General features: G+C 50.5%; 4 protein-coding genes and 1 pseudogene across 19 annotated transcripts; 4 read left to right on the top strand and 1 right to left on the bottom strand.

Annotated features, from left to right (window-relative positions):
• Positions 1-7,627: 7,627 nt before the first annotated feature.
• Positions 7,628-27,011, bottom strand: NOP14 (NOP14 nucleolar protein). Its single transcript, XM_019711477.3, has 18 exons — positions 26,616-27,011; positions 23,171-23,305; positions 22,520-22,661; positions 21,342-21,481; positions 20,759-20,893; positions 19,884-20,006; positions 18,970-19,101; positions 17,886-18,153; positions 16,789-16,919; positions 16,189-16,274; positions 15,159-15,294; positions 13,230-13,331; positions 12,518-12,671; positions 11,033-11,192; positions 9,957-10,104; positions 8,296-8,414; positions 7,988-8,143; positions 7,628-7,743 (listed from the first exon to the last, which is right to left on the bottom strand). Exons 1-18 carry the CDS (start codon positions 26,799-26,801, stop codon positions 7,644-7,646), a joined length of 2,553 nt encoding a protein of 850 aa, XP_019567036.3. The 5' UTR covers positions 26,802-27,011; the 3' UTR covers positions 7,628-7,643.
• A 178-nt stretch (positions 27,012-27,189) lies between these two features.
• On the top strand, positions 27,190-85,143 carry GRK4 (G protein-coupled receptor kinase 4). Of its 11 annotated transcripts, none has more exons than XM_019711513.3 (16): positions 27,190-27,703; positions 33,974-34,069; positions 42,094-42,206; positions 45,904-45,981; positions 53,724-53,830; positions 58,103-58,195; positions 59,148-59,211; positions 60,686-60,826; positions 62,854-63,044; positions 72,162-72,199; positions 78,522-78,611; positions 79,693-79,901; positions 81,026-81,163; positions 83,262-83,399; positions 83,791-83,928; positions 85,009-85,143. In XM_019711513.3, exons 1-16 carry the CDS (start codon positions 27,652-27,654, stop codon positions 85,108-85,110), a joined length of 1,788 nt encoding a protein of 595 aa, XP_019567072.2. In that variant the 5' UTR covers positions 27,190-27,651; the 3' UTR covers positions 85,111-85,143. The 11 variants fall into 11 exon arrangements, with proteins under 11 accessions (XP_019567072.2, XP_019567075.2, XP_019567077.2 ...); XM_074320491.2 differs by lacking the exon at positions 27,190-27,703 and adding an exon at positions 28,723-28,932; XM_019711516.3 differs by lacking the exon at positions 33,974-34,069 and having other exon boundaries at positions 27,195-27,703.
• Positions 47,589-49,194, top strand: LOC148759338 (tubulin alpha-1A chain-like; annotated as a pseudogene).
• A 9,034-nt stretch (positions 85,144-94,177) lies between the features above and the next one.
• HTT (huntingtin) lies at positions 94,178-214,685 on the top strand. 3 transcript variants are annotated; one of them, XM_019718736.3, is made up of 67 exons: positions 94,178-94,532; positions 107,452-107,535; positions 117,294-117,414; positions 120,934-120,993; positions 121,373-121,452; positions 123,076-123,214; positions 125,698-125,839; positions 126,541-126,719; positions 128,195-128,399; positions 129,551-129,598; positions 132,480-132,560; positions 133,838-134,199; positions 137,810-137,930; positions 138,190-138,308; positions 140,065-140,176; positions 140,403-140,540; positions 141,314-141,472; positions 141,565-141,662; positions 142,044-142,183; positions 143,085-143,148; positions 143,407-143,507; positions 145,752-145,898; positions 147,665-147,785; positions 148,787-148,863; positions 149,857-150,008; positions 151,123-151,325; positions 153,853-153,979; positions 155,318-155,445; positions 156,611-156,721; positions 160,198-160,275; positions 160,747-160,970; positions 162,187-162,265; positions 162,411-162,572; positions 164,643-164,698; positions 165,606-165,754; positions 167,350-167,486; positions 169,063-169,179; positions 169,685-169,807; positions 170,063-170,298; positions 171,599-171,741; positions 178,266-178,473; positions 182,632-182,770; positions 184,857-185,036; positions 185,141-185,317; positions 185,608-185,684; positions 187,532-187,670; positions 188,622-188,744; positions 190,301-190,514; positions 190,888-191,033; positions 192,563-192,740; positions 193,710-193,805; positions 196,390-196,577; positions 198,062-198,188; positions 200,032-200,132; positions 201,044-201,198; positions 201,590-201,729; positions 203,160-203,242; positions 204,976-205,103; positions 205,226-205,355; positions 207,032-207,187; positions 209,529-209,719; positions 209,959-210,073; positions 210,184-210,397; positions 210,769-210,874; positions 212,717-212,879; positions 213,052-213,212; positions 213,988-214,685. In XM_019718736.3, the coding sequence occupies exons 1-67, from the start codon at positions 94,330-94,332 to the stop codon at positions 214,199-214,201; spliced, it is 9,375 nt and encodes a 3,124-aa protein (XP_019574295.3). In that variant the 5' UTR covers positions 94,178-94,329; the 3' UTR covers positions 214,202-214,685. The 3 variants fall into 3 exon arrangements, with proteins under 3 accessions (XP_019574295.3, XP_088649277.1, XP_088649279.1); XM_088793151.1 differs by lacking the exon at positions 129,551-129,598; XM_088793153.1 differs by lacking the exons at positions 94,178-94,532; positions 117,294-117,414.
• A 3,558-nt stretch (positions 214,686-218,243) lies between these two features.
• Positions 218,244-229,079, top strand: MSANTD1 (Myb/SANT DNA binding domain containing 1). Of its 4 annotated transcripts, none has more exons than XM_074320575.2 (5): positions 218,244-218,374; positions 219,780-219,864; positions 222,747-223,011; positions 226,453-226,728; positions 228,706-229,079. In XM_074320575.2, exons 2-5 carry the CDS (start codon positions 219,849-219,851, stop codon positions 228,944-228,946), a joined length of 798 nt encoding a protein of 265 aa, XP_074176676.1. In that variant the 5' UTR covers positions 218,244-218,374; positions 219,780-219,848; the 3' UTR covers positions 228,947-229,079. The 4 variants fall into 4 exon arrangements, with proteins under 4 accessions (XP_074176676.1, XP_074176695.1, XP_074176690.1 ...); XM_074320594.2 differs by having other exon boundaries at positions 218,359-218,374; positions 222,800-223,011; XM_074320589.2 differs by lacking the exon at positions 218,244-218,374 and having other exon boundaries at positions 219,724-219,864; positions 222,800-223,011.
• Positions 229,080-230,237: the final 1,158 nt, after the last annotated feature.

Genomic DNA, 230,237 nt, shown 5'->3' with positions numbered 1-230,237 from the left:
CCCATGATCCCATGCAGGAATTGAACCGACCACCTTGTTGCTGAGAGCTCGCACTCTAACCAGCTGAGACATCTGGTCGCCCCTCTGGAAGCTCAGCGGCAGCTCATTGCCTTCAGTCTAGTTGTGGAGGGCGCAGCTCACTGGCCCCTGTGGGCATTGAACCGGCGACCCTGTTGTTCAGATCTCGCGCTCTAACCAGCTGACCCATCCGGCTGCCCCCCGCTTTATTCTTAATTCACAAGATTGCCATGGCTATTTGTGGTCCTTTATGGTTCCATACGAATTTTAGGATTATTTGTTCTAGTTCTGTGAAAAATGCGATTGGTATTTAGATATGAATTGCACTGAATCTATATATTGCTTTGGATAGTATGGGCATTTTAACTCTATTAATTCTTCTGATCCATGAGCATGGTATGTGTTTCCATTTATTTGTATCTTCCTTAACTTCTCTCTTCAGTGTCTTACAATTTTCTAAGTAAAGGTCTTTTACTTCCTTGGTAAATTTCCTGCTAATTATTTTATTTTATTGATGCAATTGTAAATGGGGTTGTTTTATTAATTTCTCTTTCTGATACTTCATTATTGGTGTATAAAAATGCAACCGATTTCTGAATATTAATTTTGTATTCGGCTACTTTACTAAATTAATTTATCAGTTCTAATAGTTTTTTTGGTGGAATCTTTGGGAGTCTTTCTATATAGTATCATGTCATCTGCAAATAATGATAATTTTACCTCCTTTCCAATTTGGATGCCTTTTATTTTTCTTTTCTGGTTGCTGTGGGTAGAACTTCCAGTATTATGCTAAATAAAAATGGTGAAAGTGGGCATCCATGTCTTGTTCCTGATCTTAAGGGAAATGCTTTTCGCTTTTCCTATTGAGTATATTAGCTGTGGGTTTGTCATATATGGCCTTTATTATGTTGAGATATGTTTCCTCTATTCCCACTTTACTGAGAGTTTTTTGCTTTTTGTTTTTGTTTTCGTTTTCCCCTTCTTCCGCTTCCCCCTCCCCCATTCCAGTTCAAGCCATTGTTTCTCAGTCTAGTTGTGTAGGACACAGCTCCCTAGCCTATGCTGGTATTATGAGCCTTGCGCTCCCCCTGGCTGAGGCAGTTGGTCACCGGTCGTTGGTCGGCAGCTCACGGCAGCTCTTGCCGCTGCTGGCTGCCCGCGCTGGCCACCGGCTGCTCATGGCAGCACACGGTAGCCCGTGGCAGCACACAGCAGCCTGCGGCAGCTCACAGCAGCCCAGCTCCAGGGAGAGCCATTGTTCACAATCTTAGCTGTAGAGGGCGCAGCTCACGGGCGCATGTGGGAATCGAACCGGCAACCTCGGTGTTAGGAGCATGGTGCTCCTAACCTGAGCCACCAGGCCAGCCCCTGTTTTTTTTTGTTTTTTGTTTTTTATGGATGCTGGATTTTGTCAAATGCTTTTTCTGCATCTATTGATATGACCATGATTTTTATTTTTCATTCTGTTTATGTGGTGTATCACGTTAACTGATTTATGGATATTGAACCAAACTTGCATACCAGGAATGAATCCCACTTGATCATGGTGTATGATCTTTTTAATGTATTGCTGAATTCAGTTTCCTAATATTTTGTTGAAGATATTTGCATCTATGTTCATTAGGGATATTGGCCTATAGTTTTCTTTTTTTGTAATATCTTTGTCTGGTTTTGGGATCAAGGTAATGATGGCCTCATAAAATGGGCTTGGGAGCTTTCCCTCCTTCTGGATATTTTGGAATAGTTTGAGGAGAATAGGTGTTAATTCTTTTTTGGATGTTTGGTAAAATTCACTGTGAAGACATCTGATCACCAGTCTGTTCAGATTTTCTGTTTCTCTGTGAATCAGCCTTGGAAGATTCTATACTTCTAAGAATTTAGCCATTTGTCCAGATTGTCTAATTTCTTGGCGTTGGTTGCTCATAATATTTTCTTAAATTTTTTTTTGTATTTCTGTGGTGTCGGTTGTCATTTCTCTTTCATTTCTGATTCTATTTATTTGGGTCCTCTTTCTTTTTTTCTTGATGAGTCTAGTTAAAGGTTTGTCAATTTTGTTTATCATTTCAAAAAACCAGCTCTTGGTTTCATTGATCTTTTGTATTTTTTTTGTTTGTTTTTGGTCTCTACTTTGTTTATTTCCACTCTGATCTTTATTATTTCCTTCCTTGTACCCACTTTCGGTTTATTTTGCTGTTCTTTTTCCAGTTCCCTTAGGTGTAAGGATAGACTATTGATTTGAGATTTTTCTTGTTTCTTTAGGTAGGCCTGCATTACTATAAATTTCCCTCTTAGGACTGCTTTTGCTGTGTCCCATAGATTTTGGGTCATTGTGTTTTCATTTTCATTTGTCTTAAGGTTTATTTTGATTTCTTCCTTGATCTCATTATTGACCCATTCATCAGTAGCATGTTATTTAGTCTCCATGTATTTGTGTGTTTTTCATTTTTTTTTAAAAAAAAGATTTTATTGGGGAAGGGGAACAGGACTTTATTGGGGAACAGTGTGTACTTCCAGGACTTTTTTCTAAGTCAAGTTGTCCTTTCAATCTTAGTTGTGGAGGGTGCCGTTCAGCTTCAAGTTGTTGTCCTTTCAGTCTTAGTTGTGGAGGGCGCAGCTCAGCTCCAGGTCCAGTTGCCATTGCTAGTTGCCGGGGCACAGCCCACCATCCCTTGTGGGAGTCAAACCAGCAACCTTGTGGTTGAGAGGACGCGCTCCATCCAACTGAGCCATCTGAGAGTTCAGCGGCAGCTCAGCTCAAGGTGCTGTGTTCAATTTTAGTTGCAGGGGGTGCTGCCCACCATCCCTTGTGGGAGTCGAGGAATTGAACTGGCAACCTTGTGGTTGACAGGATGCGCTCCAACCAACTGAGCCATTTGGGGCGCAGCTCAGCTCAAGGTGCTGTGTTCAACCTTAGTTGCAGGGGGAAGAGCCCACCATCCCTTGTGGGACTCGAGGAATTGAACCAGCATCCTTGTGGTTGAGAGCCCACTGGCCCATGTGGGAATCGAACCGGCAGCTTTCGGAGTTAGGAGCATGGAGCTCTAACCGCCTGAGCCACTGGGCCGGCGCATGTTTTTCATTTCTTTTCTTGTAATTGATTTCTAGTTTCAATCTTTTTAAATGTATTGAGACTTGTTTTGTGCCTAGCATGTGGTCTATCTTGGAAAATGTTCCATGTGCACTTGAAAAGAATGTATATTCTCCTGCTACGGGGTGAAATTCTCTAAAAATATCAATTAAATCCATCTTGTCTAATGTGTCATTTACAGCCAATGTTTGTGTGTTGATTTTCTGTCTGGAGGATCTGTCCATTGGTGTTAGTGGTGTATTAAAGTCCCCTACTATGATTATGTTACTGTTGATCTCTGCCTTTATGTCTGTCAATATTTGTTTTACATATTTAGGTGCTCCTATGTTGGGTGCATAGATGTTTACTAGGGTTATGTCCCTTGTGAGATTGATCCCTTTATTATTATGTAATGTTCTTCTTTGTCTTTTATTATAGTCTTCGTTTTAAAGTTTATTTTGTCCAATATAGCTATGGCTACCGAGCTTTTTTTCTCATTTCCATTTGTGTGAAACATCTTTTTCCATCCTTTTCCTTACAGTCTCTGTGTGTGGCTTTGATCTGAGGTGGGTCTCTTGTAGACAGCATATGCATGGGTCTTGTTTTCTTATGTACTCAGCTACCCTATAGCTTTTGATTGGAGCATTTACTCCATTTACTTTTAAAGTGATTATTGATAGGTACATAATTATGCCATTTTTATATTTTTTTATCTTCATTAGTTTGTTTTCTCCTTTCTTCTGCTTAAAGAAGTCCTTTTACATTTGTTGAATTCCTTTAGCATTTTCTTATCTGGGAAGCTCTTTATCTCGCTTTCAATTTTAAATGATAGCCTTGCTGAGTAGAGTCGTCTTGGTGTAGGCTCTTGTTTTGCATCGCTTTGAATATTTCCTGCCACTCCTTTCTGGCCTGCCAGGTTTCTGCTGAGAAATCAGCTCAGTGTTATGGGGGCTCCCTTATGAGTAACTCGTTGTCTTTCTCTTGCTGCTTTTAGGATTCTCTCTTTGTCTTTAACTTTCGCCATTTTAACTATGATGTGTCTTGGGTGGGCCTGTTTGGGTTCATCTCGTTTGGGACTCTGCACTTCCTAGGCTTGTATGTCTGTTTCCTTCACCAGGTTAGGGAAGTTTTCAGTCATTATCTGTTGAAATAGGTTCTCGATCCCTTGCTCCCTCTCTTCTCCTCCTGGTACCCCTATGATTGAATATTGTTGCACTTGATGTTGTGTCACAGGTCCCTTAAACTATGTTCATTGTTTTTTTTTTTTTTTTTTCATTCTGATTGGGTGTAGTCTGTTACCTTGTCTTCTAAATTGCTGATTTGATCCTCTGCGTCATCTAATCTGCTGTTGATTCCTTCTAGTGTGTTCTTCGTTTCGGTTATTATATTTTTTATTTCTGACTGGTTCTTTTTTATGGTTTCTATGTCCTTCTTTATGCTTGCTATTTCTTTGTAGAAATCCTCACAAAGTTCCTTAAGCATTGTTATAATTAGTGTTTTAAACTCTGTCTCTGGTGGGTTGGTTGCCTCCATTTCATTTAGATCCATTTCTGAAGGTTTCTTCTGTTTTTTTATTTGAGACGTATTTCTTTGTTTCATCATTCTGGTTGCCTTTCTGTGTTTGCTTCTATGTATTAGGTAGCTCTCCTGTGTCTCTGTCTTTGCTGGGTGGCCTTATGTAGCTGTGTCCTGTGTAGTCCAGTTGCGCAGTCTCCCTAATCTCCTATGTGTGTGTCCCAGGAGTGTCCCTTGAGTGTGTCATGTGTGTTCTCCTGTTGTATTTGAGCCTTGATTGCTTTTGGTGTCTCAGTGGGTGGGACTGACTCCCAGGCTGAGGATTAGCTATGCCCACAGTGTATGAGCTCCTATGAGGGGGCTTACCCTTCAGAGGAGGCTTCACCCTTGCAGGCTCTTGTGCCTGTTGAGACCTGTCCTTTGGGTTTGCAACTTGTGGGGTAACCGGGTACTTTTCTGGTGTGGTCTGAAGCTGGCCTCTGGGTTCTGGGTGTGTTATTTCTGGTGTCTGTTGGTGGGGGGAGGGGGGTCATGTGCAGCCCAATTTCAGCTTTGCCTGTTACTAGACCATGGCTACTTGGTAGGAGTCTCAAAGCTGTATGTGGTTGGCTGATACCTGTGCTGGACCTTGATGCATGTGGGGGTGGCCTTGCTGTGAATCTAGACTGGTCGCCACTAATAGTGGGCTTGAGAAAGCTTAGCAAAAGGTCCAGGGCCCCCAAGGCCTATTGCTACCTGCCAGCTACCCGTCAGGCCCAGCCATTGAAAGAGCCTCCTTAGGTGTGTGTGCTGGGCTGGTTGACCTGGTGTTAAGAGTGCCCTCGGCAATGCTGGGCACGGTGGAGTTCAAGGAACTCATGAGATGTTACCGGTGATTTTTACAATGTTAATGTAGCTTCAGCTCTTACGCCAGTACCTGGCCTGTGACCACCTTGCACAACTCACCGAGAACACTGCAGCAAGGCACTGCCTCAGACTCGCAAATTCCTGAGAACTGCCCCTGGTGCAGTTTTTGAGTCACTGTCCATCAATATCTTCCTGGGCCGTTGCAGGTTGTCTGCTATTGTGAAAGACCTGCTCGGTTTGTGGGGGTGGGGCCAGTCACCGAGGTACCCCTAGTGCCCCTGGAAATACAGCTCTAGGTGGGCGGGGCAGGGTCCCAGGGAGGTAAGGGGTGTGGTCGGCTGTTTCTACAAAGTCAATGCAGTCTTAGGTGCTGGATTGGTGACCACCCCACAAAAACGCCCTGAGAACACTATGGCCAGCCAATGCCCGTTGACGCTGTGGCACAGGTCTTGGGTTACTGCCACTGGCAAACATTTCCTATGCTGCCACAGGCCCTTCGCTCTCTTTAAACAGGTTTCCTTCAGCCTGTGGGGCGGGGCCAGCAGCCCAATAGTCATTTTCCAGTGATGTAGCAGCAGCGGTTTGGAGGGTAGGGACCCAGGGTGTCACCAAGGCGGTGCGCACATGCAGATTCCACCAGACCAATGCGGTTCCAGACCTGCCCCTTTGGGGGAGGGCTTAACTCTGAAAAGGTGGCGCCTTCTTGTAGGCCACATGTGTGTCAGGCTCTACATAGGGAGAACAGCGGTTCCCGTCCCTCCAGCTCCCGCACTGAAGCCACGCAACTCAGTCTTTCCCCACATGTTCTTGGGCCTCCCGATCTGCCACCCCTCCATCAGAGACCAGGTGAGTGCCTACGAGCAAGCAAGTCTGTGTGCCAGCTCCATAGAGGGGCGTCTGGGTTTCCAGCCGCCTTCTGCCCCACTTGGAAGGGAAGACCGAGTCCTTGCTGATTTTCACTGTCAGATGCCATGGGAACTCCTCTTCCTGGCACAGGACCCCTGGGCTGTGGAGCCTGGCGTGGGGCTGGGGGCTACCCCCTTCAGAAGGGACCTCTGCCACCGAAGTGTCCCTCCCGGCATTCAACCTCTGTGGGATTGGGGTCAACCCATTTCACGTCCCTGCCCCATACCAGTCTCGATGTGGCCTCTTCTTTATATCCTTATAGCGGTTCTGTTCAGCGAGTGTTCAGATGATTCTTGAGGTTGACTATTCTATACAGTGGTACCCTGGTTTTCGATCACCTCCATTGATGAACGTGTTGGTTTACAAACACCGTAATTTTATGGATTATGGTATCATTAGATAGTAAAATTCATGCTAAATTTGCAGTTTTAGGGGTTGATTTTAAAGGTCTGGAATGGATTAATCCATTTTGCATTACTTTCTATGGGGACACCGTGCCTCGGTTTTCGAACGTTTCAGAACTCGAACGGTCTTCTGGAATGGATTACATTGGAAAACCAAGGTACCAGTGTAATTCACTTGTAATTTTGGTGTGGTCCTGGGATGCAGCAGGCACCGCGCTGACGTCCTCTGCCACCTCGGCCCTCTCTCGGTCCTTCATTACAAAGCTCCTGATTTGTGCAGAGGATGAGAAGCAGCCCTTTAACTTACGAGCTTGCGACCTTCATCAGACTGCCGAGTGTCTTCCAACTTATTCTGACTCAAAACTTAAGACTCCTGGGTCAGTGCAGATGCAGCCCAAGAACTCGCACCCCCTTCCAAGGCAGCCCAGCACTTAGGGGAGCAACACCCGGCACCCTAAAGCATCAGAGGAAGACTGGATTAGGGCAGTGCCAATCTGGGCTGTTAGGATGCTGGGCTTCTGGGCGATTTTGTTCTCTGATTTCTAAAGTGTTTGCAACCTTACTTTAATTTATATGTTAAATAACACTCTGAATTCTATACACGAAGGCAAATGTCCTCGGTTGATATCCTAAAAATGACGTTGGCCGAATCCCCTCAGTCCCAAACCCTGTGATTAGCCGAGGTCCATGGAAACACAGTGGGCCGGGTCATTGACAGTTTACGAGCACACTACGCTTGTGGAGAACGGTTCCCAAGTCTCAAAGCACATTTCATCAGGAGAGGTGTTGAGCAGGAACTGAAGGAGGGGAAAAAGGTCACACTGATACTACAATGCCCTTCGTTACTGCCAAAATATAACATCTCCCAGTCTAACATAAAACACAATTTATTTTTTGAACTTTTTCCTCTTCAGAGCTTTCCATTCACCTTCCTGTGTAGCCAGGCTGTTAAAAAGCTGCTTCACTTTTCGCTTTCTTTCCGCATCCCTAAGAATAGAAGGGGGAAAAAAGAAAATAAAACCCATTAGGTTTTGGAGGACAACTGTCCCCTTTTCATATCTGACCCGACAGCATTCAGAATCCCAAGGGGCCCGTGACCCCCATGTCCAGTGCAGAGGAAGGAAAAGGGGGAAGGAGCCTGCCCGGCCCGGCCCCCGCCCTCAGCCCCTGCCCAGCCGTCAGGCCCAGGGCCACGGGGCAGCACCACAGGGCACAGCACCGGCTCCCTCACCGTTCCATGATCTCCGAGAGCTGCATCCGGGCCAGGAACTGGTTGTCCTTGCGGATTTCCCGGACGGCGCCTTTAAACTCGCGCTTGTGCTTGTGGATCAGCCTCTTCCTCTCCTGCTCCTCCTTAGTGCTTCCCTGTTTTCTTCCGAACTCGAGGCTACAGCAGAAAGCCGGCGCCCAGGAGGCAACAGTCTAGTTGGCCCCAGGTCTCAGCTAGAGCCCCTACCCGTCGTGGGCTGCGACCTGTAGCCCTGAGCTCCCGGGGCCCTGCAGGAACTGGGGGTGCTGCGGGGGCACGACTGTACTCACACTTTGACCAGCCGCGGGGTGAACATTTTCAGCGGCACCGGCTTGCTCTTCTCACAGATCAGCGGCTGATAGTGCCTCCCTTGGGTTTCCATTTTTGTCAGTATGCTTTGAGACAGCTCCTGGAACACGGAGAACGGAGGTGGTCAGGGGCCCGCCCACTGTGGCCTCACGAGCTCCTCCAACAGGCTCTGTGTCCTACAGGAGGGAGGGGACAGAACAAGACCTTGCCCCCTGCAGACCTTCTTGCCATCAGTCCCCATCTGCTAAATACACGGGTGTGGGTGCATAGCTGTGCTTATAGGCGTGGCCTGGCTGTGACTGGACCTTCTGTCTCCTTGCCAATGAGGGAGGGGACTGTGCAGACAGCTCTTATCTTTCCTCACACCCTGCATGTGGCAGGACTGCAGGCCCAAAGACTGGGTCAAGTGTCTGATTTAGGCACTTCCAGCATCTAGCAAACGTGAAGGCATCTTCTTTTCCAGAGAAACTGGAAGACAGGGCAGCAGTGACACACCTTTTATGGACCTGCTGGGAGTTGGGTACAGGGGAAGCCGATGGGTAGCCACCTGGCCGGGCCTGCAGTAGGCCTGAATTTCTACCAGTCTTTGTGATCTGACCTCACTTTCATCCCAAGAGAAAGAACCAGATGGTTAAGGCATTTTCATCATGGCCTTGGCTTCTAGGAGAGTTGGCTGGAGCTTCTAAGGAACTTTCTAGAAGCCAGCTCACTGATGTTGGTTCCATTCCTTTCCCCTCGCAAAGGTGTAGCACAGGCACGGCCACCCCCTGGCTCGTCTGGAGGTTCACCTCTGAGGGCCAAGTGCCCAGCCTCCATGGGACTCCACTCAAGCCATGACCAGCTCAATTCACCCTGAGTCCACCACCCATGGCCTCTGGGCCTGCCCAAATCTCGTAGGGCCGGACAGCCACTCAGCCCTTTAAGGGACAAGCCACAGACACATCTACGGTAAGTGGATACAGGGTGGAGACCTTCCAACCTTCCACAAGATGACGATGTCCTCATGGCCCGTATCCTAGGGGGTCAGAGGTACGACAGCATGACGTGCTGAGTGGTCACGCCGTGGAGAAGAGGCACAGAAAGCGGGGGGGTCAGTACGTGGCTGTAAGGAGAGCGTCCCAGGCCGAGGGAAGGGCACGTGTGAAGACCTGTGTGGAGGTCAGAGCGTGTGAAGGGGACGGCGAGGCTGACACTGGAGGGATGACTTCCCTTAACGAGGTCCCAGGCTGGTGTGGAAAGACGGGAAGTCGGTGCGGAATGGCAGGAAGGCAGAGCTAAAAGGCTGCGGACGCTCATTTAGACGCACACGTGGGAGCTTGCAGGTCAGACAGAGGGAGCCCTTCTGTTGTCTTGTATAGGATGGTGGACTGTCCTTAGAAAACCTGTGTGGCTCGGGAGGGCAGTAGGCAGGCAGAAGGGAGCACATAACGTGACAGCTCTCAGATGACCCAGGCCAGACTCAGTCCAGCAGCTACTCTCAGTCTCTCACCATCGTGACTCTATTTCCCATTTGTGCTTCTAACTTGCAAAAATGGTGTCATTGATGACCTGGCCACAACCCCAGGGGCAGGAACGCCACTCCCTGCTCCCCGGCATGGAAATGGCCGAGCCGGACTGAGTGTTGTCCTGGCAAGGGCCTCACCTGGAGCTCGCGGGGGTGACTGCCGGCGGCCAGGTGCTCTGTCAGGAGGGCTTTGAGGGGCCTCGTGATGTCATGGAAGGACGGCAGTGTGGCATACATGAGCATGCAGTGCTTCACCAGAGACAGGCACACGGCCAGGCAGGACAGCCTGTGAGGGCGAGAGGCAGCTTCAGGGACCGAGGCAACAAGCCCGGCAGAGGCCAGAGTCTGCTGCTCACAAGGCTGGAAAACACGACTCGGGCCGTGGTCGCCGGGGCCTGACGGCGCCAGGCGCTGAGGGGCACAGCACGTGCCCTGACAGAAGAGTATCGTGGAAGCACGGCAGCTCGGAAGCAGAGCCGCCTACGTCCGCTTCTAAATTACTATCTGAAAGATCAAGCAGGTATATTTTGGAAACAATACACACATTCTGGGAAAGTCACCTTTTTCATGGAAATAATCGCCATCAGGACCTGAACAGACATTTTTCCAAAGAAGACACACACATATGGCCAACAGGCACGTGAAAAAATGCTCAAGGTCACTGATCATCAGAGAAATGCAAGTCAAAACCACAACAGGATATGACCTCACACCCAGTAGGACGGCTACTGTGGCTGTTCTCAAAAAGCCCAGAAAACAAGTGTCAGTGAGGACGTGGGGACACTGGACCCTCGTGCACTGTTGGTGGGAATGTAAAATGTGGTGCAACTGCTGTGGAAAAAGTATGGAGGTTCCTCAAAGAATGATAAATTGAGTTACCATATGATCCAGCAATCCCACATCTGGTTATGTTCCCCAGAGTGAAAGCTGGGTCTCAGAGATTCCACACACCCGTGTTCACAGCTGCAGCATTCACAAAAGCGGAAACGTGGGAGCCTTCGAATGTCCACCAACAGATGACGGACAAGCAAAGGATACGACATCACACACAAGACCCCACCACCCACAAACAGATGAAGCTGGGGCACCTTGGCGCAGGCTCCTAGGTGGCGCCCGGCTCCTGGCGGCCTCTGAGGCCTGGACTGGCACCGAGGGCCCTGGGAGCTGCTGCACGAGCACAGGTGCCACTGCCCGGAGGCCGGTGCCCGGCATACCTGGTGTGGTTGGCCTCCGTCTCCGTCGGGGCGTTCAGGCCACCCGCCCAGAGGAGGGCGAGGCTCCTGCGCTGCCACGTGGCCGTGTCCTTCTCATCAGACACGACGAGCAGCTCCGAGTTCTTCCCAAGTGCTCTGAAAGGGTGCACCGGAGCGTAACCTGAATGCGTGGGACAGCGACACAGACCGCCTGTTACTGGGCTTGCGGGCAGGCTCGAAGGGCGAAGCTGCAGAAGGTTCCCTCTTCAGAAACACGCACTGATTTTTACTACGCAGACACGGGTGACGGCCTCGGCAGGGGTCCTGGGGCCACGTCCACAGACAGACCAGATCCTTGCCCGTACGCAGGAATAAGTGGATCGAAAATTAGGAGAAACAGTGGGTGACAAGAGAGGCCGACGAGGGGATGGGGGTCAGCTGGGAATGCTGGGGGGGGGGGGGCTGCAGAGCGAAGCCAGCAGAGGCCCTGGGGTGTGCAGGACGTAACCCATCACCCAGAGGAGCAATGAGGAACAGGAGCGCCCAGCGGGGCGGGCAGAGGAGTGTGGTACAGGAACAGAAAAGGGGGCAGTAGCCGGGCAAAGGGGGAGGGGCAAGTGGCTGACAGCAGCTCGCCCACGCGCTGCCTGACCCACATCCAGTGCATTCTACACTTCGCCCTGACCGCACCCATCTTGACGGGTTTCCCTGGGGGGACTGTGCCTCTCCTGTGCCCACCACGTCGGCACACAGTACGGGCGCAGCCAGGGAGCAGGAGCCACACGCAGGACAGTGCTTTATGAGTTAAAGCAAAAGGACCAAGGGCCTGCCAGACACCTTCAGGCATAGTTCCTAGGTTTGGAACAGCACTGCCCCACTGGGCCCTTAGGAGGCGCTCAACACCACAGACGGGCTGGAAGTGGGAGATCTCGGTCTTGTTCTTGAGATAGAACCTACAGACATGACACAGCGAGGGGACAAAGGCCTAGCGAGTCCTTGGTGGTCCCATGAGGGGAGCAGCGAGCGGGAGGAAGGTCTGGGAGGGTGCCTGGGCGACATCATGGGGGCTGCCTGGAGGAGGGGAGGGGGGTAACTGAGAAGGCCAATAGCGCTGAAATGTTTTCTCATCAGAATACGGCTTTTGACTCTCTCCTTCCAGAATTCGGAGCCCGTAGGCGCCATCCAGAGCAGTGCTGCCCACGAGACATAAGTGAGCCACACTAGTAACACATTCTTGTTGCCACCTTCAATGTACTTTACATGCAGAGCACGCATCAGTTCAGAATGCACATATCAATTACCATCCTGATCTCTTCCACATGTGGGTGTGTACACATGGCCACACGGAGAAAAAAGCTACTCTGGATGATAGGATTTCAGACATTTTTGTCTTCTTTCCATTTTTCCATATTCTGAACTTTCTACAATGAGTATCAGTTACTTTCAGAAGTCTGTAAAAAAAATTCTAAAGTATAACACATTTGAAAAAGCTTCAAATCAACTCACCTTGGCTTTGCTTATTTGGAGTTGCTATGTAAAGAATCCCCAGGAGGAAATTAATCAGCTCAGGGACGAACCTCTGCGACAGTGACACGTAGTCCAGGAACACGCAGCACACAAACAGACCCTTCACAGCGTCTTGGAGAGACAGGACGGGGCACTGGAAGGAATGGGCTCGGTAGAAGTTGCCACACGTGGCTCCCAGGTGAGCCGCATACCCTGAGCTTCTGCACGGAGGGGACCACCCCTCCCAACGGTGGAGGGTCAGCGGGCTTCAGGCACAGAGCTTTGTGCATGCTGAGGCCCTTTTGAGCGGACAGCCAGTGACTGCAGCGAGCGTGCATGGGTGTGAGCTGCCTGGGAAAGGAGCTGTTGGGACTTTGTTAAAGCTGAAAGCGGGACAGAGCCCATGTCGGACTTGATGCCCTCTTCACTAACTAGAAAGGTTGTTTGCTGGGATCATACCCTGCTACCTGCAGGTGCTAAATTAGACCCCCCACCCCAGCCCGTCTGGGGCTGCTGGAGCCGGGCTCTGGGAGGGGGCTGGGGCCGCTTCTGACCTCAGTCCCATCTTGTCATCCTGACGGGCCCTTTTGGATGAGCCTGTCTTACGCCTGACCCCAAAGGCCAGTCTCCATGGCCTCACTCAGCACGGCCCCAGGAGCCGCTGGCTGTGATGGAGCAGGTGTGACCATGTACGAGTGCAAGTGGGACGCACCTTTGTGAGCAGCTGGCTCAGACACACCAGCGTGGGGGTCACGACAGGGTGCCAGAAGTCAGAGGTCGGAAACAGCATCCCAGCAATTTTCAAGTAAATGAGCTGGAAAGGAAGTGTGATGACACAGATTAAAGAAGGAAAAAGAAGTTTAAAATGCTGCGTTTGAAAAGGCCCAAGAGTAAAACAGGCTTGCAACCTCTATAGTGTGGTGCTGTCACCGTGGCCTCTTGGCCAGGGCAGGCCTCGCAGGTCGGTGTCAGTGTCCCCTGGACCCTGTCCCATACATGCTGCGTGCCTGTTCTCTCGCACACCACAGACGGCCGGCCTCTTCTGGGATGTGCGGGCTTCCCTGGTGGACCAGTGCGTGGGCACAGGACGGGGCTGCACTTTCTGGGGAAGCCCAGCAGGGTTTATGGCCCGTAAGGCTGGGCAGAGGTCCCTACTACCTGGGCGCTCATGACCACCTGCCCCAACTCAGCAGGAAGCGGCCCAAGGCTCTCGGGCCCACACCATGAGTCCTGCTCTGAGCTGTGAGCTCAGAGGGAAGAGGTCCTCTCCCTCTGGGACAACCTCACAGAGCCTGCTGGGCAGAATAGCAAGCCCACACGTATACCTCGTTGGGTCACTGTGAGGATTAGGTACAGTATACCCATTATACAGATGAGGAAACTGAGGCTCCTGGGGGAGCGGAGCTGGGAGCTGCGGGCACTGTTCTCTGAACACTGTCATTTGCTCTCTGCCATCCTGAGCTGAGATCCATCCCCCCACCTGCTCATCACGTGACAAACGGACCCCAGCGCTTCCGGACTTGGTTTGAGCAACAGTCAATTGCTAATGGCAGTATTTCTTTGAAGCTGTCAAGGTCTAATGTCATATCAGGGAGTAATGCAGGTGAAGCGAGACTTAAAATATGTCAAATCAGGGTGGTACAGCCTGGTGGCGGGGTGGGTCTGGACCAGGCTGGGAGACCCACCCCACCACACCCCCAAAGAAGTGGGGAGCCTGTGCCATCTCCAGGACATGAAGCTGCCTGGACTACTTTCTCCCAAGATGACATTTAAAAACAAAAACATGGCTGTTTTGTCCTAGATGACGATGGTAGCAAGCTGTTACTTTTAGAAAACTACCATGGGTCAGGCATAGCCTACAGGCTACCCCGATACAAGGCACCAAAAAGGCAGGCATTGTTGTAACTGTCACTGCCGCTTACAGACAAGGAAAGGGGCCAGGACCCCACAGCTCAGACAAAGGAACTGGGCTGAAGGCCGGGCAGCCTGCCATGTCACCGCTACATGGCCTCCTCACGAACACTCCTGGCAGAAATGGGCTCTGAGGAGGCAGAGGCTGGATCTCCTTGCCAGGGCTCCAGGTACCCCTCAATCCTGGCTAAATAGGGAAAGGTCTAGTGAAGACACTGGGTGGAAGCTCCCAGAAGAACTGAAGTCACCAGCAGTGGTTCACAGACACTGGCTCGGACCCTATTTTGTGGAGTCTATTAAAACCAAGAACATAAATCCTGTTAAAAATTTTTAAGTTTCTGCTAATAATTGTTAATTTATTTCAACACAAAGACCTGAAAATGGAATAACTGAACAAGTGTTTCCTCAAAGTTACTGAAGTTGACAATACCACTCATGGCTGTCATAAAACTGTTCTAATGTCTCCTAGTGAATGAAGAGACGAGAGGGAGCAAAACCAGCCGCAGGCGTGGGTCCTCAGGAAGGCAGCTCCGTTTGCCTTAAGACCTCCTTGCCATGAAGGCTCAGCACAGCCTGATGCGTACGCAACCAACCCGTGTCGTTTGATGCACACACTGCAGGTCACTCCGGGAGCGCTAGGGACGGCCCACCTACCGAAGCCACGTCATTCGCTCAGTGCAGGCCTGGTGGCCGCAGGCCCACGACCGGGTCAAGGCGAGCCCCAGCTTACCACGTCCAACCCGGGAAACGCGGCTCGACCTTTCGCCTCAATCATCCCTTCCATCTCGTGCATGGCGTCTCGGAGGACAAACTTTATTGAGTCGCCTGCAGACTCAGGAAACATCTGGCACAGGTTGTATAAATGCCTGTTAATCAGAAACACAAGTCAGGGGCCAGTAACTCCAGGTACAAAAACACTCTCAGAAAACCCCGAACCTCCCATGATACCATTCTCCTGTGAAGTCACCTGCTGACTGTAAGTTTGAACTGAAAACCCCTGGATGAAGCCACTTTTCCTGTTGCTGCTACGTGGCTGGCCTTCCTGGCGAGCCAGAGTTTTGTAGTCGATTTAAAACAATCTATACTGTTTTGCCATTTCCTAAAAACCTGGCCGGGACCTCCAGCAGGAGGAGTTCTACCTGTGGTAACTGTGGGGAGCACAGGCCACGTGCCCGATGTGGACGACAAGTGTCAGGCGCCTGACCGTGAACTCCAGACTCTGCACCAGCACTTCTGAAACGGCAGAAGCTGGCTCGGCACCACGAGGCCACACGCTGTCACTAAGCCTCCCAGTTAGAACTCCCCGCCATGCCTCCCCCCACCTACCACGGGGCCACCAGCCACCACGGGGTCTCCGCTTCATGGGGGTTTTAGTGCAGGGAGGGTCTGGAAACTGGCCACCGTCCCTGCACAGGACGGGAACAGGTGGACAAGATGACATGCTTCCTAAACGAAGCCTGGTCTCACTGAGGTGAACACCCGGGGTGACACTGGAGCCTGAAATTTCACTGGCTAATGAAACAGAAAGTTGGCCACCGAATAGTATGATCAAATCTGACGGGGTTCACTGTAGCTACAAACCCTGCTCTGGGCCGGGGAGCAGCTGACCTGTCCCACACGCTGTCACAGCTGAGAGGACGGCAGCTGGTGCACGCCGGGCAGCCCGTTTCCAAGGCCGACCTTAAAAGCGCTGTATTCTTATGACCCTAAGCAGGAGGAACTTGTTCAGCTCAGCCCCACAGCCCACGAGCTTTACTTACACAACCAACTTATCAATTATTCTGAGGTCTGGTGGGTCGTCTGTAGCCACGTCGCCAACGTATTCCAAAAGGAAGCCAAACAGTTTCTGCAGGAACACGATGAAACGGCTCAGTGCTAACCTCAGAACAAAACCACGGGCAGCCCACGCACGTCACCACAGTCGGGGTGGGGGGGCTCAGGGCTACCGATGGGTAGAGCACCCCGCTGATCCCCAGGGGGAGCACACACGAGAGTGGGGTCGGGCGTGCATCTCCACAACGTGGCAGACGACACCTCCATCTTACAAGAAAACCAAGGACACACCCAAAGTGGGCCTTGCTCAGTGACTGACTGCAGCATGTGCAGAAGGGATAGGCTCGTGCTGTCGCCCATGTCCCTGGCTCAGTGTGAGGCAACAGTGCCTGCCTTCCTGGGCCTGCTGTGGGCCTCAAGGGTGACGAATGTCAAGGCTTGCTTCTCTGCCTGCTCCAACTCCCAGGCATCACAGCCCATAGCACGTGTGTGAGGGTGACATGTGCTGGGTGGCCTGCAGGCCCTGGCAGCCCCCGGTGGGCCCACCCTCTACCCCCAACCCTCCACCTGCCTTTCCGCCTACGTACTTCTAATTTCGCTTTGTTTCCCACGGCAAGACTTGGGTGGTTGCATTTCTGAATTCTCTCCACCACCAAAAACTGCTCTTCCACGGATTTTCCTGACAATAAAGACTTCAGTTCCTCATAGGATTCTGGAGCTATGAAAAACACGGAGCACACCGCACACTTAGCATTTGAAACGAGAAGGACAAGAAGGACGCAGGTGCCTGCTAACAGAAGCAAAACCAGCCACAGCGGAAGCAATATTGCTTCTTCCGCTTTACCAAGCGATAGCTTAATGTCTGTCTGTGACACACAGATCTCATCTCACATTGTAATGCCAGACACATCCCACGCGTGCTCTGTGTGTCCTGTGAGCTCTGATTAACCTGGGCTCTCAGCGAGCAGGCCCGAGGACAGATGCCATGAAGAAATGACCGGCAGCCTTTGCTCTATCAGGACTCTGTCCAAACACCCAACACGCAGTGAGGCCAGGTGACAGAGTGGCAGCTTTCGTGCCCAGACTGGTTCAGAACGAGCTGGAAAGAGCCACGTCACTGGAGCAGTGTCGCCACCTGAGACTCCCATGGAAGCCAGCCTCACCCGTGACTTCGTCCTCTCCGGAAATGACTGAAGTCACAGGACCATGTCGGACTACGTGCCAGAGAAAACAACGTACTTTATCCCACGTCAGATGTTTTGTGGCCGAACAAGTGTGCCGAGATGTGAACACAGGCAGCCTTCCCAAGGCCACTCACTCACCTCCCGGCCCCTCCCTGGGTCTCCATGGCAGCCGCCCACCCACCACAAAAGGCTGACCATTTAAAAACAGCAGGGAGATACTGCTATGGAAAGGTGTGTGTGTGCCGTCACCTGCTGACGACCCACAGAATGCTGCGGGCACGCAGCCAGGGCTAACCCTCATGCCAGGGCCTGGGTCAGGCCCCACGGTGACACCAGACAGACCGAGGAGGAAGATGGCCGTGCCCATCTAACAGCCAAGACTTAACAGACAGATCGTGTCCACCCTCAGTCCCCACGCCACATGCGCAGCCCCAGCATGGCAGGCTTATCGCCAGGCTGGGTGTCCTCCCGAAACCTAAGAAAACCCGATTTTGTGTCACCTGCAAACGTATAGGGCAGCTCAGTTCTTGCAGCTTCTCGAGCTTCCAGGTCACCGCTTGCCGGCCTCTTCCCAGGAGCCCGCTGCTGCTCCCGCGCCGGCCTCTCACTTTCCTCCTCGCTTTCTACGTCGGGCTCCAGGTCCGAGTGGCTGTCCGCGCCACCGCTGTCCTCTGTGTCCTCCTCACTTGAGTCCTGGCCCTCTTCCTCTGCGCTCTCACCGTCACTGGCTGCCTCGCTTTGCTCTCCTTCGACGTTCATTTTTCCGTCCTGGGACAGAATGCCGGAAGCACAGGCGTCACGAGCCCAGAGACACAGTGGTCGGGGCACCTGGTTACTACGTCAAATGCTGTGCACACGGTGCTTTATTTCACTCGCGTGCAAGGAACACAAACACTGTGCTGCAGCTGTCCACTGGCCATGGCTTCCCTGCTCACCCCCTTTGAGGCCACCCCGGTTCACAGGGCTAAAGGCCTGGAACACGTTCTCCAAACCCTGCTGCCAGGACCCGGTGTGCCAGCAGCTGTGCAGCAGCCACCACTGGCTCTGGGGCTGGGGAACAGCGGGGTCAGCCAGGGCTTTCTGGTAGTTGGGCTGTACCTGGAAGAAACCCTGTCCCCTAGTGTTTTGGGAGCACCCGGTTCCCTGCCTCGGATCCTCTTCTGCCCAATACACCTGCCTGCCCTAACCCTGAGGGGTACACTCTAAAAGGGCTTATGGGCCTTACGGGGTTTATGAATGAACACCACCCCAGCATTAGAAAAGCACGTATTGGACTCAGAAGTTTTCAGGACGCTCAGCTCTAGTGAGCTGCCCGGTGTCAATGCTGAGTGCACGCAGAACTCAGACACCAGTCAGAAGCCAGAGGAGCCTGGTCGGCCCGGTATTATCTGCGTTCCTGCTCCAGACACGGTGAGAACTATGTCACTGTCTGCTCCACAGTCTCGGTGTCTGATACGCCATAAACACCCAAAGAACTGCAGAGACTTTCAAAAAGACAATTTTCATCTGTGACGAACCTACTAAAGGAAACACCGGAAAGTGTGTTCTTTTCAGGCAGAAAGCAAAGAAAGGCGAATGTCTTACTTTGTAAGAAAGCAGACGCCTGTCGTCTTTGTCTAGTATGAAGCCGTCACTTAAGTCATCTGCAGACACGTGTTTCGGTTTCTTGGTGTTTTCGTCCTCGTCCTTTCCAAGCATTCTTCGGAGCCTGTCAGCCTGAGGGACGGAGCGAAGCCATGTGACGTGTTCATCGCACAAGTGACAAGGAGCCAGCCTGGCCTGCTCTGTGGCAGCCCTCAGAGCTCTGGCTGCCTTTAGGCTTCTAGCAAACATGCTGACATTTGGTTGTATCATGTCAAAGACTCTTCTTAACAAAAACAACAAACACTGTGGCAGAAACGTCTTCCAATGACAAGAAAGGCGAGCCCATTACTCTGGGGTCTTCCTGGTCACATCATGCCAGCCCACCTGATTGTCCCCAGCCACTTCACAGAGCGTGGACAGCTTACCCTGAGGTTGGCATGTGGCCAAACCAGCAGCCCGACGCGTATTATGTGAAAACACACCGGACATAGGAAGAGGCCCATGGAGAGGGTAGAGTAAGAAGGCCAGACGGGGGACAGCGTGTCTCGGTTTCATTTTTGTTTCCATACAATGACATTTAAAAACCCTTTTTTAAGGCACAGAATAAAGTAGAGAAGGCAGTGTACTATATTGTCAGCAACTGTTTTAGGTGACGGGACTGTAAGAATCATCGATTGTTTATTTGGCATGTCTGGGCATTATCTGAACTTTCTTGCTTTTATAATCAGAAAATACGTATGTATAGTAAAATAAACATAAACTTTAAATAGCCTAAAAAGATTTCATTGATTAAAGCAGAGCTTCTTCGCCCACCTTACAAAACAGAGCAACAAGGCCCTAAACGAAGGTCAGAACAGCCCCCGTCCCCCCGCCCAGCGCTGGGGCTGCCCAGTGCTGCCTCCCCGGCCCCACACCTCCAGCTTCTGGAGCCGCTCCTCTTCCTCCCTGGCCAGCTCCTCTTCCGTTTTCATCCTGTTAGAGGGCTGTGCCTTCATTTCAAAGCCAAGCTCACGAACCACCATGTCATATGCATCAGGCTGGGGCAGAAAGAAAGAACGTGTCATTTTTCAGAAGGAAAAGGCCTACACAACTGGCTTCCTGCACTTCCAGCCATGGCCACACACCATCACGGAAGACACTAAAGCACTTCTTGAGCCTTTTCTCCTTGAGAGGAAGCTCAAGAAGCTTCTCCACAGTGCTGAGGACATTTTCAGGTCATACAGGACTTCCCGCGTCTAGAAAATTCTCCTCAAAATATATCTGTATTAATAAAACTAAACATTGCTCATCTAGGTGTCAAGCCCCTAAAAGAGAGCTCAGGTGAAGGTAACAGCAAGGGTAACCCACAAGGACATCCTGACAGCCACGTGACCAGGTGATCTGGTACAAGCCTTGCTATTTCCTAGAAACCAGCTACTCAGATGAATGCAGCTTTGTCAACATTTTAGACTAAAAGAATGCACCGGGAACCAAATAAGTAAATGTATTAATTCAAACACCATCTGACAGTCTCGCTGCCGAACTATTTCTCATACCAAGAAATAGCTGTTTTCTTTAGTTTATTTTTGAGTAGACATTGAAGTAATTTTTAGTTTATCTCTACCCCGATATAACACATATCAGATAACCTGATAACAGTTCAATGGAAACTTGGATCCTAACAGAAACAGAGACCGCAAGTTGTTGCGGCCAAGGCCACAGACCAGGAGGACGCCTGGCCACCACCTTTTCTCCAGAGAAGGTCAAGTGAGCAGTGAGCTCCGCGTTCGTTTCAGCCCCTCGGCCCTACCTCCGGTTTCCCCTTTGTGTCTCTGTTCTCTGACTTGGGCGTCTTGTGTGCCAGGAGAGCCTGGATTTCCTTCCAGTCTTGGTCTAGCTTCTCTGTGAGCTCCAGGGCGTCTTCTCGCTGAGCTTGTCTCTCCCTCTGGAAAAGAAAGCAGACACAGGTGCTCCATTACTGCTTGGCTCCGACGGGCGGCCTGACATCAGCGTCCAGCCTACACGTAATACCGAATGCGTCAACAGAGAAGAAACCACAGGACATTGGTGTCTTAGCTGCAAAGCTACCAAGTCTCCCCACAGAGCCCTCGTTTCCTGCCGTGGACTGCTCGTGCTAGTGCAAAGCGGTGCCAGTCCCAGTACCTGTGAAAATGCTGCAACCAACCAAGTAAGCAACTAACAAAACCCCAAACCCCAAAACATCAGAGGTGCACGCTTGACAAAGTCTCAAATACTCCTATTGAAAACGGATGCTTTTCTACGTTCACAGACAGCAGTACACAGCCTGGAAGTGTGCAGGGAAAGAGAGGTGAGAGCATCTGGGGGTGTGTCTCGCGAGGGAGCGCCCCACGTCCACGGTGTAAGCAGCGCACCTTGTCCTGCTTTGACTTCGCCACGAGCTCCTCAATCAGTTCTCTGCGTGATTTGGGTCTCTCCCCGTCCCCGCCTGGCAGCTGCGCTGTCTTCTTATGAAGGAGCCCGCCTCCTCCAAAATGAGCCGCTGTCAGCTCGGCTAGAGACAGAGCAGAAAGCACAGCCGTGAAGTCCGGGAGCGGATGTCACCGCCTTCTGCCAACGTTTCTCCAGGCGCAGTCCTGAGGGCTGATCCCACATTCAAGGAAAAGTCCTCACACCCAATGGCTGGCCTGAGACCCTGGGCACAGGGGCACTTAAGGAATACCCAAGGTGAGCCACTCTTTCCACGAAAACCCAGAGACAGAAAACCACCCGCCTGCCACGATCCGAGGGACGGAAACACCACAAAAAGAGGACCTGTTTAACTGCATTCAGACCTCGTGAGAGCGGCAAATGCAGGAAAGCGAGCTAGAAGCTGAGCCCTGGGAAGGGTAGTCGAGGACCAGGGCCACTGCCACCCTCCCACCCCTCACAGCTCCTCTGACAGCGACAAGTCATTGCTCCCCAAACAGCCTGAGTTACCAGGCAGACGACAGAAAGAAAACACGTGGGCATCAACCAGTTGGAGTGGAAAGAAAACATCCAATCTCTTGGATGAGAAAATGGAGGCTTAGGTGGTAAGCAATTTGCCCCATATCTCACGCCAGCAACAGACACAGAACCTTCTAGGCTGCCTTTCCAGCTGCTGGCCTTCTCACTCTACCCACCCTCGGGCCGAGCTGGGGTCCCCAGCCCTGCTCCCCAGCAGGCCGCACCCCAGCTCCAGCCCCCTCTTGCTCTAATCGTGCCTCCTTGCTGAAGCTGCCGCCTGGTTACATCAAACTACACTTGTACCTGTGCAGGTGGACACGTCCCCTTGCTTCTCTGAGCTCCTGGGTGAAATGGCCTAGAGGATTCGGGAGTGCTTTTTCAGCCTCCGAAAGCCTCTGTCTACCTACCTTATCTAGCTACATCTGCATACACACCTTCTTAAAGGTCTAAAATTAGAAAAGTAAGAAAACCCTGTTACATGTGGAATTTCTGGAGAGGTTCATGATCAGTGGCACTTTTACCCGACACTATTTCTCAACGTCTCCAAGAAGGGCAGGAACAAAGTCCAGTACTGAGCAGACTGTCCCCTCGTCCCAGGCCTTACCAGACAGCGTTCCTCGTTCCTCGGTGTCACTGTCACTGTCAACAATGTCATTGTGCTTTTCGATGTCCGCCAAAGACTGGCCGTAGTGAGTTAATTCTTCATCTTCGTTTAGGTTGTAGATGTTTTTTTTTTCATGTTGTCGCTGACATAGGGGAAAAAAAAAATCCGTTCCCTAAAATGTTCACATCCATTTAATAGCAAAACCCAATTGTTTTTCTATTACTCGTGCAACGTGACAATGTAGCCTAAGCAGCTTTAAGATTATTCTGGATCATGTGAGTCATCATTCAGATATAAACAGAACCCGCAGAAGTCAACAGACCAGGCTAAGCTACTGGTCTCTCATGCGGCTTTTCTCACCAGGAAGGTTCCAGCACCCACTCACTCTCCACCCACCCGAGCTGAAGCAGGACTTTAGTCAAAACGTGAGGACACATCACTGCCTGCCGTGCACTCTGGTTAAGATATTTATCCACCTGCCTGCTACCTGCAGCAGGCTGCTTCCTCTTTGGCCTCCCCAGCCAAGGGACGGGACTGACGACCCACCCGCTGTACCTAGTGGGCTGGTGCCCACAGCAGCGTAAGTGAACTGGGAAACTGCCTTCTCCTGTGCTCGACTTCCGTGCCGAACGGCACCACTGTTCCCCATACCTGCTGTTCCAGAGCGAACCTCTTCAGCATCTTCTCCTCTGGGCTCATGCTGCTGTTGTATTCCCCAAACCGTCTGTCTGTAAACACATTGGACTTCTCTCTTTCCTTGTATTCCTTTAGTAGAGTCTGGGTTCGCTGAAAAACAGATCATAAAACAATCTCACACTGGTCCTGCCAACGCAGTGCTCTGATGCTTGCTGATCTTAGCCCCCAAGGGGGAAAGGCTTCCACAAGAGGACAGTACAATGGCCCTAACAAACTGGACGATGACACACACTGCCATCTGGCCATTATGTATGCCTTAGGCCACTGAAACCAAGAGTTCCCCCAAAAGGGCCAATCTTCTGGCTGGAAAGATGGGCCTCGGTGCTGAGGGGAAGCTGGGCTGCTGCCGTGCAGTGGAGCAGACGGCAGTCTCCAGGGCGCACTCTGTACTGGCGAGCCCAAGACGGACGGTTAAAGAGAAATGCCAGCGACCAAAGATAAAGCAGAGCCTGAGGCCACTGCATCAGGTAAGGAAGCTGGAGGAGCTGGGGTCCTGGCTGAGAGGGAGAGAAATACAGAACAAGGAGCTGAAAAGGAAGCCATAATATCAGCTCCATGACCAATGTCAGGCACAGACTGTGACAGCCACGTGTTTGCTCTTTGCTGTCACATACACGCATTTATTTTATATACAGCCAATCGTCGTCACTCACGGAGTCCACGCCTACAAATCTGCCCACTTGCTAAATGCACTTGTAATCCCAGACTAGCTCCTGTGGACTCTTGTGGTCATTCACTGACATGGGCAGGAGGCCCAGGAGGTGCAGCCAAGAGTGTGGACACGGGTCCCAGTGAGGACTTGGGGAGAAACGAACCCTGTACACGGGCGATAATGCTGCTGACCTCAGGCTGCTCTGAGGGATCCCAAGAGTTCACAGAGAAGAAGGCGCAGGACGGAGTGGGCCTGCGCTAACTGCTGTGTGAGCGGGACGCTCCCGAGTCTGGGCTGGGTCCCAGCTCTGAGTCACAGAGCTGAAGACAGTTAAGCACTGCTCCGTCTCGGTTTCCTCAGGTGTAAAATGGGGCTAATCACAGCACTTGCCTCACAAGGCTGACCGAGGACTGAACGTCAACGTCCCAACACAGCGCCTGCCCCGCTGTGCGGGATCAGTGCAGTAACTTCTGTTATTTTACAGATGATAACGTGACGGCGGGGCCTGGCAGTCTCAACAGCAAGCCTGCTCTCTCTGGACCAAGTGCTGCCCTTGACTAGAGAAGACGAAGTGACGGCCCATTCACTTTTGAGGGACCCGCACAGACCGAGACCCAAGCGTACCTCGTCAGCCGTTTTTCCCACACACATATCATGACCTAACTCAACTGGACGATCTGTTTCCTCCAGACAGCTCTGAGCTCTTCGTCCTCACGCCTCATGACACCTCATGACACCTCATGACACAGGACAACGTAGCTTCAGCTCCGCCTGGGGACGTCCTGCTCACCCTCCAGAGCTCGAGTGTGACTCCCTCTGTGAAGACTGTTCTGACTCTCCTAACTGTAACACCTTCTTCACTCTGAGCCCCGAAGCACTAAGGTTCTCCATCTAATTCCTGCAAATACTGAATTTCTATTGTGGACCAAACCCTGGGAGTTCAGAGGCAGCCAGGCCCCCTCCGGGCCTCTCACCCCCAGGCCTTCAGCACAGAGGACAGCGCTGGACCCGTCAGACACTAGAGGTCTGCACAACCTCTCCTGTTTGGGTCGTGGGGCTCGGGAAAGGACGAGTGGTGGCTTGGGCTGGCCCTTGAGAGAGGTGGGGGACAAGACCGGCCTTTGGGGCAAACTGAGTTCAAAAGGCAAAACAAGGACAATAAGTTGGGGCCAGATTGTGAAGAAGTCTGAGAATGACAAGCTGAGAAGTCTTAGAACAATAGCTAGTATCCAGAGAATACTTACGATGGGCTAAATACGCGATTTTATTTCTTATAGCCGCCGTGAGACACAGGATGTATGTTATCCCCACTTTAGAAATGAGAAAACCGAGGCTTAAGTGGTAAACACAAACATGCCAATTCTAGAGCCCACACGATCCGATCCCCCACACCTGCCTGGGGGTGTGTAATGGGGGACTCATCCAAGTCAGCCGCAAGTGTCTCGTTATTGAACACACTGCCAGCTCCTTGCAATAAGGATGACAACTGGATCGCACACTGTGTGACAAAATATAGGTTACGTGCCCTTGAAGGCGGTGGCCAAGTCTTAATTTACCTTTATGTCCCCAGTAGCCAGAGCAGAGCTTAAATGTAAGTGCTCAGTGGAGCATAAAGGCTTCGCATTTGAACCAAGTGCAAGCCCCAGCCATTACCAGTTGTGTGATGTTAGGAAATTCACTTGTTCTTTTCGTGCCTTAATTTTTTCACCAACCTAATGTATCTTCCTCAGAGTAATTAATAATCAATATTGTTCATCAAACCAATGAACAGGTCTTAGAAGCTGCATCTAGGATGCCACTTGTTGAATTGAATTTGAAAGGTACAGGATACTCTGTGTCCATCAACACAGGAAAGATGAAAGCTGTGACACTTTCTGTAGAAGGCAGCATTTCGGTTACCCCGCAAGGGACAGGGTGGTGTGCTTCAATGAGAGATATGCTTCTTCTTCAAACATCTATTGCATCCTACGTAATCCCGGATACTGTGAAGAAAAAGATCCATGGTGCCTAAACCTGCAGCGCTCAATCTAAATGAGGAAAGGTAAAACAGGTCTGTAAGATGCCACGGCAGCACCGGAGTGATTACCTGTCTACCTACCTTATCTACTTACATCTGCATATACACCTTCTTGAAGTTCTAAAACTAGAAAAATAAGAAAACCCTGTTCCACGTGGAATTTCTGGAGAGGTCAATGATTAGTGGCACGAGTGTGCTGGGTCTCGAAGGAGGGGCAGTTTTCCAGGGGAGGTCATGCCAGCCCACGCAAAAGCCGAGGCATGAAGACAGTCTAACTGATACGGAATACATATGCTGTATGACACCTGGCTGTGCCAGGCACTCTCCTCAGGACTCTAAATGAACGCATCTGGTCCTTCCAACAGCTCTAGGATGTAGGTATTATCGTGAGCACCATTTTACAGATGAGGAAACTGAGGCGCAGAGAAGTCGCCAGGTTGCCCAAGGCCTCCTGGTTAGTCAGTGTGTGGCCCAAATCGTGGCCGTCCGGCTACTGAGTCTGTGCTGCGCCGGAATTAGTTCAAAAATCACGCAGGGGCAGAGGCGTGTGGTGCGGTGGTCGGTCCCGAGCCTGGGGCAGCGGGGAGGTCGGGCGCGCTGTTGGGAGCAGCTGGCAGGCAATCTGCGCTCCCGAAAGAACGAGGAGGGTGCGGCGCGGTCGCTGCTCTCACGCAGGCCCAGGACAGGGACCCCCACCAGGGAGCGCGCGGCGGGCGGGGGCCCCCGCTTACCTTCTGGATGGCTCTTGCGCGCGACACCCCGGGCAGCCCAACGTCGTGGCGAGTCTTCCTGCCCAGGATCTGGAACTTCTGCCTGTTGACTTTCACTTCGAACGGATTGGGGTTGGGCCTCGCCCGGCCGCCCCGCGCTCCCGCGGGGGCCTTGGGGCGCGCCCCGGCCGCCTTGGCCTTTCCCATGGCGTACACTCACCGCACCCCAAGACGCCCGACTCCGCACGGCCTCAGACGCCCAGAGGAAGCAAGGCGATGGCCAAAGACAGCCGGCGGAGAGCGGCTGACTCCAGGAAACACGTGCGGGGCCCCGGGCGCCGCCGCGCCCTCAGGTCGCGATAACAGCCGGCGAGAAGCGCAGACATCCGGCTCAGCCTCCTCGCCTGCAGGCTGAGCGACTACACCTCCCAGCAGGCCACGCTCTCCCGACGCCCGCGGCCTCCGCGCGCGGGGCCTTCTGGGAGCTGTAGTGTCCTGCGCGGCGCCGCAGCCTCCTCCTCAGGCGCCGGGTGAGGGGAGCTCGAGCGCCCTCCTCCGGGAAGCCGTTAGCGGGAGCCGGCCGCGGTGCGAGTAGGCGGCGGCGGCGGCGGCGGCAGGAGCCGTCGCCGCCGGGAGCGGCGGCCGTGCCAGTGAGCCCTTCTCTGGGGCCGGGATCGGCGGAGACTCCGGGCGTCCTGGGAGCTGGGTCCGGAGGGGAGAGTTGGGCGCACGAAACGTGGGGGATGGGGCCAAGAGCCCGGGCCGCGGCGCGGCGGCGGTGACCGCGAAGACCCCCGGCGGCCGCGCTGCCAGCTCGTCTCGCCGCGTCCCCGCTGGAGCCCCGGGCCGGCGCCAGCAGCGGCGCAGGCGGGCCCGGAGGCGGCGGCGCTGGTGTTGGCCGTGGCGGCGGCGGCCGCGGCGGCGCTGCTCTCCCGGGTCCCGTGTGAGGCCCGGCAGGCCGGTGGCGGCCGGCAAGCGATGCGCGGAGGCCCCGCCGCTGCCCCCTGGTGTCCGCGGAGCAGGGCCGCCGCCGCAGTGTGGGCGTCGTCGGCGGTCCATGGAGCTGGAAAACCTCGCGGCCAACTCGCTGCTGCTGAAAGCGCGCCAAGGTCCGTGCTCCGCGGCGTCCGGGCCCCGCGAGGGGAGCCTGCGCTCCGCTCTTGCCGGTCTGAACCTGTGTCCAAGTCCTGCTCTGTCCCCGCCACCGCGGGCCACCGCGTCGGGCGAGCAGTGCCCTGTCCCGAGAGGGAGGCCGCCAGGCCGCCGAGTGCAGCCCGCAGAATAGAACCTTGTTTCGTGGTCGTTCAGGGAGAAAGGAGAGAGTCCCGGGCGAGAACCTCGCGCTAGTGTCTGCAGACTTGCGTTACCGTAGCTGCGTGGGGTGCAGGTTGGACCGCACGGAGGCTTTAAGGCGTGTCGAGTGGGCTTGAGCGCGACGTGGTGACAGATAAACGAGGATGTGAGAACCCCCCCTTCTGTCAGTGAAACGCAGCCGTGGGCCCAGCCTTTGTGCTCCGAGATGCCTGGCGTCGAGTCCTGTCGCGGCGGCGTGTCCGTCGCTTGCCTCCCAGGACACGGGAAAGCTGGCGACAGAGCGGCCCGGCCGGAGTTCTCCGGCGCCGTCCTCGCTCGCGGGCTCGCTCTCCTGCAGGTGGTGACGGAGCAGCTGCCCGGTCTTCGTGCTCTGAGCAGAGTCAGTGCCGGCGCCGGGTGCCCCACCGGCTCGCGCTGCTATCGAGACTGCGGCGAGTAATTTTGCGCAGTCGTGGGGTCTCGGTACCGTCCTGGGCGCAGGTGTCGGCAAAATGGTGCCCTTTGCGACAGGGATGCTGTGCAGCAGTGTCCGCAGCTTCGCCGTGTGGTTGGAGGAGTGGCCGCGTTCGGGGGGGGGGGGGGGGGCGGAGAAGCGAAGCTGGAGCACAGCTGTTTCGGGTCGTCGGGGGTGTGTGCTGTTTAAGCTTCCGCCTCCCCGGGGGTGTCCAAGAGCCTTCCCAGAGGAAGACCAGGATTAGGGGGCGTGGTTCCGTGCAGGAGCTTCCGTGTGGAAGTCGCAGTGAGCGCGTAGGGGTCCCGAGCCAGGCGTGCTGAGCGTTCAGTTTGCAACGTGTTTTTGTATGAAGCCTGGGAAGTGGAGACCGCACCTTCTCCATACTTCGGTTGCTGCCTGGAAGGATTGTGAGCAGAAGCGCCGAGGCTGCGTGGGAAGGGAGCCGGGTCTTGCTGTCTGTTAGGCAGAGCCCTCCGAGGCTGTGTTTCCGCGGGGCATTTGATTGCCCGGTGCCTCTCACTGCCAACTCCAAGTCGGTGGTAGAAGTGAATCGTCCTCCGGGGAAATCAGGTATGACCCAGCCTAAGCCTGTTTTCTTTCCTCTCCACCTTCATATCTGGGTGTAATGTGCAGAAAAGGGAGTATTGTGGATAAAGCTGTAGAGATTACTAACGAGGTAGCGAATAAGTGCTTTACAAATGTTAAATAACATAAGCGACTGTTTGCTGCCCTAATGCCTAGGACCACAGCCATAGTCCCAAGAGTTTTCATTTTTGTTCCCTCAAGTATTAACTCATGGTGTTGTGATTCTTCTGCGGTCTGCCCCCAGGCAGTAGGGTTCACTCCGGAGCTCAAAGAGTCGTTGTGTCAGCGTGGTTAATGCTTAGAGGAGTTGGGAATGAAATATCAGAAAGATATGAATATATGCTGACTGTTATAATTCAGGGCTGTTTTCCCAAGTTGAAAACTATTCGTTTATTTGCTGTAGAGGCTTATTGAGTATTTCCCAGGAAGTGCCTTCTTGGACACATGTCTGTTCATGGCTAGTTCCTCGTTGGTTTCTCTGGCTCGAGTATTAGAAAATTAATTTTGAAATGAGTGGACATAGAAGGGTATTTATTGGGGGTATAGCAGGGTATATGTTGGCTCCGGGAATTGCAGGGTTGCTTTATTACTATTAGTGAGCCCAGTCATTTTCTAGATTTATTTCAAATAAAGTCAATCTGTCTCTTTTTGGTCTCAAACAGATTTGTTAGTCTTTCGCCCTTTCAGGAATGTTGGCAGATGATGCTGCGTTGGAAAAGTTTCATGTGTGTCAATATGCTAAGGCACATTCTAAGGAAGTAGGAAAGAATCATATTGCTCACAAACTAAAACAAAAAATCACTGCTATTTAAAAAAATTTAGGATTTTTTTGTGTATTTCATTTATTAAACATTTTATGATCTTCAGTTGCTTTAAATGATAATCTTAATTATTTCACATACTTCTGAGGAGACTTTAACCCCATTTTATCTCTTGGAAAAATTGACAGCATAAATGCAGAGGGAAGAATGTATGCTGTGTCCTTTTAATCGGATTTTGGTGCCAAAAAATGTACACATTTTAAGATATGTTATCTATGTATTTTTGAAGTCGAATTATGTAGCAATGTGTAATCAAGTGAATGCTAGCGTTGTTCATTGTATTACAATTTTAGTACAGATTTTTCCTTTCTTAAAATGTGTATACATGTTTTTGGCGCCCCCTGTATACAGCAGTTCCGTTTTGATTTCAGGTTGCAGTGTTGATGAGCAGCTTGCTTAGCACCTGAAGCATAGTTAATGCACCTGTTATCATGACTGCTCTCTTGCTGAGGCTTCCTCCCCAGCATTTTTGGTTGCAGGGAGTTTCTAGAAGTAGCTTATAAACCCTTTGATTGCAGAGGGTAGATAGTAGTCAACATTTTTGTTTCCTTCGTTGCACTTAATTTGCTCCCACCCCCAAGAGCCACCTGATGCATTTTTGTTGTGTAAATGAACAACCTCTGTGTTCATCGGCACACATTCTTGTGTGCTTACAATTCCAACATAGTGTGCAGCCGGCCTTCTTGCTTTTTTTCTTGTTCGGTTCTTTCTATTCTTCAGTGTCCAGTTAACCTTCTTCTTTTCTTCTTTGTAGCTTTCTTCCAGTTTGGAGATGCTCTGCCCTCTGGGAATTGGGAATTTGGGTTCTTAACGCAGCATGGTCAATGATTCTCAGGCTAAGTTGAATCTGTGTAAGGGCAGGGCATAGCTCTGACCTCTATTTTTATCCCTTTCGGTGCTGGCCATGTAATTGGCACTTAGTAAACAATTGGAGATTAAGGGGCAATTTGTTATTTTGTTAAAGTCAAGAAAAAGGTGAAATATGCATATATATGTATGAAGATGTACTCTTAGTACAAACCCACCAGTGCATCATGGCCCCACTTCTCCAGTGGGATTGCTAGGATTCAAATCCCAGCCTCTGTTTTCTGGCTGTAACGCTCCGGACAAATAATTTCACATATCTGTGCCGTGGTTTTCTCACCTATAAAATTAGGATTATAGCAAGAGCATAGCAACAGCATGTCCCATAGGGTTATGGGAGGATTCAGTGAGGGGAGACTTGTGACACTTCTAGAAAAGTATCTGCTTACGGTCAGTGTTCATAGGGCTGCTTCTGGCCCTCAGCATCACCTTTTCTGACATTTTGGGAGTTTTGGGTTTCTACTATTTTCATTTCACAGCCTGCCTTATTTTCTAATTTGTTTATGGCAAATATTTTAAATGTTCCTGCATTTAAAAAAATGCTTTGGTTATACCTTATTGCTTCTCAGTAACAGTAACAGGCCAGCTGGGTTCCTGGAGGTGGGCAGATCTGAGTTTGCATATGGGCTGTGGTCCTACCATCATTGTGTGACGGTGAACAAGTTATTTAACCTTTTGCTTCAGTCCTTGCTCTGAGAAAAGGGACCAGTAATAGTGTTTACATCACAGGGGGATGATTGAATGAGTCAGCACATGAGAAGCTCCTAGAAAGGTACCGGCACGGAATACACTTAATAAATCTTAACTCACTCCTCCTCCTCTTAGCCCTTGATGATTTCGTGTCTGCCTGTGCCCCATTCCCTGGAGTCAGCATCTCCAGTTTTTTCAGGTCGACTCAAAGTTAGCAAACGTTCCTTGGTGTCTGCTGTGTGCCGTGCACTGCACTGCTCGTGGTGTGTGGGCACCGGGAGGGCCGTTTCTTATCCCCTCAGTTACTTGTTTGCATGCTGGCGACACCAGGAAAAGGTTAATGCACCTAGAATCGGCCCTGATTGAGATTTAATGGGGATGCTTCAAGGAACTCAGGGCCAGGAGAGGAAGGCATGCTTGCATCCCCCTGGGAAAGGCAGGAGGGCCTGCACCCCCCTGAGAAAGGCAGGAGGGCCTGCACCCCCCTGGGAAAGGCAGGGCAGGGCCTGCATCCCCCTGGGAAAGGCAGGGAAGGGCTTGCATCCCTGTGGGAAAGGCTGGGGCAGGGCCTGCATCCCCGTGGGAAAGGCTGGGGCAGGGTCTTAAATCCCCTGGGAAAGGCAGGAGGGCCTGCACCCCCCTGGGAAAGGCAGGGCAGGGCTTGCATCCCTGTGGGAAAGGCAGGAGGGCCTGCACCCCCCTGGGAAAGGCAGGAGGGCCTGCACCCCCCTGGGAAAGGCAGGGCAGGGCCTGCATCCCCCTGGGAAAGGCAGGGAAGGGCTTGCATCCCCGTGGGAAAGGCTGGGGCAGGGTCTTAAATCCCCTGGGAAAGGCAGGAGGGCCTGCACCCCCCTGGGAAAGGCAGGGCAGGCTTGGTGGAGATGGTTCTGCTTGAGCCCAGCAGAGGTTCGCCTAGATTAAGAAGGCCAGAGCCACAGGCCCGGCACCTGAGATTCCTGGGACCTGCTCTGGCGTCCTTTGGGCTTTAGTAAATAGTGTAGCTTGAACATAGTACGTCTGTGGCGTGATGGTAGGCAGGGCTGCCCTTTGTTCTCACTTCATCCTCCGACTCTGGGAGACCTTCGAGGGCTACAAGCAACGGAGCAGTGAGCTTATATTTGCGTTTTAGGAAGATGACCCTGGGAGACTGTGGCACAGGGTCCGGAAGGGCAGACCGGAGCAGGAAGGCCAATTAGGGGAGAGGTTGAGGAACGTGATGGCCCTGGGGTGAGAGGACAGTAGAGCAGGCAAGGAGAGGAGGGCTCGGGGCTGCCTTTGAAGGCAGGACTGGCCACCGTGACTCTTCAGTGTGTGCCCAGTGCCTGGACAGTGCCCAGCACACAGGACTTTGGCAGCAGATGCCTTCTGAATGGATGAATGAGGCACTCAGAGGGTAGGGTAGGTAATGCCCCCGTTTCCTGTTTCATTGGCCTGGTGGATGGTAGTTTGGTAACGGGCTTCATCATATGGAAAGAGGACTGGATTTGACGGGGAAGGTGATAAGTCTACTTTGAGCTGTTGAACTTGAGGTGCCCTGGGACATCCGGGGAGTGGGCCATAAGTCCACAGCTCATGATCTCGGTTGAAATGGGGGGAGTAGAGGAGCAAAAAGGCCAAGGAAGAAACTGTTGCATCTTTGATCCCGTCTATTTGCAGACTGCTATCCAATCCGTATCTCTAGCCAAGCCTTCTCTCCTCAGTTGGTAAGTCTGTCCATCTCCCAGAGGTCTTCCTCTCACACTTTTCCAAACTGAATATTTACGACAGAGCTCATCATTTCCTGGTGAAACATGGCTTTCCTCCTGAAGTACCTGCTACTCTTCCCAGTAGTTCCACAGTTTTTTAGTCTGCAGCCAAAGCGGTGATGTTTTTTCTTGGATAAAATTCAGTAGGTTTCAGCTCCTCAGAATGCTTAAAATGGAAGCTTCTAATTTCTTCACATTAAAAACATTTTTTTAAAGGTACGTACTTGTTTACAGCGATCTTTCTGAAATATTACCTAACACCTTTTTTCTTCGCACTTGTCTCGCTGGGGACGCTCTCCTCCCAGACGTTCCCGAGACTCGCTCCCTCTGGTCCTTCAGCTCTCTGCCTCAGCGTGACCCTCCAGGGAGGCCTCTGATCCCGCCTCAGCCCAGCATGTACCCTCCACCTTGTTCTGGCTTGATTTTGTTTCATTTTGTTTATCACTATACAATGGCTATTTTTTTTCTTATCACTTCCCTTTAACCGATTTTTTAATCTCTGTCCCATACTAGTGGGGAGGGGAGAGACTTTGTCTTTTTTACCATTGTATTTCCTGCATTTTGAAGGTGTTTGGATACATAGTAAGTGCTCAATAAATATTTGTTGAACCGCCCGGTATGATATGTAATATGAGGTTCGGTATACAAATTTTGAAACTTAGGCTCCGTGGGGCTCCTTACAGAAGGTCAAGATTATGTGGTTTCTAAATGACAGTCAGTGACTGTATTACTTGGGAGTTTTATTTTTCATCAGGCTGCCTTCCAGATAAGACAAATTATTATAAGCTTGTATATTCCCTCGTCACAGGTACCCAAATACTCAGAAAGAACACATTAGTGGAAGTTATTGTTATAATTGGATATTTCTGACCATTTAAAAAAATGCCTTTTTCCCCCCAAATTTAGGAGGATATGGCAAAAAAAGTGGTCGTAGTAAAAGATGGAGGGAGATGCTGAAGCTGCCCCCTGTTAGCCAGTGCAGCGAGCTTAGACACTCCATTGGTGAGTAAGTAGTGCCTGCTGTGTGTGGAGGTACGTCTGGCATTGGACCGCTTGTTAGATGCTATTCTTTCTGAGTTCCTTATTTGTTTCCAAAATTATATAATAGAGTCTCCTTATATCTTCAGGATTCTTCCCAGGAAACAACCTGTAGGTTTTCTACTATAAGTTACAAAGTATATAGCTATAGCTACAGAAGTGAACACTTTTTACCCTTCTCTGTCTTTTTCCAGACAGTTCTTTATGCGTATGGACAAAAATTATTGATGTTAAATAACTTCGGAAAGGATTAGTCAGACAGATAAAAATATGATATGTCAGTATAATGGAATACTGTGCAGCTGTAAAGAATGAGAGTTAGCAACAGGTCCTGATGGGAGCACAGGAAGTCAGAGACAGGACCGTGTTTGCAGGGTGATCATGATTGTATTTTTCTTTTTTTTATTAGTTTTAGGTGTACAAAGCAATGTAATAGTTAGACATTTACACCCTTATGATTGTATTTCTTAAAGGATATGATTTCCAGTTCAAAGGGTATGTGCATTGAACATTTTGGTGGTGTCAAATTACCCTCCAAAAAGGTTGTATTGATTTACTTTCCTGCCATCAGTATGGGACAAGCTCTTTGCCTGTGATCTTGTTAACACTGGCTGTTACCAATAGTTCTCCCCCCCTTTTTTTACCCCCCACTCCGGTTTAAGCCATTGTTTCTTAATCTAGTGTAGGACGCAGCTCCCTGGCCCACGCTGGTATTATGAGCCCTGTGCTCCCCCGGGCTTGAGGCAGTCGGTCGCCAGTCGTCGGTCGGCTGCTCACGGCAGCTCTGGATGGCTGCCGGCCACTCACGCTGGCTGCCGGCCACTCATGGCAGCACACGGTAGCCCACGGCAGCACACAGCAGCTCTCGGCAGCTCACTCCAACCTCCAACTGCTCACAGCAGCCCAGCTCCAGGGAGAGCCGTCGTCCACAGTCTTAGCTGTAGAGGGCGCAGCTCACTCGCCCATGTGGGAATTGAACCAGTGACCTGGGCGTTAGGAGCCGGCGCTCCAACCACCTGAGCCACTGGGCTGGCCCTGGTATTTTTAATAAAGATAAGTAGACTGTAATCTGAAAAATGGTCTCTTAATTATGGATAAGGTTGAACATTTTTATCAAGCTTTTTGCATTTTTGCTTTTTTCTAATTCATTTGTAAAAGCTATATATGAAGGGAGTTTATCTTTTTATATTTGATGTGAATATATTTTATATTTCTGCCTTTTGGCGTACAGTATTTTCTGCAGAGGTTTAAATTTTTATTTAGACAAATACATCAGTCTTTTGCTTCTGAACTTGGTGTTGTGCTCAGGGAGGACACCTTTACTACAAGATTATTTTTAAGAAATCACTCCATCTTTTCTTTAGTACTTTTATAGTTCCTTTTTAAGAAAGTTTAAATGTTTTAACTATCAAAATTAATTTCAGACTGTATAAAGCGGGAGGTAGTGTTTTCCCCCCAAAGACCTATCCAGTTTTAACCTCATTATGTTTGTAAAATAGCAGCTTTCTTGAGATATAATTAATATGCCATACAATTTACCTCTTTAAAGTGTACAATTCAGTGTTTTTTAATATAGTCAGAGTTGTGCAACCATCACCACAATCAATTTACAACATTTTCATCACCTCAAAAAAAAAAAAAAAAAAAAAAGCATACCCACTGGCAGTTACTCCCCATTCCCTCTGCCAACCTTCAGCCACAGACAACCACCAGCTACCCTCTTTGGATTTGCCGATTCTGGACATTTTATATAAATGGGAATCACACACTATGTAATCTTTTATAACGCTTCTTTCACCTAACAGTGTTTTCAAGGTTCATCCGTGTTGTAGCATGCATCTGTTCTTATTCACTTTTGTTGGCAAACATTCCATTGTATGGATATATTGCACTTTATTTACCATTTATCAGTTGATAGACATTGAATTGTTTTCATTTTTTTTGTTTATTATGAATAATACTGCTACAAACACTCATGTACAATTTTTTTATTGTGGTGAAATATACCTAACCAAAATGACAATTTTAACCATTTTTAAGCATAAAGTTCAGTGGCATTAATTTGGATATTGTGTGCATACACTACATTATGTTTACCAATTCATTTGTTGGTGGACATTTGAGTTGTTTCCATGTTTTGGCTACTGTGAATAATGCTGCTAAGAACATTGATGTACAAATGTTTTGAGTCCCTGCTTTCAATTCTTTTGTGCGTATACCCAGAATTGGAATTGCTGGATCATATGGTAATTCTGTGTTTAACTCTTTGAGGAACTGCAGGCTGTTTTCCAAGTGGCTGCACCATTTTGCATTCCCACCAGCAAAGTATGAGGATTCCCATGTCTATAATCCTTGCCAACACTTTTTTATTCCCCTTCCTGTTCTTATTCTGGCCATGCCGGTGCGTGTCAAGTGGTAGCTCGCTGTGTTTTAGTTTGTATTTCCCAGTAGCTGATGATGACGAGCATCTTTCCTGTGCTTCCAGCCATTTGTGTGTTTTCTTGGACAAATGTCTGTTCAAATCCTTTGTCCAGTTTTTAATTGGATTGTTTGTCTTTTCATTGTTGAAATGTAAGCATTCTTTATATATTCTGGTTACTAGATCCTTATCAGGTACGATATTTTATTTCCAAGTATTTTCTCTCTTTTTGTGATTTTCTTTCACTTTCTTAATGATGTCCTTTGAGGAACACAGATTTTTATTCTGACGAAGTCCAGTTGATCTATTTTCTCTTTTCTTGCTTGTGCTTTTGGTGTCATATATAAGAACACTGCCTGATCCAAAGTCACGAGGATTTATACCTATGCTTTTCACTAAGAGTTTTATAGTTTGAGCTCCTGCATGTAGGTGTTTGACCCAGTTGAAGTTAATTTTTGTATATGGGGTAAAGTAGGGACTCATTTATTTTAAGGTAGGTGTCTTTTTTTTTTTGCATTGGATATCCAGTTGTTCTAGCACCATTCATTGAAGTGACTTTCACCATTGAATTGGTGGCACCTTTCCCAAAAGTGAGGATTTCTAGACTCTTGTAATATACGTGTGATTGCATTTGGGGCGCACCCAGATCATCTTCCCTCTCAAGATCCTTCACTTAATCATGCCTGCAAAGACTCTCTTTCCAAATAAAGTAACATTTACAGGTCCAGGGATTAGGACCTGATACTTTGGGGGGCCATTATTTAGCCTAGTACAGATGGTAACCCTATGTTTAACTTTTTGAAGAACTGCCAGACTGCTTTCCAAAGCAGCCGCATCATTTTGCATTCCCACCATCAGTGCATGCGATTCCAGTTTCCTCGCAGCCTCGCAGCGCTTGTTATTTTCACCGTAGCCATCCTAGTGGTGTGACTTGCGTTTCCCTAATGGCTAATGACGCTGAGCATTTTTCATGTACTTGTTGGCCTTGCTTCTTCTCGGACCAATTGGTGTTTGATCCATAGTGTTAATAGTAATTTTTTCTGGATGTAGCACAGTGATTAGTATGGAGGTTGATTCCATCCTTTGACATTTGGAAAATTAAAATATTGTAAACTTTTCTTTGGGACTATTTATGCTATCAGATATACTCATAGGATTATATTTTTATGTATATTTTATGTTTGCATATAAATTACCTCAGTATATTTCTAATTCCTTGGGATAGTGTCTTGGTATGTAGAATGAAGTAAATTATACTGTTTATCCCATTAGTTAACTTCCCCCCTAGTTTATGCTCTTTTCTTTTAAAAAATTATTTGTGTTGAGATGAATTGGCATGTGAGTAATATGTTGCGTGGATTTAAGGTGCACACCATTAGTTAACGTCTAAATGTCATCATTTATTTATTTCCGTGTGCCAATCCACTGGGTGTGGTACTGAAATACAATGGTTAAGAAACAGACATGATGTCTGCTCTCACAGAGCTCATGTTCTCTTGGCAGAGAATGTTATAAAATAAGTAATTACAGAAATAAACATAATTACGAACTGTAGTAAGTGCTTTGAAGGAAAAGGTACAGACTGCTGGGTAGGTCAGTACAAGGGCCCCCCCGTGGGATGAAGCGTGTCGATTTCCGGGGACTTAAGAATGGCCCGTCTTCTGGAGTGAAGATGAAGGGAGACAGTGACCCTTGATGAGATGATGGGGGACAACAGGGTGTAGGCCTGGTTAAAGTTTTTCACTTACTAGAGCTATGACAGTGGATGGTGTCAGATTTTTAACAGGAATGATGTAATCTGGTTTACATTTTCAAAGGGTCTCTCAGGCTTCAGTGTGAAAAGTAAGATCAAGAGGGTCAAGAGCCGGGGCAAGAAGGTCGTATGGGAGACTCTTGCCGTTGTCCAGGCGCCAGATGATGGTGGCTTGTGTTGAGATAGTGGTAATGGGCCCGATGACTACGAGAGAGATTTAGGAAGTAGACGCCAGTGAGTTTGCGAGTGGGAGTGAGGGAGTCGAGGGTGTGAGGGAGGACTTCCAGGTCCTGTCCGTGCTCGGAGATGCGGCTCCAGTGTGAGGACCCCGTCCGGATGGATGCCGCACATTTAGAGCTCAGAGAAGGCGGGGCTGTAGTTGGGAATCTGAGGGATACCTGTGTGCAGGTGGCGTTTCAGTCATGGGACTGGAAATGGATGACCTCCCTGAGACAGCAGAAGGGGGGAAGTGCCCTCCCCCCACCAAGTTCCAGCACCCCACATCCTGTTCTGGCCCCGTGGAAGTGGGCCCGAAAGCAGCTGCTGAATGGATCTGGAGATGGAGAGAACGGGACGAGCATGGTTCCAGGCAGCTGGGCATGGTCACCAGTGTCAGGTTGAGCAGTCACTGGGTTTCGCCACCAGTTCAAGGTCTTTGTTTCCGTCCTTGGAGGAGTATGTGGCTTCACTTTTGTTAAGTGAGCAAGTGAATGGAGGGGTGACCTTAGCAGGAGGCGTTTCCGTGAGGATGTACAGGTAGAACTTTGTCACTGAATAAAGCAACGTTTCCACCTAGATACCTTCAGAAAATAAACACAACTTTTCATTTATTGTCTCTATAAGTTTATATAGCATTTGATTTGGTGGAATAGTGGGCATTTGGGGGTATTTCTCATTTTCATCCTTTGGTTGTTGTGAATTTGTGCTGGTAGAGAGTCAGTGTGCCATGAAGCTTTGAGTTAGCAGTCTTCCTGGTGCAGGAGTACTGTGGAAATAAGTACAATTAGAGGTGTTCCTGTGAGGTGCCCATAGAAATGCTGCCCAGTCTGAACGTTCCACGTCGTCTACACGTCGTGCTTCAGGACCATTGTCCAGAATCTGGAACGGGTCGGTCACTGGCCTGCTGTGCCAGCTGGGTGCCAAGAACCTTCCCCTGTGGGCGAGGGCAGCGTGCCCATCCTCCAGACCTGGCAGGTCTCAGACCGCACGCTCTTGGTTTCACCCTGCTTTGTTCCAAAGCTGTTGCTCCAGAACTGCTCGATTTGAGCCGTTATTTACAAAGCAAACTACCTAACTGGTTTGAAAGTCTTAATTTAGGTACAGCAGGAAGGATGTAAGATTATTTGTATTCTTTTTAAGTCTATGTCCTAAGGCTCAGATACTATCTACATTTCTATCATAACTATAACACCTTTGAGTAAATGATCTCGGTGCAAGCCACGTTTCCTGAAAGATCTTTAAAAACGTAAAGACAGGGTAAGAGCACCTGAACTTTTCTGGAATGAAGAAAAGAAAATTCAGGCAACAGAACACACATCTTTTAAAACCCTACCTAGTACCCTCTGAGACACTGGAGAACCATGTGGAGTGCTAGAGCCACAGAACATGCAGAAGAAGCAATCACAGAACGCGATAGTATTCTTAGAAATTCAAAATACGATTAATGAATAAACATTGTGGGATGGGCTGGGTAATGCTTTGTATGTGCATAAAAGCATGGTGTTGATCTGGATAATAGGAGAGCTCCTAAAACGAATGGCAGAGAGCAAACAGAAAGTACAAGACAATGATGAGATCGAGAAAGATCCGGGAAGTCAAATATTTGTCTAATAGGAATTCAGAGGGGAAGTCCAGGTAAAGTAGAGGTGAGGGAGATACAGATATCTGGCCTTTCCTTTTGAACTTAATATATATAAAATAAATATATAATTTTTATTTTATACATACACACACACACACACAATTTTTCCCAGGCCAAACATCTAAAGACTCTACTGAATTCTCTTTTCTTCTGGTTCAGTTTTCCTCTGTTCTTTTTGGTTTGTTTTTACCTGCTGCTTTTTTCCCTATATCTAGAGATCTGAGATTGTTTATTCAGGTTTATGTAAGGGCTGCATTTGTTCATTCAGCGTTCAGCATGGCTTTCCTTTGTGGTTGCAGAGTTCTGTTTTCTTGGATGTCCTCTCTCCTGAATGCGTTTCTGGCTGGGGGGGACGGGGTGTACCAATGGGGTGCCATCCAGACAGGGCATGTGTTCCAGCAGCCACACACAGAATTGCTTCTAGTTCCTGTAGCTGTGCTCTGCTTCTCCGTCGGGGGTCCCAGGGTCTGTCCTGGCAGACACCCACTTTCTGTGAAACGGCTTCAGCCTGAGGGAGAAGCCCCTTGGCCAGATGTAGATAGTATCAGGCCCAGGAAAGTCTCCCGTTGCCCAGGAGTGTGGGTGTGGGGGGGCTGCCTGAGGGGCCCCGTTTACCTCTGGGTTTCAGCTGAGGTTCTTCAACTCCAGCCCCATCAGCTGGCTCCCTTCCAGGTTATCCTCAGATTTCTGACTCCCGAGGTACCCTGTATTCTTTTCCATGTTAGGGTTTCATTCCTTCTGTTGGGGTTTTGTTTTTGTTTTACTTTTTGCTCATTTCAGTAGGAGTCTGGGAGAGAAGGTAGGCAGACCTTTATGCTCCATCTGTTATCCTCACCTGGAAACTGGGAACATTTCTGAACCTTTGACTTTGGGAGGAAAGTATTCAACATTCTCAGCTTTTAAGAAACATCACTTTTTGACTGCCTTATGTCTCTTGTTTTTTAAGTGCAGTCCATGAGTATCCCTAAAATAAAATGTGGCAGCAAAAGTGGACAAAGTGGGTGTTAGAACTTCTGCAAGCCTGTGGCCGATGTTTGTTGAAACAAGCAGTTGTGCACTGGCACCATTGTTTTACCCAAATGTTTATTTATGCCCTTCCCTGTACTTGTCTGCGTGCAAGCTCCGTGATTCAGCACAGAATCATTTAGCTAGCGTTCTAGAGTGAGACTGATTTGGCATTAATAAACCCTTTAATTGGAGAAATTTGATGTAGCTTGCTTACTTTCATGTAATTCTTCAGCTTTAGAGCCACCTTATGCGTGTACCTGAGCATAATTATGTTCAAGTTCAGAGTCATTGCTAAAAGAGCAGCTGATTTTCTTGCTCAAGATAAAATAACCTATTTTGAACATGTTTGTTTCATATTCCTCTTGACACTCTGACCACATGTTAGTGCCTTGCTCCCAAAACAATATCTGTTTGGGGTAAGTTAAGGTAAGGTATACAACATAACATTCTACTGAAAAGAAAAAAAAATACAGAGCAGTTAAAAATCATCAAGTGTATGTAATATTTGCAGCTTGTGAATGTGTAGCAAGGTAGCAGAATGGAAAAGAGTTGTTAAAAATCTGAGTGCGTTCTTGCGGAGTATTTCACATACGTGTAATTCGTGCCAAACACAGTCTCTTCCTCCACTGTGATCGTGACTGCTCGGTTCCCTAGGGAGTACTGTTCCCTCTGAGTTTCCTTTCAGAGTGGACCAGCCACCTTTCCAGTCAGGCTTCATACACTTTTCTTTATCAGTTCTTCCAGCTATTTTTGGCTCTTCTTAGGTATTTTTCATATTCATGATAACCCCGTCTAAATTGGTAAGCAAAACAGTCGTTTAAAAAAAAATACTGCATATGCTATTTTTAACTTTCATAGTATCAGGTGAAAACAGTAAGGTTCAGAAAAGCACTTTCTGAATTGTGACGATTACATTTGTTTGTTTCTTACCCCCTGTCTTCACACAGAAAGGGATTATAGCAGTCTCTGCGACAAGCAGCCCATAGGAAGACTTCTCTTCCGGCAATTCTGTGATACAAAACATGACCTAAAGAGGCGCATCGAGTTCCTGGATGCAGTGGTAAGGCTTTATATCGCTGTTGATCACCTAATGTAGTGCTCTTGAAAATGAAAACTAAGGTGAGGTCTAAGTAAATTAGACCGCGGCAGTGACGCGGGAGTGGGTACACTAGTTGTCCTGAAGCCATGTTGCTGTCTTGGCTCGGAGTCCCTGTGGCCTGAAGTGCTAGCTCGTATAGGATTACCTGTCAGTGTGGGAGAATCACATGCACTTACGGAATCACTTTGAAACTGCTGCTTTAGTTTGTGCGACAGTTGAACACCTAAGAGTATCTGCTTATTGGCAGCTGCCTAAAAAGGATCCTTCCTGCTTTCATGGAGCAGACACTATAAACGTCAAACACTTTAAACCAGAAGCATATAGAAGGAATAAAGTTAGTATGAGAAGGCCAGTCACATTGAATGGAATTTACGATGATTTATAACATTTTCTAACGTTCTCATGTATCCTGTTTGATATTTGCTGTGATTTTTCTTATAGGGAAAGAAATTCTCTGTTTCTGCATCTTTATACCTCTCGCAAGTGTAGAAGTTTCAAAACTTGAAATTCAGAAGCAACGTAACAGTAGAAAATTGGTAGAATTTAACAGAAAAATTCTCTCTTAGTTATTGTACCGAGATTATGACACTTCCTTTCTCCATCTTGGCCTGCCCTTGTTATAGCAGCAGTGTATTGACTACTTATTATATGCAAAGTATTACGTCATTGAGTGTTCATTTTTTTTCCTCTGACACAGCTTTTTAAAAATATGTATTTGTAATGTATTCTTTCAGAAGAACATTTGGGGCTCCTGCCTATTTTGTTGGTTGCTTCCTACTCCCTGGAGCTCCCCCAGCCCTTTCTTTCCTGGTACCATAACTAGAATGAGACAAGGCTTTGAGAGTAGGCAGTTAGTTTTTTAAAGCTAGAACTGTAGGGGGTGGAGAATGCCTGCTCAGTCCTGGGTAGCCGGTGGTGTGTCTATGTATTGGGTTCTATTTGCCATGTTGCTATGTTGGAAGAACTTAGGGACCTACAGTTCTTTATTTTAAAAGGTCTGAGCTGCGTTGTTAAAACTATCTTTTAGGTTTAAATCTGATATTGTCGTGATACCTGTGAATTACTAGATGACAGCCAATTGACCGCAGTGACAGGTTTTGTTTTGCTTCTTGACGTAGCTGTGTGGGTTACTGAGTAACACCTGGTTGTGCCATTTGTGCGTATGTGCTCCAGGTTCTCTGAGCTTCCTGGGTGGAGAGATTGCATCTTACTCATTTCCTCTCGTGGCACCTGGCATGGTTGTTTGCTCTGTTTCCTGCTCGCTGTTTGTTGAATGAATGAATGGCATCGCCATCAGTCAGGGTTCAATGAGGGAAACACAATCATTGGGAGATGGATATTAAGAGATTTATTGAAAGGATTTGGCTTACATGATTGTGAGGTCTGATTAGGGAAGTCAGAAATCTGTAGGGCCGACCATCAGGAAGAGCAGGATGGAACTCTCCACAAATGGGGTGAAGCTGCTGTTCTCAGGCAGAAATTTCTTCAAGGAAGCCTCCGCTCTGCCTGTAAGGCCTCTTAGGGGATTGACTCAGGCCTGTCCAGATGATGTAGGATAATCTCCTTACCCAAAGTCAGCTTCAATCATGTGATGTAGACTTTACTCACATCTACAAACCCTCACAGCCACAGCTACATTTGTGTTTGTTGTGAGCGGGACGTGGCTGTCACAGTGGCCGTCTCACACGTTGGTGTCTTTCCACAACGTCAGACTTTATTAGAATAAAGCCGTGCATCCAGCCCTGCTGACTTGGTTTCCCACGGGCATTAGCCGAGGCTCTGGCGGGAGGACAGCCTCCAATAGCCCAGGGAGAGCGGTTCCACACAGGAGGGTCACACAGGTTTGCAGGCAACAGGGTGAGGCGAGGCGAACTGAGTCTAGGAAAGAAGGATGAGAGAGTCCGGAGTCCATCGAGAGTCCTCCGGTGCTGGGGTGCGGAGCGTCGGGCGGCAGGCTGGGCTGGTGACACGGTCAGGAGGCCAGGCTTCAAGCGCCCCGTCTGGGACGAGTGCAGGTGCGCTGTTACTGAGCGAGGAGCCGTCAGTGAGCTCTGATCTTTTATGCTCGAGACTGAGTGCGGTGCCCCCACCTGCAGTCCCTGAGAGCGTCCAGGTGGTCACACTCCACCCTGCATCTGGAACTATCTGGTCAGGACGTTCACTGCCGTTCAGGGGGTGCGGGGGCACGCCTGTCACTCTGGGACTGACATAGCTGTTGGAATGACTAGCGTCCATTCTGTGTTCATAAGTCATGCTCTGTACATTGACTGACTGGAGGTTGTTGCCTGCCAAGTTGGCACATCAACACAGACCATGTCAGAGGGGGCATCTGAGATCTTGCCCCTCGGAACATGTCATCAGTTTGGCTCAAATAAACTCTTATTAAAAAAAAAAAAAGACCAGCGCAGAATCACAGTGCTTTCTTTTCCATGAACTGGGTGCCTGCCATGTGGTTTCCAGAAGTCCCAGAACTTAAGTTTAAGGGTTCTTTATGCCAACAGTGTGCTGGTAATTATCATGGTGGCTGCAGTGCCCTTGGACACAGACTGTGAAGCTAGTTCTGACCGGGTGCTCAGCCGCCGGCCTCGGCCCCTGGGCCCGGCCTGGGAAGGATACAGAATGCAGTGCGAGGCTGGGCTCCCACCCACAGGACTTTCTCGTAGAGAACTTTTAACGTGCGCAGTAAATCCACTTCCTCTGGTCTTCATGTGCTCGCTTCTCGCTTCCCCTACTCGTGAAACCAGAGGCTTCGTGGAGGCCTCTCGTGCCTGGGTCACCGTGTCTGTGACATTGTGGAGGAGCTTCTTGAAATCCTTGTATCTAGGCTTTTGTGATCTCTCTTCTGGTTTTCTTTTTCTTTTCTTTCCATTTCTTCTTCCTTGCTTCCCCTTTATAGATGTTTAGCTATTTGAGGCTTCCTATGTGTTCTGGCCTGTGTGGTATTGTCCACTCTTGTGGTCTGTCACCTGACGCCTGTGATGGGTGCCCCCCCCCCCCCCCAGGCAGCACCAGCAGTGACTTCCTGGGCGTGCTCCACCCTCTCGGGAACTTCTGCGGGGCTGCTGTCTCGAGCCGCCCAAGCTGTTCTAGCCCATTTTGGGGGCCACTTTCCATCGCTGAAAATATAAGACAGCATCATGGATGTGTTGTTCTACTACGTTGTCAACCCTTTCAAAAAACTGGCTTCCCCCCTCATAATTGTTGACTGGCCAAATAATTCTCCAGGGAATCCACCAAAAGTAAATGGTTTATTCGAGAAAAGAAAAAAAGAAACAGAACCACCAAGGAGTGTGAGTACACTCACTGGCCTGTCTCCCGTCCGGCCACCCACGTGGAAAAAGGTCCAGAGCCCAACATGGCTTCCCCCTTTTATTCGCATCCCTTCCCCGGAAGTTACCACAGAAAGTCAAGACTAGAGAGTTAACTAGGGGCCCAGCTCCACCCATAGCCCCCCCAGCTCTATGGCTAAGCATCTTAAAATGTCAGTTCACTTTTATCATAACTATTAGTTTCCCAAAGAAGAGCTGCAGACACTTGATCAGTAGAGCTGCTCTCTGGTTCTAGGGAAACAAGTCTATTCTGTAAGGCAGAGAATTGGAAACATTGCGAGGCCAGTGAAGAGGCGTAACTAACACTTTTCCCTGTCGTCTGCAATCAGGCCGAGTATGAAGTGGCCGCTGATGAAGAGCGAAGAGCTTCTGGAGAGTTGGTTCTAGACACGTTCTTCAGTAATGAGGTGTGTTCTGTTTTCTGGATATAGAAACTTGTGACTAACTTACCTAAGTAAGTGGAGCGCATAGCTGCTTTTACCTAATCGGATAAGCTGTAACAAGCGTGTTCAAACCTTCAGTTTCTTACAAATGTTCCTCTTCTGCATTTTGTTTTGATTCGGTGAGGAAATTAACAATTGAATCTCTTAGAAAATTGATTCAAAGAATTTAAAAGTTTCTATGTTTTCTCAAACAGAATATAGAATTAGAGAATTTTACTTGCCTCTCTTGGACTGAAAATAATATTTTTCTCCTACAAGCTTTTTGATTCACTAGGTTCTTGCAGTTTAGTCCCTGCAATCAGAGCTGTAACTTGCTGCGCTGTATCTGACCTCCTTTTTGTAGTCTGTTAGAAGTGCAAGCCTGGGCAGTTCCCTCCATTATAGGGTTGGAGGAGAACAGTGACAGCTAACATTTAGTGAATGCTGCTTTAAGCCTTGTGCATCTAATTAATAATTTAATGTGCACAACAAACCTAGGAAGTAGGCACATTATTATGTTGATTTTCATAGGATAAGACTGAAAATCAGAGCGGTTACATGACTTGCCAAAGATCACACAGCTAGTCAGTGCTGGAGCCAGGAATTAAATATGTAAAGATTAGAGTCGGGGAATAGTGTGAGAATGAGGCCAAAGTATTCAGATTTTGAGCCTAGCTAACTGAAGATGCCAGCACCATCAAGTAGGGGAAACTCATTGGTACAGAAGATGGAGTGCCAGAGGGAAAGGCCAGTGGACTGTGGGCACAAAGATTACGCACGGCCAGTGGGCAGCAGAGGTAGGCCAGACCCGCAGAGGTTTGACTCCAAAGCCTCCATACCATGGCTCAAGAGATCATTCTTTTCAAGCATGGCTGTTACAACATCTGCGTTATTTGTAGGTGCCCCCAGGACACTTAATTGGAAAAAGTGGAAGAGAAGTTTCGTTTATCTAGTTTTTAAAATCTTTTTTTGTTAACTCCTTTTTCCTTCTTCACCTTTTCTGAAGAAACACTCACATAGCAAGGAAGGTTGTCAAGCAGAAAGACGTAATTTAAAGAGGAACCGTGGCGGATGCAGCGAGGTAGAAGGAGAAGGGAGAGGCAGGCACCCGTGTCTGACTCAGCGATGGTGCGAGGTGTGTGCGCTGCCTGAAGGTGGTGCTGCTGGAAAGCTTTGTTTTTCCCTTTTCTTACCATCAACTGGGGAAACTACACTTGTGCTTTACTTCAGAAGAAATAGTAATGGGTCAAATCATCATTGTAGTTTTTCTTGTCTTTTCTTAAAAAAAAAAAAAATCTTTCTTTTGCATATTGAAAAGGGAACTCCTTTACTCAAATTTTAACAATCCACAATACCTGAAAGCACGTAAGAGTAAGGCCAGACTGTGTGTATTCAATCTTGCGTTTTTTTATTCTTTTAGAAGGGTAAAGCCCTTTATCCTCAGTCATTCTTAGTTTTATTTTCAGGATTCCCAAATACTGAAATTCAGCCAAAAGTGGTTTACATTAAAAAAATAATAATAATCATGACCAAAACCAAGTGTGATTTATCCCGGGAATGCAAAATTGGTCCAGCATCTGATAATCAATTCATATAATACATCATATTAATACAGGTCAAAAAAACCCCACCAATGTTCTCTTACATGGACCGCCTAAGAGGCGTGCTGTAAGAAGCAGCAGCCTCTTCCTCTCAGCCATCGGCCCGGCAGCCGCAAAGCAGCGACTATGCGTGAGTGCATCTCCGTCCACGTTGGCCAGGCTGGTGTCCAGATCGGCAATCCCTGCTGGGAGCTCCACTGCCTGGAACATGGCATCCAGCCTGATGGCCAGATGCCAGGTGACAAGACCATTGGAGGAGGAGATGACTCCTTCAACACCTCCTTCAGTGAGACAGGCACTGGCAAGCATGTGCCCAGGGCAGTGTTGGTAGATATTGGAACCCACAGTCATTGATGAAGTTTGCACTGGCACCTACCGCCAGCCCTTCCACCCCGAGCAGCTCACCTCAGGCAAGGAAGATGCTGCCAATAAGTATACCCGGGGGCACGACACCGTTGGCAAGGAGACCATTGGCTTTGTCTTGGACCGAGTTCGGAAACTGCCAACCGGTGCACAGGGCTTCAGGGCTTCCTGGTTTTCCGCAGCTTTGGCGGGGGAGCTGGTTCTGGGACACCTCCTGCTGATGGAACGCCTCTCTGTCGGTTATGGCAAGAAATCCAAGCTGGAGTTCTCCGTTTACCCAGCCCCCCGGGTTTCCACCGCTGCAGTTGAGCCCTACAACTCCATCCTCACCACCCACACCACCCTGGAGCACTCTGACTGTGCCTTCGTTGGTGACAATGAGGCCATCTACGACATCTGTCATAGAAACCTCGATATTGAGCTCCCAACCTACACTAACTTGAATAGCTTGATAGGTCAAATTATGTCCTCCATCACCGCTTCCCTCAGATTTGATGGAGCCCTGAATGTTGACCTGACCGAATTCCAGACCAACCTGGTGCCCTATCCCCGCACTGGCTTCCCTCTGGCCACACATGCCCATCATCGCTGCTGAGAAAGCCTCCCACGAGCAGCTTTCTGTAGCAGAGATCACCGATGCGTGCTTTGAGCCAGCCAACCAGATGGGAAATGTGACCCTCGCCACGGTAAATACATGGCTTGCTGCCTGTTGTACCAGGGTGACGTGGTTCCCAAAGATGTCAATGCCGCCATTGCCACCATCAAGACCAAGCGTACCATCCAGTTTGTGGACTGGTGCCCTACTGGCTTCAAAGTTGGCATTAATTACCAGCCTCCCACTGTGGTACCTGGTGGAGACCTGGCCAAAGCACAGTGAGCTGTGTGCCTGCTGAGCAGCACCACAGCTATTGCTGAGGCCTGGGCACGCCTGGGCCACAAGTCTGACCTGATGTATGCCAAGCGTGCCTTTGTTCACTGGTACGTGGGTGAGGGCATGGAGGAAGGGGCGTTCTCTGAGGCCTGACATGGCTGCCCTTGAGAAGGAGTCTGAGGAGGTTGGTGTGGATTCTGTTGAAGGAGAGGGGGAGGAAGGAGAGGAATACTAAAGTTAATGTCACAAAGGTGCTGCTTTTACACAGAAGCTTATTCTGTTTTAAACATTGAAAAGCTGTGGTCTGATCAGTTCATTTGTATGCAGCAGTATATACTCTCATACAATTACTGGCCTATGCTTTAAAACACGACGCTTTGTTACAGACCTAACCTGTCCATTTCTCTGATGGGTTTGAATAAGGTATTCCCTGTCTTAAATGAAAAAAAAACACACCAAACAAACAAAAAACTCCCACCACATGATCATCTTATTAGAGGCAAGAAAAGCATATGACAAAACCCAAAGACTTTCATAATAAAAGCACCCAACAAATTAGGAATGGAATGGAACTTACTCAACCTGATAAAAGACATACACGAAACACTCACTGCTGACGACATACTTAAATGTGGAAGGTCGGATGCTTTCATCTTACGACCAGAAACAAGACAAGGCTGTTTGCTCTCGTCACTTCTGTTTGGCATTCTAGTCAGGGCAATTAGGCAAGAAAAATAAATAAAAGGTATCTGGATTGAAAAGGAAGAAGTAGAACCGTCTCTTGGCAGATAACACGATCTTGTTGTCTTAGTTCATTTAGGAGGCTATAACAAACTGCACCGCCTTGGTAGCTTATAAACCACAGACATTTATTGCTCACAGTTCTGCAGGCTGGGAAGCCTTAGGATTGGGGTGCCAACAGGGTTGCCTTCTGGGGGCACGCTCTTCCTGCTGTGTGCTCACATGGGGAAGGAGTAATGGCTCCTCTTTTGTAGGCACTAATCTCATTCCTGGGGCTCCGTCCTTGTGAGCTGAGCGCCTCTCAGAGCCCCTACATCCTAATATTGTCACTTCGGGGGTAGGATTTCACCATATGAATTTGGGGGGAGACACATTCGGACCATAGTACTTGTATATAGAAAATCCTGATGGATCCATACATACCTTGGGGGAAGAAAGTGCTAGAGGTAATAAGTGAGTTCATCAAGGTGCAGGCCCTACGAGCACTACCCAAACTTCAGGTGTATTTCTATACACTAGCACTTCAAGTCCAAAGATGAAATTAAGAAAGCAATTCTATTACAGAAGCGTCAAAAAGAATAAAATAGTTGGGAGTAAATGTAACAAAAGAAGTAAAGACTTAAATATGCCGAAAAACTTCAGAACACCATTGAAAGAAATTAACTTAAGTAAGTGGAAAGACATCGCTTGTTCATGGATTAGAGAACTTAATATTGTTAAGATGACAGGACCCCCCAAATTGATGCAGAGTCGTCATAACCCCTAGCCAAATCCCTGCTCTTTTTGCAGAATTAACATGCTGATCTTAGAATTCATGTGCATACTCAATGGACTGGAATTTGAGATAGTGTGGTCCTGACATAGGGCAGTCGTATGGGTCAATCGAATAGAGAGTGTGGAAACAAATTCACACGTTTATAGTCAAGTAACTTACAACAAAGGTGCCAGAACAACTCAGTGGGCAAAGAATAGTCTTTCAGTACGTGGTGCTGGGACAACTGGATGTGCACACGCAAAAGAATGAAGCTGGACCTCTACCTCACACATTTCAGACGGGTCAAACAGTTAAATATAAGAGCCAGAACTATAAAACTCTCAGAGGCAATCTCTAAAGTGTAAAGCTTAGGTGTAACTCTTCAGTGTAAATCTTTGTGACCTTGGTTTAGACAGTGGTTTCTTAGGTATGACATCAAAGGGACAGTAACAAAAGAAAAAACTGGGTTTCATCAAAATTAAAAATGTTGTGCTTTAAAGAATGCTATAAAGGAAGTGGAAAGACAGCTTACAGCATGGGAGAAAACAGCTGCAACCCAGCACCTGGTTTGGGCCTGGAATCCAGGATATATAAAGAATTTTTACAATCCAGTGATAAAAAGACAACCCGATTTTTAAAAAATAGTTAAATATGTGTATTTTTTAACACATGAAAATAAGAATGTTTATGCAAAATTAATCTACCTCTCCCTCCCCAACAGTGGTCCAAAACTTGAAAAACAAGGCACTGAGTCATTTGGTAAATTTGCCCTGGCAACTACCTATTCTGAAAAGTAATTCTTGTTCCTTACTTGAAAGCCCCCGCAGAAGTCTGTTCCACCATCGTTATGCTCAGAGCACCAGGCTGGTCATGCTGTACCTTAGCTTGCACACCTTAGCTTGCACACCTTAGCTTGCCTTAGCTCACCTCACATCTCTGTTCATGGAGGGTTACAAGCATTGCATTTCTTTTTTGTGGGAATGAATTTTGATTCATACAAATTTCTATTAACAAGTTCCTGAAAAAAGGATCTCTACTTGGAGTTAATCATCAGTTTTATAGAATTAACCTGCAGTTCAGCTTCATAAAATTAAGAGCTTTGGAGGGGAAATAATGAAAGCTAGTTCTTAAAAATACATATTTTTGAGACAGTTTTGGGTTTTAATGGCTTTATCTTCTGTGAAAATTTTGTCATTTTTCTGTTGGCTCCTATGCCTGGAACAATGTATTTGTGGAATAAACGAATGAACAGATGTCTTTTCCAAAATGGTAAAATGAACGGACCCATCTTACCCTTGCCGTGTAGAAAGAAACTGGTCTTGGAAGTCCCGAGGGCCTGGTTCAGTCTTGGCTCTTCCACTCTTTGCTGCGGGCAACGGAACGTTCTGTAGCCTCCTGAGCCACATCTGCTTGCGCGGTAGAAAGGTTTGATGACACAGTGTGCATGTGGAACGGCCTCACTTGTCTTAGGTAGTTTAAGTGGCAGCTATTAATCATTGTAAATTATAACAGTATTGTTGTCTTGGGGAGAAATGTGAGCTTTGTCTTGGTGTATTTCTACTAACAGTTCAGCTTCTTCGATGAACTAGCCGCTCTGATTTATAGAAAACACCAAGTTTAGCTGTGGTAACTGGGCTGTACCACAGTGAGAAATCACTCCAGAATGCACTTCTCATTTCTAATGACAAATTAAATGTACAGTTGAGCGTGATCGGGGTTTGTTTTTCAATAAAGCTGAACAATAGTTTTAGGATGGGTTTTCTTTTTCCAGAATTCTCTGGATGAGGGTTAAGGGAATGGGAAACTGACACGTAGGGACGTATTAGTGAGAATATAAAATGGTAGAGCCTTTTTGTAGGGCATTTTTGTATCAACATTTAAATATCAACATTTAAAATGTGTGTATCCTTTGAGCAAGTAGTTGTAGGAATCGTTCCTATGAAAACACATTTGTACAGAGATGTCCATGGCAGTGGTGTTTGCCCTGGAGAAAACTGGCAGCTAGAATGTTTAGTGGGGGCAGATCAACCCAGACTCTGGAAAACCAGGCTGTCATTAAAGAAAATACAGTAGCTCTCTAGTGTCAGCACATACTTAAAAACCTATATAAAACAAGCATACAAACTATACGGATGGCCCCAGCTTACAGCGGTTTGATTTACGAGTTTTTGACTTTACAATGGTGTGACAGCAATATGCATTTAATAGAAACCGTTCTTCGGGTTTTGATGTTTTCCCGGGCTGGTGACATGCAGACTGAGTGATCCTCCTGCGTTGCCGTGTGATCACGAGGGCAAACAACCAATACTCTCCAGTGTGCTGTGTTGCCAGCATCTTTTGGGTAGTGTGCTTTGTATTTCCGCATCCCATCATGTCTACAAATGCCCGTCTGTGTCTCCTGCTTCTGGGGAGAAGAGGAAGGCAGTTACTCTCGAGGTGCAACTCAAGATCATTGCCCAACTGTGGGCTCATGTCCATGTCCTGAGCACGTTTAAGGTCGGCGAGGCTGAGCTGTGAGGTTTGGTAGGTCAGATGTAGTCAGTGCATTTTCGACCTATGATATTTTCAACTTAGGATGGGTTTGCTGGGACGTAACCCCATTGTAAGTTGAGGAGCATCTGTACATAATTTTTATTCCATTTATATGTGGAAAAAGTATGTATTCCTGAAGATTTGCAGGTGTGTGTGTTTGCGTTTTTAATTGTAAGAAAAATATACCATAAAATTTGTCATCTTAACCATTTGTAGGTGTCCAGCTTAGTGGCACTAAATACACTCACTGTGTTGTACATCCATCCACGCCGTCATCTCCAGAACTTCATCTTACAAAACGGAAACTCTGTCCCCATGACAACAACCCACCATCCCCACCCCAGTCCCTGGCACCCACCGTTCTTTCTGTCTCTGAATCTAAGTGCTCTGGGGATGTTATATAAGTGGAATCACACAGAATTTGTCCTTTTGTGTCTGGCTTATTTCAAGTGGCGTATTATCCTCCAGGTCCATCCCTGTTGTAGCAGGTGTCAGGATTTCTTTCCTTCTTAAGGCTGAAGAATATATTCCATTGAACGGATGGACTACATTTAGTTTATCCATTCATCTGATGATGTGCACTTGGGCTGCTCCCACCTTTGGCTGTTGTGAGTCGTGCTGCTGTGAACTTGGGGGTACAGTATCTCTTGGAGACCCTGTTTCCCTGTGTTGATGTGCACAGGGAAAGATAGACAACACTGAACCCCGGAAAATGATACGGGGCTGAGTGAAGGTGGGGCTTTGACCTGTTATTTCATGCACTTTCTGTTTTGTTTCTTTCCAATAAACATTAGGCGTTGTTCACAGCTGGTAAACTACAGAATCACTAACTGTTCTGTGTTTGGTTTGTGCCACATGCATGCAGGGTTTGGTGGTTCTTTTACCAGAAGTGCCTCCACGTGTGCTGAGAGAATGTAAACTGAGGCTGAAGGAGGAAGACCCTCCCAAAGAAGCCTTCGAGGCCTGCGTGAGGTGAGTGGTCCGCCCAGCCTGCGTCTGTGTAGCTCAGACATTTGTAACATAACTAAAGAGCCGTAATCACTGGCACTGTTTGATCTCGAATAACTTTAATTTTACTGTTATGATTAAGGTTTAATTATAGATACATTTGAAGGAATTTTAGATTAGAAATAAAAAGAACTCGATACTTGTTTGATGATAATTGTTTAAATAATGTCAATTATTTAAATTATAACATGATATCTATGGGTTAATTCCTATGTCTTTTCCACAACAAATAGAGGTGATTTTGAATTTTACTTAGAGAAAGTAAATTAAAACTAGTTAGGGTTTCTTTTTTGATAGCTACTAATTATAAGCAATATTTTTTGTTATCGTTGTTGCTTTTACTGTGCATGTTACATGATTCCCTTTCTGGTGTGCAGCCTGGGTGGGGCCCATGGGGGCTTCTCGGCATGACATAGTTCTTATCTGAGGCCTTTCCGAGTCAGGATGGTGGCTTTCTCTAGGGAGAGACAGATAAGGCGCAGTCATTACACACCCACAAGTGACACACTGGGTGGCTCCCATCGTGGACCGCTTGGCTGGCTCCGGGCCCTCTCTGCTTGTGTCTAGTGTGAAGAGGTTCCCGTAACATGGTTTCTTAGATCCAGGCACTTGCTGAAAACTTCTTTTCTCCAGACCTTTGCCACATGGACAGGAAAGTTCTCAGCAGAACACTTTGGCTAAATTCAGCTTCCTTACGTACACAGGAAGAAAGAATGGTTTCTGAAGTGACCTGGTCCAAAACATTAGTCCTTTGTATGTTTGTGCAAGCCGTTGGCATCACTTGGTCACTCGTTGAGCTGATGTCTGTTGAGGCCCACCCTGGGTCAGGACCTGGATGGTCCTGAGGCTGCCGCAACAAAGCCCCACAAATCAGGCGGCATCAAACGACAGGCAGGGATGGTCTCAGGGTCTGGCATCTGCAAGTCTGAAGTCAAGGTGGCAGCAGGTGATACGGTCGCAGAACGGCCAGGAGGGGGCCTTCCTGCCTCTTCCAGGTCCCTGTGGTGGCTGGTTTTCCTCAGTTGTCCTTAGCTTGTAGCTGCAGCATTTCAGTCTGCGTCTGTCGTCACATGGCCGTCTGCGTGCCTCTAGCTCTGTTTCCTCCTCTTAGAGGGACACTGGTCATATTGGAATGGGGCCCACCTTGCTCCACATGACCTCATCTTAACCAATTCCATCTGCAGTGACCCTGTTTCCGAATAAGGTCCCGTTTACAGGTGCAGGGCTAGGCCTTCGCATCTCTTTGGGGGGATGCATTTCAACCCATAATAGTTTCCTTCTATGAGTTGAGGTTATAGCAGAGAACCAAACAAAAATGAAAGCCTGCTGGCTTGAGTTTATATTCTTTCATGCCTTACGAAAATATATGCCACAGCCTTGGTCTATTTACTCCTTTTGGAAAACATTTAAGTACTTACCACGTGCCTGTCATTGATCTGGGGTCTGGGAATAAAGTGATAAGCAACAGTGACTAGGCCCATTACCCTCAGGGAACTTATAACCAAGTGGATGGCAGAGAAACCTGTATTAGTTTCCTGTTGGCTGCTGTAACAGATGGCCACAAATGTGGTCTAAAGCAACACACATTTCTTCTCTTATAGTTCTGGAGGTCAGAGGTCTGAAGGCTGTGTCACTGGGCAGAAACCACGGTGTCAGCGGGGCTCTGCTCCCCTTGACGCTCTAGGGGAGAATCCGTTTCCTGCTTTTCCAGCTTCCAGAGCGGCATTCTTTGGCTCAGGGCCCCTTCTTCCATCTTCAGAGCCAGGAGAGTAGCATCTTCCAATCGTCTCGGCTTCTGTCTTTTGTAGCCTTTTCTTGCTTGGTGTGTGTCCACATCTCCCTCGGCCGCGCTCTCATAAGGACACTGGTGATTGTATTCAGGGCCCCTCTGAAGAATCCAGGATTGTCCCCCATCTCAAGATCCTTAATTCAGTCACACCTAGTGGGAGAAATCACTGATTGCCAGGACCTGTCCCGCTCCCGAGTGATGGGGGTCTCACAGGCCTGTGCCTCTTGTCGCTGGGCTGTAGTTTTCATTGTTGCTCGGGATTCCGGTTTCTAGCAGTTGATGTCATTTAACTTACCTAGTAATTGCACCTTGTGTTTTTGTAATCTGTCCTTTCACCCCTAAGAGCATCTTTTCTCTTTTATAGTTACTGTATGCTCCCCCATTTTAGCCTTATGATTTTTTATTGATGTATCTGTTGCTAGATTTGTGTGCCTTTTTTTTTTTTTAAAGAGGGCGCAGCTCACAGTGGCCCATGTGGGGATCAAACCAGCAACCTTGGTGCTACCAGCACCACGATCTAACCAACTGAGCTAACTGGCCACCCCCGATTTGTATGCATTTTTAACTCTCTGATTGAGCAACTTTTTTGGATTCTGTCCTGTGTTGAAAATATGGGCTGATGTACATGACTGTATTGGACTAATCAGAAATTCTGCCTTCTTCTCTGTGCATGAATTTCAAGATAGGAACTTAAAGTTGCCAATCTTTAAATAAGCTCTGATACTCAGGCATCTGTCTGTTTTGATTAGTTCATTCGGCTGATGACTGTTCACTCTCTAGTGTCTCTTTATTAAGTGTCTCTGTTTGCCATCGACTGTGCCAGGCCTGCCTAATGAGAGACTTCAGCATAACACTGTGAAGAAACAAGGAGTTTCCGTGTCTTGTGTTATCCTGCTCATTTCTGTATTGTTACAACGTCTATTTCCCCAAAGCCTTGTGTTCTCATTTGGGTCCTGGAATCCTGGTGCTGGATGGGCAGGAGTGGTCCTTTCTTGCCACCTGTGGTTTTCCCTGCATGTCAGCACCTCCCAGGTGAGCGTATTGAAAACCAGCATCGAACTAAGGCAGTTCTACATGTCAGAATGTTTGCACAGTGTGTGCAGTAGGTTAGTTTTCCAGCCTGGAGCAGTGGTAAGGAGTCTGTTGTTTGCAGGTAAGGAGTACTAGGAAGTGAAATTGAGAAGCACTGGTAAGCTCATGGTAGGCATTAACTTTATGAATATATATAGACTATGAAATATAAAATTTGACAGGATAAGTTGGTATTTGTGTCGTCTTTCTCATGGAAATTCTTAAATACCTTTATATGTAAATATGATTTAACTAAGACAACGGTATCAGAATCCTTTAACTGGTTCAGAAACGTTTGGAGTTGAGCTGCCTACATGCTGACACGAGCAAGGGGCCCCCCAAGGTCCTCCTCTCCCTCCACTAGGAGATGAGCTGGTCGAGTAGCCCCCAGAACAGTGCGTTAAGTTCTAAGATCGAATGAAGCAGCAGTTTCAAACCTTTGCTCTCAGGACCCTGGTATACTCTTAAAACTTATTGACCCAAAGAGCTTTTGTTTATGTGGGTTATGTTTTAAAAAAATAAGACACAAACATTCCACTGTCACAGCAGTGATGTTGTCCCCCGTCTCATGGCCTCTGGGAAACCCTCTGTGAGAATGAGGTTTTAAAAGACACATAAAGTCTTGCTATTACTATAAATAGTTTCATTATTGAATATTCCCGGCAGGGTGTTGGAATCTTCAGGGATCCTCAGAACACGTTTTTCCTCCAGCATCCAGCACAGTGCTTGCATCTACTCAGTAGCTGTTTATTAACTAATGAGCTGTCCCTTAGCTACGCCCCCAAGGAGGCATTTCATTACTTCTATAATAAAATTATGAATAAATAAAACCTAAGAGGCATGGCTAATTGCATAAAATTGCTTCAAGAAATGTGTAGTGTAGAATAATTTATTAGGTGCTTTATTTTCAGTGTCAAAAAAAGGTTGTGTCACGTATTAACATTTTCTACCTTATTACTGTTATCATTTAGACATTCCAATTTTATTTACAAAATGTTTACATTCCCTCCTGAAATATACATCCCTGTGCACATGTGTGCAAGGGCATACACCACTTTGAATACACTTTAAACTATTGTCTTTTTACTGGTTGATTCTTTTTATCAAGTAATTATTTCTCTGATGTTCATATACATAAAAAGAACCTCTGACTTTGGGAGGGTTAAATTGATTGCATTTCTTTTGAATTCTTGCCTTCATATTTTCACTGATAGTCTTAGAAACCATTGTGGAATTCTAACTGCAAGGTTCATTATTTTGAATTGTGTATGGTTGACTTTGCCATGTCAGGTGCTCATTAGTGCACTAACTAACACACGGTTGTTTTCATATTGTAATGCAACACAGGTATATAAATGCATAAAATCTTTTTCTAGAGTTGTCCATAGCTACTTAAGTGGAGAACCATTTGAAGAATACCAAGAAAGCCCACATTTTTCTCGATTTTTACAGTGGAAATGGCTGGAAAGGTATGTTCTAACTTAAAGTTCAATGAAAACAAGTAGTAACTTCTCATCATGCATACTGAGTGATGTATACTTTTCCGTCTGTCAAAATACTATTGGCAATCTTGTGTTGTATTTGGTATTTTTGTACAGAAATTATCAATGTGTGTTATTCAGTTTATTCTCATTCAGTTGACTCTGTTCTCTTTTTTTAAAATGGCGGTCAGCCCCGTTGGTGCAGTAGTTAGGAAATAAAACATATCCTAGATTCACAGAAATGTAATCCAATACAGTGTTTGCGTCTTGGTGGTCTCAGCCTCCACTCGCTTGGTGCTAGCTGTGTGGCCTCAGGCAAGCGCCAGCCTTTATGAGCTTCAGGTCCTTGTTCATAAAATAGAGGTACTCACAACCCACTCTCGTGGACTGTAGGGTCACCTGGGAAATGTGTGAGATGCTCAGCCGTGTCAGCTGCCATCAGTAGTGTTGTTGTTATTACAATTATTATTGATCGATCAGATTTCCAATCTAGTTCCTACATGTGTTTTTGACATGTTGGGTAGTCTCCTGTGAGGTCCTTTTTTCAAAGGACAGAGCGCTGTAGATATGCAGATACGTCCTTTTCCTCAGGAGCTTTCTGACAGGCCCAAGATGTGCGCCTAAGGTTTCATAAAGTGTCTCACTGTGGGTTAGCTGCACATGTGTCTTTCGTTAGTAAAGGTAACTGGACCGTTCTGCACCTGTCTTAAGAATTTTCACTCAATCTTCGCTGTTCCGTGGGCTCCTTTCTCTTAGTGCAGCTGAGAGCTGTCCACTAGAGGGAGCCATGGTCCCTGAGCGCCGGCGCCCTGGGCCTGGCTCTCCCCTTTACCTGTGTGGTGCCATGAATAAGGCTAGGACAAAAGCTAGGCTTTTCTGTTTTAAAGTAACAATGTGATGTGAGACCTGAAACTTTTTTTTTTTTTTTTTTTTTAATTAGGCAGCCAGTAACAAAGAAAACATTCAGACACTACAGAGTTCTAGGGAAAGGCGGATTTGGAGAGGTAAGTGCTGTGGGGCCACTTCTGAGCAGTACCTGTAGAGCTGTAGGCAGCGAGGTAATTGAAAGACACCTTCGTTCCCAGCACTTTCGTTTCCTTCCTGTGTGTTTGGGGAATCATTGTAGCCAACCAGGAGAATTAACATTGAACTGGGAGCAAAAGGTACTTTGCTACAAGCTTTCAAAACATTAGGAGATCTAGAAAAAAAAATTCACATCTTTGTGATTTTTACCTTTGACTGCATATTTCTTAAAGAACTTGTTTTCCCGTATTTAATGTTCAAGCTCAGTCAGTTTGTCCTGATAGAAAAGATTATTCTGTTTTTATACTGTGGAATTTCTGTTACTGTATTTCCATGATTTACAACTAGTCTTCAAGTTCGTGTAGTACAGAGTACATTATTAAATATGCTTATTTAACTCAGCTCTGTTTAGACAAATATGGCCCTCACACCTACCTCCAAAGGTGTTAGGAAATGTATTAAATTTGGGAAAATCCTGAGGAAACTACCGGCAAATTCATGAGAGACGGCCTTTAAATATGATGCCCTCCTAGATAAAGACCCCTGTGGTAGGTGGACAGACTTCTACGCTTCTGTTTCAGCGATTTAAAGGGATGTTAACTGCCTCGGGAATTATCTGGCGTGGTCATAGTCAGCTCCAGCAGTAGTGAGTCCCCAGAGATGGAGAGCCAGAGGGGAACTGAAACTGGATGTGTGGTCACAAGAGGTGATCCTGCCTGCGTGTGTTTGAACCACACATGCTCCCCAATTCCAAGTGAAGGCTCACCCTTCCCGTGAGCTGGAGCGCTGACCCAAGAGGTAACACACTACGGGAGATCTGCCGTACGTGTGCTGTTTGGCGGGGTAAGAAATCGGGCCCCGTGGCCATGGCTTGAGGACAGGGAGCATGTTGTGCCCCAGGCATGCTCTGGCGACCTTTAGAATGTTTGGCATAACCCAGCCAAGTACTCACTGTGACCCCTTCTATGTGTGCGGAAATTTTCATCATCTAAATTTAAATAATATATAAATATTACTTTAGGTAGAGTAAATGTATGAAAGTCTACGAATGCTATGAAATATGTTTCCTTATATTCTTGAACTTTAAAAAAAAAATCATGACTCTAGTTCCCAAAAGTTTTGTTCTTGTACAAAAAGGTAAAAGACGTAGGGAGATACATTTAGATTAAACAGATGCACCATGGTCAGTATGAACAAGTTCCGTTTGCCCACTGTCTCAGAGTTTATTAAGCACAGTGCAGTCCCTGGATCGTCCCAGCTCCTTTCGCAGCCGAGGAAGCTGGGGGAGGAAAGAGCTGACTCAGAAACTCCGAAGTGTCCGCGACTGGAATGGGCTTGTCAGAGTCTGCGGCTGCTCTTTCCCAGAGGGGTTGTCATGAAGGACACCGTTTTCTTCTTGTAGCCTAAGAAGTGTCAGGTATATATAAACCTTTTTTTTTTCTTTTTTAAAACTAGGTTTGTGCCTGTCAAGTGAGAGCTACAGGGAAAATGTATGCCTGTAAAAAGCTAGAAAAAAAGAGAATAAAGAAGAGGAAAGGTGAAGCTATGGCTCTAAATGAGAAAAGACTCCTAGAAAAAGTGCACAGTAGATTTGTAGTAAGTGTGTCCCTGTTTGTCCTCCCTGTGGTGGCTTCACGAGTAGCAATTTCCTCAGTCCACAGCTGCCACGCCCCCCTTCAGGCCAGCCATGGGCGGTGCGTGCCACCTTTCAGGGATACGTGCCAGGCACAGCTTTGTTTCAGTAACCGCCCTCTTTTTTCTTGGTTCTTACTGGACACAAACAAAACAGCGGCGATCCTGCCTGAACCTGTGATTTGTGACAAACCCTTTGTGCTCCACCACACCCACTCGCGTGGCGTTGCTGGCCAGGTGCCCTTTGCCCTCGTTGGTGGCAGCCAGAGCTTCTCCTCAGCTCGCTGTCAGCCTCCAGCTGAGCGCTGTGGCCCATGGGGGCCCTCTGACCATCAGCTGAGGAAGCTTCTCTAGACTGCGGTCTGTGTCCGTCTTCGTCCAATTCCTGACTTGGCTCTCGGTTAGCATAGCCCAATCGAATGAAGCCTCAGATCCCCCCTTGACTGTTGTGGGTAAAGATGGATGGTCTGGGGTCTGGGGTGAGTTCAAGACCCGTTCTAGGCCGTAGGCCGTGCGTTAACATGTGCTTTTCACCTCCAAACCCAGCTTCTTGCCAGCTAATTACACATTTCCTGTAGCATCTACTGCAGTATGAAGGTCTAGGTGAAGGTAGAGAGTGAAAGATAGTATGTAGGATGATTTGTCGTCTTCGATGACTTCTGCCACGTCATTTATTTCTCAGCTCTGAGGCCAGCTGCTTTGTGCTAGGGGATAGACGTTCCCCAAGAGTGGACAGCCATCAGCTACATTGAATAGCGAGGGTTTATATGTGTAGTATGTCAGTCTGACGTGTGCTACCTGGACAGCTTTGATAAAATGGGCTCATCTTGGAGTTGCTTTACACATACTTGTGTAACTACCTTGAAATACAGAAATGCACAATCTAGCTTTGTGAAAGGGACGTAAATAGTAACAGCTTATTTAAATAAAATGTTGAGGTTTCTGTATTCTTGACTGCTGCCAAGGAACCTAGAAGTACTTTCCTTCCCCTTGATTCTGTTTTCTCCCCCTGTTTACGATTGGTCAGTGGGTCCTGACCTGTACTTGGGTCATGCTCATCCGTTCCTCTCCCCACTGCCGGCCTGACCCACAGCATGGTCGTGTGTAGATGGTCCAAGTTACTAAACACACGCCAGCCACAGACAAGTAGAAAAGGAGAATTTTTGATTATTGATACCAGTTATGATAACATCCAGAAACATTACAATTGAGATGAAAATTGGATGAAAATGTGCAAGACTTCCCCACTGAGAACTCAAAACACAGTAAGATGTGACAGACCTAAGGAATAGAGGGAACCATGTTACGGGTTGGGAGACAGGGCTGTGAGCATGTCAGCTCTTCCGCAAAGTGATGTGTAGACGGAATGAATTAAGTGCAGTCCCAGTCAAACTCCCAGCGTGTGTGTGTGTGTGTGTGTGTGTGTGTGTGTGTGTGTGAGTGTGTGTGTGTATTGGCACACAAGCCAGTAGGAAAGTAGACACGAAAGCTGAACAGGCACTGACTTGGTAACAGAGGTTCCCGATGGATAAGAAGTGTGTGAAAAGTAGGGAAGAGCCCCCTGTGCTCAGGTGTGGGAGGCGTGCGCATGCGGACCCAGGAGCAGACGCTGTGCCCGGCCGTGTTGACTGACAGCACGAGATGGGGGGGTGCCACTGGCAGGAGCGCTCCACTCGCTATGCGGTGTCCCGGGAGCACGGAGTCCCCACGCTCGGTGACGGTGACGGTGACGGTGACGAGAGCGTGGCTCTGAGGAGTCGTGGTCCCAAGTGTCTGTGAAGTGTTGCCACCTGCCCGCTTAGGCGTCACCAGTCTGTCCCTCAGTAGAGCTGCCGTGAGAGCCTCCCCAGGCACAGGCCCCAGAGCCTGTGGCACGGGGCACCGGTCCCTGAGGCAGGGGCAGGGTGTCCGGTGTGTGTCCCGTCACAAGCCCGCCAGTGAGCGAGCGAGCGAGCGAGCTAGCGGGGCCGTGTCTTGTCTGCGTCCTCTAGGTGAGTCTGTGCTACACCTACGAGACCAGGGACGCCCTGTGCCTGGTGCTAACCATCATGAACGGAGGCGACCTGAAGTTCCACATCCACAGCCTGGGCAGCCCCGGCCTGGACGAGTGGAGAGCTGTGTTCTATGCTGCCGAGCTGTGCTGCGGCCTGGAGGACTTGCAGAGGGAGCGGATTGTGTACAGGTAAGAGCCCGTGTCTCCTGGGCCCGGGGGAGGCCTGCTGGGGGCCCCGGGCCGCCCGCTCGCTCACAGTGCCGGTGCTGTGGCCGGTCGGAGGGGGCCTTGCTTTTCCTCTCAGTCCTTTTCCCTCTCTAGGAAGTAGTTTTGTTCGTTAAGTGGAGCACACATGGGCAGTGCTACTCACGTAAGCTTGAGGACCCATCTCTGAGATTTTTAGACATTTCGACTCCAAGGACAGCATAACAATTAAATGTCTTAACATTTTATTTTAATATTTTTGCATCTTAAATGTGGTGAAGAAAGTTAATTTCCTAGTTAGAACTAGTTCAGTGTGATTGGAGTATTAAGTTGCAATGGAAGCAGCCCCCACCGCCCTCTGGGTGCTGGTTCCTGGGCCCCCTGTTCTCCTCATTCACCTCAGGCTCACCTGCCGCCGCCCGCAGACCACTTCCTCCAGGCGTCGCCAGCCATGCCCTTTGTCCTGAAATCCCCAGGGGGCTGTGTGTCCATTGCCCTCATCCTCCCCATCCAGTCGGCCACCAAATCGCTCCAAAATATTTCCCTCTTTATCTCTAGGGTCACTGGCTTGGTTCATGTCTTTCGCAGGCCGACCTGTAGGACCTGGTCTCCCTAATGCCAGTCTTGCCTACTCCCTCCTCCGTGACACTGACAGCAGTGGCTTTCTGTAGTGCAGGTCTGATGCTGTCACGTCGTCCCCAATGTGGGGCCCTGTGTAATGCCATGCCCCCCTGACCTCTCCAGCCCGTGCCCTGCCGCTCTCCAGGTGGGCACCCTCTCTTCTTGTCATGTGCATGTATTTGCAGCTGCCAGCACCTCTGGCGTTTCATCCCTTTATCCCTTTGCACATGCGGTTCCTCAGTTGATGCCTTTCCTCGCTGCCCCTCTTCCTTCCCTCTGAAATGCTCCTGCTCGTCGTCCCCGAGTGGACATGGTGATGTCCCGCCCTGATGGCACGGAGGCGTGCTGCCCCTCCGCACTCGCACAGCGCTCGTGTTGTCCCACGCTAGGGCTGGTCACACCGGCCTGGGAGCTTCTCAGGAGGCCGTGAGCTCATCCATCCCTATTCTGATGACCTCCGACTTCTCTTTGTCTCACGTGGCCCACAGCCCTGTTACGAGTCTCTTGAGGACCAGGTTCCAGGCTTCACCATGGGGCTGACATGGCCCCACCGTGAGTTGAGCAAGGGGAGCATTCTGTCCTGGTAACAATTCCTCTAGCACAGGGGTGTCCAAACTGTGGCCTGCGGGCCAACTGCGGCCTGCAATGCATTTTTAATTGGCCCGCAGCAAATTCCAAAAATATAGTTAGTTTACTTAAATAAACCAGGTGAGGCAATACGTACTTCACCTCGAGTGAGTGGCCTGGCTGTTTGTGTATTTTACTGCATATGGCCCTTGGTGAAAAATGTTGAAAAAAATTTGGACACCCCTGCTCTAGAGACAGAGGTGGTTGTCTGAATGGAGAATGCCTTGTCACCATACTTACAGGGAGAGACCGGTGACACTGACGTGTGGGACAAACCTGTGAGAGCTTTGATTGCTGTTTCCGTCCTGGAGGAAATGACAGCTTCTTACAGTTAAGCACAGTTAAGCCCCCTCTGGCTGCTCCTGGTGTTGCGGCGTATGACTGGATCGGTGGGAAGAGTCTTATTTGCCCATCCTTTGACGTCGGTCTCCCACTTGCCCTGAGGCTGAGCAGGTAAAGGTTTGGGTCAGCCTGCACGCAGTGGGGCCTGGACCACGTCTGCCTCGTCCACTCCCATGTCCACAACACCTGCCACCAGGAGGCACCCACTAGGTGTTTGCTGAATGGGTGACCCATGGCTTTCAGCCTCTAAAGGTGCATCTCCTTTAATCTAAGGACCTGTTAAAGCACCACTTGCATTTTTCAAAGGAAAAGTTTTGTGTCCTCTTTCTTGTTTTCAGAGATTGCCACTTAAGTTTTATCAGACCAGGTGCCAGAAAGATAATCTTCCTTTTTGTAGACAGACGATACAAATAAAAATGCTTTACTGTTTCAGCAGTTCAAGGTCAGAGGGAGGAGGCATTCAGGAGGGGCTTTAAGCAGTCCTTAGGAAACCGATGTCACCAGGTGGAACTGAGAGCCCTGGGGCCGCCCCCCCCGCCCCCCAGGGAGCTACCTCCAGAGTGGCGTGGCTGCAGAGTGGAGCTGGCCTCCCGGTGCTATGCGGTCAGGGGTCTAGCAAAGGGGTATCTGCGTTCCATGAGCAGTTAAACATCATGGACTCCCAGAATTCCTTCCAGGATTAGTGCTTTAAATTGGGCCCAGGCCTGGACAAGGAAGGCTTCCTGGAGGAGCTGGAACTTTGGTTGCAGCTTGGAAAGATGGCTAAGATCTGAGCATGGGGAGAGGTGGTTCTTCCCGGGGAGCTATGCATTGTGTTATACCCTGGGGAAGGGAGCAAGGAGCAGAAGGAAGGCGCAAGCACGAGTTGGCTTTCTGTTGCCAGCCAGGCCCCATGCCTTTTTGCATGTTATTTGGAGAACAGGTTAAGAAGTCAGTAGAGCCATCGCAGCCTAGGGGCCTCTGTAGTCCTGTGCTGTTCGTTCAGGTAACTGCCTGACACAACATGGCGACAGATCACAAAGAAGACTCAGGAGCATTCCTGGGCTGACGGCTGCCCAGGCAGCACTTAAGGCAGCGGACAGCAGGAGGCCCAGGGAGCGGGCTCTCACCCAACGGGGTCGCGCACGCTGTTAGTGCCACAGGCTGTAGTTTTAGGTTCTGGTAGGTTGTCATTCCCTTAGGTACCTACCTCTACCTATAACTGGCTTTGTCTGAAATACTCAGTGACAAAAAGCAAGTGAATGAAGTAAAGTGTACGTGTGGGGAGAGAATCTTGAGGGAAGAAAAGTATCATACTTTTCAGTGTAAAACCACCACTTATTCAGGAAGTCCAACCTTTTTCAATGAAAACAGAACAACAGTAATAAAACATGCACACGTGTGTGTGTACGTACGCACGCGTGCAGACGCGTGCACATTTAAAGGCCAGCCAAGTGCTTTCACTCTCAAACTCCTACATGACATGCAATTGCCTGTTTATTATGCAAAAGTCTAAAAGGAAACTGTTGCCTTTGAATGTCTTTTAAAAAGTAACTTAGGAATATCGTCTCTGTAAAATCAGATGAACCTAAGTGCTCTTAGCTGGGATCAGGCGCCATGAGTGCTCCACCGCCACTGTCCTACATACTGACACCTGGGAATAACCAGTTCCCTAGTAAGTGGCACTTGCGTTTCTGCGTGGCATTTTCTTTTCATGTAAAAGCTTTCCCCAGACCAACCTGCAGCCTCAGGGAGGTCCTGGCTGGCCAGGAAATCAACGTTCTTCCATGTTTGCAGCCTCTCTGGGGATGCTGTATTTTGCTTTCTATTGTTTTGATAGTGTAATGTCTTCTAAATTACCAGAGTTATTTTTTATAACAACGTACAGTATGTATGCACGTGGATATGGCTAAAAACTATGAAAATTTTAAAGAATTGGCTTTTAAAAATGTTTTCAGTTTCACCGCTATGGAAAACAGTAGGACGTTTCCTCAAAAAATTAAAAATAGAGCTACCATACGACTCAGCAGTCTACTTTTGGGTGTATGTCTAAGGGAAATATACACAGGATGTTGAAGAGATGTCTGCACCCCCACATTCACTGCAGCATTATTCACAAGAGCAAGACATGGAACAACCTAAGTGTCCGTCAGTGGATGAATGGATAAAGAAGAGGTGGTATGTAAATTTGCACACACAGTCTCGACTATTACTCAGCCATGAGAACGAAGGCAGTCTTGCCATTTGCAACAGCATGGGTGGACCTCGAGAGCATCAGACATAGAAAGGCAAATACTACATGATATCACTTATATGTGGGATCTAAAAAAAAGTCAAACTCATAGAAACAGCGTACAGAAGTGAATGCCAGGGGCTAGGAGGTGGAGGAAATGGGGAAAGGTTGGTCAAAGGGTACAAACTTTCAGCTATAAGATGAATAAGGTCCGAGGAGCTCATGTATAACATGCTGACTGTGGCTGATATAATTGAAATTGACTATAGTCTTATAATTGAAATTTGCCAAGAGTAGAACTTAAGTGTTCTCACCAAAAGAATAAAATAAATAGGTAATGGATGTGTTCATTAACTAGATAGAGGAAATCTTTTCACAATTAAAAAAATAGTTTTAAATTTCATTGTATTTTCTAGCAATTTCAGAAACAATAGAAAAACATAAAACAGATAATAAATGGGGCAGGGGCTGACAATGCCCATAGTGGCCTTGACCCAGTGACCCCTGTCTATCATGTTCCCAAAGGTCAGCTTCCAAACTGTGCCAGTAACCACGTGTGTCGTCTTCTGTCATGTACCTTTAAAGAGGAGCTCACACTGGGCAAGTGGGACCCCAGTTTTCTGTCTCTATAGATGTACTTTTTTTGCACATTACGCATAAATAGGATCATGCAGTATATGGCCTTTTGCGTCTGGCCTCTGTCCACTGGCATAATGTTTTTGAGGTTCATCCATGTTTTAGCATTTACCAGCACCTCCCTCTTTTTATGGTGGAGTGATAGTCCATTGTCTGGATGGACCACGTTTTGTTTATGCATTTGCCAGTTGATGGACATTTTCGATTGTTTCCACTTTTTGGCTCACTCTTTATTGGTGCATTTTAAATGTAAGAGGGGAATTTAAAGTGTGGGAAGAGAAAAAGCAAGTGACCCCACAAGTCAACCAAGATCTCTAAAACAAAGGGGTGAGGGGGTGGCCTGGCTCTCTATCTGTCCTTTGGCTGGCAGTGTGTTTATGTTTAGTGGGTTTTTAAGATGTAAACTTACGGAAAGCCTGAGCTCCCGCCTCCTGCTCTCCTGGAAGAGGAAGGATGCAGTCTGCTGCTTCAGGAGGAGCAGGCGTGTTCTGGATAATGTCTTGTGGCTCGAGTCTTCTGCAAACAGCATGTCCCTGGAGGCTGCTGAACTGCTGAGGTCACGAATCCACCATGACCGGATGCCCACATGTGGTTAGACATGGCGACCTCTGCACCGAGGAGCACACTGCACTGTGCATGCCCCTGGCTTTGTTCCCATGTATCACTGCGTTGAAAGAAAACCGCCCACTGTGACGTGAATCACAAAAATGCTGCTAGCTGTGCTGAAAATAGGCGCTAATATTTATTTATAGAACACATTACATTTCTGAGCACTTGGCATATGTTGTCATTTCATCCTCCCGTGGTCTGTGAGATATCACATCCATTTACATATGAGACACTGTCTCCTGTCACCTCCCTGGTGAGTGAGTGATGGGCCAGCGAGGTCTTGCAATCTGTCTTTCATGCCTCGCTCTTTTCCCAAGGGGGGGAACCTGAACCTTTTCTTGGCAACTTTGTTGGATTGTTACATTTCCCAAGAAACTTGACTCTTTTTTAATTAAACAAGTTGGGAATCATGAAATTTCCACCCATCTGGAATGCTATAGTTGGGAAGTGGATGTTTAGCTGTGACTTGGATCTCTCTGTAATGAATGAATTGTGGCTCGAAAAGCAAATGGCACCTTCCCACTGTGTAAAGGAGAGGGGGTTGGTGTGCAGGAGAATATGGTGAGGGGGCGCTGGACCTCTAATTCCTTCAGAAGTGAACTGGGTCATACAGGCCGTTGGACAGTGTAGATTACCGTTCTCACGTGAGATTTAGCAGTAGCGGCAAGATTTATTCATTCATTCAGAAATCTGTATTGAGCCCCAGATGTGTACATGCTGCGTGCTAGAACACTTTAGGGGACACATCCAGTTTTGAGGTCACTGTCCTCGGGAAGCTTGCACCCTAGAGGGTAGAAGAGCAATGTGCAAGCGAGCGCGGAAGTGAGGTATAGTTACCAGGTACGAGAAGTGCTTCAAAGGATCATCGCTGTTTTCCACCCTTTTGAAACATGGAAGTTTATGTAGAGTAGGAACGACAGATTTCAGTGTTTCTAAGAAGTATTAATCTGTATATGACCCACATTCTTCTAGATTAGAAGTGTATGGTTCTCTAAAAACAGTAGTGCCTAACAAACCCATTTCCTGGCCGCTCTCTCGGGCAAGTCCGCCTTTCTGGACGGGCCCAGATTGACTGGGACCTCCGAGTCCTGCCCTGAGTCTAGCGAGAATATGTTCTTGAAGAATGTTTAAGGGGACACTTGGGGGTGAAGCAAAGTGACTTTTGCCTTTGTTCCCTGGGCCTGCCCTTCCCCCTGTGTTGGGGGCCGTAGCTGGTATAGTAAATTAAGAATATGCAGATTATGACCTGCATCTCAGCTCCCACTTTGGGGACAAGAACACCTGGGCCGTTTTGATGGAAGGTGCAGTTTTAGTACACCACACAAAGGAAGGAAAGTCACAAGATGTATTACTAACAGATCCTAGAAGGGGCGGGGTGGGGGGGGCTGTTGAGCCAGGGGAAGGACTGACTGCCGTCTGTTCCAGGTGAGCAGAAACTAGCAGCGCCTGTGGCTTACAGCTGGTGGGGGCGCAGGTCACTGGCTCTTCTCTGCTTGGCTCTAAGCCATCACTGTGAAAGGTGCTCTGGGCAGAGTGAAGCGGGGCCTGGGAGCGGAAATCCCGCGTGCAGGTCCTTGTCTGATGTCCAGACTCTCAACAGCAGGTTCGCCTGTCAAGGTTTGGGCAGCACTCAGAGGAGCAGTTTTCTCGTCCCACCCCTGCCGGGAACATGCTGCGGTGGCTTTTGATTGGAGTGGAGCTGCTTTTCTAGACCATGTTCTCTATATTTCAGCCATAGCAGTTCCGGTTCAGCCTCAGCTCTGGAAACCTTAGCTGTGGCCATGCCGGCCCATGCTTTTCTCTGCCCTCGTTCTGCCTCACTCCCCAGCACAGGCTGCTAACTGGCAGGACCCGTGGGCAGCAGAGGGGCACCGGAGAAGAGCAGGGCACTGGGACAGGCGTGGGCAGGGACACAGGAGGAGCAGGTGGGCGGTGAGCCGGGGCCAGGCAGCGAGCGCTTCGAGCCTCAGGCTCCAGAACTCATCTTCAGTTTGCCACCTTGTGACAGTTCCTGACCCGGGAGCAGGTTGGGAGATGGGATCTAGGTGGGAAAGTACACTTTTGTCAGGAGGAGGGGCACGAAGCCAGCAAAACGAGCTTCTGGCAGACCAGGACATGACTTAACACAGGGGCGCACCACACGTCACATCCACGTCTCACCAGGTCAGCAGGACAACATGGGGCGCGGGCTTGTCCCGGGTAGGGAGGCACCCGGACTCGCTCTAGTTCCCGGCTTCCGTCAGACCATCGTGTTTGTGTTGCTGGCCTAAGATTCAGTCAGCTCTTCTCAGACCAGAAGCAGCTGAGAAGGTCATCCAGTGAACCCCTTCACCTGACAGTTGGGGACACCTGGCCTGACAGTGATGAGGCCGTGTCCAGTGCCCTCCACACAGCAGACACCCTGTGCCCGCCTGGGACATGGTGCCAGAGAACCATTACTTTGATTAAAGCCTGGAGAAGTTGTTTCTGAGGGGAGGTTCGAGAAACGTCACCACTTGGTAGCCCGAAACTGTGACCCTCTGGTGCCGATACACACATGGTACGTGGGGTGGGGGTGGGGCGGGAGCAAGTACGACTTTGGGATGTGTCTGCTTGTCACTCAGCCTCCGCGTGGCCCCTTTGCTGCTCCATGGAGAGCTTGTGACGGTTACAGCACAAGGCCTAGCCTAGTGAGCACTCGGTAGGTTAGCTGGTGGGTATTATCACTCCTGTTGTTTTGAGTGCTGTATGCAGTGCGTCCCTTCAGAGCCAGCTCTCGGCAGTGCACTGTGCCAGCTGGGTGTAGCGCTGGAGGGACAGCTCCGTGACCTGGTGACTCAAGGGCGAAGACCAGGTGCAATGCAGGCTCGAGTCAGCAGGGGTTCGGTGGGCCCACGACTTACATTCTCCTCCTCTCTGCAGGGGTCCTGGCCCACACTTAGACGGTGAGGGTTTGGGGTTTTTGTTTAATACAGAAAGAAAAAAGGAGAAACAAAAATGCTCATCATGCCACCCGATGATGTAGGAGCACGTGCACGTGGCCAGAAAATGCAACCCAGAGCTGCCATTCCCACCCTTCCACCACCGTCCGTCTCCCCACAGAGGCCAGTGACAGCACGTGGGTGTCTCGCTCATGTAGTCACATCTCCGTGAGCTTCTCCCTTCCTGCGTCTGCTTTCTGACCGAGGAGGCTCTGCACTGACGGAAGCCTGTGGGTGCGCTGCGGGCTCTTGTTCTGGGGCTTTTCTGACACGTCCTCCTCCTGCCCTCCCCGTGTTGCAGGGGTGTCGGCGCTCGGCTGGCTTCAGCTCCCTCCTCTGTGGGTTCCAGTGATGTGACCACAGGTTGGGGGGATGCTCAGGGATATGGGACTGTACTTAAAACCAGAGTGAAACATAAATCCTTTGAAAAATAATTGTTAAGGGAAAAAACAAAGTAACTTGAGATACTACACTTCAGATCGTTTAGTCCCTGGTGATTTACCTCATTGGCAGTTTGTGGCATCCCTGTGCCTTCACAATGGACTGCAATACAGTCTCTGCTGCTGGCCTCACTCGCGCCCTGCGTGGCTGGAGGCGCCGTGGGTGTCGGTCACGCCATTCTACAGGGGAGACAGTAAGGGGAGACAGGTTAAGGTCACACAGCTGATGAGGGGCGGAGCCAGGATTTGAATCCATGTCTGTCTGGCTCCCAAACTGAGTTCTTCTAATATGGGGACTGTTCGGTTGTCATTTTTCAAAGGATGCTAATGGTAAGAGAATTTGAAGACTCATTCCTGACACTGGGCTGCACATTTCATCACTGAAATGCCTTCGGTGAAGTGGGTAGTGTGGTGGAAGGCCCGCTTTACACTGTCATCAGGTGTACCCCTCAGGTCGACTCCTGTCTCTCCACGTGACCACAGCCTTGTGACAACACGAAAGGCCCCTAACTTGATCCACAGGTGTGGCTTCATCTGCCGTCTGGCCACTGCTCCCAGCATAGAGACGCCCGTGCTTATTTCTGCTGAGTGCTGAGGAATCGCAGACTCGACTTCTGAATAATGGAGCATTTTGTTGTTGTTTCTTCCTTTGTAGAGACTTAAAGCCTGAGAATATTCTCCTCGATGATCATGGTAAGTGAGTGAGCTTTCACATTTAAAGCGCTGACTTTGTTTAGACAGACCTGGATACAGTAAGTTGCTGTGGACTTAGCGTTAATGCAGAATAGAAACAACAGCAAACAGAGAAACTGGTAGGTGCTCCTTCAGAAGTGTAATGTAGGTCATTGTCATTCCCGGTGTTTAGACGGGAAGCACAGGTGGTCACAGTTTCTGGTTAATAGTTGAGTTTTAGAAGCATGTCAAAGGAAAGTCAAAGGAAGAACATTTTCTCTCTCCTCTTTCTTGCTGTGGACCCACATCTCGCTTTATGCCTTGGACGTGTGTTTCCCTGCCCTCGTAAACATGGGTGCGCTGCTCTTGATGCTGCTGTCCTCTACAGAGCACATGTCATGGGCCGGGAGCGCAGGTGGCCCTGTGGGCTCCTACACTGGCCGTGGGGACCCTGTGCTAGTGGACGGGAGTGGCCCCTTGGGAGCTGGGTGACACCTGCGTCAGGGAACGCGAGACTTGTTGCCAGGCCTGCCAGGCCTCTAGCTGGTGTATTACAAGTACGCGAATGAGTCCTGTTGGGAGGGGACTTTCTTCAGGTGAGTTTTGGGGCTGTCTGGGAAACCTAGTGGAGAGCATGAGACAAGGCCAGCAGGACCCCGACAAGGGAGAGGGCAGGGCTGAGACCAGATCCTAAAGGCCGGCCACCGTGCGGCAGTTTCAAAGCACAGACTCCTTTTGTTTTTCCGCCACGTGCTTCCTGCCTGCTGTCGAGTTTACGCATGAAACAGCCACCTGTGAGGAAACTCATGGATTCTCATTCTGTGGAAGGTGATACCAAGATTTGGAAGTATCTTGCCAAGGTCATGTCCATGGCTTCTGGCTCCTAGCCTGTGGTTTATTTTTTTTTTTTGTTCTTCTTTTTATCCCATCCCCTGTGGTTATTCATTCTTTGTGCTCTGCTGCTGCCCAGAGCAGGGGTTAAAACGGCTTACAAAGGGAGGATGTACTCTGTGGAAATGGGGAGTAATGTCCAACATATCCTGATAATTAGAAAAAAGTACGGTACAGAACAGTGTATAGTCTGCTACCTTTTGTGTAAAAAAGGGGAAATGACGTATATTTGTATTGGCTTATCTACCTGTAAAGAAACATAAAGGAAGAGTCATAAGAAACTAATAAGAGTGAAAAGAGCATGGGGGAGCAGACTTTCCACTGATGCTGATACCTTTTCATGTATTCTTTGTATATTATTTAATTTCTGCAAAAAACCCCAAACAAACCACAAGTTGGGATTCGGATTGGAACCGTGTTGAATCTATAGAAAATCTGTGGAGAACTGACATCTTAACAACATCGAAGGAGTCAGTTTACGAACGTAGTGTATGTTTTAGTGTAGCTGGGCTCCTTTGATTTCTTTCGGTATTGCATCACAGTCTTGTTCACTGTAGTACCATTTGAGTGTGCTACTTGTTCAAAAGTGTTTTGTTTGTCCATTTTGTAAGTGGACGTGAGGAAACTCCTTGTTGATATTTGTAGATCTTTTCTCTGCATGGGCCCCTCCTCTCCAGAATTTACCCCATAACTTCGAGCTGACCTATCTTTCCTGGGCTCTAGTCTCTTGTCTTCTTAACATAACGAGACCGCCTGTTCTGCTTAGGTTCCCCTTCCTGTGCCATGTCTGACAGTCGCTCCAGGTACAATGCCAGGATGGGCCAGGAAGACCGCAGGGCCCAGCTCTCAGGAGTCACTGCCTCGGCGGCCGTGGACCCAATGGCGCAGTGTATTTTGACCGTATTTAAATTAGTTGTGGTGGGAGGCCAAGTTTTGTGTCAGTTATTTCTTCTTAGTTGGAAGCAGAAGTTCCAGGATATTCTTAATTTTAGTACATTCCAGTGTATGAATTATTTCCCATTTTGCTTAGTGCTTTTCGTGTTTTGCTTAAGAAACCTTTGCCTGCTCCCATACTGCAAAATGTTCCGAATTTTCTTTCAAAAACATTATTGTTTTATCTTTCCCTTTTACTTCTATAATCCATCTGGAATTGCCTGTTCTCTATGGTGTAAAGTAGAGGTTAAGATACATTTTTTTAAACAGGTAATCAGTTGACCCAGCTCCATTCATTGAAATGATCGTCTATTCCCCGTCGCTTTGGAGTGCCACATTTGTCATAAATCAGGTGTCTTTATATGTGTGGATCTGTTTCTGGGCTTTATTCTGTTTCTGGCATTATCTTTAGGCTCTTCTGGTTGTGGTCAGTAGCAGCATGGGTCCCCACGACCTTCTCTGTCCTGCCCCGAAGCAGGAGCCCAGCAGCATTCTGGGTATTTACTGTGTTACTGTCCTTTACACACTATGGACTTGCTCAGCTTCCAGTTAAGAATAGAAAAAGAATGACAAAACCTTGCTTCTCTTGATTTCAGGAGACTTTTAATCTTCTCTTCCTGTCTTCCTACCCTTTTAATTTAAAAAAAGTAATCCTAGCTGTACTTTAGTTTCTATGATTTAAAAAATGCAACTGATTTTAGGTTCTAACTATCATGCAATTAAGATTCCTAAGAACTAATTGCCACCAGTAAGCCCTGGAACATACAGCGTCGTGATTCTCTGTGTCAGTCCCTCTTCATTTCCCTTCTAGTCAGCTCGTTAGGTTTGCTTTTGTCTGTAAAGCAGAACTTGACTATTGCGGTAGAATTAGGTAAGAAAAGCTGAATATCACCTGTTCCAGGTTATGAGATGCATGCACCCTTCGACCATCCTCAATGTGGCAACACTAATTTTTACAAACTTATAAATTAAGGGGGACTTGGCTTTTGAAATTCAGCTGGTGGTTGAGGTAACAAAGAAAACTGTATTATGCTTATATTTTCTATAGAAGAGGCCTCAGTTTTATGAAATAGATATATTTTTAAAAAGTGGGATAGTGCGTTTTTGTAAAAACCGGTAGCATTTTATTATTGACAATGATGTAAAGGAAATCCCATACTTCATATTCTTCTATCTTATCTATTTATCCATCCATCCATCCTAACGATACCATTTTTTTAACATAAAGACAATACTATTATTATACCCAAAAGTATTTAACGATTCCTTAATATCACCTACTATCCCATAGGCTTTAAATCTTAATTATCTCATAAATGTTTTTGTAGTTGTATATTTGCTTTTCAGTGAACTCCACATTCCATTTGGTTGATACCTTTCTTGTTGAGTCTTTTTTAACTTTCATAGGTTCCTCTTCCTTGCTTCTTTTTGTTATTTGTTTGTGAAACCACGTATTACCTGCAGAATTGTGTTCTCCCCAAATTCACATGTTGAAGCCTTAACTCCCCGGCCCCAGAATGTGACTGTATTTGGAGACTGGTCTTTAAAGAGGTGAATGTGGTGAAACGAGGTCACTGGGGTGGGTCCTGTTCAATCTGACTGGTTCCTTGTAAGAGACGAGGACACAGACATGCAGAGGGACGACCACATGAGGACACAGGGAGAGGGCTGTCCCCTACGGACATGCCAAGGAGAGGCCAACCCTTCTAACACCTTGATCTTGGACTTCCGCCTCCAGGACTGTGAGGAAGTCAATTTCTGTTGTTTGAGTCCCTGCTCTGTGGCTCTTTGTTACGGCGGTCCCGGCAGGCTAGTACAGACATTTGTCCAGTAGAATTTCCAGGTTGTGGACTTGGCTGGATTGCATGTGTTCCTCTCCCCGGCTGCTTTGCCTGTAAGCCAGTAGCTAGGCCTGGAGGCTGGAATAGGTCCAGGTTTGGTTGTGGGTCGGCAGACTTCGTGCGTTCGTCCTGTTACAGTTCATCAGGAGACGTATGATGGCTGAGCGTCTCTCTTTGTGGTGTTCAGGTGGATAGTGATTGCGAATGTCGTCAGCCTGATCTAGCCATTGTTCAGTTCTCACCGCCCTTTCACTTAGTGGCTTAATGGTCAATGTCGAGATACATCATTTCATCGGGATTGTAAAATGATATGCAAATTCTGTCATTCCTTTTGCACTTATTGTTGGGATTCATTTATAAAAAAGCACTTTGCTTCATCAACATTTGTTTGTCCAGGAAAATCAGGTGAAATACTGTAACACTACTTCCCTTTATTTTCACTTTTCAGTATACCATGTTCGTTCTCTATCATTCTGCAAGATGACCAATGAGGTTTTGTTTTTCTCTGTTTTGGTACCATTTTGAACTCATGGACTGTAACACGTTGGTATGTTTCAATGCATTGGAGTCATTATTCGTTTTGAAGTTGAGCTTGGCCCGTCTTTGGCCCATGGGTGTCTGGTCGTCTCTGCTAAACCCCTTGTTTTTGGCTGTGATAATGTTCTAGGACCAACTTGCACATGTGCCGATTATGACCTGGGATCTGTTTCTCCAAAGGGCCCTGGGCTTCTGAGTGCCAAGTGGCATTGTGAGACCGCAGTGTGGGCACCGAGGTGCCTGTGGCTGCCCTGTTGGTGGTTCTTCCTGGGCCTTTCAGTGAACAGGGAAAACATTTGTCTTGTTTTTTCTTTCTTTTTTAAAAAGAAAATATTCATCATAGAGTCATATCAATAGTTCCAATTCTCATTTAACTTCTCCGTTTCACGTTTGTGTGTTTTTGTCCCAATGCTGAAAAGACAGAGGGTGCCAAAAAGTGCACACACATTTTAAGAAAGGAAAAAAAACTGTATTAATATTTCGCTGATGGTAACTACTTTGAGCAGCTCTTGTAATTGCAAAAGTCAAACGTGACTTGTGTTCATCTTTTGTTATCGGTATATATAGAGTATTATAATTTTAACACAGTTTTTTCCTGTCTTAAAAAGTCTATACGTTGTTTTGTCACCTTCTGTATTAGTTCCTAATGACAGTAACATAATCACAGCATTTTTCTCCACGTAGCTTTTTTACTGTGTGACAGAGCTCACTCGCCAACTAAGTGGAGGCCTGCTGGGTTCCGTAGTCCCGCTGCCTGCAGACATACCAGCCGCACTGGGAGGGAGCTGTGCCTGCCTCTGCGTCAGTCAGTGTGGCCGTGCATGGCCTTGTGACATGTCATTTCCCTCTTTCCTAGTGCATGCTGGGATAGAGTCACAGGAGAGGGGGCGCTGGGCTGCAGGGTCCAGTCACGCGCAGTTTGCCAGCTTGCTCTCGCGGCTCTGTGCTGCTCTGTGTCCCCACCCCCAGTGCGTGAGTGGCCCCTTCCCCACAGCCCCACTGACACTGTGTACTCAGACGCGGAGTCTTTGTCAGCAGTTCTACTGCTCATTTTGTAGTTTCAAAAAATCTCTTTTTAAAAAGAAGACAGGGATACTTAAAATTTCACAGCAATCCCGTACTTGACTTAAACACAAAATACATAAAAGCTGTGTGACAGGAGGAAACCAAGACGTGGTCAGTATGGCAGAGCTGGAACTGAAACCCAGGCCATGCAGCTACAGAACCTGCTCTAACCCTGACGCCCTCCTGCCTCCCGGGGTGGGTGTGCCCCGGGCACAGCGTGATTCATGCTTCGGTGCAGCCCGAGCCAGAGGTCCGTTTTCTGTCTCAGGCGTGGTGTAGACTGATTTAAGCCAGTGCAGTGCCTTGGAGGGCAGGGTCCACATTTTCAGTGTTCAGCAGATGTTTACTGGTTGAGTCACTTACTTCTTCAGCAAATATTTATTGAGTATCTACTCCATGCCAGGTACTATATTAAAAGCTGGGGATACAGAGGTAAATAAATTGAACAGGGTGTCTGTCCCAGGGCTGGTTTATCTTTCTAGATTCCCAAAAGAATGTTTTCTATAATTTGTTGTTTTCATAAGGAATTTAATAACTGTTTAAGTCTTCTTATATAAAGGCATGAAAACATAATATAGTTTTTTAAGTGAAGTTCCTTAAGTTTATTTATTTCCCTGACTTTGTTACCATTTATTCTTTAGAGAAAAACTCCGTATTATTTGTCTGTTGTTGTCCCTGCATATAAGCCAACTGGTATTCTGACAGAAAGTGTTTATTTGCTATTTTGTGGTTGACGTAGTATTTATTATAGTTTTATTTATGCACCTGGTAGTTATATGGAAATAAAATAATAAGCCCAGTGCTTGTATCTTATCATCTGGTTTTCTGTGGTTAAAGGGCTTCCCGACCAGTAGCCAGGCGTCAGTCTTATTTCCTGCCATTAGTGGAACTGAATGCAATGGATAATATTTCACTAAGTGTGGAAAAGTTAAGCGTATTTTAGATTTCAGTGTTTTCGAGTGTAGATTGCTGAAATTACCATCCATGTTCCTTTGATGTTTTTCCCCACTTTGTATTGTTGTTCAAGTGTCGGCATGCCCCCCTGTGATTTGTGTAATGTATTTGAACACACGCAGGACATATCCGGATTTCAGATCTTGGTTTAGCCATGGAGATCCCAGAAGGAGGGACAATTCGAGGAAGAGTTGGAACAGTCGGCTACATGGGTAGGTAAAAGACCCCTTCAGCGATCCTTGCGCTCTCTGTCTGGATGCCCGAGTCCTCAGAACACAGAAATTCAAATGTGAACGCACTGGAGGTCAGTTACATCCGGCCGCACAGGCGGTGTTTGAAGTCTGGACCCAGCCTACCTTGCAGCCTCCAAGGGGTCCTCCGTCTGCCCTCCTCTCCTAGATGGGAGGGGGGCCCGTAGAGGCCATGAGGCTCCGTGAAGGGAGGTCGGGACAGGGCAGCAGGCTTCTCTGCCACTGCCACCCGATGCCCACTGTCCCCGCAGACCCCTTGTAAAATAGTGTTCCTGGTTCCGAAACCTCTGTAAACAGGATGTCTGGCCTTCGGTTGGCTTGAAAGGGATAAGTTCGCAGTTTCCAGCCCAGCAGTGCCAGCCTGACCCAGGGTGGCCTCTGACATGAGGAAGGGACCCTGATGGCCTCTGCAGAGTCCTGCAGTAACACCCACTGCCTCTGCTGTCACCTGCTGCTGGGAATAGGTGGCCAAAGCCTGCGGGGCGCCCGTGGGTGTGGCTCTGTGTGTTTGGAGGGAGCGCCCTGTCGGGAGGTTGGGCTCTTCCCCAGCGCACCTTTCCCACGGTACAATGTGGTGATTCATTTCACGTTCTGTGAATAGTACACAGTTTCTAATGTCAGCTTTATTGAAATATAATTCACGTACCATAAAACCCACCAATCTGAAGTGTACATACAGTTCAGGGGATTTCAGTGTGTTCCCAGAGTTGTGCTCCTGCCACCACTGTCTGCGTTCAGAGCATTTTCATCACCCCAACAAAACCCCACACCCATCAATAGTCACCCCTGTTCCTCACCTCCCACCCCCCCGCCCTGCACCCTCCGATCTATTTCCTGTCCCCATGGACTCGTATATTCTGCCTGTTTCATAGAAATAGAACCATACACTGTTCAGCCTTTTGTATCCAGCTTCTCTCGCTTCACGTGTTTTTAAGGTTCGTCCATGTTGTCATAAACATTAAATTTTTACTGTTATTTGGAGCTGATTACAAGAAATTTTAAAACCCTGATTTAATTTTAATTTCCTGTGTTTGTTATGTAGCTCCTGAAGTGATCAACAATGAAAACTATACATTTAGCCCTGACTGGTGGGGACTCGGCTGTCTGATATATGAAATGATTCAGGGACATTCTCCATTCAGAAAATTCAAAGAGAAAATGAGACGGGAGCAGGTGGAGCAGCGAGTGAAGGAGGACACTGAGGAGTATTCCGGGAAGTTTTCGGAGGACACCGAGTCCATCTGTAGGATGGTGGGTGCCCACAACAGCTTGGGGATTAAGACTGTCACTCATGCTGTGGCTTGGGAAACGCTATTGGCCGCTGTGCCCTGCTGGCATGGGAGAGGCCCCGAGAGGTCACTTCTGGATGCTTCCTGATGCCAGTGGGGCTTCCTCTCAAATCAGAAGGGACAGTAGGGACAGCCCCAGACGTCGTCTGGAAAACTGGTGTAATTGCTTTCCGATCAGGCAGAGCAGAGCTCGTGTGTGGCTTTCTCACAGGGTGCTGCTGAAGTGGGAGAGGTGCCAAGGCCAAGGTCACTAGTCTCTTTTCAGAACACAGCAGAGCCTTGTGTCACTGACCAATTTCCAAATCTCCAACAGATTTTGAAACAGTGACACTTTTCTCACTGCCCATGTTTCTTTTCCCTTTAGCTGGCTGCCAGGGCCTGTCCTCGTAATAGGCACCCTGACTCCACCTGCCGAGTGTCCGTCTCTTTCTTTGATGTGTCACAGCAGGGAGACAAGGCCCCGAGGCTCAGTCAGATTTGCCTCCATGTGCCTTCGGGGCTGGACCGGTGCCCCTTATTTCATTCACTCAGCCCAAGGCCGCCCAGATACTAAGTGAAGGAAAGAAGCCTTCTGTCACTTACCGGAAGCCAGTACTTAGGATTTTCTGGGCACATTTTTTCATATATTTTCGTCGTAAGGATTTATGAGTGTCTCCCATGGGACAGGCACTGTCATAGGCACTGGGGACCCAACAGTGAGTAAAACACACTAGAACCCTGTCCCCAGTGCTCATTCTGCAGGGGTGGTGGGAATGGACAGGAAACAGGAAGACGTGTGGACTGTCAGACAGGCTGGGAGTGGGGGAGGGCGAGGCATGCCCCCGACCTTAGGAAGCTCTCCCTCCTCGCAGGGTTCTGAGGGAGAGGCATGCTGGGAAGGGGCTGCACCGCCTCCTTGTTGAAGCGTCACGTGTTCTAAGTCCACACAATCTGAGCTGTGAGGTTTGATTGGTGCTTGGAAATCTGAGCGACTGTTAGGTGGAGGTGCTCTCGGCCATCCCCAATCCTTTGGTTAGTACCGGGGAGAGTTGCTGAGTTCCTTTTCTGTCCTGGGAGCGTTCTGACTCCATCTCTGCTTCTTCACAGCTTCTCACCAAGAACCCCAAGCAGCGTCTGGGCTGCCAGGGCGATGGGGCTGCTGGGGTGAAGCGACATCCTGTGTTCAAAGACATTAACTTCAGGAGGCTGGAGGCGAACATGCTAGAGCCCCCGTTCTGTCCTGATGTGAGTGCGGTGCGGCCGGCGGGGCAGGGGGGCCAGGACTTCCGGGGGTGGGGCCAGGGGCTCAGGACCTCGGCCTCCAGACACAAGCATGCAGTCTCCCGGCACAGCCCTCCCAGCACAGCCCGGGGCGGCTCCTGTCATGCTGCCGCCGCCTCCAGCCCCTGGCCATTCACAGGCCTGCGCTCCGGCCTTCCCAGCAGTGCTCTGGCTTCCTGCCTAGTGTCTGCTGTGGGCTGACCTTGCTGGTGCCGCCGAGCCCGTGTCACTGGCCTCCTCAGCAGCCTCAGCCCCCATCTCCTTGGGGAGCCCTGTGAGGCTGTCCCTGTGGCCAGTGTCCCTTTCTGATGTCAGTACTGGCACGCTCCCTTCTTTAGTCTGGAATGCACTTCTGCACTGTGTGTCACAGGTCCTGGCTCCACACTGAGGACCTGAGCGGTCACTTGAGCCTGCTCATGAGTGTGCTATGGGGCGCAAAGGGGTGCTTGGCCTGCAGCCCGGCACGTGTCAGTGCCTGGTGGGACACCGGCCACAGTCCTGTTGGTGAAAGCATAAATGGATGAAAACAACAGACTAGCCTTAACCATCTGCTACAGGTGTACTGTAGAGCTGGGACGCTGAGGTGATGCTGCAGGGGGCACGGAAGGAAGATGGGCAGTTACAGTCTTTGCAGTTACACGAGTCAGGGCGTAGGTTTATTTTACATCCACGAATCTTGCAGTAGTAACTTCTTCCTTTGAATTGTGCACATGTTACCCTTTTATTGCATGTCTTGCACAGCTGTGGGTACTGGGGCCACGGAGAAGTGAAGCAAGGTCTGCGACGCAGCTCGCTCCAGGCTCCACAGATAGGCAATGGAACACATTTCAGGCCAGGACGGCCCAGGCAGGGCCTTCAGTGAACCTTCGGTCTCAGAGTCTTCTTTCCACCAGGCTCTGGGGGCTGCTTGGGTCCGGGGAAGGGAAGGCGGGCCTGAGACAGTCTTCTGTGAGGACGGAGAGCTGGCAGGCTCGGTGCTGAGGAACGTGGGCAGAGGCTTGGTGGTTCTGGGTGGTTACTGGATTTAACCAGAAGAACGTGGGGACAGCAGAGTTTGCTGGTAGCGTGTCAGGCAGTTTTCATTCATGGGACGGGCCATACGGGGTTCTGGGCCTTCGGTCAGGGCTCAACGCTCACCAGCCTTCCCCTGGACTGTCTCCTGAGGGCTTCCACGTCCCCACCTGTGGTGACAGCTGCTTTCACAGTAGTTCCAACAGTGACCTGGGGAACAGTACTCTATTTTTCCCATCAGTAGTTTCCATCATTTCTGAAGTCATCACCTATCATTTAGAAGCACATAACAGCTAGGAGCTGTAAGGTGAAGAATTGCTGAAGGAAGTAAAATTTTTAGGTGATTTCAATTTCAATTTGTCACTGTATCTCAAGGACTAATGAGAGTTTTTGAGGGGATGGTAGGGAACATTACTCTTTGAGCACACACTGTGGTGTGCAAATTGTGGCATGTGCGTAGGATGCTTGGCAGAGCTGCAGGGTACCTCCTGTGTCACCCGGGCCTAGCCCAGCTGCGGGCACCTGCACTGCCGGTCCCTTACTCCACAAGCCGGGCAGCTGCACCGGACACCCTCATACCCGAGGACAGCAGAGCTGGCTCTTGTCCGAGAGGAGGGGTCTGCCGACCGCCTGCGGTGCCTCTGTGGGCTGGAGACCAACTGCTGGATGAGCTGTGATGGGAGAGGGGGAAGCGGGACCTGTCAGTTTTCACTTAGACTTTGCATGGGGTGCTTTCTGTGAAGGAAGCAGGGGTCAGCCGACGGCTCCCTCCTCCTCGGTTCCAACAAAAGCACCCTGGCCCACCTTCTTCAGCCTGGCCCCCGTCCAGAACCTGGGGCCTCACGAGGTTTGTGGGTGGACAGCCATGAGGGAGCTGGTGGCGCCCACGGGTCTGTGACACTGGCCGTGTCCGCGGGGAAGGGGCAGAAATGCTTCAGATGGGGGTTCAGCCAAGACGTGGGGACAGTAGACGTGTCATGCGTCTGTTCTTAGTGGCTGTCCCCACGGTCCCCGCACTCTCACGCTTCGTGCCTCCTTGCTCCCCGCACAGCCTCATGCGGTTTATTGTAAGGACGTCCTGGACATCGAGCAGTTCTCCGCGGTGAAAGGAGTCTGCCTGGACCCCACTGACGACACCTTCTACAGCCAGTTTGTCACGGGGTGTGTCTCCATCCCCTGGCAGAACGAGGTACCGCCCTTCTCAGCACAGCAGGATTAGGTTTGTTACTAGGACAGAAGGGAAAGGATGCGGCTATGTGTCTACTGGTGTCCTCTTAAAATGCCGTTAGCTGTTGTACATACGTGTGTGTGTCAAAGTATTCATGGCCCTGCCCTGGCTCCTTCACAGGAGGTGGACATCTTGGCTCCCGTGGGGGCTTGTGGGCCCCGAGTCGCGCTCCCTAAGCAGGGCCAGCCTGCACCATGGCTCCCCTCTGGGGGTGTGCAGGAGGGGAAGGGGAGGATGGTACTTACCCCAGGAAGGTCAGGAAGCGGGGAAGTAGGAGTGAGGACAGCGACGGGAGTCACGGCCGGCCGGGAGGAGGCTGGCTGATCCTGCGTCCTGCTCTTCTGTGACGCAGATGATCGAATCGGGGTGTTTCAAGGACATCAACGAAAGTGTAAATGAGGAAAGTGTGGCCTTAGATCTAGAAGACACGACGTGGCAACCAGTTCGCAAACCAAAGCGAGGTTTCTTCTATAGACTCCTTGGAAGAGGGGTAAGGGTAAAACACGTTTGTGTTTTGGGTTTGCCGTTTTGTTTTGTTTTTAATGTGACATGTTAAAAGAAAAATACTTCATCAAGGTAAAGCTTTCTTTTCTTTTTTCAGCTTTTCCCCCCAAGTCTTCTTATATATGACATTTCATAGTTTAAGAGCCAGCCATAGGTGCTATTTGAGCCCAGCCAGAAAAACCCTCACAGTAATGTCTGCTGTTGGTACTGTTTTGATCCAGAAATAACAGCTTACCAACACAGACAAACGCTTCTGCAAGCAACGGAGCGTTTTAGGCGAGGCTCAGAAATCAGTCTCTTATAGAACAAATCATAAAACAATATGTCTGCTTTATATTTTTGATTCCTAGATCAGTTCTCTCATTAGTCCGCTCTCACAGGGAAAACTGTTTCTCTCTCGAAAATGCAAGAGTGGTTTGGAAAGACTTTTTACAGTAGCATTAAATTCAGACATTTTTTTTGTTCCCCAAGTGAAGTTTTCTCCTTGGACTAGTGGATTATCCTGCTTCGTATCTTGTCTGTTCTTGAGAAGCTTATTAAGAGGTTATCCACTAACATTCTAATCTATCTTTTTTCAGTATAAAAACAAGCCTTAGGTGGTAAAAATCTTTCAGGGTGCGTTTCCCATGACTGTGTCTTCTCTGGGAACTGGGGGTTAAGGCACCTGCTCCCTGGAGAGCTTGTCCTGCCTGGAAAACGCTCCCCACTCAACCCCAGGCTGTAGAGGTGGAGCCGGTCAGGGAAACCGAAGCTGAAGGGGTGTATCCCCCCCCCCCACCCCAGAGAAAGAGCCCAATCCATCACCCGACTGCCCCGGGGGCCCTCAGCTCTGGGTGGTAAACGGGATTGCAAATGCAGTGCAGAGGAGAGAATGAGTCTGAGACATTTTCTCTGTGTGCTAATGGGGCATCCTCCACACCTGGAAGTAAATGAGAGCAAGTAGGTGAGGGTCTTGCGTGCCATCAGGTGAGCACCCCCAAGGTTGTCAGTGTTGTTCACACTTCAGGAAAGTGAGGCCGGCCGGCATCAGGCAGGAGGCTGACGCCCGGCGCCGCGTGTGTTGCAGGGCTGCGTGAGCACCGGAGCCAGCCAGAAGGAAGAGCTGCCCCGCCCAGCCCAGCGCCAGAGCCCAGAAGCACGGAGAAGCGCGGTGCATCGTTCTGTCTGAGTGGCAATAAACAGTGACACACCTTGAAACATGCTGCATGAGTCTGCAGATTTTCCTACGTTAAACAGCTGGATAGTCTTTTCACTAAAGCTGGGCTGAAGAAAAGGCCACTAGGACGGCTGTGATGTGCAGTCCCCCACGTGTGGACACTTGGGGTGGGCCTCCAGCTTCACCTGTGCCTGTGGACAGGGTGGGGTGGGGTTAGAAAGGCTGTCCGTCTGCATGCACACTGGTGTCCGCTGACATGCCACCTTTCTGAGGGCACACCTGTTGGCATGCGCGGCCTGGCTGAGCGTGTGTGCAGGCATTCCTACCACCTCAGAAAGAGCACGTTTGCGGGAGCCTGGGCTCAGGGCTTGGCCTCAGGTGCTGCTCACTGACCCTGGCGTGTGTTCAAGGGCTTCTCTGCCAGTGGCCTGTGGTTCTGGGGCTGTGCGGTGCCCGTTGTTTGCATTGTGACCCGGTGACTGGGCCAAAGGTTAAAGACGGGGTCCAGAAGAGGCCTGGGCTTAGGCTGACTGAAGAAGAGGGACAGCTGACCATACCTGGGGATTAGGCTGCGAACAGGCTTTCAACTCATTCATTCATCAGATTGTGATTGCGGCCCTGAGAAAAGAGAGGGCGTGGCCTGTGGATGAGCTTTCTCGTGGAGGCCCGGGGTGCCTCTAGGAGAGGACGCTGAGGGACAAAGTGGTTCTGTGTTGTGGGCTGGCGGCGGGGTGGGTGGTGGCGCTAAGAGGTGAGTGGGGCGGGGAGTCCAGCATGCGGAGTGTGCTGTCATTTACACATGTGCCTCAGGCCTTCTGTGTCATTGCAAATGTTGCTTTGAAAGAGCTTGAGGACAAGGGTAAAGCCAGAGCTCCAGGACTCCCCCAGACCCTCCCCCCACCACATGCCTTTCAGTGGACCTTCCGGGGTGTGGCCGCTGTTACTTACAATTCCAGCTCCAACTCACTGGATACATTTCTCCCCCTTTTCCTTGAGAGACATTTCAGAATGCATTATGGAAAGAAAAGGAGCTGTCGTGGGGGAGGTATGTCTATGTAGTTGTAATAGAAAATAAGTTGACACAACTCAGACTAAACATACCATACAATATGTGCAAACGATCGTAACTCACCAATTAAAATGACAGATATCACAATGGGTCACAAGGCAAAACCCAGCTGTGCTGTCTCCAGGAGACACACCTAAAACATAGTGAGAAAGGTTAAAATTTAACCATTGCAAATGCATTTCAGGAAAAGTACAAACAAAAATAAAGCAGCAGTCCCAATCTGAATATCAGCCAAGATGGAATCTGGGTCAGCAAGCATAAACCAAACAGAAAGGATACGTAATGTTAAACATACAATTCTCCAAGAAGATGAAACGGTGAGAAAGAACTCCTCTCCATGTAACAGGTCCAGCTGTCATAGGGCAGTGCTGAGAAGTTACTCCACCTCCCGTGGAGCAGACCTAAAGGGCACGGTAAGGTGTGTGTGTGCATGCGTGTGTGTACATACACAGATACACATACTATATATTGATACATAGGTAACACATTCTGTTCTGATGATAGACTATGCACCTTCTTTTCAAATGCCCGTGGAACAGGCATAAAAATTGACCATATACTATGTCACAAAGAAAATCCTAATAAAAAATGTGATAAGAGATAAATATAGTTAAGAGCATCTGATTACAAATAAACCTATGAATTAATAACAATTAGAAAACAGAAAGGCCCTGGCACCTGGAACTTTGACAGCCTCTACTAACATTCTCTTGGGTCAAGGCGGAGCTGTGATCCAAAATGGCAGGACTTCTACAAAATGGTGACAGTTCCGATGTATCCGAATGCATGGACACAAGTGCTCAAGGAGAACATCTATGGCTCTTGGTTCTCCCGACAAAAATAAGCACCTGAAAATAAATGAATTGAGCCTCTCAGAAAGGATAGAAAAGACATTGAAGGAAAGCAGAAGAAATTAATGAAACAAAAGCAGAAATTAAGGGCTATAGAACAGAAAAACTGTAATTCATATGAATGTTGTTCTGTGTTAAAAAATCAATAAAATAAATCAATGTCTAACCTAGTCAAGAAAAAAAGAGAAAAGACATGAATGCACAAAAGAGATTACAAGGGAAGAAAAATCACAGAGAGAGGAAATTAAAGGTAAAGAATACTTTGCAAAAAAAATTGCTTTGCACACTGTATGAAAATAAACATAAAACCTGGATGAAATGCATTTCTAGGAAAACAATTTACCAAAACTAACTATAGGTAAAATAGGAAATCTAAAGAAACATTGTTTTGTGTTACTTTTTTATTTATTTTTTTATTGGCGAATATTGGGGAACAACGTGTTTCTCCAGGGCCCATCAGCTCCAATTCGTTGTCCTTCAATGTAGTTGTGGAGGGCGCAGCTCAGCTCCAAGTCCAGTTGCCACTTTCAATCTTTAGTTGCAGGGGGTGCAGCCCACCATCCCATGCGGGAATTGAACCGGCAACCTTGTTGTTGAGAGCTCGCGCTCTAACCAACTGAGCCATCCAGCCGCCCCTCTGGAAGCTCAGTAGCAGCTCGTCTTCAGTCTAGTTGTGGAGGGCGCAGCTCACTGGCCCATGTGGGAACTGAACCGGCAACCCTGCTGTTCAGAGCCCCCTCGCTCTAACCAACTGAGCCATCTGGCTGCCCCAGAAATATTGTTATCAGAGAGTTACCCTTCAAGAAAGCACCTGGCTCAGATGATTTGACAGGGAAGGTCAGCCAACCTTGGAAGAACAAACAATTTCAATGAGATGTATACGTTCCAGAACACAGAAAAAGAAGGAAACATCCAATCCTTTTTATAAGGTGAGTACAAATTGATACCAAAACCTTATACTTTATATAAAAACTACAAAAAACCAATCCCTTATGAATATTAACACAAAAGCCCTTAATAAACTATTACCAAACAGAATCCAACAACACATTAAAAACTGACATCATATAATCTAGGAGGTTTATTTCAATAGTGCATGGATGGTTCAATATTAGGAAATCCAGGAATGTAAGTCATGTTAACAAATCCAAAAGAAAAAAGATCATTTTCATGGATGCTATAAAGGCATTTGACCAAATTCGACCCATTTTTTATTGTCAATAAATTCTTCAGCATGATAGAATGTATTTTTCAGCAGCATTTTACCTGATGAGGGTATACCCTGGAGGCATTTGTGTTAAAATCAAGAATAAGAGAACAATGACCACTTTTTAAAAAATTAAATTTATTGGAGTGACAATGGTTACTGAAGTTAGCTAGGTTTCAGGTGTACAATTCTGTAATCCATCATCTATAGCTCACATTGTGTGCTCACCACCCAGAGTCAGTTCTCCTTCCATCACCGTATACAGTTGATCCCGTTTACTCTCTCCTACCCTCCCAACGACCACTTTCAGTAGCACCCTATTTAACACTTCAAGGAGGAACTTCCACGTGCAGTAAGGATGGGCTACAGAGCACATAACCTACCCTCCTGGTGAAAATAATAAGCTAGGCGAACATAAACATCCAGAGAGTAAACAACTTTCAGGGCTGGAAGCCAGAGAGATGAGCCAAACACGTGGGCTGCTCCTGTTGTCGGGGTGTTTGGGGTCCTAAGCTGAGGCTGAGCTATTTCTGAGGCTAGGGGAACAGATATTAAATCCATGGCATGCCAAGACTGGGGCCCCAGGCAGTTCACCCTCCACTGTGGGCTTCAGTCCACCTGAGAATAAGGGTGACCTGGAATTAACCAGCTTCCTAATATGGGTGGCCCAGAGGACTTCAGAGTTGGAACTTGATGAAGGTGACCTATGACTTCTTGTGTCCCAAGGAGCCTAGTTTTGCAAATGGAAATCTCCCCTGGAGGAAGGTAATGCTTTAAGCTTCCAATTACTTCCACAGTAATTTTCAAGTACAATGTCCAATATACAAGCAAAGATAACCAGGCACAAGATGAGTCAATGCAAATGAGAATTAGCAGAAGCTTCAGACATGACAAACACCCTCACGAGCTCTAGATAATGGAAATATATGAGACAGACTGTTCAGCAACTGCTTATGTTTAAGGAGAAAACTTGCAAAGCTCGAAAATTTTGGCAGGAAACTAGAAACTATAGAAAATGACATAGCATACTTTAGAAAGATAAGTATAAATTCTAGTACTGAGAACTACAAAATTCCCGAACTTAATGGTTAAACAAAGGTTTACCAACAATAGAATAAGCCAAAAAGAGAACTAGTAAGTCAGACAGAACTATCCAGAATAAGGCACTGAGCAGCCAAAAAGTGGAAAACGGAAGATAATACCTGACACACATTTATCTGGAGCAGTGGGAAGAGAAAGAACGAGACAGCAGTTATTTTGAAATAATGACTTGGAGGTTCCCCAAACGTGAAAATCATCAATCCACAAATCCCAAACCCATCTAGTTTCAAACATTAAATGAGAGGAAATCCTAGTGTTAAGAGCAAACTGGGAGAGTGACAATATGTGGTGCAGGCATGGAAGGGAGTTCACAGGTAAACTTAAGAGGTAGAGGGTCTAATCACCTGTCCTCCAAGATCTTGTCATCCATGGAAAGTTGTATCAGCTCTGGGCCCGACTGGTCACATCATAGGTAGCACCCCAGGACAAGGGAACTGACATTCTGTGTATTTATAGGGGAATCAGAAGGGAACAGGGACACTGGACTAATCATGCAGCAATGGCAGGTCTCAGACTGTGGGGAATGGCTTTGCTGGTGAAAAGAACATGCTGGCCCTAGATATCTTTCACCAAGGGAACTTGCAGTCCAGAACTTTGCAGAGCTGGTGTCAGCCCGCCTTTTGAACCCTTCCTGCTGAGCAGCCTATGGTAGATCACGGATCAGGATCCACAGGGTCATCCTGTTAACCAGCTGCTCTGTCTTCACTTACCTAGACATGGGCAGGGAGACCTCAGAGAGCCAAAGACGAAGAGCCAATCTTAAAGCAGCCAGGGGGAAAAAGCATTATTTTTAAAGGTGCAGCTACCAAATCAACAGCTGACCTCTCAATAGCAAGAATGAGAGGCAGAAGAGAGAGGTGTTCACATCTTTGTCATCCATGGACAGGTTATCTGCCAACCTTGAGTTCTAGACCCAACCCCAAATCCATTAAGAATGAATGTAAAATAATGACATTTTCAGACAAACTGAAACAGACATTTTGGCAATAGAAGATCCACCGTAAGAGAAAGTCTAAAGGGTGTCTTCTGGGCAGAAGAAAATGATCCCAGATGGAAGCTCAGACGTGCAGGCAGGAATGAAGAGGAGTAAAAATGGCAAATGTGGGAGTCATTTAAGTAAATATTGACTGTTCAAAGCAACAATTATGTCTGCATCTTTTACAATGTGTGCATGTCTTTATGTAGAATTAAATACACGGCAAGAATACCCTCTAAACTGGGAGGGACCCTCAGGGAGACGGGTGGGGGAGCCACCACTGTGTCCCCAGGAGCTGCCGGTCCACTCATCTTGTCCCTCTTGGCTCTCCTTCATGTTTCCTTCTTTCTTGGGCCCAGGCCTTGCCCTGCACAGACTCCCTCCCACCTGGTCTTGGGTTCAGGGTGGGTGCCAGCCCCCCAGCTGGAGTGCACACCACCTGTCATGGCTGCTTTAAATATCTGCCTTTTCTCCTGGGCAGCATGTGCCCCACGTGTGTTGCGAGGCTTTCATTTTTAGTTCCCCTCCCAAACCTATGCTTTTATGTGTTTTCCCCCTGAATATACACATTCACTGCTGAAAGGCTGAAAACTACGGACAAGCACACAAGAGGTAAGTGCCCTGCACAGAGTCAGTATTACAAATTTGGTGAGCAGCTCTCTTCTATGTATGTGTGTACTGTTTTTCTTTAAGAAAAAGAAGATCATGCCATACCTAGTATAATCTGCTAAAGCATTGTAAACCTTTTCCTGGATCACAAGTGCTCTTCTAAAATAGGATTTGAATGGCTGTCCAGTTTTCTGTCACGGATGTATCCGGATTCATATAGCCAATCTTCTCCTGCCCAGCATTTATCTTTCCAATTTTTTGGTCCTATATGTTGCTGTAAGTAGTGACCATTCTCACACACACAATTGTTTTCCTAGAATAACTCACTGGAAGTGTCTGCTATTCAGGGACTGTGCCCAGTTTTAAGTCTGTGGAGACACCGTGCCAAATTGTCCACCTAGCATAGTTAATCTTTATCTGCTTTGGACTGTGCCAAGCTTTTCTCTGAACTTAAAAAAATCTGCTTCTTGACAGTCCCTTTCTATAAAATTTCTTGTCAGCATCACAATACGTTCCTGGCAGGTGATTCTGCCATTTCAGAAGAAGCCGTGTCGGTGGCCATAGAAGGCCTCGGTGACCTATAATCTATCCGGACTGGTCAGAAGGTGGTTTAGGAGCATAGAAACGGGACAATCCCACGTAACAGTGGCTTACACAAAATAGACTTACATTTCACTCTCACAGATTTTCATGAGGAGGGCAGGCTGGCTGCCATCCCCACCCAGTCCTCTGGGCCTTGGCTCCTTCCAGCTCCACCATCCCAGGATGTGGCTTTTCAGCCTCATGAGCCAGAATGACTGCTCAAGCGCCACGCAACACAGCCGCATTCCAGGCAGCAGGAAGAACAGGTGAACCCCTTCCCTCTAAGGCGACTTTCTAGAACTAACACACATTACTTCTGCTTCCATCTCATTGGCTAGAACTCATTTAATCACATGGCTACAGCCAGCTCAAAGGTGGGAAACGGAGCATTTTAACTAAGTGGAAAAGTGCCCAGATAAGAACTGAGGTCCTGTTACTGAAGAAGGCGGCCAGAGTGGCTATCAGGCGGCGACACTACTACTTATTGTTACGGGTTCCAATATGTCCCCTCAACCTTCATGCTGAGTGCTCACCCCTAGCACTTCAGGATGTGATTGTATGTGGAGAGAGGCCCTTTAATGAGGTCGTTAGTGTGGTCTAACCCCGTGTGACTGCTGTCCTTATAAGAAGGGATTAGGACACAAACAGGAAGAGCATGTGAAGACACAGGGAGGGACACGGCTGCATAGAAGCCTAGGAGGGCGGCCTCAGGAGAAACTGCCCTGCCCACACCTTGATCTTGGGGACTTCCAGCCTCCAGCACTGGGAGGAGATGAGTTTCTGCTGTTGAGCCTGCAGTGTGTGGTACCTTGTTACAGCAGCCCTAGCAAACTGATACACTTACCTTTTGCTGTGTGACCAATCACTGTGGCTTAACTACCCACAGACTCTCATAGGTGCCGTGGGGCAGGAATCTGCCACAGCCTAACTGGGTCCTTCCCTTCCCAGTCTCCCAAAAGCCTACGATCAAGGACCAGTTGCCTCCACTTGAAAGCTCTACCGGGCAAGACCGGCTCCGAAGCTCATGTGTTGGCAGGATTCAGCTCTTTGTGGGCTGTTGGCTTGAAAGCCTCCGTTTCTCACTGACTTGGCTACGTGGCAGCCTCCAACATGGCAGCGAGCTTCGTGCCCACGTGTACGCCAAGTGACGGGGCCAGGGCAGGCAAGACTGAAGCCTCATCGTTTGTAAGCTAATCCAGGAGGGCCATCTTTCCTTTTGTTGGGTAGAAGGAAGCCACCAGGGGACAGCCCACACTCTGGGAGGGCACTATAAAGGGCGTGAACACCAGGAGGGGGCCACTGGGCTGTCTTAGAACTCGGCTACCAGCACCTGACAGCTCTGGGCCAACGCCATCTGGCCTGTCCAGCCTGCGGTTTGGTTAATGGCCTGGCACATGGACAAGGGCCTTTATTAACAAACATCAGGGAACTGGGACCTCAAGGGTGGTGCATGTGGTGTTTCCCTGAAGGGAAGCTGTTGCTGTGCCCTGGGGGACAATGCTTCCCGTGCTGGTGCTGGGTTTCCTCTGTTCCCTGACCGTTTGGGACAACGGACGCTCCGGCAGAGGGTGGAGATGTGGCCTGTGGCACAGACAGAGCACTGCCCTGAGTGGGCTCCTACTGCATGCATTGCCTCCCCCAGGCGGCCCTCGGAGGCCAGCGCAGTCCCTGCCCCCCTCCGTCCTCCGTGCCCCCCACCCCCGCTTGCTCACCTGCCCCCCCTTGAGGTGGTGAGGCCCTGGAGCACGGAGCCTTTCGTGCAGCCTGCCGCCCCAGACCTGTGGGACAGGGGTCCTCTTCGCTGGAGGGCAGTCATTCCTGCGGTGGGGCGGGCTGCTTCCCGCTGCACAGCCGTCGTCTCCGTGGGCCGCAGACACTGACCTGACCGCGCTAAGCCTCTCCTGCCCTGCCCTCAGGCTGCAGGCTCTGGGAGGCGCCTGCCGGCTGGCTGCCGCCCCCCAGGGGTTCCCTCCCCTCTCTGGGGGCCACACCCAGGCTCTCCTCCCGCCGAGACCATTCCTGCAGGTCTCCGCCGGCCTACCCGACCCCAGCTCTGCGAAGGGCGCGCTCACTTCGTGCTCCTCACAGAAAGAGCCCCGACTACTCCCTGACGGCAGTCCGGCGACCCGCCTCTCAGCCGCGGCCACGGGTGGGCAGGGGCGCCCCCTGGTGTCTCTCGCCCAAGCCCAGGCGGAGCTCCTTTCAGGATGAGGGGGGCGCGACCGGTATCCCCTCCCCTTCCCGCCACTCAATGCCGTGTCCCGCCCCCACCTCCACGTCCCGCCCTCAGCGCCGCGCCCCGCCCCGCCTCCCATCTCTGTGCCCCGCCCCTCACCGCCAGGTCCTGTCCTCAGCACTGTGCCCCGCCCATCACAGCCACGCCACGCCCCTCATCGCCCCACACCACGTGCCGCCCCAGTCCCGCCCTCTGTAGTGACTCGCCCCTCAGCGCCAGGTCCCGCCCACACTGTCGCGCCCCGCCCCGCCGTGTACCGCGCCCTCGCAGGGGAGGGGCGCGATTATCTCAGTGGCTGCGTCAGCTCTGGGAGGTGATCTGGTGGGCTCGAGGGAGGGCGGGCTAGCGCTTCGTTAGGTCATTGGCAGAGGCCGCCGCCTCGGGCTGTCAATCCCGGCGGCCCGGCCTGGCCCCGCCCCTCAGGCGGAACGTCGCAGGACGCAGGGCCGCGGGGGCTGCTGGGAAGGGTTCAAGATGGCCGGGCGTTTCGGTTCCTTTACAGCCTGCGGCCCCGAACCCCATTCATTGCCGCGCTGCTGAGCGGCGCCGCGAGCCGGCCCTTGGGCTCCGGGGGCGGTCTCCGCGGAGCGGGTTGCTGTCATGGCGACCCTGGAAAAGCTGATGAAGGCCTTTGAGTCCCTCAAGTCCTTCCAGCAACAGCAGCAGCAGCCGCCGCCGCCGCCGCCGCCTCAGCCTCCTCAGCCGCCGCCGCAGGCTCAGCCGCCGCCGCCGCCTCAGCCTCAGCCGCCGCCTCCCACGCTGCCGCCCGGCCCGGCCGTGGCCGAGGAGCCGCTGCACCGACCGTGAGTGCGGGCCCGCTGCAGCTCCCCCTGCGGACCCGGGCCCCGCGGCGCACGGCCCCACTGCCGTCCCTGCCGCGGCATCTCGTCCCGGCATCTCGCGTGGGCCTCAGTGCCTTCGCGTGCAGGCACAGCCTCTCCGGGAGGCGCCGAGGCGGCCACGGTTGTTTTTCAGCGCGCCGAGTTAGGGGAAGAACTTACTGCGCTGTATTGCAAAGGGCCGGCTGCGTGGGTAGCAGAACTTGGCGGCGCCCTGAGCGCGTCGCGTCTGGCTCCCCCGGGCCGCTTCCGTTCCCTCTCCCAGCCTGAGAGGGAGCAGGGCTGGGGGCGCGGGGCGCTTCGCGGGGAGCTGGGAGCGGGGGTGCTGTGGGCGCAGTGCATGACGTCATGCCTTAGACTGGGAGGGCGGGGCGGTGCGGGCGCCGTCGGTGGGAGATGCTTTTTGCCGGGGCCCTTGAGACAGCTTGTGTGACTTGCGGCTGTACTGCCACAGTCTCGGGGCATTTCCCTTAGTTCGGGAGTCGCAGTGGTGGTAACAGGATGTTAAGCATCGGGAACAGACCTGCTCGTCCAAGCTCAAGTTTGGTCTGCACGCACTTGGCCGAGTTGTGGTTGCCAAGTAAGTGGTGACCCTCCGTAGACGGTTATGATTACTAGCAAGTGAGAAGCAATAAAATTGACCTAAATATTAGAAAGAGTTGACTGAAGTTTGCGGCCTGTTTTCACTTGGAAATAAGAACGACAGACTGCTGAGGGAGCGCAGCTCATCGTGGGGCGCGGGGAATGATGTGCGTTTTGCTGGTGGTGTCGTCCAGCCTGCGAGACAGAACGTGGGTGTCAGCGCACCCCGCGGACGTCTCCTGTTCCCGTCGTTGCCGGCATCCTGACTGACATTGCTTTCACAAAAGGGGTCTCTGTTGCTTGTGCCCGGGACAGTTTTTGAAACAGGAAAAGGGAGACCACTAATGGCACCTTCTAACAGAGCCCAAGTACTGTTCCCTGAAGTCTTCCTGTGCTGAGTGTTGAGCAGAGTTTAGGGGGTGCTTTGCTCTCAGCTCGGGGCATTAGACTTCTGATCTGAAGATGTGTAAGATGGTATTTCATGGGGACACTTTTCAAGAAGCAGACCCTTTAAGGAGCTTGCTCTTTGAAGGCTGATTCACTCTTAGTAATGTTTTCTTGTTCTTTATGTTTCTGATGTAATTCTTGCTGTGTCCTAAAGTTTAATTGGAAAATGAGGACTTGGGGAGTAATGTTGGCTTATCTGTTAGAATAAAATTTAGAAAAAATAAATTATTTTTCCTTCTAAGATGTGAAAAACCTGTTTGCATATTTAGAGGGAAAAATTTTTTTTAAACAATTTGACTTTAGAGCAAGTAATTTGTAATCATAAGCCATTCGAGACTTATTGTATGTAATGCCTCTCCAGGAAGTAAATGTCACGGACGTTTCCACGTGTGTAAACACGGGAAAAACTAAGGGGGGCTCTGCAAGGTTTACTGCCACCTGGTGACTCCTCCACTCTGTCAATCTAAAAACCTGCCTTCTGTTTCTTATGCTGATTTGTCAGAACCTGAATTTGCTTATCTTCAAAATATGGGTATAAAGCGATTTCCTTGTAAAGCTGGCTTGACAAAAGTAGATTTTGTTTCATTACTTTCAGGAAAGTATGAGTGACTTATTTAAATAATTTTGTCTATTATTTTTGCATAAGTAATACATTAATGTAACACATTCCAAAAGGTAAAAATTAAAATTCTCTCTCCCACTCCTTTCTCCTGAGGGCCTAACTCCGTCTCCAGAAGCAAGCTCTGTTCTACTTCCTTCTTGTGAATCCTTCCAGATATAATCTATGCATATATGAAGATAGATTTTAAATTACTTAAAAGCAAAAGTATTTCAGAAGAGTAGCTTTGAAAGGTTCTTAGCATGCTCTGAAGTCAGTTGCTTTAGGCTTGATTATAGCTTTTTTTTTGAACAGGACTTTATTGGGGAACAGTGTGTACTTCCAGGACTTTTTTCCAAGTCAAATTGTTGTCCTTTCAGTCTTAGTTGTGGAGGGCGCAGCTCAGCCCCAGGTCCAGTTGCCATTGCTAGTTGCAGGGGGCGCTGCCCACCATCGCTTGCGAGACTCGAGGAATCCAACTGGCAGCCTTGTGGTTGAGAGCCCACTCGCCCATGTGGGAATCGAACCGGCAGCCTTCGGAGTTAGGAACACAGAGCTCTAATTGCCTGAGCCACGGGTCCGGCCCTTGATTATAGTTATTTTAAATAAAATGCATAAATATATTTTATGTACTTTGCTATTGAGAAAGCAGGTATTCATAAATTTTGAGTAAAAAACTCACTGCTTACAATTTGAATCTTGGCATTCAGATGCTTCAGCTAAAAAATCCATTCCCCACAGTAAGATTGGCCAAAAGCAGTTGAGAAAGTACCTGTTCTATTTTTATGGCTCTCGCTGTCTGTCGTGTGGAACTTCAGTGTCACAGCCATGGGTGGGCTTCAGCTGAAGTATCTGAGTGCCTGTTCTCTGACTCAGCATATAGGATGCAGGGGTCCTGGGTGGGCCTGACGTGCAGGGAGTGCCAAAGCGTGGCGGAGTCCTTTACTGCAATTACGAAGCAGTTGACATTTGCCTTTGGCACTTTCTCATTCAGATTCCCGCCAGTTTTCCCTTGACTGTAATTATTCACTCATCAGTAAGTATTTACTGACATCTGATGTGTGCCAGGCACTGTTCTGATAGGTGCAGGGCTGCCGCAGGGAACAGATGAAGCTCCATTTTAGTGAGGGACGTGGACAAGAACAAGTTAGATCAGTAAAACGTACAGTGTGCTAGGTAGGAATAAATGGAGGAGGAGCAGCGGAGCAGGGACGGGGACTGGGAAATGCCTGGGTTAATAAGGTGTTGCCATTCTGGCTAGGGCGTCCAGGAAGGTCCGCTGAGATGGTGGCTTTGGGGTAAGCATCTGAAGTGAGCCAAGGATATAGCCATGAGGGTGTGGAGGAGGGGCATTCCAGGCGGGGGCAGGTTCACAGCCCCCCTGTCTGAGGCATAGCAAGGAGGTCAGTATGGCTGGTTGAATTAGTGAGAGGGAGACTTGGTAGGAGGTGAGGGCAGAGGGAGAGGCAGGACCGCAGCGGATCCCTGTAGGATAAAGACATCGATCAGCCTTGGTTCTATGTGACGCAGGAAGGCATTGGAGTTTGGTCAGGTCCTGGGAGTAGCAGGATGGCTGCGCACAGAGGGAAGGGGAGCGTGGGCAACAGCAGGAAAGCAGTTAGGAAGCTAGCCCAGTGTCAGGTGAGAGGTGGTAGCGGGTGCTGTCAGGATGTTGGCAGTGGCGAGGTGACGGAGAAGTGACTGCGTTTGGAAGGTAGAACCAGCAGGACCTGTCCGTCTCTGCCTGCTAAGCCCGACATCGTTTCCTTCCAGCTGGGGTTACCAGGTAGGGCTGTATTCAGCTGCAAATCACAAGCCCTGCTGCAGTAGCTCAGACAGCTACCATAGGACTTTATTACAAGGCAAGCACTTGTCTGTTTGAGGAAGTTCAGCAGTAAGACCAGGGACCCAGGTCTGACGCTTAGTTTGAAGTCCTCGTCCTCATTCTTACCCATTGTTTAGTTGGGTTATTTCTCTTTTTATTGTTAAATTGTAACAGTTCTTTATGTATTCTTGATACTAGACCCTTATCAGATTTATGATTTGTAAAAACGTTCTTCCTTTCTGTGGGTTTTCTCTTTACTTTCTTAATAGTGTCCTTTGAAGCAAAAAAGTTATATTAAAAAGTTAATAAAAAGTGTTTAATGATATGAAGTTATTTTTGATGAAGTCCAGTTTTCTGTTTTGTCTTTGGTTGCTGTGCTTCAGGTGTTATATCTAAGAAATTGTTGCCTGGTTCAAGGTCACAGAGATTTATTATTCCTGTATCTTATAAGAATTGTAGAGTTTTATCTCTTATATTTAGGTCTGATCCATCTTGGGTTAATTTTTATATAAGGTGTAAGGTAAGGGTCCAGCTTCATTCTTTTCATGTGGAAATCCACTTGTCCCAGCACAATTTATTGCAAGAACTATTCTTCCCCCATGGAGTCATCCTGGCACCCTTGTTGTGAACTAATAGCCCATAAATGTATGGATTTATTTCTGGACTCTCAATTCTGTTCCATTGGTCTATACATCTGTCCTCTACTAGTGGTACAGTCTTGATTACTGTAGCTTTGTATCACAATTTGAAATCGTGAAATGGCAGTCCTCCAACTTTGTTCTTTTTCAAGATAGTTTTGGCTATTCTGGGCCCCTTGCATTTCCATGTGAATTGTAAGATGAGATTGTCCGTTTTTACAAAGAAACCAGCTAGGATTCTGGTAGGGATTGCATTGAATCTGTAGATCAATTTGGGGAGTATTGGTGTCTTAACAATATGAAGGCTTCCGATCCATGAACATGGCCTACTTTTTCTGTAAACTGTCAGATAGTAAATATTTCAGGTTTTGTGAGTATGTCTGTTGTAGCGACTCAGCTCTGCCATTGCAGAATAAAAGCAGCCAGAGGCAGTATGTAACTGAATGAGTGTAGCTATGTTCCAATGCAGTTTTATTAATGACATTGAAATTGGAACGTCATATAATTTTCACATGTCATGAAATAATTATTCTGTTTTTTGGTTTTATTTTTTGGGAAAGTGGGGTGTCAGCCATTTAAAAATATAAAAACATTTCTTAGCTCATAGACTGGCCCAAAACAGGCAGGCTTCTCGGTTGCGCGGCCCTGGAGTAAGTACGATAGGGACCACGTGTGGGAAGCAGTTCTTTTTCAGTTGCTTTTCATTAATAGTTCAAAAAGTTGTAAAAGTTACACAGGTCCATCATAAAAACATCTTCAAACGACACAGAAGATGAAAAAACAGAGCCCTTCTCCCAGTCCCTGAAAATAACTATTAAATCTTCTGTCTTCTTCCCTGATTTTTGTCATGCATATACAAGCATGAAATGGTCCTCGTTTTGTTTGCATGACTGAGCTCAAACTCTGCCTGCCCACTTCGACATCGTGCCATTGCGGTACATGCAGGTGACCTGGAGACGGTGCTCCTCCTGTTCCAGAGCACGCCATACATACAGGGAGGTGCCACCTTTTTGTGGTGGCAGGTCTTGCCTTCAGTTTGTAAAAAACACAACATCCGGGAAGTGCAATAAGAGGAGGTGTGCCTGTTGATTGTTGCTAATTGCTATACAATAGTGTAGCATTTATTTTTAAAAGAGGACTTTTGGAGATGTCAAGGCCAAGGTCACGCATTGTCCTGGTGTTCAGGTGGCCTGGAAAAATAACAGCGCAAGACACTGCCTGTTTAACATTGTGTTAAATGGAATCTTGTCTTGGGAGACAAGAATGTAGCTGAGCCTGCTGCCCTCAGGGCCAGCACTTCCTGCCGCTCAGAGCTTCTGAGAAGGGCAGAGCCTCTGCCAGACCTCAGACCTCCTCAGTCTGCACTTAACAGGTTCTGCGAGCAATCTGTGCATCTAATAATGCTGCCAGCCTTGGGGAGGGGGTCTGACAATTAAGTTCGCAAACTTGTTGCAACAATGTTGCTAACCTTTTTTCATATCAGAGGGGTTATTATGAATTTGTACCAACTGGACAAACAGTTAACCAAGTTTACTATTGGGGAGAGCTGAAAAGGCTGTATGAAAACGTTAGACGACCTGAACTTTTCGCCAACAATTCATGGCTTTTGCATCACGACAATGCACCAGCTCACACAGTACTGTCTGTGAGGGAGTTTTTAGCCAGTAAACAAGTAACTGTATTGGAACACCCTCCCTACTCACCTGATCTGGGCCCCCAATGACTTCTTTCATTACCCGAAGATAAAGGAAATATTGAAAGGAAGACATTTTGATGACATTCAGTTCACCAAGGGTAATATGACAACAGCTCTGATGGCCATTCCAGAAAAAGAGTTCCAAAATTGCTTTGAAGGGTGGATTAGATGCTGGTGTCGGTGCATAGCTTCCCAAGGGGAGTCCTTCAAAGGTGACTGTAGTGATATTCAGCAATGAGGTATGTAGCACTTTTTCTAGGATGAGTTCGCGAACTTAAGGGTCTGACCTTGTATGTCCTGATGTAGCGGAGGCAACATAACTTCTGTCCTAGGGCCATCAAGCATTTGTGTAGCTGCAGAGTAGGTTGTAACACTGAGGGTGAGCTGCGGTGGGCATAAGAGCCCCCTGCCCCTGGGAATGGGGACTTCAGGGGGGTTGGACAGGGTGACCCAGATGCATCCCCAAGTACCAGGCCCTGTCCTGGGCCCTGGGTTACAGCAGTGCACAGGACCAGTGGTAATAAATACTATGGGGAAAAACAAGATAGAATACGGGGAGAGGCCTTGCAGTTTTCTTTAGGGTGTGTAGTGCACTGACAAGGTGACCCTGGTTAGAACGGAGGGAGCAGGCCACGTGGGCATCTGGAAAAAGAGAGGTCCAGGTGGAGGGGACAGTAGTAGATGTGCGTTGCACATTCATGGATTAGCGAGGGGGCCAGTGGCTGAAGCGAAATGAAGGGCAGACATAGGAGATGAGGTTAGAGGACTGGCGGTTAGAGAGGAGGGCCGGCCATGTGGGCCGCGTGACCGGCGTAACGACTTCAGGCTTTACTCTGACCTGATGCGTCCTGGGTGCTATGCATTTATGTTTCTAAAGGATCACTTTGGCGACACCAAATGAAACTGGGTCACTTAATCATCGCTGGTGTGACTGTCAGATGGCCCGGCGACTCTGGGAGACAGCCTGGCAGCATCGTGTAGCGCTGAACATACTGTTCCTGTGTGACCTGGCAGTGGCATGCATGGGTTTCTGTCCCAGAGAAATGAAGACTGATGTTCACACAAACACCCGGACATAAGTATCCGCAGCTTTATTCATAAAAGGCAGAAAGTAGAACCAACTCATATGCCCTTCGACGGCTGAATGAAGGGTTGAACTAACTACTCAGCAAGAAAGAGTGAACTTCTGATCTGCTTAGATGAATCTTGAGGAGCTTACACTCAAGCAAACAGCTGGTCACTAAAGGTGCCACACTGTGTGATCCTATTGACACAGTGTTGTCGTAAGGCCAGTTTGCTGAGAGGAGACTAGGTGAGTGGCTGCCAAGGTTAGGGGCGGCGGTAGGTGTGGCTCTAAAAGGGGACCCAGCCCGAGCGTTCTGTGTCTTGACCATGGTGGGCACACAGATTTGCACATCGGGTACAGTGTGTAGCACTAAATGCACACGCAGATGAGTAAAAGTAACACTGGACACCTGAGGTTAGCGGATCGTATCACTCTCAGTACTGTAGTTTTGCAGAATGTTGCATTGTGGGAAACTGGGTCAAGAGGGCACTTCTACATGCACCTCAGTAAAAACTGCACTTCAAATAAAGACCGCGCTGCTGAACAGGGCGCACAGAGGGAAGCTGCCGGAGATGGTGGGGAGACGTGGTCGGATCCTGGATCTCTGGAGGAAGAGCTGGCCAGATTTACAGAGTTTTGAAAAATTGAGATTAGGATTCATATATTATAAAATTTACCATTTGAAAGTGTACAGTTTCGTGGTTTTTGGTATATTTACAGGGTTCTGCAACCATCACCACTTTCTGGTTTCCAGAACATTTCAGCACCCCAAAAAAAGCCCCTCCCCGTTAGCAGTCACTCCCAGTTTCTTCTCTCACAGCACCTGGCAACCACTCATCTATTTCTGTCCCTGTGGATTTGCGTGTTCTGGACATTTCTTATGAACGGAATGGTACAGCATGGGACCTTTTATGTTAGGCTGTTTCACTGAGCATCGCAGATTGGTGTTTGGGCTGTATTTTTTTCTGTTAGTAATTGTTAGTGTACTCAGTTAGATCACTAGTGAGAAAGGCTTTGTTTTAATGGCTCTTTTCCTTGATACAGACTGTAGAGGGGGGGAAATCTTAGGTCCTGTTTCCCCTAATCAACACTTTTTTTTTTTTTTATTAAAGATTTAATTGGAGAAGGGGAACAGGACTTTATTGGGGAACAGTGTGTACTTCCAGGACTTTTTTCCAAGTCAAGTTGTTGTCCTTTCAGTCTTAGTTGTGGAGGGTGTAGCTCAGCTCCAGGTCCAGTCGCCGTTGCTAGTTGCAGGGGGGCGCAGCCCAGCATCCCTTGCGGGAGTTGAACCGGCAACCTCGTGGTTGAGAGGACGTGCTCCAACCAACTGAGCCATCAGGGAGCTCAGCGGCAGCTCAGCTCAAGGTGCCGTGTTCAATCTTAGTTGCAGGGGGCGGAGCCCACCGTCCCTTGCAGGACTCAAGGAGTGGAACCAGCAACCTTGTGGTTGAGAGCCCACTGGCCCATGTGGGAATCAAACCAGCAGCCTTCGGAGTTAGGAGCACGGAGCTCTAACCGCCTGAGCCACCAGGCCGGTCCAGCACTTTTATTTTTAAAATTAGGTATGAGACTTAATTCCAACATGACTTTTCGTGTCCCATTCCTTAAAAAAATCTTTCTGCGAGAGAGTGATGTCTCTAGGCACGCTGTCCTGTGATTATAGCATTTGACAGAAAGTGGAGAGCAGTGATGAGCCAACAGGAGATGGGGGTGCTGCGCGGGCCTCGCAGCCTCCGGGGCTCAGTCCCCCCCCACCCCCCCCACCCCCCGCGCCTCAAAGGTGCACGTGAAAGTGCTTGTGAGCACGAATAGCAAGACAGGTGCAGGATGAGTGAGTGTTTGCCGTTTGCCCTTCCTAGGGTGGTCCAGGCCGCGCTCCTGCTCACTCAGCCTGCGGGCACGTTTTTCATGGCATAATCTTAATATCATTCTAAAAATAACAATTTATAATAGATGAGAGGGCTTGAATTCCCATTTTTAGAATGTCATAGTTGTTTGAACACGACTAGTATGCTGCAGGGCCCTTGATTTTTCTGTGCCGCTCCGCCCAGCGTGTCTACGTGCACGTTGCTTCATTGCACAATGAGGGGCGCTGACTGAGGGTTGTTTTTATTTTGAAGGGGAAGTTAAAATGCCTGCTTTCCCGAAAACGGTTGAAGAGTCAGGACTGTTGGGACCCTATTCATCCAGGCAATTACTGCCCAGAGCAGGAAGGTGGTTCTCTTTTTCACTGTAATTTCCCTACTTATTTTCACGTAGAACAAGTCAGCTTGACATACCGTGTTTCCCTGAAAATAAGACCTAACTGGAAAATAAGCCCTCGCATGATTGTTCAGGATGACATACATCCCCTGAACATAAGCCCTAATACGTCTTTTGGCGCAAAAATTAATATAAAACCCGGTGTTATTTTGGGAGAAACATGGCATCAGTTCACCAATCCAGCTAAATTCGTGGGGGAATGAACTAGTTGAGGTTTTCTTAAACTTCCAAGTTTGCTGGGACGAAATAAGATTGGAAGGAGGTATTTCAAGCAGGGACCATGGAATGTACAAGGACTGAGTATGAAACCGCATGACCAAAACAAGGGAGTTACTTGGGGCAGCCAGCATTCTCTGAAGGTTCTGGAATAGTGACCGAGGAGGGAGGGTGGAAGTAGCCTGAGGCCTGGCGACATGGTGTGCAGTCTGAGGTGTTCTGTCTTTGGCGGGCACTGTGACAGCCTTTCTCAAGTTCTGCAGTCTTGATGACAGGCACCGACCTTGCGAGCTGGTGCGGTGGCGTTTACTGGTGACCGTATTCTTTTGGTGTATCACACACATGAGGAGAGAGACAGTTCTTTTTACAGCTCATCTTTGTATCTGTCACTTCTAAGAAGACAGAAATGCTCCGTGCGCCCTGCCAGTTCTCTGTCAGGCATGTGGGTAGTTAGTGTGAAGGGCTGACTTTTACTCTCTTGGGTACCCTGGTGGCTCTACACTGTAGTTTTTAACCGCACAGGTAGTTGGGATATTGACGTGCTCCTTCTGTCAGTGCTGTCTCTTAAGTCCAAGGAGCATTTTCGGCTTCATAAAGGCTCATAATGGTGCAGCCTGAGGGGACCCTGGGAGTCATCTTGTTTGGGACGCGTCCTTCCCCACCCTGGGGCAGACTCCCTCATTCTGCTCGGCTGTCATACAGTGAGGCCTCAAAGTATTCTCCAGGCTGCGCTCTGGCACCCATGCCACCTGATCAGGGCCGGCACACCCAAGATACCTGGCTACCACCCCTGCTTTAGCTGTGCCCCTTCAGTGCCAGCTGGGGATAGTAGGGCTCACGCTCACTGCCTTTCGGCTTGGGGGGCGGGGACACCACAGGAAGAAGGTTCTGCTTAGTTCTGACCTTGCCAAAACCTCAGGTCACGAATATTTCTGTTCTGGCCACTGGTACATTCTGAGGTCCACTTAGGTAGTGTTTGTTGACTTTTTTCTCATTCCCACTGCCCTAAGGACTTGTTTTAGACACAATGTAAGATGCAGCCAGGGGCCTGGCTATGTGAATTCAGTTCATTTCAGGCCTGGGCACGTTTTCACTTTAGAAATCAAAGAGTAACGGTGGGTGGGCGAGTTAATTTCTTCCTGAAACGCTTAAATTCACCAGTGTCCTTTAGTTTTCTTGACTGTCTTAGACCGGGCAAACTCTAACCTGCTGTAACAGACTTTGATATGATGGTTTAACGGAGAGAACACTTTAATTCTCGTTGTTCTTAAAACGAGGTGTGATTTGCGTCTAGTGAAATGTACCCTTCTTACGTGTGCACTTCTGTGAATCTGGACAAGGACAGAAAGCCGTGTACGATGACCACAGTCGAGGTTTGGAACAGTTCTGTCACCCCCGTGCCGCTGTGCTTTCAGCCCCTCCCCCGCCCCTGGAGATTCCTGATGACTTTTCGTTCCTGTACCTTTGTCTCTTCCAGAATGTCATATAAATGGCCTCATCCAGTGTGTAGTCTTGAACCTGACACATTGAAGTTCACCCTTGTTTGTGTTAGCGCCTTGTCCCTTCTTACCGCCGAGCAGGTTGCTGTGGGCTGACTGTAGCGGCTGATTTCTCCATCCTCCAGGTGAAGTGAGGACATGGGGTTGTTTCCATCACAGTGCTTTTGAAGGGCCGAGGGCCTGCTTCTGTGGCACGTAGGGACGCAGGCTCCGGTCATGCAGTCGTCTTTCTCTGTATAACCAAGAGGCTGTTAGGCGTGTTTGTTCCAATTGGAGGGAACTCACGGGGGAGGTACCCAGGGCACGCCAGCCAGGCAGACGCACCGCAACCCCTTCCGTTCCTGTTTCCTCTGTGGAAACTCGGGCATGTATGTATCCCTGGCTCAGGGGAGCTGGGCAGTGGGACTTCTGAGCGGAGGCGTGTGTCCAAGAGGGGACGGAAGGCGTGGTGGTGGATAGCGAGCACCCTGCAGTGTAACTGACCGTTCAGGAAAGGACCCCAGTGGGAGCACCATTCATTCACCGTCCACGTGATGGTGGGCTCTGCCTGGGCGGTCATGGGGGAGCCCACTCCACTCACTAGGCGAGCCTTCCCATTCAGGCCCTGTGCCCTGTGGCTGTTCTTTCGGGCCCCCGACTTCCTCTTTGGAGGTTCTCTCTTGCCTATGTCCTGCCCTGGCCACATCTGCCCTGGCCACATCTGCAGTGCCTCTTGGAGGGTTTGCCTCACCAGACTTGCACACTCTTCCTTCAGGCGCACTTTTTGGAGGCTGAGGGTTGCATTAGGGATTAAATAGTCGGGATTAAATAGTCACGGCGGGGGTGAAGAGGGGGAGTGTAGGTTGGATTTTCCCCCCTTTGGTGGTAGAATTCCCTCGAAAACCTAGTCGTCTTCTAGTTTAGTTCTAGTCAGTACCATGTACTGGTAACTGCACTCAGATTCTTTTTTTTTTCTTTTCAATTGGAGAAGGGGAACAGGACTTTTTATTGGGGAACAGTGTGTACTTCCAGGCCTTTTTTCCAAGTCAAGTTATTGTCCTTTCAGTCTTAGTTGTGGAGGGCGTAGCTCAGCTCCAGGTCCAGTTGCCATTGCTAGTTGCAGGGGGCGCAGCCCACCATCCCTGCGGGAGTCGAACCGGCAACCTTGTGGTTGAGAGGACGCACTCCAACCAACTGAGCCATCTGAGAGCTCAGCGGTAGCTCAGCTCAAGGTGCTGTGTTCAATCTTAGTTGCAGGGTCACTGCCCACCATCCCTTGCGGGACTCGAGGAATCGAACCGGCAACCTTGTGGTTGAGAGCCCACTGGCCCATGTGGGAATTGAACCGGCAGCCTTCGGAGTTAGGAGCATGGAGCTCTAACCGCCTGAGCGGCCGGGCCGGCCCTGCACTCAGATTCTTTTGTGGATGTGGTTCTTAAGCCTGCTGTATGTTTTGGCTTCCTCTTTGGAGCTTCCCTGTACCTGAAGACATCTGAAGCCATAGGTTTGGGTGGCAAGCAAGCGCCTTAATCAGATCTCGACCTGGCTGTTTTGTCCTTTTGTTTGGCTGAGAAGTCTGAATAGGAAGCCTTAGAGAAAGGCTCTGTGCAGGAGGCTTATTTCTATCAAAGCTGTTTGGGGATAGAGAAGTGACGGCCATTGTCCATGTTTTATACCCAGTAGAGAGCACGAGGGCCATGTGGTGAGCAGTGTGACTGGAGAAGGGCAGGCGGCTAGGAGTACAGAGCAGGCACGGGGTTATTGTACTTCCTTGAATCGTGTACCCCTCCGTTGGTGTGGGCTTGGCTCACTCTGTTCACACTGCAGTTTCTCCTCTGAAACGGGAAACTCACGGTGCGTCCACAGCGTCACCTGACTGCCGTGGAGCCGTGCAGTTGAGGAAGCCCGGGATGAGCTCGTCTACACCCCGGTCCTGCCCCCACGCTGCCCCAGCAGACTGTCTGGTTTGTTCCTAGTGGTCACGAAGGGCCTGAAGGCATTACGATGTGTAGACATACGTGGAGGGGGTAATTCAACACCTGTTCACTTCCTTTCTTTTTTTTTTCTTTTAGAAAGAAAGAACTCTCAGCCACCAAGAAAGACCGTGTGAATCATTGTCTGACAATATGTGAAAACATAGTGGCTCAGTCGCTCAGGTAATTACACTTTGAACTTTCTAGTGAAAATAAAAACTTGACATATTTCAGTTCTTAAGCTGGAATAGTCTTTGTCCCCCCAGTTGTCCTAAAGCCTTTAAAGGACCTTTTCCCCTTATTTCTGGCTGTCCAGACTCTGTAATGAGCAATGTTTTCTTTCTGTAATCTTACAAAAAACGCTTGTAGCCATTATGCTATTTGAACAGCATGTTTGTATTTAATGAGCACTCTTGGTAACTGTAATCATTTAAAAATCACCTTTTGTTTGCTATTTCTACATTACTTGAATAATGGGACCACACGAGCCTGTCCAGTCAGCGTATCTTTTCCTCGCTTCTCTTGGGCACTTCTGCCCTTTGCCCACCCCTGGAGTAGTCCCTGGACGCCCAGCAGTGCCCGCTGACCGAGGTCGGCTTTCCTTGCTGGCTCTTACTTCTGGGGTGAAGTGGCACCTTCTTTTGTAGCTTCTTTGCTGATTCTCCTCATTCTCTTTGCTTTTGGCTGCCTGTCTTTCTGCCCGTTGTCCCTGGGAGCTGTGGCTGGGGAATATGTTAGGCCTATTTCTAAGGCTGAGTGGGAGACATATACCTGCCTCCCTATTCTCTTACCCGTATGGGCATGTGTGAAATACCTTCTTGCCTTTCTTCCCCTTGGAATAAATATTCCTGTTATTCTCCTGCTGGAAGCTGGAAAGGGCTTTTTGTAATCTGTTAGGAAAAGCTCTGAGAATGATAATCTTGATTTTAGTTCTAACAGAAACTTGGTGACTCACTTATTTTAATGGCATCTGGCATCTGTGTTTTATACTTTCAAAGTGATTTCACCTCTGCTATGTCCTTGTAGTTAACTCCTTCCATAGTGTGTGAAATGGGGTGGACGGTTTCTGTCTAATTTGTAGAAATCTTGTAGGAAGAAAATGTAGTAACCAATGAGAATATGTGCTGAAAATAAAAATATGAAAATTCTTAGCATGCTATTGTAGAAAACAATGCTAGGACACAAGTAGGGGAAACGGAGAAAGGTTTGAATTTCTCTGCTCCTACTAGCTGGCTGGTCTTAGGTCAGTTGAACTCCTTGGAGCCTCTGTTGCCTCATTTACGAAATGGAAACCCGCACTGTGGGGTTCTTGTGGGATCAGGTGACCCGTGAAACCCGGGACCAAACCATACAGATGTACTCATTAGCTTCCTGTCGTGAGGCCTCTGGCCCGTAACTTAACAGTGCTTGTGTGCGGAATGACTGACACCTGACACACTGCTGCCCCCTGGTGTCGCGTAGCTTTCTGCACGTGATCTCCGCCACCCCTTTTACTTTGCAAGCTGCTGGGCCCAGAAAACAAGATCTCTTCCACTCCGAGTGCTTTGTGCTTTATGTTTCTTTTGTTTCTTGATAATTCTTGATGGAAGTGATGGAATGTTGGCTTAGCTTCACTTATTAGTAGAGTATATTGAGATATCGTAGGATTGATTTGTGGTTCGGTTTGCCATCTAAATCAAAATAATAGCTGTCAATAATTTTTGTGTTAGTGTATATTCTGTTTGTATGGAGTAATGCTGGTAGTCGTTAATTTCTTGTTTTACCGAGGAGTATGTTAATAGGACAGTGTATGGGTTATGGACCCAGAGAGGAGGTTTTTAGTCTTATCAGATCAAAGAACAGTTTAAGATACTCTCCATACTGTGCAGGAATTTGGGAGTGTAGAGCTGAAGTGAATATTCTATATACATGCAGTGTCTTACGAAATCTGTTGACTGGTATTTCCTGTGATCTCGCCTTGAGTGTAACTACATCTTTGGTACGTTCTTTAGCTTCTGTAATTTACTAACCTTACAGTGGGGTTATTTCAGTGGCATCTTCTGGAGTTTTCAGTGCGGGAAGTCATCTAAAACTTCATGTGTATTTTGACTATGCATCTGCTTCAGCTCTGAGCTTGGTGGTCTAACCTGCTGGTTCCTAAATATGGGCGAGCATCAGAATCACCTGGGATGTGTCAAAATACAGTCACGGTGATCCCTCGCCCTCTCCCCAACACACTTATACTGTCTGTCTCGGGGAAGTCTGGGGATTTGCTTTTAACAAGTATCCTTTCGGGCACACCTCGGAACCTTCATCGAAGCAAGCCTACTTTGATAAGGGGGTTGAGTACCAATAAATACACAGGAGTCCATGGATTTCTCCTATGTTAGCATAAGTCAGTCAGACAGTTAATGGTTCAAGATCCCATGCGTGGTAGTCGCAACATATACTACTCCAAGGCATTGACAAGATATATGCGAAAACTACTTAAAGACTGCTATTAACTTTTCTGAAGGGTATACATGACAACTTTCCGTCCTAGGTGGGAAGACTTTTTCTTATCAGAAGTTAAATTTCCTCTGAATTATTTCATAAATGTAAAAATGATCAAAATTCTAGTAGGGGTATTTTTGAACTTTTCCATCAGTAAGGATAAATATTTAAATGATTCCAAGAAAATCTGAAACCATCAGTAATAGGATGAGATCTGTATGTGAGGTTGAAATAGCAATTAGACATTAAAGAAGGTGTAGCATAGGAAATTCGGAAAGTGTATGTGTGTATCTGTGTGTAATTTATGGTAAAGATAACATTTTGTATTAGTAGGGAAGTGATGGATTATTGGACCAACTGACTAGTTGGGGGAACACTGTGTTTCTACCTCACATTGCAAACAAACATCAATGTCAGATTAATTACTTAAATGTAGAAAAATGAAAAATTACTATAAAAAGAACCTCTAATCTTAGGCTGAGGAAGGCTAGCAAATAAAGGAAAAAATTGCTTTGACTGGAATAACAGTTCAGTATGTCAAAATCCACCGTAAACTCAAAGTACCTCAACTTGGGGAGGAATTGACAGCTTCTATACCAAAGGTTTACTAGCCTCTGTAAAGAGCAATTATAAATCATTAAGAAAAAGACTATCATTCTAATTGGGAAATAGGCGAAGACCACGACTAGATAGTTCAGAAAAGAAGAAACATGACTGGACCAGTAAACATAATAACTAACATTTATTTTGTGCTTCCTGTGGAAAAATGTGCAAATTTACTAGTAATCAATAGAATGAGACTAACACAAAAATACAGCTACTCGTTTAACGACAGGGATACGTTCTGAGAAATACTTGTACATGCTTAGGTGATTTTGTTGTGCGAACATCACGGAGTGACGCACGCACCCAGGAGGTCCAGCCTACCACTCACCTAGGCCATGCGGTACCGCCTGTTCCTGGGCTGAATACTGTGGGCACTTGTAAGTGTTTGTGTATCTAAACATAGAAAAGCTACAGTAAAAGTACGGCATCCAAGATCAAATGGCACCTGCAGAGGGCACCCACCGTGAGCAGAGCCTGCGGGACTGGCAGTGGCTCTGGCTGAGTGAGTGGGTGAGCGGGGAGTGGACGTGACGGCCTGGGCCGTGCACGACTGCAGGCTACACACTGCACACTTAGGCTCCACTAGATTCATTCAAAATATTGTATTTCTTCCATAATAAATAAACCTTAGCTTACCGTAGCTTTTTTATTGTGTCAACTTTAAAATTTTTCTGACTTTTTAACTCTTTTGTGATAATACTTAGCTTAAAACACAAATACATTATACAGCTGTGCAAAAATATTTTCTTTATATCCTTATTCTATAAGCTTTTCTCTAATTTTACATTTAAAAATTTTTTTTGCACTTTTTTGTTAAAAACTGAGATACACACATACACACACACCTTAGCCTCGGCCTCCACAGGGTGCAGGTTGTCAGTCTCACTGTCTCTGCCTCCGCATCTGTCCCACCGGAAGGTGTCGGGCAGCAACAGGCATGGAGCTGTCACATCCTGTGACATCCTGTGACAGCACTGCCTTCTGGAATACCTGCAGGACCTGCCCGGCTCTTCTTGAAAGGCCATCACTCTTTTCCAAAGTATGTCCTTGGCGGCCTGCTTGCTTTGTTTCTTCATCGTAGATTTGCTTGTGAGCAGATAACGCACCATCAGCATTCCTCTGTTCTCGAGAACCTTCGGTGTTGGGTCCAGGTTTTCAGACTTTTTAAGGAGCAGTTGAGGTCTGCAAACGGCTCCGCTGACCCCTTCGCTGGATTTTCTTGGGGGTTCTTGTTCTTCTGCAGTTTCCTTTCCTCTCCTCGGTTGTGTGCTCCTGTGCCCATTCCGACAGCCTCCCATAGTCACTTCCTCAGGAACCCCCGCGAGGAGCTCCCCAGGGCCGTCCTCATGCACACCCGGGCCTCAGTCGTTTGCCATCTCAGCCACAGCGTGGTCATTTCTGCAGCGTTTGCCCTGTGGTGTCACCGGGATGTTTTCAGCTCCAGTGTAGTGTTAAGGGGTCCGTCATGTGTGAGGCCTGTCGTTGACCGAAATGTCATCATGCGCGGCACATACTGTCAGGACGTTTTTACCTGTAAAGTTAGCAAACATTAAAAACTACTCAGGATTTTGACAACGGTGATACAACCTTCTTAAAAGGCAGTTTGACAAAATACAAAGCTTTAAGCTCCTCTGTGTTTGAATTAGCAGTTTCATTTCGAGCATTTATCCTTAGGAAAGTGTGTAATGATATCGGTGGAATGCTATTCATCCCATTAGAAAATTAAAAATAATCTTAATGACTTACCAGTAGGGGAATTGAAAAATTAAGATACATTTATAAAAGGGAATGTTAGTTAACTTTATAAAAGATGATTTATAGATGCGTATATTTGTGACCAGAAAAGATATTAACAATATTAAAAATTAAGTTAAAAAATCATGAAAGATTTTTGCTTCTGGCTAAGTAACAAGGTCAGGATTTACCTTCCTGCCTAAAACAATTGATACGGATGAGTATATGTAACAGTGATTTTCAAGGCCCTGGGCATCAGGCAAAGAGTAACAGGGATCCTGGACCGAAACAAACCAACTCCGGGAGTCCTATGATGTCCCCAGATTACTGCCTGGTGGGAGTTTCCTGGCCATGACAGGAGGGAACCCCCAGGCACACCTCAGTGGCTGCTGAGTCGAGGAGACAGCTGGTGGCCCTGAGAGGACCAAGGGGGCTAGAAACCATTGGGGAGAGTGCCGGAGAGGAGAGAGCTGCACAGACCATCTCGGGAGACCTGCAGCGGGGCCCTCACTGAGTCTTCACTGAGCGCAGATGCTCACAGGATGGGATAGAAGCACCTGCAAGGGTCATAAGGAACCCACAGCTGCGCCAAGAGCTGTTCCAGTTCACCCACAGACCTCAGGCTGCATGGGACCGTGGAGGGGGCACTCTGAAGGGCCAGCTGAACCACAGGGCTGACGTTCCCTAGACTGAGATGCTGCTTAGCTCCTGCCTAGTGAAGCTGAACAGCAAACCCCAAGATGGTCAGACTCTTTCATAGTAACGTGATGCATCCCAGAGCCAAGTGCAGGAATACGGGAATTCCAAAGTGTACAGCAGCTGGCAAGCTCAAAGTCGTCAGGCCTGGCACCAGATAAAAGTGACCAGGAATGGAGGAGTCACAGTGAAACAGGTCATTGGAGCTGACCCAGAAATTGCACAGATGGTAGAATTTATACACGGGAACATTAAAACGGTTACCATAACTATGTTTCATGTGTCCAAGAAGCGAGGGAGAAGACTGAATGTGTTGAATACAGTCATAAAAAAGACCTGAATTGAACAAAGGAAGGAGTGACCATGGATTTCTCCCTGGAAACCACATATACAGAATTCAGTGAAACATCATCTGTACAATAAAAATGTCTCTCTGAAAAGCAAAGGTGAGATAAAGGCTTCTTCAGACACGTGAAAGCTGAAATGATTGACGTCCAGCAGGCGACCTCCCTAAGAACTATGAAGGAGTGTTCCAGGGAGGAGGAAAACGGACTTGGGTCTCTGCAAAGGACTGACGAGCACTGGAGATGGTAACCACCTGGGCAGACACAAGACTCCTTATTTGTAATCTTTCAAAATTACTTGACTGTTTACAGCACAGATAACCAGAATGTGTTTGGGGGGAGTTATAACACGTAGACGTAAAATGTGTGACAACAGTAGCATAAAAGGAAGAGCAGAAATGCAAATATACTCGTGGGAGGCCGAGTACTGCGTCCTCCCGCCAAGACACCGGGTCCTTATCCCCGGAATTCTGTGCGAACGTTACAGATGCGATGAAGGACCTTGAGATGGAGAGATTATCCTGGGTCATCCAAGTGGACCCTAAACAGTCCCGTGTATCCTTATAGGGGGGGGGATGGGGTTTCACACTCACACACACACACACACTCACACACACACACACACACACACACACACACACACGGGGTGATGTGAGGATGGAACAAAGGCAGGTTTGAAGATGCTGGCCTTGAAGATTGGAGTGACATGGCCACAGCCCAGGAGCTCTGGAGCCACCAGAGCTGGGAGGGGCACCAAGCCGTTCTCCCCCGGAGGCTCGGGAGGGAGCACGGCCGGTACCTGGAGTTCAGCTCACTGATATTCATCATGGACTTCCGGTCTCCTGAAATGTGAGAGAAGAATTCCTGCGTTCTGAAGCCCCCGGTGTCTAGTAACTTGTTACAGCTACCGCAGGAAGCTAATACAATGCCTTTTGTTAGTTTCGTGTGCTGGATGTGAAGTGGTATAATATCACTGTAGATTGTGAGAAATTCAAGACATATACTATAAACAGTAAAGCAACAATTGAAAGCAAAAGAAAAGGTTATAGCTAATAAACCAAAAAGGAAGGTGAAATAGAAGCATAAAAATACTCAACCCCAAAGGCAGAAATAGGGGGAGAAGGTAAATACAGAGCGATGGGACAACTAGGAAAGAAAGTACACTGGTAGATTTCAGCCTGGTCACAGCAGTAGTCACAGTAAATGTGAGAGCTCTTCAGGCTGGGGGCCAAAGCAAGACCTAGAGGAAAACCATTTTGAGTGTAAAGACACAAATAGGTCAAAGTCATAGAATGGAAAGTGGTTTGCCGTGCTAGTAACACTGATGGATTGAAAGCAAGATTGATTGGCTGTATTCATATCACAGGCTGTTCCAGGGCAGGATGGTCATTCATAGTGACAGAGACATCAGTTGCATCAAGTGGGTGTAACGGCCCTAAATGTACCTCAGGTCAGAGCTTCCAAATCGGTAGAACTGCAAGGAGGAAGAGACAAAGCCACAGTCAAGATTTCAGCAGCCTCTCTCCATAATTCTCAGAACACGTAGATATAAAATCTGGATCTAGAAGACTCGAAAAACGTTGTCTACCCCCGTGTCCTGGTTGACATTTGTAGACACCCAATGCAGAACAACAGAAGACACATTCTTCTTGTGCTCACGGGGCGTTTGCCAAGGTAGGCCCGATGCTGGGCCACCAAACAGGCCTCTGCATGTAAAAGGCCTCAGCTCATTACGAGTATGCTCTCCGGCCTCCGTGCAGGTAAGCTGGAATCTGTTACAGAAAGACAGTCTGGAAAACCCCGAATATGGGAAAGCAACACATTTCCTCGTGGCCCATGGGTCAAAGAAAAAGTCAAGGGAAATTAGAAAGTATTTTGAATTGTTTGAAAAAAAAAAAAAAAAGATTTCAAAATGTGTGACATGCTGCTGGGGCACATAAAGGGAAGTTGATAGCAGTAAATGCCATTTGAGCAAAGAAGGGGGGTCTCCAGTCAGCGACCTCAGCTTTCACCTTAGGAAACTTGAAAAAGTAGAGCAAATGAAACCTACATTTACCAGAAGAATGGATGTAATAAAGATAAGAATGCAAGTTGGTAGTATAGAAAACAGGAGTGTATAGCAAATCAATAAAACTGAAAGGGGGTTCTTTGAAAGTATCAGTAAAATTAATAAGACTGAACAAAGTGAAGCCACAAATTATCAATATCTGAATGAGGGAGATGATACTAGGATAGGTTGTAGAGATATTAAAAGGACTATAAGGGGATGGTATGAGCAACTCCGTGCCAGCCAGTACGTTTGACACCTTCGATGAATTGGGTAAGTGTCTTGGAAGAATTTCTAAGGCTCTCAAGAAGAAATAGACAACCTGAATATTCCTGCACCTGCTTTATTAAATTAATATTTAAAGATCAATATCTGATTTAGTTACTGGAGAACTTTTAAGTACGGTTGGAAGTGGTATATAAACCTTTTTTGAAATCAGATATACTTGACAACACTATGTTTGAGGTGGTCAGTGGTTGGTCTGATACGTTTATGTATCGCAGTATGATCACCGCAGTAGTGTTAGCTAACGGCTTTATCAAATCACAGAATTATAATTCCTTTATTGTGTTGAGAATGGTTAAGATCTAGACTCTTAGCAGTTTTGAACTTTGTAATAATACGGTGATGTTGACTGGATTCACTGCTGTGCGTTGTGTCGTCAGGACTTACCTACTAGTTGCAAGTGGACCTCCTTTTCAACTGAATTTTATGAAGTCTAAAGACAGAGTATTTCTGATGACAATTTTGTGTCTGAGTTGAGATGTGCTATAAAAAAGATTGTTATATATCTCAATAATTTATTCATATTGATTACATGTTGAAAGACTATCTCGGCATTGGGTTAAATGATGTATGTTATGAAAGTGATTTTACCTGTTTCTCTTTGACGTGTCTTCTGGGAAGCCTGACATCACCTCCCACAGGTAGCCCATTATATCTCTGGGCACAGCCCTGCTTTGAGTGTGTTGGGGCGCAGTGCCAGCGTCTCAGGGACCTTACTTCCTTAGTCCTTTCTGCACAGCTGCGTTCCACAGATTTGAGGTTTGAAATACTGCTGAGTGGCACGTTTTGTTTCTTGCTTCTTCTGTTGATTGCTGCTATGTCTTTTGCTCTCTCTTAGGCTCATGGCTCTTCTGACTCTTGGTAGGAATTCTGATGTAGCGAGAAAGGGTGTGGGGGGGGCTCCATTTCAGAGTAGCTAGACGGAGACCGTGAAACAGCAGTCTGACTGACTTTCCCATTCAGCAGCGTGTTCAGGGGCTGGGTTACGGGCCTGCTGCTCTTCCCAGGGTGTGCAGTCAGTGTCATGGGTGTGGCCCAGCCTAGCTCTGTCTGGGCTGTTGGGCTGGTTGGATTGTGACAGGCTCACGGGACGTCTCATTTAACATCTTCAAGTCGTTCACAAACGTTGCATAGACTACACTTTTTGTGAGACTGAGGGAGCGACAGACACACAGCCTGACCAGGGCCATGTTGCGTCTAAGTGAAATATGGTCGTACCTTGTTACACTGAAAGCAAGATTCAGAAGGAGAGAAGAGTGAGACTGGTGTGCTGATTTTCAAGCTTCGGAGAATGTTGTGAGAGTAACGTGTGGTCGAGAGCAGATGGCCCTCTGGGATCGGAGTCTCTGAAGCAGCGTCTCAGTGTCTCAGACACAAAAAGCAGTGCCTTTTTAAGACTTTTTAATTAACACTTAAAAAAGGAGATTTGTCTTACAAGTGCAACCTCTTTTTTTTTTTTAAAAATAAACTTTGAAATTATAGAATAGTTTTAAATTTACAGAAAAATTACGAAGATAGCGTAGCGAGTTTCCGCATGCCCTTCCTTATCCGGTCACACGGTTATTTGCATCTTACGTCACCGTGGTACGTTTTTCCCAAGGACTGAATGACTATCGATGTGTTGTTACCCTTAACTTCTGTGTAATGTCCTTTTCTGTCCCAGACCCCGTCTAGGAGGCCAGACACCCCGCCACACACCATCGTCACGTCTTCCCAGGTTCTTCTTGGCTGTGACAGTCTCTTCTTTCTTCACTTAGAAATTCTCCAGAATTTCAGAAACTTCTGGGCATTGCCGTGGAGCTTTTCCTGCTGTGCAGTGATGACGCAGAGTCAGATGTCAGGATGGTGGCTGACGAATGCCTCAACAAAGTCATCAAAGTAAGAGCCCCGTGCACAGGTTCCCCGAGCTGTAACCGGGGTAGGCCAGCAAGGTCCCTTAGGGTGTCCGCACGGGTTTCGTCTGTGCTGTGTGCTCTGGAGGCGCTCAGCCGTCTGCCAGCCTGCCTGCTGCACCTGCGCGTGCGTCGGTCAGGGTGGTGCTGATGGTCGCCCGTGGGTGCTCTTGGGGAAAATGTCCCTCCAGGTACCGCCTTCTGTTTGGACAAGGCCCTGAGAAAGCGGGAGGTGGGGGGGGGGGGAACAGGTCAATGGAACCTCCTCGGTGTCTGTAGCCTCCCTCCCTTCGCCTCGTCTCCTGCCTCTGCCCCTCCTAAGATTTGGGTCAGGCGGTACCGTTTGCGGGTAAAGAGGTGACTTCGACAGTAGGTTAGCTGGAGTTCGTGTGACCTGACTGGGCAGAGGGAGTTCCCAGGAAAAGATGTTAAGCCAGAAAGCTGAAGCCACTTGGGTGACAGGTGAGGTAAGGAGAGCGCAGGGCCACCTCTCTTCTGGTACTGCTTCCTGATGCCCAACATCACAGAGCTTTCATCTGCTGTCCCCTTTTCTGTCTTCTGCTGCTGTGGGCGAGCAGCCCTTCCTCAGTAATCCTCTGCGTGTTGGAAACTGTCCTGTGTTTCTCAGCCTGCCCTGTTGCCGGTGTGTCCCCTGCCCACCCTGCTCACCGTCCTCCAGGCTGCCTTTGAGTTACTGGATGGGCCTTTTGACTCGCGTGTCCAGACTTGGCCGTCGTTCCTCCTGTAGCTTCTCGTTCCTCCAGCAGGAGGAAGCGTCTCTGACGTAGCTCTTGACACTCTCCCCGAAACTGAGTCTTCATAACAGTTAAGAAACAGATGTACCTGTTCCCTTCTTCGGAAGGCCCCGTGTTTGTGGCATCTTCCCAGGTTTTCTTCTATATCCCTACCACTTTGAGTTCAACCCTGAAATTCAGATACGGCTTTGGGAAGAGGCTGCATCTCTTCTTCTCCTGGTGCTACTTACCTGAGCAGGTGGACGCAGGTTAGTTGACGGTTTCCCCTCTTGTCGGGGTCTTGAAGACAAAACTGGTCTTTGGAGTCTTCCCAAGGGTGTTCCCTGGAGCGTGGCCTCGTAGTACGCTGGCCAAGAAATGGTTCCTCCTCTGCCCTTGTACGCCCAGCCTTCCCCTCGCGGGCAGCTGGTCACCTGGGACTCCTGGGGGAGATGGAGGCCTTGTGCCAAGCATGTAGCGCATGCGTGGGTTTGCAGTGTGGGAGCTGCGTTTGAGTCCTGCCTCTGCCCCCAGCTGAGCAACGTGGGCGTGTGTTTAATTCTGTGAGCCTCAGTTTCCCTAACTCTGACGGGAACCAGACAGGTTTTCTGTGCTGTGTGTGTGTGTCCCAAGTGCAGTAAATTATGTGACGTGCGTGGCGTCATCCTGGCCACTTTTGGTCCTCAGATTGGTAAGAAATACTCTAATTGCTAACGAGATTCTTACATTCTTCCCCAGACATTGAGGGGCACGTGAGCGCACCAGCTCTCCGTTTTCTGTCATGTGGCTCCGCGGTAGCCTGTGGCCCAGGGAGTCCTTTCTGTCGGCAGAACACTGTTTCTTGGCCAGCTGTGCTTTCTGTGCTCGGGCACTGGTTTCTCTGTGGCCACAGGATTCTAGCCCTGTCCGTCGGGAGCAGCCTGAGGGAGGTCCGTCTTCACCTGGAGGTGGTCACCTGGCCTTCTCCCTCCTCCCCGCCCTGCTTTCCTGTTTTGGCTTGCATCCTGCCTCCCCCAGTGATGTCATGGTTTTCTCCTTGTCCTCCAGGCCTGGTGGTCCATTGGTGACACTCATGTGTGCGTGGGGTCCCGCTGCCTGTCTGCAGACAGCCTTTTCCATACACTTCCTTCTTCCCAGGCCTGAATGGCCTTGGTGTTTTTATCAGTCTCAGTGGCAGGACCAGGCCGGGCGTTCTGATGTTTTGGCTCTTGTACTTTGATCCTTAGAATCAGAAAACCTTAGCAACCCACCACAGGCTGCTTTGGTTCTCGGCAGGTGGGGGTTAGGGAGGACAGAGAATGCTGTGACTCAGACCACTCTGGTCAGTCATCTTAGACATGGGCGTTGTTCCCTTCGAAGTCTGTCTTCAGAGACCTGTGTCCGAGAGCTGCTGCATAGGACAGCAGTGTGTGTGTTCACGCATTGTGGGCCCGGCCCTAGGTCATAGCTCCAGACCCCGGGTTCCCTTCCGGCCCTCTCCCTGCTTCGTCCCCATTTCCTCCTCCTGTTTCTCGTCTCCCAATGCAGAGATACCAATGTCTCACGTTATGCCCCTGAATGTAAGGCAAGGCCAGTCTCTCTCATGCTCTCCTTTCTGTGTAAAGTTGGGCATAACGGAGCTCGGCTGTGCTCAGATTTCTGCTTCCTCGAACGCCGTGGTCTTCAGGTCAGCAGGCTGGGGGTGGGAGCAGGGTCTGGCTAGACGTGCTGTCCCTGTGACGGGAGGACGGGCTTGGGAGAATGGGTGGCCCTAGGCGCGGTGTCAGGGAGGGCATGTAGGAGTCGGGTCCTGGACTTCCGCTCTTCTAGTGAGTGTCGTCACTGCTCAGTCGACCAGGCTCTGCGTGGCCCAAGAGAACGGGCACGTTTAGCTTCTCGCGCATGTAGGAAAATGCCCTGGGGAGCAGACGCAGCCCGACCGGGGGCTCCAGGCCTCAGGTCCTGTACAACCTTGTGTGGGCAGCGTGTTTGTACCGAAATCACTTCCTGCGCGGTATAAACCCTCTGCTCTGAGAGAGATTGGCAGCTCATCATGGAGGCTGAGAGGATTTCTGGCTGGAGAGGTAGAGAAAACCTCCTGGAGGCGGTGGCTAGTAGATGAGCAAGGAGATTCTTAACCACTGCAGCATCTGGCCTCTGGGGCGCCAGGACTGTGGGCATGGCCAGCGGAGTGCTCCTTAGGCAGAGAAACGGGTGCCCACGAAGCCTGCCGCCTGGGAGGGAGAGAGGTGCGGAGCTGTGGGGTCGAGGGGTCACAGAGCCATGGGGCTGAGAGCATCAAGCACCAAGGGAGGACAGGCGGGGTCTGCCTGGCAGAGCCAGGGGCTCTGCTCTCACGGGGACACCCACCGCCGCTGGCGCTGCGTCTTCAGGGCGTTGCTAATATTGGATCTCCCACCCCATGGGAGATGAAAGATTTTCAGTGAAGAGAAAACTTCCTGGGTGTTCCTCACTCACTGACTGTTACGGTTTTCGTGTAAGAGGAGCTTTATATGGATTTGAACCATGTGCCATTTAATTTTGATATTGTATAGTATTTGACTGTAAAAAAGTGAGATTCTTTCCATTTTTTGTTCAGGTGAATGATCTGTATCTAGTTTATCCAATCACTTCCTGCATATCTATGCTTTTTCTTAATGAATAGGTTCTCGGTTTAGTTGCCATTAAATTCTACTTCACCCAAGATGGAAATTGAAGCTGCATTTTAGCTTTCTTTAGAATTGCTAATGGACTGTGCCTTCCGTGACCAGCTCTCTTGTATTTTGTTGTAGGCTTTGATGGATTCTAATCTTCCGAGGTTACAGTTAGAGCTCTATAAGGAAATTAAAAAGGTAGGCCTTTATTTTCCGTTATTGAAAAAGGTGGTGCTTTCAATGTATTGAACAGTATGAGATTTTATCTTACATTTAATAAGTAAAAATGTTAGAAGTTAAAGCTGTTTGATAAAGTAGACTTTATTTTACTTTTCTTCAAAAGGTTATTCTTCATTATTTATTAGATGAGATGGGAATTTTAAATAGTAATTTATTTTTTGTATCTTTATAATTAAGCCCACTAGCTCTTAAAATTTCTAAAGTAGTTATACATTTAAATGGCCTTTTGTCTAAAATAGAAACTAGCAGTGAACAAAATGCTTTTGTTGACATGAAGTCACTTTTGGTGACTAGTATCCGTGACGTGAACGTAACATCGCTCGTTAAATCCCCTCAGAACGGCGCAGCCCGGAGCCTGCGTGCCGCCCTGTGGAGGTTTGCTGAGCTGGCTCACCTTGTCCGACCTCAGAAGTGCAGGTACGTTGTACGCTCTGGATGGTGATGGTGATGATGGTCATTATTTTGCTAGGGCCCAGCTCCTGAGGTTCTGTCCCTCTCAGCTCAGATGTTACTTCCTCACAGGTCCTTCCTCTCCTCGTCTTAAGCCGCCCGCCTCTGCCCCTCAATCGCAGCCGGTGACACCCTGTTTATTTTCCCTTCGTCACACTTACCGCTCCCAGAAATACTGTCGCCCACTTTATGAGTGTGCTCGTTCATTGTCTGCCCAGCCTCCCCCCAGAGCCGTAGGGGATGTATCCCTGGGGACAGCGGGCTCTTCCTCTCTGTCCCACACTGGGAACTGTCTGTCTGCATGTGGTAGTTGCTGAAAAGGCACTTGTCAGGTGGCTGGAGGTTGAGTCCCAACCTCATCACTGTTTACCGTAAGAATTCTAGAAATACTTGTTTTGGTCTGTTGCCTGAGTTTAAAATGTGAACGTTAAACTGCAAATCAAGTCCTGACTAGTTGAAACAGTTCTATCTGAATGAATTGAAAAGCAAAAGAAAGACCACAATTTCCAACGCCTTCCTTCTCTCCGTAACTGTCAAAACGTACTATGGCCACCGACCCTTGGCTATGGGTCCCTGAGGGGCTGGTGGGTGACCCAAACCCTCACTATTAATATGAAACAAGGATTTATTCCATTCAGTTGGAGTTTAGTAAGAATCTTATATAGCTGTTGAGATACAATCACTAAGGAAATTTCTTTTTATATAGTCTTTTGCTTTTACTATCCTTATTCTGGAAAATTTGTTATATTTATAAAGTAATACATCTCAAGTTTTCCACAAAGCAACCAAAGTGACCTTAAAAATATATGATTGGGTCCAGTCGTTGCTTTGAACTCTTGACTCACTTCCCAGAGCTGTTCATGTGAAATCAGACTCCTTCACCGCGGCCCAGGGAGGTCTTGCCCCGATGGCTCCGTCACCTCAGGCACTCTCTGTGGACTCATTGGCCTGATTTTACTTTCAGCAGTCAGGTTTCTCTACCTCTTGATGGCCGTTTTATTTTTCTCCCAGACGTCGTCTCCTTAGAAAGGCAGGCCCAGCCTCACTAAGAGAGTCTGGTGTGGATCTGCTGTGGCAGCGCCAGCCGCGCTCACCGCAGGTCCAGGCTTCCTGTGCTTCGGCGTTGTCTGTCCTGTGACTCCCTCCTCTCAGCCCGGCATGGCCCATTCCCTTGCTCATCTCTAAGGCCTTATTTACTTCGTTTGAACATGAAAAAAATGTTTTGTAATGCTGCTTTTCCATGACAGCTTTATTCTCATTTCTTAACACTTATTTTTAAAATGGTGTTTTCTTATATTCTGTATTAGTTTCTCATTTAAAATATGAATATTTTAATAACTATGATAATTTTTAAAACAAGCTTTTGAGAGTCCTTTGGTTACAGGAGAAAGGAAGGATGAGTGTCTCCGAGCATTTGAACTTCATGTGTTCAGTCCCCCGTTCTGTTATAATAGCTAAGGCTCGTCCACTTGCCATTGAGGACTGGTTGGCACGTGGAACTGGCTTTTCTCCAGCAGGTACTGAACTAACTGCTTCTGTTTCTCGTTGAAGCAGACCTGGCAGAGTAACTGTGTTCCTCTCTCTGTGCAGGCCTTACTTGGTGAACCTTTTGCCGTGCCTGACTCGAACAAGCAGGAGACCCGAGGAATCTGTCCAGGAGACCTTGGCTGCAGCGATACCCAAAATTATGGCTTCTTTTGGCAATTTTGCAAATGACAATGAAATTAAGGTATGATTGTTACGCCGAGTCACAGTGTGACAGTGCATCCGGTGGGGCGTTGGGGTTTTTGGACAGGTTGCCATCTGCCGTGCTGCACGATTTAGGTTGGAGTCTGTGGCGTTGTTTTGAGGCTCACTGAGAGCTTCTTTCCACTTGTGCTTTCTTAGTGGGTGAGGAGTGGGAGAGGGGCTGGTTCATACACGCAAATTCAGAAGGCGTTGCAGAGCAGACTGGCTTTCCATGGTCTGGGCTGGCCCCTTACCCTGGCTGAGGAGAGGTCCCAGAACGTGGGCCCTGCAGCTCTCAGGGACCTCTGGACTTCCTGTTTGTTCTGTGCCCCGACCAGCAGCCCTCCGGCCCGCTGTAGTGCTTCGTGCATAATGTCCAGAAGTTGTGACCTTGCCTCGGGGCCTGAGGCTGCCAGGTTCGGGACCTCCTGCTTTTGGTGGCTCAGTTCTGTATTAGTGTCTCTTTTGGTGTTTCCCTCCACATTTCCAAATCCCATGCTTCTGCTGCCAGTTTTGGATTTTTAACTGCGAAAGAGATGACTAGAGTTCTAACCCTCCCCGTCGTCTTACTGTAGTTGCATCACTGTTCAATGTGCACGTTATTAGGCCTCAGTAAGTAGCCACATCCAACTTTGTTCTGTGCTGCGATTTTGTTCCTTTGTACACCTTTTGGGTTGTTCTGGAGTTAATAGTTGCCTCTTTTTCACTTGGATATTACTCTTTGGCCATTTGCATCTTCTCGTACTTTCCAGCAGCTTTGTAAACTGGATCTCAGTACAGTTTCCACAAGACGTAATTACTGGATCATTTCCCCACTCGAGTCCCCCATCTTAGAACTCGCTGGCGGCTGCTCTGGTCCCCTCCGGATGCGCTGTCACCTGCCACACAGCCGTACTGTAAGGCTTCTCCCTGCTGTCACCCTGGGAATTCCTTTGGCTGCTGTCCTGTTGGATGCCTCATTCCTGGGTGCTGTATCTTTATCTTTCTGCCAGCTGCCTTCTACGAGGCATTCTCGGGGTTGTGGGATTTGGACCTGAGAAGGCCCCCTCGAGCTCTCATTAGTTTTATTATTTATTATTCCAAACTGTTTAGGTTCAGCATGGGCTGACATCATAATGTTATAATGTTACCTAGCTTTCACTTTATGTAGAAGTTTGGACTAATACAGAATGATTTTTAATTTCCTATTTCAATAATATAGTTGTGTGTTTTCACTCAAAGGAGCTGTCTGAGATGCCAGTATCTTTTCTCAGAGCTAAAAAGAAAAGCTTTGTCAGAGATAATATGACTGGGTGGGGGCTCTGGGGAGGAACCGGAAGCCACAGACCACGGGGGGTCCTGTGACTGGGGGTCTGGGCCTTCTTTCACCTCTCTGGGTTTAGAAAGCTACTCTGAGTTCACTGAGAGTTGAGGCGGCTCTGAGAACCGGCTTCTGCTAACTGCAGTGGTAGGGAGAAACTTCTTTCTAAGGTGGGCCTGGTGTGTTCATTGGCTGCTCGTTTGCCTGGGGTCACACCCCCAGTGGGGGCACCTAATGGCATCCCTGGCGGTCAGCGTGCTCCGCCCGTGCCAAACAGTATGTGTTTAGAGCAGTGCGAATGGTGTTAGGCGACTGGTCACCAAATGGCCAGTCCCTGCTCGGGCTGTTCGCTAAGGCGTCAGTGGCCAGGCTAGAATCGTGTGCCCCTCCTGTGGGCTTTCCTGGGTCCAGCAACCACGCTTTCCTGTGCTTCGTAGGAAAGCGGTGTGAGCAGCGCAGTAGGCGTACAGTTCGTTCGGTTCAGGTGCACGTCTTCCAGCCCCAAGGCGTCTCTTAGTGGTCTCGGCAGCGGCGTGCGGACGGACGAGTCGTCCCTGAGCCTGCACGTGGCCGTAGCGGGCTGCTGCTCTCCTCTCCTCGGCTTCTTGTTTCCCACTTGTTTTCGTTTTTCTTTTTTTAGACAACTGGTTTTTCTGTTTTTTATTTTTTATTATTGGGGAATACTGGGGAACAGTGTGCTTCTCCAGGGCCCATCAGCTCCAAGTCGTTGTCCTTCATTCTAGTTGTGGAGGGCGCAGCTCAGCTCCAAGTCCAGTTGCCGTTTTCAGTCTAGTCCCAGGGGGCACAGCCCACCATCCCATGTGGGAACTGAACCGGCAACCTTGTTGTTGAGAGCTTGTGCTCTAACCAACTGAGCCATCCGGCTGCCCTCCATTTGTTTTTTTACAGCACTTATTTCATAATGTCATTTACTGAGCCTGTCCCCAGATACTGTGGGTACAGCTTTTCCAGCGCTAAGGCTTCCACTGGCTGCTACTGGTGGAGGACGCAGGTGCCAGCAAGTCCCAACTGGAAGTTTTAACTGCTCTGTTCAGCGTAGGAAAGCTTCAAACTGCTGATAATTGATGCTCTGCAAGGATTCAGGGCAAGCTACGTTTCACCAAGTACCTGATGAGCTTCACAGGACCCTCCTCCTGTGCCCATGGGGATTCTTGCTTCCACAGGTTCTGTTAAAGGCTTTCCTAGCAAACCTGAAGTCCAGCTCCCCGACCATTCGGCGGACGGCGGCGGGCTCCGCAGTCAGCGTCTGCCAGCATTCCAGGAGGACGCAGTACTTTTACAGCTGGCTACTAAATGTGCTCATAGGTAAGCTGTGGGCGGTGGCGTGCTTTTCCCCGCGTGTATGTGGCAGAGTCTGCAGCATTTACTCGGAACAGACCTTTGAAACTGTTTAAAGTCAGGCAATCTCTTGGCTTCTGGACCAGGCCCTTGGGTGCTGGCTGACTGGTAACTGGGAGCCCACGTGGGTCTGTGTGAGCATGTGGCCAAGCTGCTGCTCCTCTGTGCGTAAGGAGAGCCGCCTGGGCAGCGGCGGACCAGCGTGCCACCCCACCGTCTTCCTGGGCCTGGCCCTCCGTGTGGGCCAACTGCACAGCAGGACGTGGTAGCTCTGAGTGCGGAGTGCCCGAGCCCAGAGACAAGTGTCAGGGCCCTGCAGGTTCTCTGCATGGGTGCAGGTCTGCTGACGACGTGTCCTGAGCGCAGGGGATTGTGGAAACCAACACTAGCAGATGCCGAAGGGCACATATGGCCATTTGATAGGAAAGAACTGGCTTTCAATGCTGCAAGACTCCATGTAACGAAGGGTGGAAGGGTACCCTTCAGAGCCACCCCTGGAGTTTGGCCCCGGGACACATACGTAGTTTTCACAGTGATGTCTCTGCCATCTTTATATCTCACTGAGCCTCAGGTAGGGTTCTGCTAGGGAGCTCTGCGTTTTAACAGATGAAGCTATGAATCTCCGAGCAGTGCAGCAGGTGTTAAGAAGCCTGTGACTGCCTTTCCAGGTCTGCTGGTTCCCGTCGAGGATGAGCACCCCACCCTCCTGGTTCTTGGGGTGCTGCTCACACTGAGGTACTTGGTGCCCTTGCTGCAGCAGCAGGTCAAGGACACGAGCCTGAAAGGCAGCTTTGGGGTGACACGGAAGGAAATGGAGGTCTCGCCCTCGACAGAGCAGCTGGTCCAGGTAGGAGCCCCTGGCTTGATCTCGTGTCAGTGTGTAAGTGACTGTCACCCAGAGAGCCTGCTCAGGGCTCAGAGCACAGACTCGGAGCCGGACTGCCTGGTTCCAATCCTAGGCCACGACCCCTGGCTGTGTGACCTCCAGTGACAGTCACACCAGAGTGAAATGAGGGCAAGCTCTCCTAAGGCAGCCGAGAGTGTGACATAAACCCCACAGACCGCTGCCTGGCACATAGAATGCTGTTACCCCGTTTCTCAAAGCAGGGCATGTGAACTGCTCCCCTGCTCAGCAAACGTTCATCGAATTCCCACTCAGTCCTATTTGTACACATGGGAAGGTGCATAATGATCTTTTATTCAGTTTCAGACTCAACTTCTAGGCAAAGCACATGTGATTGAAAGTCCCACACTAGTATGTAAATGTCAGTCGCAATAACATGAAAGTAACAATGTTGCTGACAGAATTTGGGAGTGCAGGTGAGGTGAAGGCAGTGTGGGATGCCACTCCCCTCATTTTCTGCAGTAAGTGCATTCACAGTAGATGGCTTCACAGATCTGGGCGTAGGCTGACTGGGAGGGCAGCACCCTTTGTCTGTGACAGGCCAGCGCACAGCAGCCGCAGATATGGCTGTGCTCCGTGACACCTGTGCACACAAACAGGTAGCAGCCTGGGTTTCCTGAGGACTGCAGTTTGCAGACCCGTCACCTAGAATTACGGGGCTTCCCACCAGAAGAATTAAAATAAGTAATTAAAAGAAGCTACCACTGAGAGTTTTTATTTTATACCCTTCTATACTGTCTCTTTTAAAAAATTTGTGTTACTTTTATGATGTTAAAGGTCGGGCTGCCCAACCCTTGAAATAAAAATGCAGCGTGCCAGTTAAATTTGAATTTCAGGTAAATCATGAATGATTTTGTGGTGTAAGTATACCTGAAATTACGAGACATACTGTACTACAAAATTATTTGTTGTTTATTTGAAATTCAAATTTAACTGGATGCTCTATACTTTATCTGGCGACTAATTAAATGGAAAAAGTAAATTCATTACATCTGTATAATGTGACACAGTATCGAAAGCACTCATCAAATTTGACATACCTTTAAAATAGTTGGAAACTGTTTCTCAGTGGCACTCGTGACAGTAGTTCTTGCTTATTAAATGTGTGTCAGAGTAACCGCACCGAGTGGATATTGAACCCTATGGTCCCTTTGCTAGTCACCAGCTTAGGGAGATGGAGGTCTGTTTTTGTGGAAGTGCCCTACTTATGTTTAAGGAATTAATAGAGCAGTGAAAAAAACCCTGGGAATTTAGAAAGCAACATGGAAGCTAGTGATCACAGTGGTAGAAGTGACAGAGAAATTTTAAGGGGCAGAAATTAAGGCACAAATTTTGCCAACATAAGCCTATCAAAAACAAAGGAGGGAGCCCCAGTACACACTTAAGCCTGAGGTGCCACGTGTGCTTTCTGTCTCCAGGTGTACGAGTTGACCTTGCATTACACGCAGCACCAGGACCACAACGTGGTGACTGGCGCCTTGGAGCTCCTGCAGCAGCTCTTCAGGACCCCTCCCCCAGAGCTCCTGCAGGCCCTGACCATAGCCGGCGGCCTGGCGCAGCTGCCTGCCACCCGCGAGCGGCCAGGCTGCCGGAGCCGCAGCGGGAGTATCGTGGAACTTATAGGTGAGTGGGCAGGAACGACTCTTGCAGCCGACCCTGCAGGAACGCTAGTTACCCTCGGTGGAGTTACAGGCCAGCACCGTGCCAGCAGCTTACCTCTCAGATCCCGACAGCTGACAACGCAGGTAGTGGCCGTATTCTAGGAGCACAGAACTGAAGTGTAGCAAGGTGAGGTGGCAAAATGAGGTCAGCTCTGGCTCGGCTGCCTCCACGTGGGGAAAGTACTTCCAGGACCTCTCATCTCTGTCACTTTGCCAGAGATGGGACCTTCAGGTCCTCCTAGGGATTTTCGAGTTCCTTTCTGCTCTCGGATCCTATTCGCTGTCCCGATTGCCCGTTCCTACTCTGGGCACTTCCTGTGCCTGGTCTGTGCCCTCCTTCTGTGTGCTCTCGGGCTTGGGCCCTGACCCTGCCACCCTGTGCTGCTGCTTGCTGACCACTGCTTTTCCTGCACACAGTGGGTGGGCCCCGTCTGGCATGGAGTCACCCCTTGGGCGCTGGAGTAGGTGGGGAGCCCTGCATCACAGCCGCCAGGACAGTGTGGCACCGAGCAGGCTTCTGGCACTCGTGGCCTGTCCTGGGCCCTGAGCAGTGTGGTTGGTTTCATGCAGCGCGCGTGCAGCGTGGCACCACAGGCACCACAAACGAGGCAGACGTGGATTAATTTTTTTCTAACCACTACTTCCTTTAACATAAATGATTCCAGAATCACAAGCCGAAAATATTAACATGTCTGTTCACTGTCCTTGGTCCTGAAGAATCCTTTTCCCTAAGGATTGCACGCCTGACGAACTGTTGCTGAAATACTCATTTCTAATGATCATTTCTGATGGAAATTTATATTTGATTATTAGTTGACCATATAATCTGAGATTTCTGATGCTTTTAATTTGGCTTTTTAAATGCACTTTATTTGAGCTCTTTTGACGTTTTTGGTCATATCTTTAAAACTGCATTATTTGAGTGGTAATATATTTTCCTGTTGTCGAAATTAAAGTGTTGCAGTATGGTGCTTAAGCACCGCCTGTGGAAATGTATGTCCACATATTCTCTAATTTTAAAGTCAAATCAAGCTTTTTGAAGATTTTCGAATTCCTTCTGGAATTCAGCAGCTTGTTACTTTACTTTCATCTGTCATTTTCTGTGATTTACAGCTGGAGGGGGTTCTTCATGCAGCCCTGTCCTTTCAAGAAAACAAAAAGGTGATTATTTCAGAAATCAGAGTTTTTAATCTTACTGATTTTTCTGTACTTCCATAATGCAATCAACGGTGCTATATGTCTTCTCAGCAGAGTGACTGATTGTATGTCTAAATGTTGCTGGAATCAAACATGCCTAGCAGGGTGGTTTTTAAAAATTGCTTGTGTATCAGAATTGTTTTGTCATAAATTTTTTTTTTTTTTTTTTTTTTTTAGGGCAACAGGACTTTATTGGGGAACAATGGTCAAATTGTTGTCCTTTCAGTCTTAGTTGTGGAGGGTTCTGTTCAGCTTCAAGTTGTTGTTCTTTCAGTCTTAGTTGAGGAGGGCGCAGCTCAGCTCCAGGTCCAGTTGCCGTTGCTAGTTGCAGGGGGCACAGCCCACCATCCCTTGCGGGAGTCGAACCGGCAACCTTGTGTTTGAGAGGACAGGCTCCAACCAACTGAGCCATCCGGGAGCTCCGCGGCAGCTCAGCTCAAGGTGCCGTGTTCAATTTTAGTTGCAGGGGGCGCTGCCCACCATCCCTTGCGGGAGTCGAGGAATTGAACTGGCAACCTTGTGGTTGAGAGCCCACGCTCCAACCAACAACTGAGCCATCCGGGAGGCAGCTCAGCTCAAGGTGCCGTGTTCAATCTTAGTTGCAGGGAGCAGAGCCCACCATCCCTTGCGGGACTCGAGGAATTGAACTGGCAACCTTGTGGTTGAGAGCCCACTGGCCCATGTGGGAATCGAACCGGCAGCCTTCGGAGTTAGGAGCACGGAGCTCTAACCGCCTGAGCCACCGGGCCGGCCCCTGTCATAAATTTCTAATGTTTTACGTCAGGGGTCAGCAAACTTTGTCTGTAAAGGGCCAGGTGCTGCCTATTTTAGCCCTGTGGGCCTTCCTGTCTCCTTGGCAACTGTCCGGCTGTGTCCTTTGGCCAGGAGGGCAGCCATGGGCAATAACCACTAAGCTAGTGCATGTGGCTGCATCCTGTGAAACTGGCCACAGAAGCAGGTGAGCTGCAGTCTGCCTCCTCCTGCTTTAGGGAAGGTGTCATGTTTTATAAGGTAACTTACATTTCCAGTGAATTTGTTTAATATCAGTCAGGAATAACATCTGGTTAATTATTCGGTTAATTTGGGCCTGGTTATCATTTTTCAGCCGTATTTAGCTTTGTAGCTGCCACAGTGTTCTGATGCAGTTAATTTCTTCTTATTGGATCAAAGCATTTCTGATATAATCTGATAGTGTTGATACACATTGTCACTTTGCAACACCAGTTATTTTCTTTCCCAGTCTAGGTTTCCATAGGAAGTAATTGTTGTCAGTTTATATTTTGAAATACTAAAAGATGAATTCTTTTCTTATTGAGGTTAATTACATACGACATACTAATCTTTTTGTGTCATGAGTTGAGTGTTTGCGAGCCTGCTGCCTAATGTTATTTGCAGTATTGGCTGGGATCTTAACAGGAAATATTCTAGCCTTGACTGAGTTAAGTAAACATTTCCTAGAAGAACTTAGAAGTAGTAACATTTGGGCCCTCATAGTGTGGGATACTTAATCAGGTATGAGATTTTGGTGAAACACTGAGATTGTTTGAGAGAGATTCTGGGAAAACTAGTCTATTGAATTTGGAGGAGATTCTCAGGCATGTGACTAAGTTACTCCGATGCTTGTCGTGTTTGTTTCCCGTGATGAAAAGATGACCGAGTCACATGGTTGACATGAGTTGTTTTGTTTTCTTCTGCCTAGGACGTGGGATATCCTCAGTCTGTTTAGCTTTCTATTGTTTTGTTTTTCATTTAGAGCTGTGATTTTCAAACTTTTGTAGTGGCCTCAAAATTCTTTTTTTTTTTTTCAAGTGAAATCTGCCTCTTTATAAGAAAGGTAAAGGCAGAGTTGTTGGATGTAGGGTCAGGTGAGGCTGGGGGTGTGTGGCCTGGCATCCCTTCTCTGGCGGTGCCTGCCTCCCCCTTCTCCCCCATCTGCTAACCACTGGTTAGGGGGACAGAGTGCCTTCATTAGCACCTGAACTCATGGAGGAGGAGAGGGTGGGGATATCTGCTTTCTCAGGGTAAACTGCTTGTTCTGTAATAAAGAATTATTTAGCAGATAGTCCTATGTCAGTTTCATCTATATTTGGGTTTCCTTTGCTTTTGCCTTTAATGTCACACCAGTGTAGAGTTTTGGAAGTTGTTAAACCTTTGACCTGTTCTTTGAAGAGCAGTGAAATTAAAAGTTGCCAATAATTATTTTGACAGTGTCCCTTAATGACATTTATATGTAATGTAGTCATAAGATTTAAGGAATCCAGTTAAATCATACTTTGGAAACCATAAGCTAAAATGTATTTTTAGAACTTTGCAAAAGATGAAATATTATTTCACCCTCCCAGATCATACAGTGCTTGAGTTCTGATTGTCAACCATAGAATCTAGTAAATTAAAAGATATAAAATAAAAGTGACTTTTAGGTGTAAAAGTTTTATATATAAATTCTGATGTGCCATTGAAGATATGACATGAATATTCCAAGGGCTAATACAATTGGTTCTGGCTCTAACTTACCATTTTTAAAACTAGATAGTAATATGAATTATTCATCATTAACAGTAATCTAAATCAATAAATATTTATTATTAAATACTTTGGGGCAGTTTGAGAATCATTGCTTTAAACTTTTTTCCATAACGGTCTATTGATTTGAACGATACTCTCTAATATCTGTGCATTCTTTGTGAGTAGCACTCCAGAGGCACTAAAATATTTAACTATTGCCGTGACTTGTGTGAGAGCAGAATCGGTATGCGTATGAGTTTGCATTTAGACTGCATTTGTTTGCTTTGCCAAGCCCTTCTGTTTGGTGAGCTTAACGGACTCTTGCTGCGTCATTTCTTAGGAAAAGTGCTCTTTGGAGAAGCAGCGGCCTTGGAGGACGACCCTGAGCCCAGGTCGGAGGCCGGCAGCCCAGCCTTTGCAGGTAGCTCTCGGAGTGGCAGTGGGTCTGTCCTGCGTCCTCTGCTGGCCCCACCTCTGCCTGCCCCGCCCCTTAGTGTACCTGCTCCTGGTGGATAACTCGGGCTCCTCTAGAAGGTTCACTTTGAAACGTGTGTGTCTCCTTGCATCAAATATTTGCTCTTTTCCTTGGTTTAGGCTGTTTTAAAATTAGGTTCATACTCCTTGAGTAAGGATAGTGGGTAGAAGTGTGTCATGAACTGCCCTGGTCGGGAGGGTGAAAGATGGGGTTAAAAATTGTCTGTGGATAATTTAGCTGGGGAGAATTCTGTTTGTTTACAGAGTTATCTAAGTAGGTTCTTTATTCACCTTATAAAGGATGAGTATTGACTAAGATACTAATAATTGGGTTAAATGAGAGTGGTTTGGATTGTATAATCCTATCCAAAAGAATATTTTGAGATAACTGAAAATATGGCTAAAATATTTGGGGAGGATAATATGAATAACCCCCGTGGTGATTATTTATTCATTTATTTTACAAACTAGAAGCCAATTTCTAATTACAGAAATAAAGTTAAAACACATAAAAAAAACTGACAGCTTCCACAGCGTTATAAGTAAAGCTCAGTGCTCACTGACACCGTGGCCCCCACGGGAGCACACTGCTAATGGCTTGGTGTAGGTCTTTTTGTGGTGGTTTTTATGCAGTGTCGTTTTTAGCCGGCATTTCAAAACGAAACGAGGAAAACGTGGTACAAATTTATGCTTCAGGAAAGTAGGACCGGCTTAGAGGTGTGGGAAGCAGGAAAGGCCACTCAAAACGACGGTTAATTCGCCGTCCTGTCTGAGCACTGCTCGCCCGGGCTTTGGTGAGCGCGCCTGTGCCCCTGGCCTGGCCGCCTGTGAACTGCCCGTTAGCTGTAGGTCTTTACACGCGGCTCTGAGTGGTGGCTGCAGTGGCTGCCTAAGAACTTGAGGTGGTGATGTTACTGGGCGTACGTGAGGTTTGCAGTGAAATGCCCGCTGGAAATATTGATAGCACTTAAAATGTACTGGCTGCTGACCCTTACTGTATTAAGTGGCGAAAGGTAGGTAAATAACACAGTGGAAAGCGATTTGGTAATGTTTGAAGGCTGCGCTGTGCCCTTGCTTTTGAAATAACTAGTTCAGATTTTTACCATATTTCAGGCTTTTCTGCAGTTAAAATGGTGATAGTGAATTCTGGGTATTGTGCGTACATTTGATCCCTATTGAATGTTTTCCCAGCCCTTTGAGGAATGGGTGTTTCTTTGTCTTCAGCCTCAGTGAAGGGTGAGATCGGTGGTGAGCTGGCTGCCTCTTCCGGGGTCTCTACTCCTGGCTCTGCCAGCTCAGCTGCTGACTCCACGAGCCACGACATCATCACCGAGCAGCCCCGTGCCCAGCACACGCTGCAGCCGGACTCGGTGGACCTGGCCGCCTGTGACCTGATGAGCACGGCCACAGACGGGGATGAGGAGGACATGCTGAGCCACAGCTCCAGCCAGGTCAGCGCCGTCCCGTCCGACCCCGCCATGGACCTGAACGGTGGGACCCAGGCCTCCTCACCCATCAGTGACAGCTCCCAGACCACCACTGAAGGGCCGGACTCGGCGGTGACCCCTTCAGACAGTTCAGAGATTGTAAGTGCTGGCAGGGGTGCCCCGCTTTCTGCAGAGGGGTCTTCCCTACAGCCCCAGCCTGGGCCCCCCCCTGCTTATTCTCCCCTTTCCCTCTGACCCACTAGTAACAGTGCACAGGCCACAGCTCTGAGCATTAGTGGGGAGCTTGGCCCCATCCGAGACCTTCACCGAAGGAAACGGCTGAGCATCGTCTGTGTTGAACGTGGAGGCCCAGATTAGTTGAGGACGTGGACTCCTCTAAAATTGAGTGCGTCTTAAATTCTTTAAGACCTTGTTGGGCACAGGTGAAACCATGATTGTAAAAAATCTTTAAGAAGCCTATTAACAGATCTGTGGGCCAACGCAATGTAATTAATAACATGAATCCTATGCATTATTTTAACACTTTGTGACTTTTCAAAATGTTTACAACGTGTCTCATCCATAGAGCATGCAGTACCTCCAATCTCTGAGTTAGTGGACAATTTGTGCCTCAAGGATGGTTTAATCAGAAAGTTTGTACAGGCGCACACTAGGTTTTACACCCAATGTTATTTAAGAAGTTTGTACGCTAAGTGTTTTGCTACTGTTGAATATGTTTTGTTAAGAGCATGGTTTTGTTTTTCACTTGGCTGAATACAGAAACGTTGAATTACAAACCACGGGCTGTAGCACGTGCATGTCCCCTTTGAGCAGTTGTCACATGGCTGTGATTTCTAATGGCTATGTGGGTTTAGTTACTCGTTAGAGAAGTGGGCTCGTGGGTAGGGGTTCTAACCAGAGGCCTGGGGAGGCGGGGGCTGATCGTGGAGCAGGGGCAGTGACTTCAGGCAACAGAAGGGCAGGCACGTTCTCCAGCACGGGGCAGGGAAGGCTGGGGAAGGTGCTGGGCACAGGGGCGCGTGACGTCTGCGCGGGGTGCGGCCGGCCGGGCATACCAGCTCCCACAGACATCTTGCCTCTTTATAGTAGATAGTATCTGGGCAGACTTGTTAGAAATCGGAATGAATGGCCGTAGGAGACGCTGGGAGTGTTTCAGCAGAGGGGAATGTGTGGCAGTGCTGGGGTCGGGCCTGGCAGGCCGGCCTCTGGCCCGTAGGGAGCTGAACACCTTCCCTTGACTTTCCACATTGCTGTCGTTCTTTTTGTGTGATGGCATGCTTCCACCTTGTATCCAGTCATTAAGTGTTTGCTGAGCAAATATATTGAAGACCTAGTATGTTCCAGGGAGTGTTCTACAAACCGGCGATGACGTCCGGGGCATGACATTGAAAACTGCTCGCATGGAGCTAGTATCCTGGAGTAGGAGTCCTCCAGCGCTCTCGGGGGAGGACCAGAGAGTAAATATCTTTGGCTTTCTGAGCCACGTGGCCTTGGTCACGTCTCTGCGTTGCCGTGTGAAAGCAGCCATGGAAAACATAAACAAATGAGCATGACGGTGTTCCAGTAAAACTTTATTTACAAAAACAGGTGGTGGTCCCGGTTTGGCCCAGAGGTCACAGTTTGCCTACCCCTGTTTGAGAGTGTGTATATGTGTGTGTAGGGCAGGTTATTAGCTAATAATAGTCAGTCAACAAATACATACGTAGTCAGAGGGATGTAAGCGCCATAGAGAAAAGTGAGCCAATTGAAGGGGGGAGGGAGTTTCCTCACGAGACAGACAGTTCAGTGTGGCGTAAGGGACTTGGCCTGGGGGGAGCCCACCAGCATGAGAATTTGGGTTCTGCCATTAGCTGTGTAGCCTGGAGCTGTTACGCCCCTTCTGCCTCAGCTTCTTACCCGTAAAACGAGGATGGTAACAGTACTCGTGGTATAAGACTTAACGAAGACGAGGGCATGTAATACATGTGAAGTGCTTTTGATCCTGCCTGAGGCATCCAGAAGATGTTTTTTATTATGTTTTTTTGTTGTTGTTTTTATAAACTGGAGGATGGAGAGGGGAGGAAATTAATTTTCTTGGTTGTTTTTGATCATGTTGCTTGACTTTTTAAAAATTTAATTAAAAGGATTTGAAATTATTTTTGGAAAATGATAATAGAATTTGTTACAGTAATTTACTGGCGTATTAAGGGTTTATCATTCAGTTTTTCAGGTAAATTACGTGGGATTCCAAGTAGATGTGAAAAACGTTGCAGTATGGAATCCTAACCCAGCTTATGGCTGTATGTGTGAGACAACTGTGTCCAAAGCTTAGTTGATTCAGTGCTAGCAGTTTAGGACATAACCTGCGAGGTCTAATCAAACAACACAGTGAAAATTTAAATAAAAAAAAACTTATTACAGTAAAAGACACATTGCCATTAATCCCCCTCAAAGTACTTTCCCTCGCTTTGAACACACTTATCCCATCGTTCTTGCCACTTTTTTTAATTAAAGTTCATTGAGGTGACAATTCTTAGTAAAGTTACATAGATTTCAGGTGTACAATTCTGTATTACATCATCTATAAATCCCATTGTGTGTTCACCACCCAGAGTCAGTTCTCCTTCCATCACCATATATTTGAGTTCTTGCCACTTTCTGAAGCAGTTCTGGAAGTCCTCTTTCATGGGTATCTTTAGTTGTGCTGTTGTGGCTGCCTCGATGTCTTGAATCGTTTTGACTTTGGGGAAGAGCCAGAAGTCCCACGGTGCCGGGTCCGGTGAATAAGGCAGATGAGGACACACTAATATTTTTATTTGACAGAAATTGCCGTACCAGAAGCGATATGTGACACGGAGCGTTGTCATGATGGAGGATGATTTACAGCACACTTTAAAACACACCTTCTCTCAACCATAGCTTATACCTGACTAACAGCACTGAATAAGTTGAAACTTGTCACATACTTTGTTACTAAGTTTTGACGGCTGCTTTCCATGTTGAAGGTCCCTGCCTTTCCGTTGGATGGCACTTGGCAGCAGCATTCACTGTATTTTGTGATCACAGCGGATAGGCTCTGTGTCACACATCGCTTCTGGTACGGCAATTTCTGCCAAATAAAAACATTACGATGTGTCCTCATTCACCTTATTTACCGGATCCGGCACCATGCGACTTCTGGCTCTTCCCCAAAGTCAAAATGATTCAGGACATTGAGGCAGCCACGACAGCACAACTGACGATACTCATGAAAGAGGACTTCCAGAACTGCTTCAGAAAGTGGCAAGAATGATGGGATAAGTGTGTTCCAAGTGAGGGGAAGTACTTTGAGGGGGATTAATGGCAATGTGTCTTTTACTATAATTTGTTAAATTTAAACATTTACCACATCGTTTGATTACACCTAGTATTATACTGTTAGGCTTTTGTCTAAAAAATTTTTCCTCATTTTTGACTTACTGTAAAAATTGTGAAGACAAAGATTTAATTTAATTATTTTTTTTTTCATAGCAAGAAGAAATGTCCAGATTGGACATTCCAGATTGGAATTTTTTGAGTTATAAAATCTTTGAAAATGTAGTAACTTGTGATCAGTAAGCTCTCGGTAATTTATACACATGCATCTATGTGCCTTTGTGCAGTGGCCTTTGTGTTAGTGTGTATGATGTGGGCCGTGTTACATAGGGGTTTTGCCTTTGCTCTTCCGTGTTGAGGCCTGTCCTCGGTGGTGACACTGCAGAGCCTTCACAGCCCCTCTTGAACCGTCTAGGTGTTAGATGGCGCTGACAGCCAGTATTCAGGGATGCAGCTGTCGCCGCAGGATGACGACGAGGACCCCACAGGTGTTCTTCCCGATGAAGACTCAGATGCTTTCGGAAACTCTTCACTCGGTATGTTGGCTTCAGCCAGTGCACTGCCAAATGGTCTTGCTTTCAACTGTGACATCTAAGGTTTAGCTTCCAAGAAAAATCTCTTGATAGCTTTTTTTTCTGGGTCATAAACAGCAAATGAGGAAGAACGATTGAGGAGTGATCATCCTTTTTCTTGATCTAACTCCTGCTGTACTTTCACGTTAACTGTGTGTAAATATGTGTATTTGTGCTTTAATGGGAAGCTTGCTCCTTCATCTCGATTTCTCTGTTTTTGAAGCCCTTCAGCAAGCACACTTGTTGAGCAGCATGGGCCACAGCAGGCAGCCCTCTGACAGCAGTATAGAGAAGTGTGTGTCCAGAGAGGAGGCTGCTGAACCAGGAGAGCAAGAAAACAAGGTGAGAGACGTAGGCAGGCGCCCACACCGCAGTCTGCGCTCGTGAGCGTTGAGTCACTGCAGTGCCCTGTCTGCCATGCGGCGTGTCCTCCTGCTTCGAGCTTTTGCTCAGCTGTGCCCTTCAAATGCTGCCCAGGCCTGCTCTGCTGCCTGCCTCCGAGGCACTGCCCCAGGCCTTGGGAATTGCCTGGAGCTCTGCCTCCCTGGGCGCCCTCCCTGCCCTCTGCCCCCAGCCTGTCCTACCTGGTGGCTACCTCACCTGCTTTCTCGGACCATTCATTTGATGGTCATGTGTGGCCTTGCAATATTTCTTGTTTGTGTTCCGTTGAACTGATTTGTTTGTTTGTTTATTATGGTAAATAAAATACCGTCACATAAAATTTGCCAGTTGAGTGGCACTGAGGCTTGCACACTGCTGTGAACTTCCCCACGGTCATCTTCAGGGCTTTCCATCGTCCCAGACTGAAACTGTCCCCACGAAACACCTCCCCAGCCTCTCATCACCTCCATTCTGCTTTCTGTCTATGGATCTGACTCCTCCAGGGACCTCATAGAAATGGAATCGCGCAGTGCTTGTTCTGTGTCTGGCTGACACTGAGCGTCGTGTCCTCCAGGTCCGCCCATGTTGTCCCATGTGTCAGATGTCCTTCCTTTTTAAGGCTGAACGATAGTCCGTTAAGTGTGTACACCACATTTTGGTTTGCTGTTCATTCATCGATGGACACATTGCTTCCATCTTTTGGTGACTGTGAATTATGCTGCCAGGAACGTGGGGGTACAAATATCTCTTCAGGACCCTGATTTCGATTTTTGTGTGTGTACACCCAGATGTGGATGGCCGCTCATGCTGCATTTAAGGTTCTGAAGAACTGCCTGTCCTCCCAGTTAATTTTAAATTCCTTTAGGGCAAGAAATAGTGCTTTGTACTTAGTCCCACATAGATGCTCAATTAGTGTCATGGCCTTAGTAGTTCCTTCTCGGTCCCCTGGTGCCAGGCCTGCCCCTTGGTAGTTCCTTCCCAGTCCCCTGGTGCCAGGCCTACCCCTTGGTAGTTCCTTCCCGGTCCCCTGGTGCCAGGCCTACCCCTTGGTAGTTCCTTCCCGGTCCCCTGGTGCCAGGCCTGCCCCTTGGTAGTTCCTTCCCGGTCCCCTGGTGCCAGGCCTGCCCCTTGGTAGTTCCTTCCCGGTCCCCTGGTGCCAGGCCTGCCCCTTGGTAGTTCCTTCCCGGTCCCCTGGTGCCAGGCCTGCCCCTTGGTAGTTCCTTCCCGGTCCCCTGGTGCCAGGCCTGCCCCTTGGTAGTTCCTTCCCGGTCCCCTGACACCAGGACTACCTCCCCAATAGTTACTTCCAGCTCCTTTGGCACCAGGCCTGCCCCTCAGCTCTGGGCTTTCCCCAGGCCTTTCCCTCTGCTCGAGAGCTTCTCCTTGTCTTAGAGACGATGGCTCATACTGTACTTGCCCACACAGCCTCTCCTGAGTGCCGGGGCTCAGCTGCCTTCCTAGCCCATGTGCCCTCCCTGTCGGTTAGGCTGAGCTCCTCCCTGCCACAGTCCACGTGACCCTGTGACCGGTCTGTTGTGCCCACTGTGGTCTGTGAGGTCAGGCGTGTACCTGGGCAGAGAAAGGCATTTGTATCCCCAGCATCCAACATAATTGCTGCCCGGGAACCATTTGTTTAATGAGCAAACGAAGGAATATATTGGTTCTCTGACAAACAAGTTTCTATAAGACAAATAAGTGTCAGTTTTCTGTGTTCTAGCCTTGCCGGATCAAAGGTGACATAGGACAGCCTACCGACAACGATTCTGCTCCCCTTGTCCATTGCGTCCGCCTTTTGTCTGCTTCGTTTTTGCTAACTGGGGAAAGAAATGGTAAGTATAGAAGGGCGGCTGCAGTGGAAGGAAATTAGTAGGTGTCACAGGTCAGTTTTGTGCCTGGTTAGTGCAGCCCAGGGAGTCAGCTGGTTGAGAGCGTCATTTCGCTGACTGGCGGGAGGAGGGAGGGGACGGTGGGCAGCTGCTCTCGCAGATCCAGTGTTGTGTCTTCGGAAATGAAGTGTTTGCTGCTTTGAAGGTGACCCAGGTGGTTCCCTTGCAGCGCTGGTTCCAGACAGGGACGTGCGGGTCAGCGTGAAGGCGCTGGCTCTCAGCTGTGTCGGAGCCGCGGTGGCCCTTCATCCCGAGTCTTTCTTCAGCAAACTTTACAGAGCGCCCCTCGACACCACGGAGCACCTTGGTATGTTCAGGTTCGCCTCTCTCCTCACGTGTCGTCATTATGCAGAAAACTGTTTTAAACCATCTTTGCTGTTTCAGAGCAGGAAACTTTTGAGTTGATTTGTGTCATTTGAACTGTGTCGTATTCTCCATCAAACACACAGATAGTAATTAGCGTCCCTTTCTGGACCCCTGTCCGTGGGATGTTTAGGTGAAAAACACACAACGAAACAGTAGATTTCTGGGAATGTAAAGCCAGTTGACTACGCTTGGGTTTGTACCAAAAGCATGAAGTGTGTATGATCAGAATTGCCTGGGTCATGCTGAGACATTCACACTCAGACATGTGGGCACAGCGTGGCCGCGGCCACAGCAGGTCCCTTGTGGGACGTGTTCTCGTCACTGAGTAAGTGGTGGGAGGAGCCTGTGTGGGAAATGGCCTCCTCTCTCTCTCTGGGTGAGGCGGCAAACTTGGGCTTTTAATTTATGTTAGTTGAGTGTGGACCGGTTTAGATTGAGTTTCTCTCATCTTCTTTTTGAAATGAAATCCTGTAATTTGCTTATGGGCTGACCCCCTGGAATTACCACCTGTTGTGTGTGGGTGTCAGGCAGATGCCGCCTCTAGACTCTTGAAGCCCCCAAATGCCTTTCCCACTCACAGTAGTTAGAGTGAGGTCTGGTTTAAATTGGCATCGCCCCCTGCGCTTTTCTTCTTTCCCAACAATGAAGCTTGTATGTTGAGTTGCAAGGTTGAAGGTAGGGCCCTTCACGGTGGCTGCGCACTTCCTCCCCCAGAGGAGCAGTACGTCTCAGATGTCTTGAACTACATCGACCATGGAGACCCGCAGGTCCGAGGGGCCACAGCCATTCTCTGCGGGACCCTCATCTCCTCCACCCTCAGCAGGTCGCGCTTCCATGTGGGCGACTGGATGGGCACCGTCAGGGCTCTGACAGGTAACGGCCAGCCTTCCAGGACTGTCTTTTCTGGGTAGCAGGCGCAGGTTCACGTTTTCATGCAGGCATTTGTTGCTGGCTTTTCTGGTCAGGAAATACATTTTCTCTGGCGGACTGCATCCCCTTGCTGCAGAAAACTTTGAAGGATGAATCTTCTGTGACTTGCAAGTTGGCTTGTACAGCTGTGCGGGTGAGATTATTGGAAGTTTTACCATTATTACAATTAAAATGTTAAATGTGTCCAGGTCTTCTAAAGCTGTAAACAAGAATAAGTATCTGTGTATCCACTGCTCAGCTTTAGGAAGAAGACATTGCTGATAAAGTTAAGGTTTAATAGACTTTGGTTTGAGTTTTGAGTCTCAGAAAATTGGTTTGAAATACACCTTTTCCTAAAGAATGTATTTAGAAATAGAAAGGGGCACGCTTCCTTCTAAACTCGAGGTTACCGGGGTGAAGTGTGTACTGTCAGCATCTCGGGTGTGGGACAGGTGTGTCCATGATGTCACAGCCCGTTGGTGCAGCTGCAGCCCCTGACCGGCCGCCGTGGCCATGCCTTGCTTTCCGTTCCCAGCACTGCGTCATGAGCCTCTGCAGCAGCAGCTACAGTGAGCTGGGGCTGCAGCTGATCACAGACTTGCTGGGCCTAAGGAACAGCTCCTACTGGTTGGTGAGGACCGAGCTGCTGGAGACGCTGGCTGAAATCGACTTCAGGTGAGCACGTGAGGTTCATTATCAGGGACCAGCCGGGGCCATCTATGCAGGTGTGATGGTGTCCAGGTAGCCCATGCAGAGACCCGGGGCTTCCGGCTCTCAGTGCCGTCCTCCCCTGCTTCCTTGTTCTCGTCTCCTTAAATGCAGTGCCCTTTTCTGATGGTCTTAGTCCTGCAAGCATTCTGGCTGGTGGAGATAAAATGGCTCCGACTTTTAAAATAGTGTAGCTTATATTAGTTCTGCTTCCTAAAAAGGAATTTACTCTTCATCACACTGAGCTTAGGCCAGACAGCTGATGTGTATTTTATTGCAACTGAAAAATAACTTCTGATATGTTGCACTTTTTCATTTCCTAGGAGTGAGCTTGGGTTCGAGGTTTTTCTTTCAGAAGGGATGTTTTCCTGTGTTGCCCGGGTGTTTTTAAGGCACCACCGTCAGAGGCCGGTCTCGTGCCAGGCCATGCTGGCCTCCCCCTGCGGGCAGGGTGTTTTCTTGCATCCTCAGAACATCTCTGAGAATTAGAGGTTGTCCCAGCTGCACTCCACAGACGGGGTGCCGAGCGCGGTAGCAGGAGAATGTTGGGGTCTGGCCCGCAGCTGCCCCGCGCTCTGCACAGGGCATCGGAGTCCTTCAGAATGACTTGTGTGTACTTATTGTGAGGAAACCACTTTACTGAGTTGCCTGCTTGAGCCTGGAGTCAGAGAGGAATGAAACTGCTTGTCAAACATTAGTCTTTCTGTCCTTTCAAGTAAGCGCTGCCCTTGCCACTCTCAGAGCCCCCTGGCGCTTGGATCGACTCAGCGTGGCCTCCCCGACGTCTTACTTGCCATCAGCCTTCGGGCTTCCGGAGGGGTTTGCTGAGCAATGAATGACTTCATTGTTCAATGTGCTCTCCTGCTAGGTTGGTGAGTTTCCTGGAGGCGAAAGCAGAACACCTTCACAGAGGCGCTCACCACTACACGGGGGTAAGCGCTTCATGTTCACGTTCGCGTTCATGTTTGGGAGCCGCCCAGTCACCTCCCGCTGTCGCATTCCCGCTGTGGCGTCTGCCAGTGTATTCGGCCAAGGTTTAGTTCACAGTCGGTATCATGAGCATCGGGGTTGTGTGGAGGGAACGTAAGACTAGTTACGCCTGAGTTCCTCTTCACTGGCTCGAAAATACCTTCCCGAACATTAGCTAAATACAGAGCTTACATCTGCTTTTATTCGTCCTCTCTCCAAAGCTCTTAAAGCTGCAAGAACGGGTGCTCAGTGATGTTGTCATCCATCTGCTTGGGGACGAAGACCCCAGGGTGCGCCATGTCGCTGCTGCTTCACTGATGAGGTGCGTACAGTGCTTCCCTCGTGACTGACTTTTCTGGTGAAAGCGCTCATGTTACGCGAATGGGGAAAGGGGAAGACTCGGAGGTCTCGGGGCAGTATTCTTAAATCTTCGGAGGTCGTCTTCAGCTACTCTTAAACTATCAAGAAAGAAATTATTCACTGCCACGCGAAGTCTAAATGACAATTCAAACAGCAACAAAATACTAACCCTCTAGAGTAAAAGTAACACGCTTTCATTTTTGAAACTTTGGAATGTAGAGAATAGCGCTAAGAAAATGAAAATTATGGTTGATTCTACCACTTGGAGATAATTTCTGTTAACATTTTGCTGGTTGTCCTGTGTATGAGTTTCTTTTTCAAAATCGGGACAAAATGGACACCCAGTTTTGTGATCTGGTAATTTCCACCTAATATATTATTAGCGTTTTCTTGTTATTAAATACTCTCCTAAAAAAAAGGATCCTTAATTAGTGCCATTTTTACTATGTGGTTTTGATATATTTTTACGTAAATTTTATTTGGTTGGGTATTTAGTTTTTTTCGATTTGAATAATGAATGATGCTCCAGTCAACACTGTTACACATAAATGTTTATAATTTTTTTCTTAAAATTTATTTCTAGAAGCTGAGTTGCTAGGCCAGACTTTTTAATGTGTTTTTTCCCTTTAAATTCTAATAGCTTTTTTGAGGTATAATTTTGCATCCCTTAAAATGCACGCATTTTAAGTGTACAGTTAAATGATTCTTAGAACACTCACAGGGTTGTGTAAATGTCACCATAGTCTACGTTTAGGTCATTTGCATCGCCCCAAAGATTCCTGTGCCCCTCTGCAAACTCCCAATTCCCACCCACAGCCCCAGGAACCACAAGTCTACTTCTTGTTTCCAAAGAGCTGCCCTGTCTGGACATTTTCTGTAAATGGGATCATTCAGTAGGTGGACTTTTGCCCCGGCTTCTGTCACTTAGTTTTGTGGGTCATCCGTGCGCAGCAGGTACCACTAGTGCGTTCCTTTTATTGCTGAGTGGTATTCATTCCATCATGTGGAGAACACTACTGTTTTATTCATTCATTCATTCACCAGACGATGGGTATTGTTATTATTTCTGTTTTTTGGCTACTCTGAGTCTTGTTGCTGTGATCATTTGCCTACAAGACTGTATACATGGACACACGTTTTCATTTCTCTTGGGTAGATTCCTAGCAGTGGATTTTTAATGGGATTTGGTACTTACTATGGAATTGCTCCCCAGAAACATACCAGGTTACGTTCCTACTATCAGAATATGATCATGCCTGGTTCTTCTCACCACATCACATATTTCAGAAGAAGTTAAATATGTCTCAGTTGTTCAGACAGAAATTGGTATTTCTTTTTAAAATAACTTTTATCTTAAAAGTAATATGTATTTACTGAACAACGTTTAGGGGAAATATAAATAAGGAAATGAAAATCTTTGTAATCAAACTACTCGAAGAAAACCAGTTACATTTTCGTTCATTCTTCCCGTTTTCACTGCTGTCATTTGCATGTCTTTGATTACTTGTGAGGTTTATGTACCTTTTCATTGACTTATTTAACTGGGTTTGTATGACTCGCCTAATCAGGGATTTTGGATCTTTACCGTTTTCTCCAAGTGATAGCAATTTATTATACCCCTCAAAATTGTGCTTAGTGACCACGTCTCCATGGAGGAAAGATTTTAATTAGAGGTACTGGAGTTTGCAAACCAGTGTGATAAAATCATTGTTTCTGAAAGTTCCGCCCCGCTGTGAGCGTGGGTATATAGCCACGCCCCGCGCACCTCCTGTGCCCCTGGGAAAGTTGCCCGCGTTCTGCCTTGAGTTCAGTTCAGCTTTGTGAGGGACCTCAGCTGGAGCTTTGCCGCCGGGGAGTGCGTGGGGCAGTTGCACACAGCTGCGAACAGGAGTGGGCGACAGCTCCCACCCTAGGATCTGCTCAGTGCTCGTGCTATGGGTGGACCCTGGCTCGGGGCTCCTGTGGGTGCTGAGCAGGTGACTGGAAAGAGAACGTGCTGAGAAAGGCACTTTCGGACAGGCAGCACGAAGGGGCATGTGGTCTGTGCTTGGAGACCCCCACTCTCAGGTGCTGGGATGTGCCCCCCTGAGAAAGGGGCGTGGAGGTCTTGGGGCTGACGGGTCGGGCGGAGCCACTTGACGGAGGAGGCTGGTGAGCCCGTGTTGCATGCACTGTCCTGAGTAAATGAACTTGACTTTTTTGTTAGGCTCGTCCCGAAGCTGTTTTACAAGTGTGACCAAGGACAAGCTGATCCAGTGGTGGCTGTGGCAAGGGAGCAAAGCAGTGTTTACCTGAAGCTTCTCATGCACGAGACACAGCCTCCCTCGCACTTCTCCGTCAGCACGATCACCAGGTACATGGACCGAGCCGCCGGCCGCCTGCCGTCCTCGTCGGGGAGCACGCGCCCTTCCCTGACGCCTGCCCCAGGGCGTCAGTCTAAAACGGACTTTCTGGAACCAAACCTTTGGGTGTGGGTTTTTGAGTAGGTGGTCTTCTGGTGAGAGGATAGTCCTCTTTTTCAGGATTTGCCACCCCACCTCTTTAATCAAGTTCTGCCAAGTCACAACAGTAATGACACTGTAAATCTTCATTCATTCATTGCAAGCCACATACCAACAAGTGTATTTTTCTGTGTGGCTGATGCTATGTCTTATCTAAAAATTCATTCATTAACATTTTCACTTTATTTGTCACCTGTGACAAGTATGGTTGTGTCATGCCCGTTCATTTTTAGGTGAGCGGGCTATGATAGAGTGTCGGTGTTGTCTTGGGTTATCCACTAGTTCAGCGGTTTGCAATTAGTATTCACAGTTACCGTGGAAGCTTTCGAATGCAGTATCAAGTGACTGGACATAGCCCATTTTCATCTGATTCTCAGACGAGTGGCAGAGACTGTAGAAGTAATTAGAGCAAAATGCTTTAATGAAGTTGTACTCTTTTTAGAATTTTAGTTGGCAAAGAAGGCTATAGACGTGATAAAATTTATGCCTTTTTTAGTAGCTCTCTGTGTTTTAAATGTTATTTTAAAAATTAGTTTTATATGATAAATCTTTCTGCAGAGTGGCAATTTTTTAAAAAACTTGAGCTAAATGACTTCTAAGCTGAAATGTTCTCTTTTATTCTGCGTTTGGATTCCAGCTTGTCAAATTTTGAAGTTGTTACTCCCAAATAAATATTTCTTCGCATGTAAAGAGTGCTTAAAAAGCACACGGAAGTAATTTTCTTCTCAGAGAATTTCCTTTTTGTTAGCTCAGAATTGGCATTTTCTGTCTTTGAAAGGATTCAGGATAAATAATCCTTTAAGATAAGCAGAAGCAGAGTAAGAGTGTTTATCAGGAATTGACAAGCTTAGGGGAAATTGCTGTTTCTAAATGTCATTTCAGAAAATGAATGTTGAGGTGCCAACGGATGAGTATATTTCCTTAAAATTGGTTACTAAGTGTTAATTGGTTTGAAAATTTTCCCAGTTCCACACTTGGCTGGCTCCTTGACATCCAGCAATGTTTCTGTGGATCTGGCATGAGGCACCCATTTAGTTGTGAGGCTGTGTCTGCAGCTCTGCTACTTCTGTTTAGAGTTTGTGTGAGAAGATAAATAGTCTTCTCCTTAGTTTGTTTGTTGAGTGCCTCCGTGGACAGGACACTGAGGGGTACAAGGTGACTCACCACTAACCCACCCCGGCTTCATTCGCAGAGTTGGGGAATTAGAGTCTGTATGTGAGTACAAAGGGGGATGGAAATTACTACGGGCCTTGAGTGGAATATGGGAAAAGGGCCGAGGCGGTCTGGTGAAGGAGGACTTTCTTTTGTCTTGGGCTCAGGAGTAGCTTCGTGAGGGAGTTCTTTTCACTTAAAGTTTGAAAAGTGGGTGGCTTGGGATGTGTAGAGAGATTGTAGGCAGGGCTCTGAGGGGAAGTGTTTGGGGCACACTGGAGGAAGGGGGGGGACTTCAAACCATTTTTATAGAAGAATGGCCACATTTATTTGCAGTCTTTATCTTAAAAGTCAAGATTGCTTGAACTTCTTACAGCATTTAATCTTAAACTTTCATGTGCCACTTGAACTTTGAAAAATGTCATAAGCTTTAATAGTAGATTGTAAGTCTCCATATTTCTCTTAGAATATATAGAGGCTATAACTTGCTACCGAGCATAACAGATGTCACCATGGAAAACAACCTCTCGAGAGTCGTTGCAGCGGTTTCTCACGAACTAATCACAGCGACCACTCGTGCACTCACAGTAAGTCTCCATTGGTGGTCTCCGTGAAGGTCATGGTCAGCGAAGGTCATGGTCAGTGCTGATGGTAAGAGCCTGTGTTAGAGCTCTTACACGTGGGCTTCTTAAGTTGTGCTTCTGTGAACAGTATCATAGTTTATTCCAACAGGAATTAAACAGCTTGCTTTCTGATGATTAATACATGCTCATTGTAAAAAAATTCAGCCAATACAGGAAGACCTAAAAATGAAAATAACAACTACATTATCTGAATTGGTACTATATCAGAAGTTTAAAGTATCTCTAATGTAATTGACTCAGTGACTTTGTGATATATACTAAGGGGGAAAAACCAGAATGCCACCAAAGATTTTTGTGTAATGTAATTATCTATAGATCATTACTTAGGATGCTAAAGTGGAGAAGAACTATAATGTCCAAGAACCCAAGAATGATTAAATTCTGTGCATACAGTACTGCATTCATTATGCACCTATAAATATGCTTGGAGATTTTTAAGAATATAGTGAGTGTAATCTGGATTATAATATTGAGTGTAAAAGGCACAGCACAAAACTGTGTTCATGTGTTGTCAGATCTTAGTTATGAAAAAGGATATTCACGCATACATTTCTTGCATACTCAAGAAAATAATGGGCAGAAAATTACCAAAATGAATTTTAGGATTATGAGTGATTTTTGTTTTCTTTATATTTTTCAGATGTTCACAAATTTTCTAAAATGAACAAGTGTAACTTTCATAATCAGAGAAAAAGAACATTATACGAAAGTAGTGTTAATGTGCTGATTACCAAGTTAAACCTTGTCATTTATTTTACGTGACAGAAGAAATGCTTGTGTGTTGTGTGAAGCTCAGACAGTTAGAGCTAGGCTGTCCTAGGGCAAATATCCTGGCATTAGACACAGCTCTCCAGTTTTCCACCGTTTGTGCTTTTTATAAAGGGTGAAAGGTTCCATTTAATAACCCTTTTTGATGTTGGGGTGTGTTTTCCTTTCGTCTTTAGTTTGGATGCTGTGAAGCTTTGTGTCTTCTGTCGACTGCCTTTCCAGTCTGCGTTTGGAGTTTAGGCTGGCACTGTGGGTATGTATTTTTCTCAGCACAAGGTTGTCTGAGGTTGTGTGATACAAACATGGTTATTGGGACCCCTTTTTTCTTTCTCGTGAAGCCTTTTGTCCTTGGGAAACTATCCGAAAGCTGCTTGTTTCTGCCCTATTTGTGTGGGAGCTAGTGATGAGTGCTATTGGGAAATACTGAACTAGTTGTAATTTCAGTGTGATGCTCACTCTTCTGCACTTTGGAGGATTTGAGGGTGTGATTTACAGATTCATGTAAGAGAATTTGCATATGCTGGCAAAACGCTTTTTTAATTGGCTTGCTTCTCTCCCAAAATTTTCACTATGTATTAAAAATTTAGAAACTCTTTGATTTAAAATCAAATGTGACCTGTCATACAGAATCGCGATGAACTACGAGAGTATAATTTAGGAACTATTGTAGGAACCAATTCAGCAGTTTTCATTGAAAAATGATTTCCTTCCAATAGAGGGCCCTAATAGATCTGTGAGATAATTTCCAGTCTGCCACAGCAGTTAGGAGGCAGCTTCTGTCCTGTGCGGATTCCTGAGGACAGTTTTGGTGGCTATCCGTCACATTTGGAAGTGAATTGCAGGTCTCACGTGCGTGCCAGCGTGTAGCCAGTCAGCACTTGCTGGCGTGGACCCTGGCCTCCCATCTAGTGTGATTGCTGTCCTGTCAGCAAGTGGTCCATGAGCAGCTACGGTTTCTAGTCGTAGCACCATCACTAGGCTCAGCTTCTAGACGACTGAGGCATTGGAGTAAAATGTGCTAACTCAAATTTTAAAGAATGTTAAAAAGTTATCAAGATAGACAGTTGTGACACTTGGGAGCAGATCTGCTACCCGATTTCCTTTCCCAGGTGATTTTTTTATGGAGCTGTGGTTTACAGGAAAGATGTTAGTTAACTGGTGTGAAATGAATAGCGACGTGCTTTCCTCTCAGTCCATAAGGAAGCAAGGTGGCTTTAAAGTGTTTCTGTCATTTGTCTGCCTCCAGAGTGCCCCCACTGAGCACCTCCGATGAGTCGAGAAAGAGCTGTACTGTGGGCATGGCCACGGTGGTCCTCACCCTGCTCTCATCGGCATGGTTCCCACTGGATCTCTCGGCCCATCAGGATGCTTTGATCTTAGCTGGAAACCTGCTTGCAGGTATGGGCACCAACTTCAGACGGACACCCCAGGTCTTCAGCTTTTGAGTTCCTTTTGAGGGCTGTGGGTGGGGAGTGTCTGAAGGAAAAGTGCTCTGAGGTCGTTGCCAGGGCTAGCTTGTTCCGTTTGTCAGAATCGCAGGCATTACTGACGTGCGGGAATGTGTACTATAGGCAGCTGCTCCGTGTTGAGTATTTTAAAGGAGCCCTTTCACAGGCTAGCCCCTCAGCTGGCTGTGGGTAAGCTCATTTCTGGTTTCATTTTAGGGGGCACTAGGGCGATAAGAAAGTATGCCGTGTGGGCTCCATCTCAAGTCACATGTAGACTAGGGGGCCCATGTAAACTAGGCACGGTGACAGCACTGAGTGGCCGTTACCGCTGTCCTTCGGAGATTAGGACAGGAAACAAGATTTATGGGCTGGCAGGAAAGGGCACACCGGACGGAGGGCACAGCACGTGCCCAGACATGACGACATGCAAGACTGTGTGACATTTGAGAATGGTAAGTCATTTTGGATGTCACGGAAGGACAGGGACCAGGATGGCGAATGTGGCTAGTAAGGCAGGAGGGGCCTGTGGGTGCGGATGTCACTGGTCTCCATTAAGGAGGACGTGTGCTGTTTGCCGTGAGAGCCACTGAAGAGCTTCGTGGAAGGAGCTGACAACTGGATTAGTGTTTTAGAAAGTTCACTCGGCAGACCGAATGTGGGTTAGAGCAGAAGGCAGGGAAACTCAGGAGGTTCAAATTGTAGTTCCAGCAAGCAAGAGAGTCCAGTATGACAGTGGCTGTGAAATCGTGGGGGAGAGACCAATGGAAGGAGAATGAAAGAGGCAGTCAGCAGGCCTGGGTCACCAGTTGAACTTCGGTTGCAAAGATCAAAAAATGGCCCAGGATGACTGTCACCTGCTGGATGGGTGTGTGATGGTGACACTCGTGGAAATTGGAAACACGATTTGGGGGGAATATATCAATTTCCTGTTGAATTTGAGGTATCAGCTGACGGCAGGTGGAGCTGTCCAGCACAGAGGGGTCTGAAGACGTGTGTTCCCTAAGCGGTTTCTTTCCCCACACTGCGGAGGTGGGAGGTAACGCCTGTGCCTGTGTCACACACAGCCAGTGCCCCCAAGTCCCTGAGAAGTTCATGGACCTCTGAAGAAGAGGGCAGTGCAGCAACCACCAAGCAGGACGAGGTCTGGCCAGCTCTGGGCGACCGAAGCCTGGTGCCCATGGTGGAGCAGCTCTTCTGCCACCTGCTGAAGGTCATTAACATCTGTGCGCACGTCTTGGACGATGTGGCCCCTGGACCAGCAGTGAAGGTAACCCTGCTTGGGCAGCTGTTTCCATACAGTCCGCGCTCTTAGGCCTCCAGGCTCGCCTGCGTTTACCCCTCTGTCCTTCCTTCCTCTCTTCTTTAAATGAACAAAACTGCTCCTGTCGGGACACTGAATTTAATTCCAAAATGCTATCGTGCAGTTCATAGCCCTTTTGCATCACCCTCAGTTACCGTCACCGCTAAGAGGAAAAAAGCCAGCTGAGGTCTTAGGCTCTGGGCGTTCGCCACGAGCGCTCAGCACTGAAGTGCTGGCTCCAGTCACTCACTGGCTCTCTGAACTGTGGGCAGACACCTGTGTTTTTCTGTGAAGTACAGTTCAGTACAGTCAACTTCAAAGCGAATGGTACCTTGTTCGCACAGTGGATTTGAAATAGGTGAGTGCACTTGGTCAGCTCTGGTTCTTCTCACTTTTCCAGTGCCTTCCATTTCATGTCTCTTCCACCTTGAACAGACTTGCATCTGGCTTTCAGTTCTCCTCCAGCTGCCCCGCAGCCTCTCCCTCACTGCAGACTTCTCAGAAGAGTCCTGTCTGCCCACTTGTCCCGAGGCCTCCCGCCACCCGGACACTGGCCGCCTTTGCGAGGCCTCTCTGGCCTGGGCTCTGTCCACTGTTCCGGCCATCGATTCTTTAGCCCCTGGTGGTCCCATTCCTGCCACCACTCTCCATAGCGGCTCCTCCTGCCCAGAGCAGTCTTTGAATCACGTGGGTACATCCCAGGTCCTGGGGCACTTTCCCCCGCTGCACTCAGTACCCCGTACTGTCCTGAGATGTTCGCTCCAGGTGGCTTCTGGATTGTCCCTTGATTTTCCCCGACCCCTTCTCCCTGGCTCTTTCCTGTTTTCTTCTCTGCTTACCGTTAGTGCTTTCCAGGCTCTGTCCTCTTCATGTTGTCTGGGCCGGTGCCGTGCGACACAACTTCGTAAGGATGGGAGCGTCCCACATCTGTGCCAGCTGGGACAGGTCACGTGGCCGCTGCGCACTTGGCATGTGGCCAGTGCGACTGAACTTTAATTTTTTTTTTTTTGGGGGGGGGGGGGAAGGGGAATAGGACTTTATTGGGGAACAGTATATACTTCCAGGACTTTTTCCAAGTCAAGTTTGTTGACCTTTCAGTCTTAGTTGTGGAGGGCGCAGCTCAGCTCCAGGTGCAGTTGCCGTTGTTAGTTGCAGGGGGCACAGCCCACCATCCCTTGTAGGAGTTGAGGAGTCAAACTGGCAACCTTGTGGTTGAGAGCCTGCGCTCCAGCCAACTGAGCCATCTGGCACTGGCCCATGTGGGAATTGAACCAGCAGCCTTCGGCGTTAGGAGCCCGGAGCTCAACCACCTGAGCCACCGGGCCGGCTCCTGGACTTTAATTTTGTTTAATTGTCGTTACGTTCACATTTCAACAGCCACATGTAGGTAGTGGCAGGTCTGCTCTCGTGTCCTCAGTATCTAAGCATCAGAGACACCAGACCTGTGTTTGGGGCGCCGTCCAGTGTGGCCAGCTGCCCATGAGAACTCTGCTTGGTGGTTCTCAGGCTCTCAGATGCGGTCCAGGTCTGAACCCAGCCTCCTCCCCGCTGCGCCCGCCGTCTCCCTCACTCGTATTCTGTGAGGCCACAAACGAGAGTCCTGGGCAGCTCCTCACTCTTGCTCACCACGTCCTTTGTTTTCCCTATTAAGTGTCTTGCCCCGAACTTCACGTATATATGTGTGCATGGACGTGTACCTCCACGTGCGTGTGCACACACAGGCGCACGTGCCACTGTTCTGGTCGCAGTCGGACGACTGCAGGAGTGTCCTCGGTACGCTTCTCAAGTAGCGTTGCCGACGTACACAATTAGAGCATAATTCGCAGGCCGTACAACACCCTATTTAAAGCACATGGTTCCGTGTGTTTCCGTAGGCCCAAAGAAGTGTTTGGCCATCACCTCTGTCAAGTTTAGAACCCAAGCAGGAACCCTATACTTTTAGCCGCCACCCGTCAACCCTCCCATGTCCCCGGCTCCAGGCACCCCTGCCACCCTTTCCATTTCTGTGGATGTGCCTTTTGCAGACATCTCGTGTCAATGGAGCTGCGCCCGCAGTGTCTTTATGCTGGCCCTGTCCCCGAGCGGGCTCCAGGTGCAGCTGCCTGGGTGCGGCCCTCTCTCTAGTCCTTCCCTGCAGCCCTCAGTCCATCCTGCTGATGGCAGCCATGATTCACTTCATGTCTGCCTGTTCCCTCGTTTGGGAAACGGGTTCTGAGACGTTGCTCTGTGCCGCCTTTGGTGTTGTGGCTGCCACAGGACACCCTGGCTGCTGCTGGTGGAGGTGACGTGCCCCGCCTGCGGCCCTGAGGGCCCCCTTGTTCCCTAGCCTGTGTCCATGTCCGGGCGATGGTGTGTGTTACAGTAGCTGGTGTGTGTACAGTGCCCGAGCTCTGTAAACGGCGCAGAGAAGGAAGTGCGTGCGTGAGTTCTCAGCGGGTGGTACGACTGTGCACTGTGACTGCCGGTGTCTTCACAGGTCTGCTCTCTCTCCTAGGCAGCCCTGCCGTCGCTCACAAACCCCCCTTCCCTAAGTCCGATCCGACGAAAGGGGAAAGACAAGGAGCCCGGAGAGCAGGCGTCTGTGCCGCTGAGCCCCAAGAAAGGCAGTGAGGCCAGTCCAGGTACGAAGCGGTGGCGGGTGGGGGGCAAGGGCAGGGGCTCTGGGGACCGTCTGTGTGATGGGCACTTAGGGCTTCTGCATCCATTCGTGTCAAGGTTAATATAATAACGTGGTGTTTTATGGAAATGCAATACCCAGCAGTTTCCGCAGGTGGTTTCAGAAACTAAATGTTAATTCCTGAATGACCACAAACCACATTTCTAAGTGTCACCTGCCCCTATGCAGCCTCAGCTGTTGCAGGCGTCTGGCCCAGAGCAGGGAGCCTTGCTGGCCTCCTCGTTCCCTTCTCGTTGCCCGGCAGGTGGGGGGCTGCCTGGCTGTCCGTCAGGGCTGTGGTGTGGGTGCCTGAGTGCAGGCAGTATGGTGTGATAGTTGGTTCCGGCTGGAAGAATTCTGAAGGAACAAATGGAAAACTTACAACTGCACATGCTCAATGAGAGATAACGAGGGGATACTGTCACCCGCGTGAGAGGAACCTGAAAAATTCGGACGCTTGCTGGGGCGTCCACACCTGGGAGTCTCAGAACAGCAGGGGCCAGGCTCACACGTGAGAGCAGCTGTGTGGTCTACACTCGTCGTGGTGGGACCCGGAGGCCCAGGAAAGCAGGTGACCCGTGGTGCCCGTGTCACCGTACCAGGGCAGTCATGAGTTTCTCCCTCATGCTGCTGGGAAAGCATGTGTGTTCAGGCTTTTAGAGGATGTGTTTTCTGAGGGCTGATTGGTACCGTGGAGGGTTTAGCAGCTTCGGAACTTCACCAGGGCAAGGTTACGTGTACGTGACTGCTCGGCCTTCTGCTGGCTTACGTATACAGAGGGCTGCGAGTCTAGACTGTTTAACGCCAGACTGGCTTTATGTGGTGTGGCATTGTAATGTCTAAGACCGCTTTAATGATAATGTGTCCCCTTGGCAGCTGTCACCGCTTGGTCACATGTCACCCCTGCTTGGTTGCTTAAAGAGCTGTGGGGTCAGCCCTGTCCTGCCACTGGCAGGCTTGGGCTCTGAGAGGTCATGTGAATGGCTGAAGGCCACTGAATTTGTTGTTCCTCTGCTTAGCAAATGGGCATCCAGACCGGAGCAAGCTAGTGATGGCAGCACCCTGCTTTCCTTCGTCTTCTTTTCCTTCTTTGATTAATTTTGGGCAGCTACTCAGATTCTACTTATGTTTATTAGTCGTTCAGGAATTACTTTCTCGTTACTTCTGATTAACCAAGTCAGAGAAACAGTTTGAATTTTATTCTACTAGAGTACTTTTAAAAATCGTTATTGCTTGTAATCCCTTTTGAACTTACAAATGTTTGATCTAAAAGTTTATTTTCTGTGTGTGTGTGTTTTTACAGCCTCTCGACAGTCTGACACGTCAGGGCCGGTTACAGCAAATAAAGCGTCCTCGCTGGGGAGTTTCTACCATCTTCCTTCATACCTCAAATTGCACGATGTCCTGAAAGCTACTCACGCTAATTACAAGGTACTAGTGCTCCTGGCGGCAGCGCATCCACAAATTTCCACCGGGTTGTAGAGTTTCTTTCAGATGTGGAGCCTGTGTACATACATCTGCATGTGTAGTAAGTTAGGTCTTTGGGTAGGAGGTACAATGCGTTCTTTCCAGCTTGTCTCTCAGCGTGGTTTATGGAAGCTTCCAGCCCCTTCTGCCCCTCTCCTCCCTGCCCTGCGATTTGAATTGTCACCTCGTGGCCTCTGTTGGTTATTGAAGAAAGGCCTCCCCCAGCACACTTCCTGACCCGCTCCCCGTGACGCCACGGTGGGTCCTCTCCCCACAGTGCCTGCTGGAGGTGCACCCCGCCCCTCCTGCCTCCCCGGGGACGGGGTCCGTGGTGGTCTCACTCCTGGAGTCTCCCTCCTTCTGCGGCCTGTTGGCGACACCCCCAGGTTGACGCACTGGTGCTCACAGTATCGGACCCTTACATCATCGCCCTCTGCGTCTCTCGTCTGCTTTCGCCTCTTTCATCGTGGGGGGATTAGAGTTTACTTCACTGAGCACCTTCATTCTATTTATTGTGCTTTTGCAGGGTTTATGCCAGTTTTTATTCTCATGGTTAGTCTCTTCCCCTGGACCTTGTTCTTCCATATTAAATCTTTGGACCTGACCTATTGGCTCAGTTTGTTACGTGGGAGAATTGCTGCATAATTGAATTAAGCTGGGGCCTTTAGAATCCTAATGTAATACTTCTTAAGACTAACTTAATATTTTGTTGTAGCCAGACTGAAAGGCTGTGTCTGAATTTGATAATTATTTTCCACCGGGGAGCCTAATGTATATGAAACAGGATGTGTACTTTATATTTTTTGATATGCTGCTTATAAGATAACTGGTTATGGTGGACATTTAAAATGTTCTCATTGTGGTAGGAGATTAGGAATTGTTTCTGTCAGTAGTGTCAATGTAAGTTGGAAGATGCCTTTGAAAGATAACAGTTTTTATATAGCTATCTGAAAGAGAAATTTCCTTTCCAAGACATTGTCCCAGTGCTAAAAACAGACAGACAGACACAAACCCCCCGAGTGGTGAGTGTCAAGGGCTGCTGTGGAACGCATGGCGCTGCAGCACACAGCGCATGTCCTCATTTTAGAGAGCCAGCAGTTGTGTGTTCTCTCCTCCCCACCTTCCCAAGGTCACCTTGGATCTCCAGAACAGCACTGAGAAGTTTGGGGGCTTTTTGCGCTCCGCCTTGGACGTGCTCTCTCAGATCCTGGAGTTGGCCACGCTGCAGGACATCGGGAAGGTTCGTGTTTCATTTCTTCTCCCTGAGCCGTAGCTGGTGCGCCAGGTAGGCCCCCGGCTCACTCACTGCCTCTGGGGTGGGACCCCGTCCTCCAGGCACATTCAGAAAGTGGTGACTGCTTGGGGGGAAGCCACTGCTTATGCCACAGCACCTGAATCTGATATTTGGCTTAGCCTCATGCTAAGTGAGTTCTATGCTAGCTTAGACCCAGTTTATTCTAGAAAATTGGTGGTTCAGAACTGTGCTGACCGAGTCATTTGTTTTTGTACTTGACCTTCGGAAGTGAAGAGGGAAAAATAAAAACGTGGCGAGGGTGTGCAACATGCCTGTTGGTCCTGAGGAAGCAACAGAGCACCACTGAAACCCACGCTCTGTGCTTCCATGGCCAGTAATGTTTCCCCCCGTTTTATAAGGAATGTTCAAACATGTGGGAAGGTTCAAACAGTTGCTTGGTGCAAGCCCATGTCATCTGAGCACAGCCCAGATTCTTTAGATAACGTGTCGCTAGATTTGCTTTATTGTGTGCGTGTCCACCTGCCTCGCTCCCGGGACACCTGACTCACAGATACGTTTCAGAGTGTGTTACAGATAGCCCCCCTTAAACATGTATCTCTTAAGTGAAATGCAGTACATCTTATGAAGTTTCTTTGTTTCCATCTCTAAACCTCTTTCTCGATGTGCATAGAAGTTTACCTAGCTTTAATCATACATATTGTTTTATGTTTCTTCTCATTTATGCCTGTGCTTTGTTCCATGTGTCAGTTTTGTACATACTTGTTTTAGTGTCTAGCTAGGGTCTGTTGATGCTCAGTTATGTCTTCTCAGAGTGGAACGTGTCAAAGATTTTAGAGACGTCACACCTTGGTGAGACCTGCCTGGCCGGCCTGTCTAAGGCTGCGTCTCCCTACACACTGTTCTCTTTCCCTGTTCATTTCTCTCTCTCACCGTAGCGTCATCAAGTACACTGTTTAAACATTTGGCTGCTTTGTCGTTTCTGTGCCCACAGCAGCACCTGGGAGGTAGTGGGCATTGAGTGACATTTGGTGAACGAATAGTCGATTTCTTGTCAGAAGTCAGTTAATGAGGCATTTCTCAGAGACAGTGCCTCATTCATCCCACAGCCATGCTGGAAGGGAGCTGCCGTTAACCTGGCTCATGACGTGAGGCTGAAAGAGGGGACATTCCGGGGCCCCACAGCTTTTCCCATCTGTCGCTTTCCTCCTGACTCACTGCTCTTGCTAAGAAGGCTTTCGTGGCCTGCAGTCTGTATGGATAACACATTTCAGAAAAATAAAACATGTTTCAAATTTGGATGTTAGATAAATAAAAAACCATTTACATGGGATTTTTTAATAAAGTTTTTCTTGGAATTAAGACTTTATAATTTGTTGTTTTTTGTATGTTTTGGTTTTTGTGTGGTTTCTTTTTTTACCTCTTTATTATGAGTATCACACACGCACAGAAAAAGTTATTTTTCAGTTGCAGTCAGTGAATTTATCAAATGCTTCATGTGTCTAAATATGTGAAAGTAAATTAATAATTCACAATCTAATGAAGATGGACATTAGGTGATCTTTATATTGCTGAAATCAGAGATCTGCTTATATTTCTTGTTTTTTAAAGGGGTATGTAGTAACTTCATCTCTGAAAACCAACCCATGTATGTGGGACGGAGTAACTAGATATTGCAGACTCCAGTTGTAACTTTTCAGTTAGCATTTCTTAGACGTCTGCTGAGCTGGTAAAAACAAAAAGTGACGTGCAACAAGTTCAGCCCTGCCAAGTACAGCCTTGAACATTTAAGACTAATTTGAGTAAATCAGAATTTAAAAAATACTTGGTCCTTGAGTATTTAAAGCCAACAAAAGTCTATTGTTTTTTAGTACAGGAAATTACAGTGGCCCCCTCTTACCTGTGGTTTTGCTTTGTGCTATTTCAGTTACCCATAGTCAACTGTGGTCCGAAAATAATAAATGGAAAACTCCGGAAATAATTCATGAGTTTTAAATTGCACACTGTACTGAGTAGTGTGATGAAATCTCGAGCCCATCCTACCTGTGATGTGAATCATCTTTTTGTCCCGCGTCTCCTCCCTGTAGGTGCCCTGCCTTTTTGTCACTTAGTAGCCGTCTCAGTGATCAGAGCAACTGTCACGTTATCACAGTGCTTATGTTCAGGTCACCCTGATTTTACTTAATGGCCCCAAACCACAAGAGTAGTGATGCTGGCAATTCAGATACGCCAAACGGAAGCTGTGAGGTGCTTCCTTTAAATGAAAGGGTGAAAATTTTCCACTTATAAGGAAAGAAAAATCCTGTGCTGAAGTTGCTAAGATCTGTGGTCAGAATGAATCTTCTATGTGTGAAATTGTGAGGAAGAAAAGAATTTTCATGCCAGTTTTGCTGTCGCACCTCAAACTGTAAAAGTTAGGGCTATAGTGCGTGAGAAGTGCCTAGTGAAGATGGAAAAGGCACTGAATTTGAGGGTGGAGGACACGAGCAGAAAGCATGTTCCAATTGACAGCAATGTGTGTGCGCCAGAAAGCATGGAGCCTCTGTGAGGACTTCAGCACAGGACCCCCTGAAACGAGTGACACCAAGCCATTTCCTGCCAGTCGGGTGGTTACACAGATTCAGGGACAGGTTTGGACTGAAAAATAGAAAAGTGACTGGAGAGGCTGCATCTGCTGATGAAGCTGCTGTCACGTCCCCGCAGAGCTGACGAAGCTGATGAGGGATATGTGTGTGCTAGCCGCCGTGTCAGGCATCCACGGGGGGCTTGGAACATATCCCGCGGATAAGGGGACTCCTGTACAGCTGACAGATGAGTGCGAGGCATCTTCAGTCTGGCGGGTGTGACTTTCAGCCAAGCGGCTGGAAGCAGCAGCTGGTGACTGGGGAGGAAGCAGTGAGGAGGTGTCCTATTGCTGCTGGGCCTGGACTGGTGGCCTCTGAGAGGCTGGGTCTTCCATCTGATTCTCCAAGGGGACACCACATGTCTTCGCTTGCATTTTTGAGATGGGTAACAGTAGTTTGTGAGAATAGCCACGTGAAGGCCGTCATTTTGGCCATTCTTGCAGGTCGCTGTAAGACCTCCTAGGATTTGTGGTAACACACACAACACACCTAAACAGCGGCAGGGGCTCCAGATGCAGGGCTCACACGCCTTTGTACGCTGAATTCCTACACTGAGAACAGGGCTGGGTCAGAGTGGGCACTACACACAGTGAGCAGTTACTGAGCGGGTGAGTGAGCGAGTATGTGCATGGATGGTTGGAACACGGCTACTTAGACCTCAGTACTTTTTACTGACACTCTGTTCATGATGGTAGGCTGCAAACCTTCCTCTGCTGCCACTAAGGTACACCACGTAAATGGAAGCTAGCTCGTGTCGTTGGTTTCTGTCTAGGCTTCACAGCAAGGGTAAGTCATCCTGAGTCACTTACTTTGACATCTTACGACTTATTCTTCTCACAGTGTGTCGAAGAGATCCTGGGATACTTGAAGTCCTGCTTTAATCGTGAACCGATGATGGCAACTGTCTGCGTTCAGCAGGTAAGAAAGTAGTTTCCTGTCCTTTTCTTCTAAGCCCTTCACTCCAGGCATAAGGCGTAACGCTACTTGTCCTTTAGAAGGTGGTGCTGGTGGCGTGTCCAGCAGCCCCACCTGTCACTCCTTGGCTCATTCTGTTATCCCCTCACTGTCCTGGAGGCGGCCTGGCCCCTGGAGGGCAGAGCGTGTTAGGAACCCTGCTGCACCCTTATGTGACTTGTCCCAGTGTCCCTGTAGGTGTTAGAGTGCTCAGTCTCACTTAGAATCACAGAGAAACTCGAAACTACTAGGTTGTTATTTACGGGGAGAACTGCGATTCACAGCAGCCGTCCTCGAGTTGCAAATAGTGACTCAGCGAGGTCTCAGTCTGCGTTTTTGCTAACGTCTGTACTTGGTTTTAGATGTTTTGGTTTTGGGGAGTGTTGCTCATGCTACATGAAGTGACATGTTGATGGCTTCATTCTTTCACTCTAGTTGTTGAAGACTCTCTTTGGGACAAACTTGGCCTCCCAGTTTGATGGCTTATCTTCCAACCCCAACAAGTCTCAAGGCCAAGCACAGCGCCTGGGCTCGTCCAGCGTGCGGCCAGGCCTGTACCACTACTGCTTCATGGCCCCCTACACCCACTTCACCCAGGCCCTAGCGGACGCCAGCCTGAAGAACATGGTGCAGGCCGAGCAGGACCACGACACGTCCGGGTAACCGTGCACCCGTCCTGCCTCCGCGGCAGACACACAAAAGCGCGAGCAGTCAGTGATTTGTAAAAGATAAAAAGGGATAGCGCCATCTTCTAATAGTCTGTGTGTTCAGAGAAGCTGCTGAAGGCACAGGCCTGCCTTCACAGACGTGTGTGGCCCCGTGAGCGAGGTGGACTTGGGGACACGCCGTCTCAGGCGCAGGGCCCGAGGATGAGGAGGCCTGAGCGTGCTCCTGGAGAAGCAGCCGGCCATCCGCCAAATTGTGAATCAGGCCATGGACTGTCCTCACCTGTTAAAAGACTTCACTATTTCCTAGTGCTCACCTCATAGTTTTCTTACAGTAGGTGCTGTGTGTTGGGGGCACTTGGGGGTCTATAACTAGGCTGAAAGAACAGCTTCCACGTGGCACAGCAGTGCCAGTGTAAGGCCGTTGCACGGGCATAGGAGAGTCTTAAGTAATATTTGTGTTTTGTAACTTTATGGCCAAAAATCTCTTGTCACTTAAATTGGTGGCTGTGTTTTGATGCCTGGCGTACAGTAATTGTTTTTTAAATTACCATGATTAGCAGGTGTTTGAGTTACTACTCTGTGTAGTAACAACAGAATTCCTTGTATCCCTTTTGTAGACATATTGACAAAACGCTACAGTGAGAACATTAGCTTCAGGGACCAGGAACAGAGCCCTGGGCCGGGCCATGTGCTGGGGACAGACTTACTGTGCATCCAAGTCTCAGGAATAAGGCTCTTGAAATCCTTTGTTCAGTACTGTGGGGTATAAAAAAAGAAGCGTGTGTGTGAGTGTGTCTTACTGTCACTTAATTTCCTATGTATGTCTTACAAGGAAAAGAGTATAATTGTTTAAACAAAACTTTTCCCAAGAAATTGAAGTGATGCCTCCTAAATCTCTGAATCTTTCAAGTGCCCGTCAGCTCCCCAGCCCCGATGCAGTCTGCGCTGAGGAGGCAGGTCCTGCAGCGCTGGGAGGCGCTGTCTCAGCCGGGCTGCTTCGGCAGCCAGGGCTGGCGGCTGCGTTACTGCACCTCAGTACTCCAGTTATGCCCAGGAGGAGAGCGTCACGCCGCTCCACTGGGTGGCCGGAAAGCTCTTTCTGCCTGCATGTTCAGGTTGTGCGAGTGTGCGCGAGTGTGGCTGGGCTGTGCTGATCCGCAGGCGTGTATGTGAGGGTGTCTTCCTGCGCCTTCTGGCCTGTCCACAGGTGGTTTGATGTCCTCCAGAAGGTGTCTACCCAGTTGAAGACAAACCTCACAAGTGTCACCAAGAACCGTGCAGATAAGGTAAACGGGAGCAGGCAGCGACTGCTGGCTGTGGGAACACCCTGGGGACGGGCGGGGAAGGTCGGACGCGCTCCCCTCCAGCCTGGCTGCTTGAAGCTTCCGGGCTGAGACTCGCTTAGCAGAGTGTTCCGTTGCTCTCCCACAGAGTGCTATCCACAATCACATCCGTCTGTTTGAGCCTCTGGTCATCAAAGCACTAAAGCAGTACACGACGACAACGTCCGTGCGGCTGCAGAAGCAGGTCTTGGATTTGCTGGCGCAGCTGGTTCAGTTACGGGTCAATTACTGTCTCCTGGACTCAGACCAGGTTGGTCACATTTATCTTTCAACTGCCTTAAAGAAATGTGCAGGTAGTTCTTCCCCAGCGGTGGCCGCCTCTCCGCCACTCCTGCCCGGCTGCCCGGGGGCCTCCAGGCCCCAGCAGCTTACTGCCCTGGCCCTGAGCTCCATCTGCACTGAGCTGTGCCAGAGTTTTCCTGTCCACGCACCGCCCCCGCTCCAAGATAAGTTGGAATTGACATGATAAGATGTAGTTACGATTTATTGTTTCGGGGGACACTTTTACAAAACCCGGAGACTTAGTTTAAGCAGATGATCAATTATGACGTTCAGTTTCAAGGAATCTACGGCTAGCTCACTTCCTTAGAAAGGAACGTGCTCTGAGGGGACAGTAACTGACCCCTGGGCTCCCGGGTGCCTGCATGGCCGCTGCACTCGTTCACCAGGGGCACTCAGCTCTGGCTGTCCTCACACCATGGGGATGCGACTCTGGCCAGTCGGTCTCTTCCTGACACGAATTCTCTCAGACGAAGATTCATGCCTGCTAAATAAGTTCACGGCAGCTACAGTTGGCTTCAGGTCACCAAAACGTGACTGTCATTGCTGGGCTGCGACCTTGGGTTGCCTTCCTATGGGAGGTAGGACATTTTGTGAGCTTGCAATACTACAGTTCTCATCAGCGCCGTCACTCACCTTACGACGTCTGTGTCTTCAGGAGAAAGGAGGAGACAGGCGGCGGTGCTGATTCCCCCAGGGTGGTGTGGGACTGTGGCCTTGTGACACAGGAGGGCCGCAGGGTGTGCTTTGCACCGGCCCGTGCGGCATGTTCGCTCTTCCTTCTCCAACTCCGGTTACCAGAATATCATTCAAGAGGGCCGTTTCCTTCTTTGGGGAAGACGCCCTTTGGCGATGGTTGGGGCTGTCCTTCCCTTTCCTCACCTGACTTGGGAGAAGCCCTCATCTGAAGCCATGACAGGAGCTGAAGGAAGGGTGGGGGCTCCCGGGAAGAAGCCTGGGGCCCACGGCCAGAGCCGTCTCGATCCAGCCCAATCTGTCCCAGTGAGAACACGGCCAAGCCTGCTGTCCGCCTGCTCCTTGACTCTTCGCAGCTAGAAACCATGTTCTCGTGGTGCTACAGGCTGGTCTCTTTGGGGCCCTCATTAGTAGACAAAGAACGTAAACAGCTGCCCACTCCAGTTGTCAGATAGACATCACTCTTACCAAATTCTTTCTTTAGTCGTTCTACATGGAGCCTTTTCTCCAAAATGGATCAATTTTTGTTTCTTCTATCTTCCTAAAATCTCCATCTGATACTTAAATGTTAGACTTCCTCCAGGCAGATGTGTTGGACTCTTCCGGGTCGTGCCTCCCTCTGCGTCCCGGCACTTTCCGCCTCGCTCCAACAAAGTCAAGTCCCCACAAACCCTGGCTTGGAGCCTTCGGGGTCCTTTGCATGGGCGCTGTAGCCTCTGTTCTGATTTGCTTCTGTCTCTCAGTGCCCTTGCTCCCGGCACAGTTTTTCTGAACAAGGATGGGAAACGAGCGGGCAGACCTTGAATTTGATTCAGAGAGTGATTTATAGAGCCCCTGCTCTGTGTGTGTGTCGTGCCCAGGAAGTGGGAGAGCAGAGAACGTGTGGGCTCCGCGCTTCAGGTTGGGCAGAGCAGACGGGTACTCCAGTCCGGCCTCACGCACCGCCTCTGCTCCCCAAGCCGTCCCTCTGCTCATAGCACCTGGCTCCTGGGAGGTCAGGCTTATGGGAGGGAGAAGGTGCACCAGTTTGGGCATCTTGTTGCCTAACCGCTCTCAGGAAATCTGTGCTGCTTGCTTTGCCAGGACCCAGGACAGACGATCCCCGGATGTCTGGGTCCTACCCAATGTGTACTGGAGTTGATTGGGTTTTCCAAAGAGGCCTTGCCTCAGTGTTCAGTAAAGGTATTTAAAGGGATTTCTAGAAGTGTCCAGTCCGCCAATAGCATATATTTGCGTTCTTGTATACAGATATATGTGCTGTCAGGAGATGTGTTAAAAATTCACACCAAGTAGGGAGCGAAGTGGCCCCGCCCGCACATTTTCACTGTGGACTGTCCTGCTGCAGGTGTTCATTGGGTTCGTGCTGAAGCAGTTCGAGTACATTGAAGTTGGCCAGTTCAGGTAACTCACAGCGTCCTGTCACCTTACGTTCTTGTCCCTGCTGCGTAAGTATGTGTCATTTTAGATTATGTTCGTGAACGTACCCTACAGGGTTGTTAGGCATTCTTGCTAGGTGTTTTTTAATGGAAATCTGATCAGGAAAATATGCTGTGCATTTTTGTTCCTCAGGAATTAGTAAGTATCTGAAGTTGTGTTTAGAAGCAGTCCAGCACCTGGCAATCACATACGTTGTCAGTTTAATTTCGTGTTTCAAAGCATTTAATTATGATAATAGATTGCTGAATGAAATCTCACCTGGCAGAACACTGATTTCTTAAGTCTTCTGAAATAAAACATTCTTAAGTACGGTTGTCTTCAGTAAGGTGATTATTATGCACTTTATTGATTGCAGCTTTCCTTGCCAGACAGGAAGTTTTTAATACTTAATACTTCCTCCTGTGCACTGATAGGCATATAATTATTGAAAATTAAAATTCTTTCGTTTCTCAACTAGTTACCAAGTAGTGAGGGAAGCAGTGCAGAGGAAAGTGTTCTGAGGGTACCTGGGTCCAGAGACCCGGTTTCTTATTCTAATCACGTGATGCCTTGACAATGTGATCTGAGGCAAGTTACTTTTTCTCCTCTGAGATACGTTTTTCTCCACTGAAGTGTGAAGGGGCACAAGGAGAACCAGGAAGTCTGCACCTCTGGGCTCCCACGCAGCCCTGCTGACCATCCACGCCCTCTAGGGGCGAGGCGGACCTGCTCCGAGGCGGACGGGACAGTGTGATGACCTAGATGGGGCGGGCGAAACGAGATCACTAGGGCTCCCATCTGCGCTCTGTCCCCCTCAGCTGAGTCAGGCGTGATTTCATGTTGTTTTTATTGTAAATAAAGGAAGTGTCTAAATGGATGTTTTTGTTTCTAGGGAATCAGAAGCAATTATCCCAAACATCTTTTTCTTCCTGGTATTACTGTCTTACGAACGCTATCATTCAAAACAGATCATTGGGATTCCTAAAATCATTCAGCTCTGTGATGGCATCATGGCCAGTGGGAGGAAGGCTGTGACACATGGTAACGGGACAAACCTTTCACTGTGCTCTTCAGTAATCGGTGTGCTCAGCAGTGTTAGTCTTCATTTCCCCAACTTCAGCTGTGTGCACAACTGCTGTGTGCTCTAGAGGCCCTGTGCATGAATGTGCGTGCGTGTGTGTGTGTGTGTGTGTGTAAAGAGCATACTCTTTATTCTTAGGACTTTATAATCAACTTAGGTAAAAACAGGAGAATAAGATGGTATAAGGTATGGATCGAGTCTTGTTTATCCATATGAAACACGAAATAGAAAAACCCAGCCTCCGTGAGGACAGCTGATTTATTACCTGGGTATTGGGAGGGACAGTCAGCCTTGAGTCAGGGCCTTCTGTTCTGCCTGGTTATTGTGCAGGAACTTCTGCAGGGCCACAGAGAATGGCCAGCTGCTCAGTCAACCCTTTTCCAACCTGTGGAATGAGGTTGTGCAGTTTTAGGAATCAGCTGAAACCCTTCTCTGAACTTCCAGTGGGCCTCCCAGCTCTCTGTCAACTCCTGTGTAGCTCCCTTGTCGGGAAGCTTTAGGCTTTTGAACTTAGGCAGGGCTGCTCCCTAGGCCCCACAAACCGCAGGCATGGGCCCAGCGCTTGCTGCACGCAGCGTTGTCACCTCCGTGTGCTGGCAGGAGAGCAGGCAGCCAAGCTGGTACCTGCTGGACCGCAGGTGGCAGAGGCGGCCCAGTGCCAGCTCGGTGTCCCCACTGCCGTCACCTGTGTCATGGCCTAGCGGGGGCCAAAATGCATGCCTCAGGGAGGTATACATCACTACATGTATGGACGTTAGGGTCACTGGATGTAGATGACAGTGCAAATGTCAGCTACAGGGTGACCAAAGTTTCGTGGGCCAGAGGATCTTTGGGTAGGAAATTGATGGGCAGCCAAACCCCACTGCTTTCTACTGGGAGGCCCAGTCATCTGTGGGAAAGTCAGCCAGGGAGCTCTGTGTGCCACCAGGGAGAGTGCAGCTGTGCGCGCGTCACGGGGGTGCGTGTGCCCACGTGCGCATATCACTAGGTGACACAATGTTTTCTAGTAATCTCAGTGACATCATTGGGCTGCACCCTTCCAAGTGAAAGGCATTTCTTAGAGTTTATTCATGTCGTGTTCGACTAAAGGATTTACTTTGCCTGCTATTTTGAATAAAGACAAGATCCAGGGGCAAACCTTTATTTAATGATAGAGTGAGTTTAGTTACTGAAATGAGCATAGAAATCCGCCTGCATCTTTTAAGTAGTTTGTGCGTGAGTATAGACTGTTACTATTTTAGCTAGTTGGAAGGTATTATTATTTTGAATTTGACTTTTGAATTTGTGTCTCTTTTTCCAGAAGTGATGTTACACACAGAAACCCTAGTTTTATTAGTTTTTAAAGCTGTCACAAATTATTAGTAAGTGTCAGAGGAACATCGTTGGCCTTCCATGGTGGTGCACTGACAATTTCCAACCCTCGATAACCCTTACCATAAACCAAGTATGCAGTAAGGTCTCCTGTATTTCTTGGAGGGCTTTGCAGGTGCCAGGTGCGGTGTCCCCAGTGTGAGGGCTGAGCAGGGACTTCTTAGCACGACCTTTGTCCCCACAGCCATACCGGCTCTGCAGCCCATCGTCCATGACCTTTTCGTACTGAGAGGAACCAATAAAGCGGACGCAGGAAGAGAGCTTGAAACTCAGAAGGAGGTGGTGGTGTCCATGCTGCTGAGACTGATCCAGTACCATCAGGTAAGGCGGGCGCTGTCGTCCTGCAGGCCCGGAAGGAGCCGCCACGGGCCACTGTCCACAAGCAGGGGTGTCGCTTTGGGTCAGCCTGGGCTCTCAGGACAGCTGGGGAGGGGCCTGTCTTTATAGCAGAACTGCCCCGTGGCGAGGCCTCCTGCCCCCTGGCTGACGGTCACACATCAGCCACCCTACCGAGTATGGTGCAGGCCCTCCTTCCTAAAATGAGGATCCCCCAAAAGCAATTCATTGACACTGTTGACCCAAAAAATGATTTAAAAACTCAAATCTGAAATAATTTGGAGACTTTGTTTGAATATTTATTTACCACTGTGTTGATGTAGGGCCGAATTCGGTTTCTTTGAGCTGAGTCTGGTTTTGTTTTCCTTAAGGTGGAGCAAGAATTTGGGGTAGTTTGAGGCAGTTTAAGTGCAGAAATGTGGCTTTTTAATGACTCCTCTTTTAGCGTGTACAGAGGCCTAGCCCTCACTTATTTTGTAATTTTTCTTACCTATTTGTCTTTGAATCTTTATAAGGTCATAAGCTTTTCTCATAGAAACACTTCCTTTGTGCATTCTCAGTTTGGTTAATTTAGGTAACACTTAATTAAATGTTTGGTTTTTAATTGGATCCCATAATTACAATAATAAGTACAACTGCCATAGAGGTTTGAGAACCAGCGACAACTCTTGGCAACTCAGCGTGCTGGTTGGTGGGAGGCCTGAGAATGGCTTATCAGCTGCACGCATCCCCGAAGTTCTTGGGCTGGTTTACGAGAGAACAGGGCCAGTTAGTCTTCATGACAGAGAGCTGGGATTATGTGCGGAGGTGCCGGTGCCGTCCAAGCACTGCCAAGCCCCTCGGAGGGCACCGCAGCTTGGAAGGCACGGGCGGCCTGCCTTGTAGAGCAGGAACTTAAGTGGCTGTGTCTCTGCCTTTGTAGCAGTTACATTTTATAGACCAGGTCGGCAGACTTTCTGTAAACGGGCAGATAACTATTTTAAGCTTTTCAGGCCATATGGTATCTGTTGCCTCTCCTCACGTGGGCTGTTGTGGACGAGAGCAATCCTGGTCAGAATGTTCAGCACAGGGTGTGGCTGCGTGCCAATAAAACTTTATTTACAAATACAGGCCTTTAGACTTCTCTGTTTAGAAACGCTCACTAATAAACTCATCCTGAACCTCACGTAACTCCTGTGAAAGTAAGTACTGCCCAGTGGGAGATTACCATTGCAGAGAACACAGACGTGAACCACTGTGCACGGGAGTCGAGAAGCCTCTGCATGCAGAACAGTGTAGTGAGGGCTGTTTGTGTTTTGCCAGAGGTCAGTGGAAGTCTGATTTTCTTTTTGGGCCTTTTCCCTGGCCGTGAAGTCCTGCAGACTCCACAGAAACAGGAATGAGGCGAGTTTCCCTGAGGAGTGCAGCATTGTCTGCGGGCTCCCCTTGTCTCATGGCCCAGGGCCAGGGTCACGTGGGTGTAGCAGGCCCTCGTGGGGACTCGTGCTGCTCTGGGTCCTGGAGTCGCAGCTGAGCCGCGGTCAGGCCAGAGTGAGCGTGACCAGGCCCATTGTCCTCGTAGGTGCTGGAAATGTTCATCCTGGTCCTGCAGCAGTGCCACAAGGAGAATGAGGACAAGTGGAGGCGGCTGTCCCGCCAGGTGGCCGATGTCATCCTCCCGATGCTAGCCAAGCAGCAGGTGTGTCACCCTGCCCGCCACCGGGGCACATTCGCATGTAGAGGAAGAGCCCGTGGCGGACGAGGTGGCAGATTCATTTCACGATGGCGCTTGTCAGTGCCGGTCATGGGTGGGGGGTCCCGTTGAGCCTCAGTGGCCCCAGGCTCTTGTCACCTGCTCCACAGGTGTGGAAGCCAGGGCTCAGAGATGTTCGTAGGTTTCCCAAGGGTGCACAGCTGGAAATGGGGATGACAATTGTCTCGGGGGTGCAGGTCCAGCTGATTTGTTTTCATACTTTTATATATTTGAATCTTTTATAGAAAACACATATAATAAATGAAAAGATTTGCTTTGTGGAAAAAATGTAGCTGATGCGGTGGTGTTCTAAAAAATGTTCTCCTGGTTGACTAATCCAGTTATAACAGTTTCGGTGCTGGGTGGTGATGGTGGCAAGAGAAAGGTCGTCTGGCCCGGAGACACCTGGCCGGGGGTGAGCGCTGGCCTTTTTGTTGTTTAATTGCAACAGATGCACGTGGACTCGCACGAAGCCCTCGGCGTGCTAAACACGTTGTTTGAGATTCTGGCCCCTTCCTCCCTGCGGCCCGTGGACATGCTTTTACGGAGTATGTTTGTCACTCCGGATACAATGGTGAGTGTCCTGCCTCACGGTGGCGTCTTAGATGCAGCGCTCTGCTGGGATCGGGGGGCCTGAGCTTGCATTCTGAACAGGTTCCCAGCTCAGGTGGCTGCTGCCTGTCTGGGACCACACTGCGCGAGCCCACGAGACAGGATTTATGGGTAGGATGTTAAATAAAAGGGGTGGTTTCCATTTATGAAACCCGTAATCAGGAAAAATTGAATCCTCTATTTCCTGTCGTTGTAGCTGGTGTATGTTCTCTTTCAGGCATCTGTGAGCACTGTCCAACTCTGGGTCTCAGGAATCCTGGCTATTTTGAGGGTTCTGATTTCCCAGTCAACGGAAGACATCGTTCTTTCTCGGATTCAGGAGCTCTCCTTCTCTCCGCATTTCATCTCCTGTCCAGTAATTACCAGGTTAAGAGATGGGGACAGTCCTTTAACACCGGAAGAGCACAGTGAAGGGAAACAAATGAAGAATTTGCCAGAAGAAACATTTTCAAGGTGTGTTCTGTATCTGACCTTTTCCCAGTCCGTGTCCTTCAGGAAGTCACGTGGTGTTTGGGGGTCGGAAGGTCAGGAATAACGCCTGTTTTACTTCAGCTCTGCGAGCCCTGAGGACGTGTGTCGGCGTGTTTTCTTTACCCATCCTGCCTTGCCTATGGCCCTGGTCCAGTCCCCTCTCGTCTCTTACATCCTACCTGCATCCTCGTTACAGACTGCACGGGGGCTCACCGCGCAGTGCGGGGATGGTGGCCTGCCCTGGGAGCAGATGCTGCAGTCCACGCTGCCTGCAGAGGACTGAAAAAGCTGACCAGACCCACTAGAAGTTGGTCATATTTTTATTCCCACCACGTACTGGCCATTCTAAACTTGGCCAGTAATAAAACCATCCTCCCCGCCAATGCTCCCCGCGACATGCTGTGGTATCAAATCATGTCCCTCATACACTACACGCTGTGGCCTGGACAAGTGTGTGCCCCCCGTGGCTGAACTCAGGGCGCTCCCTCAGTGGGAGTGGCTTAGAGGACGTGCTGTGGGTGCGGGTTCTGCCAGGTGCGCCTTCCAGCCAAGGCCTCCGGAACGTGTGTGTAACCCCCCCGTTGGGTCTTCAGCGGAGAGGCCTGTGTGTGTGTGTGTGTGTGTGTGTGTGTGTGTGTGTGTGTGGAGATAAACCCAGGACACCCGCGTGGCACCTGTGTTTGCAGGGGCAGCAAGGAGCCTGCAGCTGCCCGTTACATTAAGCTGGCGCCTGAAATGCATGAGGCGTTCAGTTCTGCCGTGCGTCAGCCACAGCACCTGTACGCTTTACAGAGCTTCAGGCACTACGTGTCATTTTGTCCACCTGACAGTCCTGAAGGTGGTGTGATTACTGCCGTCTCCTAAGGGAGGAAAGCGACAGGCAGGAGGCACAGGGACTAATCCAAGGGCTCGGCGTTAAGCCTTCCACTTGGTTATTTTACTTGACTCACACTTTTTAAAATTAAACTTACCGGGGTGACATTGGTTAATGAGATCATGTAAGTTTCAAGTGTACAACTGTACACTCGGTCACCTGTGTGGTGCACTGTGTCCTCAGCACCCAGAGTTTAGTGTCCTCACGTCCCCACGTGTTTGACCCCCTCTACCCTCTTTGTCCGGCCCCCACCGCTTTCTGCCGGGAACCACGTGCTGCGTGCGGTCTGTCAGTACTTACCCATGTTGTTTCTCTCTCTGTGTCTATTGTGAATATTTTTCCAGGTCACCTCTTGGGTGCTCTGGAATGCCACCTTGTTCACTGTCACCCTTTCCCCTTTCTTTGAAGGTTTCTCCTACAACTGGTCGGCATCCTTTTAGAGGACATTGTTACAAAGCAGCTAAAAGTGGAAATGAGCGAACAGCAACATACTTTCTACTGCCAGGAACTGGGCACCCTGCTGATGTGTCTGATCCACATCTTCAAGTCCGGTAGGTGCCCGTCTGGGTGCCGTGCCGCGTCTGGGTGCCGTGCCGCGTCTGGGTGCCCCGCCGCGGCGGCGCTCCGAGCGCAGGGGCTGTGCTGCCGGGGCAGCCTCGGTGTAGTGTGCGGTCTGTACGCTGCGGTGGCCATAAGAGTGAACCTGAGGGCTCCCCTGTGTTAAATATTCTGGAGGCTGAGATGTTTTTGTTACCTTTACATATATGGCTGAGAATTTAAAAGGACAGTGAACCCCAGAGAGAAGTCACGAGATGCCACTCATGCATCCGGGCATAGGAAGCAGCAACCTGTATTAGGACAGTCAGCATTTTCCCAGAGGGATGAGTTTTCACAAATAGAATCAGTGAGAAGCTGGAAGACGTTAGTTACAGGGCACAGGCCTATCTTCTCAGCAAGAAAAGCGAAAGGCAGTTCTAACCTCTAGGAGAAACACACCACGGACAGCATGGTCCAAATGTGAAGCAAGCCCGAGTGCGGCACGGTTTTCAGCAGCTGATATGATGGGAACCCCTGACTTTATAAAGCTCCTTCAAGTGGCTCAGAGGTCCTGAGCCAGGACCCCTAGAGAGGTCGTCCTCCTGGGCGTTGTTGGGAACTGGCGTCACATGGTGAATGCTGTTTGATTTGTAATTTTGGGAACCCAGTATGAATAAAGCATTGAAGACTGACTGACTTACGGTTTCAGAACAGAAGGAAAATGTTTTCAGTTCTGACAAACATAAAGGAAGGAACCTACTTACTTTGGCAAGTGGAAGGCAGAGGGCGGAAGGGGCACGCACAGTCCTCTCTGGCATGGTCGGGGCTATGTGATCAAATGTGAAGTTCACAGAACAAGCCGTGGGCTGCCAGGTAACCACTCAGAACCGTGCACTGAAATAGGAAGGAGGTATGTAAGTGTGCTGGCAGGCCACTCAGGTCGGAGTCAAATCACGATGGGTCCCTGCCAGCAGTTCCGCGGCAGGGACGGGCCCACCCTGAGCGCGAGCGTGAGGAGGAGTTTCCTGGCGGCTTCAGCCGGGGCCATGTCGTGGCCCCACGCCACAGCTCTCGTGCCTGTTGCTGTTCTCCTGTGTTCCTCCCCCACGGCAGGCAGGTTGGCCTCTGGCCGCCTGTGGTCCCAGCTTCCGCGTGAGTCCTGCGAGTGACGTGTGGGCCCTGCGTGCTCTGGCCAGTCCGGCCAGTGGGGAGACTGGACAGCATTCCTTCAAGAGGGAGGCTTGCTTTCCTGTAATGAGGGAGAGAAGCAGACAGAAGAGCTCCGCGTGATACGAGCACAGCAAGTGGGAGTTTGTGGCGCCCTAACAACTGCATGGGAGAGCAAGTAGTTGCCTGAAGGTGGCTGAGCAGGGCACTTTTAAAATCAGAAGCCCCTCTCTGTTACTGGATTTTTAAATCATGCACAGATCTTTAATACAAATTAAAACACACACACTCAGTAACTACCTTAGAGCAGGACTGTTACCATTTTCAGTCTTTGGTCCTTGGACAAAGATGGGCCATGTCAGCCTGCCACCCTGCTGGCCCTGGGCGTGCGTGGCCAGTAAGGCTGACGTGACTCTTGCCTTTGTGGAGCATACAGCCTAGCGGGGCAGACGGACGGTTCATGGATACGTAGTCACAAGTCTTGATATTTCCTATGAAGGAAACAAATACTGCAGTGACAGACCACAGGGTAGGTAGGTGGGGGCAGGCTTTCTGGAGGGGCCTGTGGAGCTTAGACCTGAACCGCTAGCCTTTTGGAGAGCTGCGTGAGGGGCCAGGGGCGGAGGGGGTGCTGGGGAGGCAGGAGGGACCTGGGCTCCTGGCCCTGGAGGCAGGGAGAATTGTGGCTGCTTCGTCCGATTGCCAGCACCCCAGGCACAGGGACGTGACCAGAGTGATTTTGATAATGGACTTGGGTTTCAGGTCCCCTTCTTTACTACCATTGAATGCATTTTTTAAAAAATTTTATTGGGGAATATCGGGGGACAGTGTGTCTCTCCAGGGCCCATCAGCTCCAAGTCATTGTCCTTCAATCTAGTGGTGGAGGGTGCAGCTCAGCTCCAAGTCCAGTTGCCGTTTTCAATCGTCAGTTGCAGGGGGTGCAGCCCACCATCCCATGCGGGAATCGAGCTGGCAGCCTTGTAGTTGAGAGCTCACGCTCTAACCAGCTGAGCCATCCAGCAGCCCTGAACACATTTTCTTTTTGAAGATTGTTTGCTTAATGCCTCACTGACACACTGTAATACCTTTAAATAACTGGAGAAAATAATGCTGTCCTGTGAATAATAGGCCCTTTTTAGTATGTTGGTCATTTAAGTATTTGGCCATCGATGGGTTTGGATCTGACCCCAGAAGGACATAGTTCATCTCTAGGACTGCTTTTCCACCTTCTTTGGAGAGATTGATGTGGCGTGTGGCGTTACCGCGTCAGGTGGCGTTCTGTGCCTGTCCAGGTGTTCACTAACCCGGTGCTCTAGTTTCCTCACCTTCCTTTTCTCGAAACACGGGTGGTATTCTTAAAGTCCTGTGTGGGGCTGTCCAGCAGAGCTTACTGCAGTGTGGGGTGCTCTGTGACCCCAGCAGTTCAGTTGCCTCTAGCCACCGGTCGCTGCTGGGCCCTTGGAATGCGGCTTGTGTCATTTATTTTAATTTAGTGTAAGTTTGAACCCATGACTGGCGTCTGCCATGTTAGGACAGGCTGCACTCTCACTCCATGGAGGCAGCTGGGACTGTGGCCCTCGGGTCTTGCTGCTGGTGTCTGGTCCTTGTTCAGTTGGCCCAACATGTGTGAATAAGGCACGTGTGTGTGTGTGTGTGTGTGTGTGTGTGTGTGTGTGTGAAAGTCTATGTCTATCTTGTTTAACTACATTTCTTATAAAGATACTAGGGGGCAGAATTACTGTCTTTGGTTGGTTTTGAAGTAGAGTTGAAATAAATCATGTACTTTTATATAAATAAGGGACAGTTAGCATATAAAGTTGGTAAGTTTTTTTTTTATGCATTGCTTAAACAAAGACAATTTCACTCCTTCGCTGAAAATTAAGACTGAATTTGCCCATTTCTGGTGTTCTTTCTCAAAAAGGAAACTAGTCTGAACAATGGCCTTGACCTCTAGTTTCTTGCCACCCCGCTCGTTCAGGGAGGCGTGTGAGTCCCAAAGTTGTTTGCCTGTTTCAGATTCAAGCCAGCACAAGCAGAAGGGCCAAGAAGGACACCTGGCCCCCAGTTTACAAAATCTGGGTAGCTGGTGCCCCGTCCTGTCCTCCGACAGGGTCCGTTAGAGTCCTATGCCGTGCTGCCAGCGTCGCTGGGCCTCTGGCCGTGGCCAGGCGCCCTCACTGCTCACTGTCCTCCAAATCCACACCGCGCACGCTGCCCCCTGCCAGCCAGACGCTCACATAGGGGTGGTAGTACCCTTCCTGAGCCCCAGGCAGCAGCAGCCGGGCCGTAGGTGCCACGCGCTCACCGCCCGTCCTGTAGGCTGGGCGGAAGGCTCCTTCCCAGTACTGCAGAAGGGTCCGTGTTCCCACGTTATGTGGGGCCAAAGTAGGAATACTGGGAGAAAGAAAACAGTTGTTACTGCAGTCATGAAATTGACATTGATCCAAACTGATGTGTGGGCAAGGTCAGGGCTGCTCCTGGTCATAATGCCCGAAATAGTGGTGCTGTCATGTGGGCACGCGGTCCCTTTCACAGGTGTTAGCTCTGTTACCCCTTACAAGAACTCGGATCTGTTTCTCCCTTTTCACTGCTGAGGGAACTTCGCCTCGGAAAGGTCATATGGTAAAACTAAGAATGAAAACCCAAGTTCTCTTGCCTGTGTTCTTCCTGCTGTTCCACGCTGCCCCGCGGGCTGGTGATGGGGAGTGTGGCCGCCAGCGTGTGCACAGCACTTCCTGCGGGTCCGGCCACCGTGGGAAGTGTCTGGCACCCATATTGTAGCACAAGGAGCAGGCAGAGCTGGGTGACGCGAGAGCCCTGGGCGTGGGGGTGGGCTAGAGCCGTCCTTCTGACTCGGGCTCCGTCCTCGTCATCCCTTGGCCTGAAGGTGGCACTGGCTCTCCAGCGCCTGCTTCCGTTACTTCTGTAGACACTAAGCACTTCCTTTTGGCACCAAAAGACGGGGCTAGGGGAGTCCTTTTTGCGCACAGCCTTCCGTCTGTCTTCCTGCCTCAAGTGCTCCTCTGCTCTTTGTCACTGCCTCTCGGTCCCTGGCCCCTTTTTCTTCTCCCAGGTCATCAGGCTCTCTGGCTTCCCCTGCCATCTGGACACTCTGTGCCGTGGGTCCCGCCCTCTTTCTCTGTCTCAGCCAGTCATTGCTGCTCATGAGACTGGGAAGGGAGGCCCCACCGAAAGCATCTTCTGCTGTCAGTCAAGTACTCACTACCTCGTGTTACTTATGGCCACAGTAGCTGCTGTGAGAAATCAGCATCTCCGTGGCTAACACACCGCATTGTCTCTGGGCCGTGCAGCGGCCCCTCCTTCCTTGCTGTCAGCACCTTTACCTGGTTGGGGAGAGGAGAGGGAAGGTAGACATGGCTTCATTGCCTGGGACTGAAAGTGACCTACGTCCTTTTTGTTTGTGTGTCCTCTGGTGACAACTTGTAGCCCCCACCCCCGTACAGGGGCTGGAAAATGTTCATGGGGAAGGAGGGAGGCAGAGATTTTGGTGGGCAGTTTGCCACCTCTGATAGAGCCGCAGGGACGAAAACCAGGAGCTCCCAGATGACCAGGTCAGCGGACGGCTAGGCAGGTGTCAGGGCAGGGTTAGTGGCTGTTTCAGAATGAGCCCTTTGCCAAGGGGGCCCCGGGGGTGGGGCGGGGGTTGCTTTCCAGGGCCCGTCCCAGTCCTCGTACGTCTCATACCACCTCCAGTTCCACTTCCCCTGCGGAAGGTACCTGCAGGCTCTGCAGAGAGGAACAGCCGTCCCACTAGTGTTTGTCCAGTTCCTCTTCCCGTCACCTCGGGGTTGGTGTCGTTCTGACATCACTTCTCCTGACAAAGATGTGAAGCCATTGATTTCTGGCCATGGTTTCCTGTCCAATAAACCTCATGCCGTGGTCCGTCACTCCCATGTTCCTGGCTTGGCTTCAGCGTTCCTTCAGGGCAGACTGGCCTCTTCCCTGTGTGCTTTGTCCCCACACAGAGCCCATGCAGTAATGGAGGGCACAGAAGAACTAGGCCAGGGCCAGGGGGCTGGAGGTGAGCAGTGATGACCATTAAGCAACCAGAGAGACACCCTGGGGATGGGGGCCAGAGACCAGATGAACCCTGGGAACTTCTTGTTGGGATTTTTCTTTCTTTTTTTGTTCTTTAAAGATTTTTTTATTTGGGAAGGGAAATCGGACTTTATTGGGGAACAGTGTGTACTTCCGGGACATTTTCCAAGTCAAGTTGTCCTTTCAGTCTTAGTTGTAGAGGGCGCAGCTCAGCTCCAGGTCCAGTTTCCATTGCTAGTTGCAGGGGGCACAGTCCACCATCCTTTGCGGGAGTCGAACCAGCAACCTTGTGGTTGAGAGGACGCACTCCAACCAACTGACCCATTCGGGAGCTCAGCGGCAGCTCAGCTCAAGGTGCTGTGTTCAATCTTAGTTGCAGGGCGCGCTGCCCACCATCCCTTGCGAGACTCGAGGAATTGAACTGGCAACCTTGTGGTTGAGAGCCCACTGGCCCATGTGGGAATCGAACCGGCAGCCTTCGGAGTTAGGAGCATGGAGCTCCAACCACCTGAGCCACCAGGCCGGCCATTGTTGGGATTTTTCTGATCATCCTGCTTTTGTTAGGTCTCTTCTCTCGCCTCAGATCATGGGTGTGGCCATCACAAAGCAGTAAGGAGAAAACTGTGGTCCGTTTTTGCCTGTTTTAGGCCCCTTTTGCATTTAGGATGTGTTGACATTTAAACCAGAAATAAGATTTTGACTCTCTAGCAGTGATGCCAGGAGACCCAACATATGGGAACGGAGCCCTTGGCCAGCTCCCGCCCCCCTGCTGTGCTGTGCCACGTGAGTGTCTGTGCGTCTGTGGGATGACGGCCAGCCGCGTAAGGCCGTGCAGGGTGACAGGAGTGGTGTGTTGAGCTGACTCTGTGTCTGTCCAAAGGAGGGGCCAGACGAAATCATTAAGTCGTAGAGGGGAGTTTTCTAGGCCCTGAGGAGGATGCTACGGAGAAACTTGTGGGCCGAGCCCCACTGGGGTCTGCCACGTGTGGCCACCCTGCCCCAGGACGCTTTGTGGGGGGTGAGGAGGCCGTCGGGAACTGGCGTGGGACACCGTCTATATTCTTTCTCTGGCCACTTGCTGTGGCCCACGTGACCTCTGTAGTTGCCCCCCCGTCGGTTCTGAGCAAGCCAAGGCACTGGTCGGTATGGCAGGAGTGGTTGCGCTGAGGGCGGCCCGTCCCTTTGAAAACGTGCAGGACAGAGCCATGTGTGTCTTTTTATGTAAAGTCTTCTTGCAGCTACAAAGTGTTGGACTGTGGTGAGCAACAAAGAGATTCCACCTTAATCAGTTTTACTTTGGGTTTGTCTCTAGGAATGTTCCGGAGGATTACAGCAGCTGCCTCTAGACTCTTCACCGCCGACGGTGCCGACGGCAGTTTCTACAGCCTGGAGAGCTTGAACACGCGTGTGCGCTGCATGATCCCCACACACCCCGCACTTGTGCTGCTCTGGTGTCAGATCCTGCTGCTGGTCAGCCACACCGACTACCGCTGGTGGGCCGAGGTGCAGCAGACCCCCAAGTACGTCCGCCGGCCAGCCCGCACTGTGCTGACAAGCCTCTCGGCAGCTCGTGCTTTGGCCCATTTGTAGGAGGCTTAGTAAAGATTCCTTTGCGTTTTAATCTTCCTTTCACAGACACTAGTGTAGGGGAAAAATGTGGTCCCACCAAAGGCATTCAGAATCACTGCTGCTTTTTACATGTGATTTGTTTGACACATTCTTTGACACTGTTCCATCCTGTGGGTCGTCTTGTCATGGTGTGTCCCTCCTGCCAGGTTCTCATCTTAAATTGGTTCCAGAGCCAGACGTGTTGCAATGTCTTAACTTCTTTGTAAGTTAAATGTGGTTCTGGTTATTCTTAGACAATGAAGGAATTACTTAGCAACATTTCAAAACTGCTTGTAAATACCTTCTTTTTTTTATCATTCAAAAAGACTTCTTAAGTATCTGATTGTGGGTGGCCCTCTTTTTCCAAAAAGTTTCCAGGTTTAAGTTTCAATTTCTAGGCTCTCTCTTGCTCAGACATTTGTGCATGTGTGGAAATAAAAGCTTTGACACCCACATCCCCCAGCGGAGTCCAGGCTCAAGAGCCTGTGGGGAGGAGAGAAGGCTCTGGAAATAAGAGACTGCAAGGGCTGGAGGGTTGGGTCAGCTTCTCTGTGCTCAGTGTGGGACTCTGAGCTGTGTGAGGCCACGGGGTCCCATTTGGCCAGCCCGTTCCTCACCCCTGGAATGTCCCACGTTAGCAGGGATATGAAACATCGCCCTGCTCTGTGTGGGAAATGCAAAGGAGAAGTAAGAGCTTCGCCCACCCTAGGAGCGTGAGCATTTTCTCCGGTGGCTTCTTCCCAACCTTTCATACCTTCAGCTCTTACCATTGCAAGTTCATGTTTGTGACTGACACGTGTAAGGAGAGAGCCACTTTCTCCCTCCGTGGATAGTTTTTTCAGCATTATTTGTTAAAGGCTGTCCTTTCTCTTTCGAGTTACCTTGGCACTTTTCTCAAAAGGCAGTCGAGTACATCCATGTGGACCTTCCCCGGGCTTTGCCTATTTCCACCATCCGTGTATCATGTCAGTACCAGCACCGCCAGTTACTTCAGCTGCTTGGCAAATACCGCACAGCCTAAGGCTTTGCTCTTTATTATCAAAATAGTCCTGGTTCTTTTAGGTTCTTTGCATTTCCATATCTGTATCGGAATCGGGTTCTACAATGTCTATAAAAAGCCTGCTGAGGTCCCTGAGTACTTCATATTTTGGAATGCAGTTATAAATGGTCCTTTAAGAAATACTTCTTCTTCCCATAGTGTGTTGGTCATCTGCAGAAATGTCGGTGGCTCTTGCGTACTGACCGCATGTCCTGACGTGAAACGCACTCAGTAGTTCAATAACCTTCTTGAGGCTCCTTGGGGTTTCCTGCAGACAGGAGCACACCATCGACGGCTGCAGACTGCTCTTCTTCCTGTCCAGTCGGGGTGCCTCGTGTTTTCCCTTCTCTTTCCCCACACACTGGCCGGGCCCTCCGGCACAAGGCTGGGCTGCTGGCTGCTTCTGTTGGGCTCCTGGAATGTCTTATTACCTCAGGGAATGATCTGGTGTTTATTTGGGCAGGAAAGATGAACTTCACCCCTTAATACCATGTAAGACACAAACTGCAAGGGTGTTAGGAATTGCCAACGTTCACTGAAGTTTTTAAACCAGAGAAGGTAAAGGCTGATCTAGACATTGGTTGTAAATGCTTGAAAAACGTAACAGGCATGAAAGCCGACTCTTCTGCTCAGGCGCGTCTCCGGAGCCGGGGTGGGCGGCCGCCCGCGGCTGGGTGTTGAGAGAGCCCGTGTCCTTCCGGCCCACCACGCTGTATCTGCACCTGTCTTCTACCCGTGTGTCCTTTCTCTTGTGTTGGTGGGAGTTTAACCTCCTGAGTGTTCTCCACCATCCCCTCCTTTCCTGACTTGTGTGCCTCGGTTTACTCTGATGTTATGGCAGAAACGTCTGCATCTGGGAGTCACAGAAGTGCTGGATCAGACAGTCAGTGTTTGAGAGAAATGAACCCAAAGTGAATGTGGTCTGGGCTTCAGCAGGTGTCCTCATTGAGCCGTTTTAGGCCAAACTGCAGCTTTTCATAAATGCAGGCGGTTTACTCTGTGATAGTTTTTCTTGACCCTACCTGACTCAGTTTCCCTATTATAACATTGTGTATTGTCCTCTCTTATCGTGAAATACAATTAGTGGGGTCTGTAACCTATCTGTACTTAAATTTCATAAAAATAGAATGCCTTAAAGGTAAACAAAGGTAAAATGAAGGGAAAATAGTATGGAATAACTACTTTAGCACTTGAGTGTTTCATGTCTCCCCGTGTTAGAAGGGAAAATGCCCTTGCATGTCCAGAGCACCCCTGCACTGGGACGCTGTTTCTCCAGCTGCATGTTATGGGGATGAGATAATAAGAATGAATTATAAAGTAGGAAATACAAAAAGACAAGCCATTGGTTTTCATGTATAGACTCACCAGATACCGCTCCATCGGATCGTTATGGAAGATCTGCCCAGCTCCCAGGCACGCTTGAGGCCACACCGCTCCCATGGGGACAGGGCCAGGTGCCGGCCACGCTTTGGGCCGCACCGCTCCCCTGAGGACGGGGCCAGGTGCCGGCCACACTTTGGGCCACACCGCTCCCCTGAGGACGGCCAGCTCCCGGCCACACCGTTCCCCTGGAGACAGGGCCAGTTTCGGGCCACACCATTCCCCTGGGGACAGCAGGGTCTACTCTTGTCTGTTTCTTACATCATCATAGGCTTATGATTCGCCTTTGATCTTTCCTACCATTGGTGGACTCTTAGTGACCTCCTACATGTGCCTCGGCCCCAGGGGTATGGTGTGGCAGTCACTCTCCATCCGTTCTGAGGCCTGCAATGCAGTCCTGGCTTTGGGACATTCACCATCAGTGTCTGGCAGCATTGTCGGAGGTCTTGGGGGCTTGCCCTGCTACCAACTGGGACTCAGTTGGGGTTGACATCAGACCTCCTCTGGGTCTGCTGCTGATATTTGAATTGGAGACTCTGCCCTTCTCTTTCAGAGGCTCTTCCCCTATTTGCTGTCTAATTGCAAACACCAAATTACAGAGTGAATGTGTGTCGTGTTGGGGCTGGCAGGAGGGCTGGCCAAAGGGGACATTTTGAATTGACACACAATGTACAGCACAGTAATACACACTTTCGTACCAAATGAAATTCATTCATGGTGTTGCACATGTCAGTAGTTTGTTCCTGTGATTGCTGAGTGCCGTTCCATCGTGTGGATGTAGTATGATTTACTTATCCATTCACCAGGTGGAAAACAGGCATGGCAGTGTTTAAAACGTTTAAATCCGTAGTACTTTTTTTATACCAGTCCTCTTCTAAATCCTGAGGCATTACGGGAAAAGTTGCCACATTTCTCAATAGTCTTGTCCTGGCGTGACCTCTGCCTCCCTAAGCCTCAGCAGAGACGCTCACTGAGGGGACGTGGGGTCCTAGGTCAGACTCAAAAGTCAGAGGGGCAGTTGGTGAGTGTGGCACCAGCCGTGATCTAAGTGTTGGCGCTTGAATCGAGAGTCTCAGAGTCTATGATTCCATGTACGTAGAAGCTGAGAGACAAAGTGAGAAGAACGGAACAGGAAGTGAAATAACTGACTTCGTTGTGGGGAATGACTTTTGTGGAGATGCTTTTAAGCAGTGTTTCCGTAACAGCATATACACTGTGGGTGTGTCTAGAGTTGTAACGTTTTGTGTTCATCGAGTAGTAAAATAGGGACGTGGCAAGGTCATCTTCTGGCAGTTGACAGCTTTCGTGCCGACCAGCGCGGGGGACCCCAGCAGCAGTGGCTGCATCGTCACCCAGCCAGCGGGAGTGCAGAACTCAGTGCTGGTCGGACGCACAGCTTCCTGGACTTCTTTCAGTCACACATTTGCATGCTGTGCCTGTTATGTCCCGTGTCCCTAGTTTCTGTGTGTGCTTTGTCACAGCTCGCAGCAGGTCACGACGTGCACACGTGACACAAACACTGTCCGATGTGCGATCTTTGAAGTCACTGTCTGCTTTAGAACCAGAACTAAACCTAATCGCCATCAGGATTTTGAAAGTCAGCTCTCTGCTACCCAGGAAATGTTGTCACTGCATCTGTTGCTCCTTCTAGAAGACGCAGTCTGTCCAGCACGAAGTCACTTAGTCCCCAGATGTCTGCGGAGGAGCCTTCCGATGTGGCCCCCAAACTGGGAGTGTGCAATCGAGAAATCGTTCGGAGAGGCGCCCTCATCCTCTTCTGCGATTATGTTGTAAGTGTGAGAACGTGAGCCGTGGAGGTGGGGGCTGGGGAGCGCCCCACGTGTGCGACACTCTCCATACTGGCTGAAGCCAAACTGCCTGCCGTCCCATCGTTCTGACAGAGTGGAAATCCGGAGTTCACGTCCAGACCCGCTGCTCTGACATAAAAGTCGGTCACAGGGTCTAAGTGTGTGTGTAAAGGCATCACTCAGCTGTCACTTGTCCCTCATACATGCAGTGACCGCTCCGTGCCATTCGTGATGCTGGATAGTTTTGTTGAACGGAGGGAAGTGGTGGAATGATAGTAACAATAAAATCAAGCTGACAGTGTTGACTGGAAGGGGGGTTCTGATTAAAAATGTTTTTAATCTGTGGAAAAGGTGTTAGATGTTCATCACTGCATTTTAAAACAGATCCCTAATAATGTAAAGATTTTGTAGGGTATCCGATGGACACTTGTCCCATTAGGGAGACCACCTCAGGGATGATGTAGATGCCTGATCACTGCACTGTACACCTGAAGCTGAAGCTGAACAGTAATGAATGTCAACTATAATTTTATATATATATATATATATATATATATGGTCACAAGAAGTCGAGTACAGCATTAGGAATAGAGACAGTGAAAATGTAACGGCTATATGTGATATCAGAGGGGTAGTAGATTAGTAGATTGGAGGAGAGGGGTTATCACTTTGTGAGTGGTATAAATGTCTAACTATTACATTGTTTTGTACACCTGAAACTATTAAAAAAAAGAAAATTGTTAGCCAATCTGGAAAAAAAAATTTTTTTTTAAATAAAAATAATAAAAATAAAAATCGTATACCAGTGGGGGGCAAAATAAAATAAAATAAAATATGAATAATAAATAAAACAGATCCCTGTTTAGATGCCATTCTTTTTAAGACATAGGGAGTTTTTGACCATAAAACTAGCATCACGTGTAAAATAGAAAATTTACAAAAACCAAATAAGTAAACAGAAGAAATAACATTTCCTGTAATTACTCAGAGGGATCCTGTTACGTTTTTGTTGGAATTTACTTTTCACAGCGATATAAAAGCGTGTCTCTGTGGTATACACATGGTGCCGCATACATACCGCTGTCACGCAGCAGAACACTGGGGAGCTCTGCATTGGGCAGGCGGCGCAGACTTCTCCGCTGAACTCGTCCTTACAGTTCTTTTGTTATGATAGCAGTTTATTAATACTCATTTTTTGCTTTACATTCTTGATGTTGAAATAGTTTTTCTATCTTGTTCCACTTCTGAGAAATAATAAATTATATAATGGTGTAGTTCACAGACATGTAAGGAAAATACTATTTTTATAAGTTAATGCTCTTAAATTATCCCACATGGAAAATACTAATCATTAACCAGGTCACAAAGAATTGATCTCATTTTACAATTTTGGTTTAGAAGGATTATGAATTAAGATAAAAAGGCAACATACGTGTTTAAAAATGTGTATTTCTTTTACTTATAAATCTCAAGTAAAATGTCCTCCTTTAAGATCCAGTCAATATGTGGGATCCATTCATATTTTAGATTCAGGAATTCTGTCAAAACTGTGACAGTTACAGGGAATTCTTTTTTTCCGCTGAACTGTCACAAAATTGGAGAACAGGGAACTGGAGAACACCCCCCAGGAGGCCACACTGACGCCTGGGAGAGAGCAGGGTGGCTGTGAACGGAGCGTCCCGGCTCCGGGCCAGTCACCTGTCAGGACAGAGCTCACCATCTCTGCCGCCCATGGCAGGTGCCTGATGACCCCACCACGGCCCTGGACCTCGCCCTGGCCAGGCCATCAGCTGATGTCCCTTGCAGCTGGACTGCTGACTCCTATGTCCCCGGTGGGATCTCATTTGGAGCAGCCTTGGCCACAGTGCGGGTTGGAGGTGACGGGCTCTGTAGAGTGAGTTCCTGCTCATCGATTGTCAGTGCTCAGACACCAGCTTTGTTCAATGAGGATCACACCTGGAGTTGTGTTTTCCCTTCCTGCCCCTTCGCTCCGCTCTGCAGCGTGAACTTCTGTTCTCTCCCGCTCTGCCTGGGAGTGAGGCTTGGCCTGTCTCTCTCCCTGGCTCAGTGTCAGAATCTGCACGACTCCGAGCACCTGACATGGCTCATCGTGAACCACATCCAGGACCTGATCAGCCTGTCCCGGGAGCCCCCCGTGCAAGACTTCATCAGTGCCGTCCACCGGAACGCTGCCGCCAGCGGCCTCTTCATCCAGGCCATTCAGTCTCGTTGCGAGAACCTCTCAACCGTAAGTGCCCTGCGCCCGCTGTTGTCAGTCTGTATTCTCGGCCTGGCATTTTGGAAGTGCTGGTTTCTAGTTGGCATAACCCTCTGTCCTCTGTCCAACGCTAGCCCACTGCGCTGAAGAAGACGCTCCAGTGCTTGGAAGGGATTCACCTCAGCCAGTCGGGCGCCGTGTTGGCGCTGTATGTGGACAAGCTGCTGTGTACTCCGTTCCGCGTGCTGGCTCATATGGTGGACACCCTGGCTTGTCGCCGGGTAGAAATGCTTTTGGCTGCGAATTTACAGGTACTAAGCACAACACTGGTGCTGATTCCACTGAACACTGAGCGAGGCGAGCCAGGCAGTGGTTGGGGTTTTCCTGCACGGGCATGTTCTTCACGTGGCCACTAAGGGAAACGTGACGTGTATGAACTTGTCATTCCTTGTGTGTCTGAGACAAGTGCTTCCGGCACTGCATTCTGATTTGCCGTGCTGCGCCCGATAAGCCGCACACGTCAGTTTCTCTGTTGTAAACGTTTGTGAGGCGGTATTGAATTGTGTGTTACAAACCCCTGATGTGTGCTTGTCCACTTTAGAACAGCACGGCCCAGCTGCCAATGGAAGAACTAAACAGAATCCAGGAGAACCTTCAGAGCAGCGGCTTAGCTCAGAGGTAACGCTGGAATCAGGCCCTCTGTGCTTTGGATGTGAAGACGTAGGTTTGTAAGGGAGTAAACTCCCAGGACGAGAGATTGATGTCCTTTGTCGACAGGTTTACTGCAGAGGGCCTTGGTAGAAGGCCTTCCTGCATTAAAGAGAACTGCCTCACTCTATACAGGCCAGGGTCACCTGACAGCATCAACTGGCCGCCTGAGTGGACGTGTGCCCGCCCGCTTCTGGGCCGCATGAGTGGACGTGTGCCCTCCTGCCTCTGGGCCACATGTGTGGATGTGTGCCCGCCTGCCTCTGGGCCGCCTGAGTGGATGTGTGCCCGCCTGCCTCTGGGCCACCTGAGTGGACGTGTGCCCCCCTGCCTCTGGGCCACATGTGTGGACGTGTGCCCGCCTGCCTCTGGGCCGCCTGAGTGGACGTGTGCCCGCCCGTCTCTGGGCCGCCTGAGTGGACGTGTGCCCGCCCGTCTCTGGGCCGCCTGAGTGGACGTGTGCCCGCCCGCCTCTGGGCCACCTGAGTGGACGTGTGCCCGCCCGCCTCTGGGCCGCCTGAGTGAACGTGTGCCCACCCGCCTGTGGACGTGTGCCTGCCCGCCTCTGGGCCGCCTGAGTGGACGTGTGCCCGCCCGCCTGTGGACGTGTGCCTGCCCGCCTCTGGGCCGCCTGAGTGGACGTGTGCCCGCCCGCCTGTGGACGTGTGCCTGCCCACATGTGTGGATGTGTACCGACCTGCCTGTGTGGACGTGCGCCCGCCCACCTCTGGGCCGCCTGAGTGGACGTGTGCCCACCCGCCTGTGGACGTGTGCCTGCCCGCCTCTGGGCCGCCTGAGTGGACATGTGCCCGCCCGCCTGTGGACGTGTGCCTGCCCACATGTGTGGATGTGTACCGACCTGCCTGTGTGGATGTGCGCCCGCCCACCTCTGGGTGGCTTGAGGGGTAGCCGTCAGCTCTGTTCCCCGTCCTGTGGCAAATGGGAAGATGAGTTACCGGCTTCATTTGTGTGTAATCATAGTATGTAATCTAATTGCTAAGTGAGAGTTGGCAAATCTGAAAGACGTTACCCAGTTCTTGGCTTGCAAGAATTATGTCTGCATCTTGTTAAACTTCTTTTCTTTATAGCTATTTATCACCTAGTTTTGTTTGCAAAACCTTTAGAAGCCTTTATCAGAAATCATGGATCTATTACATGAGTATATTTCTCAGACTGCAAAGTAAATTGAGAAGCTTTTACCTTTGTCCTCCATGACGGTGGGTAGCGGTGGTGGAGCGTGTGAGAGAGAAAATCTAATTATGATGCTGTGACTTCAGTCTGAGGAGTGGCTGTGGACGGTGTCGTACTGGGAAGGGGCGAGGTTTGGTGGGCGGGACCTGGCTGTGGATGGTTTTGCAGGATGCCAGCCTGAATCATGTGATTTGGACAAACTGTTATTATTGTCTGACCCTAGACTCAGTATTCCCCCCGGATGAGGACAATTATAAATATGTTGTACCAGATGGGGTGATTCTCCTATGAAATGACCATAATTGGTATAAATTATCTTGTTGGGAGAGTGCTGTGCACTTGAGTCTTAGATGATACTTGCATTTCTAGAGGATGCTTTGATGAGCATTGTCCACGTGTTGCCTATTGCAATGTGTGAGTCTAAATGAAACTTCTGAAAAATATTTATGGGGCATAAATATGGTTACTAGAAGTAAAGTAGGGCCTGAATCTGCGTCATGACTGTTTGAGTGTCAATGAGAAGTAGCTCTAAAGAGCATGTCAGTCGTGTTCATCTCGCTTTAAGAAGCCACTGTTATTTTTTCCCCGTGAAGCTGGTCTCTAACCCCCATGTGATTGGATTCCAGACACCAAAGGCTGTACTCCCTGCTGGACAGGCTTCGTCTTGCCACCGCCCCAGGGTCACGCGGCCCCTGTCCTCCGGTCACGTCTCACCCTCTGGATGGGGATGGGCCCCTGGCACTGGAGACAGTGAGTCCAGACAAAGTAAGTGTCCGCACGTCTGTGTGTGACGCATAGGCTGGTCAGGGCGCTGAGGGCATCTGTCCACCTGCGGCAGCTCCATAGTGCGGTGGGTGGTTCAAGTGGCAGGATGTCATAGCACTTGGCACGGCTGTTTCCTGCCAGCGACGAGCAGGGTCCTATCCCTGACAGCGTGCCCGAGGTCCAGCCCAGGTGGTGAGAAAGGAAATGCTGACTTGGGACATGTATCACGGGGGGTGGGGGGGTCAGGGTCACTGCGAGAGGCAAGAGGTGGGGGCCGTGGCCTGCACCCACGAGCACACAGGCCTTCTGGTACGTGCCCACCTGGCCTATGTCTTCCTCATGCCTGCCAACCACCTGCATGTTGACCCCACCACCCCCATGAACCCTGCACGTTATCACCCTCACCTCTCACACCTCAGAGCTGGGGCCATTGGACCCTGGGGAGAGCCTTGGTATTCTCCTTCCCTGGAGAGAGTTCAATTTAAGTATGAACTTGGATTTCAACAGCCAACAGTCCTGGCGCAAATAGCAGAGGTCCTGTGTTGGCCCTGGAGAAAGGAGTAAAGCAGCCACCCCCATAGAAGGTGGTGGGTGCGGTGGCCAGTGAGGGACAGGCAGGGAGGGCACAGAGCAGGGCCTGCTTCCATAGCACCATCGCTGGCTGTGGAGGACAGTCAGGCGTTCACCAGGTGGAGGGGAGGAGCTGTGTCCATCACGGCAAGTTCAGAGACCAGCCTTCGCAGCCACCTGTGGGGTGGCAGTGGCCTGCGCGGCCAGCGAGTCGTTTTCCAGGTCGCATTCGTAGTCTGGGGAGTACACGGGTCCTGTGATCGGGGGCCACAGGCCACCAGGGTGGCGGGTGGAGACGCACCACGTCTCCAATAGTGTTGAGGGCCCTTGAAAGCCTGGCCCATTGTATGCCGTCGTCACCCGCCCTCCTCTCCTTCCCAGGACTGGTACCTACGCCTCGTCCAGTCCCAGTGCTGGACCCGGTCAGATTCTGCGCTGCTGGAGGGGGCGGAGCTGCTGAGTCGGGTCCCTACGGCGGACATGAGTGCATTCATGATGAACTCGGTACAGTGGGCACCGCGGGATTGGGCCTCCCTGCCTCTCTCCTGTTGCTGAAACACACTGGCTTTCTCTCACTGCCATCCTGCAGCCTCCTTGGGGTGGTACCACTCACCCGCCTGCCCTGTTGGCAGAGGTGCTATCCAGGCAGGATGGGACATTAGTTCAGTCATGTTCGACTCCAGAAGGAGGCAAACTGTTTGTGTCAACTTTTCACGCATGTAAAAAAAGTAGGTTCTCTTAGATTACAGTCCGTTCTAACGGCTCGTTCTCATGGGCCTGAGCAAAGCTGTTAGATGGTATCACAGCACAGGATTTAACACTTTCCTGGAGCTCTGGAAGTTGATCTTTCATAAGCCCCCTCCCTAGATGCAGTGAGGTGCTGCTCCCCCATAACCTGTAGTGAGGGCCCTCCACCCCTACTAGATGCAGTGAGGTCCACCACTTCCCCAATAGTTGTCCTGAGGTCCCCCATGCAGGGCTGGCCCAGGTCCTGTCCTTACCTCCTGGGCAGGTCCCTTTCGGTGTCATCCAGCCACAGACTTACTGGGCTCCTCAGACCTCCTGGGACGAGCAGTTAACTAAACTTGTAGTGTTTTAGTGCTGCTCTGATATGTGCCAGCGGGCATGTAAAGCAGTAGGACCTTGGGGACGGCGAGGCAGCTGCATGGGAGGGGAGGTGGCACCAAAGCCTGGGCCGGTGTGGATGGACAGAGACTGGGGAGGCCACACAGTACTTTGTTCCCACATACTGATCTCCAGCGGTTTGAAAATACAAGTCACGTTGACAGAAACAGGAGCATTGGCCCCAAAATCAGTTGGCTAGAATCAAATCAGGTTAAGATCCATTCGCTGAAAACTGATTTGCTGAATGATATGTTGTTTTAATGACCAATTTATTGAATTTTCAAATTCAGTGATTGGACATTTAACAGTTTTTAAACTTCTGGCTGTAACAGAAGTGTTCTGTTCTGGTCACTGATTGGTGACACATGCTTCTCTGAATATTAACTAAGTAAAGATTGACATTCTACCTGAAAATTGGCCCCAAAAATCCTTAAATGATTTTTAAAAGTTGGCAAAACATAATACAAATTGAAACATCCTATGAAATGCTATTTTTCCAACCAAAGCTGTGGCATTTGTATGGTACTTTGGTTTATCTCAGCCGTTTTTGGACATAGCTTATATCTTTCAAACTTTGGGAATGTTAGGTGTTTCACTGATTTCTTGGATGGCACATCAGCTCGATTTTATATTTTTATCAATTAAATTTTGTCATTAAATTTTTTATTTCACGCCAATCTGAAGGCATAATAAAATAAAAATATTTCATTAAAATTAAAACACCCAAAAGAGACCAGAAATATAGTTCACTGTATGTATGTTTAATGGAGTTGTTTGTGTATTTATAACAGAAGTGGAGTATTCCTTATGCGTTTTTACAGTTTAGTGACCTGTGTTGTCTCAGAAATGTTCGCATTGTCCTTTCTTCTGTTGTGTTTTCTTGCCTGGCTGAAAGCCTGCCGTTGTTGTTGTTGCACCCTGACTGCCCGATGCAGGAGTTCAACGTGAGCCTGTTGGCCCCGTGCTTGGGCCTGGGGGTGCGTGAAATCTCCGGAGGCCAGAACAGCCCCCTCTTTGAAGCAGCTCGTGAGGCAACTCTGGAGCGTGTGAGCAGCATGGCTCAGCAGCTCCCGGCTGTCCACCAGGCTTTCCAGCCATGCCTGCCCGTGGAGCCCACTCCCTACTGGAGCAAGCTGAATGATCTGTTTGGTAACACAAAGAAAGTCTTGTTTTTAAAAACTGCTGCAGAGCCAGTAGCGTGCTTTGCAATGAGTAAACATACAATAAACACTGCTTTAATCAACTGAAAGCATTTACAGGGTAACTGAGGAATGGCGCTGGGGTCCCTAGCTCTGCATGTCTTTGGTGTGTCTGCCACTTTGCCATTCGCTGACACTGCCTGGGCGTGAGCCGGGAGCCACACTAGGCTAAAGCCCAGGGGACGCGGGGCCTGGAGTTCACGTGCAGGTCGGTGTGTGTGCAGGTGTGCTCCCGGGCAGCGGAGTCTTTCGCTCCCGTCAGCTTCTCAGGAAAGTCACGAGCCTCTGTTGTTTCTCCCGCCCACCGAGCTGTTCCGTTTCAGGGGATGCCGTGTTCTACCGCTCGCTGACCACGCTGGCCCGGGCCCTGGCCCAGTACCTCGCGGTGCTCTCCAGGCTGCCTGGCCACCTGCAGCTGCCTCCTGAGAAGGAGCCGGACACGGTGAAGTTTGTGGTCATGACCCTCGAGGTAAGTGGCCACTCAGGAACTCGGTGCTTCTGTGACTGGCACTCACGCGAGAGAGGAAGGCACTTTTAACCGGAAACGGGAGCTGTGCGGTCCAGGGTCCTCTTCACCTCATTCCCACCCAAGCAGCGCCTGTTGTCAAGTGTCACACCTGTGCCTTACTTTTCCTGAGTGCTTTCATAGCTCTGATCACGGGTCCCTCGTGATTTGGTGATATGGTACTTCCGACACCTACTTCAGAGCCAAGGAAGGCGGTCTCTGAAGAGCCAGGCCTGGGACCTGTGCCTGGGCTCCCCCCTGCCATGGCCGGTTGTCACCAGGTCTGGGGAGCAGCTTAGTGGAGTGGGTATCAGTCCTGGAGGAGGGCCGGCAGGGCGTTGGCGAGACCGTCACAGGCCTTGCGGGGTCTCCCCCGTACAGTGAGGTGCGCATGTGCTTGGGGGTGAATCTGCTTCCTTGATTCTCAGATGCCTCTGATTTTAGGACAGACGGTCCATTTACGCTTTTTTCCCAAGGAAAAGGAAGCCCTACAAGTGTAAGGTGGATCCCAATTTTAGATACTTCAACAAAAATTGGGAAATTTATTGTATTTTAAATTTAGCAGTAAACCTGGACTTTCAGCCATGAGGAATTAGCACTCTGCGTTAACACTTGTAGTTACCCCAAAATGTGTGCACATGTGGGTGCACTGCCTTTCCATATGGCTTCTGGAAAATAGAGTGTGGCCTGCATCCTGGGAGCCGAGAGCCAGAACTACGCTGTCTGGCCTGGGTGGGGACAGGACTGACCCAGCCCTGGCGGCACCAGCCGGCTCTCGGCGCAGAGCAAGCTGTTGGGAGACGTGCGTGTGGTGGTTCTTGAGATGACGAAGCAGCGTTTACTTGGAGCCAGGCCGAGTCCCGTGGCTGTGCTTCCATCCTCAGGGTAGTGGGGAGGCTGGCAAGCAGCACAGTTTCAGTAAGAGTGACCGCTGCCCACTCAGTCACGTGTCCACTGTGTGCAAGGATGAGGCACTCCCTGTGTGTCACCTGACTCAGGTCTCAGATCTCCCTGAGATGGGCTGTTAACTCCTGTCCCACAGACGAGGGGGGAGAGCAGGCCCTGAGAGTTCTAGCCCAGGTCACCCAGCTGGGACGGAGCCTCTGTGGCACTTGAACCCATGTTCTCCATTCAGCCTCCGTGACCACAACAGAGGCATGGCCAGCGTTTGGGGGCCCCGAGGAAGAGCCTGGCCTGGAGTGCGACGCCCACAGAACCGAGGGAAAGGGGCGCCAGATCAGGGTGGGCGGTCCGGCAGACGGGGGGGGGGGGGGCCACGCACTGTGGGGAGCAGTGGTCAGGAGTGAACGGAAAGGAGTGGCAGTGGCTTGTCCCTCGGGACAGGCAGGGTCGTTGGCGCCTGCCGGCCTTTCGCGCCTCCGACGACGGTTCCTTGGCAGCGGGTGTTGTCTGCTTCCCTGACAGCACACGCATGCACGATGGGAGGGAGCGTGGGTCTGAGCCTCTTCAATGCAGCCCTCCCTCCCCTCCAGGCGCTGGCGTGGCATTTGATCCATGAGCGGGTCCCACTGAGTCTGGACCTCCAGGCGGGTCTGGACTGCTGCTGCCTGGCTCTGCAGCTGCCCGGCCTCTGGAGCGCGCTGTCTTCCCCCGAGATGGCCACGCACACCTGCTCCCTCATCCACTGCGTCCGCTTCATCCTGGAGGCCAGTGAGTCCCTGACTCGATGGGTGTCTGTCCTTTGCCACTGACCCAGTAGTCAGCTCTTTAGATCTAGTCACAGACATTTGCTTTGTGCCAGCTGTCTGCCTGGGGCCACGTGAGGCATTGGGGTGAAGAGGTGGATAAGATAGCGGCTTTGCCTTAACCTCAGGGTCTCAGAGTCCACGCTAGGATTTAGCCTGAATTGGCTTTTCTGGTCGTCTTTAGATTTTTGGAGTCCCAGCTTTCATAAAAAATACTTTTCATTTTATCTCTCTTTGGTCTCTGGTCCTAGTTGACAGTTTCATACCTTTAGTCCTAAATGATCATAAGATTAATAAGATTACATTCAAAGATGACTTGATTTCTGTTACAGTCAAAATGCTTGTTTCTATACTGCATTGTAATACTAACATATTGTAAAAATTCTTTTCAAGGGACTGTGTCCTCAATAAGGGTCATTAGCCAAAATTTTTTTAAAATTGGACATTATAGTTTACATGTTAGAGGGTGTTTTGAAGTTTTGTGTTTCTAAATGAACATTATAGAGTGGTGTTTTGAAGTTTCATTGTTCAATTGTTTTCATCTGTACATTTGTAGTCAACTTGAAGCGAAGATCCAGGGAGTAATATTTCAAAGCCAGACTAGTTGGGGGTTGTGGGATGCTTTTAGCAGCAGTGAATCCTGGCCCATCTGATAAAACCCTTCAGGGCTGGAGGTGGCGACAGCAGACAGTGGGCGGGCTGGGCGCTCTGAATGTAGGAGCCCAGCTTCTCGTGCATTTCACAGTGGCCCAGGCCTTGAAGCCCAAGCCTGGCGCTGCCTCGCTGCCTAAGATTGGCTCTATGATGGCGGCATCTCGTTCGACACAGCCTGTCGCTTGGAAATGTTATGAGGCTGCATAAATGTGAACAGTTGAATAAAAAGGAATGGGAAAAGTGTTCGGAAATTCTTCTATCTGTGTGGTTATGATTTTAGTTGTGGTGCAGCCCGGGGACCAGCTTCTCAGTCCAGAAAGACAGACGGACACCCCAAAGGTTGCTAGAGAAGACGGAATACACTCACACACGCAGAGTAAGTCTCAAGACCCCTGATTTCTTACCTGTGCTTTTAGGGGTTTGAGATTCATCCACAGAAGACATTTAAAGGGGTAAATGTGGACCCTGGAAAGCTGCCTTGGCTGCGTCTTGTAGCTCGTCCCGAAACTGAGGGCAATTTGGGGACACTGCCCTGCATCTGCTCTCTCCTCCACCTGCACATCTGCCCCCTTGGTGACTCGCTTCAGCTGACCCTCCAAACTCAGTGGGCATCACGGTCCTGGGGAGGCCCTGCTGTCCCCCGTCTTGCACTCAGTGGCTTCGTGCGTCTCTCACCTCAGACTGGCTCCTTGGGGCGTATGCAGCCTTCTGTGTTCTCACTATTATAAGTGACAGACTAATGTTTGTTTAGTAATGAATGAACAAACTACTAGAAACTACTAGAAATACTAGAGAACTTGCAGTTAGGGGAACTACCCACCTGAATATTAGGTAACCTGAATGTCTATTTCAGCCGTTTACCTTGGTGGAATTTTTTTTTTTTTTTTTTAATTGGGGAACATTGGGGAACAGTATGTTTCTCCAGGGCCCACAAGTTGCAAGCCGTCCTCCCTCAATCTAGCTGTAGCGGGCGCAGCTCAACTCCAAGTCCAGTCGCCGTTTTCAATCTTTAGTTGCAGGGGGCTCAGCCCACCATCTCATGGGGGTATCGAACCGGCAATCTTGTTGCTGAGAGCTCGCACTCTAACCATCTGAGCCATCGGGCCACCCCTCCGGAAGCTCAGCAGCAGCTCGTTGTCTTCAGTCTAGTTGTGGAGGGCGCAGCTCACTGGCCCATGTGGGAATCGAACCGGCAACCCTGTTGTTCAGAGCTCCCGTTCCAACCAACTGAGCCATCCGGTTGCCCCACTTGGGTGGATTTTTAAATGAAAATTTTTGCTCTTCCTACAGAAACAAAAATTCCACATCCCATTTATTTAAACCTACCTATTCTAGATTTAAGCAGATATCTGTCTTTCACATACTTTCTCCCAATTCAGGTGTTTTACCCTGAACATGGGGGCAAGGGAGGGTGAGAGGAAAGCTGTTTGGCTGAGTGACTTTTTGTCACCTGGGTCTCTAGGCTCCGGGGTCTTTCCTGCTCTTCACCAAGGGTCTGGCTGGAATGCCAGCCTGCAGCCTGTCCCACAAAAAGGGGAGGAGATGCCCCGCCTGGCGGCTCTTATTTGGAACACTGGTGTCTTATCCATGCGCTGCTGGTTTAAACACGCCTTTTTCATAGCAAGTCCATGAATGCTTTGTATCTTTTTTCTTTTTTTTTTTTTTTTGCCAGCTTTTGTGCAGTCCCAGGTAATGAATGTAATTAATGATGGCGTCTTCCTGTCATTTGTATTCATGGTTACCTGCTCAAGGCTTTGTAATTGCACAGCCGTCCAGAAGCAGTGGTGTTTCATGACACAGCCAGGCTCTTCTCCGAGTGTGCATCCCAAAACTGGTTCTGTCAGCCCTTTGTGGGTGACTTCAGGACTTCTCATTGACACCTGAGGGAATGTGCAAGCACTTACTTCCTGCTCGGCCCCTCTCTCGCTGAGTGGCCTGGGCCAGTTAGTTACCTTATGCTTCCATGAGGCTAAGAGTGATGCTAACCTCCCAGAGCCGGTACAGGGCGGAGTAAATTAATCCTCGTAAAGCACCCAGAACAAGTGCCCTGCTGCTACAGGTGCTTGGCCGGTGGCGCCCTAACTGTAGGTGTGATTTGAAAGGACTTCAGGTGTGTCAAGGGTAGAGTCGGAGCAGGCTGGCTGCTGGCTGGAGTGCACTTCCTTTGGTTTTAATGCCATCGTGCTCACGCTCCATGACCCTGCTCAGGCCATGTACTGTTCCTTGGCCAGAGGAAGAGGCCTGCTTTTTGTCTCACCGCCTAGCAATGATACCTCCTAAAGACTGCCCTGCCGGTTTTACTGAAGTCAGCCTCGCTTCTCTCAGCGTGGGGTCTGACTCCTTGCACGCAGTAAGAGTCCTTGTGTAAGAGGAGGTCGCCTGGCCTGTTGAGTCTCATGGGACCATGGCTAACACCTGCCCACAGTCCTCAACATTTGTCAGCAGGGGATCTGGGGCACATGCGTGATGGCAGACTCGAAGCGAGTCAGAAGCAGCCTTGCTGTCTGGGTGCCGGGTCCTCAGCCAAGGGTGGGGTTTCTCCCGCCACCAGAGTTCTAGGCTGGGACACCCACCACTCTGAGAACCCCGGTTGTGGGAGATGGTGAATCAGGGATCACACCATGGCTGTTTGCATGCCAGTGTAGGGATGAGCTCCAGGTCCTGGGAGAACCAGAGAAAGCCAGCTGCAGGGAGGGTGGGAGGGCTGGGACGCCTGGCGGCAGACCAGGTTCACGGCGATCACAGCAGTCCGGGCTGACATGGAGTCAGCTGAGTGGGTAGACAGATAAGAGCAGGTAAGTCTGTCGGCCTTCAGTGAGCAGCTAGAAGTCTGGGGGCACCTCTGTCCTAGACGGCACGACTGGTTGTGGGGTGTGCTGGGCCGGGCGGGAGGAGGAGGAGAGGCGGCGGGTTGGACGTGGCTTCACAGCACCGCCCTCTCCGCTGTGCTGTTTGCTTAGGGCCTGAGTACATCACCGCAGCCTGTGGTATGGTGGCGGAAATGGTGGAGGCTCTGCCGAGCGTGCTGGCTTTGGGGCACAGAAGGAACAGCAGCACGCCTGCATTTCTCACGTCCGTGCTCAGGAACATCATTGTCAGCCTGGCCCGCCTGCCCCTCGTCAACAGCTACACGCGCGTCCCCCCGCTGGTGAGTCTGAGCGATCCTTTGTGGAGACCAGGGCTGGGTTCCCAGGTGAGCGTGGTCGTGACTTCAGATGCCACCCTGAGGTGGCCAGGGCGCTGCGTGTCATCCTGCTACCTGCCTGGTGTCCTCGGGCATGACACACAGCTGGAGTTAGCAGAGATGCTGGCTTTTCTGTGGGGCAAAGCAGCACGTAAGAAATAAGGCCACATCTGCCCCTAGTAGGCACTTAGTGTCCGGTGTGATGCGGGAGGCACAGGTGAATTTGGTTAGCGGTGTGACAGAAATGACCCTCTCCAGGAGTGTCTCCCTTTCCAGGTCGTCCCCTTTGGAGGTCATTGACGTGCTTTGGCACAACCCCCTTTCCGCTCCTTTTGAAATTGTCTTCAGAATCCGTTTCAGGGCTCATTTCAGACAGTGGAGCTTAGTGTGAGCAGGGTGGGTGGTGGAGGCTGGACTGCGCTCCCCCTGGTCCCGCAGTAACCAAGGGTGATGGGCTGGCCCAGCAGGGCCTGACGCAGGAGCGAAAAGGTCAGCCAGGACCTAGAGGGCAGGCGCCGGCTGCGCCCCTGCCAGTGGGGCCCAGGCCCCGTGCGCGTAGCAAAGTAACGGTGCTCAATAGACCCCGGGGACAAAGAGGGCTGTGCTGTGGGGTGACAGTACCCACGTGGAGGGCTCCTTCTGAGAGCCCCAGGCCTGCTGCGCCGGGCGGCTTTGCAGAGCAGGCAGTTGGTGGCATTTCCAACACAGGCGCCCGCCGGGAAGAGAGGCTGTGGTCACTGCAGGGCTGGTTTCAGCTGTGGCAACCGAGTCACTGTAGGTTTTGAGACAACTGCACCTGTGAGGGCACAGGGCGATGGAGCCGGAATGCAGTCTAGAGGTCAGGGTGTCTGGGACGGACCCGGGAACATGTCAGCACAGAGCTGTCCTGTACATGAGCTCTTCCAGCAAGGCTTCTCCCGTACCGGGCAGCCCCCTGGAGGCGGCGGTGACAGCAGTGCGTGGGGGTCTGGGGAGGAGTGGGAGGAACTTAGGAAGTGTATTCCATGGGGAAGTGAGAGCTGCCCAGCAGCTGAGGTTGGGGCCGCGCCTTAGAGGCCTATCGGACGGGCTGGGGGGTCCGGGTCCAGACTGTAGAGCCCCTGACTGACCGACAAAGCTGGATTTAGTGGTGCTCACAGACATGGAACGGGGGGCTCTTGGTGCCTGACTCAACGCAGCTGCCTGCCTGGCATAGAGGCGCAGCCTGGCGGGGGGGTGGGGGGCGAGGTGGGAGCAGACGGGCTCGCTGCGGGGCAGGGAGCTGCTCAGCCAGGTGGTTGGAGCCATTTTCCTGGGGAGGGGGCATGCTTCCTCTCGGGGTGGCTTGTTCGTGGTCAGCAGGCAGGGGCTCGGGAGGGAGCTGCGCTTAGAGAAGGCCTTTCCTGGTGCCCTGACAACGCAGTGTCCTCCCTTGACTGTGCAGCTTGGTTCCTTTTTCATGCCCTCAGGTCTGGAAGCTCGGATGGTCGCCCAAGCCGGCAGGGGCCTTCAGCACAGTGTTCCCCGAGATCCCTGTGGAGTTCCTCCAGGAAAAGGAAGTCTTCAAAGAGTTCATCTACCGCATCAACACACTCGGTAGCTGCCATTTCTCCTGCACGTTGGGGGCCGTGAAACACGTCAGCTTAGGGCGAACCCCACGCCCCGGAAGTGGGCTCTTCTCATCTTTCTCCCTAAAAAATTCAGGGCGTGACCTACTCACACGAATGCATTTGGCAGTGTGTTCAGAGCTGTCACAGTGGGAAATTCGATCCTAGTTTGTATGTGAGTTGAACCCCAAATTCTCATACATCACGCCTGTTTGAGGTTGGGTAGGTCCTCTGGCAAATGACAGTGAGGGCCACATTCAGTCTTCGTACTGGGCACCTGTCCTGGGCATTGCGTTGTGTGATCCCTGCTGTCACTGCTTGTGTGTGGGACAGTGGACCCAGCGTGGTAGAGGGGGGAGGAGGCAGACTTCAGGTGAGGCAGCACGGGGCTCTATGTGATGTGGGCAGGACCCAGCCTGTCACCAGGAAGTTCAGAGAGGCACCAGTGCCCAATGCCCCCGTAGGTGACAGCGGTGGCAGTTTTCCTGTCAGGACTCTTCTCTACAGCACAGGGGAAGTGCCTTTTTTTGTCCCTGTTTTATGTCTGGAGGTGTCACCCGCTCAGGGTTGCGATCGGTAGACCCTGAGTGGCAGTGCCCTGCTAGGGCTTCCCGGGAGCGTTTTGTCTGCTGCGTCAGGCATGGCACCCTGACTGCGCCGGACCCAGCCTGGTCCCGCGGTGCCCTCCTGTCCTGGGCCGCGCAAGCTTTGTGCTCACTTAGGTCCCGGAGGAGTCGGGCTGACAGCCTTACTGCCTCTGTCTTTCCCTTCAGTCGAGTGCACGACCCATGACCCCATCCAAGATGCAATCAGCGCAGTGGAAGGCTGGCTGCCCTGGAGCGTGTCCTCTTCCTGTCTCTCTGGAGGTTGTTGCCAGCCTGTCTCCTGGCCTCCCAGCCTCCTCCTAGCTCATCGTCCTCACTGAGGCATCCTGTGTGTGGCTTGTCTTCAGGCCACGGGACCCAGGACCATTGGGCGGGCAGTGTAGTCCTCCTGATTGCATTTGTTCTTGCTTACTCTCCCGTGTTTCATCCTTTGCTTTGAAAACCGTGTGTAAATTGTTACATGCGTCTGTCTCCGTCTGTGTATATCTAGCCTATGTCCTAATCAGTCTGTCACTCTTTCTTCATCCAGCTTAGCGAGGATTCTGTCACTTGTAGCCCTAATCAGGTGGCGTAGCCACCTGCACCTCCAGGGTCATGAGTGGGGACACCAAGCGCAGCCCTCAGAAACAGCTGTTACCCTCCCGCCGGAGCACAGCCCGTGGCCTGGTGCTTGAGGTCCCGATGTGCCCTCAGGACCTGCGTGCCCCGAGCTGCAGTCCATTTCTTTTGGGTCTGTTTTTCCAGACAGGCCCTTAGATATCACTGCTGTCACTTTTTGTTGAGACAGACTCTGCACTGCACACGCTCCAGCAGGCACGGTGGCACACGTGACCTGAGCTGTGTGTGTGCAGAGCTCCATCCAGCGGCCAACCCGCTGGGGGACTCTAAACTCTCTGGTGCGCAGGCCCGAAGCGGCTCCGAGCCCCTTAGACTGCTGCGTCTCCGAGCAGGGCGGAGAGGCCGCCTCCCCACCGCGCGCCCTTACTTAGCCTGTGCTGCTTCTCTGTCGTGTGGTCTCGGACATGCGTGCCTCAGCGTCCTTGCTGTTGGGCCAGAGCTGGCAGTGTTTGTGCATCACAGAGCTGTCGTGACGGTTAGGGGGGCGGCTGTACGTGGCCCTGGGGCAGGGCCTGTGCCAGTTAGAGTTATGCAGCCTAACTGTCACAGCTCGGCGAGAAGTTCGAGGACTGGGTGACCCTCCGTCTCACGTAACGTTTGCGTTCCTAGGGTGGACCAGCCGTACCCAGTTTGAAGAAACATGGGCCACCCTCCTCGGTGTCCTGGTGACCCAGCCCCTTGTCATGGAGCAGGAGGAGAGCCCGCCGGAAGTAAGCCTTGGGCACGCCCGTGCATCCTTTGGCTGGCATATGGGCAGTTACGGCAGCTTGTGAATCGGTGGTGGTGGGCCAGGAGGGCAGCAGCCTCGTTTTTTTCTGTCTCACGTTAATTTTAAAAGAGTAGCCGGGGCAGGAACAGATGTTTCCAAGGTTTGGGGGGGGGGGGGGGGGGTCCTACCTTGGTTGCCAGTGGCTGCAGTGCATTTTGTCACAGTGCCTTACATGCTAAGAGTCAGTAAATTACACCCTTTCTTGAACAGATTTCTGAGTTCCGTTTTCCAGTGTTCAGGTGCGGTATATAGGTTGAATCAGAATGAAAAGGGGCTTTATAAAGGCCATGCGTATGCACTGTATTCATTTCTCCTGACTGTTGTGCAAAGCTTCACCCAGGCTTCTTGGTGTGTTAATGTGTACTGTAGTGACATAATATTTGTGAAAGCCACGTTCTCGTAAAGCAAAGCCCCTAGAGATCCAAAGCCATGGCATGTACGTAGGTTCTTGTTCCTGCAGAAGGTGTGGTATGCCTTACGGAGGGACAGGTTCAAAGATTAGATGGATGTCAAAACCATCCTCACTGTCTTTACACCCACGTGTAGAAGCTAACAGGTGCCATATCAGGAAACTTACGGGTAATTGTTTTAAAAAGTGATTCCTCTTGGAGGTTTGTGCCTGTGGAGATGTTGCTTTGAAAGGTGGACGTTTGCCCCTCAGGTTTGTTTCAGGCACCTGTGGGTGGGTGGTGGCGAGCATAGGCAGACGGAGCAGCCCCTGGCTGGGAAGGCTTGTCACGCTGGCACTCAGGACCACAGCCTCAGAGTCCGTGTGCTGGCGGGCGGGGAGCGGGACACTGCTTGCTGGCATCTGGCTGCTCATGGCGTGCTGATGCGGGGCTGTTCTTGCAGGAAGACACGGAGAGGACGCAGATCCACGTCCTGGCCGTACAGGCCATCACCTCCCTGGTGCTGAGCGCGATGACTGTGCCCGTGGCCGGCAACCCAGCCGTGAGCTGCTTGGAGCAGCAGCCCCGCAACAAGCCGCTGAAGGCCTTGGACACCAGGTCTGTCCCCAGGGCGCAGCTATGGGGGCACGGGGGGGGGGGCCCTCCACCACCCAGGGAGACCAGCATCGTCACCTGGGCCTTTTCCTTGTTGCTGAAATGAACACAAAACCCGGTGCGTGTTGTCTGGCTGCAAGACGTGCGAATCCAAAAGCGCTGTCGTGCCCAGAGACAAGAAAAAGAGACAGGACGCCACAGGGGTCACCTGAATTAGCAAGCTAACAGAGTGTCTGTGTGAGGGCACCGGGCAGGAATCGCCAGCAAAGGGGGTGTCCTTTGGTACTGTGGGTGCTGTTTCCTTTAGGCAAAGCTGGGGGAGGGGTGGTTCTGGTGTCTCTCACTGTTAAGATTTTGAAGGAAGCAAATATTTACCCTTTGTTCTGAACCTTAGGTTTGGGAGGAAGTTGAGCGTGATCAGAGGAATTGTAGAACAGGAAATTCAAGCAATGGTTTCGAAGAGAGACAATATCGCCACCCACCACTTGTACCAAGCATGGGATCCTGTCCCCTCTCTGTCTCCGGCCACTACAGGTACCTGTGGGTGGGGGTGGTTGCACTTGGGCCAGACTGAGAGTGTGGCCGCACAGTGATCGCACCAGATGGGCAGACAGACCGGATCATGGTGTTATTTGGATGCTCTTTGCTTAATATGCTGCCCTAATTCATTTAAGTGTGAGTCTCAGTTGGGACCGGGGGAGGGGGGGTTCAACAGTCCTCAGGGAATAAAGCCTGGAAATGGACAGGATCTCTGTCTCTCACCAGTCAGGCGGTGGGAGGCAAAAGAGGCATCAGGCTGAGAGACCTCGGCCTGCACAGGGCTGTAAAGGCTGAATTAGAGAGTCAGCAGAGTTCATGGGGACATTGTGAGTGTCCCCTCCTCGTGGGAAGTCACTGCCGCAAGCACACTGCATTTCCCAGCAGCTCTCAGGGCCGGGCGGCCTGGGGCTGAGCTCCCCCCCCCCCACACACACACACCACCACCCTCACCCCTGGCCCCGTGCATGGGCTGGTCAGGGCACCGGCCCCATCTGGGCCTGCCACTGATGTGTCTGCCGTGTGATGGGCCCTGGACTTTGTCACCCTGGCTTCAATGAAGGGAGTTTGGGTTTTTTTTTCTTTAACACACATATTTTTTTGTTGACAGTATTTTAGCCTAGAGTTTTTGTGATTCCGTCAGTTTTTTAGGAGTTGTTAGATCCTGCAAGTTGAAGCATCTTGAAAGCTTCTCCTGGACTAGGTTCCGTATGGAAATGCAGTGTGTTACACACCTCCAGGCATTTACTGGGGCTGAGAGGCTGAGGCTGTGAACTTGAATGGCTGTGGGTCCCTCGAGGAGCTGATGGCCAATAGGAGAGATGAGAAGTGGCATCCCTAGTGTCACAGCAGGAGCAGAGCCAGTGCCAGGAGAGGTACCGACAGACGCTCCCGGAGCTCTGAGGAGAGCAGGTGCTCCCCAGGCGTCAGGGAAGCCTCTCGGGAGAGGCTGACGCTACGTCTGGCAAAAGTTAATGGGCTTTCAGCTGGTGTGGGGGTGACGCCCAGTGGAAGGAAGTGAGGGGCCATTTGGTCTGGGGCATGGAGGGCGTGGAGGACGGTGAGGGGTTTGTGGGGAGGGCATCCGCCTGCCCCCTGTTCCTGGTGGGCGTAATGCTGTAGCCCGGGCACCACGGCAGGGTCCTGGGAGGGACTGTCCACTGAATTGTCCTCTGGGCCCCCAGGGCTTGTCTGCTCTGGGCTGTTGCCTTGTCTGCAGCTGCTGACCCATAAGCTTCTGCAGCTCAGCCGGTTCCTGTCAGAAGCTGGTTTGTCCCGGATAAAAGTGATGGTCCAGCAGTGCCCCAGTGCCCCTGCCAGCTAACCAGGCTCTAGAGTGGCAGAGAGGCCCCTGGCTCTGCGGAGCTGTGCCCTGCCAGGCTGGGTGGCGCCTGTGGGTGGGGCTGATGCACTGTCGTCACCTACAGGGGCCCTGATCAACCACGACGACCTGCTGCTGCAGATCAACCCTGAGCGGGAACTGGGGGACATGAGCTACAAGCTCGGCCAGGTCAGTGATGCCCTCGCACGGGCGCCTCCTCCGCTCGCCTCACTCTGTCCTGTCCCCAGACTTGGGCCGTTTCACATGCTCACAAGAAAGGATGAACGCACTTCTTACCCAAAAGGAAGGATTACTTTTGTTTCTCTGATATTATTATTCCACGGAGGATTCAAGGTATTTTCTGTCCGCAGTGGTATAAGTATATGTAAACGTGCTGAGGGAGTGTGAGCTGGGCTGAGCTGAGGAAGGACACAGGAGGCCGGGGGCCCGCGGCCCGCGGGTGTGAACATGTGCAAGGGCCCTGGCTGTGCTGGCCGCAGATCTGCCACAGCGTCCCAGCTGCCAACGCAGGAAGCACGGCCAGACAGCCCAGTGAGGCACAGGGCCGGCGGCACTGGGTGCCAGGCCCACAGCTTCCGGGGTGGGTCACTGAACTGTGTTCAGTTTCCCCTCAGAAACGTGGGGGCAGCTGTGCGTGTGATGGTGGGTGGTGGTGCTGTGAGGCCACATGCGTGCCAGGCACAGGGACTCGATGCCAGGCTGCCCAGAAAGCACTTAGGCTGACGTCATCCTTCAGCTTGTGTTTCAGAAGAAACTGGTCAGAATAGGGTTTGCGAACACTGGTCCGGTGGTTCCCCGTGCGCCCTGGACAGCGGGCTTTGCAGCGGGGCCCCATTTCCCCTGCACAGCCTTCCTGTCATCGGGAAGCCCAGACACACTGTCCGCTCTTTGGCAGAGACGTTTCTCCCCCACCCCGCAAGTCTGAGCGGTTGGAAGCATTCTGTCATGTCTGCAGAGGGATCTGAAGAGCAGGCTGTGAGCACAAGCCTGGGACCGTGGGCTCAGTGGCATTTCTCCAACTGCGTCCTTCCTTCAGCGTCTGTGTTCATAACCCGCCACAGAGAACCCAGTGTCATGTGGGGCACCTGCCCTGCCAGGGATGCTTGTCACCTCCAGTCCCTCTGCCCTTGGCCACCGCTGGCATCTAGGAGAGGGTGTCGGAGAGGAAGTGAGGGGATGGCCTGAAGATGCTTTTGGGGATCCCTGGGTTATCTTCATTCTGGCAGGCCTGGGGCAGCGGCCCCCAGCCCCACTGCAGGTGGTGGGCTGGAAGGAGAAATGGCTGTTGGTGCAGAGTGGGCGTCGGGGCTGGTGTAGAGGTTGTGGGAAACAGCTTTGGGGCCAGTGTAGCCTGCGGCCACTTGTCCCGTCACCGTGCAGTGCGGCACCGTGCCAAGGACTGGAGGACTTCTCGTGAGCTGGCTGTGGGGAGGCAGGTGGTGTGTTTGAGCTGGTGCGGGGGAGCGTGCTCAGGGATACCTCGTGTTCCAGCACTGCCGCGCCCCCAGTCCGCCAGCTCCAGAATAAGCACGGCACTGCTTTTGCATTGGTGGGAGTGCTTTTCTTAGCAAGTAAGTCAGAAAATGGGGTTTACCACAAATGGCCCCCATGAGGCAGGACTGGTTTGGGAAGAAACTGTGTCCTGGTTCCGGTTCTGCTAGACCTCAGCCACATGTTCCCCAGCCGCTCAGATGTCCTTTCTTGGAGGCTCTTTCCGTCTCTGTTCTCAGCTGTCCCCCTCACCCCGAGTCTTTAGTCCTGGAGGCAGAGCTTTCCGAGCCACCAGCCCATCACCCCCAGTCTGAGGCTTTCCGCCTGGGGCCTGCTGGGGCTGCTCGGCTCAGAGGACCCGGGACCTGCCGCCTGGTCGGGCGCTGACCCGGGCGGCCTGTGTCTGTTAGGTGTCCATCCACTCGGTGTGGCTGGGGAACAACATCACGCCCCTGCGCGAGGAGGAGTGGAGTGAGGAGGACGAGGAGGCCGAAGTCCCTGCACCGTCGTCACCGCCTCTGTCTCCAGTCAACTCCAGGTTCCCAACGCCTTTAGTTTAACGCTATTTGAAGTTTATTAATCATTTGATTTGTTGGGGTGCCTGCTAGGTGAGCTTCTGTGTTGTGTGTGGGGAAATGACCCGGCTCCCGTGCCCTGCAGGAAACACCGGGCTGGCGTCGACATCCACTCCTGTTCACAGTTCTTGCTTGAACTGTACAGTCGCTGGATCCTGCCGTCCAGCTCGGCCCGAAGGACCCCCGTCATCCTGATCAGCGAAGTGGTTCGATCTGTAAGTTTGCCCCCCACCCCGCCCCTATCCTGTGTGCACACCACTCCTACGAGCACGTGCGTGCGCCACTTCACTGGCTCTGGGAACCTATGCGGGAATTCTCAGAGCCACAGCGTGACGAACTGTATTTCTCCAGCCGGTGGCAGTGTGGGAGAATGTCACGCTGCCTTCCGAGTTTAAGGCCGCGCCTCCCTTGTCCACGTGTATCTCCTGGAGGGCTGGTGACAGTCCCATGGAGCCCCTTGGAGAAGCACGGTTTGGAGCTGTCGTTCTCAAACTGTTGGTCTCACAATTCACTTCCGATCTTCAAATTAGTGGGGGCCAAAAAGTGTGTTTCTGTGGCTTATATCTGTCGGTATTTACAGTATTAGAAATGAAATCTGAGAAGTTTTAAAAATAGCTGCTACTGCATGCTGCTCACCGTCTCTACCATCACCCAGATAATGTGCACCGGGAAGAAACAAGTAGGTATTCCAGCGGGAAGAAACGGGCAAAAGGTTGGAGCGGAGACCTTTTAGCACTTGGCTCTCTGCCCGTTGAGCAGAGAACCAGAACCTCTGCATTTTCCGTGCGGCGTGGGGTTTTTATTATATTTACCTACAGACTTTTTTTAGTAATGACAAATGTGTATATTTTTTTAAGCCTGGTTTTTCTCAGTATACCTTTAAATTTTTTTAAATTGTTTTATATCTGGTCAAGTTGAGATTTTTAAGAACTTCATTTTTTTATTTGTAATAAAAGTTTATAACTTGATATTTTCAAAAATGTCAAACTGTAAGCACCATTAATAAAGGTCTTACATTTAAAAGCAAAACTTATTAATCCGTTTTAAAATAATTGATCATTTTTTATTTTAAAATAATTTTTCAAATTGGTGAGAAGAACCTTATTTTATACTTTTGCGAATGTCTTTAATGCCTTGGTTATTCGAGAACAGTGGATTCCCATACCCGCTCTGCTCTTACTCGCAGGTAAGTTCTAGAAAATAGCGCACAGCTGGAAGAGAACAGGAATGAAAAGGCGAGTAAGGTCTTACTGTGATTATGGAAAGTTTTGACTTCGAACTCCAGGTGTCCCATGTGTAAGCACTGCTGACTCAGACAACTTGTGGGGCTCGCCTGTGGCCTCTGAGAAGGACCAACCCCACTTTCCCACAGGCTTCCAGAGAACAAGGGCCATCTCACCTCACTCACGTTCATTTTTAGTTGGAATATGAAGAACAGAACACTAGAGAACTAAACATTTTGGGAAGACAAAAAATCGTTGGCCAAGCATTTATTTGTGAAACAACTTCTCTGTCCCGGGGCGTTTGGGAGCCTGGCCCCCTACACTGTGAGAAGGGCCTGGGGTTTTGCAGCAGAGCAGATGTGGGCTTGCCTGTGGTGATGGCTGTGTGCGCATTCCCGCCCCGGTCATGACAGGACCCAGTGCACCCTGGTCTGCAGCGTGTGTGTGCAGAGGCATCTGGAAGAAGCTGTCGCTGACCAGCTGGCCCGCACGTTCGTGTCTCTGCTGCGTTTTAGGTCTCCAGGTGTTTGCGATTGCTTTTCCCAGTCAGGGCTTGTGTGAATTCCGTCCTTTATTGTCCCATGGCTGTGAGAACATGCATTTTGAACTGCATTGCTTACTTTCCTGATCACAGGACTCTCCCCTTCTGTCTGAATGTCTGTCTCCAGCTTCTCGTGGTCTCAGACTTGTTCACCGAACGCAGCCAGTTTGAGATGATGTATCTGACGCTGACCGAGTTGCGGAGGGTGCATCCCTCAGAAGACGAGATTCTGCTGCAGTACCTGGTGCCCGCCACCTGTAAGGCGGCCGCCGTCCTCGGAATGGTGAGTGCGGGGTGGGGCCAAATGCTGTGGGGGCCATGGCAGCCTTGGCGTCCTGAACTTCCACAGCAAGTGTGAGATGTTAGAGAGCTCAGTTCATATCGGTGCTTCTCCACGGGACGCTGGCGTGACGCATGCTGTGGTGGGCAAGCCCGGTGTGGGGCTCCTGGCCCGTGTTCGTTAGGCCGTCACGGTGGCTCGTGCCCTAGGAGCTCAGCTGTGTGGGTAGTGGGAACATGACATCACCGCAGCACCCCCACTCCCCTTTCCCTGATGTGCTTTTGTCAGCAGGGCCTCCCTCCTGGGGACCGCTCTCACAGTAACCCTGTTTCCACCCCCAAAGTGTGGGTATCGTAAGGGCAGGCGGGGCCTTCTTTTGAGTTTTCCCTTACTATGCATCTAGTTGCTCAGAACTCAGCCAGCCCTGCCCCCGCTTGGGGACGTCAAAACGCAGTTGTCTGCTGAGCAGACCTCAAATAGACACATGAGGGCACTTCCACGTGGCCCCACCATGTGCTAGAGTGTGCTGGAGAGCAGCACTGGACACCACACGCCCAGCACTGGCCTTGCTCCTGGCGTGTCACGTTAGCCAGTAACTGGCGACATGACTCAGCATCTCCTGGAGCCCATCCTATGGTGGCAGTGGAGACTCGTTCGCTCAGCAGACACGAGTGGCTGCCATTGGCTACATGTTTGGGACCATTGGTGAATGGTGTGGCAGTGCCTGCCCTGTCTCCCCGCACGTTCTATCCTCAGTCCTCTGTCCTAACGGTGACAGTAACCACATGCCACTGCATTTGTGGGGTTCTCCCTCCCGCACCTTACATGGCCCCCTCCAGAGTCTGATGGGCAGGGAGCTCTGTTCCCATCTCTGCCCCAGGAGGCCACGCGCGGCCAGGGTGTGAGCCAACGTGCTCCAGGTCACACAGGACGGGGCGAGGGGGTGTGACCCGAGCCCTGACTCTCGTCCCTTCCCCACTGTGCTCCCCCATCCTGGTTGGCCTCCAGCCCTGGTGCCACCATCCAGGGAACAAGCACTGAGTGCACGGCTCTCCTCCTGTGAGCGCTTCAAAGCAGGCGCCCTGTGGGTGTGGAGAGACCATGCAGAAGCAGCTAGACTTGAAGGGCCTTTTGTCTTTGTGGGGTGTTTGAGCTGCTGGCTTCGCTTTCATCGTCACTGTGTGTGTGCTCAGGCCCACACCCCCAGGCGAGCGCTGCCTTCTAGGAAATCAGACTCACAGTCCTTTGTTAAGAAGCACTTCAGGCAAGATGATGCATTTGGACTCCCCGGTCCTGACATGTCCGGGCACTGTCCCGAGGATGGTCTTTTGTGAGTGTCGCCTGTGTGCCCTGATGCAGGTGGCAGGGCCCCGGCTGTCTTTTCCTCCTGAGACACATGCCCAGTGTTGTGAGGTCTGCCCCCTCCCTGCGGCCCTACTGGTGTTTTCAGAGCGGGAACAGGAGGTACGGGTGGGAGCGGTCCCAGGAAGGTATCCGCAGTCTGGGTGTGAGACAGGCGGAGGACAGGAAGCGCTGAGCAAAGAGTGTCACCCCTCAGCAGTGACTACAGGGACACAGCTCCCGTGGGGCCCACGCGGTCTGCCTGCCTCTTGTTGCTTTCGCAGAACCAGACAAGGGCTCAGCCAGCAGGGGTCGCGTTTCGCTGGACGGGATGGTCTGAAAGGGTTGCCCCCAGTTCTGCATTGTACTTTCTCTGAAGGTCTTCTCAGTGTTTAGGCTCCGGCTCACCTCGAGTTGAGGATGCTAAATGAAGTGGACAGCATTTTGTATAGACGATGGTCAGGGTCACGAAGACCACCTGGGTGTTTGCTAGGAGGACTCACAGGCCTCAGCTATTCGCACGGCTAAGAGTTATGATACAAACTTAAGTCAGTGAAGGGAGAAGGCACGCAGGGCGAAATCCAGAGGAAACCAGCCTCAGTTTCCAGAACCCTCTCCCAGAGTCGCACAGGATGCACTCAAGTCCCCCAGCAGCTCGTGATGACACGTGTGGAGTGTTGTCCACGAGGGAGGTTCCTCAGAGACTCAGAGCCAGGGCCTTCATTGCGGGGCTGGTCCCACAGGCCCCTCTGGCAGGCATGTCCTAAATTCCAGACCCCAGGAGGAGAGGGGTGCCAGCACACAGGTGAGGCACAGGGAGCCGCTCTTGTCAGTCAGGGTTCTGAGGACGCTCTCGACGCCCAGGTGCACGATGCCAGCCCTCACGCAGGCGTCTCCCGTCACAGGCAGGCCTGCTGTGCATCTCCCACGTAGCGTGAGCTCCGCCCTCCTTGGCCTGCCCTGTGTCACCATGGGCCTGCCTCTGCTTGTGCCTCTGCTCTAGGACAAGGCTGTGGCAGAACCGGTCAGCCGGCTGCTGGAGAGCACCCTCAGGAGCAGCCACCTGCCCAGCAAGATTGGGGCCCTGCACGGCGTCCTCTACGTGCTGGAGTGTGACCTCCTGGACGACACCGCAAAGCAGCTCATTCCGGTCGTCAGCGACTACCTCCTGTCCAACCTCAAGGGCATCGCCCAGTGAGTGGGGCTGGCCAGCCAGGGGCGGGGCCTTAGAGGGGGCTGGGAGAAGAGTGAGGGTCCACGTGTCCAAGCTACGTCAGACCCTGGCCAGATCACAGGCAGGGGTCGGTGGGAACCTGAGCAGGCACCTGCTCATGGGGACGGTGGCTGAGGTCACTGGGACGCAAGGACATCACACAGCGTCGGACGGGAGCGGCCTGCTGTGGCTCAGCATGGCTGTCGTCTGGTGTTTGCAGCTGTGTGAACGTTCACAACCAGCAGCACGTGCTGGTGACGTGTGCCACCGCCTTCTACCTGGTCGAGAACTACCCTCTGGACGTGGGGCCTGACTTCTCCGCATCGGTGATCCAGGTGAACGGCCGCATCCTCCCCGGAACGTCACGGCACAGCTGGCTGCTGGTCTGGGGAGGAAGTGTGAGCGGCAAGAGGCCGCTATGACCTGGACGGCTCCTTCTCTCCAGATGTGCGGGGTGATGCTGTCTGGTTCTGAGGAGTCCACGCCGTCCATCATTTACCACTGCGTCCTGAGGGGCCTGGAGCGCCTTCTGCTGTCCGAGCAGCTCTCCCGGCTGGACACAGAGTCCCTGGTCAAGCTGAGTGTGGACAGAGTGAACGTGCACAGCCCACACCGGGCCATGGCAGCCCTGGGCCTAATGCTCACCTGCATGTATACAGGTGAGCAGTGGCGCCAGGGCTGGCCCAGGCCCACGGGGTCTGAGCCCCAGACCGTTCGAGTCTCCTGTCACTTCTCGGGATGCAGACCACATGTCCCCCCTCGTTCTCAAGGAGATTCTAGAGCCTGGAGAAGGTGTCCAGCTCCCAGTCACATGACTGTGCTGGTGTTGGAAGCACATCTGGGGAACAGGCCTACAGACTGAGCACTACCACCTGTTCAGCTGGCTGGGCTGGGCCCTGGGCTGCCAGGGGCTCGCACACATGGATTCAGAGCATGTCTAGGGTTCATTGAACTCCCATGTGTGCTCAGGGCACTGTCTACAAAGCCTGTCCAGTCCTGCAAAATGATAGTCCTAAACGACTCGTTTCAGGAAAGGAGAAAGTCAGCCCAGGCAGAACCTCCGACCCCAGCCCAGCCGCTCCCGACAGCGAGTCTGTGATTGTGGCCATGGAGCGGGTATCTGTTCTTTTCGACAGGTAAGAGGTGAAGCCTGCCTTTGTCCTGAGCTGCCTGCAGCAGCCTTCACGCACATCTGCTCTCCTCCACCTGCAGTGCGGTCCCAGGGCTTCCCGCTCAGGGCTCTGGGGACCGGGCAGTCTTTGGGCCCCAGCCCCCAGGAGTTTGGAGGTGACCAGCTCCGAGGCCATCCCAGTGCCCGCCCATCTCTCCTGAAGGTGGTGTGGGTATCGGGAGGGGCACGTGAATGAGACGTGTAAGAAGTGGGCATGGAGCCCTGGGCGGTGACAAGAACGTCAGGCGCTGCTGCTTTTGGGGAAAGGAGCCCCCGGTCACATGGGTGCCCTCCGTGGCCAGGGGGCAGCACAGCAGCAGAGCAGCCTCAGGAAGCGTTCGGTAGACCCGGTGAAGGTTTAAACAGCTCACTGGCATCTCAGAGCCGACATTAGCCCCACCTCCCCACTGTGTGAGCCGGTTGCCAGGGTCGGCTCAGCCTGACCGTCTAGACAATGGGCCAGGGGCCTCCTTGGTCGTCTTCTGTAGGACAGGCCCCGAGTTTCGCTCAGGCCTCAGTGCAGCCGACATGGTGCATGGCCACGGGGAGGTCGGTTCTGCCCTGCTCGGCTGTCATCTCCCGTCAGCTCGTGTGGGGGCAGTGGGGCATTTGGATTTTCACAAGAGCATACTGAGCAAATCCCTCTGTGCAGTCTGGACAGATGACGTGTTCTGGAAGCTTCTGGAAGCTGAGCAGATGGGCTCTGTTTCTGCGTTGAAATTTAAACGAATGTTTACAGTTGGGCTTCCTCTGCTCCACACAGAGTCGTCCACCAGCCAGCCAGGTGGTGGGCAAGGAGCACACGCTCCGGTCCCTACCTCCCCGAGGCTTCCATTCCAGGGCTCACGTTACAAAGGAAAACTTGAGCAGCTGCGGTGCAGGCATTCAGCTTGATCACTCTGCAGACAATGGATGGACACTGGGCTCTTTGGTGGACGGGCACTGTCGGATCTGGGTGCTGGGCAGTGGCTGGCGTGTGCAGGTGGCTCGGTCCGGCCACACCTGGAAGGGGGACTAGGCCTGGTTTCTGGGTCACTTCCCGTGATTTTCAGTCACATACAGCGGTTCTGTGTGCACTGCCAGGGTAGTGGCCTGGGGGCTGTCTGCCAGCACTCAGGATGCTGCTCGTGCACACTGTGGGGTCCTTTAGGGAGGAGCCAGCAGGGACTCCCAGGTCCAGGGTAGAGCAGAGGGAAAAGGCCTCGCTGGCAGCTGTGTGCCAGTGGCAGGATGTGGCGGTGAAAAGGCCGTGTGCGAGCACTTTGGCGTGGAGAAGAGAAGAATGTCACAGGGTGGTATTTTCACTGCGCATTTTTAAATCTCTGCTGCAGTGTCACCACCCAAACCATTTCTGCTTAATACTGTACACGACCTTAAGACCCCTTTTGGGGGGATCATTGGCCCCCACATGGGTTGGGGAGCCCCAAACCTGTGTATCTCTGCGGTCACGGTTGAGGTCAACAGGAAAGGGTTGCCTTTGTTTTTTTTTTCCAATTGGGGAATATTGGGGAACAGTGTGTTTTTCCAGGACCCATCAGCTGTAAGTCAAGTCGTTGTTTTCAATCTGGTTGTGGAGGGTGCAGCTCACTGGCCCATATGGGAATCGAACGGGCAACGTTGGTGTTACGAGCACTGCGCTCCAACCACCTGAGCCACCGACCACCCCGAGAGGGTTGACGTTTGGTCTCCCAGTTAATATTCTAGGAGCCCAGCTCATGACCCCCCTAGAAAGGCTCCGAAGGTCCTGGGGGGGGATGGTGAGGACTGCAAGGGGCAGGCGGGGCTCTGAGTGTGACCCTCCTTTTAGGATCAGGAAGGGGTTTCCCTGTGAGGCCCGAGTGGTGGCACGGATCCTGCCTCAGTTTCTAGACGACTTCTTCCCACCCCAGGACGTCATGAACAAAGTCATTGGAGAGTTCCTGTCCAACCAGCAGCCCTACCCACAGTTCATGGCCACCGTGGTGTATAAGGTGTGGGGGTGGGGTGGGGGCGGGGAAGCGCCTGGGGGCTGCCTGACTCCCAACTCCTGGGCTGTGCCTCTCCCAGTAGCCTTGCCATGGGCCGCCTCCTCCCCTTTGAACAGCTGTGTTTCCCTCTCCCCGGGCTGCCTGTGCCCCTGACGCTCCGGGCTCCTCTTCTCAGGTTTTCCAGACTTTGCACAGCACGGGGCAGTCGTCCATGGTCCGGGACTGGGTCATGCTGTCCCTGTCCAACTTCACACAGAGGACCCCGGTTGCCATGGCCGTGTGGAGCCTCTCCTGCTTCTTCGTCAGTGCATCCACCAGCCCGTGGGTCTCAGCCATGTATCCTTCCCCGGGGTCCTGGCGGGGCGGGTGGGGCAGTCCCTGCTCACCACCAGCCACCGTGTGCTCCTCTGTCAATGTCTGGGTAGATGTTCTGTGTGTGTTTGTAAACTTGACCTCTGTAAAACCCCAGATGTCAAGGTGACATTTACTTTATGCCCCAAGAGAATGAACCGTTGACAAGGAAAGAAAACAGCATGTTCACCTCCAACCAGGAGGGCCGAGGTCCCTGCACACTCACGGGTTCTGTGCATCTGGGTCTGTTACCAATGCTGCTTTTCATTATCCTCTGTCACTGTGCCCTGTATCGTCCCCTTGGGTAAAGGCTTAGTGAAGATCCAAGTCCCACCCCCTTTTGGCAGCCTCCCCCCAAGACAGACCACAGAGCCTCTGAGCAGATGGCCGTCCTGGTGCTGACAGCAGGCCTCACCCAGCGTGCCTGGGGGGCCCGGGTAGGGTGGCTATGGCCCTGCCCTCACTCGCAGTAGCAGAGCTCACAGGAGCAGCAGCCACCAGCGCCTCTCAGGGAGCCGGGCCAGGTAAGTGCTGCCGAGGAGTGACCGCCAGCCAGAGAGGGGCAGTGTCCTGGGAGCCGTTGCGGACACGGCGGCAGGAGCCGCAGAGGCAGGCAGCTGCTGCTGGCGCAGCCCCGCTCTGCTGCCTGCTCCGGGCGGCTGGTGTGACGTCCTGGGCCCGACTGTAGCCGTGTGTCAGGCGAGGACGGGGAGGCGGTTCTCCCCTCACTTGCAGCCTTGCTCCTTAACTCCGCTGCCAGCCTTCCCCACGTCATCAGCAGGATGGGCAAGCTGGAACAAGTGGACGTTCACCTCTTCTGCCTGGTGGCCACGGACTTCTACCGGCACCAGATAGAGGAGGAGCTGGACCGCCGGGCCTTCCAGTCTGTGTTTGAGGTGGTCGCAGCCCCGGGAAACCCGTACCACCGACTGCTGGCTTGTTTGCAGAACGTCCACAAAGTTGCGGCGTGCTGAGCATCGCGTGGGCAGCGCAGGTGGCGCCCGTCTCTGCAGGCAGACGCGCTGTCGCCGTCGCCGTGGGGCTGCGCGCAGGGCGTGTATGCGGTAACGTGGGGGTGAGCCTGAGTCCTTCCAGGAAGCATGGACAGCTGTGATGCTGGCCCTTCTGCTGTAACTAGTGTTACCCGCCAGTTAGCCCGCTGGTCTCTTCTCCTAACGTCTGGCCTCGTCCTCGTCACCAGGGTACACGCGCCCTCTGCTCTTGCAGGTTGGCCGTCAGCCCCTCTGCTGTGTCAGGCAGAGGTGACGCTGTCAGGCTTTGCGAGCCTTGCCGCGTCCCGCAGCACGGTACAGGAAGCCGTGGGTGGCGGTCCTGCTCCTGGCGCTGTGTGCCGGGCAGGCCAGCCGGGAGCATACCCTGCGCCATACTTCCCTGTGTCTGTTTTCTTCTCAGGATTTCAAATTGAATTGTATCAGTAAAGAGATTAATTTTAAGGTACTTGCTATGCCCGTGTAAAGTCTGTGCTGCATGCCACAGCCTCCTTGGGAGCGGACAGCCTGTCCCTCTCCCATGTCCAGCAGCCCCTCTCACCTAACACCTAATTTCTCCTTAACACGCTGACACATTTCAGGCATGTGCCACCCTTTTTTATGCATTTACACCCGTTAGAACGTAGAGAAGTGTCGATTTCAGATGTCTGTATCAGGAAGTCCCTGCCCAGCCCCTTGAAGGACTGACAAGTGCCCACTCGGCTGTCCTGTGTCCAGGGGCCCCTCTGCCTGCAGCAACCTCTTCCTGAGGGGCCAGCAGTGAGGGGCGGCCTCGCTGGCCCTGAGCGGGCCGGGCCAGCAGCCTGCGTCTTACCCAGAGCCTCCGCTCCCGTCTCGGACTGGCTCTGGGCTGCCCTGTGGTCTGCCCTGGGGCTGGCCGGCCACTGCAGGGCTTCCCCTGTGGCCCCGCGTGCACGCCTGGCCCGGCCACCCCGAAGGTGTAACAGTCACATTTGTCTGGACCTCTTGGTCCAGAGCAAAGCTTGGTGTGTGGGCAACTGTCGGAGAAAGACCACAGCACTCCTTGTGCCCCTTTCCTCAGCCGCTACGCCGGGCCTCCTTTCAGCCCAGGACAGCCGGGTCTGTGCCCACTGGGCCAGGGACAGGGCAGGAATGAGATGGGTCGGGCAGTGACCAGCCAGCCCATGCTCCTCGGTGTAGCTTCTAGCGCAGGCCCAGGCCCCTGGACCAGCTTTCTGTTTCCAGGCCCAAAGCAGTCAAACCATCGGATGCACATGAGCCCTGGGCAGTCAGGCTGACGTGGGTCTAGGAGCTCAGAGCGTAGGGGTGGGGCTCTGCTTGCTGTGGGCCGCAAGGCCCTGTGGGCGCTCTGCTTCCTTGGTCCCCAGGGGCAGGCTGGCCATTTGGTCAGCAGTTCAAGTGCAGTCAGGGTAGGGGGTAGTTCCTGTGGTGAGTGGAGATAAGTTTGCAGTTGTTTTCTGGAGTCTGCGAAGGAGGAAGAGCCTTTTGCTACTTGATTAGTTATCTTCACGTCTGCGTGTGAGGACCTGACGTCTCACCACTGTGCACACGGCCAGCGAGGGGGTCTGACCCAAGCTGCCCCACTCCCTTGGGCCAGCTGAGGTGCAAGCTTTGCCCGTTGCCCACGCACGTGAGGGGCGGCTGTGGGGCTCCTCCCCAGAGCAGCCCTTGGCTTTTCCCGCCAACCCCCAGCAGAGACCCAGCTGAGCCAGGCGTGATGGTGGAAGTGGGGCACATCTGAGCAGGCCCATAGGGGCTCCGCTGAGGGTTAACAAGAAGAAAGAAAGTCAGCGCTGACCCTTTCTCACTTTGGGTCCCCGTTTCTCATCCTAGCTTCTGCCCTAAAACGTCTGTGAGAGGGTTTGTGACCACGGGGAGTTCTCAGAACGTGCTGCCTCCCGAGATTCCAGCAGCTCTGAGATGCATGCACCACGGCCGGTGGGTTCCTGGTTAGGTGTTTGCACTTATAAACAATGCTGAGCGTAGGCTTTGGGACCTTCCCCTTAGGGCTCCTGTCACGGGCTTCCCTTGCTTGCGACGTGGTCTAAGCAATCAGTTCTTAACAAGGGGTTTTGGAGCCCAGCTCTGGCGATAGGTGCCGACCCGAAGACGTGCCTGTGTGCTCCGGAGATGGGTGTGCGTTTATGGGTGGTCACTGTACCCCTGGATAAGGGCTGTCCATATGCGTGTGTACGTGTCTATAGTTATCTGTGTATCTCAAGATATAAATATGCAAGGCCTCTAGGAATGCCGTCAGTTCTTTGTAGAGGCTGACTTTTCTTAGGCCTGCCACATGGAGTCGGCTGCGTGACTGGGACGTCTGAGAGTGGGGGTCATTGCTCATTAAATCCCACTGAGGAAATAGGCCCCCTTGTCAGCTCTGAGGAGGGGATTATGACTTTACGCTCCTGGATGTCTGGCAGGTACCAATCATTTCCTCAACGCAGATTTGTTGAAAATATCATTCATTTGATTGCCAGGGGTTTTTTTGTGGGGATTGTTTTGTTTTCCTGGTGATACCAGGAAAGATCTGAACGCAACCAGGGTAGACTAGTTCCTCAGTGCACTTCAGCGTGTCCTCTCCAGAAACGTGCCCCCCTCCCCCACTGCTGGCCCCGCCCCGCCGAGTGTGCGCCGGTGGCCTTGCCAGCTGCCAAGTGCCCTTTAATACTGTTTGCTCGCACTTTTGTCAGCAGCGCTGCCCTTTCAGGAGGAAAGGATGATGCTGAAACACCTTCAGACACCCAGAATGTGGCATCCGAGAAGGCCTCTACCCTAAGGACCCCCTATACCCAGACACTCGCTGCCGGGGTCACTTCCGAGCCCTTGGGGCCGTGGGCAGCTTCTCCTGGAGCTGAGATGAGCCGTGCTGTCGGTTCCGTGGCTCAGACTCTGAACGGCAATGACTGCTCGCTGCCTCGCAGGCCCAGGTCCCCTCAGTGGCCGGGGCTGCAGTGGGCTTGGTTATCTGATTTGGGGGGAGTGGAATAAGTTTCCTCCACATCTGAGCATCCTTCCCAGTATGTGCCCTCACTTGTGCTCTAGCCCTCCCTCTGGGGTGAGTGCCCGAAACCGAGTACCAGCCTGGGTGACACTCGACTTGTTCTGTCCAGGGGGCGATGGGTGGGACCCAGAGAACAGCTGTGACAGTCGCTGGCTGGGAAGTTGGGGCCGGGTCCTTGGAGAAGACGTCCCGGGCTGTGGCCTGCGCACATGCTCAGCAGGGAGGGGCCGCTCAGAGGGCCCGGAAGGTTCAGGGGACACGCTCCCCTGTGAGCCTGTCACTTAGCAATGCGATGGAAGGAGCCCCCACCCCCTGAGTGCTACTGGGAGCATCTGGCTCTGGACTGCACTCTGCTCCCCTTGCACACCAGGGGGCGCCCGGGCCTCAAGGACCCGCCGCCGGTGACTCCGCCTTGAGCTAGGGGCGGCAGAGTGGCTGTCTGTGGGATTTGAGTCACCTTGCACCACCACCCCGTCTCCACCGAGTGGTGAGCCAGCAGGGCTGTGAGGCGCGCATCCTGGAGCCGGGCCCACACCTGACTGTGCGCTTCTGAACAGGACTGACGTGAGATGTATGTTTAAGGTTTTGAAACGGCTGCAAACATTGTACATCTGAATTAAAGGCAAGGAATTAAACCGTGAACTGCTGTGCAAGGCCTGCTTTGCTTCGAGGACCTACACCCTGCTGGGGGAGCAGAGGTTGCTGCTGCACCACACACGCCGACACCTCGAAGGGAAGACCCGCGTTTGTGCCCACAGACCACAGCGCCGGGTCTTCTGCTCAGCAGATACGGCTGCAGGAACCATGCTGGTTAAATGACATAATCCAGTTATGCAGGGGCCACGTGGTTTTGGCACTGAATCTGCCTCCACATTCGGCCCAGGGCCCTGGGGGGGGGGGGGGCGGTAGAGGCTGGGTCGGGAGTAGAGTGCTCACGCAGAGCCATGACCCAGCTTTTGACCCACCCCCCAGACCCGCCATGCCCCTGCGGCCCGGCTGGCCCCTGTGCCTTCCTGGCCGTGGGCACCATGCCCCTGGGCTGCAGTGTGTGGCAGTGTGTGCCACGCCCATTTGAGCTTGCAAGTCCTTGTCACCTGAGAGTCCAGCGCCTCTGGAAGTCTGCCCAGCTACAGGGCACGTCCTTAGCTCTGGTGAGACCCTCCCTGGGAGCCTGGGCGGTTGGGGCCGTGGTAAACTCGGGGTGCAGGTGTTTACCTCCAACCTGCAGACACAAAACCTCTAGGCTGTGGGCTGCTCAGGCAGTTACTTTGGAAATGTGGGTTCCACTCATTTGATGGGAGTGGTCGGCAGGCAGTGCCCCAGCAACACTGCAGTGGCTGCCTGGAGACAAGCATGGGCTGCCCAGCCCTGCACTTGGGTCTCAGCGGTGTGACTGCACGTGGGCTTCCCTGAGGCTCTGTGGCCGCTCTGCCCCCTACCCTCCTGAGGCACAGGGATGGTGACAGCATTGGCTGCCAGGACCAGGGGGCAGGCCACATCGGCCTCCGGTCTCATCTCAGTTGCTCTGAACGTTTACAGGAGTGACTTCATCTAATTTGTTTCCTCTGTGACACAACTCCTGTGCCCCGTGGCCTCACCCTTCAGAGCCACCTAAGCTGTAGTCCCCTGCCTGGGCCACGCTGGGACAGCCAGACCCTGGCTGGCACACCTGAGCACACCTGGTCTACCTGTCATTTCCAGAAAGAGCCCCTGGTGTGAGTGGGCTTGTTTGCCACACGTCCCCTGCTTGCCCACCACGGCAGAGAGGTCCTCAGGAGAGGGCGAGACCCTACTTTTCCCAGAGGAAACCCCTGCTTCTGACCTGAGACCCTTGAGCACTGGGTGTGGGGTGGCCCGCACCTCAGCCCTCGGCAGCGTAGCAGTAGGTCTGAGCGCTGCTGGAGGCAGTGTTCTGCCAGGGCCCAGGGGCACAGAGGTTGACCCGCTTTGTGGAGTCATAAAGACGTTTGGGAAACCACGAGTGTCTTCTGAGGTTCCCATGGGCTTTGGGGTGTCTGCAGTCAGGCTCCTCCATGTGGCTGGATGGCTCGTCCACGGCCTCCCAAGCAGGAAACCCAGGCGCCACCCATACGGCCTCACCCTGTCACAGCCATGTCCTGTAGGGCTTCTGGGGTTCTCAGGCCTTCACCCTGCATGGGGGGGGGGGGGAGCCACGGGCCAGGCCTTCACTTGTCCTGGCCCAGAGGGCGCTTGGGGTGTGGGTGGGCCCAGGGGAGCCATCAGGTCAGGGTTGAAGCCTGCTCACCGAGGGCGCAAAGCTAGGGTGTGGGCTGCTGGTGTACATGGAAAGGGTGATGGTGTCAGCAGGCCCCTGCCGTCCCACGGCTCTGCCCTGCCCTGCCGCCCCCCAGCCTGGACACCCCCCACACGCACCTGGTGTGCTTTCCTCCCTTTGCCCAGGCTGGAAGTTCTTCCAGCACCAGACTTCCCTACCCACTGTCATAGGCCCCAATCACTGCTGCCTGGACCCTTGAGGGGCTGCACGCTTCCTGCCCTGGGCTCCCACGTGGGCCTGACTGCCCCTTCTCCCCGCAGGTGCTGCCGGATGCCCAGCCCCTAGCCCTCTGCCCCCCCTCCCTCAGACACTGAGGGTCCCAGCAGGCCATGCAGCTGTGCCAAGGTATGGAACCCCCCTCCGCAGATGAGGACAGACAGGACCCCCCCCCCCGGGCCGGCACAGCTAGGTGCTTGGCCCTCCCCACACACACCCAGCTGCTTGTCTCTGGGGACCCAACATGAGGGCTCTGCTTCCGGTACCGCCCCCAGGGGTGCTGGGCTTCTGGTGTCCACTGAAACCTGAGAAGAGACAGTTGGAGTCCAGCCTCTTACCCTGACTCCCTGGACATGCCAGCTGGAGGGCAAACAGGAGGCGTAGGCACCTCCCTGGTGCCACTTGGGTGTCAGGCCCAGAGACACTGCGTGGGCCAGCTGCTGCCCCTGGGCAGTGGGACTGGCTGTCCGGGTGTTACCCAGGCCGGGAACCCTGGGGCAGCAGCCATTGCCAGCATCCAGCCTCTGCTCCAGCCAGGCCCTGCCTGCATCTCCCTGGCCCCCACCTCGTGTGCTCAGGGGGCCAGAGACAGCACCAGGACACCTGAGGGGCCACATCCTTTGTGTGAGGAGTGGGGCCTTCCAGTCATTTACTTTGCAAACACTCCTGAGTGCTCTGCCAGGTACCCAGGCAGTCCAGGAATGCAGGGGTGCTGCACGGCCAGGCGCTGGTGTCACCATGTCCCCAGGTGACCCCTGAGGCCCAGAGAAGAGGGGCTCCCACCGGGAGCTGATGGCAGGGTCAGGCCTTGACCCACACATGCCCACACCTGTCCCACTGCGTTTCCAGTTCTGACCAGGGAGGAGGGTGCCCCAGCCGCCAGCCCATCCCGGGCAGCTCCCGAGTTCAGGCCACCACCAGAAGAACCCTGAGGGTACCATGTGTCTGGGGGCGGGGCTGGGCTCCACATGGCCATCAGGGCCTGTCCAGCAGGTTCCGTGGGCTCATGCTAGTTGGCCACTTGCTGGAGTTCAATCTTCTAACTTTCGAATGTTGATGCCTTTAGGTGGCCCTTGCTCTCTGCAGTCCCCTCAGGCTCTCCTGCTCTGGTCTCCTGTCCCCTGGCTGGTCCCTAAGCCCCGCTGAGGTGGGGGAGGGAGGCAGCCCTAGCCTCACTCTAAAGCCCACCTTTGCTGACAACCCCCCCTCCCATTATAGTCACACTGTCTCAGTGCCCTCCCAGCCCAGCCAGTGCTGGAGGTCAGTGTCTGGGTGTCCTGGCCCTCAGGACATCGGGATGAGCCTGTCAAGCCCTGACAGAGGCCCACTGAGGCAGGGCCAGGGTCCGACGGCCAAGGACCCCAGCCAGACCCTGGGAGCGGTGGGGAGCATTTGCCCAGGCTGCAGCAGTTTGCATTGGCTACATCATGGGTGCAAAGGACAGGTGACAGTGGCCTTCACAGAGAGCCTGCCTGCCAGCATGGGGTCAGACCCAGCTCCGAGGCAGCCTGCCTGGGTTCAAAGCCTGGCCCAGCCCAGCACCTTGTCCACAGGGTGACCTCACCTTTCCAGCCTCAGGGTTTTCATCTGTAAAATGGGAATAACAACAGTGTCAGCCTCCCTCAACAAGAGTGCCTTGAGGATCAAAGTAGAAAACACACAAATATGTCACTTAGAACAGTGTCCTACGCTCAAAGTGCTCAATTCTCATTACTGTCACTTTTGCCAGTGTTCTTAACCCAGGGTCACAGAGCTGGAAGGGAGAAAGTGAAACAAGCTGGCTAAAGGTGGGTCCAATTGGCAGGAGGGAAAAGGGATAGAAGACAGACTGAAGTCAAGTAGGAAGACTTCAGAGAGGAGGTAATGTCAGAACGGGGTTTTGAAGAATGAATAGGAGTTTGCCAGTAAGACTGAAGGCCAAGTCTAGGTAATCTACTGGGAAGGGAAGGAGGATTACTTGGGGTTGGCCCCTTCATTTGTACGTTACTTTACACAGCAGGCCTGTACCAAACCCTTTCCTGTGGGGTACGGGGGATACAGGGAGCACCCCGCCCAGCCAGGGGGAGCAGGCAGGTCTGGGTACAGAGGGCGCTAATGCAGGGTGGTCAGGGCTGTAGTGGGCTGCTCAGGGCAGGAGGGACTCACACACCACATGCTCCCAGGTACTATTTGGCTTTAGAAACTGTCCTGGCTCCTCAGCCGACCCCACCTCAGCCAGGTCAGCAGCCAGCCCCACCTGCAGGGAGGGAGACGCGCCCGCAGATGGGCAGAGCTGAGTCTGCTCAAGCCAGAGCCCCACTCACCAGCCTGGCATTTACACATTCATACTTCCTGTCACAAAATGTGAACATGTTATTTGGGGACACGGTGCATGGGGCCCTCGGGCGTGAGTGTTAGCATGTCCCTGGGGGTATCTGCTCCTGTATCTGCCCCCTCTCTGTCCATTCCTGCTCCTCCCACCCACTCTGTCTGTCCTCTCAGTCTCCCTGTCTCCCTCTCTGTCTGCCATGCTCTCCTCGTGTGTCACACTCCAACTCCCTATCTTGGGCTCTCCCGGGCCCCCAGCCGTCGTGAGCCAGGGCCAGACTGAGGTGAGGACCTGGACCCCGCTCCTCCAGCGCCCGGTCAGCCCAGGGCAGGCTCCTGGCTCCGTGTGGCCTGGGCCAGACAGGCCTGGAAGCCGGGCTGGGCGGAGGCAGGGCTGGGAGCCTGGGCCGCCGGTTTTGGGCCTGGCCCGTCCGCTGCAATATTGATGGCCCGTCACGGTGGCCCTGATTCCTGCGCTTTCAGTTAAAAGGTTTCTGTTGTTGTAGCTTATGCAGTTGCTCTGTTGCTATGGAAACGTGACATCAAAATGACGTTTCCCGTTTAAAAGCTTTTAACTAAATTCCTGCCTGTCAGATGTAGGCCCCATTTTGAGCGCGGAGCTGCCTTCCAGGAGCGGGGCTCCCGCCCGCTGTGGTGTGCAGGCCGCAGCCAGCCTCCCTGAACGCAGTCCTTTAACCCCGCAGGTGCCTCCAGCATGGCGGCAGCCGAAGTACCCGGCTACCTTGTATCTCCTCAGACGGAGAAGCACCGGCGGGCACGCAACTGGACGGACGCTGAGATGCGCGGCCTCATGCTCGTCTGGGAGGAGTTCTTCGACGAGCTGAAGCAGACCAAGCGCAATGCCAAGGTGTATGAGAAGATGGCCAGCAAGCTGCTGGAGATGACCGGTGAGCGCCGGCTGGGCGAGGAGATCAAAATCAAGATCACCAACATGACCTTCCAGTACAGGTAGGCCTCCACGTGCCTACGCACTCGGCTCCGCCGGCCCCGCCCCGGGAGGGCCTGGGGTCCCCACTGGAATGGCCCACGTGAGGCCCGCCCTGGACAGGCCCCACAGGGCAACATGGGGCCTCAGGAACCACTGGTGCAGCCTCGCATTGGGGAGGTGGGGAAACTGAGACCCAGTGAGGGCAGGGCTGGGACAGACACAGGCCGGCTCTCCTCGGAGCCTCTTCCAACGCCATCCCAAGGGCACCCTTAGCACTGTCCCCCAGGCCCCCACAGTGGCTGGCCCTTGGCCTACACACTGCGGCCAGGAGACTGCAGGCTGCCATCCCAGGCTCGGCTCTGCAGCAGGGTGGCGGGACGCTGCTGTACAGACAGGGAAACTGAGGCCCGAGGCAAGAAAGAGGCTCAGCTCCCGGCCCATGAGCCCTGCACGGTCCTGATGCTCATTCTCAGCATCTCCTGAGCCGGCTGTGAGCACAGCGTCGTGCTGCCCTCAGGGTCAGGGAGCAGGTGAGGGCTGATTGGGCAACCCTGGGTGCTCAGGAGGGTCCCACTATGGGAGGGGCCTTGTTTGTGGAAGGAAGGGTTGGGGCCCCAGGCCTGGCCCCACCTCTGCCTCTGCTCATCCCAAGGTGGCCCCGCTTCCCAGGCAGCCTGAGGGGAGCTGCTGGGTCAGGGCCAAAGATGGGCTCCGGGGTGGGGCAGCGTCCAGGGAGGGAGCCGAGTGTGGCCCGTGTGCCTGGTACCTTGGGAGGCGTAGGGCCCATGCCTACCTGCAGAGGGTCATGGTCAGGGTGAAGGTCACTGGCAGGGTGAAGGTCGCGGGCATGCCAGGGTCTTGCTGGGGTGAATGTCAAGCAAGAGCTAGAGGCCGTGGGCAAGAGCGGCACCGAGCGCCCCGGGTCCTGTGGGCGGCCTGGGAACGGCTGGGCCTGTCAGTGTCCTGGGAGGACGGGCAGGTGTCCAGCTGGTCCCAGGCCTAGCCGCTGCAGGAAGCAGAGCTGTGCCCAGGGCTGGGTGCAGACCGGGCCCTGCAGGGCTGCCTCGGGCACCTTGGGCCACACCCTGTGGGCAGGACCCTCCCCCCTCCACAGGCAAGGAGACGACCCCCCCAACCTGGAGGTGCGCAGAGGCTCTGCAGGCCCTTGACAACACCAAAAACCTGTTTTCAGTTGCATCCATCTAACTTTTTATGGCCCTTGCAGGAGCAGGTCCAGAGCCTGGCCCCCATGCAAAGGTCCTTTTCTGACTCACAGCCCCTGCCCCAGCCAGGTCGGGCCCAGAAGGCATCAGAGCCACTTGGAGAATCAGTGTTAGGTCCCAGCTGTGGCTCTGGGACGCCCAGGGCTGAGTGTCTGCCGACGCCCCTCAGTGCCTGGGGGGGGGGGCACAGCGGTGCTGCTGGCTGGTACTGGCCTCCCCTCTGACTGTAACGCAGGCTCTGATTGGTGTCTGGCGGGTTATTCATTATTTATCCTGGAAGGCTACTGACTCTCAGGGGAAGGATTCAGTTCCATTCCTGGAGACGGGGCACGCGGGCCCAGGAGCCACAGGAGATGGGGGTGCAGCAGAGCGGGCACCTGGGGCCTCCACTCCCGGGGCAGGGGTGAGGGCTGCACATGTGCACAGCACTTCACAGCTTAGGAAGAACGTTGCACACTGTGGCACCTCACAGCTCCCTTTCACCCAGGGAAAAACAGGCCCAGAGCTGGAGAGGGGCGTGGCTTGCCCAGCCCTTAGTTAACAGGCCAACACTTTGGCTGACTCGTTCTTTATCTGTCCCCCGAGAGGGCCTATCCACAGCAGGGCGTTTTCTTGTGTTTTCACAGTAGCTCTTTATATATTAAGGTTGTCAGGCTAAGGAAGCCTGGGGGGGAGGCCGGTCCCGTGGAGCATGGCTTGTTAGAATTCAGGGGCTCCCATGCTGGGAGCAGGCCTTTTCTCTTTTCTCCAAGGAGTGGGCTGGCTTGAGTGGAGCCAAACAGAAGCTGGGGCTCCAGAGGGGCTGGAGGGGAGCCCGGGTGGAGGCTGGGTGTGGGCCCAGGCCAGTCTCGCCCCTGCGCCCAGCACCTGCGCAGCCCTACAGGGTGACAGACGTCTGTCCCGTGGCTGGGAAGACGGGGCAGGTGTGCTCCTCCCCATGTCACCTCTCCCTGGCTGTCTGCTGAGGACACGTCACTTGGTGGGTGCTGCTGCCAAGGCCACTCCCTGCCATGGCTGGGCTCTGCTCACTTATTTGTTGGGGGCCACTCATTCAGATGGCCAGCCCATTATATCTAGTGACCAGTGGCCACACCCTGGTCGGGAACCCATGTTGGGAGACAGGAGCCATCAGCCACGGGGCACTCTAGCTCCAAGGGCTCCCCACATTTGGGAGGAACATGGGGCAGGGAACATGGGGGACCACAGGCTGAGGCTGGGTCTGATGGGGCAGAGAGCATGCACCCGCCCCCTTGTGGCTGCTTTCCTGGCCTGGCAGCCCCTTGTCCCCATCCGTCACCTCCAGAGGACGGTCTAGGCCCAGGGCCCATCTGCATGGGAGGGCAGGGCGCAGGGCCTGCGAACCGCTCAGGCCCGTGCTGGGCAGAGCTGCACTGTGCAGACCCTTGGCTCGAGGTCTGCATGGGGTAGGGAGGTCAGGCAGCGTGAGAAGGGGTCCCGTCAGGCCCAGCCGCACTGCATCTTGATACCTTCAGCCAACACGCTGTCTGGATAGCTCGCTATTTGTCAGACCCTGGCTATTGTCATTAAATCCTTCCCACAGCCATGTGAGGAGCTCACTTTGATCATCCCCATTTTACTGATGTGAAAATGGAGGCTCAGAGAGGTTAATGAACCTGCCCAAGGTCACACAGCAAAGTGGTGGGGCCGAGACAGACTCAGATCTGTTGGACACTGAAGACTGTGCTCTTAACTCCAGTGGTTCTCGTTCCCTGAGGCGTCCTCTTTAGAAAACTGCATTTTTCATATTACAGTATTTTTTGTTCGTGTTGCATACTTTATTACATCATGATATTCTATTCCATGTGTGTCTTATGTTTTATTACGTTACAGTATTGTACCACGGCTGGCTGACTTATTTAGAAGCAGTATTTGTTCATGGCAGAGAGTAGAAACTACAGCACATGAAAGACAGAAACAATAGCAGTCAGCCCAAGGTCGCAGTACTGACCATGACCTCACTCACGTTTGGAGCATGTGCTGCCGTTTCACATCCAAGGCTGTGTAGGTCCCACGCCTGGCTTCTTTCTAAGTGCAGTGTCACCTTGGCCCTGGAGCCTAGCCGATTTTTCTGGGGAGGCCTTTCTGGCCAAAAGTGGCTCCTGCCCGTGCCACATGGCCCCCCGGGTCCCAGAGCCCCGGTGTCCCTGCCGAGGGCCGGGCGGGACGGGTGGGAGTAAGTCTGTTTCTCACCCTTGGCTCTTGTGTCTCTCGTTTCAGGAAATTAAAATGCATGACAGATAGCGAGTCCGTCCCGCCCGACTGGCCCTATTACCTAGCCATTGATAGGATTCTGGCCAAGGTCCCTGAGTCCTGCGATGGCAGACTGCCGGACGGCCAGCAGCCGGGGCCCTCCACGTCCCAGACCGAGGCGTCCCTGTCGCCGTCTGCTAAGTCCACCCCTCTGTACTTACCGTATAACCAGTGCTCCTACGAAGGCCGCTTCCAGGACGATCGCTCCGACAGCTCCTCCAGCTTACTGTCCCTTAAGTTCAGGTAGTGTGTGTCCCCTTCTCCTGCCCCACCACCAGTGGGGCCAGGAGCCCACTGTCCAGACAAGTGGCTTTGAGCGGTGAAGGCGGCAGCTGTTGTGCCAGTGGCGTCCTCCGTCATCCCTGGCTGGCTGCAAAGCATGAGGGGGTGTGTGTGTCCAGGTGCAGCGAAGCCCCAGACAGAGGCCTCAGATGGGGGGGCCTCAGACAGGGGGCCCTTAGACAGGGGGCTCTTAGATGGGAGTGCCTCAGACAGGGCGGCTTTAGACAGGGTGGGGGCCTCAGATGCAACAGCCTCAGACAAGAGGTCCTTAGACGGGGAGGCGGAGACGGGGCGGCCTCGGACGTGACGACCTCGGACAGGGCGGCTCGTACAGGAAGGCAGCCAGTTATGGAAGCACGGGCTGTCCTGTCCACAGACTGGGTTTGTCTCCTGGCTCCGTCACTCTTTAGCTGTGTGGAATGTTCTTGACTTCTCTGGGCCTCAGTCTCCCTCTATAAAATGAGGACAAATCAATAGCTTTTCCAAGGATGGCTGGGAGTGTCAGAGGAGAGAACAGACTCGGGCACAGGGAGGAAAGCCAAGCGCCCAACCCCAGTGTGCCCTCCCTGCCTGCCCCTCAGCTTCTGGCTTACGGACTCCCCTTCACCCCAAGCAGACCCCACCCTGGGGTCCCCCTTCTCTCTGCTCTTGCTGGGTCGGCTGGTCCTCACAGTACCAGGGAGGGGGTGCTGGGCTGAGTCTCCAGAGTGTCCTTATAACTGGCTGCAGTGGGTACACCTGTCCCTTCTGCTGTGCATCACATGTTTCCTGCCACGTGACCCTGCCCTCAGGATATCCACACCTGTGTGGTGTGGGGGCTGGGGTCAGAAGAGGGACATTTGGGGTGGGCTTTCAAGGGTGAATAGGAGTTGGCATTTTGGGGAAGTGAGCAGGAAGAGTATGGATTTGAGCAATGGCTCTGCCTCTCCCCCAAGCCCCAGTCTTCAAGTCTGTCAGATGGGGTGGGGGAAGGGAGGCATCTCTGGGGGTGTCTCTCTGATTCTGACGCCTCCGATGTTGGGGCTGCAGTTCTTTTGTCCAGTGCCCCTTCCCTGGAGGGCATTTTTCAGCAAAGACCCCAGGCAAAAATGTGTTTGCTGACAGCCAGACCGAATTAGCTGGGAAGCCTGAGATTTATGGCCAATTGTTTCTGTGGATTGAGCCCAGTTCCCAGACTCACAGCTACCCCAGGCATTGCACCAAGGCTGGGCCATGGGTACCAGAGCTCTGCTCTCCCACCCCTGGGGTTGGCTGGGTCACTGTCCTGCTCAGAAACATAGAGCTCAGACTGGGAGATGGGCAGCGCCTTGGGGTCTGGTGGGATTTGGCGGCTCCCTGCCCACCAGTGGGGACCTGTAGACCAGGGGTACCCACCACCCCACAGCAGGGAGCCCAGGGGAGAGCTGTGGACTTGGGCTGTCTTACCTCCTGTCCACCAGAGGTCCCGGCCCTGGGGAGGGAGGCCTAGGTCCTGGGTGCCTGTCTTGCTGCCCCCCCTCCCCAGCCCCTTCCTTCTGGGACCTGAGTTTCCCCATCTGTCCAAGGCCGGCCCAGACTGGTGTCCTCTGGCTTCCCGGGGGAGCCACATTGCCCAGCACCCCAACCCACCCAACCTTCCTCTTATCTCCACCCCTGAGTCCCTCCATCGTGCCTGTGCCAACCTGCATGACCAGCTCAGGGGGCTTGGGGGTGCTCTCATGGCAGGGTGTTCCCCATCCCCCAGATTGTGGGTGTTTGGAAGTCCTGTGACTGGGTCATTGGGTCTCAGTGGACGGCAGTGCCTGCAGCCACCGTTGCCCCCTCACATGCATGGACGGTGGGGCCCTGGCCAGTGGCCCAGCTCCCCGAGGCCTGTTTCCAGTTTACCCAGTGGAGGGGCTGGGAGGGCCGGGTGGGGCCCTTGTGCCTGCTGTTCATGCACCGGCGCTGTCTTCCCAGGTCAGACGAACGGCCTGTGAAGAAGCGCAAGGTGCAGAGCGGCCACTTCCAGAAGAAGAAGCTGCGGCTGCTGGAGGCCATGTTGGACGAGCAGCGGCGGCTGAGCCGGGCCATGGAGGAGACGTGCCGCGAGGTGCGCCGTGTGCTGGACCAGCAGAACATCCTGCAGGTGCAGGGGCTGCAGCTGCAGGAGCGCATGATGAGCCTGCTGGAGAAGATGGTCGCCAAGTCCAGTGCCTAGCTGCCGCTCCGGGCCGGGACCCCGCGGCCCCACGTCCAGCAGTAAAGCCCCTCGGACACAGCCAGGGACTCCAGGGGAACTCTGGGTGAATCCCCAGTAAGGACGTGCCATTATAGAGTCCACTTTCCACCGTAGTCACCATCCATGGTACTTGAAATGGCTTCTGATAGTGATTTCTCCTTCCCACCTGGAAGCAGAGCTCACTTCCCAGGCCCGGGGGGAGGCGCCAGGTGGGTTGGTCTGTTCTGGAAACAAAAGCAAATGCAAACAGGTCATGCCAGCTCGCACCTCAGCGAAGGAGGGGCCAGTCTTCTCCCTCAGCAGGGTCCGGTCTTCCCTAAAGTAACCTCCGACACCCAGCAAACCTGGCCCGCCCGCGGCCTTCCAGCGCCTTTCTGTTCCTGTTCCTGGAACGCCAGGGGTTGCCACCGCCTCCTCCATGAGAACTCTAATAAAGGTAATGACGCCTGCTCATGTGCACCGGGGACCCCGTTCAGTCTCCTGGGCCTGGGGTCTGGTGGTGAGACAAGGCCTGTCCTCACGGAGCTTACGCCCCAGTGGGGAGACAAACACGTGACTAGAGAAGTGAACTCATAGTGGGTTGAGATAGCGCTGGAAAGGAAGAGCCGGCTGGAGGTCGAGGAGGGGCCGGCACAGAGCTGGGGCACCAGGCTGGAGAGGTGCTCCCCATGCCCGGGCCACGGCTGCTGGGATCTGGACAGGAGCTGGGGTGGGGCAGCCAGGGCTGCAGGATAATCTCACCTCCTGCCCCTTGGCTGGTGGAAAACCTTTCCAGAGGCTCCTCCAAGGGATTCCTCCTGAGGCTTGTTGGCTGCTTCGGCTTTGGCCACTGGCTGTAATGGAGGCTGGGCACAGCAGCAGACGATTCTCCCCAGAACTAGCACATTGCTGCGCACAGAGCAGGTTCTGAGGTGACACGGTGCATGGGTTAGTGGCAGGTGAAATGGACTGACTTACGGTCCAGGGAAGCCCCTGTGGCTACAGCTGGGCCAACTGCTGGGGGTGGGGGTGGTGGAGGGGGCCCGCCAGGAGATTTCATCACACATCATCCTGGTGGGACAACTGCCAGCTCGTCTGACACTTCAGTGGCTCAGAGGTTAGCCAGGCAGTGGTCGCCCAGTGGTGCAGAGGCCAGAGGCAGAGCTGGGCGGGCAATGCCCCCCCTCAGCTACTCAGGGATCTCCCTGAAGGTGCCTGCCATGGACGCAAACCCTTTGGCTTTGGGGCTGAAGACAGTGGTGGGTCTGGTGAATAGTTACCAGGCCTTGCA

This window comes from Rhinolophus sinicus, chromosome 1, assembly GCF_057876585.1.
Source record: "Rhinolophus sinicus isolate RSI-liver-muscle chromosome 1, RSI-T2T, whole genome shotgun sequence".
Taxonomy (NCBI): domain Eukaryota; kingdom Metazoa; phylum Chordata; class Mammalia; order Chiroptera; family Rhinolophidae; genus Rhinolophus; species Rhinolophus sinicus.
Note: the sequence above shows the minus strand (reverse complement) of the source record. Positions and strands in the feature narration are given on the sequence as shown.

Excerpts from the sequence above, each read along its gene's own strand:
- MSANTD1 (XM_074320575.2), top strand. Across the intron at positions 223,012-226,452 it reads AACATGACCTTCCAGTACAG|GAAATTAAAATGCATGACAG; the intron begins GTAGGCCTCCAC and ends CTCTCGTTTCAG. Across the intron at positions 226,729-228,705 it reads TTACTGTCCCTTAAGTTCAG|GTCAGACGAACGGCCTGTGA; the intron begins GTAGTGTGTGTC and ends CTGTCTTCCCAG.
- HTT (XM_019718736.3), top strand. The coding sequence starts at position 94,330 with ATGGCGACCCTGGAAAAGCTGATGAAGGCCTTTGAGTCCCTCAAGTCC. Across the intron at positions 156,722-160,197 it reads CGCTGCAGGACATCGGGAAG|TGTGTCGAAGAGATCCTGGG; the intron begins GTTCGTGTTTCA and ends TTCTTCTCACAG. Across the intron at positions 167,487-169,062 it reads GACTGATCCAGTACCATCAG|GTGCTGGAAATGTTCATCCT; the intron begins GTAAGGCGGGCG and ends TTGTCCTCGTAG.
- GRK4 (XM_019711513.3), top strand. The coding sequence starts at position 27,652 with ATGGAGCTGGAAAACCTCGCGGCCAACTCGCTGCTGCTGAAAGCGCGC. Across the intron at positions 27,704-33,973 it reads GCTGCTGAAAGCGCGCCAAG|GAGGATATGGCAAAAAAAGT; the intron begins GTCCGTGCTCCG and ends CCCCAAATTTAG. Across the intron at positions 83,400-83,790 it reads CCATCCCCTGGCAGAACGAG|ATGATCGAATCGGGGTGTTT; the intron begins GTACCGCCCTTC and ends TCTGTGACGCAG.
- NOP14 (XM_019711477.3), bottom strand. The coding sequence starts at position 26,801 with ATGGGAAAGGCCAAGGCGGCCGGGGCGCGCCCCAAGGCCCCCGCGGGA. Across the intron at positions 20,894-21,341 it reads CGAAGTCAAAGCAGGACAAG|AGGGAGAGACAAGCTCAGCG; the intron begins GTGCGCTGCTTA and ends TTTCTTTTCCAG. Across the intron at positions 8,144-8,295 it reads ACCCCGCGGCTGGTCAAAGT|CCTCGAGTTCGGAAGAAAAC; the intron begins GTGAGTACAGTC and ends TTTCTGCTGTAG.